At 44.9% G+C, this 288,358-nt stretch overlaps 5 protein-coding genes across 22 annotated transcripts in view; 3 read left to right on the top strand and 2 right to left on the bottom strand.

The window, feature by feature from the left end:
* LOC121290759 (interferon-induced GTP-binding protein Mx-like) overlaps positions 1 to 23,060 on the top strand; it is a 54,897-nt gene extending 31,837 nt beyond the window's left edge. Inside the window, exons 6-14 of one of the 2 annotated variants that reach the window (XM_041211647.1) lie at positions 424 to 562; positions 4,674 to 4,872; positions 6,775 to 6,853; positions 7,469 to 7,591; positions 14,868 to 15,012; positions 16,451 to 16,609; positions 18,227 to 18,303; positions 20,500 to 20,721; positions 21,515 to 23,060. In XM_041211647.1, coding sequence (XP_041067581.1) covers positions 424 to 562; positions 4,674 to 4,872; positions 6,775 to 6,853; positions 7,469 to 7,591; positions 14,868 to 15,012; positions 16,451 to 16,609; positions 18,227 to 18,303; positions 20,500 to 20,721; positions 21,515 to 21,757 — 1,386 coding nt within the window. In that variant the 3' untranslated portion in view covers positions 21,758 to 23,060. The remainder of the gene's footprint in view (positions 1 to 423; positions 563 to 4,673; positions 4,873 to 6,774; positions 6,854 to 7,468; positions 7,592 to 14,867; positions 15,013 to 16,450; positions 16,610 to 18,226; positions 18,304 to 20,499; positions 20,722 to 21,514) is intronic. The other variant, XM_041211648.1, reaches the window with a different exon arrangement.
* Positions 23,061 to 28,924: 5,864 nt separating this feature from the next.
* On the bottom strand, positions 28,925 to 66,026 carry LOC121290867 (interferon-induced GTP-binding protein Mx3-like). 5 transcript variants are annotated; one of them, XM_041211888.1, is made up of 14 exons: positions 65,803 to 66,026; positions 63,912 to 64,048; positions 62,740 to 62,932; positions 60,516 to 60,653; positions 56,278 to 56,432; positions 52,045 to 52,183; positions 49,842 to 50,040; positions 47,491 to 47,569; positions 45,265 to 45,387; positions 44,411 to 44,555; positions 43,216 to 43,374; positions 40,756 to 40,832; positions 34,335 to 34,559; positions 28,925 to 30,673 (listed from the first exon to the last, which is right to left on the bottom strand). In XM_041211888.1, exons 2-14 carry the CDS (start codon positions 64,005 to 64,007, stop codon positions 30,449 to 30,451), a joined length of 1,953 nt encoding a protein of 650 aa, XP_041067822.1. In that variant the 5' UTR covers positions 64,008 to 64,048; positions 65,803 to 66,026; the 3' UTR covers positions 28,925 to 30,448. The 5 variants fall into 5 exon arrangements, with proteins under 5 accessions (XP_041067822.1, XP_041067820.1, XP_041067818.1 ...); XM_041211886.1 differs by having other exon boundaries at positions 63,912 to 64,036; XM_041211884.1 differs by lacking the exon at positions 65,803 to 66,026 and adding an exon at positions 65,303 to 65,495.
* A 5,780-nt stretch (positions 66,027 to 71,806) lies between these two features.
* LOC121290373 (interferon-induced GTP-binding protein Mx3-like) lies at positions 71,807 to 111,262 on the top strand. Of its 5 annotated transcripts, none has more exons than XM_041210761.1 (14): positions 71,807 to 72,089; positions 72,202 to 72,344; positions 83,963 to 84,154; positions 85,966 to 86,103; positions 87,554 to 87,708; positions 92,547 to 92,685; positions 97,832 to 98,030; positions 99,805 to 99,883; positions 100,014 to 100,136; positions 102,439 to 102,583; positions 103,798 to 103,956; positions 106,172 to 106,248; positions 107,656 to 107,916; positions 110,478 to 111,262. In XM_041210761.1, the coding sequence occupies exons 1-14, from the start codon at positions 71,980 to 71,982 to the stop codon at positions 110,703 to 110,705; spliced, it is 2,148 nt and encodes a 715-aa protein (XP_041066695.1). In that variant the 5' UTR covers positions 71,807 to 71,979; the 3' UTR covers positions 110,706 to 111,262. The 5 variants fall into 5 exon arrangements, with proteins under 5 accessions (XP_041066695.1, XP_041066696.1, XP_041066698.1 ...); XM_041210762.1 differs by lacking the exon at positions 71,807 to 72,089 and adding an exon at positions 72,092 to 72,107; XM_041210764.1 differs by lacking the exons at positions 71,807 to 72,089; positions 72,202 to 72,344 and adding an exon at positions 72,549 to 72,792.
* A 9,447-nt stretch (positions 111,263 to 120,709) lies between these two features.
* Positions 120,710 to 193,996, top strand: LOC121290341 (interferon-induced GTP-binding protein Mx3-like). 6 transcript variants are annotated; one of them, XM_041210690.1, is made up of 15 exons: positions 120,710 to 120,965; positions 124,150 to 124,259; positions 144,793 to 145,017; positions 150,199 to 150,391; positions 151,814 to 151,951; positions 156,811 to 156,965; positions 158,362 to 158,500; positions 159,475 to 159,673; positions 164,194 to 164,272; positions 165,233 to 165,355; positions 168,994 to 169,138; positions 171,962 to 172,120; positions 173,703 to 173,779; positions 180,523 to 180,723; positions 192,250 to 193,996. In XM_041210690.1, the coding sequence occupies exons 2-15, from the start codon at positions 124,194 to 124,196 to the stop codon at positions 192,475 to 192,477; spliced, it is 2,127 nt and encodes a 708-aa protein (XP_041066624.1). In that variant the 5' UTR covers positions 120,710 to 120,965; positions 124,150 to 124,193; the 3' UTR covers positions 192,478 to 193,996. The 6 variants fall into 6 exon arrangements, with proteins under 6 accessions (XP_041066624.1, XP_041066623.1, XP_041066622.1 ...); XM_041210689.1 differs by having other exon boundaries at positions 124,111 to 124,259; XM_041210688.1 differs by having other exon boundaries at positions 124,059 to 124,259.
* Positions 193,997 to 200,578: 6,582 nt separating this feature from the next.
* On the bottom strand, positions 200,579 to 256,094 carry LOC121290848 (transmembrane protease serine 2-like). Of its 4 annotated transcripts, XM_041211850.1 has the most exons (15): positions 254,088 to 254,227; positions 250,313 to 250,560; positions 249,738 to 249,818; positions 245,933 to 246,089; positions 238,683 to 238,807; positions 236,207 to 236,314; positions 234,216 to 234,342; positions 226,895 to 227,008; positions 226,734 to 226,777; positions 223,241 to 223,415; positions 213,826 to 213,998; positions 208,450 to 208,545; positions 206,474 to 206,610; positions 203,624 to 203,776; positions 200,579 to 200,863 (listed from the first exon to the last, which is right to left on the bottom strand). In XM_041211850.1, the coding sequence occupies exons 5-15, from the start codon at positions 238,744 to 238,746 to the stop codon at positions 200,852 to 200,854; spliced, it is 1,203 nt and encodes a 400-aa protein (XP_041067784.1). In that variant the 5' UTR covers positions 238,747 to 238,807; positions 245,933 to 246,089; positions 249,738 to 249,818; positions 250,313 to 250,560; positions 254,088 to 254,227; the 3' UTR covers positions 200,579 to 200,851. The 4 variants fall into 4 exon arrangements, with proteins under 4 accessions (XP_041067784.1, XP_041067783.1, XP_041067781.1 ...); XM_041211849.1 differs by lacking the exons at positions 238,683 to 238,807; positions 245,933 to 246,089; positions 254,088 to 254,227 and adding exons at positions 238,856 to 238,942; positions 255,870 to 256,094; XM_041211847.1 differs by lacking the exons at positions 238,683 to 238,807; positions 245,933 to 246,089 and adding an exon at positions 238,856 to 238,942.
* Between the last annotated feature and the right edge of the window lie 32,264 nt (positions 256,095 to 288,358).

Raw genomic sequence — 288,358 nt, 5'->3', positions numbered from 1 at the left:
CCCAATAAAGTGTTGGCAGCGATTCTTGTCAAACCTGCAGTTATGGTAGTTACACGTGGAGACATGTGGATAGTTGCGCAGCCAGAATTGTGAAAGATTTAAATGGTGGGCGATGAGAATAGATGAGTTAAGCAACACTTCTTCACACAAAGGATGATTTAATTGTGTGCTCAATTTTTTAAAATTATCCATGAGACTCACCATGAAAGATCCATTGGTACATATATGGGGCATATATATTTGTGAGTTGCTGCTCCCGTAATGGGACTTTGCTAGATGGGAATGTGGCTTACATAATCAGACCATTAGCATTGTAATCCTACCTCTACCCTCTGGTCCTGCCTTGTGCCACTCCATACCAGTTGCCTCATCTTGCAAAATTACACTTATAATATCTGTCAGTAAATAATGTTTATCTTCCAGACCAAAGGACTCATCAGGAGCTATATTCAAAGAAAGGAAACTATTATTTTGGTTGTCATTCCCTGCACCATGGACATTGCGACCACTGAAGCATTGAAGATGGCACATGAGTTTGATCCTGACGGAGAAAGAACACTGGGTAAATCAAAACAAGGTTCAGAGGCACTTGGGTGGAAGAAGAGTGTAAAATGTATTAGACACCGGAAATGTTTTGAGCATAATATAAGCCAAGAATGAGAAAAGGCTATTATGCCCATTAAGCTTGTCCCTCTAGTACTCCAAATGACTGAGTCCAGCTGCTTTTTAAACATTCCCATTGTTTATGATTCCACTGACTTACCTGGGGAGTGACAAGTGAAGGCTGGATTGACAATTTAAGTGACCAGACATTGAGGGTTGAATTTTGTCTGGGCCTGACTTTGGGCATCCATGCGTGGTGCTTGTCCCAGCAAGAAGGCTCACAAATTGGGCCTCAGGCCCTGTGAACATTTTATACTCTGTCTGCTGGCACCAGTCACACCTCCATAGGGGTTGAAGGTGCCAAATGTCGGGCACCTGCACTCCTCACCTACAACGGCTGGTGGGTAACTCCTGAGTGGGAGGGTCAGACGGGGCAAAGGGGTAATGCTGATTGCCCCATACCTTGTATTGGCAACCACAGCGGCTACAGAAAACCCCTGAGCAGGGCAGCACCAGAACTTTCTGCACTCATCGGAAAAGCGTGGCTGCTAGGCATCCCTCTGCTACATTTGTCTGCATTTTGCCGGCTTTATGGCCAAAAAATTGGTGAAGTGCAAAACAAGTTTTACCCTGGATGTAGCTGCAACTTAATTTCCAAGAAGTTCATGCCCTTCTGCATTCTCAGTGTAACTAACTGCTTTCACAAGCCATCAGTAAGACTTTTATACAGCTTAGCAGAATAAAATAAATTAACTGTGGAGTGTGATCCCAAAAGAAGTGAGAAATAAACTCTGAAACCTATGCACTAAAAAAGAAACGTGAGTGTGTTGAGGATGATTCCGTGAACTGGGGATGTATGGGGTCCAGGCTTGGGTTATCATGTTTTTAGCATCAGCTTTGGTTTATTTGAAGTGGTTGGCCAACTTTTGTGGGCTTTCTAGCCAGTATTGTGTCTGGAATTCGCTGCCAGAGGAGGTGATGGAAGCAGGTACGATAGTGGTGTTTAAGAGGCAGCTTGACAAATACATGAATAGGATGGGAATAGAGGGATACAGACCCCGGAAGCGCAAACTGTTTTAGTTGACGGGCTGAAGGGCCTGTTCCTGTGCTGTACTTTTCTTTGTTCTTCTTTGTTCTTTGTTATTTATGTACTCCACCGTTGAGAGAGTGCTGATTGGTTGGAAAGTTTCCACAATTGGACAACGTTTGCTACATAATCCTCAGTGTGCTAAGAATTACACTGACAACCAATTTAAGATTGTCAGTCAAACTCGCAGTTTTTATTTACATGTACTGGAAGCTACTTATCTCCATCCACAGGGCCCCGTTCTTTGCAGGCAGAAAAAACATGTACACACATTCCATCTGTTTCAACTAAACAAAATAAGTGACAGCCATTCGCTAACTCGTTACGCAGGGCAATGCCTTGATCAGGTAGGTTTAAGCTGCCTGGTTTAAATTTCAAACAATGCTTGGTAGTTAACTGTCAGTCACCATCACTGGTGCTTTTGCCATGGCAACAACTCTACTCCACTCTCTAGCTTTGTCTCTCAGTACTTTTTAAAAATTCATTCACAGGATGTGGGAGTCGCTGGCTAGGCCAGCATTTATTGCTGGATGGGTAATAAGCTGCCTCCTTAAACTACTGCAGTCCATGTGTTGTAGGTACACCCAGAGTGCTGTTGGGCAGGAGCTCTGGGTTTTGACCCAGCGACAGTGAAGGAACGGCGATACCGTTTCAAAAATGTTATTTTTGAATAGTTTCCACGTGTCAGTTGACAATAATGAATTAGCTAATAAAGAATAAAAGCCTTGCAATTAAATAATGTTAATGACAGGGGTAGAGCACTTCTTGTAGAAGAATGTCATCAGCAAGCAGTCCTAGATTTTACATAGCCGGACCAGAGTAAACTTCCCTGTAATCCATCCTGGCAATATATATCTTAACTGCACTTCGGAACAGGACCCCTGCTGTATCAAATACCAATGTTTCATTACCTTGCACAAACATTCCTGCATCCCTTTTTGAATGAGATTGCCAATTTCAAACATTCAGACAACACAGATGAAGCCATTCGGCCCAACATACGTTTGAAAGCTGTCCAATTAGTCCCATTTTCCTGTTCTTTCCCCCACAGTTCCACAAATCTTTCCTTTGCAGGTTTATGCCCAATTCCCTTTGAGAGGTAGCACTGATTCTCTTCCTGCTACCTTTTCAGTCAGCGCCTGAACAATTTATAGCATGAAAAGAAATTGCCCTCATCCCCACTTTCATTCTTATGCCAATTATCTTCAATCCATATCTTCTGATTACCAACCCATCTGTCAGTGGAAAATGTTACTCCTGATTCACTCTAACAAAACCCTTTGTCATTCTGAAAACCTCTTAAATCATCTTTTAGCCTTCTCTGCACTGAGGAGAGCAATCTGACCTCCTCTGGTCTTTCCACATTATTTGGTGCTGATACTTTTCTGAGGACAATGTTGTCCTCCACATTTCACTGGTAATTGAATTCACACTAAGTAAACTCATTTAGTACAGGAACTTTACAGCCGCTAGAGAGGGGAGCAATGTCCCCTCTAGGCTGCATGGGTCTGCAGCCACATGGCAAACCATAAGATTGTGCCATTTAAGATAATGCAGAAAAAATATTTAAAGGTACCTTTTCCAGCTAGAGGGGTACAAACGACTCCCCCTATAGTACCACCCTATGTCTGACCTTAACAGGGTTTGTTGTGAATTTAGAAGGATGAAGGAATTTTACTCAATAGCTGGGATTTTCCAGCCCTGTCATAGCGGGACCCGCTGCGGAAGATTCAGTGGTGGGCGGGGCCAAAAAATCCCTTCTAATGCCCGTCTTTAACCATTTATGTACTGACTGCAAAGAAACGAGTCTTGAGGTTTAAAACAAAAAGAGGGGTTTTTTTAATCGAGTTAAAAACCCACCCAGGCAAAGATAGCAAAATATTTAAAAGGGGAAATTCGCGCTTCTCGAACATTTGCAACCCCCATTTGCACACAAGCAAGCAAAATTTAAAAGTTATACTATAGGCATTTACTATCTTAGTCAAATTAAAGCCCAATGCTGAAAGGCTTTCTAAGACCTTTTATGAGCCCTTGGCTGCTTCAGTGTGGCTGCGGCAGAGTTTTTCCCAAGTCCTGCTAGATTCCAGGAAGCTCATGTAAGTGTAATTTCCGGAGACAGTTTACTTTTAATTCGTAATTCTATCTCTTCCAGAATTCGATGATTTTTGCACCTGAGCTTCCTTTTGATGGAACATTCACTATCTCTGTACTGGATTTTTTTAAACTGTAAGAGATAGGGTCTTAACTTGTGGAAAGGAGAGATGGGTGCTCCTTACTGCTCCGTTGGCAGCTTTTCTAGACTATTCAATTGTTTGTAACTTGCATGCTGTGCTGAAGAGATTTCAAAATAGTTCCTTTAGACCTCTTTCTCACCATAATGATTTCAGAAGGGGTTTGTTTAGCCAATGTCTGAACTAATTGCTTTTGTTTCATGGCTGGGGGGCGGTCAGTGGATTCTGTAATGTAACAGCCATTAACCCCCTGAATGAGTCATTACCCACCTTGATGAGATAGGAAGGCATATAACCATTGTTCTAGCAGGCTTTGTCTCCACTGGAAAGGTAGACTTATGGAAGTGTAAATGCTATGTCCAGTACATTTCAGTAGATCCCTTTGAAGTGATTATTTTACATCCTCAAGTGTGAAATTCCAGAGAAGGACGCATGTCTGAATGGTATTCCACATTGGAACTTTCCAGAGACTGGTCACAGGCAATACCAAACGTCAGGTGACTCTGGCAGCCATCTTAAGTCAGTGTATTTTCTTGGCTTTATAAAGACCTTTTAAACAGTTCAGTATATGTTTGATCAGCTGGTGAAAACACAGATTAATATCACTCATGCAGAAGTCACATCATCATGACAGTAGCACATACTGAAATGAATAGGCTGCACATAACAAAAATAATTAGATGGGACATTGGAGAGGAGATTGATCAGATCTACTTCCTTGAGGTACTAAGCTCTAATATTTAATTTTCCAGGTGTTTTAACAAAACCGGACTTAATTGACAAAGGCACAGAAGAAAGTATTCTTAACATCATTGAGAATAAAGTTGTTCCCCTGAAAAAGGGTTACATACTTGTCAAGTGCCGTGGGCAGAATGAGCTGAATGCAAATACGACAATGTCTGCTGCACTGGAGGAAGAAATCACATTTTTGAAGAACAGCTCACATTTTCGGTATTATTTTCCATTAAGGACAAACGTGACTTTTTCTTACTACTGTAATCAAATTGTATCTTGCTTTCATCAATACTCTACTTAATGCTCTTGAAGGTGTTTCTCACGTGTCGGTGCAGACTCGATGGGCCGAAGGGCCTCTTGCACCGTGACTCTGTGATTCTGTGTGATTCTGTGAAGGTGCCTACACCGGCCGAGATGCAACCATCCCATTGCACAACGTTTTAGAAGTTTACTGCAGTAATTATTCCTCACAACTGAAGCTTAGACATGAATAGATATTGGCCTCTAAGGTATGATGGTTCAAGATTGTCTAAATAGAATGCTAAAAGGAAGGACTGGTGAATATAACGACCCTTATAGAAGCCGCTGAATATTCTGTTGATTGAAACGGGAGAACAAATTGGTGGGTTCCATTATTGGCTTGCAGTCCTAACGAACCATAAAAGATTACAGAATGGGAGGAGGCCATTTGGCCCATCAAGTCCATGCCAGCTCTCTACAAGAGTAATTTAGCTGGTCCCACTTCTCTGCCCTTTCCCAGTTGTCCTACAATCTCCCTTCCTTCCGGTGTTTATATCTAACTCCCTTTTGAAAGCTAGGATTCGATCTGATTCAACGGATAGAAAATGGGATAAAAGGAGGGATAAAAAGGGGATAAAACCAATGATAAATGAATAAAAGTAAAAATAAGTGGATAAAAATAAAAATATTAAAAACCAGGACGTCTGACTGGTTATTAGGACTCAATGGCATTTTAATGGCCTACTGACTCTGACTAAGGGAAGTTTTGACTGAATGGTCTGTAACTCTTTCAAGTACAAACATGTTTCCATCTGTTCCTATTCAGATGAAGTTACATTGTTTCATAGTTTGCCATGGTGAGATTTGAACTCTTGATCTTGGGGTTGCAAGCTCAGTACCATAACCACTTGGCTATTTAGGCCAAGCCTGAATGGTTTGTAGGCCATTAAAATGGCATTGAGTCCTAATGACATCATGAGATGCCTGCCTGACTCTGCTGGCACCTCAGCCACCTAAAAATAATGCCTGGTTGAAGCGGTGACTCATAGGATTTGAACATTGTAGGGACAGTAAGTACTCTTTGATAATTTTATCTCCATTCATGTCCCATTTCTGCCTGAGTTGCATAAAATTCCTCCTCTAAAGTCTTGTTTTTTTAAACAAAAACCACCTTTTCCCTGAAGTTCTGCAGATTTAACCATCACCCTTGATGATCCAGCAGCAAAACAGTCCCAAAGCAATTCCAAATAATTCAATGGTAGGTAATTTTGACTCTGGGCCACAGTATAAAACAGGTGATATCAAACCAACCTACCCTCTTTTCATTTACTTCAATGTCAGAAGAGATGCATTATGGACTACTGTACACTGGCGTCCGTTATACAATGTGGACCAGTATACAATATCACCTAGTGACTCCTGCCAGTCATGCACTATCATCCAAAATCCCAACTATCCACCATGAATCCTCCTCCTGTTCCAGAATTAGACTGGATGAAAATCTGTAGCAAGTAAGGAACAAAAACAAAAGATGTGTAAGGAAATACATTCTGCAGGTTAGCCCAATAGGAAGGAGGGTAGTTTATTCCCACCATTTCCATATTCACCTCAGCCACGCTTTTAGAAACAATACAGAACACTGGCAAAGATTTGGGGGTGGGGGGGGGGGGGTGGTGGAGGGTCACCTTTTCACCCTCTTGGTTCTTATAAGTTGTATTTCAACAACAACAACTTGCATTTTTATTGCACCTTTGGATATAGTAATATGTCCCAAGGAGAGTTATCTGACCAAACTTGACACGGAAGCCTAATGAAGAAAAAGGAAAATAAAATGTCACTTTCAAAATTATATTAGTATGTGCCTCTCTGTCTCCATAGGCCACTGCTGGAGAAAGGCGTTGCATCCTTCGAACATCTGTCTGAAAAACTCACCAATGAGCTCATTCAGCAAATCGCGGTTAGTCATACTTACTCTGTATGGTGAAGACTTTCCATTGGATAAAATAGGCTGGGGGTGGACATAATCCAGATCATTTTTTAAGTGATGAGAATTGTGGATTATATAGCCATGAGTAGTGCTTGCTATCAGATTGCAATTAGGCGTTGTCTCTTGTTGAAAATGATAAACGCAATGGCATAAATAACAAAAGAAACTATTGTGTGGGGGAATCCAGAACAAAGAGGGCCACATCTTAAAATTGAGCTAAGCCCTTTCAGGAGTGAAATACAGTGGCCCCTGTTTTCCCAAAGGGTAGTGGATGGCCAGAACCCACTTCCTTGAACGGCTTTTGAGGCTGGGACAAACGTCATTTTCACAGCTGAAAAAGGGAGTTTTTTATTCTGCATGGGATATGGAGCAAAGGCAGGTAAATGCCAGCAGACTCACTGAAGTGTAGTCCAAAAAAACACAATGCCCTTCAGGAGTAGAGGGGGAAGAGAAGCAAAGTCAATTCTCAGTGGATCACTGTGAATTTGGTCAACTGCTTGAAGCGTTCTGAGGTTCAATTGTCAGTTGCTCGATTGCAAGCATTTCTGTGTACAACGTCTTTCTAATTTATTTTGCTTTGTAAAGAACTGGCTGCCAATCATGGAGGAAGCTCTTCGGGAGAAAGTCGTGGAAATCCAAAATAAGTTGGATGAACTGGGCACCAACATTCCAGGAGACGCTCAGGCGAGAAAATTATTCCTGAACTGCGTAAGTTGAGAAGCGCACCCTTGTAGATCTTTAGATGGCCGATAGGGACAAGGCTTCGATTCTAATGCACTGGGCATGGAGGAAATCTGATGTGGGGGTGGGGGGAGGGGGGGTGGTGGTGGGGGTTGGGGGTGCGGTGGTGGGTGGGTTGTGAGAAAAGTAAAATGTGGCTTACTTCCCCTGGTGAGGAGAGATTGGACAGACTGGGGTTATTTTCCCTGGAGCAGAGGAGATTGAGGGGGAACATGATTGAAGTGTGTAAAATTATGAGGGGCATAGATAGGGTAGATAGGAAGGAACTTTTCTGCTTCGTGGAGGGATCAATAACCAGGGGGTATAGATTTAAGGTAAGGGGCAGGAGTTTTAGAAGGGATGTGAGGAAGAATTTTTTCACCCAGAGGGTACTGGGAATCTGGAACTCACCGCTTGAGAGGGTGGTAGAGGCAGAAACCCTCATAACATTTAAGTAGTATTTGGATGTGCACTTGCGATGCCATGGCATACAAGGCTATGGGCCTAGTGCTGGAAAATGGGATCGGAATTGTTAGGTACTTGTTTGAGTGGCGCAGACTCGATGGGCCGAAGGGCCTTTTTCTGTGCTGTAGACCTCTATGAGTCTGAGCTCTGGACCTTGGCTAGCTGGTGGGAGCTGGAATTCATTAAGCAAGAGGCTGCAGTCATGGACATGTGGGGATTGATAAGTGGCAATGAGGGTGGCCTAGAACAGAGACCACCCAGGAATCCTGGGGCACAATGTGGGAAAGGGGGAGACGTTGGGGGAGGGGTGGGGGACTCTATGCCCCCTGGTTATTGACCCCTCCACCAAGGGGAAAAGTTCCTTCCTGTCTACCCTATCTATGCCCCTCATAATTTTATACACCTCAATCATGTCCCCCCTCAATCTCCTCTGCTCCAGGGAAAATAACCCCAGTCTATCCAATCTCTCCTCATAACTAAAACTCTCCAGCCCAGGCAATATCCTGGTAAATCTCCTCTGCACTCTCTTTCTAATGCAGTTACATCCTTCCTATAATGTGGATTCTAGAATTGCATGCAATACTCTAGCTGTGGCCTAACCAGCATTTTATACAGAACAAAAATAAAAATATCTAGAAAAACTCAGCAGGTCTGACAGCATCTGGGAGAGGAACACAGTTAATGTCTGACAGCAGATGTCAGACCCGCTGAGTTTTTCCAGGTATTTTTACTTTTGTTTTGGATTTCCAGCATCTGCAGTTTTTTGCTTTTATCTCAACGTTTTATACAGTTCCAGCATAACCTCCCTGCTCTTATATTCAATGCCTTGGCTAATAAAGGCAAGTATCCTATATGCCTTCTTAACCACCGTATCTACCTGTCCCACTACCTTAAGGGACTGGTGGACATGCACACCAAGGTCCCTCTGATCCTCGGTACTTCCCAGGGTCCTACCATTCATTGTGTATTCCCGCGCCTTGTTTGTCCTGCTCAAGTGCATCATCTCACACTTATCCAGATTAACTTCCATTTGCCACTGATCAGCCCATCTGACCAGCCCGTCTATATTCTCCTGTAATCTAAGGCTATCCTCCTCACTATTTAGCACCCCACCAATTTTCGCGTCATCCGCAAACTTACTGATCAACCCTCCCACATTCAAGCCTAACTTGTTTATATACATCACAAACCGCAAGGGACCCAACACTGATCTCAATGGAACCCCACTGGACACAGGCAGCCAGTCACAAAAACACCCCTCGACCATTGCCCTCTGCTTTCTGCCACTCAGCCAATTCTGGATCCAATTTGCCAAATTGACTTGGATCCCATGGGCTCTTAACTTCATTATCAGTCTCCTATGCAGGACCTTATCAAAAGCCTTGCTGAAGTCCAAGTAGACTACGTCAAATGCATTGCCCTCATCTACAAACCTGGTCACCTCTTTGAAAAATTCAATCAAATTGGTCAGACATGACCTCGCCTTAACAAAACCACGCTGATTGTCCCAAGTGTAGGTTAATTCTGTCCCTCAGAATTGCTTCCAATAGTTTCTCCATCACTGAGGTTAGACTGACTGGCCTGTAGTTCCCTGGTTTATCCCTTCCTCCCTTCTTGAATAACGGTACCACATTGGCTGTTCTCCAGTCCTCTGGCACCTCTTCTGTGATCAGAGAGGTATTGAATATTATTGCCAGTTCCCCTGCTATCTCCTCCCTTGCCTCACTCAATGGCCTCACTCAACAGCCTGGGATACATTTCATCCGGGCCTGGAGATTTATCTACTTTTAAGCCTGCCAGACTACTTAGAACCTCCTCCCTTTCTGTGCTAATTTCTTTGATTATATCACAGTCCTGCCTGATTTCCATACCCACGTTGTCCCTTTCACTTGTGAACACCGACACAAAGTATTCATTTAGAACCCTACCTATGTCTTCCAGCTCCACACACAAATTACCACTATGGTCCTTAATGGGCCCTACTCTTTCCCTAGTTATCTTCTTACTCTTAATGTACTTGTAAAATAACTTTGGATTTTCCTTTATTTTACCTGCCGATGTTTCTTCATGCCCCTTTTTTGCTCTCCTAATTTCCTTTTTAAGTTCCCCCCTACACATTCTATACTCCTCTAGGGCTTTCGCTGTTTTGAGCCCTTGGTACCTGCCATAAGCCTCCCTTTTTCTCTTTATCCAATCCTGTATATCCCTTGACATCCAGGGTTCCCTGGATTTGTTGGTCCTACCCTTTGTCTTTACTGGAATATGTTGGCACTGTACATTCCCTATTTCCTTCTTGAATGAGTCCCACTGCTCTGATGCAGATTTACCTAAAAGTAGGTGTTTCCAGTCCACTCTGGCCAAATCATATATGATCTTATTAAAATTGGCCTTCCCCCAATTTAGAACTCTGATTTCTGGCCCTTCCTTGTCCTTTTCCATAACAATCTTGAATCTAACCGAGTTATGATCATCTATCTGCAAAATGCTCCCCCCCCACTGATACCTTTACCCCTTGCCTGGCTTCATTCCCTAAAATTAAGTCCAGGACCATGTATCTCTTGTAGGACCTTCTATGTACTGGCTTAAAAAGCTCTCCTGGATGCACTTTAAAAATTCCGCTCCCTATAAACCTATTATACTATGACTAACCCAGTTAATGTTGGGGAAGTTGAAATCCCCCACTATTACTACCCTATTATTTTTACACTTCTCTGAAATTTGACTACATATCTGCTCTTCTATTTCTCTCTCTGACTGTTTGGGGGTCTATAATACACCCCCAGCAGTGTGATTGCTCCTTTTTGGTTTTTCAGTTCTACGCATATGGCTTCATTTGAGGAGCCTTCTAAGATGTCATTCCTCCTTTCTGCTTTAATTGTTTCTTTGATCAATATTGCAATACCCCCTCCTCTTTTACCTCCTTCTCTGTCTCACCTGAAGACCCTATATCCTGGAATATTAAGCTGCCAATCCTGCCCCTCTCTCAACCAAGTCTCTGCGACAGCAATGACATCATGTGTTAATTTGTGCCCTCAACTCATCTGCCTTGTTTGTCAGACTCCTTGCATTAAAATAAATACCATCCAATCTTGCCAAACTCCCTTGTGCCTTAACTGGCCTATAATTTCTATGCCTTCCAGACTCAGAACCTCCTTTCAGGACCCCATTCCTATACCAAGTTAGCTTAAACCTTCCCCAGCAGCACTAGCAAACCTCCCTGCAAGGATGTTGGCCCCATTCCAGTTCAGGTGCAAACCCGTCCACCTTATACAGGACCCACCACCCCCAGAAACAGGCCCAATGTCCCAGAAATCTAAAGCCCTCCCTTCTGCACTGTTTCTCCAGCCACGCATTCATCTGGACTAACCTCCTATTTCTATACTCACTAGCGCATGGCACCTAAAGTAATCCAGAGATTACTACCTTTGAGGACCTGTTTTTTAATCTGTTTCTTAACTCCCTAAATTCTGCTTGCAGGACCTCATCGCTCTTTCTACCTATGTCATTGGTACCAATATGTACCACGACTGTCTGTTTGCCCTCCCCCTTTAGAATGCCCTGCAGCTGTTCAGTGACATCCTTGACCCTGGCACCAGGGAGGCAGTATACCATCCAGGAGTCACGTCTACGGCCACAGAAATGCCTGTCTGTTCCCCTTACTGTCTCCTACCACTATTGCTCTTGCCCTCTTTTTCCTACCCCCCTATGCAGCTGAGCCACTCACAGTGCCATTAGCGTGGCTGCACTCCCCAGAGGAGCCATCACTCTCACCGTTTTCCAACATAGAAAAACAGTTCTTAAATGAGATGCACCCTGGGGATTTCCTGACTACGTGCCTGACACTGTTTTTCTGACTGGTCACCCATTCCCTCTCTGTCTGCACTCCCGTAAGCTGTGGGGTGACCACGTCTAAAAATGTGCTATTCACGAAACTCTCAGCCTCGCGTATGCACCTCAGTGCCTCCAGCTGTCGCTCATTCTCCAAAACCTGGAGCTCAAGTAGCTGCAGTTGGTGGCACTTCCTGCACATGTGGTCGGTCAGAGCGCAAGGAGCATCTAGGACTTGCCACGTGTTGCAAGCTGTACATAACACAGGACTGAGCTGCCTTGCCATGCCTATATTTGAAGGAAAAAAACCCTTACTTTAAGTTAGATACAGTAAAAAAAAGTTAAATTATTTATGCACTTTAAATAAAAACTAGAACTCTTACCTTTCCTTAGTTTAATCTATTTTAAACTGGAGAGAAACACATGCCCACTACTCACCAATCAGCTCTCACCTTTGTGCTGATGTCACTTTTTGAAGCTTCCTGCATTCGCACTGGTTCTGTTCTTTCTGCCGCGTTCTCGCACTGTCTTGTGATGTCACTCTTGTAATTTTCAACAAGAAGTGACTGCAGGACACTCTTCCCAGACTGCTTCACCGTGATGCTGACTGCAGGGCACTCTTCCCAGACTGCTTCACCGCGATGCTGACTGCAGGGCACTCTTCCCAGACTGCTTCACCGCGATGCTGACTGCAGGACACTCTTCCCAGACTGCTTCACTGCGATGCTGACTGCAGGACACTCTTCCCAGACTGCTTCACCGCGATGCTGACTGCAGGGCACTCTTCCCAGACTGCTTCACCGCGATGCTGACTGCAGGGCACTCTTCCCAGACTGCTTCACCGCGATGCTGACTGCAGGACACTCTTCCCAGACTGCTTCACTGCGATGCTGACTGCAGGACACTCTTCCCAGACTGCTTCACCGCGATGCTGACTGCAGGGCACTCTTCCCAGACTGCTTCACCGCGATGCTGACTGCAGGACATTCTTCCCAGACTGCTTCACTGCGATGCTGACTGCAGGACACTCTTCCCAGACTGCTTCACCGCGATGCTGACTGCAGGGCACTCTTCCCAGACTGCTTCACCGCGATGCTGACTGCAGGACACTCTTCCCAACTGTCTGAGTTCGGGTGAGAGTCAGGGAAAATGTATGAATATTCCGGGACTCCCCTGGTTCACCACCCACTTTTGAGCTTGCACGTACCATTCCTGACCTCTCCCCTTTATAACCAGCACCACCATGCACTTTACAAAATACTTGCACACACCGGGAAACAATAGTCACTGCATTAGGCTGGGCTTGCATTATACAAGAGTGTACACTTTGTGTTTGCAGTTCTGGAATAGAAGCCCACCTGCTGGGAGTGGCTATTGGTAATTCAGTAATATGGGGCAGTATCACCATCAGGATTTTCCATGCACAAATTCCCACTATCCACTCACCATAGAAAGCTCCATGATAGGAACACATGTTCATAAAGTCTACTCTGACCTTACTGAATTTTTCTGTGAGTGAGATGGTGAGTTTGATTCCTGTTTATGTTTGACCATATAATCTAAGCTGGGTGCCTTGCAAGTTTTTTTGTTATTTCTGCTTCTTACCTTAGTCTCCTTTGGCAAGGCATCCACCATTCTCAAATGAGTTGATTGCCTCACTGCCACCCAATGTATGAAGCTAGGATTCACACCCTGATTCCACACAACAAACTTAAGAGCAGTTGACTGACGGCCATGTAACATTAGGAGTATTTATTATTAATGTAATTATTCTTTTGTGTACCTTCATCTACTGTTCCATTAATTTATTAATTCATTTCTGCCTGTGTCAACGTCACTATCTGACTGCGCCTTCTACTTATGTGTATTTCATTCCCCAATGGCCACTTCAACATTTATTCATTGAGCTCCTCCTGCCCATTAATCTTTGAATTTATTCATGTGGCAGTGGCCACCCTGTATGAATTTACTAATTCACTGGTGCCTCCTTGCTTGCACTCTTATGTTCATCAGTGAGCTTTCATTGGTTTGAGTGCATTAATACATGTCATTTTGTGTTGGTTTGTTGACACTGGGTGTTTATGTGATGACATTGCATCCAACAAACCCACCAGCTGGAAATTGAATCACCCCTGAGTGGTGGTAAATTGGTCTACCAGCCTATCCCCACCCACCCCCCACCACCATCACGCCACCACCACCCCCCCCCCCCCCCACCCCCAAGCCCCTCCCCACTTTTCATTTCCAGTGAGCTACGGGTGCTGGTTCTGCAGAGTGAGGTCAACAAGACTGAACAGCTGGGATAACAGCCAAGGATCTAATGTGATCCCAAGATCAGGAAGGGTTATAGTTGCCAGCTCTGACTGGATGTATTCCTGGAGTTGTCATCACATGACTTCCTCCCTCCAACTCCCTTGCTGTTCCCTTTGGTCACCCAACATGTCCGTCCTCACAGCACATCAGCCAATTGGAAAGCAAACTGACTGTCCCTCGCCCAATCAGTTGATTCTTAATTGCCAGTCAAACAACCTTTTCTTCCCCACCACCCATATTTTTTATAACGAATAAAGCAAAGCGTTGAAAAGATTTTTTGTTTTATTGCCCCAATGATTTTTTTCTCCCAGTAATTTGGAGATTAATCTTCAAGTTCTGGAGAATCCTGGGCAATCCTGGAGGGTTGGCAACCCTGGGGAGCTGGCAAACAGTGACCAACAGCGGCATGTGGTTTCAACGCGGAATCAGGAGGAGCATTTTAAGAGCCAGTGGTCAGACCCGATAATCCTGATCAGGAAACCAATTTCCAGTTTGGGTCAGGTGTTCTTAGCCTGTCCAAGCGCCTGTTTTAGAAGAATGGCCAGTACATCTGCACCGAGGCGCCATCATTTGGAGCTGCCGCTTTGTGTTCCCCATCTTAACATGACACACAGTGACTGTTGCGAAGAGAAACTACCATTCGCTAATTTTATTGCAGAAAATTTTAACTTATTGTGAGGAGCTCACTAGTTTAGTCATGGGAGATTACAAGAAGGACTACGACAATGAAAAGAAGATATGTGACTATTCTCGGAGGGTGTTTTCAGGGTGGTACAACAAGCTGGAGATAGAGAAAGTAAGGCGTAAGTATTACTTATATTATTTTCTTTCTTATTTGTTTTGTTGTTTAAATATATTTTTCATTCTGGTCTTTCGGGCCACACTCCAAGTGAAGTGCTTGGCTTCTTTATTTATTTACAGCCTACTCCAAGCTTGAGTCCTGGATCAGGACCTTGCTTTGGATTTCTCCATGGCACAATCGGTAAAGTTGTAATCCGCAAGTCCCCAGTTCAATTCCCAAACTGTGTCGAGTGAGCTGATCTCAGCATGACAATTGGACGCTACTTCTCTAGGGAAGCGTTCAGATTTTATTTCGCTGTCTTTTTATTCCTTAGGGTAACTAGAGGTCAGATCAGGCAAGGCTTTAAACGTTTCTTACAGTTGGTTTTATTGACTATAAAACTTAACAAGTGTTTAATTTAACCCTAATAAGAAGTACGGTAGAAAATTCAAAGTCCAATTCTTCTCCCTTGGGAGACTAAAAGATGAATAATCCATTGGTATACTTCATATACCATGGTCAGGATTTTCCCATTGGTGACCGGGGGTGGGTGGGTGGGTGGGACGGTGGGTGGGACCCCCTCGCCGAAAAGTAAAATGACGCGGGATGTTGTCGGGCAGAACTCCCAACGTCACCGCGCCCCATTTAAGTTTTCAAGTAGGCGGGGGCTCTGCCGAATCAGCTGTGTGCCCGCTGACCTGTCAATGGCACATTGAGGCCATTGACAGAGTCATTAAAGTAATTAGTGGACCTGCCTGTCCAGCCTTAAGGTTAGCGGGCAGGCCGGGAGCCCTGGCAGGAATTAGAAAAAGCATCAAACCTCATCCACGGGCGGGATGAGGTTTCATGTTGGTTTTTAAAAATTGAATTAAAGCGTTTTTAAAAGTGATGGACGTGTCCCAACTCATGTGACAGTGTCACACGAGGGGACGTGTGAGAGATCTTTTTTTCTATTTTTATCTTTTTTACAGTAGAGCCGCACTTAGCCTCAGGGAGATGAGTGCGTTCTATCGTGCGCGTGCGCGAAAGAATGCACTCTCAGGTTTAGGGATTCCCCCCTGCACAGGGACCGCTCAGCGCTTCCGTATGGACGTCGCGCTGGGTGGGCCTTAATTGGTCCACCCACATAAAATGGTGGCACGCCCCCAATCAGGGGAGCTGATCGGAGGTGCACCTCCGCACTTCAACATCAAAATTCTGCCCTGATTTGACATATATGTGAGGTTTGCTAGACAATTTCAGAGGGGAGTTAAGAGCAACCACATTGTTGTAGCTCTGGAGTCACGTAAAGGCCAGACTGGATAGGGACAGTAGACTTCCATTGCTAAAGGACATTTGGGAACCAGAAGGATTTTTACAGTAATCCGGTAGTTTCATGGTCTTTATTACCGAGAATAGCTTTTAACTCCAGCTTTATTAATTTAATTAACTGTGTCATTTATTATTGTGCTTGTTTTCAGTTAATGATGAGGCAATGTCAAAGGTCAGGTTCCATGACAAATACTCTCAAGGGAGAGAGCTGCCCGGATTCACAAAGTACAGAGTATTTGAATCTGTCATCCGAGAACAAATTCAAAAGTTGCTGCCACCTTCTCTCCAACTGATGAAAGAACTTGCAGGTAGAATAAAAAAGACATGTACCACACTGTAAGGAAAAGAATTTGCAGCTTAATCAATAGTTTGTCATAGCTGAGGTCCATGGCTTATGGTTTTCATGAAAAAGTAAACTAAAATTGATGCCTCTGTAAATCCTGAAGTCCATGCATTACAATGGATTTGAATTCATATTGTCACAATGATTTGTACTCATCAGTTGTTTTTAATCTGGTTACGCACTGCCCACATCCCTTGAACAAATTTATTGAAAAGCTGTATCCCATTCCACTGATAAGTTCTACCATGTGATTTAACCTTTTATAAATCTCTCGTCCTTGACAGGTATCTTTTCTCCCCCTTTTGCTTCTAGCCATAAGGTTGCTTTGTATTTATTTGAACTGGGAACTCAATATCCATCCTGTTTGTTGCTAGCTTTCAGCAGGACAAAAGGCAAGAAAAGGTGTGCTGGAGATTCCAGCAGTTTCCAAGCTGTCTATGCCTGCTAGAAACATAGAAGTTATGAGAAGAGAAAGACCAAAGCCCATCTAGTTCACTGCCTACCATCCTGGTAGTTATATAATGTAATGATGAAGGGGTTGTTGACTGATTACCAACAACAGACCCAGGAATAACACAGGGAAAACTACAGTTGTTGACAACCTTTGAAACCATAGTCATCAGTTCATCACTGTTGAACACCAGATTTCAGAGCCCCACCCCTGAATCCCAACTCCTGGCCCCCTCCCCCGATCCCTCCCCCGACTCCCAACTCCTGGGCCCCTCCTTTCACTCCCAACCCCTGGGCCCCTTCCCTGCCTCCCAACTCTCGAGCCCCTCCCCCGACTCCCAACTCTTGAGTTCCTCCCTGACCCTCAACTCCCGAGCCTCTCCCCTGATCCCCAACTCCCAAACCCCTTCCCCGACTCCCAGCTCCTGAGCCCCTCTCCTGATTACCACTTCCTGAGCCCCGTTTCTAATCAATTCCCAAGCCCTCCCAATTCCTGAGACTCCCCACAGATTCCTGTGACCGTCGATTCCCAAGCCCCCTCTGACCCTCAAGGCCCCTTCCCCACAGGCCCCGATCCCTTTTCCCCCAACTCTGCAGCCCTGCCCTGATTCTCAAGCCCCCTCTGAATCTCGAGCCTCTGTTGTGTCTGCTGCCCTGGGGAATTTGAAATATGAAGTCAACACAACAAGAAAATCCATACTCATTCTCTGTGAGACGTTCTAGCGAACATTTGTCTCCCAACCAACCTAAAAGGAAAACAGATCATCCAGTTATGGATTTCTGCAGTTTGTGGGACCTCGCTGTGCACAGTGCCTACACTCCAAAAATACTCAAGTGGCTGTTCATTGATTTGGGTCTACGAAAATGCAAGTCCTGCTTTAATTTTGAAAGAATTCTTGCTTTCACAAGCCAAGCCAAGCCTGTCGGCAATTTCCATTGGAAAACTGCAGACATCTAACAAACACTTTACACCCATAATGAAACTGATGATTAATTCCTGCCGGAGCATCGCTGCATTTTTATTAACATTCCCACAATGAAGTATTCCCGGTTCTGCAAAAGATAGTTGGTGTATAATCCGTGTTTGATAACAATAAGTATAACTGAGCCATTTTTTGTATCCTTTTCACAGATAAAGTCCAGCAAGTGTTTAACGCAATGGGATTTGAGCATTTTCAAAATTTCCCCAATTTGATACTAGCAACCAAGGTAAGTGCCTCAAAAACTTTTAACTGAGGCAGAGTTTTCGGAACAGGGGAATTACATGGGGCAGGATTTTTCCCTCGTCCATCGGGCGTGTGTGCTTCCCCGACCCAAACGGGAGTAAAATAGTGCACGAGCGCCCCAACGTCATCGGGCACTCTCGCGGTATTTCACGCGAGAGGCAGCAGCGCGTCCGCTGACAATTGAGAGGCCAATTAAGGCCCTTAATCAATTAATTAATTTGAACTTTGGGTTGTCTGCACAACCATTTGGTTGGCGGGCGGACAAAGAGGCCAAGCGGCCTCTGCATTTTTTGCAAAGCCTCAACCACGGGCGGGATGAGGTTTTGACCAGTGATTTTAAAACAAAAAAGCTTTAGAACTCATTTTTATCATGTCCCTGCTCATGTGACAAAGTCACATGAGGGGGACACGTTTTCCTTATTTTTCCATTCTTTGTTTTTAATGTTAAAAATCTTCAGTTCACCTGAGGCCACTCTGTACATTCAAGGGGCTGTCATTGAACGCACCCATACGCATGGGCTGACTTCCACGCTCTCCCTCCACCCCCCCACCCCCAACCCCGGGCAGCGCTGAGCCTTTCAACGTGCGATTCATGCTGGCTGGCCGTTGATTGGCCAGCCAGTGTGACATCATGGTCGGGGCCCGATCCCGGGTGCTGGACCATTGCGCACCCGCCCACTGTGCCCGCCCAATGAGGGGAAAGTCCTTCCAATAGAATATACAACACTGGAACAGGCCCAACCAGCCCTCGCTGGCATTTATGCCCCACTGAAGTCTGCACCCAGCCTTTCTCATCTAACGCTATCAGCATCACCCCCTTTCCTCTTCCCCTTCATATGCTTGCCTAGCCTCCCCTTGGACGGATCTACACTATCAGCCGCAGCCACCGCCTGTGGTAGCAGGTCCCACATTCTCACCAGTCTCTGGGTGAAGATATTTCTTTGGACCTTCCTATTTGATTCCTTGGTGACTATCATTTATTGATAGCCTCCAGTTTTGCTCTTCCCGACACACTGTTTACTCCATTGAATCCTTGTCCAGTAAAGTCCCGCCATTCATGGGGGTTACATTCACACCAAACCTGGCAAATGGCAAAATCGCAAAGGAGGAACATGCTTTTGAATGGGACTCAGTTAGAGAGGTTCCAGCCACGCAAGGGCAGCACTGGTTTGGACAGTTAGAGTATTCTACAATTACCTGCGTTTCTCTTCACTGAAGCTGGTAGATCTGCTGTGCATACTCCACATTTTTGCTTTTTGTTTCCGATTTCCAGCACTGGCAGTTTTATTCACAGCGCATTTAAAAATCACGGTCAATGAGAAAGAGAAAAACCCAGGGCCAATAAGGGGTAAAATACATCCTGGAAAATTCCTCTCCAATCCCCCCCAACCCCCCACCCCTTTCAGGTCACTGAAACCAGCCAAGGAAGTCACATGGATCAAGTTTTACAAAGATTTATAAAGACACTTACATTCTGTGTTGTGTGATTTCTGTCCTTTGCTGGAACTTGCCCAGTTACCTCTGAAAGTATCTGGAGAGTCAGCACCTACTACACCAGCCTGCGCTATATTCCAGACCTTCACTGCTTTCTGAGAAAAGACAGATCACCTAATATCCAGTCTATTCCTGCTCTCTCATAGGTTAGACTAGATGAAACTGATATCTTAGGGTAAGTTAACCATCCCACACTCGAGGTGTGCTCAAAGGGCGTACCTGTCAAAAGATCGGTGCAGAGATTCAAACATTTCCAATGTGGATAAGCATACGTTGCTCATGGGTTGGGCAATGTGTGCAAAGTACAAAGCACGAGTAGATGAAAACGCGAACAAGGAAGTCATAAAAGTTGGGCCTTTACATAGTTAAAGGCCTCTATTAGGTCACCCCTTAACCTTTTTTGAAGAGAAGAGAAACCCAACCAGTTCATCATCATCTTAATCTTCCACATACTCAATGGAATGTAAATCTTGACAATTTGTCCTAAGAATTTAGCTCTTTTAGCCTTTTTCAGGGTAAATCCATGCTGCGTCCTCTCCAAGGACAATATTTCCTCCCTGAGGTGCAGTGCCCCAGAACTGAGCACCATACTCCAGGTGCCAAGCGTGGAAGCTTACTGGGAATGGGGCCATGAATTACTTCAGATTCTCAAAAGCTTTTCAAGCAGCTGTGCCCTTTTTCACAGGACTTAGTTGCTCAAATCCGCCAAAAGCAGGAACAGGATGCCGAACAGAATTTGAGGATACATTTTAACATGGAAAGTATGGTTTATGCACCAGACGCAATGTATAGCTCCAAACTGGGAGAGATACAAGCAAAATTTCAGAACAGCTGTCAGATGGAGCCCAGTTTATCGCCAGGTAGATCTATCCATAAAATGGCTGGTCTCTTACAAGCCTATTATCAGGTGAGTCTTCAAAAGTAGAGTCACATCTTCCAAGTCACACACTTCTGTTTTGTTGAGGGGGAATACTACACCAATTGAAATGCTTTCTTTCAGAAAAGACATTAAGCTGAGGCCACCTGTCCACTCAGCTTGCAAGCTATTTGAAGCTGCGCAGGGGAGAACTCCCTGGTGTCCTGGCCAATATTTATCCCTCAACTAACATCACTAGAACAAGGTTATTGGTCATCATAACCCTGTCGCTTGTGAGTCCTTGCTGTGCGCAAATTGGCATCTTCTTTCTGTCATTCACGGGATGTGGCACACACCAACGTTGCCCATCCCCATGCATCTGAGTGGCTTTGCTAGTCTATTTCAGAGGGCAGTTAAGAGCCAACCACATTGCTGTGAATCTGGAGCCAGACCAAGTAAGCAGGGCAGATTTCCTTCTCTCAAGGACATCAGTGAACCAGATGGGTTTTTGAGACAATCCGGTAGTTTTGCGTTCACTTTTACTGATGCTAGTTTTTTATTCCAGTTTATTTAGCAGGCTGAATTTAAATTTCCCTGCTGCCATGGTGGTATTTGAACTCACATCACTGGATCATTAGCCCAGGCCTAGTCCCATAATATACTTACTATGCTGTGTTTCCTACGAAGCAACGGTGACTGTACTTCACTGGCTATGGGATGTTCGGAGGTCATGAAAAGCAGAAAGCTTTTTTTCTTTTATCTCTCCTTAAAAGAAAACCACTGTTGTTTAGACTGTGAGGTCTGTTCCGGGGACCTTAATCATTTGTTTCCTCAAATTATACAGATTGCTATCGATCGATTGGTTCAAATGGTTCCCATGGTGACCAGATATCATCTTCTGCAAGAATTTGCAAACCAGGTCAAGTTGGAGATGGCTCAAACTTTTCTGAATGAATCAGGTGCTGATGGTCTCCTGGATGAGCATGCCGATATAAAAAGGAAACGTGAAAGACTCACTGATTCCCTGAATCAGTTGAACAAAGCAAGGTCTCTTCTGATGGCTAAAGAAATCAGTAGAGTGCAATGACACTGCATGTCTTAACAGTTCCTTTTTGTTGACAGCTATGTTCATTGTTCTCGCTTCCACGTTTTCACTGCAAGGTACTGACCCCGCACTGCATTACATTTCCACCAGCCCCTTCCAAACATGCCAAAGCGACACTGAATGGAAAGAGGTTTTCGTACAGAAATGTGATGCTGAGATGCGGCTGCTGCGATGCTTCTTCTGATACCCAGGGCAATATTTTCTGCCGGGGTGCGCTATTCTTTCAGCGCAATTCACCTGAAATTGATCAAACTGGGCCGAAAGATCGTGGCCAGAATTTTTACCTGAGCGAGCGTAAAATGATGCGCGACAGTGTCGGGCGAGCGTCCCGAGCCTCATCACGCACGCGCACGATATTTCGGTCGGCGCGCGCGCGCGGGAGTCAGCAGCACGCCCACCAACAACGAGCCTATTAAGGCCATTAAAGTCCCAAATTGAACGTCATTTTCTCGCTGCCCGTCCAGCTTTACGGTTTGCATTTTTTTTAAGGAAACCTCATCTACAGGCGGGATGAAGTTTCCAACAGCAATTTAAAAACAAAATAAAAATGTTAACTTTTTATTAATAGCGTGTCTCTGCTCATGTGACAATCTTTATTTCTGAATTTTTATATCTTCAGCTCCCTGAGGCAGCTCTGCACCCTGGGTGGGGGGGGCTTTTCCTGCGCGCACCTTAGGGACATGTGCGAAGCTCCCACTCGCCCTCTCCCCCCACCCCCACCCTCCCCCATACAGGCAGTGCTGCAGCCCGCGTCTCACACTGGGTGGGCCTTAATTAGCGGTCCGGCCCCGATCACGGGTGGCGTTTGGCTTCCCATTCACTCCCACCGATCCCGCCCAGCGAGGGCAAAATCCTGGCCCGTGGAACTTCTTCAAGCACAAATTACAGTTAACACCAACCCCGTTTCCATGATTTTTTGTTTTGGTGCTTGTTTAAAAAGCATTGCCTTAAAAGTCAGCCCTGCTCACGTGACTGCTCCTCAGATCTAATTAATCACCACTGTTGCACACCAATGTAACGAGCCAATGGTTCGATCGAGTTTTCTCAAGTCATTTCAGTTTTTTTACCTGTGGGCACAAAAGTATTAATGGGCCTGGCAACAGCAATATATATATTGTCGTTAAACAACAGATAGTGGGCTGAATTTTCCCCCCATCGGGGGGGGGTGGGGGGAATGTTGATGGGCGGGCGCGTATGGGCGCGCTTCCGATCGGCACCCCCGATCGGAAGGCGCAGCGCCATTGTACAATTGGCCCTCCCAGCGTGGCGTCCGCACAGAAATGCTATGCCCTCCCTGTGCGGGCGGGCGGGGGAGTGGGGGGGGGGGGCAGAATCCCAAAATCGAGAGTGTGCTCTTTCACGCATGCGCACAAAAGAGCGCATTCATCTCCCTGAGGCTAAGTGCAGCCTCAGGGAGATCGGCTGTAGCTGTAAAAAAAGAAGATAAAAATAAAAAAATAAAATTTCCCTTACATGTCCCCTCATCTGACAATGTCAAATGAGTTGGGACATGTCCATAATTTTTACAAAATCTTTACTAAAATTTTTAAAGCCTACATGAAACCTCATCCCGCCCGTGGATGAGGTTTCATGTCTTTTCTAGTTCCGGTCGGGGCTCTTGACCTGTCCACCAACCTTAAGGTTGGACGGGCAGGCCCTTTAATTACTTAATTGACCCTGTCAATGGCCTCAATTGGCCATTGCCAGGTCAGCAGGCCCGCAGCTGATTTTGCTGCGCCCCCACCTTCCTGAAAAGTTAAATGGGGCGGTGACGTCGGGAATCATTTTACCCGTTGGTAAGCGGGCCCAGCCCCCACTCGCCGACTCGTAAAATACTGCCCAGTGTGTTTAGTTGTCAGTGAATGAAGAGAATAAGATCTGTATCATAACCACTGACTTTTGCAATGGAGAGACAGAGCAAGATCATGATGAGATTGTCAGAATGGAACTTGCCCAGCGTTCATCATTATAGATGTTAATATTTTGATATTGATATTTTGGGTATTGATATTTTTGTAGTTTGTTTCTTTGATCCACATTTTTGAAACGATTTTTGTACTGGTTTTCTTTGTAGAAGGCACACCAAACATATTTTTAGAGATTGAACAATGTATTTTTAGTATAACACAAAATGGTTGCTCGGTGGACCAAGTACTGATGGGAAGAGGGCTTGGTTGTGGACAGGCAATGACCAGAAGAGAGAGAAAATGCCCAGACATGTAAGCAGAAATGAGTCAAATTACACTTACACACACACACACACACACGCAGCACCCGAGAGCAAAGGATCAGCCCAGCGTGGTTTGAATGCTGCAATTAGGATGTGGGCAGTTGTGATGACCCCAAGAACCCATCACCTCATTGGGTAACTTAAGACTGAAGGCACTAGGCCAATGAGAAAGCAATGCCACAGCAAATGTAGTATGTAGATCCAACAGAAAGGTATAAGAACCAGATGTGCAGGAGACTCATGGCTGCAGTCCGAAGAGAGGATAGCCTGGTCAGCTATTAATGTGAGTTACAGAACAGGACAGCTTGACCACCCAATCTTGTCTGTCTCTCAAGAAACCAAGCAACTGGATTGTGAATGTTCATTAGCAGATATTTGTATCAGTATTTTTACATTGATATCGATTTATATACTAAGGGGTTTAGGCTAATAGAAGTGTTTCATGTAACGCAAGTAAAGTGTACTTTGAGCCATTGATATCCAGAGTAGGCCTCTGAACCACAAGGGTGAAGTAGTTGATCCAAGGAAGAGGATAGCCTACATACTATTGGGTTGCTCAATAGACACTGCCTATTTTTCTGTAATAGTCAAATTGCAACTGGCTGCTGTTAATAACTATATAAGGGAATTTTTAAAAGCAATTCTTAAAAATAACCTATGTTCTTAAACAAAAACAAAATGCTGGAAAAACTCAGCACGTCTAGCAGAATCTGTGGAGAGAGAAACAGAGTTAATGTTTCAGGTCTAAAGAAGAGTCATATGGGCTCGAAACGTTAACTCTGTTTCTCTCTCCACAGATGCTGCTAGACCTGCTTTTTCCAGCATTTTCTGTTTTTGTTCCAGATTTCCGGCATCCGCAGTATTTTGCCTTTATCATACATTCTTAAATGCTGGCGGTGCTGGTTTAGGAAACGTTTTATGTTCGGTGATATGTAAATGAGCTTGAAACTTCAGAAGATAAATCCCTTCTCAAAACTCTCTCAGTTTTGGCCATAATTTCTGCCCGACTGATGACTGCACCCAAAGTCAAAACTCCAGTGTCTAGCCCTGCATACCAATGATTAGATTTACAATTGCTGTCATAGAATTGTAATGCTATGCAGAAACCACTTGCACTATTTTACCATGGTGACACTGCTAATTACTTTGCTTTGGCTATATTCTTCACAAACGAAGCTCCTGGGTATTAGAGTATTGAATTATCTACTGTCAAATATCTGCACCACCAAAGTGAGTACACTTCAAAATTACTTCATTGGCTATAAAGTGCTTTGGGACATCCTGAGGTCATGAAAGGTGGTATATAAATGCAAGCTTTTCTCTCTTCTTTTAGTGCATTTTGGGATTAGAATTTAGTGGGGGTGGGGGGTGGGTGGGGGGCAAATTTTACAATGGAGGAACTCACAATAAATATGTTAAATGAACATTAGTTGGATTTAATGAAACTGTATAAACTTATATTAATACAATGATGTATCAGCTTGTAATTGCAATAAAATAAGTGGTGACAGTGTATCTTGTTTCTACGTGGATTTTTTAAAATGAACTATTTCAAGCTTTTTTTAATTATTTCAAGTCGCTGCAGAGTGACAACACACATTGAGACCAATATTCCTGCAGAGTGCTGGCTACTCATTGTTTGGGTTTGGTCTGTTCTGGGCTCTTTGAGTCATAGTTAAGGGTGCCACTTTGTCACAAGTCCAGAAACAAACAGTGTGGAAGGACAGGGGCTGGCTACTAGGCTTTCGAGTTCTTGTATTTGTTTTGGTGACATTCAAAAATTAATTGGAAGTGTTAATAGCTAATGGAAACCCACTTGAGGCTGAAGAAAGCAGGGACAATCAGGTTTCTAGTTCGGCCATCAGAACCCAGAAGGAAAAAAAATCAGTAAAAGTTGGGACATGACAGGTACTGGTCTCCAGTTCGGACCAGTACCAGTACCAGTCATCTACAAGTTTTACTGTTTTTCCTTCTGGGTTGCAAAGTTTTGGAAACTTCCAACCACTCCACAGAGGAGCTAAGCTGTCCTGTATTAATCCAGACAGCTGTTCACTCTGGCTGTGCACAGAAAATGGAAGACACTTTAGAGTTGTGCATATCAAAAGGACTTTGGTAGCTGAGCACTGATAAAGTGCTTTCACTTGAGACATTAAACCATTTGTTTTCTATAGAAATCCTGTAGACACACTGTGCTTATCCAGAATTTTGTGTTTTTCTCTCTCCTACGATGTTAAGAGTTAACCTAAAGGTTTGTAGTTGGGTTTAAGATACGGATCAACCATGGGCTAATTGAATGGCAGAACAGGCTCAAGAAGCTGACTGACCTATTCATATTCCCAGGTTCCTAACTACAGTTTACAGGTGATACTAAGCCAGAAGGTGTGAATTGTAGCAATGAACATTACAAAATGATGTAGCTAGAAAAAGCAGGCAGAGCAATGGAAGATGCAAACATATAGACATAAAAATAAAACAAAAAACTGCAGATGCTGGAAATCCAGAACAAAAACAAAATTACCTGGAAAAACTCAGCAGGTCTGGCAGCATCGGTGGAGAAGAATAAGGTTGATGTTTCGAGTCCTCATGACCCATCAACAGAACTAAGTAAAAATAGGAGAGGGGTGAAATATAAGCTGGTTTAAGGTGGGGGGGGGGGGGTGAGGGGAGAGAAGGGGTGGGGGTGGTTGTAGGGACAAGCAAGCAGTGATAGGAGCAGATAATCAAAAGCTGTCACAGACAAAAGAACAAAGAGGTATTGAAGGTGGTGTTATTATCTAAAAGAATGTGCTAATTAAGAATGGTTAGCAGGACACAGAAGGTACAGATAGCTCTAGTGGGGGTGGGGTGAAATAAGACTAGAAGGGCATAAAAGGTATAGATTTAAAAATGATGGAAATAGGTGAGAAAAGAAATATCTCTATAAATTATTGGAAAAAACAAAAGGGAGGGGGAAGAAACGGAAAGGGGGTGGGGATGGAGGAGGGAGTTCAAGATCTAAAGTTGTTGAATTCAATATTCAGTCCAGAAGGCTGTAAAGTGCCTAGTCGGAAGATGAGGTGCTGTTCCTCCAGTTTGCGTTGGGCTTCACTGGAACAATGCAGCAAGCCAAGGACAGACATGTGGGCAAGAGAGCAGGGTGGAGTGTTAAAATGGCAAGCGACAAGGAGGTCTGGGTCATTCTTGCAGACAGACCGAAGATGTTCTGCAAAGCGGTCGCCCAGTCTGCGTTTGGTCTCTCCATTGTATAGGAAACTGCATTGGGAGCAACAAATGCAGTAGACTAAGTTGGGGGAAATGGAACTGAAATGCTGCTTCACTTGAAAGAAGTGTTTGGGCCCTTGAAGGTGAGGAGAGAGGAAGTGAAGGGGCAGATGTTACATCTTTTGCGTGGGCATGGGGAGGTGCCATAGATGGGGGTTGAGGAGTGGGAGGCTGATAGAGGAGTGGACCAGGGTGTCACGGAGGGTATGATCCCTACAGAATGCCGTCGGGGAGGCAGGTAAAGGGAAGATGTGTTTGGTGGTGGCATCATGCTGGAGTTGGCGGAAATGGCGGAGGATGATCCTTTGAATGCGGAGGCTGGTGGGGTGATAAGTGAGGACAGGGGGGACGCTATCATGTTTCTGGGAGGGAGGAGAAGGCATGAGGGTGGATGCGCGGGAGATGGGCCGGACACGGTTGAGGGCCCTGTCAACCACCGTGGGTGGAAAACCTCGGTTAAGGAAGGAGGAGGACGTCAGAGGAACTGTTTTTGAAAACTAAAAAAACTATTGTTTAATTCCACAATGGTTTTTATATTTTGCTTGCATTAGTGATAATTTGTAATGTTTGGAGACTCCAGGAATACCCAACAGGGATGTATCCACTGGAGGTAAGAAAGTTGAGGAGTATTTTGACTTGAGATCTTTAAAATTATGAAAGGAATTGACAATATATGATAAGAATTTCAACCTTAATGTGACCATGGCCATAACCTCACTAGAAATGAAAATTGGGCAGGGTGTAAAACAGGCAGATGATTCACTATCACCTGATCTGGATCATCCCCTCCCTCTTTCATGGTATTTGTCAATTCTGTATTTACAATTGTGGAAATGGTGTGAATAAGGGAGAATCTTTTTTTGCAAAGGGACCTGACCCAAAAAAACAAATGCACAAATGGAAGGTTTATTTCATTTACAGGATTATTCCAAAAGTAGCTCTTCCCCTTGTGCTGGAACTTACTCTATACCTGTTTCACCAACAACACTCAAGAAGCTTGACACCATCCAGGACAAAGCAGCCCACTTGATTGGCACCCCTTCTGCAATCATTCCCTCCCTCCTCCACCAACGCATAGTGGCAGCAGCGTGTACCATCTACAAGATGCACTGCAGGAATTCACCAATTCTCTTTAGACAGCATCTTGCAAACTCTCGACCCTACCACCTAGAAGGACAAGGGCAGCAGGTAGATGGGAACACCACCACCTGGACGTTCCCCTCCAAGCTATTCACCATCCTGACTTGGAAATATATCACCGTCCCTTCACTGTCACTGGGTCAAAACTTTAGAACTCCCTCTCTAACAGCAGTGTGGGTGTACCTACACCACATGGACTGTTGCAGTTCAAGAAGGCAACTCACGAACACCTCCTCAAGGACAACTAGGGATGGGCAATAAATGCTGGCCTAGACAGCGATACCCTCTTTCTGTGAATGAATTTTTTGAAAGTACTTAATTGGCTTTAAAGCAATTTAAGGCATCATGATATCATGAAGTTCTTAAATGCAAGCCTTTTTTTTTTAGCACTCAGAAGAATGATAATTCAGAGAGGGAAAGCTGTTATCTCCAGGCTGAGGTCGGGCATATGAGCAAGGAGTGAAAATCCAGTTGATTTGACAGATCTGCAATAGTAAAAAAAAAAGGCAGACACACTATTTAAATAGTATTTTTATTGAACCGTCAGAGCTTCATTACAGCATTAAACAAATGCTATACCAAGGATACACTGCCACCAGTGAAGCCTCATCAGTGCTTCTGTTGAGCAAAAGCTCCAGAGTCTCGCTGAATATACCAACTAGATCTAATAAACCATTACACTTTAACAAAGAGTATTATTCTAACATACAGCATAAGAACTACACAACCCATACATGATGCATAATGTGCACTCCTGTGCATAAAACCTAAGTAACAAAATACTAACTCTACAATTTGTTTTGTCTGGCTGTTTGTTTTGGGAACTGATGCCAGACAAGAACAAAGAAAAGCTAATTTTTAAAAAGACCTTAATCCCTTCTCGCTGTACATCCTATGCCAAGAAACAGCATTGATGAAACCTTGATAAATATATGAGTTATGCTAGGAAATGTCCAGATTTTTCTTTAAAAGACAGAATGTTGGGGTGGAGGAAGAGAGAAAAGAATGGTGGAGACTAAATAGGGTAAGCATCTTACAGTGAGGGAGATAATTTTAAGAGTTCAGGTGGCCAAGGGATAGCTTTGCATCTCTCAGAAACTTCTCCACAACTTTCCATCCATCAAGCTCTGTGGGTGGTTTGAGGTTCTAGCCTAACCGACTCATAAGCCTAAGCATAAACTTGCAGTATAAAAGATTAAGGGGTGATCTAATTGAGGTGTTTATGATGATCAAAGAATATTGCTGAAAGAAAAAGACAATTTTGTCAAAGCTTTTTGTCTTGCACTCATCAGGACAATTCGCAAGAAAACCAGATGTAAAGGGGCTAACAATTTAAACTATGTGAGAAGAGAGTGATGATTGAATGGCACGTGGACACTGATTGGTAGAGGCATTGCCATGGAGAATGCACCAGTTGATGGTGACTGAAATGTCCTGATGAATGCAACACGAAAAGCTTTGACAAAAAACATGTCTCTTTTTTCAGCAATACTCAAGCTCTGTACTATGAAATGACTATGATCAAAGAAGGTAGAGAGAGAGCAATGATTGCCTCTGCTGGGCGAGTCCAAAACAAGGGAATTATAACTGTATTAGAGCCAAATCATGTTAGGATGTACTTCTTCATACAAGTGTTGGAAATCTGGAACCGTCTTCCAACCCCCATCAAAGAATTGTAGAGGCTGGGGTGCAATTGATGATTTCAGAGCTGGGGTCATTACATTTTTAGTAGGCAAGGATATTTGCAGGCAAGGTTATTAAGGGATACAGAACCAAGTGCTTAGATGGAGTTAAGATACAGATCTGCTATGATATAATTGAATGGCAGAACAGATACAGGGGGCTGAATGGCCTTAACATGTTTGTATGTTGAATTCACACTTATTTAGTAGGTCATTGTAGACAATGGCAAATGACAGGAATGCTGTTTTCTCTTGGACATATCAACCCCATGGGTTTCCAAATGGAAATCATGATCAGTAACTCCCAAAAACCTACTAGCTTGCTGACCATGTACTAAGTCTATCGACGGACATTTTGCTTCAACACATAGTCAAGATGTGGCGTGCTTTTCTCAGCCTTTTCAAGCGACAGTTGAGAAACCTGCGCTTCTCAAAGACGTCTTCGTCTTCCACCAACAGCTCGGCCGTCCGCTCTTTGCCCTGCAACAACTGCAGCATTTTGCGCTGCAGCTTGCTCGCATACTCCTGCAAGAGGTAGAATCGAAGTACCATGGGAACCAGGTCAGCCAGTCGGTTTGACGCAATCTGAAACATAAAAGTAGATCCACTATCATACAGTCTTCTCCTTTATGGCCTGTAGACCTTGTGCTGAAACTTTACATAGGATATATAGTACAGAACCAGGCCATTCAGCCCAACCAGTCCATGCTGGTGTTTATGCTCTACTCAAGTCTCCTCCCTTCTTTCCTCACCTAATTCCACCATCGTAACCCTCTATTCCCTTCTCCCTCGTATGCTTGTTTAGCTTTCTCTTAAAAGGTATCTATACTATTCGCTTCAACCGCTCCCTGTGGTAGTGAGTTCCACATTCTCGCCACTCTTTGGGTAAAGAAGTTTCTTCTGAGTTCCCTATTGGATTTCCTGGTGACTATCTCATATTGATGACCTCTAGCGATACTCTCCCCCACAAGACAAAACATTTGTTATGAATGCAAGACTTTAAGGTGGTTATATTTAAAACTATCTCTTTTAATTTGAGGTAAAACAGAATGTCCTGCAATGGGGGTGGTGTGAAATCACACTGAAATCTGCCTACTACAGGGCCATGTGATTTGGTTGTTATGAGGGCAGAGATCCAGCTTGAAACTCAGGGCCAGTTTTCACAGCTTGACACAAACAAAGGGCAACTGATATTTTTAGATACAGGCTCAGTCAGTCAGAGAGGCCTGGAGAAGGCGACGACAAACAGCAGCTACTGAGCCTAGCAGAGGGAGAGACTGTTTTGTGTTAACTGCCATGCAGAATATTGGTTCGATTGGATTCTCTATTTGAAAGGAATGAAACTTGTAGTGATTTAAAGACCAAGGAGTCACCAGAGAGTGTCTTGATGCTGGAAGTCAGTTCGATTATACTCAGGAGATCGAGTGAATGGGCTTTCAAAAGGAAACTGGAAGATTCACCCTTGTGTAGTGTGAGGGGAAAACCTGTTGGACAGTAAAAGGAATTCAGGGCTTTAGCAACAAGGCTACATATCCTCCAAGAGTGTGGAGTAATCTATAAATATGGAGTGGGGTTTCCGGTTCTGTTAATGGGGAAAGTACCTTTTTGTAGTTTAGTCAATGTTGATTTTAGTTTGCTTGTAACTGTAAAAAGCTCTTATAACATGAAATCCTGTCGTGTGATTATTTGTCGATCACTGAGAAATTCTTTTTTTTAAGTTATCAGTCTCTAACGGGGATCGTAATACATTCTCTCTGCCAATGTAGCATGCCAGTGAAGCTTCTAATAGCCGCAGACAATTGGGCATGAGAGTCTAAGGGCTACAATGCATCCTGAGAGAAGAGGGGAAGCTGAAATCTGTTGAATAGAGTATTCAGCTCTATTCCATTGGGCAGGTACCAGACCAGATAATGCATCTTTATTTTTATTTTTCATAACTCTCAACAAAGATATATTCCATTGAGAAAGAAAGACTGTATGAGAAGGATGTACCACCCATGACTAATTAAGTTAAAGATGGTATCAAATTGAAAGAATAGGCATACAATGTTGCGAAGGTGGGTGGTGGCCAGAAGATTGGTTTCTAAAAATTTCCCATAAAAGGATGACTAAAAATTAATAAAGAGGGAGAAATTGGAATATGAAAGTAAACTAGCAAGAAATATAAAAACAGTAAAAGCTTCTAAAGGTATAAGAAAAGAAAAAGACTAGCTAATGTAAGCATTGGGCCCTTAGAGGGTGAGAATAGAGAGTTAATAATGGGAAACAAGGAAATGGCAGAGTCTGAATAGGTATCTTCACAACAGATGACATTAAAAAAAATCCCAAGAATAGTAGAAAAGGCAACAGGGAGGGAATAACTGAAAACAATAATGAGAAAAAGTACTAGAAAAACTAATGGGAGAAAAGGCTGATAAGTCCTCTAGACCTTATGGCCTGCACCCTAGGGTCTTAGAAGAATTGGCAGCAGAGATAGTGGATGCATTGGCTGTAATCTTCCAAAATTCTGGAAAAGGTCCCAGCGGATGGGAAAACCGCAACCTCTGTTCAAGAAAGGAGGGAGACAGAAAGCAGGATAGGCCAGTTAGTCTAACATCTGTCCTTGGGGAAAATGCTAGAATCCATTATTAAAGAGGTAGTATCAGGAAATTTAGAAAATCATAATAATCAGGCAGAGTCAACATGTTTTTGTAAAAGGATAATACATCTGTCAAACACTAACAGAATTCTTTGAGGAAGTAATGAGCAATGCGGATAAAGAAGGAGAACTAGTAGATGTGGTGTATTTGGATTTCCAAAAGGCATTCAGTTAGGTGCCACATAAAAGGTTATTGCACAAGAAAGAGCTCACGGTGTTGGAGGTGAAATATTAGCAGGATAGAGGATTAGCTAACTGACAGGAAGCAGAGAGTCAGAATAAATGGGTCATTTTCAGGTTCACAAACTATAACTAGAGTGCCTCAAGGATCAGTGCTGGGGCCTCAACTAGTTATGATCTATATTAATGACTTGGATGAAAGGACTGACTGTATGTTGTCATATTTGCTGATGATGCAAAAGATAGGTAGGAAAACAAGTTGTGAGGAGAATACAAAGTGTCTGCAAAGGGACATAGGTAGGTTAAATGAGTGGCCAAATTTAGCAGATGGAGTACAATGTGGGAAAACAAGAGGTTGTCCACTATAGTAGAAAGAATAGAAAAGGGGGAATATTATTTAAATGGAGAGAGACTTCAGAATACTGCAGTACAGAGGGATCTGGGTGTCCTTGTACATGAATCACAAAAGGTCTCAGCAAGTAATTAGGAAGGCACATTGAATGTTGGTCTTTATTGCAAAGGGGATGGAATATGGAAGTAAAGGACATAGGGAAGTCTTGCTATAATGGTACAGGGCAATTGTTGAGCCAAAAGTACCATGTACAGTTTTGGTCTCCTTACTTAAGGAGGGACATACCTTCATTAAGGTTCACTAGGCTGATTCCTGGGATGAAGGGCTTGTCTTTAGAGGAAAGATTGAGCCAATATTCGCTGGAGTTTGGAAGAATGAGAGGCAATCTTATTGAAACATAAGATTCTGAAGGAGCTTGACAAGGTACATGGTAAAAGGATGTTTCCCCTCATGGGGGAATCTATAACTAGGGGGCATGGTTTCGAAAAATAAGGGGTCTCATTTAAGATGGAAATGTGGAGGAATTTCTTGTCTCAGAGGGTCGTTAGTCTTTAGATTTCTCTTCCAGAGAGAGCAGTACAGGCTGCATCATTCAAGGCTGAAGTAGGCAGATTTTTGATCCACAAGGCAGTCAAGGGTTATGGGGGATAGACAGGAGTTAGAGCCACAAATAGGTCAGCCGTGACCTTATTGAATGGCAGAGCAGGCTCAAGGGACCAAATGGCCTACTCCCGCTCCTATTTCTTATGATCTTAATGCCTCAGCAATGATTCAGCACATTTGAGGAATGGCAGCTGAAAATGAAACCAGCATTAAAAATATATATACTTTAGGCACCTTCGCTCTTCGATCCTCCGGCAATAATTTACTTCTTACTGAGTTTTTAGTTACTTCCCCTGCCCAGAGCCCCTATCCATCACACCTCCTCCTCTATGCAGGGGAAGGCATAGTCAGCAGCCCTTCACAGGTGTGACATGAGATGAGGTCAACAGAACAATAAACCCTGCCCACAGATTAGAGTAACATTGTCAGGCTATCATTAAAGATGGAATAGTCACAGTCCCGTGGCAGCTCACCAGGTAGTAGGTCTCTAAATGAACAGACATTGCGGTGATATCAGTGTTGATGGAAATCAGCTGCTTGCTCTGCTCCTCTGGTTGCTCATACTCGATCTGGACTTCATTCAGCTTGTTGCAGTAAATGATGTCCTGACTGTAGACCATTTTCTCCATCTGGAACAGAGTCTTCAGCATCTCCTCCGCTTCAGTTTCCTGTGTCTGGCGGATTTCATCAATCTGACTCTGCGGGGGAAATAAGCCAATGAGTTGTTGGGTATTTTACTGGGACTGGCCAGATGGCTTGCAATGGGCCCTTTCTTTCCTAGACATTGCTGTCTCTCCCATCCCTTTAAATGTGATGTTTGCTTCCATTTGCAAGCAACTCTACCTTCCCACACCCCTCCCCCCTCACTGTCATCTCCTTGCAGTGCACAAAAACACAAGGGATAGATTTCTAACCTTTTCTTGGGTCTGAAATGGGTTCCATGGAGTCCAATTTTACAGCACCATGTCCCAAACCAAAAGCCTACCATACTGGTTTGAGAACACACTAACTGTCCCTGATGGTTGCCTGAAACAAATGCTGGATTATTAGAATGTTTAATAAGGGTCCTGTACCTGTATCAGGAACCTTGTGACTGGGAGCACCCAAAACCTTGCCTATAAAGTCTATTCTGAAAATCATGATGGGAACAGGCAGGAAGCAGCCTTCACAGGTGTTATTTCAATAGGTTCTCACTTCCATTAAAGCAATTAAGGATTTTTGAGCCCTTTCCATGGGTAGCTGATACCCTCCAGTACCTATTCTTCATCTTTATGCAAAGACAGACAGCATTGCAAAGCATCAAAACCAAGGTCAAGGGAAACCACCTTCACCAAACACATCTTCCCTTCACCGCCCCCCCCTGTTGGCATTCCATAGGGATCGTTCCCTCCAAGACACCCCGGCCAACTCCTCCATCACCCCCAGCACCTCAACCCCTCCAAAGGCACCTTCCCAAGCAATCACAGAAGGTGTGACACCTGTTGCTTTTCCTCCTCCTTCCTCACCGTCCAAGGGCCCAAACACTCTTTTCAGTGAAGCAGCATTTCACTTGCACTTCCCTCAATTCAGTCTACTACATTCACTCTTCCCAATGCGGTCTCCTCTACATTGGAGAGACCAAACACAGACTGGGTGACTGCTTTGTGGAACACCTTCGGTCTGTCCGCAACCATTACCCGGACCTCCCTGTCACTTGCCATTTCAACACTCCACCCTGCTCTCATACCCACATGTCCATCCTTGGCCTGCTGCAATGTTCCAGTAAAGCTCAACGCAAACTGGAGGAACAGCACCTCATCTTCCGACTAGGCACTTTACAGCCTTCCAGACTTAACAGTGAGTTCAACAACTTCAGACCATGAACTCTCTCCTCCATTCTCATCCCTTTTTGATCCTTTTTTTCAAATATTCATTTTTTAAATTTTTATACATTTTTTTCCCCACCTATTTATCACTTATTTCCACTCATTGCTTTATCCTCACCTTTTAGCCTATTTTGACCTTTTTTCTCCCCCACACCGTCCCCTCCCACCACCCCAACCCCACTGGCCATCTGTCACTGCCTCATTTTGCATTCTACTCTTAGGGCAGAACTTTCTGGCTGGCGAAGAGGCGGAGCGGGAGCGATCGGCACCCGCGATCGGGTCTGCGCCGCCATTTTATGTGGGCGGGCCAGTTAAGGCCCACCCAGCGTGAATCACGGCTCCCGAGGACAGCGGGAGTGGGCGGGCGGCGGTGGGACGGTACTGATCACTGGGTTCAAAGGTGACCCGACTGCCAGTTTTAAAAAGCTGCTGCAGCCTTTCCAAGGCTGTGAATCATGTCCAGTGGAAAGGTTCCCCAGAGCGCTGCTGGTGAGCAGGCCCGGCAGGAGGGTAGGGCAGGGGGTCACTGTGCCCCTCGTTTTTCGGATGATTGCTTTGCTGCCCTCCTCAAGGAGGTGGCAGCACGGTGGGAGGTCCTGGCACCTGAGGACGAGAGGAGGAGGCACCTTCAACATGACCAAACGTGCCTGGGAGGAGATCCTGAGCTCCCACGACATGGTGCGGCACCCCTGGATCCAGCGTCGCAAGCGCTTCAATGACCTGTTGCGCTCAGGGGAGTCTGAGGGTAGTGACTACATTGAATCATTGATGGTATGTGTCCTTCGCTGGGTGGGCCAGCAGATATTGCCCACGCTGAGGTCACCCTGAGAGGTTGGTGAAGAGATGGGTTCTGCACCCGCAGCATGTGGTACACTGAGACCCACATGACTGTTTTGGGGACAACCTGGAGGAGCTGCACCCAGGCACAGTACTGGAACTCCAGGACATGTCAAAGTCAGGATGATAACATGCTGGGAGGGGAGCTTTAAGGTGGCGGTGGCACCAATCGATCTGCTGTCCTCTGCACTCCACGTGCTTGCGCCTCCTTGTTATGGAAGGTTAGACTGTGCAGTGCCTAATGTGATGAAGGCAGCATTTGGCCAAGGGGGTGGGGTAGGGGTGGGGACAGGCTGAGCATCTTTGTGTGAGTGTTCAGCAGCAGCGGGGTGAGGAGGCTCTGGAGCCCTGCAATGTCCCACTCTGGTTGGGGTGGGCCGTCCGTGAAGAGAGTCCAGGTACAAGTAGCACTAATCAATGCTCTTCTCTCCTTTCCAGGAGAAGAATGCACATAATGTTGCCGAGCAGGTGAGGACTGGCGAAGGGCCGGCACTGTTGGCAATTCTCAGCAGGTTCGAGCAGGAGGCCCTAGATTTGGAGAGGCTCCATGCGCCCAGGTCCATAGGTGTCGGTGAGGCTGGGGTGTCACAGGCGGATTTATACGCCCAGCAGAGAGGTCATCATTCATTCTCCCAACAGCCATGGCAGTGCTGAATGTTCGGTGATTGAAGTTTGCAACATGGCCTCACCATTGCTTATGGAAGGATGAGCGCATAATGATCCGGAGGACAGGGATGCACACTGACATTGTCTCCATGTTCACTGATCCAATGTCCTTGTTCTTCTTTTCAGCATCAGCAGAGCAGGGCTGGGAGGAGGAGCAGCAGGGGCCCCTCTCACATCTGAGGGCCCTGAAGTCTCACCAGCATCATGCCATCTCTGCCAGGCACCTTGGTGGGAATTAGAACATCGGCTAGTGCCCCGGGGCACAGCGGTGAGGGCACTTCACAGTCGCTGGAGGAGCTGGCAGAGACAGAGAGTGCCCATGGTGCCAGCAGTCAGAGGGCTGCAGGAGACCAGGCACATGCTCAATCGGTGCCTGATGATGTGCCTCTGGAGTCATCCACAACGCAGCAAGTGCAGGAAATGCGGCCGGGTGTGCGGGAGCATCTGGGGGAGATACATGAGGCTACACTTGGCTTGGTATCCATGGTGGAGGAGTCTACACGGACTAGTGCCAAAGCAATGAGCCTCATGTCCAAGCGTCATCCATCCTCCATGGAGAGAATGGCGACCCTCGTGGAGAGGCTCCTCCAAGAGACCCATCAGGGCTTCCTGGGAATGCACTCGGACCAGCAAGCCCTCACGTGGGCATTAACCTCAGCTGGTTAGTGCCAGTGTGGGAGATGGTCTGGGCACCAAGCTTCCCAGCTCAGTTCCCATCCATCCATGTAGAGCAGGGAGGTCCAAAGTGACCTCACGTCAGTGCAGCAGCTGCCTGTCGTCTCTGTGGGCTCCTCTCTGTGCTCTAGATGAGGGCTGCAGCTCCTCTGCCCCTCTGCCAGTGACCATTGCATCTGGTGAGGCTGTGACGACTGGGGAGATGCCAGCTGTGGAACTGGCAGCTCCCTCCCAGGCGAGGCCAGCACTGGATCCACGGGCCAGAGGACGACCAACAAGGTCATCGAGGCCAACAGGACAGCAGAGTCAGCAGGCTGGCTCAGATGCCACTCCCAGCGAGGGGTCAGCACCAAGACGCAGCACCCAGAAACATAAACATAAAGCACCTTAGGCACACCATAGGTTTATCACTGGTGCTTCTGTGTTGGCCCAAGATGAGGTCTTTATGAGTTGGTGTGATTTTTAAAACCTTTGTCATTTTGTTTCATTAAGTTTCTTTGGTTGTAACATTAAATTCAGACATGTCACCATGGCTGAAGTTGCCTCTTTTCATCTGCAGGTGGATGGTTTCCTATAATGTAATGAGTGTTTTGATGGACATTCAGCTTTATTAACAAGGACCTTATTAATGTTCCTAACCAGGCAGATTTTGCACTCAGGTCTCGAATATGGAGGTTACAGCCCAGGCTTGTCCTGGAGGTCCATATGTGCTGGGCTAGCGGAAGGTTCGTTGATTAAAGCCTCCCGGGTGTCCCTGCCTCCCTGGAGTATGCCTGGGTCAGCGTCTACCCCCTCAGCATTTCCCCGTGCATGCTCATCCTCGAACTCACTGCTGGATTTGTCGTGTGCAGCCACAGCCACTGTGTCAATGTCTTCATCGTCCACAGTGCAAGAATGTGGAGAGCGCAGCATGCAACCACTATCACCGACACACGATCTGGGGCTACTGGAGTGTGCCCTCTGAGCGGTCCAAGCATCGGAAGCGCATCTTGAGAAGACCGATGGCTCTCTCCACCACAGCCCTTGTGGTGCCCTGGCTCCTATTGTACCGCTGCTCAGCTTCTGTTCCTGGATGGCAGAGAGGCATCATAAGCCACTTTCTGAGGGGATAGCCCTTGTCACCCAGCAGCCATCCATCCAGCCGGGCTGGAGCACTGAAGAGCCCCGGCACCTGGAAGTGTCTGAGGATGTAGGTGTTGTGGGAGCTGCCTGGGTACCTTGCAGAGACTTGTAGAATCAGCATCCTGTGATCACACACTATCTGCACATTCATGGAGTGGAATCCCTTCCTGTTGACAAAGGCACCGGGTTCACCTGCTGGCGCCTTGATGGCCACATGTGTACAGTCTATAGCACCCTGGACGCGGGGGAAGCTAGCAAAGGCCGCAAAGCCTCTGGCTCACTGTGTCTGACTTGCCTCAACCCAACAGTAGTGGATGAAGGTCAATGCATGTCTGAACAGAGGGTCTGCAACCTGCTTGACACAAGTGTGGACAGCTGATTGGGAGACACCGCAAAGATCACCCACCGAGCCCTGGAAGGAGCCAGAGGCATGGAAGTTGAGGGCAGCTGTGACCTTTAGAGCCACTGGCATGAGGTGTCCACCCACACAGGTAGGGGAGATCTCAGGCCCAATCATCTGACAGATATAGTTGACTGTCTCCCTTGAGAGACAGAGCCTCCTTCGGCACTGGACTTCAGTCATATTGAGGTAGCTGCTTCACCGCTACCCTGGCAGCGGAGCAACCAGCCCCTTCCACCTTGGACTACCTCTTGGCACTGCACCCCTTGTGCCTGCGTCTGTCCTCCCAAAGGTGGCTCCCCTGGAGGCTGAATGTGCACTCCCGGCCTCCTCCCCCTTCTAGCCCTCCCTTCTTCCTCCAAGGAGGTGCCTCCAGTAGAAAGTTCAGCTCCCATTCCCAGGCTAAGGGAAGGCTTCCCGAAACCTGCAGGCCAAAAAAGACCCCTCACTGCAGAGTGCTGACCTGAAGGTTGAGAGTCCAGACCAAGCAGCTGGTATGTGTTTTGAAGTATTGCAGGTCACACAGGCAAGTGTCAGTAACTTTGAAACATCAATATTTGGCAGAGCACACTTGCGATCCCACTGAGCCCTCTTATCCCACCCGTGGATGAAGTTTATACAAAAGTGTCCTACCCGCCTGCCCATTACACCAACCCGAAGGTTACACAGGGCACCGAAAAATCACTGTCGAGTGGCGCCTCAAGGGCCATAAGTGGCTGGTTAATGAATAGCGGGCGCGTATCAGAGATCATCGCACGCCCGCCCAATAAAATATCACAATGGTGTTGGACTCTCGCCCCCAACATCACCGCATGTCATTTTACACACGCATGTGCGTGAGACCCACTCCCACACGCCATCTGGAAAATTCTGCCTTTAATGTCACCATTAGTACCTCCTTTAGCCAGTAGCATCACCATCAACACCCCTTCGACCTTTTGTCTATGATATCTTTTGCAATCACTCCTTTGCCTCCACCTATCACTAGCCTTCTATACAGCTTCATCTGTCCCACCCCCCCTTATAAATATATGTTTCACCACATTTTTACTTCTCTTTAGTTTTGAAGAGTCATACGGACTCGAAACGTTAACTCTGTCTTTCTCTCCACAGATGCTGTCAGACCTGAGTTTTTCCAGCACTTTTTGTTTTTGTTTCAGATTTCCAGCATCACATACATAATGTGCAAAATCACTGTGGACTAGTCTAAAACACTTCATACATAGGTCAGGGTCTGGAACCCATATCTCCTGATCAGACTGAAAATCCAGCCCAATTTATTTCCCACCCCCCCATAAATAGGAACAAGGAAACTAATCTCCTACATACCTTGATGCTTTTCATTAGGTTTGGCAGCCCTGTAAAATGCTGCAAAGACAAATCATTAAATACTGACTGGACCAGGTCTGTAAGGAAAACAAGCGAGAAGCTAATTAGACAGGGATGCCATTTCTTTTATTATGTTTTGAACAACTTTCATTTGTAAATGTCCCTCAGTGATGCAGTCCTAACAAGCTGGGGAAGACAGCTATGGAAAAGCATCACCAAGCCCAAAATCAGATACAACTGCTTCATCATGGGGCTCACCCAACATTTTGATAAGAAATTTGTTAGGTAAGAACATTAAAGGATATGGAACCAAGGCAGGTGGATGGGGGTCAAGATCCAGATCGGCCATGATCTCACTGAGTGGCAGAACAGGCTCAAGGGGCTGAATGGCCTATTCCTGCTCCCATTTAATCTGCCAAGGGCAGAGTCTGCAACCTTGAATCAAAAGAAGATCTGGAGCATTCGCCTAACCTTAACAATGAGCAGCTCCCTTTCTTGCCCGCCCACTTCCATGGATACATTAACTCAATATCAGTCATATTCCACAGGGATCCTAATCTTCAGCTGTACCTATCATTATAATCATTGATCCCATTCCTACCCAGATAATGACCCAGCCCCTTTTTTTAAAAAAAGGTGCCATTCTCTCTCACTATAAACTATATTTCTGCCAAAATCAAAGAATAGGCCATTCAGCCCCTTGAGCCTGTGCTGTCATTCTATTAGATTATAGACACGATCTGTTAGATCATGGCTGATCTGTATTTATCGATCTCCTTCAATGCTCTTACCTAATAAAAATCTATTGCTCTCCAACGTGAACAGTTCAGCATCCACAGCCTTCTTGTGGGGTTGGAGGGGGGCGATGGGAATTGCGGGGGGCAGTGCTCAAAATTTCAAATAGCCTTTGTTCGGGGGGAGGGGGGGAATCTTGCTGGTCATTGTTCGTCAGGGCTCAGCAAGAGGCAGATTCACCTCACTCAGAAGGTTGTGGGTTCATAGTCTCACACCGGAGGCTTCAGCACATAAAACAGGCAGAAGCCCCAGATCAGTACTGAGAAAGCACTGAGACTTTCCTTTATTTTTTCATGGGATGCAGGCATCACTGGCCAGGCCAGCATTTGTTGCCCATCCCTAATTGCCCTTGAACTGATTGGCTTGCTAAGCCATTGCAGAAGGCAGTTAAGAGTTAACCACGTTGCTGTGGGCCTGGAGTCAGAGGTGCTGTGCTTCAGATGAGATGTTAAAACAAGTTTGCTCTCAAGAGAACATACAAGATCCTGTGGAACTATTCAAAGGGGAACCAGAGAGTTATCCCTGGCATCCTAGCCAACATTTCTCTCTTAAACAACATCACCAAAATCTCTGAAGAAGGGTCATACGGACTTGAAGCCTCAAATCTGTTTCTCTCTGCAGATGCTGTCAGACCTGCTGAGTTTTTCCAGCATTTTCTATTTTTCCTTCAAGTTTCCAGCATCCGCAGTATTTTGCTTTTAATCGCTAAAATCTTGCATTATATCATTACCAGTTTACAGGGGTCTCGCTGTCTGCAACTGGCTGCCATGTTTCCTACAGTAAGTCCTCACTTAAAGTTGGCGTTGTGTTCCTGAAAAATCCCGACTTTAAGCAAAATGGACTTTAACGAATTATGGGTTCCCATCGGAATCAATGTTAAAGGCAGAGTTGGGTTCATTCAAACATTTCTCACCCCAAGAAAAGAATGCGCAAGTTGAAATTCTGTACTTTATATGTGCAACACTGTGCATTCCTAGCTTTAACAACTTTTAAATAAAATATATCACTCAATTTTTTTTTTAATTACATTACGCTATCAGTTCTCACCACAGTGCACAGTGCTTTTACATTGACCAGACTGCATCTAGTGGCAGAAGGTAGTCATTGCAATCAACAGCCAGCCACACCGACCAATGTCTGCCACTAGATGGAGCTCAGGACTGAGTTCGAGTTTAGGAGCAAAGCCAGGGGCCACCGATGGACAGATCCCGAGAACTCGGGTCAGGACAGAGGCCGGGAGGTCAAGTGTTAGGGTGTGCAGCGGCTGGGGCAGGGGGGTGAATTGGTAAGGCCCAGAGTTGGCAAGGCTGGGGTGTTGGGCAAAACTGGTGGTGTGGGGGGGGAGAGCAGGGGTGGGTGGGAACTGAGGGTGGGGATGGAAGCAGGAGACCACAGAAGAGGAAGTCTGTGGCAAATGACGTTAAAGTGATCCCGTCATCGTTAAATGGATATATTGACACTACTTTGTTAACAGCATCAAAGTAAAACATCAAGGGCTTACTGTATGTTAAAACAGTGATTGCAGTTCAAGAATGCACTGCCCTGATTGTGAAACGCTTTGGGGTGTCCCGTGGTAACTGTATTATACAAATGCCAATTCTTTCCTTTACCATGTAGTGTCTTTCACGTTGCAGAGTGCAGCTTGGATCATACGCATCACCATACCTGCTATCTCCTTTAGCATGGACAAAGACGGAGACTCCAACTTCATGATCTGATTCTTGGCCAGCGATTCAAAGATCCTGTAATTAGTGAATCCTGGTAATTCTCTCCCACGGGACTTCTCTGTGTACGCTGACACTTTATCACTCATTATCTCTTTAACTGTATCAACAACAAAAAGAAACACTCTTACTACCGGGCCTATATTTCAAAGTCCTGTTGGTACATTTTTATGTTTCTCAGACTATTGTTTTCTACTGCAGCTGAAGACCATATTCAATGAGGCCACTGAGCCAACTACCAGCTCCTATTTTCTGACCTTTTCCCCATTGAAAACGGGTGCCCCTTGGGAGGGGGGACTAAGAGATTCAGCCCTAATGTTTTCAGATTCGTCAATAACTTTGTTGGTTCTATACCCACATCATTTAAGATAAAAAAAATCCCAAAATGCTTCATAAATGGAAATAGAGCGGGGATTAGATGTTAGATGTTGAGTCAAGTGGGAAAGTTAGGTGACGTTAACTGAAGCCTTTGTCAAAGAGATGGATTCAGGAAGATTTTAAGATGTAGAGATAAATGGAAAGTTGGGGTAGGGGAGTTCCAGAGACAAGGGATAAGGTGTCTGAATACTCTACTATTGATTGAGGGGAGGGGGGAGGTGATGAAAAGAGGGACAATGCATAAAATGCCAGAGTATTTCTGGTATCGGCTTGATCCACTGCTGGCACTCTTGTATCTGACTCAGAAGGTCATGGGTTCAAACTCAACTTCTGAGAGTTGAGAACATAATCCACCCTAACTTACCAGGGCAATGCTGAGGGAGTGCTGCATTGTCAGATGCAACCCTAAACAGAGGCACTGCTTGCTGGCTCAGGTGGAAGTCAAAGATCCCATCTGAAGAAGAACACTGAGCCCTTCTGACATCCTGGTCGATGATGGTCAGTCAACCATCATAATTAAAACCTGGTCTTTTCATCTCGTTGTTATTCATGGGAACTTACTGTGCACAAACTGGCTGCTGCATTTCCCTACATTACAACAGTGACTGCACCTATAATGCACTAGCGGGAGTCTCTGAAGAAATGGAAGTTGCTATATTAATACACATGTGCTCATGAAAACGTTCATGCACTTGATCAAGCTGAATGCCCAATCGCAATGCTAATGCAGGCTTCTGCATGCCAAGTGGAATACTTACACTCTACCTGATCGTCATCAAGGAGGCTGTGCCACTTTCCAAAGTTCCTTCGCACCAGTGTGTATAATTTCATATGATCCTCATAATCCCTTGAATATTCGCCATTTGTTAAGCTGAAGAGGTCCTCAGTGTAATCTCTAATTTTCTGCAGTTCATTAGAGAGTTAGTGTTCCAGTTAGTCTTTAAGTGTAACTTGTCCATCAAGCCCATAAAAGCATCTTTCACTTCCTCACCCAGCTTCTTCACGTTTACTTAAAGACAAAGCGATGATATCTCTGTACGTTGTTAAACGGAGATTCCAAGCTTTGGGGAAAAGTATCACTTTCCTGGTGCATGCACCAAGTATTAACAGGTATAGCCATGAGCCATAATTGTACACTGGTACGGTAGGTGCATTGGTTATGTTACTGGAATAGTAATTCAGAGAACGCAAGTTCAAACCCCTGCATGGGCCTTTTGAGAATCTGAATTCAGTTTATACCAGGAAACAATAAACTGGTGACAGCGGACTGCCATTCTATCACATTAAGCATCTTCCTGACACAACTTATCAATTGTGTCCAAACATTACCGGGTGCCTTGTATATGTGACATCACTGGTAAAATTACTAACATCTCCTTCCCAATGCTAAAAGAATGTTCATTATGGTTTTCAATAATCCATTATAAATTATTACAATTGAAAATACCGTGCATAGATTAGTTCACTGATAGCCTACAAATTCCATCTTGCAAATGACTCTTAATAATTGCTCGCTCATACTTTACTCAAACTGACGTGCAATTCCTCAAATCTTTTGTCACAAAACCTTTTTTTCAGAAAGAGCCCTCAATGAATTCTCTATCGCACTTACATCAATGAGGAAAGGAATCTTGTCCTCATCAGCCTCTGGCACTCCTGATCCCAGCATTTCCAGATCCCTGCTAGCTTCAGCAATTTTGCACCGAACCTCTTTCTCAATTGTTGGCAGGGTTTTCTTTGAAGAGAAAATAAATAATTGAAAACGTGAAAATGAACCTCCCTACCCCGGCCGCCCCACCTCCAACCGAATTGTGAAACCACTTTGACCTCTCGCTTTTGTTTTGCATCCTTTCGGCATCTTGAACTACCAACCTCTGCACTTTACCCTGAATTAGTAAAGAAATGATGTCAACTCCCCGAGCCTTAAGTCTTTTCATATTCCGGGTGCAGGAGTGAGCAATTAGTTTGGGATGACAGGAAAAACTGCGCTGTGCTCCTCCCCCAGCATTACTTTGAAAATGTATTGTAGTGTTGTTGAAAAAAGAGAGGGCCATGTCGAAGCTTGTCACCTTGCACTCATCAGAACACTCCACAAGAACTCCAATATAAAGGGGAAAACAATAATTTATACTGTATGTTTAGCTGAAAATAATTGACAGCCATTCGCTGACTCATTGGTATTCTTGCAAAGTGTCCTGATAAGTGCAAGACAAAAAGCTTCAACATGTTTCTTTTTTTTCTGCAATATTCAAGTTCTGTACTGCCAAACTACAAAATGTATTTCATTTCCTTCTTCTTCCTCGGCCTAACAGACAAGTGCCTTTACTTTTAGCCTTGTGAGATGATGGAACCACTTTATGATTCCAATTTTATTTAGTGCTGCACTTAGGTGCGGCTAGACTTTCTTCAATTCAATTTTGTAGGCTATCTATCTAGAACAATTATCTAAGGTGAAGTAAATGACTTTCCTCATCATGCATCTGTATGTTGTTGAAAAAGAAAACCCAAGGAACTTTCTTGGTCTTCCTCCAATAGTGTCATGGGATCTTTTATATCCATCTGAGCCGGGCCGTTTGATGTCATATGTGACAATAAGGCACTTCAGGCAATGTGGCACTCTCCCAGTACTGTGCTCGCTTGTCAATCAATATGCCCAAGATCTGAAGTGGGGACTTAAAAGCCACGAACCTTTAGCTTGGAGGAGAAAGTACTAACAACAGAGCCAAGCTAACCAACAGAGGATTAGTGAGAGAGAAAAATAGAGGAATTTCCTCACATAAAGTGAGAGGGGGCAGGCTCCGGCTCTTTCTTCCAGAAAAGAGAGAGGGGGTTAGACATGACCTGATAGATGTCTTTTAAATTCTGAAAGGTTTTGATAGGGGTAGCCATGGAGATGTTTCCATTTATGGGGGTAACCCAAAGCTAGAGCTATCAATTTAAGATTGTCACCAATAAATCCAACACTGTCTCTCCTGCCAACACAAGATGGCTGCCAATACCCATCTGCTCACGTGCACTGGTCGACACATGCAGACCAACGCAATGATGTCATTTCGCTGCACCCTGACATGCTCCCGATACATTATTTCCCATGATAGAAATTCATTCTATCACTTTAATCATAACGCTAAACTGTAAGTGTACCAGATTGCTTTCTACATACTGTTCCACGAATCAAAGGTGCAGCGCCAGTTCAAGCTATAGCCTTTCCTTATAGGTGCACAGAGGCCGTAAACCTCTGGCTAACACAACTCAACATCTGCACAAATAGTTCAGTCTAAAATTAAACTTCTTCAAGGTCAATTTTTACTAATAGATGGCTGTCAGTATAGGGCTCCACTGTTTTCTCCCCCCTCTTAGAGAATTTTCTTCCATTGTTACGAAAATATTTCTAAACCTGTACAGGTTAGGCCGCTGACTACTCTTGTTGCTCACAATGACCTACCGAAGTTAAGCACTAGTGTGCACGGTGTTGGCAACAAACACAGCCTAAATTCAATAGTGGGGGTGGAGAAGAGACATCTTTGCCCAGAGAGTGATTAGAATGTCGAACTCGGGGACGGGTTGAGGTGAAAGCATGGGTACATTTAAGGGGAAGCTAGGTAAGCATACGAGGGAGAAAGGAATAAGAAAAAAAGGATATTTTGATACAGTGATGAAGTGAGGTGGGAAGGGGGCTCGTGTGGAGCACAAACAGCACAGACCAGTTGAGCTGATTGGTCTGTTTCTGTGCAGGAAGTTTCTACGCGCCAACGTTACTTTGAGCACAGATTGCTTTATCACCAATGGTGACTGAGGTTTGGTTAATAACAATAGGTAGGCAGAGAGAGTTACTGACCCGGATCTGATTGACCAGTTCTGTGGTCAGTCTGGCAGCCACACATTGCACTGTCGCCACCTTTTCTTCCAAGAGGGTCCTGCGAGGCAAAGAGAAAAGGCACAATGACCAAAAGATGTCACGTATAGATTCTGAGGATCTACCAGGTACGTGAGATCATCTGAGCGAGTAAATCAGGCTGCTGGGACCCCAAGCCCAGCATTGTCAGATCAACTGATTTGTGGCACACTCAAGAGATGGACTGAGAATCACTGGGGTCCTGGAGACCAAGAACAAGCATGGCCCCTTCACAAGCCCCAGCATGACTTCAATCTCCTACCAACTGGGGTCCTGGTTCAATCACATTTTATCCCTTTATGATTCATTTATTTATTCTGGGTTTTTAGCGTTCAAAGGTTTCTCAAATCAGAGCAAATTGCTTGTTGCTAACCCGTGAACTGCAAAGGCAAGTGCAATTATTAATGTTGAAATTAATCTGCCTCGCACCCTTCAGGTAATAACCCTTCTTGGTGGTATATTTTGATCTAGATTTAGGAGAGTTTTACTGGGGGCCTGAGGGTGCAAGCCCCATGAGTTAATGCTGCTCTAAAAGGCAAGTCACTAATGCCCTCTTTGCCAGGGCCGTTCAATTGACACAATCTGGGCATGAGGACAATCGGATTTTTCCAGAATCTCGGGACTGCCCAGGGTTGCTGGCACTACTGATTGTACCCATGAGGCATTCAAAACGTAAGCCCCCTCCTCCCCCACCCTTTCAACATGTCAATGGTCAAGCTCCGGTCAAACGGCCCACTTGACGTTCGCTGCCTCAGCTCCAGGGTGAAGAATGGCCATTAAGGTGAGGTCCTTAAAAAGAATGCTAACTTTCTTTCATCACTGATTGAAATCAACTGGCTTTGTTTAGCTTGACATTGCCCAACAGTGACCATAGGCATTAGGCATCAAAAAGCTTTTAGAAAGTATTTGTGAGGGAAAGCTGGAATTTGTCAAATTTTAAAAACACAATGTCAAGTGTCACTCATGCATTTTGGCATTTGTGCAGCAGGAATCTAAATTTCCAGGCAAGAAGTGTCTTACTGTGTAAAAACAAAGCCAAGGTTGAATGTAGGAAGAAAAATGCTGACTGGTGTACAACTTCTGGTATTACAAAATGGCTGCCCCATATTTCTTCAATCTAAAAGGGCATCACAATTTGCCATCAAATGGCGCAATGATTAAACTTCAAAATAAGACATTTATTATAAAAACAGAAATACTTGGAAAGACTCAGCAGGTCTGGCAGCATCGGCGGAGAAGAACAAAGTTGACGTTTCGAGTCCTCGTGACCCTTCAACAGAACTAAGTAAAAATAGGAGAGGGGTGAAATATAAGCTGGTTTAACCCCCCCACCCCCGATCTTAAACCAGCTTATATTTCACCCCTCTCCTATTTTTACTCAGTTCTGTTGTAGGGTCACGAGGCCTCGAAACGTCAACTCTTTTCTTCTCCGCCGATGCTGCCAGACCTGCTGAGTTTTTCCAGGTAATTCTGTTTTTGTTTTGGATTTCCAGCATCCGCAGTTTTTTGTTTTTATTTTTAAGGCATTTGTTATGTTGAGTTTAAAACATCCTCATAAATCTGGTAGGACCATTGCTTGGAGTCTTCTAGACCGTCTGTTGCGGTCAGAGCCTCTGTTTACCTAAAACATGGTGAACAACACAGGAGAGAAGGGACACGCTGGGTCACAGGTTCCTGCTTTCCTGGGGTTGGGATTCACTTGAAGAGGCACCCCTGGCAAGAGGAGATTGAACATGGTCCACGGCAGCAGTGGGCTCGATCTTTTTATTTCACACATACTATTTTAAACGGAGGGTGGAACGAAGGGGATGGTGACCCTTGGGACATGGAGGCCCAGCCGATCTTAATGAGTGGGCCTCGTAACCTTGTCGCTGACTCGGCCACAGCAGGGAGGTCCACTATCAGGCAGGCAGACAGGATCAGGAAATCAGTCACGGCCGGTGTTCGGGGGGTGGGGTCCCAGAGCCAAGGAAGGGCAAAGGATTTTTTTTTGTGTGCCAATGATCCACCTCCCTGAAGGTCTGACTTGACGGGGAAACCCTCAGTGCTCCCGCCCCTCGGTTGAGAGAGAGTGAGATTGCTTTCTTTTTAACTGCCCACCTCACCTGGTTTCTACCAGGCCTGGGAAATTGAAATTGGGCCCAATTGGGTTAATCAGGTTAAAACTGCTTTCAGGTTTTGAATTTATACCTTGCTGTGGTATATTTTCACATATGGTCGCAAGCAGGAAATACTACTGAAGAGAAGCACTAGGTCAACAAAATAATCAACATTCTGTTTTTATTTAACCTTACCTGAAGTACTCATTCTGTCTGAAAAAAGCTTTCTCCCTCTGCAATGCCTCAGCCAAGGTCAGTTGTTCATTAATGTCTTGTTGCCCACGGCATCTGACAACCATGTAACCTTTATTCAAAGCAACAACCTCATTCCTCATGACTTTAAGGATGCTTTCCTCTGTGCCCTTGTCGACCAGGTCCGGCTTTGTTAATATACCTGGATATGCAAACGTCAATGATGAACAACAAAAAAAAAAAATCACAGTGCAGACACTGGTCATTCAGCCCATCGAGTCTGTGCAAGTGTTTTGTCTGCGCAGGAGCCATTTTGTCTAAGCTCGCTCCCTTGCGCTCTCTCCATACTTGTTAGCATTTCACTTCATTCTATTTTTTTTAAGCTGGAAAATGGAATACTTTTTACAATGGGATCCAGTGTCCAATGAAGTGTTACTAGGTCAGGTACAACATGGGTCATACAGAGAAGGACATGGGCAACAGGTGCCAGGGGAACACCATAACCTCTAGTCACATGTCACCAGGGGGGAAAAAAAATACAACTGCTGTGTTTTGGGGAAAGAGTGTAACTTGAATTGCTCTTCAAAATGAGCCAGCACTGACTCGATGGTCCTTCTGTGCTGTCCCATTCTGATTCTATAAGGTGGTGTGGATCGGGGATGCAAAGACTCCAGATATCAGTTTTCCTGTGCCCTGCCCAGCGAGCACGCCTGCTGAAGCAAACCGCAGTCAGCCCGTGAACGTGGAAGTGGAAGTGGGGCCCTTTAGGGGAGGAAAGCTGCCATCCTTACCTGATCTGGCCTATATGTAACTCCAGACTCTCGCACTGTGGTTGGTTCCTAACTGCCCTCTGAAACAGCGGAGCAAGCCACTCTGCTCGAGAGCAACCAGGGATGGGCAACAAATGCTGACCCAGCCAGTGAGTCCCGCATCCCATGAAAGAATGGGGGAAAAAAAACTCCGTGCATTTTCATCACCAAGTCCTCCACGGGAGATGAAGCCAATCAAAGCGTGATATTCTGAGGGATGTATTACACAACATGTGGGCAGATAAGGTTCTGGAAGCATGTTAACTTGCTGCCATTTTGTAAGCCAGAATGATGAAGTAGAGCTGTCATCCATTTTGTAAAGTCCAGAACTGGACAGGATTGTGTAGTTGGCAGTGGATTCACGGGCTGAGCTCAGCTGCGTGCTTTTCTGCTGAAGAAAATGGATTTTAAAATCTTCATCACCCCAGCTGATGTCCCCACATCAAAATGACTGACTTCCATTTGAAAAACGGAACCTCTGGTGTTCTGCCGACCTAGCAGAAACTCGGAAACAAAAACAGAATTACCTGGAAAAACTCAGCAGGTCTGGCAGCATCGGCGGAGAAGAAAAGAGTTGACGTTTCGAGTCCTCATGACCCTTCGACAGAACTCTAAACTCGGCCCACTCAAAGTAGAGCTACCAGGTCCAGACCAGGCAGCTGGAAAACCTGATCAGGCACCATAAAAGATGGACATTTTACTTTGAGGCAAAAAGGATGACTAATTTTCTATGCATTTTCGATGTGCATTTTTATCTCCAAACTTCACTATTCCAATGTCCTCTTAGTCTGCCCAGCCCCCCACCCACCCCACAGCACCTTGCACCCTCCAACAACTTCAGCTTGTCTAAAATAAACTTAGCTGCCCATTTTCTAACTTGTGCCATGCCCCCTTCATCCCTGACCTTACGTTGGCTCCTGGTCCAGCAACGTCATGATTATCAAATTCTCATGTCTGTTTTCAAATCCCTCCTTATCTCTAATCCCCTCTGGCCCTGAAACCCTTCAAGGTTTCCTGCCCTACTTCAAGTCTGAAATCTTATGAAGCCTCAATTTTCATCGCTCCACCACCGGCGGCCATACCATCAGTTGCCAGGGCCCTAAGCCTTTGGTGTTCTCTCCTTAAGTCTCTCTGCCTCTCCTCCCTCCTCATTTAAGACACTTCCTTAAAACCTAACTCTCAGCTAGCACTTGATCACCTGTCCTAGTTTCACCTCATGTGGCTCAGTGTCAAATTTTGTTTGACAACACACCTGTGAAGTGTCTCAGGATGTTTTAGAACATTAATGGCACGAGAGGAATGCAAGTTGTTGTTATACAATCAGAACCAATCATGATTGGCCTTGTGCATTTTTACAATAACAAACACCTAAAAGAAATGAAGAGCTTTCTTCCTACCTAATGTTCTCCCTCCTGAAGGGTCTGCTTCCTGAGCCATTTTCAAGGCCTCTGTGGTTGCTATGTCAACATTACATGGGATGACAACAAGGTTAAGGGTCTTATCTTCATTAATGTAGGAACTGATCAGCTGCTTGATCTAAAGAAATTGGGCAGAAAAATCAATAAAAATAGAGTCATAGAGGTCTACAGCAGAGAAAAGGGCCCTTCGGCCCATCGAGTCTGCGCCGTTCAAACAAGTACCTAACTAATCCTATTTTCCAGCACTAGGCCCATAGCCTTGTATGTCATGGCATCGCAAGTGCACATCCAAATACTTCTTAAATGTTATGAGGTTTCTGCCTCTGCTACCTTTTCAGGCAGTGAGTTCCAGATTCCCACCACCCTCTGGGTGAAAAAATTCTTCCTCACATCCCCTCTAAACCTCCTACCCCTTACCTTAAATCTATGCCCCCTGGTTATTGATTTGTCCACCAAGGGGAAAAGTTCCTTCCTGTCTACCCTACCTATGCACGTCAATTTTATACACCTCAGTCATGTCCCCCCTCAATCTCCTCTGCTCCAGGGAAAATAACCCAGTGTACCCAATCTCTCCTCATAACTAAAACTCTCTAGCCCAGGCAACCTCCTGGGAAATCTCCTCTGCACTCTCTCTGGTGCAATCACTAGATTCCAGAATTGCACGCAATACTCTAACTGTGGCCTAACCAGGGTTTTATACAGCTCCAGCATAACCTCCCTGCTCTTATATTCTATGCCTCAGTTATAAAGGCAAGTATCCCATATGCCTTCTTAACCATCTTATCTACCTGTCCCACTACCTTAAGAGACCAGTGGACATATACAGCAAGGTCCCTCTGATCCTCGGTACATCCCAGGGTCCTACCATTCATTGTGCCTTGTTTGTCCTGCCCAAATGCATCACCTCACACTTATCCGGATTAAATTCCATTTGCCACTGATCAGTCCATCTATATCCTCCTGTAATCTAAGACTATCCTCCTCACTATTTAGCACCCCACCAATTTTCGTGTCATCCGCAAACTTACTGATCAACCCTCCAACATTCAAGTCTAAGTCATTTATATATTTCACAAACAGGAAGGGACCCAACACCAATCCCTGTGGAATCCCACTGGACACAGGCATCCAATCACAAAAACACCCCTCGACCATCACCCTCTGCTTCTTGCCACTCAACCAATTCTGGATCCAATTTGCCAAATTGCCTTGGATCCCATGGGCTCTTACCTTCATTATCAGTCTCCCATGCAGGACCTTATCAAAAGCCTTGCTGAAGTCCAAGTAGACTACATCAAATGCATTGCACACATCTACACATCTGGTCACCTCTTGGAAAAATTCAGTCAAATTAGTCAGACATGACCTCCCCTTAACAAAACCATGCTGACTGACCTTGATTAATCCCTGCCTCTCCAAGTGTAGATTAATGCTGTCCCTCAGAATTGCTTCCAATAATTTCCCCACCACTGAGGTTAGACTGACTGGCCTGTAGTTCCCTGGTTTATCCCTTCCTCCCTTCTTGAATAACGGTACCACATTGGATGTTCTCCAGTCCTCTGGCACCTCTCCTGTGGCCAGAGAGGTATTGAAAATTATTGCCAGTTCCCCTGCTATCTCTTTCCTTGCCTCACTCAACAGCCTGGGATACAGTTCATCCAGGCCTAGAGATTTCTCTACTTTTAAGCCTGACAGACTACTTAGAACCTTCTCCCTTTCTATGCTAATTTCTTTGATTATATCACAGTCCTGCCTGATTTCCATACCCACATTGTCCCTCTCATTTGTGAACACCGACATAAAGTGTTCATTTAGAACCCTAACTATGTCTTCCGGCTCCACACACAAATTACCACTATAGCCCTTAATGGGCCCTACTCTTTCCTTAGTTATCCTCTTACTCTTAATGTACTTGTAAAATAACTGGATTTTCCTTTATTTTACCTGTAATTTTTTTTCATGTCCCCTTTTTGCTCTCCTAATTTCCTTTGTAAGTTCCCCCCTACACATTCTATATTTCTCTAAGGCATCCGCTGTTTTGAGCCCTTGGTATCTGCCGTAAGCCTCCCTTTTTCTCTTTATCCAATCCTGTATATCCCTCGACATCCAGGATTTATTGGTCCCATCCTTTAGCTTTACTGGAATATGTTGGCCTTGTACTCTCCTTATTTCCTTCTTGAATGAGTTCCACTGCTCTGATGCAGATTTACCTAAAAGTAGGTGCTTCCAGTCCACTCTGGCCAAATCATATCTGGTCTTATTAAAATCAGCCTTCCCCCAATTTAGAACTCTGATTTCTGGCCCATCCTTGTCCTTTTCCATAACAACCTTGAATCTAACCGAGTTATGATCACTATCTGCAAAATGTTCCCCCCACTGATACCTTTACCACTTGCCTGGCTTCATTCCCTAAAATTAAGTCCAGGATGGCCCCCTCTCTTGTACTGGCTTAAAAAGCTCTCCTAGATGCATTTTAAGAATTCCGCTCCCTCTAAACCTATCACACTTTGATTAACCCAGTTAATGTTGGGGAAGTTGAAATCCCCCACTATTACTAACCTATTATTTTTTACACTTCTCTGAAAATGGTCTACATATCTGATCTTTTATTTCTCTCTGACTGTTTGGGGGCCCATAGTACACTCCCAGCCATGTGATTGCTCCTTTTTTGTTTTTCAGTTCTACGCATATGGCTTCATTTCAGAAGCCTTCTAAGACGTCATCCCTCCTTACTGCTGTAATTGATTCCTTGATCAATATTGCGATACCCCCTCCTCTTTTACCTCATTCCCTATCTCGCTTGAAGAACCTATATCTTGGAATATTGAGCTGCCAATCCTGCCCCTCTTCCAACCATGGCTCTGTGACAGCAATGACATCATACTTCCATGTGTTAATTTGTGCCCTCAACTCATCTGCCTTATTTGTCAGACTCCTTGCATTAAAAAAAAAAACCATCCAAACTTGCAAAACTCCCTTGTGCCTTAACTGGCCTATAATTTCTATGCCTTCCAGACTCACTTGCTCTCTCTTCTAATTTTGGCTAGAGGAAAAAAAAAATCATGGATTCGTGTAATGCCTTTCATGACCTCCGGATATTCTAAAACACTTTACGACCAATGAAGTAGTTTTAAAATGTTATAATGTATCATCCAATTTATGCACAGAAAATAATGAACAATACTAAAAGAATGCTGGGCTTTATATCCAGTGAACTAGAATACAAGGATGTCAAATGTATATTGATTTGTATTTAATTGTGGGCAGGTAGTGGGCCTAAAAATATAAATAGACCCAGATTGAAACAGTGGTGCCTGGGTTAGGAGATGCTTGCTTGTACCCTAACTGTGTCAGTAAATATTTATGAAGTGTGTAAAGATTGACTTCAGTTATATCCTTCACCAACTGGCTTTCTGGTTTATAACAAACGGGGTAGAAGTTATACTCCTAGTTGAACTACTGATCTCATTGAATAGTGGAGCAGGCTTGAGGGACTAAATGGCCTGCCCCGATACTATATTCTTCAGCAATGTCACACAAATAGGAATATTATAATGATTAAATAATGCCTTTTTTTAAAAAAGAGATGTTGTTCAGGACACAAGGATCTTCCCTGCTCTTGTTAAAAATAGTGGGATCTTTTGAGTCCACCTGAGACACCAGACGGAGCCTCAGTTTAAAGCCTTATCTGAAAGATGGCACCCACGATAGTGCAGCACTCCTTCAGCACAGTGCTGAACAGGCTGCTATCACTGAACCACAGCTGACACCGCGAAGAGGAAGTGGAATTCAAATGCAAGCTTGATCTTCAAATATCAGGAGGGAGGTGGCCACGAGGAGTGGGCAAGGGTCAGGTTCAGGAGAAAAAAAAGAGGCGGACAAGAGAAAAAAAAACGAGCAAGGGAAAGAGTGGGAGTGAGACAGACAAGTGGAATGAAGAGTGAAATGGACAGGTAAACCTTAAACAAGAGAGACAAGAAGCAGAGATGAGAGAGGAGGATCAAGAAGGTGGAACAATAAGTGTGACCAGCAGAGAGCGACAGAGAGAGCGTGAGAGAGAGAGAGAGAGAAAAACATACCACTCTCTCTCAGATTATTTACCACATTTTCACAATTAAAGTTGTCTGGCAGCCAACAGGGTACTTAATACATTATATTGTGACAGTGACTGCTGTGATTGTTTTGCTGGCCTGCTGTTGGTTCCTGCATTACCTGCTCTCCAATATCCTGTGGCTGGTTACCGACTGCCACTCTTGCTATTCCTGGCAGATCAATTAACGTTAGATCAGGGGCATTGCTTGACTCCACTTCCAGACTGATCAGCTCAGGGCTGATTCCAAGGTCCTTTCCAGCCATGGTGTTCTGAGCTGGAAACCAAAGCAAAATCAGCATCAATCACACAGCATAATCTTCTGACAGAAATCCACAGAGCGCACAGGGATAAATTGATTCTTTTCCCCCTCTTGTCAGATTAGTCGCTGTCATTTACCTTTCTCTGCCCGTCAAGATAAGTAAACGATTGCTGCTCCAAACTCCTGAGAGTGGCCGAGTCCATAAGGAAGACCTCACTGCAGCGACTCAGTTCCATTGCCCTAGTCTGTACTTGCTACTTTACCTGTCTCTGCTTTTCCAAGACACACTGACCTCAATTTATATTTTGTGGGGTTAGGGGAGGAAGAGGTGGGAGGGCTAGTGGTGGGCACATTTGAGACAGTTCAGCAGGCTGGGGGAAAAAAACCCTCTTTCCCCATGGGGATGGCAATGTGAAGCTTGAGCCCTTTCAAATACAGGAGTCTCTCTCTCTCTCTCTCTCTCTCTCTCTAAATTGGCCGGACCAGTGGAGTGTCAGGCTGAGAACCCTCAAACCCAAAGGAACAGCCCTTGACATAGTCAACACTGGACAAGGGCCTTGGCATAGTCAACACTGGACAAGGGCCTTGGCATAGTCAACACTGGACAAAGGCCTAGGCATAGTCAACACTGGACAAAGGCCTAGGCATAGTCAACACTGGACAAAGGCCTAGGCATAGTCAACACTGGACAAAGGCCTAGGCATAGTCAACACTGGACAAAGGCCTAGGCATAGTCAACACTGGACAAAGGCCTAGGATAGTCAACACTGGACAAAGGCCTAGGCATAGTCAACACTGGACAAAGGCCTATGCATAGTCAACACTGGACAAGGACTTTGGCAGCTGATGCCACCGCAGAGGAAGAGAGGGTTAGAACTAAAGACTCCTTATGGTACCTGGGTGGGTAAGAATGTCTTCTTCCAGGCTCACAAGCATCTCAGGTGTTCTCTTTAAAAAAAACTACCTTAGCCTCCATCTTAGGCCTTTGTATGGCTGCAGCAGGAGCTTCAGCCTACTTCAAAGTTAGTGGGAAATAATGTGTCACACAGTCTCAGGCCTGAAAGTGTCTCTCCCTGTCTACACATCATTCTTACTGAGCAATGTGGGGCGGGGGGGGAGGGAGGGGGTGAGCTAAATTTGAGGCCAAGATCCAAGTTCCCAAATTAGAACTGCCAGTTGAGCTGTAGGGTTAGCTGTACACATGGAACCAGGCCCCAGAATGAGTCCTAACTTTCAAGGGTGGGGCATAGAAAATAAAAAAAAATGTTTAAAATATAAGTTTAGGCACCTGGTGGCAGATGAGGTGGGGGCGGGTAGAAACTTTCCTCAGGCGTTGGCACAAAATGGGCAGTATCTGATCAGCCACTAGTTCTAATCGGTACCTGGCATTCAGTACCACTAACCGCAAATTCTCAGGCACTCAGCGTAGGGGCGGCCAATCCAATATTGCTCATTTTTATGCTACTGCCCGAGATGAGTTTCTACCTCATGACTCATTAGCTGCGTTAATCTCTAAAGATACAATTTTTTTGTCCCCCTGTTGGCCTCAACACTAATCGAGCTTGGGGAGCAACATAGGGACAAAGCAGCCAAGTTCCCACTTCTGACTGCTGTCCAGTGCCGTTGGGGGATGCGTGAATGTCAAATGAGGACAGGGTTGGGCTTGGCTGTGATCCTCCCTTCAGTCAAACAGCCCACCGCTACTGATGGTCAAGGGCTACCACATGACAAATGGTTACTGGGGTGAGAGACCGGTGACCATCCAAACAACATCCCCTCAAGCCTGTTCCACAGATCAATTTAGATCATGGCAGATCTATATCTTGTGTCTACCCAGCTAGAGTTTGTTACCCTTTCCTAACCAAACTATTAGACCATAAGACATAGGAGCAGAAATTAGGCCATTCGGCACATCGAGTCTGCTTCGCCATTCAATCATGGCTGATAAGTATGGGCCATCCCCATTCTCCCGCCTTCTTCCCATAACCTTTGATCCCCTTACCAATCAAGAACCTATCTATCTCGGTCTTAAATACACTCAATGACCTGGCTTCCACAGCCTTCTGTGGCAATGAATTCCATAGATTCACCACTCTCTGGCTAAAAGAAGTTTCTCCTCATCTCTGTTCTAAAAGGTCTTCCCTTTACTCTGAGGCTGTGCCCTCAGGTACAAGTCTCTCCTACTAATGGAAATATCTTCCCCAAGTCCACTCTATCCAGGCCTTTCAGTATTCTGTAAGTTTCAATCAGATCCCCCCTCATCCTTCTAAACTCCGAGTATAGACCCAGAGCCCTCATTCCTGGGATCGTTCTCATGAACCTCCTCTGGACCCTCTCCAGACCCAGAACATCCTTCCTGAGATAGGGGGTCCAAAATTGCTCACAATATTCTAAATGTGGTCTGACCAGAGCCTTATAAAGCCTCAGCAGCACCTCCCTGCTTTTATATTCTAGTCCTCTCGAAATAAATGCCAACATTGCATTTGCCTTCCTAACTACCGACTTAACCTGCAAGTTAACTTTAAGAGAATCCTGGACAAGGACTCCCAAGTCCCTTTGCACTCCAGATTTCTGAATTCTCTACCCATTTAGAAAATAGTCTATGCCTCTATTCTTCCTACCAAAGTGCATGACCTCGCACTTCCCCACATTGTATTCCATCTGCCACTTCTTTGCCCATTCTCCTAACCTGTCCAAATCCTTCTGCAGCCTCCCTGCCTCCTCAATACTTCCTGTCCCTCCACCTATCTTTGTATCATCTGCAAACTTAGCCAGAATGCCCTCAGTTCCTTCATCTAGATCATTAATGTATAAAGTGAAAAGTTGTGGTCCCAACACTGACCCCTGCGGAACTCCACTAGTCCGGCCACCATCCTGAGAAGGACCCCCTTATCCCCACTCTCTGCCTCCTGCCAGACAGCCAATCTTCTATCCATGCTAGTACCTTGCCTCTAACACATGGGCTTTTATCTTACTGAGCAGCCTCCTGTGTGGCACCTTGTCAAAGGCCTTCTGGAAGTCCAAGTAGATAACATCCATTGGCTCTCCTTTGTCTAATCTACTCGTTATCTCCTCAAAGAATTCTAACAGATTTGTCAGGCATGACCTCCCCTTGATGAAACCATGCTGACTTTGCCCTATTTTACCATGCACTTCCAAGTATTCTAAAATCTCATCCTTAATAAGGGACTCTAAAATCTTACCAACGACCAAGGCCAGGCTAATCGACCTGTAATTTCCCGTCTTTTGCCTCACTGCCTTCTTAAACAGGGGGGTTACATTAGCGATTTTCCAGTCCTCTGGGACCTCCCTGACTCCAGTGATTCCTGATGCCACTAATGCCTCCACTATCTCTTCAGCTATCTCCTCCAGAATTCTGGGGTGTAATCCATCTGGTCCAGGTGATTTACCCACCTTCAGACCTTTCAGTTTTCCTAGCACTTCTCCTTGGTAATGGCCACCATACTCACCTCTGCCCCCTGACTCTCTTGAACTCTGGGGATGTTACTAGTGTCTTCCACTGTGAAGACTGACACAAAGTACCTATTCAGTTCCTCCACCATTTCTTTGTTCCCCACTACTACTTCTCCAGCGTCATTTTCCAGCGGCCCAATGTCCACTTTTGCCTCTCTCTTGCCCTTTATATATCTAAAAAAAAACTCTTGCAATCTTCTTTTATATTACTGGCTAGTTTACCCTCATTTTTAATCTTCTCCCTCCTTATTTCTTTTTTAGTTGTCCTCTGTTGGTCTTTGTAGGCTTCCCAATCCCCTGGTTTCCCACTGCTCTTCGCCGCATTGTATGCTTTCTCTTTAGCTTTTATGCTGTCCCTGACTTCCCTTGTCAGCCATGGTTGCCTCATCCTCCCTTTAGTATGCTTCTTCTTCCTAGGAATGAATTTTTGCTGTTATTTTAATCTCAGTTTTGAAAACTTGCAAGCAGCCAATGCCCTCAAGAGTAAGAAGATAAAGAGAAAAATCAAGAGGAAAAATTAATGACTAGTAGCATAACAATAAACAGTTCAAAAGTATCAGACCATTCTCAAAACCAAAATGCGCCAAGCAGATAATACTAGGCTTTGAGCAGTGGGACCATCACCTTTCACAATTTCTTTATCCACCTCAGATGGGTCTGAGAGTTCTTTCAAGTAATTCTTGTAACTTATTCGTCCCTTCCATATTTTCACCCCTTTGGCTTTTCTCAGCTTCAGTTCGAGAGGACATCTTGTCACAATACCTGTCAAATAGGCAGAAGTGATGGCCATCAATCTTGCAATAATCAGAAAGAGGGGGAAGGGGTGGGTGGGCTGTTTCAAGTCTTTTAGTAAGGGAGGGAGGAAAGCGAGTTACAGTTACGTTAGGCAGACTCCTCTATGCTCCATGAAGATTGGGTTGATATGAACCAACATTAAAGCTTCCCACGGAAATGGCTGACCATCTAATTTCATATTTACTTCTAAGAACATAGGAACAGGAGTAGGCCATTCAGCCCCTCAAGCCGGTTCCACAGATCAATTTAGATCATGGCTGATCTATATCTTGTGTCTATCTACCTAGGGTTCGTAACTCTTAACTAAGCAAACTATTAATCTCAGTTTTGAAAATTTCAGTCGACTCCCAACCTCAACAGCTTTCACATGGATAGAATTCCAAATTTCCACTTGCCTGTGTGTGAAGAAGTGCATCCTGACATCATCCCTGAGTGGCCAAGTCCTAATTTTAAGAATATGCCCCATTGTTCTGGACTTCCTCAGAACAAAAAATAATTTCTGTCCACCACAGCAACTTTTTAAATCCTCTTTTGTTAATTTATTTGTTTAGATGTGGGTGTCACTGGCTGGGCCAGCATTTATTGCCCATCCCTAACTGCCCTTGAGAAGCTGGTGGTGAGCTTATTTTTTAAACTGCTGCGGTCCATGTGGTGTAGGTACACCCTTAGTGTTGTTAGGAAGGAAGATCCAGGACAGCGATATACTTCCAAGTCAGGATGGTGTGGCTTGGAGGGGAACTTGCATGTGGTGGTGGTGGTGGTGTTCCTATGCAGCTGCTGCTGCCTTTGTCCTTCTAGGTCGTAGAGGTCGTGGTTTGGAAGGTGCTGTTAAAGGAGCCTTGGCAAATCCCTGCACATCTTGTAGACGGTACACACTGTGCATCGGTAGTGGAGGGAGTAGATGTTTAAGGTGTTGGATGTGGTGCCAATCAAGTGGGCTGCTTTGTCGTGGACGGTGTCAAGTTTCTTGACTGTTGTGGGAGCTGCACTCATCCCACAAATGGAGAGTATTCCATCACACTCCTGACTTGTGCCTTGTAGATGATGGTGGACAGACTTTGGGGAGTCAGGAGGTAAGTTACTCACCGCAGAATTCCCAGTCTCTGACCTGCTCTTGGAGCCACAGTATTTTTATGGCTCGTCCAGTTGTTTCTGGTCAACGGTAACTCCCAGGACATTGATCTTTCACATCGCGATTAAATCACTCTTTAGTCTAGTACATGTAAGTTGTCCTCATAATTTTGCTCTTTTAAATTTAGGTTCTGGAGAATCAGTCCTGCACCCCCTCAGGTTTGCTCCCTGGAACTGAACAGAATACCTTAAATGGGATCTAACCAAAGTTTGATATAACTGAAACTTAACTTCCACCTCGATGTGTTCCAGCCCTCCAGCGATTAGTCATTTTAATTATTTTACACCTTATCTATCCATCAGCTTTTAATGTTTTTAGAAATCATTTCCTGGTGAACTTTGGAGGTCATTTAAGGCAAGTCATGTTGAGATTGGGTAAAGCAAAACTTCCCACTTTAGATGCCCTGTGTCGGGTTCAGATGGCAGAGCTCAGATGACCAGCTAAGACTCCCCTTTCCTAAGGTGCCCCACCCTCAGTCCAACTCTCAGTGCGTTACTTTTTTCCCTATTTCCCACTCCTAACCTTGAGCAAGTTTGCCAATTAACGGAAGTTTTAGTTCTGTGGGCCTGTGCCATGCAAAACTGGACTCACTCATAAGTTTCCGACATCATTTTAATAACATCAACCTGGCCTAGATTTGAAACCAGGCCACATAAGCTATTCCTCTGTGTCACAAAATGCCACGTCCACCCCTTTTCAAAGGAACATCAGTTTCCTTCAGTGTCTCATTCCTGATGCAAAGGATTCATGGAGTTCAATAGGCCTGGTGACTGCTGCATTAGACTGGACTTGTAATGATGGATGCTAACTGGCCCAGGTAACTCCAGTAAGGAAATAGCTGGGGGAGTGGGGTAGGGAAGGAGTAGAAGGAGAATTCAGATAGAAAGGGGCTTAGGTAGTTGACATTGGGAAACTTCTTACCGCTGCCCCTGGGAAGAGCTACTCCGGATAGTGCCTCAAGGACAGAGCTTTTTCCAGAGCTCTGGTCTCCAATCACTGCGATGGCTGGAAGGGATAGGTCCTGATCCACACCCAACGCTCTCAGTGAGTCTATGAGATCAATACAAGGGCGAACCTTCTCTTCATAGTGATTGTACAGCACTGCATCCATGGCCTGAGAAAACAAAAGCCAAGTTTACAATACAGGGATAGGTTTTGCATAATTGTCAAATTATTATTGGGCATGCTAGCACAGTGATTATATTACAGCACTAGTAACCTCGAGGCCTGGAGAAATGCTCCCCAAGTTCAAATCCCAACACTGCAGCTGGGAGCTTAAATTCTTTCATAAACCTAATTTTAAAAAAAGTGTCATTAATGGAATTATGATAATACCAGCTTGACATGAAAATCCACCTGGTTCACTAATGTCCTTTTGGGAAATAAATCTGCCATCTTGACCAGTCTGACCTATTTATAACTTCCAGATGAAAACTTCCAGAATATGCTAAGTCCAAAGTTTGCAACCTTGGCCCATGGTTGGGTTGGAGTATAAGAGGCGGCTTTATAGAGTTGGATCAGGAGCAAATGAAACACTAAAGTGATAAGCTTCGACCCAATGCTGCTGCTTTGTTACGGGAGTGGACTGCTTGTCACGTGCTGCAGGAAGGAACTTATGATGTTGGCTGGTGGGGCGAGATTTTAACATTTAAGAATGGGTGGTGGGGTCAGGTAGGTACTCAAAATGGAGCATGACGGGAACCTGGTACCAGCACACCACCTTCAGATTTAACAAGGTGCGTATGAGTAACTTGTTCACTGATGTTGGCACAATCACTAGTGCAGATGAGTGGGGATTTAGCAGAGCATCAAACCTCATAGTTACAGGGAAATGAGGGAATTCTTTTTTTTTTAAAAAAAAAGGATTTTAACTTTCCTTTGCATTTAATGCCACCAGCACGGGTTTCCCAGGACATCTTCTCAACAACAGCCCTTTGGGTTCAGCATCTGCGTCCAGCTGAGCACAGGTCAGTGAGGAGCTCTGCCATCCCCACCCGACACAGATTCTCTACAGCCGTCACTGCCACCAGTGTTTGCTCGCGCTCACTGTGAATTAGCCAAATGAAAACCCAATTCACTCTAAGTGGACCCACCGAATTGTGAGTGTCTGTGTTGCTCTTTGGCTGTGATTTTGCACGCTCAGAAAGAATAAAGCCCTCTTGATAATTGTCCTCGTCCTCGTGCATCATCAGCGGCTCTTGCTCTATATGTAAAAGGTCTGGAAAGCAAACTGGATATGAATTATTTACAGTAAAGTAGCATTCTCGACAAGCACAATAATTAATCTCCTCATAGTTCAGTAATTAGCGAAACAAAATCAGCATGTGTGTGTCAGAAACATTTGTCACTGTCACCAGCTGTGAGTTCCCTATCTCTCCACTTCCGACTGAGGGACCACTTAACTCCAGGGACTCCTCCGTATCTGTACTACTTGTGGCGGCCCACCTCCCGTCTTCTCCCTCACCTTTCCTGCTCTCTTCTGCTACAAGGGACAAAAGGAGATCTGAGTGAGCGAGAGAAGACCAGTTAATCAGTGTATTACGTGAGGATTAGGCTGAGTGGCAGTGGTGGATGAACACATCGGGAGGTGAGAAAGTGAACCAATCTTGAAGGGCAGGTACAGCACAAAGTTAAGTGGGCGCAAGAAGTGACGTGATGGAGTTGCTTGAGACAGAGGTGGCCAGTGGAGCGGGCACACAGTGTAGGGAGGGGCAGGCAATTGCACCACGAGATGTGGGTGAACCTGCAACTGTACTCACTTTTCCTGACCTGGTTGGATCATTCAGCTGGCTTCCTGAATTGCATCCGAAATGCTCATGTCCAATCATGCCTTCTTGGTAAGAGCACCAGGGGTCTTCCTCTCTAAGTGGCAGATGGGTCCATCCTGTGCGCCAAACTACACCCAGTCTCCAGAGGAACACCATTAAATCTGGGTGCTGCTGCCCTAGCTCCCTGCCTATCTATTTCAAACGCCTTCCAATCCCATCGCTGTATTCGCTAATGGCAGGCCTCAGGTAACGCTCACTACGCAGCTCCGAAACTCGGAGATTAAAATCTATTGCCTTCGGCTGAAATGGGGGAATCCAACCTATGGGGCTTTCCTTCTGGATTTTAGGCGTGCACCCCCCCCCGCCCCACCCATTATCATCATCATCAGGACCTATGATGATCTCCTAGTAGGAATTCGCTCTCTGGTTAAAAAAAAGACGTTTACTAAACCAGGAATGCTGGGCTGCAGAATCTATTTATCAGGCGAGGGCCACGACTGGCATCAGCGGGACACGGGCAAGCCCCAGAGGGAACAAGAAAGGGTATTTTAGTATTGTTTGCCAGGGCAAAACAGTGACCTAGATGGCAACAATATTTACTGATTTCCTGAGAGTCAGACCCTATGGTTATACAAACGAGGTAGAAACTGCTGAGGCCATATTACCCCATTTCAGACTACTTTCCTGATTTCCTTTAAAAGCACATTTTTTTTTACCGTGAGGAAGCTGTTCCGGTAACGATTGCCAAATGAAGGTTTCCCGTCCCTCCATCCAATAGTTAACAAGAAGTGTTAACCCATCTCCTTGAAATGGGCCGCCGCCGCCACTCAATGTCATATACTGAGCTGTCTAAAAAGCATTCGGTACTAAATAGTTGATTCACCACTGATCTAGCAGGCAGAGCAATGCCTCTGTATCTGAAAATAATTAGTCAATTCCCCCAGAGAGAAACACAAGACCCCTCCTCCCCCCCCACTCCTCCTCAAACTGGAGCCTCAGCCAATCGGGGGTGGAGAGTCCAACATGAAAATATTCCACCTGAGATCTAAAATCCAACTTCTATTTATAGTCATCACAGCTCACTTTTACTCACGGGTCTAAAGCGAATAACATTTTTTTTGTGGGGGGGTGGGGTGGTGTGAAATGGAAGATTACAGAGGATCCGAAGTCCTAAGAACTGGGCCAGATTTCGCTTCCCTAACTGTAGCTGAAATACCTTCTGGTTTTGATGCTCTTCCTCTGGTAGCTGAGATTATCGGAAGACCTTATCTTCCAGGATAGCAAAGTTACAAATCACAGCGGAAACGGGCTCAATTGACCTTGCACAATTAGCACCGAGAAAACCACAATGATCTCTGCAGCTCATCCGCTGCTGGGCTTTTCTATTCTCTCTCTCTCTCCCTCTCTCTCTCCGGCTTCTCTCCTTTCCCAGGAATCACATGACTTGTCGTAGTTTCGTTTCTCGGTTAAGTTTTGTTTCGTCGTCATGTAAGAGCTGTTCAACCGCAACCATTTGCCCCCTATCCCGCCCAATCGTCCTCTGGAAACGAATGTGAAACTACTATTAAAAAAGCAGATCAAACTACAACGAATAGATAGATACATGAAATAATTGCAAGCTGTTATACAATTTAATCTTTTAAAAATCAAATAGCATCAAAAGATCAACATACTAACGGTGGCAGAATAATATGTTGTTAAGGACTAAGGGGAAAATGCGATAGTAGTAGTTGCACAGATTAAAACCTAGCCTAACACCTGGGTAACTATATAATTGACCCCCAATCATATGCCCTCCCCAACTAACCCCCTGACCCTTGACAACCCCTGGCCATCTGACTACTACCTCCCTCACCCCCACCACCCAACTACCCTCCCGACCACCCGACTATGTCCCCTGATCAGACCCGACTACGGCCTAAGACTTGACTACTCTCCTGACCCGACATGATTACCCCTGCCCGCCAACATCCAACATCACGTCCTTGACGTGACTATCTCTCCCGACCTGACTAAACCCCAACAACCCAGCTGATGACCTGACTATCCCGCCCCCCCCCCATCAAATGTGACTACACCCCCAACCTGACTACCTACCACTCCCAACCATCTGACTCCTCCCAACCTATCCACCCACTCCCCCAACTGCCAACTGTACCCACCTCACCCGCCTATCCACTTACCCTCCTGTCAATGCAGTAGGTATGATCAGTAAGTTTCCAGATGACATGAAAATTGGTGGTGTCATAAATAGTGAGAAGGTAAGCCTTGGATTACAGGACGATATAGATGGGCTGGTAAGATGGGCAGAGCAGCGGCAAATGAAATTTAATTCTGAGAAGTGTGAGGTGATGCATTTTGGGAGGACTAACATGGCAAGGGAATACACGATGATTAGTTGGACCATAGGAAGTAGAGGATCAGAGAGACCTTGGTGTACATGTCCATAGATCCCTGCAGGCAGCAGCACAGGTAAATAAGGTGGTTAAGAAGGCATATGGGAAACTTGCCTTTATTAATCGAGGCATAGAACATAATAGCAGGGAGGTTATGCTGCAGCTGTATAAAATGCTAGTTAGGCCGCAGCTGGCATCTTGTTTGCAGTTCTGGTCACCACACTGTAGGAAGGATGTGATTGCACTGGCGAGGGTGCAAAGGAGACTCACGAGGATGTTGCCTGGGCTGGAGTGTTTCAGCTATGAGGAGAGACTGGATAGGCTGGGGTTGTGTTCCTTAGAGCAGAGAAGGTTGAGGGGGGACCTGATCGAGGTATACAAAATTATGAAGGTCATAGATAGGGTAGATAGGAAGAAAATTTTCCCCTTAGCAGAGGTGTCAATAACCAGGGGGCATCGATTTAAGGTAAGGGGCAGGACGTTTAGAGGGGATTTGAGGAAAAACATTTTCACTCCAAATCTGGAAAACACTGCCTGGAGGGGGTGGTGGAGGAAGGAATCCTCACAACATTTAATAAGTATTTAGATGAGCACTTGAAACGCCATAGCATACAGGGCTAGGGGCCAAGTACTGGAAAATGGGACTAGAATAGGTAGGTGCACGATGGCCATCACGGGCATGATGGGCTGAAGGGCCTGTTTCTATGCTGTATAACTCTATTACTTACCCACCCTACCCATCATCTCACATGCCTACCCACCTCGCCTACATATCCACCTCACCCACGTGCCCATCCTACCCACCCACCCTACCCACCTATCCTTTCAACCACCTACCCCATCCATTTATTCACTCACCCATTCATTTATTCATCCATTCACTAACATTCAAAGACCATGCAGCAGATAGAGCCGTACAAAGGTGGGGGTGTCCTGCCTTCTACTGACTCTAGTCCGCTTCGGTGGAGTTTCCCGTGGGATGCAGAATTGCACATTTTTTGTGGAAGCCGGGATCAGAAGGTCCCAGGAGAAATGCACAGCAGCATCAAGTTGGGGGAAGTTACCAGGAGTGCAATTCAACCATCATTGCTGTTGCTGCTGCTTGGTAGGTTCAAATCCAACACAGTTCAAACAAAAAATCCAGAATTAAAAGCTCATCTCACTAACAATGACCAAGAATTGAACTGATAAAAAAATCCCAAACAAAAATAAAAATTCCTGGAAAAACTCAGCAGGTCTGGCAGCATCTGCGAAGAGGAACACAGTTAATGTTTCGAGTCCGTATGACTGAACAGAACTAAGGAAAAATAGAAAAGAGGTGAAATATAAGCTGGTTTAAGGGGGCGGGGACATGTAGAGCTGGATAGAGGGCCAGTGATAGGTGGAGATAGCCAAAAGATGTCATAGACAAAAGGACAAAGAGGCGTTGAAGGTGGTGATATTATCGAAGGAATATGCTAACTAAGGGTAGAAAGCAGGACAAGCAAGGTACAGATAGCCCTAGTGGGGGTGGGGTGGGGTGAAGGGAAGGGATTGAAATAGGCTAAAAGGTAGAGATGGAAATACATTTAAAAATAATGGAAATAGGTGGGAAAAGAAAAATCTATATAAATTATTGGGTGGGGATAAAAGGGGGGGGGGGGAGATCGGAAAGGGGGTGGGGATGGAGGAGAGAGTTCATGATCTAAAATTGTTGAACTCAATATTCAGTCTGGAAGGCTGTAAAGTGCCTAGTCGGAAGATGAGGTGCTGTTCCTCCAGTTTGTGTTGAGCTTCACTGGAACAATGCAGCAGGCCAAGGATGGACATGTGGGCATGAGAGCAGGGTGGAGCGTTGAAATGGCAAGCGACAGAGAGTCATGCTTGCGGACAGACCGAAGGTGTTCTGCAAAGCGGTCACCCAGTCTGCATTTGGTCTCTCCAAAGAGGAGACCACATTGGGAGCAGCGAATGCAATAGACTAAATTGAGGGAAGTGCAAGTGAAATGCTGCTTCACTTGAAAGGAGTGTTTGGGCCCTTGGACGGTGAGGTGAGGGGATGTAAAGGGGCAGGTGTTGCACCTTCTGTGGTTTCATGGGGAGGTGCCATGGGAGGGGTTTGAGGTGTAGGGGGTGATGGAGGAGTGGAACAGGATGTCCCGGAGAGAACGATCCCTGTGGAATGCTGCCAGGGGTGTGAAGGGAAGATGTGTTTGGTGGTGGCATCATGCTGGAGTTGGCAGAAATGGCGGAGGATGATCCTTTGAATGCAGAGGCTGGTGGGGTGATAAGCGAGGACAAGGGGGACACTATCATGGTTCTGGGAGGGAGAGGAAGGATGCACGGGAGATGGACTAGACACGGTTGGGGGCCCTATAAGCCACCGTGGGTGGAAAACCTCGCTTAAGGAAGAAGGAAGACATGTCAGAGGAACTGTTTTTGAAAGTGGCATCATCAGAACAGATGCAATGGAGGTGAAGGAACTGAGAGAATGGGATGGAGTCCTTACAGGAAGCGTGGTGTGAGGAGCTGTAGTTGAGGTAGCTGTGGGAATCGGTAGGCTTGTAATGAATATTGGTGGACAGTCTATCACCAGAAATTGAGACAATGAGGTCAAGGAAGGGAAGGGAAGTGTCAGAGATGGACCATGTGAAAATGATGGAGGGGCGGAAATTAATAAATTTTTCCAGGTCCAGACGAGAGCATGAAGCAGCACCGAAGCAATCATCGATGTACCGGAGAATGAGATGTGGAAGGGGGCCGGAGTAGGACTGGAAAAAGGAACGTTCCACATACCCCATAAAGAGACAGGCATAGCTGGGGCCTATGCAAGTACCCAAAGCCACACCTTTTATTTGGAGGAAGTGAGAGGAGTTTAAGGAGAAATTGTTCAGTGAAAGAACAAGTTCAGCCAGACGGAGGAGAGTAGTGGTGGATGGGGATTGTTCGGGCCTCTGTGCAAGGAAGAAGCGGAGAGCTGCCAGACCATCCTGGTGGGGGATGGAGGTGTAGAGGGATTGGACGTCCATGGTGAAGAGGAGGCGGTTGGAGCCAGGGAACTGGAAATTGTTAATATGATGTAGGGTGTCAGAGGAATCACGGATGTCGGTGGGAAAGGACTGGACAATGGGAGAGAGAACGGAGTCAAGATAGCAAGAAATGAGTTCTGTGGGGCAGGAAGAGGCTGACACAATCGGTCTGCCGGGACAGTCCTGTTTGTGGATTTTGGGGAGGAGGTAGAAGCGGACCGTCCGAGATTGGGAGACTATGAGGTTGGAGGCTGTGGAAGGAAGATCTCCAGAAGAGATGAGATCAGTAACATTCCTGGAAACAACGGCTTGATGTTCAGTGGTGGGGCCATGGTCCAGGGAAGGTAGGACGAAGTGTCTGCGAGTTGACGCTCAGCCTCTGCGAGGGAGAGGTCAGTGCGCCAGACAACAACAGCACCACCCTTGTCAGCAGGTTTGATGACAATGTCAGGGTTGGACCTGAGAGAACGGAATGCAGCAAGTTCAGAGAGAGAGACAGGTTAGAGTGGGTGAGAGGAGCAGAGAAATTGGGGACGACTAATGTCACACCGACAGTTCTCAATGAAAAGATCACAAGAAGGTAAGATTCCAGAGGGAGGGGTTCAGATGGAGGGAGAATATTGGAAGCGGGTAAAAGGATCCATTGAACGGGGAGAGGACTCCTGCCCAAAGAAGTGAGCATGGAGACGAAGGCGGCGGAAGAAGAGTTCAGCATCGTGCCGAGCCCAAAATTCATTGAGATGACGGCACAAGGTTCCTGTTAAAAAATCCCACCTGGTTCACTAATGTCCTTCAGGGGAAGGAATCCTTTATAAATGCAAAATACTGCAGATCCTGGAGATCTAAAATAAAAATAGAAAGTGCTGGAAAAACTCAGCAAGCAGGGCAGCATCTGCGTGGAGAGAAACAGACTAAATGTTTTGAGTCCAATACGACTTGTCTTCAGAAGTTATCTTCTATCTTTACCAGCTCTGGTCCACATGCGATTCCAGACTCAAGGCGATGTCTAGGGTCACCATATAGAAGATGCACTGCCTCCTTTGACAGCACCTCCCAAACGTGTGACCTCTACCACCTGGGAGGGTGCATGAGAACAATGCAAATTTCTTTCCAAGCCACACACCATCCTAATATATTGCTGTTCCTTTGCTGTTGCTAGGTCAAAAGCCTGGAACTCCTTTCCTAACAGTAGCATATGGACTGCAGCGGTTCAAGGAAGCAGCTCGCCACTACCTTCTCAAGGGCAATTAGGGGTGGGCAACAAATGCTGTCCCTGCGAGCGATGCCCAATTCCTGTGAAAGAATAGAGATAAGATTGGTAAAGAGCAGGGGGAGTGGGACTAATTGGATAGGAATTTCAAAGAGCCAGCAGAGGTGTGGTGAGCTGAATGCCCTCCCTCTGTGCTGTTAACCTAGGATAATTTTTAAATAATGGGGTTAATTTCGACTTTAGGCGATCATTTAAAATGAGCAATATCCGATTAGGCGCCCATTATACATCCTTCCCAATTTTCATTTCCATCAATGTAAAATCAAAAGAGAGGTGGAACAAGATGACTGATCCAATATTGCCCATATTATACTATTGCTCATATCAACTTTACCCCCAGTGTGTCTGAGAGGGGTTGAATTATTCAGGTCCCTTTCAATTCTTGAGGACTTTTCGGATTTTGTGAAAAATACCAACCATGGGAAATGTTTATGAATATATTTACAATGAACTATGTGTGGTCATTCTCCTGACTATGACGATGATGTGTAAGTACAGACACAACACACAGAGTATACTACCGAGGTGCCTACATGTTGTGTGCAGCTGCACTTCATTTGTGTCAAAAAAAACCGCAGATACACAGGGAGCAATGACAGATTTCTGTTAAACTGATATATATATCCAGATATAAAAGATTACATGCCATCATTTTGAAGAAAGGCAGGAGTGTTCTCCCAGTATTCTGGCCTTTTATCCATCAACCAACATCTACAAAAATGGTATGGTCGTTATCACAATGCTGCCTGTGTGAGCTTGCTGCATTTCCTACATCAGTGACTACACTTCAAAAACTCTTCATTGGCTGTAAAAGATGTTCTGATGCCGTGTAAGGCGCTATATAAATGCAAGTGTTTTCTTTTTTCTTCAAACATGCATCTTAAAACGTATGCATGGAAAATTGAGAAGCTTTTTTAATAACTGCAGTTTCCCTTTAACAGAATAGAAACTTATACAACCCAGCAACCGTTTTTACATATGGGTGAACGCAGTAATGGGTGGAGACAAGTCAGGCAGATTTCACTGTTCTGTTCGTTTCTTCTTGTCACCCACACTGATCAAGCACTCAGCCGATGCTATACAGGTATGTAGTTCTTCATTTCACTATATTTTGTCAACTATTTGCTCTGTTGGTAAATGATGTGGGCAATGATTTGCAGCTAGAAACATTTCAGTGGATCCGTCAGGTGTGCTGTCTTTTTTTTCCTTTCCTCCCTCTATGTTTGAAGAGCAATTTCCCCCCCTTTGAAGACTCAAGAAGGCATAACTTGTTAGCAAAATTTGAATGAAGCCCGTGGGATCAATGGGACAGTAGCAGTGTCGATATAAAACTGGCAAAGGGATAGACAGCAGAGAATAATTGTATTTGAGGCTGGAGTGAGATATAAACAGCACTGCTCTTGACCTGGAGTTGAGTATACGGGGCAAAATTTCAAAGTTTACAGATGACGCGAGATCCGAAAATTTAGTAAGCAATGAGGAGGAGAGCAACAGGATTCAGGAGGACATTGGCAGACTGGTGAAATGAGCAGGTGCGTGGCTGATAAAATTGAATGCAGAGAAGGCTGTTGATAGATACCAACGTTGGGAAAGCACTCATTTTTATGCCCAATTTCTACCTCATTGAGAGACCAGATATACATTAAAGGCAATATTTATTACAGCGTCGTTGTTCTTCCCATCCATCGGAGGCGACGTTGAATATTTGTCCTCATCCAACAATTAGGGGTGGAGCACTCTAACTTCTTGCTGATTTTAAAGGCTACTCCTGCCTCACTTGAAGCAGGGGCAAGGGGGTAACACGACGGTAACATCGACCAAATCATATGAAGTATCTGCCCAAATTCCTGCTGCTAGCAACACTGCAAAAGAAAATCTTGACAGGCGAGTGCATAAAGCAACCAAAGTTTCTCTCTCTCTCTCTCTCTCTCTTTCTATTAGACTGTTCTATCTTGGCTGTGTGATAAAAGTGTTCCTTTAAGTCTTGCCAAGGCATGTAAACTGACACCAAGCCAAAGATAAAGTCCGACAGTATAAAACACAAAGATAAAAACAAAGAACTGTGGATGCTGGAAATCCAAAACAAAAACAGAATTACCTGGAAAAACCCAGCAGGTCTGGCAGCGTCGGCGGAGAAGAAGAGTTGACATTTCGAGTCCTCATGACCCTTCAAGCCGATGCTGCCAGACCTGCTGATTTTTCCAAGTATTTCCAGGTTTTTGTGTTGAGTATAAAACACAAATCCTTTCCACTGAGAACTCGAGATCATCGCGACTTGGTCCATCCCACCAGAAACCACTCTCCCTCCACCCCCCCCCCCCCAGTCCGGCAGCCACTCTCTGCCCGCATCCCCCCCCCCCCCAAATCCGGCAGCCACTCTCTCCCCGCATCCCCCCCTCCCCAAAATCCGGCAGCCACTCTCTCCCCGCATCCCCCCGCCCCCCAAAATCCGGCAGCCACTCTCTCCCCGCATCCCCCCCCCCCCAAAATCCGGCAGCCACTCTCTCCCCGCATCCCCCCGCCCCCCAAAATCCGGCAGCCACTCTCTCCCCGCATCCCCCCCCCCAAAATCCGGCAGCCACTCTCTCCCCGCATCCCCCCCCCCCCAAAATCCGGCAGCCACTCTCTCCCCGCATCCCCCCCCCCCCAAAATCCGGCAGCCACTCTCTCCCCGCATCCCCCCCCCCCCCAAAATCCGGCAGCCACTCTCTCTCTCTCCCCCCCCCCCCAAAATCCGGCAGCCACTCTCTCTCTCCCCCCCCCCCCCAAAATCCGGCAGCCACTCTCTCTCTCCCCCCCCCCCAAAATCCGGCAGCCACTCTCTCTCTCTCCCCCCCCCCCCAAAATCCGGCAGCCACTCTCTCTCTCTCTCTCCCCCCCCCCCCCAAAATCCGGCAGCCACTCTCTCTCTCTCTCTCCCCCCCCCCCAAAATCCGGCAGCCACTCTCTCTCTCTCTCCCCCCCCCCCAAAATCCGGCAGCCACTCTCTCTCTCTCCCCCCCCCCCCAAAATCCGGCAGCCACTCTCTCTCTCTCTCCCCCCCCCCAAAATCCGGCAGCCACTCTCTCTCTCCCCCCCCCCCCCAAAATCCGGCAGCCACTCTCTCTCTCCCCCCCCCCCCCCAAAATCCGGCAGCCACTCTCTCTCTCTCCCCCCCCCCCAAAATCCGGCAGCCACTCTCTCTCTCTCTCCCCCCCCCAAAATCCGGCAGCCACTCTCTCTCTCTCTCCCCCCCCCCAAAATCCGGCAGCCACTCTCTCTCTCCCCCCCCCCAAAATCTGGCAGCCACTCTCTCTCTCTCTCTCCCCCCCCCCCAAAATCCGGCAGCCACTCTCTCTCTCTCTCTCCCCCCCCCCCCCCAAAATCCGGCAGCCACTCTCTCTCTCTCTCCCCCCCCCCCAAAATCCGGCAGCCACTCTCTCTCTCCCCCCCCCCCCCAAAATCCGGCAGCCACTCTCTCTCTCTCTCCCCCCCCCAAAATCCGGCAGCCACTCTCTCTCTCTCTCCCCCCCCCCCCCAAAATCCGGCAGCCACTCTCTCTCTCTCTCCACCCACCCCCCAAAAAAATCCGGCAGCCACTCTCTCTCTCTCTCTCCCCCCCAAAATCCGGCAGCCACTCTCTCTCTCTCTCCCCCCCCCCCCCCCCAAAATCCGGCAGCCACTCTCTCTCTCTCTCCCCCCCCCCCCAAAATCCGGCAGCCACTCTCTCTCTCCCCCCCCCAAAAAAAAATCCGGCCGCCATTCTCTCTCTCCGCCCCCCCAAAAAAATCCGGCCGCCATTCTCTCTCTCCCCCCCCAAAAAAAAATCCGGCAGCCACTCTCTCTCTCTCTCTCCCCCCCCAAAAAAAAATCCGGCAGCCACTCTCTCTCTCTCTCTCCCCCCCCAAAAAAAAATCCGGCAGCCACTCTCTCCCCGCCCCCCCCCCCCCCCCAATCTGGCAGCCAGCATGAAACGTGCACTAAAGAGCTCAGGGCTGTCGGGGTGTGGGCGCTGGGAGCGCTTCCACTGAGCACCCTGATGGCAGACAGCTGCATTAGGGAGCTGCAAGCCTCCAAATAATAAATTAAAGCACAAAAATGCTGCAAAAAAAAAATATCCATGCAGCACAATCCAGCACCTGAAAGCATACCTTACAAAGAGAAAGTCCCCAGATATTTATTTTTTTATTCCCTAACGGAGATTTCATCCCGTCCTTGGTGAGGTTTCATTAAAAACGTAAAGGCCAATTGGCCCATCAGCCAACCGTATGTTTGGACGGGCCACGAAAAATCACTGACAATTGCGCTGATAATGGGCTTAGTTCCCGGGTTAATGGTTAGCGGGTGCACTTCTGACTGCCGTGCGTACTCGCCGAGCGAAAGAAATATGCCTCGAGTGCACGATGACGTCGGGACATGCCTGATCGAGTTGGACGCCCGCCCGCCAGCGGAACGTAAAATCCTGCCCAGTATCTTCTGCCTGGCCTGACAGCCACAGTCTCTCTCTCTCTCTCCCCTCCCTCCCGGCAACCAGTACCCATCTCTCTCTCTCTCCCTTCCCGCCCAGCAGACTCACAGCCGCGGTTGCTTGCGGCTCCTCCAATCAGATTCTGGCTCTCTCTCACACTTGCTGCTGATTGGCTCACTCCGCAGACCAGATAGAGACGCTTGACGGGCCACATCTGGCCTGTGGGCTGGGGCTTGGACAAGCCCGATGTCAAGCCTCGTGCTGAGTCGATGCTGTAACAGGTTAGTATAATGTTCAATAAAAAGTGAGAGTTTGCGAACAGTATTGCCTCCAGCATTGTCTCTACATCCAGGCCCACGGCTACCACATCTGAGAACCACAACAACAAAACCAGACTGATAAACTGGATGTACCAGATTCTCCCTGTTTCCTTTCAATACAAACAACTCCTCAACACTGGGGATATTCCTTTCCACATGGCACATTTCACCTCATGCCCACCTCCATCCCAGAATAAAAATGCACTAATTGTTCATAGTAATCTCCACTTCCAGTTTTCCACTGACTGTGCCAGTCTGCCCTTTTGCTGGCATGACCCTGACTGGTGCACAATTCTACTGGCGCAGCCTGTTCTTCCCCACCCATGTACTTCACACATGAATGTGTGATAGTGGGTCAAAGACAAAAATAGCTGGGAAAACTCAGCAGGTCTGACAGCATCTGCGGAGAGGAAGACAGAGTTAACGTTTCGAGTCCGTGTGACTCTTCATCAAAAGTAGTCATACGGACTGGAAACGTTAACTGTATTTCTCTCCGCAGATGCTGTCAGACCTGCTGAGTTTTCCCAGCTATTTTAGCTTTTGTTTCACATTTCCAGCATCCGCAATATTTTGCTTTTATTTAAAACAACAGACTTAGCTTAAAATGTCTACTAATTTATCATTTAATGGCACTCCACAAATATATTTTATTTTATAAAAACAAAAACAAAAATAAAAACAAAAAACTGCGGATGCTGGAAATCCAAAACAAAAACAGAAATACCTGGAAAAACTCAGCAGGTCTGGCAGCATCGGCGGAGAAGAGCACAGTTGACGTTTGGAGTCCTCATGACCCTCCAACAGAACTTCTGTTCAAGGGTCATGAGGACTCGAAACGTCAACTGTGCTCTTCTCCGCCGATGCTGCCAGACCTGCTGAATTTTTCCAGGTATTTATATTTTATTTTAGTTCTGTAGTCCATCAAATCTTAATAATCGCATTGCCATTAAAAACTGAGTTGCACCTGATTGAACAAGCTGTCACTTATATGGAGTTTCTAACAGCCATGCGGGGGGAGGAAAAGTTCTAGTTGTCACTGATTTCAATGAGTGCCAGCTCAAAGGAGTCCACATTGCTGCATGTGTTGGAGTCCTGAGTGACAGACTACAATGTCAGAGTTTCAATGTTAATCTGCTGTCACTTTGCCACCAATCGCACCCTCCCCCACCCAACATCCTGCAAAATCTAGATCAGGACATAAAATCATACAAGCCCGGCCCATTAAGCCATTGCCAGCTCTTTGCAAGAATTATCCAATTAGTCCACACTCCTGCCCCTTCTCCAGGCCTGCAAATCTTTCCTTTTCCTTTTCAAGTGTGTATCTAATTCCCTTCACAGGGACTTTAGTGTGGGTGAGAGGTCTTTTCTGGGTGGATGAGTTAAGATGAGCCCAATGATCTTTCTCCATTTGTAATTATCTATTTGAGACAATGGTTTCTACACGAGAGAGATACAGAAAGGTAAGGTGCAGTGACATGCATGCACAAGTCCTTTGCAGCACGATAACAATGAGAAAATGAACATTATTTAATGAACAACATCCAGTAGCATCAAAGCCAATTCTACCACACCTACTGCCACTCTCACTGCTATTAGCTAACCCAGCCCAGGGCTTTATTCCAAAGTGGTGATGTCCACCTCTGGCCCTATGACTTCTTTTCCAGTTTAAGAAGCTCAATTTTCTTGAGATAGGCAAAGTTTTTGTGCTCCTCTGGGTCCAGATCCCATTTTGACGTCCTCCTTGATACTCCGTCATCCTGTGTAATCTTCAGCGACACTTCGTTTTTATGCAGAAGTTTTGCTTGAAGCTGATTTCCAATGAAAGGAAATTGCAGAAGAAGACCCAATCTTAAAAGCTAGCTGACAAAGCAGAACAGCCATCAGAACCTTGCAATCCTGCTACCCACTGCACAAAATTGTCAAGAAGTTCATAGTGCTCTTAAAGTGCTCCCAACTGTGACTCAGTTCCACCCACAACACTCTCCCAAAGCAGATACCGTGCTGGAGAAGGTTAGTGATAAATCACAGTCAATCTTTCCTTCCCTTGGTAAAAAATGAAAGATTTTCATCTGTATAGCACCTCTTGTGACCTCAGGATGTCCCAAAGTGTTTTACAGCCAACAGAGGACATTTGAAGTGTAGCCACTGTTGAAATGCGACAGCCAATTTACACACAGCAAGCTCTCAGTGAACAGCAATGCTGGATGAGTGATAAGTAATGTTCAGGGTATCAGGGGAATGCCCTTCTTCTTCTTTGAATAGTGCCATGGGATCTGTCACTTCCTGCTGAAGTAAAATAACCAGTTGTACTGTTTACACAACAACAAAATTCACAGCCCTACAACAGTGTCAAACAGGCTCTGATGAAATTATATGGTTGGACTGCGAAGCATTCAAGTGGATTGTGCTGATGCAAGCACCACCAAAGAAATGTATATGTTGTTTTCCCTTCAAAAGGTCTTGCAACAAAATGATTAAGCCAATCAGCCACTCATAGCTCATCCATCCTGAAAAGACTCATCACACCTACGGAAATTATTCCAGGATGGCTCTCTCCACTGCCTTGCCTTGATATTTACTCTCCTTATTCAACACTTCTGACTTTGACATGACTCCCTGACATGTACACTCTGTTCCTTGCCTTTCGGAAATCCTCCTTTACTTAAATTTTGCTGAAAAGAGAGACAAAATTTCAAAGCTTTTCATCTTGCACTCATCAGGACAAACAAAAGAATGCCCAATTTCAAACAACCACAACAATTTATACTACAAGAGAAAAGAATGCTGATTGGCAAGTCGACTCCAATTTTTTTTAATATTCAGTCACGGGATGTGTGCTTTGCTGGCTGAGCCAGCATTTATTGCCCATCCCTAGTTGCCCTTGAGAAGGTGGAGGTGAGCTGCCTTCACACTGCAGTCCACGTGGTGTAGGTACACCCATAGTGCTGTTAGGAAAGGAGTTCCATGATTTTGAGCCAGCGATAGTGAAGGAACAGTGATATATTTCCAAGTCAGGATGGTGAGTGACTTGGATAGATGGTGTTCCCATCTTTCTGCTGTCCTTGTCCTTCCAGGTGGTAGTGGTCGGGGGTTTGGAAGATACTGCATAAGGAGCCTTGGTGAATTCCTGCAGTGCATCTTGTGAATGATACACATTGCTGCTACTGTGCGTCGGTAGTGGAGGGAGTGAATGTTTGTGGATGTGGTGCCAATCAAGCAGACTGTTTTGTCCTGGATGGTGTCCAGCTTCTTCAGTGTTGTAGGAGCTGCTCTCATCCAGGCAAATGGGGAGTATTCCATCACACTCCTGACTTGTGCTTTGTAATGGTGGACAGGCTTTGGGGAGTCAGGAGATGAGTTACTCGTCGCACGATTCCTAGCCTCAGTTGGCCGAGTCATTGCCATGGAGAAAGCCCATGTTTCTGGCTAATTCAAAAAAGATGCAAGGTTTGAGTGTATTCCTTTTGTTTTCAGAGAATGGGTCCCTGTGTATGAATGTATGTCACTTATAGCAAGCGTAAGTGAGCCACATTAGAAGCTCGACTGATTATCTTAAATTGGTTGTTAATATAGTTATTAATACACTCAGAATTGTTCAGCAAGTGCTGCCCAATCAGGGAATCGCATCTAACAATAGATGTTTAGTTTTGGGTTTTGCAAATGTGAGCTGGTTGAGTACAGTCCACACTGTGCCAATTATCAACAACTGAAGAAACGTGCTGTTTGATTCAATTATCCAATTGTTGAGACATAGGAACCATGTACCTGGATGCACACTGGCGCTGAAATTCATACATGATGTTGCTCAATTGTGTGGTAGGCAGAACATTTTTTTAGACTGATGACAGTATCCTGTTAGTGAAAAATACCAGTTGAGTACTGCATTGTACCAGCGTGAAATAGCTTGCTTAACCGGTTGTTCCATTTTTTGAGATACTTTGTCCTTCTGGGGTAATTTGAAGTCTACCTCAAATTAGTGCTAAACTATTGGGGAAAATGGCACGTTACCACAATGCACAGTCATCAGAAATTATGGAGAGAATGAAACCAGCTGTATGAAAGTAGTTGAACAAACAATGCACTAAATGGGATGAGCTACTCCCCCTAATTCTTATAGGAATGCTTAGCAACAAGTCTAAGGCAGTACGGGGTACTACCATCATGGATTAGTGACCAGAAGGCTCATGCTTACCCTCACACACCTGTTAGTGCCCAGCCTGGCGGATAAGGAAATGAAAGAGGTGACGGGGATCCATTTGTGAGCAATTTATAGAGGATCTTAAAGGAAGTAAGTTTGTGCATGGCCTACAACATCAGCTGAGCACACCAATACAATTGGCTGCACTTGGCCCCAAGTAACTGGCAGGGATGGGAGGTAGTCGGGTGATGGTATAAAATCATGCAATCGGGAATGTTTTTGATTCCCTGTATAAGGGACCATTGTGAATAAGGCCAGCCCCATGGTATACCTGGTTCAACTACCCAGAAGATTAAATGCTTCCACGTGAACCAGGTAGGTCAGAAAGACAACAGCCAACAACAGTGAACACATTGTGAATGCATCCGCTCTACTGGGATGATGACACATCAGATTCGCCCAATGAAGCACTTCATCTGGTGGCAACGTGTCCACAGTACAGTATTGAGCACACGGGATCAAGACAAAAATAAAAGGAAATCAAATAAACCCCATAGACTTAGGAAAGGGTGAGCCAGTGCATAAAGGAACAGAGGGTACAGGACTGGAAGTAACATTCTATTTTGTTGCCTTCGCCCTGATGGCAAGGATCAGGCAATAGTTGAAAAAGATGAAAGTATCATTCTGGCCAATGATTGAGATTCTGCTGTATCTAGGGGGTTGGATAGAAGCCTACTCCATGTACTGGACCGCCAACAGTTACCCTCCCCGAAAACAGTTTGATCACAGTTGTCTTGGCAACACTACCCCAAAGTAATATCTGCAGTAGTACCCTCCAGTAAATCATAGGGTAACCACTAGAGGAGTTCAGGAGTACTGGACACTATACCCCACCAGTATCCTTGCATGCGCACACAAAAATGATTATGAGCTTAAGGCCTAGCCAATATAATTAACTAAAATAAGCACTGCAATTGCATTTGATCAGAAACTTAATAAAACTTCAACATAAAATAAAAACGTAAATTTATAAAAGAAAGGGACAGGAATGACTCAAGTTCATCACCTAATCTTGAGGATCAGATGACATATTTATGTATCTTGAAACCTAAAGTAGTTCCATTGCATTGTTACTTTGTAATCATTTCTGGATATTCTTTATAATATTTTCTTGAGTTCTGTTCCCAAAAGCAGGTCCTTGGCAATTATTCACAAAACCACTACAAAACGCCATGATTTTTCACTAAAGGTAGGGTACCAAAGCAGGCCCCAAGTCTACCTCAGCTGGAACAGGGATCAAACCTTGTTGGTGTTAATCTGATCCCCATGCCAAAAGAGCTAACAAAGTTTAGAGGCTGGTAGGGTGGCCATTTGGAACTGCCCAACCTCTAATCTTCATTGGTTCATATCAATGTAATTTAACATCATTTATATTGGTCAGTCAGTGCCCCTCCTTTCTTCATAATTTCAGAAGTGGGGATGTTCACTTATGATTGCACAATGTTCAGCACCATTCGCAACTCCTCAGAAACTAAAGCAGTCCATGTCCAAATGCAACAAGACCTGGACAACATCCAGGCTTGGACTGACAAGTGGCAAGTAACATTTGCGTCACACAAGTGCCAGGCAATGACCATCTCTAACAAGAGAGAATCTAACCATCACCCCTTGACGTTCAATGGCATTACCAGCACTGAATCCCCACTATCAACATCCTGGGGGTTTCCATTGACCAGAAACTGAACTGGACAAGCCATAACAACACTGTGGCTATAAGAGCAGGTCAGAGGCTAGGAATCCTGCAATGAGTAACTCACCTCCTGACTCCCCAAAGCCTGTCCGCCATCTACAAGGCACAAGTCAGGAGTGTGATAGAATACTCCCCACTTGCCTCGAAGAGTGCAGCTCCCACAACACTCAAGAAGCTTGACACCGTTCAGGACAAAGCAGCCTTCTTGATTGGCACCACATCCACAAACATTCACTCCTTCCATCAGCGAGGCACAGTAGCAGCAGTGTGTACCATCAAAAAGGCCACAGCAGGAATTCACCAAGGCTCCTAAGATAGCACCTTCCAAACCCACAACCACTACTATCTAGAAGGACAAGGGCAGCAGATGATGGGAACACCACCACCTGGAAGTTCCTTTCCAAGTCACTCACCATCCTGACTTGGAAATATATCACCGTTCCTTCACTGTCGAATGGTCAAAATCCTGGAACTCCCTTCCTAACAGCACTGTGGGTGTATCTACACCACATGGACTGCAGCAGTTCAAGAAGGCAGCTCACCAGCACCTTCTCAAGGCAACTAAGGATGGGCAATAAATGCCGGCCCAGCCAGCGATGTTCACACGCTGTGAATGAATTTTTTAAAATTACCTATCGTTGGGGATGACTCTTAAAAGTGGTATATTGGTATGTGTTTTACTCTTAGGTAAGGATCATCTCCTACATTTTGGTCAATGTTCAGCTGATAATTGTGTTGCATCTATTGATAATAACATGCCGTGTTAACAAGCAACAAAAGCCGCAAGAGTGGATCAAGCTTTGCTAGAAGATGTCAAAAAAGAAGACAATATTTATTCAGTGTAGGTGCCTGTGGTCCTAGCTTTGGGCACACAGCCACTTGAGGGCAGACTCTTAAGAATACAGGTATGGCTGTATGGTGTGACCAAACTTAAACAAAGATTACCAAATTTTATCCATAAACATACTTCGCAAGGCCAAGAAGACTTTTCAGAGTGAAATAAAACTGCAGAATGCTGCAAGCTATTTATCACAGGTTAGGAAGATCTTGGGCAGAAACAAACAATTGGACTATTGTGAGAAACAAGAATATGGCATGTCCACACTGAGCCCTACTGGTGATTAATGAAATATTGTTCTGATAAGGAATGAGAATGGCTGTTTTATTAGCAGACCTGATGAACAGCTCTAAGCATGAACAACTGATAACAGGACAATACACTCAATGAAGTCCCTGAAAACCAGTTTGAACACTGGAGATGAGATATTTCAACAAGAGTTGTGGAACTGATCATGGGGCACAGCATTGCATGAGAAAAGAGATTGTAAAGACCTGAGTGATCAAGGACAGAAGACACATGCAAAGACTCTAGAGGCCCAGAAAGTGAATAACAACAGGACAGGCTTTTACCCCATGGTTTAGACAAAGAAGTTGACATATTATCAGTCATTTTATATTATGGGAAGCATTTATAGGACAATAAGGTCCTGTGAATATAACACCCTGGTCCACAGATGAAAAGGGGTATAAAAGATGTTATATAAAGCCACTTGGCCTGCAGTGAGGGCAGTTGCCAATTAAAGAGTTGCTTTGAGTCACTGCCAAATGACCATTCACTGCTATTTGTATGTTTTGAGGCTTTTTTTTTTGCTTTTCCTGCTTAAGCTTAAAGTAAAGTGATACACCTGTGCTTGCTTTGTGCAATCTGGGATTCTTATGTTACAGTTACAGATGATTACTTGCTGATTTTTTTAAACAAAGAGAACTTATTCCTGAAAACCTATTCCCGAAACAAGAGAATGTCCTAGACAGGTGACCAAAAACTTAATCAGAGGCAGGATTTGAAAGGAGCAGCTGAAAGAATCAGAAGGAGGCAGAGAGACAGAAAAGTTTAGTGAGGGAGTTGCAGAGCTTAGCACTGATAAAAGCGGTCAGATAAGAAATAGAGGAGTTGCCAGTACTGGTCAAAATATTTGGTTCCAACTCAGAAATATTTAAATGATCATATGGTCTCTGTTGAATGATTATCCTTGGGTTTCTTTTCAAGCAATGGATGGCCAGTTTTATAATTGCTATGAGGAGAAGATACGTCCTTGCATTGATCTTATCGACTCGCTGAGAAAGCTGGGTGTGGACAAGGACCTGGGACTTCCCGCCATCGCAGTGATTGGAGACCAAAGCTCCGGGAAGAGCTCAGTACTGGAGGCATTATCCGGGGTGTCACTTCCCAGAGGGAGTGGTAAGATAGCAACTAGCAACAACATCAACTTGTATAGCATCTGTAATGTAGTGAATTTATCCAGGAACATTATCAAATATAATTTGACACTGAGCAATGTAAGAGAAGGTCATGGGCAAAGTCTTAATTTTTAAAGGAGGAAAGAGGAAGAGAGGCAGAGATGCTAAGAGAAGTAATTCCAGGTTTAGGGCCTTGACAGCTGAAGGAACATACTGCCAATGGTGAAACGATTAGAATCAGGGATATTCAAGTGGCCAGAATTGGAGGAGCACAGATACCTTAGAGGGTGATAGGGCTGAAGGAGGTTGCAGAGATAGGGAAGGGTGAGGCCACAAAGCGATTTGAAAGCAAGGTTGAGAATTTTAAAATTGAGGCATTTCTTAACGGAGAACCAGTGTAGGTCAGTGAATCAAGGGTGGTGGGTGAACAGGACTCAGGGTGAATGGGACGCAGTTTGAATTGCACGAGTTTGGATGAGTGGAAAATGGGAGGCTGACCTGGCATGTTTTGGACGAGTCAAGTCTAGAGGTTAAAAAAATGCATGGGTGAGGTTTTCAGAAACAAATGAGCTGATACTGGGGCAGCGCTGAACTGTGTCTTGGAGGTGAAAACAGGTGAAAACAGATGCTCTCAGTGAAAACATGGATATATTTTTGGAAGCTCATCTTGGGGTCAAACATGAGTCAGGGTTGTGAACATTCTGGTTCAACTTTAGACAGGTGCCAGGGAGACAGATGGTGCTGATGGTTACAGAACACAGGGACTAAATACAATGGCTTCAGTCTTCCAAAGATTTTGTGGGGAAAATTTTCTGCTCATCCAGTACTGGATGCCAGATAGGTAGCCTGACAAGGATGGAGTTTTCTTGGTGCCCTAGACATCATTCTTTCTTCAAGCAACACCTTCAGGTGCAGATTAACTTGTTCCTCTTTTATCTCACTCCTTCTTCTGGAACCTAGCTGTGCATGAATGAATTGTAATACAGCACCAGTCACATCCTTTCAAGTAATTTCATTGTACGCGAACGACTATGAGACATTTCTGAGAGATGTGATGAGTCGCAATGTCAATGTATTTCCTTCTTTAGATTTTATAATCAGCCATTAGATGCTGTGCAATAATTCCCCGGAAGAGGGATGTTAGTAGGCCACTTAGTCCCTCAAGCCTGTTCCGCCATTCAGTTAGATTACAGCTGATCTGTATCTCAAATCCACCTACCTCCCTTGGTTCTATATCCTTTTATAACATTGCCTAACAAAGATCTATTGATCTCAGTTTGAAATTCTCAATTCAAAACCTCAACAGCCCTTTTGGGGGAGAGAGATTCAAATTTTCACTGCCCTTTGTGTGACCAAGTGCTTCCTGACAACCCTCCTGAACAACCAGGCTCTAATTTTAAGGTTATGCCCCCTTGTTCTGGACTACCCAATCTGAGGAACTAGTTACTCTCTATCTACCTTATCAACTACTTTAATCATAATAAACAGCCCAATTAGATCACTCTCAATCTTCTCTAAAGGTATAGGAAGATCTTTTTGATCCTTCCTTTATTCCTCTAAGCAAACAGTAGTCTTTGCTAGTCATTTCTGCACAATAGTATGGCTTAGATCTGAAGCTTGCTGTGGCACATCTGAGCACCAGCACATTGCCCCACCTTAGTGCCCTGTGCTGGTGTGGTCTGTCGTGCTGAGACCCAACCAATTTTCTTTGGCTTATTTAAGTGTGATCTGTGCTATGATGCACTCACCTGATGTAATATGTGGCTGTAAATCGTTTGAAACAATGTAATCCTTTTCAATATTCCATGGCAGGTATTGTTACCAGGTGTCCCCTTGAATTGAAGCTGAAGAAAACCAAAGAGGCCAATGTTTGGAAGGGCAAACTCACTTATGGATCTCAGGAACGGGACCTGATCGATCCATCAGAAGTGGAGGAAGAAATTTGGGAAGGTACTGTAAAACTGAATTACACTGCTCCCACATTTGTGTGGCCTTTGCTTTCTTTCATGCTTCATGTTTTATAAAAAATGAATGGCATTGAGGTAAAGTCTTTGTTAACACCATGAAATAAGTACTTGGCAAGCCTTTCAGTGGTGTGAGTGAGTGTGATACAGAGCTGTACACACTAGGAAAATTTCCAATTTTATCTTGCATTTACACTCAGTTCATGGTTTGTGATTACTGTCGTACTATCATCAGTTAATTAACCTCAGTTAAGCAGTGTTCAGATGTCAGAATTGACTTCAGGGCTAAGGAGATTTGAAATCAACCACTGCTCGTTAAGGTCAATTGTTGACTATTTTGCGGCCCTCTGCTCTGAGGGACCTCCCAGCTTTGGCCCTCATTTTTTTAAACTTAGATCCACATCTCTGAGAATGCCTCCATGTTGAGGTGCCCACATAGTCTCCAACCTGCCTCACCAGTGCCACCTTTCCTACTGGGACTACAGTGACTCCAAAGATGTCCTCCATAACCTTTCAAACCCATGACCCCTACCACCTAGAAGAACAAGGGCAGCAGATGCATGGGAACACCACTACTTGAAAGTTCCCCTCCAAGCCACACACCATCCTGGCTTGGAACTATATTGTGGTTCCTTCATTGTGACTGGGTCAAAAGTCTGGCACTCCCTCCCTAACAGCACTGTGGGTGTACTTAGGCCACATGGACTGAAGCGATTCAAGAGGTGGCTCCCCACCATCTTCTCAAGGGGAATTATGGATGGGTGATAACCAGCAATGCCCATATCCAATGAAAGAATAAAAAATAACCCACCAGCGGGCCAGATACACCAGAGGTGGCGTCACAGTGGTATACAGTCAGGAGGGAGTTGCTCTGGCATCTGCAATGTTGACTTCAAACCCCAAGAAGTCTCATGGCATCAGGCTAAAAGTGGGCAAGGAGACCTCCTGCTGAGTACCACATAGCCCACCGCTGCCAAAACGCCCCCCCACCCTGCCCACCTGCCCCACTGAGCTCTTGCTGTACTCCTCCATTTTGAAAATCACTTGGAAGAAGGTAGAAGGACATAGAATGTGCTCTGGTTGAGGGATTTCAATGTCCATCACTAAGAGTTACTTAGTAGAGCCACTACTGACCAAGCTGGCCGAGTCCTGGAGGACACAGCTGGTAGGCTGGGCCTGCGGCAGGTGGTGAGGGAACCAAGAGAACAACCTTCTTGACCTCACCTTCACCAATCTACTCATCGCAGATTCATCTGTCAATAGCAGTGTTGGTAGGAGTGACCACCTCAGAGTCCTTGTAGAGACAAAGTCCCATCTTCACACTGAGAATACCATGTTTTCAGGATATATGTTACCCTGTCACTGGCCAACAGAATGGCTCCCCTCTGTGTGACAAATATCTTCGATTCTCTGACTCTATGATCACATCTCTCCAGCCCAGAACATCATGGCAGGTGATGGCGTAGGAATCAGTAAAGAATTGATCAGCCTTCAAATTCAATCCAGCAATGTTCCTGACCTGACACTGATAGATCTACCAGGGATTGCCAGAGTAGCCGTTGGTAACCAACCAGCAGATATTGGTGATCAGGTATGTAGCCAGACTCTGTAAAAATATGAAATAGCTCTTTTTATATTCAACGCTTTCTTGCTTTCAGCAGTTTGAAGAATATCTCTTTAAGAATCAGACCCGCATTGTTAGCAGTGTTGCTGTGTCAGCTACAGCAAAGGTCAGGTGCAGAGTGGAACTATTTCAGTGCTCTCCTGACTGGTGTCCCATCTTCCAACCTCTATATACGTGGGAGCTCATCCAACATTCTGTTGCCAGTATTCTAATTCGCACCAAGTCACTTTCAACTATCACCCTTCTCTCACTGAGCCACATTGGCTCCCGGACAACCGATTCGCTAAAATCCTTACCCAGCCCCACCTTTTCCAAGTGGCATAACTTCCTCCAGCCTTACAGCGCCCCTTATCCCCTCTAAGACCTCTGCATTTCTCAAACTTTAGCCTCTATGCCTTCCTCTGCCCCACCTTTGGTAACTATGGCTTCAACTCCTAACCTCTAAGTTCTGGAATATCCTACCTAAATCTTTGTCTTTCCACATCTTTTAGGATGTACCATTTTTTTATTATTCATTCATGGGATGGCTGGGTCAGCATTTATTGCCCATCCCTAATTGCCCTTGAGAAGGTGGTGTTGAAGGCCTTCTTGAATCGCTGCAGTGCATGTGGTGTAGGTACATCCACAGTGCTATTAGGAAGGAAGTTCCAGGATTTTGACCCAGTGACTGTGAAGGAACGCCAATATATTTCCAAGTCAGGATGGTGAGTGAGTTGGAAGGGAATTCCCAGGTGGTGGTGTTCCCATCTATCTGCCTCCCTTGTCCTTCTAGATGGCAGTGCTCATGTGTTTGGAAGATGCTGTCTAAGGAGCCTTGGTGAATTCCTGCAGTGTATCTTGTAGATGATACACACTGCTGCTACTGTGCATCAGTGATGGAGAGAGTGAATGTTTGGGATGTGGTGTCACTTAAGTGGTGCCAAACTTCTTGAGTATTGTGGGAGCTGCATCCAGGCAGGTGGGGAGTATTCCATCACAATCCTGACTTGTGCCTTATAGATGATGGACAGGCTTTGGGAGTCAGGAGGTGAGTTACTCATTGCAGGATTCCTAGCCTCTGACCTGCTCTTGTAGCTACAGTATTTATATGGCTAGTCCTGTTCAGTTTCTGATCAATGGTAACCCCCCCAGGCGATGGTTAGATTCTCTCTCATTGGAGATAGTCATTGCCTGGCACTTGTGTGGTGTGAATGTTACTTGCCACTTGTCAGCCCAAGCCTGGATATTACCAAGGTCTTGATCCATTTGGACATGGACTGCTTCAGTATCTGAGCAGTCGTGAATGGTGCTGAACATTGTGCAATCATAAGTGAACATCCCCACTGCTGACCTTAAGATGGAAGGAAGGTCATTGATGAAGCAGCTGAAGATGGTTGGGCCTAGGACACTGCCCTGAGGAACTCCTGCTGTGATGTCCTGGAGCTGAGATGACTGAGCTCCAACAACCACAACCATCTTCCTTTGTGCTAGGTATGACTCCAACCAGCGGAGAGTTTTCTTCCTGATTCCCATTGACTCCAGTTTTGCTAGGGCATTAAACCTATCACTTCGTCAACCTTTGGTCACTTGACCAAATGTGCCTTTTGGTGTCAGCCAGTCAGGAGTGTGATGCAATATTGTCCACTTGCCAAGATGAGTGCAGCTCCCACAACACTCAAGAAGCTTGAAACCATCCAGGACAAAGCAGCCCACTTGATTGGCACTCCATTCACCACCTTCAACACTCACTCCCTCCACCACCAATGCACAGTGGCAGCAGTGTGCACCATCTACAAAATGCATTGCAGGAACTCACCAAGGCTCCTTCAACAACACCTTCCAAACCCATGGCCTGTACCACCTAGAAGGGCAAGGGCAGCAGATGCATGGAAACACCACCAATTGCAAGTTCCCGTCCAAGTCACACACCAACCTGACTTGGAACTATATCACTGTTCCTTCACTGTTGCTGGGTCAAAATCCTGGAACTCGCTCCCTAACAGCACTGTGGATGTACCTACACCAGGGGGGATTGTAGCGATTCAGCTCAGCACCACCTTCTCAAGGGCAATTCGGGATGGGCAATATTAATCCTGGCCGAGCCAGTGACGCCCACATCAGATATAAAAAAAAATTAAGTATTTATCTGATTGAGCAACTTGGGATTGGGATTTGGGATGGTTTACTAGATTAAAGGTATGATATCAATGCAAGTTGTCATTGAGTAAAGCTCCCTCTATATAGTTCCAACAATACATTTTTACCCTGACTTCAAAAGACCAGCTCCTTTCGCAACTGAGGAAATGTTTGCATTTCCCTATCTTCCTGAACTCACAATAAGATTTCACTCTCTCAATAATGTCACTCCAATCACCTTAATGTGCAAATTGTTTAACTAACTGCAAAACAAAAGGGGAACGTCTTTGATCGGCAAATTAGATTCCTTATTTTGAGATACAGTATGTAAGGAACGTTGAGACATTCTATGTGTTAAGTGTAGCATGCTTGGGAGGAACAGGTGATGTTTAGACCTATGAACTGTGAAGTTGGACTCCACAGCACTTCTGGTGGCTCTGCCACATTGGAACCGGACCTCTCCATGCTCCTTGACAGTTACGAAAGGCTGGTTAGCAGGCCAGTCAATGTACCCAGCATCTCAGCATGCATCCTCATCACCATTCTCCTGTTTGTCAACCCGTTGTAGTCCTTATCTGAATTCCCTTTAGCAGCACTGACCCTCCAGTGAATTAACAATTCCACCTACCCTAGTAGCCCTTTAGTGCCCAGTCACTCAGCATGTGCAGATCCTGACTCTATACCTACCCTTTGAAGTTTGCACAGTACCAGGACCTGAGTTGTTGCTCTGAGTGTCAGATCAAGGGATGGTGACTTTTCATCAGTGCTGTGATGTTACTCTCGCTCTTTCTCCTGGGTTTGCTGTGGTTGAGTAGGCATCAGTTCTTGGGTAGCTGAAAGCACAAAATCACAATGGAAGGGTTGGGATGAAAGAGAGGGGATTGGAAAGGAAAGCAAGAGGTCCAAGATCACACCATCAGCAGCTGGACATCATGTCCAAGTGGCAGGATGAGGTGGGAGTTGAGTGATGTATCATCATCCTGAATGCAGTATGCTATGGGCTGTATTTTGGCCAGCTCCATGATGTGCAGCACCATCACCTCTGACAGGCTCAGGGGATGAATCCAAGCTTTTTTGCTTCTGCTTTGATTCTGCTCCCTTCTATTGTGGGCAATCTTGTCCTGCAAGAGGAGAGGGAAGAATGTTTGTGATTGTGTTGCACTGTGTTTGGATGATGTGCCTGCCACAGCTGAATAGCTGGGGTATGTGGAATCAGCGAGAGATGGGTGTGAGTTTGACAGCATTGGCAGGTGTGTGAAGGTGAGATGGAGTATCTGGATGTTAGTTGTGAGTCCTGAGAGCCACGAAGTGCTGATGGCTGAGTGATGGGCATGTGGTGCATGAGTGGTTGATGTTGTGCTGGGTCTGAGATGTCCTTTGAAGATATATTCACTGATCTTGACCATGCAAGTAAGGTCATTAAACTTCTTCCAGCGCTGCTGCCAGGTCTTGGGGTTAGACTGCAGGAGTTGACCTCCCTAGTCCACCTGCCCACCTCCATGACTGAGGCCTCCAGCGCCATATCCGTGAACCACAGAGCCCTCTGTCAGGGCCGTACTCCATTTCCCTTATCTCCAATTGCAGCATTGGCAGTCAGCAATAACCTCCTTTCATTCAGTGCAGCTTCCCCTTAAGAGGGATAGACTGCCTTTAAGAGCTGGAGGCTAGCTGGAACACATACCAGTCGCATATGTTGTTAGGCCTCCTGTTGAGCATGCAGCTAGCTAGCAGTATGGATCGCACTGGGCTGCATGCTAAAATCAAGTAAATGAGGAGGCAGCATGGAGTTATATGCTGCCTGCTTAATAGGAACAGGTGTGGCCAAATCAGTAATTGCAACTCCCATGCCTGAAAATGACTGCAAATACATTTTTGGCCAATGGTTCTCAAAATATTCTACCATTAGGATTTTCCTTGCCTCATGTCTGGGTCTGCTGCAGACTATTAGCGATTCCTATCTTCCTGATTAATTTATTAACTCTTGAGTTATCCTGTCCCTCTTCCTTGATCTTAAGCATAGTAATTCCCACCCTCCAATTCTTTGTCACAATTTCCATATCTACCCTTTCCATAAATTATAGTTAATGCCTTGTCTTTCTCCTCCACAATGACTTCAATATTCTGGGATGGATACTATCTTGGCTTATTGTTCTTTTTTTAAGCCCATCAAGACAAACATTTGAAGAATTTTTCCTCACGGCTCAGTATTCAGGCTGGGATACAAGAAAGTATCACATTGTTAGATGTTTACTCACATAGTCTAACGGCCTTTGTCAGATATTAGAATTTATCACAAGCATTAGGCAAGATATCCTGCTTTTGTACAGAATTGTACATTGGTTTATCTATAACATATCCACATTTTGGGCCTTGTAAGCCTTCCAATGTTCCGGCTTTTTGAATGCCACGTAATTTAATGCTGATTATAATTTTATGGAATGCGTATCCTGGCCAACTGCCCTTCCCTTTTCTTCCTGCGTTGTATATCTTTCACTTGTTTGACAAATTATTTCATGTCGTAATTAATTACATACAGTTAGTGACAGTCAAATACATCTTGTATAAATAGTTGTTGAGCTTTCCTTCATCAATTGGTCACTCTTTATGAATTCCTTGGCTTCTTCCCCCCAACTTAATTTTGGTTACTTTTAAACTCGCTTTGTAGCTAATAGTTTGATGTTTTATTACAGATTAAGAAACTCATTAAATCATTTATTAAGCGACAAGAAACAATTAACCTTGTGGTTGTGCCATGCAACGTTGACATAGCAACCACAGAAGCTCTGAAAATGGCCCAGGAAGTGGACCCTTCCGGAGAGAGAACTCTGGGTAATTAAACTGAAAAATGTCCTGACTGTCTTAACCCTGTGGCTGTTCAAAAAAAAATTGACGCTATCGCATTTGCTCAATTGTTGAGTGTATTAAGCCTAGAAATCAAGAGATTGTTGGGCACTAAGGCAATTAAAGGATATCGGGATATCGAGGCCAGGTGGAGCTGAGGTAGAAGATTATCCGTGATCTTGTCGAATGGCAGAACAGACTCGAAGGGAAAAATTGCCTACTCCAGCTTCTATTTCTTATGTTCATATGTAATTGGGTAGCACTAAGAATGAACTAGTCAGGTTCTTGCCAACAAATGAGAGGCAGAGTTATTCAAAGTATGGCAAGAGAATACCCCGGATAAGTAAGCCAAATGTCTCCTGCTGCTGCAAACTATTACCAAGTTGCACCTTTTGTTGTGCAGCACTATGTTAGTAAATGCTGCACAATATTCAGTTTAGAAAAACTTGTACATTATATGGATGGCTACAGATCAGAAGACTGCCCGGAATGGGAGATGTGATCTGATGGCCTTGAAAATCGTGCTGTGCCATGAAGATGCTTAATCTCGCTTGTGTGAAATTTCTGCAATCATTATTTTAACAAAGAAGTTGACCTCTTTAAATCGTGTTCCAAGCAGCTGCCCCCATTTACGTGCTGCTCACCTTCAGGAGCTGAGACAGCCAGGCCTGTGAGGGACACCTCTACTCGGGCAAAGGCTAAATAGCAGACGAGGCTCAGGGCCTTCACTCGCCTTCCGAAAGCAGAGACAGTGGACCTACAAGGCTCACCTCTGCTCGGCCAGCGGATAAATAGAGGAAGAGGCTCGGCGCCTTCACTCACCTTCTGGGTGCAGTGACAGCTGGACCTACGAGACACACTTCTACTCAGGCAGTAGATAAATAGAGGGTGAGGCTCGGGGACTTCACTCAGTTTCCGAGAGTGGAGACAACTGGACGTGCAAGGGGCACCTCTACTTGGGCAGCGGATAAATAGAGGATGAGGTTTGGGGCCTTCACTCACCTTCTGGGAGCAGAGACAGCTGGACCTGGGGGGGACACCTCTGCTCGGCCAGCGAGCTGAGCTTAAAAAAAAATCCAGGAGTGACACCACAGGAAAACTCTAAGTTCATTGGCTGGTGAGAAGCTGCCATTAGGGAGTGTGTTTACATTGCTTAAAACTAGAAAACGTATCATTTATAAAGAAGTAGCAACTTGGATTTCAGTAAGGAACACTAGCAATAGGGAAGTAAAGTTAAATCAGGTCAAAGTTAAATAAAGTAATAAGGTAAACCAAAGTAAGATAAAGTTAGCGTAAGTATAGTAAAGTTACTAGTAATTTATTCTACTCATTCTACTTACTCTGAGTGTAATAAATAATTTTTAGAGTTATGGAATGGCAGGTCAGCTTGGCCAAGCGGAGTGTGCATCCTGCGGTATGTGTGAAGTCGTGGACACACCATGTGTCCCTGACAAGCACATCTGTAGGAAGTGTCACCAGCTGCACAAGCTTGAGCTCTGTGTTTCAGAACTTGAGCGGCGGCTGGAGTCACTGTTGTGCATCTGCAAGGCAGAGGACTATGTGGATAGCATGCTTAGAGAGGTGGGCACACCACAGGGCAGAAGCGTGCAGCCAGAGAGGGAATGGGTGACCGCTAGGCAGTCTAACTGAACCAGGCAGGTAGTGTAGGAGTCCCCAGAGTCTATCGTGCTTGCTAATTGGTTTTCCATTTTGGATGCTGAGAGTGCGGCCAGAGTCAAGCCTGTGGCACCACGGGTGGCTCTGCTGTACAGGAGGAGGAAGAAGAATGGAAGATCAATAGTGATAGGGGATTCCATAGTCAGGGCATCAGACAGGCATTTCTGCGGCAGTAAGTACGACTCCAGGATGGTGTGTTGCATCCCTGGTTCCAGGGTCAAGGATGTCATGGAGCAGCTGCAGGACATCTTCGGGGGGAGGGGGAATCAGCCAGAAGTCGTGGTCCACATAGGTGCCAACGACAAAGGTAGGAAGAGGGATGAGGTCCTGAAAGCAGATTTCAGGGAGTTAGGAAAGAAATTAAAAAGCAGGATCTCAAGAGCAGTAATCTCAGGGTTACTCTCAGTGCTACATGGTAGTGAGCATAGGAATTGGAGGATTGATCGATTAGATATGTGGCTGGAGAATTGGTGTAGGAGGGAGGACATCAGATTTCTGAGGCATCAGGTCGGGTTGTGGGGCAGGTGGGACCTGTACACATTGGACGGGCTACATTGTAACAGGACTGTGACTGGTATACCTGTAGGGAGATTTGCTATTGCTGTTGGGGTGGGTTTAAACTAGCTTGTCAGGGGGTGGGAACCTGAAGGGTGGCCCAAATTGGAAGAAAGCAAAGTTGGTAACAGGAAGTGGTAGTGAGACTAGAAGGCAGGAGAAACAAAGCAGAGCATTGAGTACGCTTCAAATGTGGAATGATATCAAAAAGACAGAGTTAAGGACACTACCTGAATATGTGCAGCATTCGCAAAAAGGTAGATGATTTAAAGGCACAAATAGAGGTGAATGGGTATGATATAATTGTCATTACGGAAACATGGCTGTATGGTGACCAAGACTGGCAAATGAATATTCAAGGATGTTCGACATTTAGGAAGGACAGACAAGAAGGGAAAGGAGGTGAAGTTGCGCTAATAATAAGGGATGAGATCAGTGCATTAATAAGGGAGGATTTCAGATCGGAAGAACAATGTGTGGAATCTGATTGGGTGGAGCTAAGAAACAGCAAAGGGAAACAGAAATTGGTTGGTGTTGTTTATCAGCCACCAAACAGTAGTGGTAATGTGGGGCATGGTATTAATCAGGAGCTGAGAGAAGCATGTAGCATGGGCAATACAGTAAACATGGGTGACTTCAATCTGCATATAGACTGGGTAAACCAATTGAGCACTAATGCTGTGGAAAACAAGTTTCTGGAGTGTGTTAGGGATGGTTTTCTAGAGGAGTATGTTGAGGAGAGTTGTGACGGAGCAGGATACGTGCTCGGTGACGCAATGATGTGCGTGCTTTTCAACAGCAAGCAGGATGTGTGTGATGCAAGGAAGTTTTGGAACAAGTAACATAAAAGGGATTCGTATTTCTACCAATCAGATGAACTGTAGGACAGGCTATTTTAGATCTAGTATTATGTAATAAAAAAGAGCTAATTAACAATCTTGTTGTGAAAGAACTTTTGGGGATCAGTGACTTCAATAGGATAGAATTTTACATTATATTTGAAAGTGAGGTACTTCACTCTGAAGCAAGGGTGTTAAAGTTGAATAAAGGAAATTATGAAGGCATGAGGGACAAATTGGCTGAGGTGTATTGGGAAGATACATTAAAAGGTATGACTGTACATAGGCAATGGATGGTCTTCAATGAACTATGACATAGCTTACAGCATCTATACATTCCTTCAAGGTGCAAAACCCCCCAAAAAAGTCAGTCAACCGTGGCTGATAAAGGAAGTTAAGGATTGTATAAGATTAAAAGAAAAGGCTTAGAAAGTTGTCAGAAGTAGTAGTAAACCTGAGGATTGGGAGGTTTTTAGAATACAGCAAAGGAAGACCAAGAAGCTGGTAAAGAAAGGGAGAATAGAATATGAATGCAATCTAGCAAAAACATTAAAAAGGGGCTGTAAAAGCTTCTATAACTATGGAAAAAGGGAGCATTTGGCTAAGGCAAATGTGGGTCCATTACAGACAGAGTCAGGAGAATTCATAATGGGGAATAGAGAAATGGCAAAGAAGCTGAATGATTACTTTGTGTCTGTTTTCACTGAGGAAGATGCAGGAAATCTCCCAGGTTTAGAGATCCAAGGGACTAAGGAGAATGTGGAGTTAAGGAAATTAGTATAAGTAAGAAGGCTGATTTGGAGAAATTAACATGGTTAAAAGTTGATAAGTCCCCGGGACCTGATATTCTGCATCCCAGAGTGTTGAAAGAGGTTACCATAGAGATAGCCAATGCACTGGTGATCATTTACCAAAATTCTATAGGTTCTGGAATGGTTCCTGAAGATTGGAAGGTAGCAAATGTCAACCCACTATTTAAGAAGGGAGGGAGAGAGAAAACAGGGAACTACTGACCTGTTAGCCTTACATCAGAGTAGCGAAAATGCTAGAATCAATTATAAAGGATGTGATAAATGGATAATTGGATAATCATGATCTGGTTGGGCATAGTCAGCATGGATTTGCGAATGGGAAATCATGTTTGACAAACTTGTTGGAGTTTTTTGAGGATGTTACTAACAAAATTGATAAAGGAGAGTTGATAGATGCAGTCTACAAGCTCTCTGGGGTTTTCTATTTGTTTAGCTTTAATGAATGAAAAATCCTCTCAGGCCCATTGACACTCGGTAAGATTTCTCTCTGTGGTCTTCCAACATGGAATTTTCATAGGAGGTGCACAATTAGTGCAGTTAATGGTCATGTTAATTTTAAAAGTTCAATAGATATTCCTTAAATGAATCCTTAGAGAGCCTGAAGATTAAGGCTTGTGGAAAATTGACCTCAATCAAGATTGACACATTGAGCTCAATGCTGAATTCTTGCACATTTGTTCCTGGCCTACGGTGAAACTCATCACTGGAAATGTGAAGTTGGAAAATCGACCTTCTGACGGAGGTGGACAGACTGAATGCAGGGATCATGTTTCCTCTGGCTGGGGAGGGTCTAGGACATGGGGTCAGAGTCTCAGGATGCAGGGTAGGCTATTTAGCACTGAGATGAGGAGAAGCTTCTTCACTCAGAGGACGGGGAACCTGTGGAATTCTCTACCAAAGAGGGCTGTGGATGCCAAGTCACTGAATATATTTAAGAAGGAAATAGACTTCTGGAATCTAAAGACGTCAAGAGGTATGGGGAGAGAGCAGGAGTATGGCGTTGAGATAGAGCATCAGCCACAATCATATTGAGTGACAGAGCAGGCTCGAAGGGCTGAATGACCTACTTCTGCTTCTATTTTCTATGTTTCTATGACCTTTATATATGTACAGCGCATACTCACTGGCCTGTAGCTGGACTCGGCTGGTTGGGATGGGGAGACCTTCAGATTTGAAAGAAAATAAGAAGAGATTTATCACACAGCACAGTGAAGCCTGTTTTCTCACCAACAAGACGTGTTACAATTACAGGTATTTTAACCAAACCTGACCTGGTTGACAAAGGAACAGAAGGCAATGTGGTAGATATTATTCAGAACCTAGTCGTGGAGCTGAAGAAAGGTTACATGATCGTCAAATGCCGTGGACAACAAGAGATTAATGACCAACTGACGTTGAGTGAAGCAATCAAAAAGGAGAGAAAGTTTTTTGAAGACCATGAGGACTATAGGTAAAACTGAAATCAGTATAAAATACTTCTGTCATTAAAAAATCTTTAATTAAAGCTGCCTGTATCCTATCTGGCATCAAGTCGCATTCACATTAACCCTGTGCTCCCTGCCCTACATATACTCCAATCCCACAACACCTTGATTTTAAAATTCTCATCCTTGTTTTCAAATCCCTCCATGGCTTCACCATCCCTATCTCTAACTTCTTCTAGCCCCATAATTCTCCAAGATCTCTGTGTTCCTCGAATCCCGGCCTCTTGGACATTTCTGATATTAATTTCCTCCATCATTGACAGCAATGCTGACTTCCTAAGTTCTGGAATTTCCATTTAAACCTCTCTTCCTCTCTTTTTTTGACACTCCTTTGACTAACCTTTTGGCCAGCCCTAATATTTCCATATATGTGCAATATCAAATCTGCAATTGTTTTAAATTTATTCTTTCATGGGATATAGGCGTTACTGGCAAGGGTAGCATTTGTTGCCCATCTATAATTCCCCTTGAGAAGATGGTGATGAGCTGCCTTCTTGAATCACTGCAGTCCATTTGATGTAGGAATACCCACAGGGCTGTTTCAGAGGGCAAATAAAAGTCAACCACATTGCTGTGGGCCTGGAGTCACATGTAGGCCAGACTGGGATAAGGGCAGCAGATTTCCTTCCCTGAAGGACATTAATGAACCAAGTAGGTTTTTATAATTATCAATGATAGTTTCCATGGTCACCTTTAGTGCGACTTGCTTTCAATTCTGGATTTTATTAATTGAATTTAAATTCCACCAGTTGCCGTGGTGGGACTTGAACCCATGTCTCTAGGACATTAACCTGGGCCTCTGGATTGCTAGTCCAGGGACACCTCCCTACACCACCATCTCCCCTAATATCATTCCTGTGAGGCTCTTTGGCATATTTTACTACATTAAAGACGCTATCAACGTAAGTTATTTGTTCTTCTTCTCCATCCTGCTTCCTTCCTTTATTCTCTCTCCATGACTTCCTTCCTCCTTCCTTTTTTCCTGTCTTCTTTTCTTCATCTTCTTTTAGCTTCCTTCCAATTTGTAGGAGCACCATAATCTTCAAGATAATTTCAGTCTGTTCCTCCATTGTTATTACTGCCTACCTACCTTCACTATGAGAGCATCACAATGAATGCAGAAGTTCAGGGAGAAAGCCCATCACCACCTCCTCAGGTCAGCTATGGATAACCAATAAATGTGGCCTTGTGAGCGTCACCCACCTCCCAAGAATAATTTTTAAAAATCATTTGTCTCCTTTGAATGATGGTTTTTCTTGGCGAAGAACACAAAACATCATTAATTAATCCACTCTTGAGGTGTAAAATACAACACATAGAATGTCAGAATTATATGGTTGAATCGTGCAGGGCACTATGGATAGCGGGAGCCCATCCTGATGCCTGCTGCACAGCCAGTTTACTGGGAGCTCTGTTACTTTGCTTGAAGGTGAATGTTCTACCACCTTCTTGGAAGCAAGTCCTGCCTTAGAGAGCTGCCAGCCAATGCAAGTTTCATGTCATCTGCAAATCTGAACCTGTGCCCTGCACACCCAAGTTTAAGTTATTAATATGTGTCAAGAAAGTGGTAGTCCAAGTACCGACCCCTGCGGACCCTATTGTGTACCTTCTAGCCTGACCATCAATGGTTCACCATAACTCTTTCCTGTCACTCAGCCAATTTTGTATCCGTGTCTAAATCATTTATAGAAAAGACCTGCTGTGGGACTAATGCAGTTGTGCAATTTCTTTGCTCCTTAGGCCTCTTTTGGATGATAGGAAGGCCACTATCCCATGCTTGGCTGATAGACTCACAACAGAACTTGTTGCGCACATCCTAGTAAGTTTTTGCTAAATGCTGTATGGGTAAACATTATCCACATTTCTAGGGGTTAAATCAGTTACTTTAGTATGAGATTCTGCAGGTTAATGATTTTAGACTGTAATCCCCTTTTTTCACTTTTTTTCAGGAATCATTGCCTCATTTAGAAAAGGAAATTGAAGAGAAACTGCTTGTGCTGAACAAAGAATTGGAAAGTTATGGTGAGGGAGTTCCAGACGCAGAACATGAAAAAGTAACTTTTATGATTCAGGTTGGTATTGCATCTAATAATCCCTACACGGGCAGAAAATCATCAAACCTAATGACAAGACACTACTAATGTGATTCCAGTGGGAGTGGGTCCTAAATTAGGCCAGAACCCTGACACGTAAAGTGCAGGTGAAATCATCAGGGATTCCATAAAGCAAAACTGCCATCCACTCCATACAAGTCCAAAAGCATACGAGAGGGTTAAACCGAGAGCAGAGACTCTCTACAGCAGGGGTTCCTCCATTTCTGTCCATCAGAGGGACCAGATGTAGCATCGGTCATATATCATGCTGCCAGATGTTAGATATCCAGTCCATCTTGGGGATTCTGGCTGGCATTGTAAGCTGAATCCTCAGAGAAAACTCATTTGTTTTAATTAATTAAATGCAGCCATCTTGTAAAAGAAAAGTGCACGTGTAAGATCGTCCAGAAGCGGGATCTAGGCATCCCTGCACCTGCCTTCAAAGAGAGACTTTATGTGATGCATTCTGGCCTGCTGGTGCTAACAGATGCTCCTAGCGATGGGAGTGGCCACCCATTGGCATGCAATTTAAGTGACCTCCTACAGGCATTGCAAACCGAGGAGTGGTGGAGATCCAAGGCCTGTGCATTCCAATAGTGGGAATGGGACACACAGCTCCCCAGACCTCGTCCACCACCACCTCTCAAACCCTGCCTCACCAGATCCTGTCCAATATGGCATAGCTGAGATCAGGAACTCTGTTGGGTGAGATGGGTTCTCAGCCTCATCATTCCATGCTTAGCTTGTCAGTGCTCCACCGCACTTCGTCACTATGCAAACTTGCTCTATTCATAACGGTCTGAATCTTCTGAGGAGCGGCAATCGGCGTCGAATTGCTGCTCTGCTCATGTTTACTCACCTTGCACTGGAGCTCCACATTTCTCGCTTGGACTCCTGAACCGGGCCTCATCAGAAACGTGGAGCGCACCTCCTTCCGAATCTGTTCTTCATATAGTGTAGGACCATCGAGGGAGGCCAAGCCACACCTTTTTAATGGCCGCCATATTCTGGTAAGTTTAAATGTCCCTGGCTAGAGAAAGGGAAGTGTGTGAGGCAAGTGGGTGAGGGGGTAAGGTTGTCAGAGGGTGGTTGGGATGTGTCAGGGGGTGGGAGGCTAATTGGGGTGGGTGGGTAAATGGTGGGTGGTGAGGGTGGTCGGGCGGTCGTTAGTCAGGGGTTGGGGTGGGAGGAAGTAGTTGGGTGGTCGGGGTGTGGTCAGGTCGTGAGGGTTGTCAGATAGTCATGGGGGGAGGGTTAATCTGGGGATCAAGGGGTCTTCGGGGTGGGGTAATGGAGGTTTAGGGGGAGATAGTTGGGTGTCGGTGTTAGCGGGGTACTGGATAGTCAGGGGCAGAATATAGTTTTGTGGGGGGGATTGTCAGCGAGTCACAGAGTTAGTCGAGCGGAAGAGGAAATCAGGTTGGGGGTGGTGGTCGGCTAGTCAGGATGGGGGTAGTCAGGTTGGCAGGAAGCTAATTGGGTGGTCGGGAGGTCCTGTCTGGATTCGGGGGAGGTGTTAATGGCATAGTTAACGAGGAATTAGAACTAGTTTTAAGCCTTCTAACCTTTTCTGGTTAACTATTCTGATAAGTGAGTTGAAACCATCCGTGTCTCCGACTTTAAATCAGAGTTTTGGAGAGTTCCAGACGCAAGGTAATTGCCCAATGGAAGTTGAAACTTCCTGGAAAATTCCTGTGTAGCCAGTGCATGGTGATCTCTGAGGGATCTGCCAGCACATTTTCCGGGGTAACTCTGGGGTACGACTATCCGGAGACTGGATCTGGGCCAAAGAGTTTTTAAATACATGTTGGCATTATATAATTTAAAAATTACAGCAAGCTCCATCAATTAGTAAAACTCCAATAGAAACTGAAAGTGCTGGAATGGTCGACCACTTTGAGTTACTTTATAAAAGCAAAATACTGCAGATGCTGGAGATCTGAAATAGAAGCAGAAATGCTAGAAAATCTCAGCAGGTCTGGCAGCATCTGTGGAGAGAGAAACAGAGTTAATTCTTCAGAAGAGTCACATTGGACTCGAAAGGTTAAATCTGTTTCTCTTTCCATAGATGCTGCCAGACCTGCTGAGATTTTCTAGCATTTTCTGCTTCTATTTCAGATCTCCAGCATCTGCAGTATTTTGCTTTTATAAAGTAACTCAAAGTGGTCCACCATTGAATACTTCATCCAAATAAACTTCCCCAGTGCAACCATTCCCAACAGCAGCACTTGAGGAGCCACAAATGATCGCTATTTTCCACTGTCTTCGATTTTGTTTGCAGAAACTTAGTGGCTTTGGTGAAAACCTCAGGAGTTTATCTTCAGGCGAAGAACCTGCCGACTGCATCAAGGAGGAGAGGTGCTACACAAAAGTACGGAAGACGTTTGAAAGCTGGAAAATTCAACTTGATAATATTGAAGATCACTGTGAGTGCAAGAAGAAATAGAGGCAGCAATTATGTTGTTCAAAAGTTTTTTCTTTCAGTCCTGTCGGAGGTAAACAGGGATTTCTGATTGAAAACTGCAGAAAAACTATTTATATCTAACAAGCCCAGGCTAGAGAGTCTTTTGTCACATTTCCTCAGAACTGTCTTTTGTCCAAGTGTCCTTCACTCACAAAGATTCCTATACCTCCAAGCACATTCATCCTCATCTTCCTCCGATGACTGTCATCCTCTTCTGGTGATTTAAGGATACAATCTCCATTCTGATGATTGTTTGACCTTTGTATTTTATAGGTCTGTTGAAGGAAACCAATATTTGTGTTTCCCTTTTCCATACTGGTTGATCAAAAGAATTAGGATCATGAGCAATAAGAGCCGGAGTTGGCCATTTGTCCTGCTGTGCACCTCACAATTTGTATTCTTCTATTTCTGTGTTTACTTAACTGCATAGTGTTGGGATGACGTTGGTTACAGAACATGTCTGTTAATTAAATCTTCGTAGTCTTCTGAATGTTAACCGTAAATCTTTATTAACTACTTGTAAATATATACATAAATACAGTAAAGGGTACAGATGTGGAGCTATCTCCATCTTAGATCTTAACATCCTCTGGCCAACACTACACTGACCCTAGGTCTAGGTCATGTGCCTTCTTACATCACTGTGTGGGCGGTACTGTATTCAGCCTCACATTAACCCTGTATATGCCAGACCCTTCTAAATTCTTGCATCTAAATTCTTGGATTCTGAGTTGAGAGGGGGAAAGAGGGGTATGAATGTTGTCAGCTGTAGTTCAATTGCCTCAGAGTCATATGCTTGTGGATTCAAGTCCCACTCCAGAGATTTGAACACAAAAATCTAGGTTGAAACTCCAGTGCAGTACTGATGAAAGAGTGCTATACTCTTGGATGTGCCATCCTTCACATGAGATGTGTATCCTTTCAGATAGACTCCACAATCTAAATTCCACAACTAAAATAGATTATCTAGTTGCAATTTCATTGCTGCTTACGGGATCTTACTGTGCATTTCAGCATTTCCTATGTTACAACATGACTACATTTCCAAAAACACATCATTGCCTGGGAAGCACCTGGGACGTCCTGTATACTATATTACTGCTATAAACCACACAATGTAATATTGATTGTCCTTGAAAATGTGACAATTTCCAATTTATTTATTTTGAACAACAGTCCACGATATGATGTGTACAAAAGTGCTGAAATATGAGCAGTCTTACCGTGGGCGGGAGTTACCTGGGTTTGTCAACTTCAAAACGTTCCAGGCAATCATGAAGCAACAGATTGTTAAACTGCAACAACCTGCCATTCAGACTCTAAAGAAAGTTACAGGTAAGCTGTATTGTTTCATCAAAGAATGAAATCCAGAACACTCTTCATTTAATATTGAAAGGTTAACTACTTCAAAATGATTTTTTACCTTTTTTTCTTTGTTGTCTTGTCCTTACCATAAATTTATTTTATGCCTTTTGGCTCCTACCCCACACCACCCCACCCCCCATGGGCAAAGGGTACAGGCAGGTAAGATCCCACACCCACCATGGGCAAAGGGCGCAGGCTGGTAAGATCCTGCACTCCCCATGGGCAGAGGACGCAGGCAGGTAAGATCCCACACCCACCATGGGCAAAGGGTACAGGCAGGTAAGATCCCACACCCACCATGGGCAAAGGATGCAGGCAGGTAAGATCCCACACCCACCATGGGCAAAGGGCGCAGGCAGGTAAGATCCCACACCCACCATGGGCAAAGGGTACAGGCTGGTAAGATCCCACACCCACCATGAGCAAAGAGTACAGGCTGGTAAGATGCCCCGTGACCTCAATTAATGTTTTTACTAAGTTGGCCATAGGAGAGAGAAATTATATTGATGAATCTTCTTCCCTGACCTTTCCATAGGAGTAATGTCATGGCCTAAAATTTCCTCAGAGTTTCTCTCGTTTCACATGCAAACACGTCTTCTTGACCCTTCTGGTGTTGTTACGATGGTTGGAGTGGGAACATGTCTGAGGTCATTTCAGGCCATACGTGACAAGTTGAAACTCACTATTTGCCATTGAAGAGGTTGCTGCCTCTCCTGACAAGAGCAATGCTGTGTGAGCACAATGTCTGACGCATGAGGGATGGAGAACTGGACCTCTCATTTCAGCAGTGTCAACCCAGTAAAATAAACACTTCCCTATGTGATAGTCACAAGCACAGGGAGTGCATTGAATGAATGAAAGCATCATTCTAAAATTGATGTTTGTTGTGGCTGCGTGTACCAGCAGAAATGGAATATCTACAAGGACAACTGGGCCAAACTGCCTCCTTGAGCAAGGAGATATTAGATTAATATCTGGAGAGGTTCAGTGCAGGAAACTAGTGAGCTTTGGTAGAGATGCAAATGCAGACGGTGTGGATGCACAGCAGGAAGTAGCAATCTGTGTCAGTGGTAACGCCCAAGTTCTTACAACCAGTAAACTCATGCCCTCAATTACTGTTGGCTAAGCATAATAAAATATCAACAAAAGCACCCACTAGGAACTGAGTTCAGCTCATCTAAACTTAGCTGGCCTTTACAGACAAGCACATGAGACTTCCGCATGTGGTCTAGCCTAAAGCTGAAGCTGTGTCCCAGGATGGAAAGGACAGTGCATGAAGGAAATTGATCACCCAATCTTTTTATTTGGACCATGGGATCTAAGCATTACTGGCAAGGCCAGCATTTATTGCCCATCGCTAATTGCCCTTGAGAAGGTGATTGTGAGTTGCCTTCTTGAACCCCTGCTGTCCATCTTCTCCGAAGGTAATTCCAGGATTTTGACCTAGCTACAGTGAAGACACTGTGATATAGTTCCAAGTCAGGATGGTGTGTGACTTGGGTATTATACCCGTGCCTCTGCTGACCTCGTGCATCTAGGTGGTAGAGGCTGTGAGTTCGATAAAGCCTTACTGAGTTTCTGCAGTGCATCTTGTAGATGGTACACACTGCTGCTATTGTGTGTCGGTGGTGGAGGGAGTGAATGTTTGTGGATGGGGTGCCAATCAAGCAGGCTGCTTTGTCCTGGATGCTGTCAAACTTATTGTGTGTTGTTGGAGCTGCACTCATCCAGGCAAGTGGGGAATATTCCATCACACTCCTGACTTGTGCTTTGTAGACGGTGGACAGGCTTTGGGGAGTCAGGAGGTGAGTTACTCATTGCAGAATTCCCAACCTCTGACCTGCTCTTGAAGCCACAGTATTTAGATGCCTGCTCCATTTCATTTTCTGGTCAGTGGTAACCCCCAAGATGTTGATGGCACAGGATTCAGTGAGGGTAATGCCATTAAATATCAAGGGGGTATGGTCAGATTCACTTTTGTTGGAGATGTTCATTGCCTGGCACTTGTGTGTTGTGAATACTACTTGCCATTTGTCAGCCCAAATAACAATGCAGGTTCGGATGACTTCTTATCTGAGAAGTGTTGCAGCTGGTATTGAACACGATGCAATCATCAGTGGCTTTGAAGACCTGTTCTAATTCCGCTCATGACTATGTCATTGTTTTTTCCCACTTTCTATTGTAGAAATTGTTCGAGATGCTTTTATGGATGTCGCTGCCTACAATTTCCGTGGACTCCCAAATCTCTTGAGAATTGCCAAGGTACAGTGTAGATACGCTTAGAAACCAGTGTACCAGGTAGATACTGTTTCATGGATTACAAATGATCACTTTTCACCTGCAAAACTGTTTTACAAGATTATTACATTATTGAAAAGAGTGACACGTTGCCAGAGCTTTTTGTCTGCGCTCATCAGGACCAACATCAGAATGCCTAATTTCATACGATCGCAACAATTCATACTAACAAGTGAAAATAGTGCTGCTTAGTTGCAAGTCTCCTCTGATTAGCCAAGTTGTTGCCATGGAGAAAGCATGGAAACTACAGTCTCCCCAAGCTCCGGATTAACTGAAAAAAGGCACGAGCTTTGAACATATTCCTTTTTGTTTGCAGAGAACCCTGTGTATGAATGTATTTCCTAGAAAGCACAAATGAGCCACATTACCAGCTTAACTGATTATCTTAAATTGGTTGATAATAAAGCTATTAGCGCACTCAGGAATGTTCAGCAAGTGCTGCCAAATCACGGAATCATTTCTAACAGCAGACATTTTGTTTTGGGTTTTGCAAGCGTGGGCTGATTGAATACAGTCTGCACTCTGCCTATTACAGACAACCAAAATAACATGTTGTTTGATTCGATCAGCCAATTGCTCGGACATATGGCCTATGTACCTGGCATCGCACCAGCACTAAGTTCATACACGATATTGCTCAATTGTGTGGTAGGCAGAACATTCTAGGTCTACGCTGATATAGTGCAGAATTTAACGGGTATTGGGGTTTCTTGCCCTCCACCCAAAGAGTCAACGAGCAATGCAAGATTGAGGCCAGGTGGATGGCAGCCTTTAAGCAGCCATTAATCAGCCACTTAAGGGAATCAGTTGGGATGAGGGCTGTTGGGCAACCCCAGACTTCGCTCAGCATCCCCCTCCTCCTTAAAATTGAGGACCGTCGGGGGCGGGCAGGAGGATGATGGGAATGCCGCCCAAGTAATTTTCCAGGCCTCCAGGCCACCCACCAACCCATCAGCAAACCTGCCAGCAGGAGTTCATGCAATTCTGCCCTTATGAACAGGAACAGTTCATTCAGACTGTTGAGCCTGTCCGACCATCCAATTCGACCATGGCTGATTTGTATTTTAACTCCATTTAATTTTGAGATTATGGCCTTTTGCTCTGGACTCCCTCACCAGAAAAAAGAGTTTCTCTCCATCTAGCCTTTAACCATCTGAAATACCCTGATCGAATTGTTCCTTCATTCATACTCAAAGAAATAAAAGCCTGGTCTATGCACCCTAGCCTCATAATTTAATCTTTTCATCCTCGGTGTCATTCTGTTAAACAGATACATTGCCCTGCCCATTTACTTAGACAAAATTGAGTTGACTGAATATATCAAATCTGCACCTAAGAATTACAGTATTGGTGACTTTTTTTTGTTACCAGATAAGAACTGAAGACCTAAAGAAACAGCAAGAAAGCCAGGCAGAAATACAGCTGCAAATTCAATTCAAGATTGAAAATATGGTGTATTCCCAAGACACCATCTACAGTCAGAAGATCACCAAAATAAAGTCCGAAACCGACAAACAGCCAGATGAGTTCCATGTTAAACCCAAATTGTCATTAAAGTTTGGATCTCCACCTGTGCCTTACCAAGGCGCTACCACCCATGAGATGACAATGCATCTGAAAACATATTACAAGGTAGGTAAAGAGCCCTTCTGAACGGGTTGGAATAGATATTCCTGTAGATTGTCGGGAATTAAAACAGAAAGAATAGAAAGATTATGTTTATGTAACTCCAAGCAACTTCTCCACATGCTTGGCAGATGGAAATGACTGTTGTGTGGAAGCCACTTTATGCAAAGCAAGATACTATAGACAGCAGAGATGACTGGTCAGTTAATCAGAAAGATTTTATAATAAAATGTCTTAGAAAAAGAACACCAGGTAGCAAAATATTCACCAGCATTTCACTAAGTTGCCAATTCTATGGTGAGAGCTGTGTTCTTGTAAAAGATCATTACCTCTTTATGACTTGTTGAGAATGCCACGAATGGTGTGATAGTGTAATTAGTAAGGCAGTGAAGATTGGCAACATTTATACACCGAGTCTTCAGAATTCATAATCCCAGCATGGCATCTTTTGGCAAACACCTTTATAATTGAGAAACTAGGCTGACATTCTGAAGACCCTGGAAGATTTGAGATAAACTATTAAATCTTCACGCTAACTCTTCTTCTTGAGACCTGCAACGATAATTATTGTTCTTGGGATATATTGCTTTGGATTCTCCGGGTAAACCTTGAATGTGTCGTCTTTCCAGGTAAATACCTTTGTTTTTATTTGCTTCAGTATGAGAAAATCCTTCAGGCTACATGATTCCTCCAAGAATGGAATGAGTAATAGAGAATGAGGCAAGCCAGTAAGAAGTGATTGAGTGATGCCAGGCTTCAGAGATAAAATACTTGTCAGTTGTTGGAAAAAAAAGGAAGAGGGAAAGTAACAAGTTCCACAACTTTGAGATCCCAGGAAGTAATGGGTTAGAATAGGAGATGATGGAAATGAGTCTTCCTATCAGCATAGTGAGGATGCAGTGAGGGGAGAGTTTGGATGATCTATTAGGAGCTTAGGAAACAAAGAGTGCAAACAGGAACCTTAGTCATTGTGTTCAGTCAGTTGAGAAGTCTGCTAAGCTTAAGACCTTGTATCAGGCTTATACTGAGCCAGTGTGGGAAGTGAATGTACTCCTGGTTTCATCTGCTCCATCACTGTAACCATCGGAAACGCTGCACATGGATGGGATTTCCAACCGTCCACCAGAGTAGTGGCAGCAGCCTGGGAAATCCCACCCATAGAAGCCTTGGGAGGTTCATCCCCACTCCTAATGGTTTAAAGTTTATTCTTATAATTTCCCTGGAAATAAGCCTTTGAAAAAAGATGAACATAAATTTTCAAATACACTGAATGATTTGCTGAAATTGTATTTCACCGGCAGTTTGTTTTTGAACTTTAGAGAATTGGTGTTCAAAATCCAGCAAGTCCCAGTCACCCTTTCATTAAAGAGTTGATAACCCAATAAAAATTACAGTTTGTCCTTTGGCATAAAGTGATGTTCCCCTACCACTTACCCTGAAAATGTTGACTTACTGAGGTACAGTTCCACCAGGATTATTTATCACAGCTTCCTGCACAAACGCAGAGTTGAACTTTGTTGACTGTGGCAGTGGCTGTGATGGTGACCCTGAAAGCCCGAGCCAACCCTGCCTCAGCCGTTCCTGGGAGCCCCAGTCTGATTCGGTGGCTGTTGGGCAATTATCGACTTGTGTAGGGGCTCCCATCCCTTCAGGGGCAGAGAACCTGTCTCCAAGAGCTGCCAGCAAATCAGAAAGCCGGCAGCTCTTCAGTCTCAGCAGCATCACTGTGAGCACTGGCCAGTGCTGGGACTGCACCCAACCTGGAGTAGCATTATAGACGCCGCCCTGGGACCAAGGTAAGTGGGGTGGGTGGGGTGGCGACGATGCCTCCCCGAGCCGGCAGGGAGGCCACCAGGCTTTAGTAGAAGTTCTCCCCGTATGGTGGAGGGCTGCATTTCTGCCACCACCACCACCCATTCCCCCCCCCTCTTAATTGGACACTTAAAGACCTCAATTGGCCTCAGGACCGGAAGGCCCTCCTCAACCTTCCCCTCCTCTGAAAGGATTACATGGCATTGGGAAGGCCATGGGCATTCCACCCCCACCATCATCACCTCCCCCAACTCCCTGCCCTCCCTCTCGATTCTCCGGCTCCCCTTGCCTCCAACCTGCATCTATGCACCCCATCAAATTCTGCCCACTGGCTCACCCAACTGACCGATATTGATGTGTGAGGCTTATTTGCAAGTGACAGTGGGCCATCCAGCTGTGCTGGATGTCACAACTGAGCATAGCGCTGCCCGTATTTAGCATCCACGCATCTGCAATTCCATTTGGGTTGACAAATAGAAATCAAGAAGGTGAAACTTGCTGTATTTAACCCCTTCCAAACCCTGCAGCAGCCTAGTCCACCGTGGCAACCCAAACACCTGTGCGGGATTTTCCAGTCCAGCCCACCGCATCCCCCAAGGCTGGAAAATCCTGATCCCTGTCTCAGCTGAAATCAGTCGACTCAGCAGAAAGCAAGGACCAAACGTAGAAGCTTCCCAGTCTTATAGGAGCTGGAGGATTTACTGGAATTAACTTGCCAGGAAGCTCATGTTTCACTTCTGTTCTTTTTCCCTCAGATTGCAACCAATCGATTGGCTGACCAGATTCCCCTGATAATAGGCTATTACATTCTGGAAGAATTTTCCTCCAAGTTACAGATTGAAATGTTTCAGCTTCTACAGGAGAAGGATCGCATTGACGAGTATCTCAATGAAGAGAGGGACGTTGCTGAGAACAGGAAGTGCCTCAAAAGTAAACTGGAGCGACTGACACAAGCTCAGAATCATCTGTCCACGTTTTATTGAATTTTATCAGACATCAAGGGGCATTCCAAATTGAACCCAGCTCACTTTCCAGCCTCAATGGCAAAACTGGGAGCTGGAAAGCATTGTTATGCAGAGTAACCCCACCACTCATCATAAAGCGTAGAATTGACTAAATGGCCAAGCTGTTCCATCATGAACAGAAGCTTTATTTGGGAGAGCAGGCCAAGAGTGACCTTCTTTCTCAACATGTCTCTCTTTATAGTTTTCTTTGTACTGTGATTTGCTTTTTTAACCCTTTGTATCGTCCAAACTGAGTTAATAGCAGCTTTTTGTATTGCACGTTCTGCCTGATTTCCCTCCTAGCTTTCCATTTATGCCACCTTAGTACTTGAGTCCAATTCCTTTAAGATTGTCATTGTCAATATCTTACTTTCTTGCTGCATCCTAACAATTTCAGAGCTTCTGAAGGGAAAGAAAACAGCTTCAAGTTTTAATGCTGGTAGTTCACATCAAAATGTACCAATTGGCAAAGAGTGTTCTACCTCCTTGTTAATATTGAATGTGTTTGTACATTAAAAGAATGAAGTGTCAAAGCATATAAAGATGCATTGAGTCTTCTTTATAAATGGAGGGAGATGGAATGCATTAGAAGCCAGTGCTTAGAGAACAGAGTATGCTTGGATTACACGGAGTCATGATCAGCTATGATTAAGGCAAACCCATCCTCATATCATGAAATGGTCACCCCCATGAGCAAAGTCTATGTTTTTCAATACCGGCCACCTGTGAAACCCCAAGGGAAGTGGACAGCCACCTCCTTGGAAGCCAAAATGGACAAAATATTGGCCTTATGGGAAAGCGGCAATCTCACCAGAGGCTCAAAAGAGAGGCAGGCATCGGCAGTAGCAGCAATGTCGGCAACAACAAGAAAGAGAGTCACCCCGCATCCTGCTCCCTGTTACAGTCTGTAGTGATCCTCCTTGATGGCCAACCCATGGTTAATGGGAGCCAATAACAGAAACTGCTCATAGACACAGAGTTGGCAGTGATCATCATTCATACTGAATGCCCCCAAACCTCTGCAGGGACCAGAGGGAAAGTCTTGCTTTTGACATGCCCTCGGTGTGCTCTTGAGGCCTCCCCAACTCAAATAAATTTGGGTCGAGTTACATGTTTTGGATCTGTCATTAAGTGTGGTGAGGATGGAAAGGGAATGTTTGGAACTGAAGATTGGCTCAATATGAGGTTTTGGTGGAACGAATACATTTAATTTAGATGACTAAAACTCTTGGGTGGAAATTTCAGATGTACATTCAGGGATCAGTATTGAGTAAGGCAATTAAGGCATTCACCTTTCCAGCCCATCCAAGTAGTGCTGAATGTCCAGAAATTGGATGGGGTCGGGATTTTACTGGTCCCCTGGTGGGGGGTGGGGGGGGTTGCTGGGAGGCATAGAGGGCCAGTGAAATGCTGGGGAGCCGTGTCAGGAGGGCTTCCAAAATAGTCCCACTGCCAGGCCATTTAACTGGACACACGAACAGCAGCAGCTCTTCTGCCTGCCAACCAAAGATGGACAGCCAAATTGAAGAATTAAAGGTCCAATTGACAGCTGTTTTCCTGGGCTGCTGGCATATTGCAGGCGGAGGAACAGTCCCATCCCCTCTTAGGGGAGCTTGGCAGCCCACTGGAGAGGCACTGTATCCATCTGCTCCCTGGCCCAAGGAGAGGGCCCCGGCAGTAATTGCTACCCCCGCAGACCCAACACCACCACTGGGGGCATAATGCCTCTGATCACCAGAGCCTTCCAGGCTGGCCCCAGCAGAAAAGTGATTTGTTTACCTCTCCTTCTCTTTCTCCTTGTAGCCTCAGCAGTAGTGACCACCTCTCTCTCTCCCACTCTCTCTCTCTTGGTGGCACTGCAGTTTGCCGGCCCTATATATTGGGCCTGTGGTACGGAGAGCCCGGCCACTGTCCAATTAATCCAGTGTTGATCAGTTATAAGGGGCAACAGCCAAGAAGATTGCTGATACAGTGCTGCTGCCCGCCTGTAAGGGCTCTGGATTTGCATTAGGTCCCACTAAAGCCCCTCCAGTGAAACCCTGGCTCTTGTTGGAGAATGCGTGGATGTGTTTGCTGAAACTAAGCATGGTCGTGGGCGAATGGAAGAGGAAGTGTTCCCAAGTAATCACCCCACACCTCCCCACAACACGTTCACCAAATCATACGCCATACCCAAACAAAGCTACATATGCTGGTCCGATTCAGTCATTGATATGACAGGGTGTGTAAAGAACAGGTACAGTCACCACAGATTCTCTGATGTAGCTGCTGAAGAAACCTGACAGGAGTTGGTGATTGATTGTTGACTTGTGTTTGGGGAACTCAGACATTGTTTACTCAGATACAACAGCATCACCACCCTCCACGTTGCTGACGCAAGCCTATCTGTAAGGAAGATTGGTATATGTTTACCTCAAAGATCAAAACTCGCTCCAGGGATTACGCAATGCTCCAAATGTTTTCCAGCAAAGAACGGTCACAGTTATTAATACCTTCTCTCAACCTGAATTACTGCGGGTGACTGAGTCCAAGATGGAGCTCCAAGCTACTGGAGGATGTGCGGAATTTTATGAAATGGCTAGAACTAAAAATAAACCCTCACAGGGTGCAGCTCTTGTAAGAGCAGGTGATGTTTTCGAGCGTTTGCATCTGTGTCACCAGGCAAAAATCAGACAATCTTAAAATATGAATGTGGCAACACCTGTGGAGAGAGAAACAAAGTTAACATTTTGACTCTTAAGAACTGAAGAGAGTGTTGGGTTTTATGCTGTTGCAAGAGGGGGAAGTAGGGCAAAAGGGAAGGTCAGGGATAGGTTAGAGGGTGGGGGAGATTAAATAACAAAGATGTCATGAAACAAAAGGCAAAGGGTGTGGTAATGATAGTATTAAAGACACAAAGCATTGGTCCAGATTAGGCATGAATGGCATAATAAAGGTCAGCGCTGACTGAAAGCAAAAACGTGAGAACAAGATACAGACTGGCGCTTGGGAAGGTCAGAATTCAAAATGGAGAACGGAGTTCGTGGTCTGAAGTTGTTGAGCTCAGTGCTGAGTCCAGAAAGCTGTAAAGTGCATAATTAAATGATGAGGTGCTGTTCCTCCAGTTTATGCATTTGCTTCACTGGAACACTCTAACGGACCAAGGACAGAAATGTGAGCATTAGAGCATGATGGTGAATTGAAATGGCAAGCGACCAGAGAGTCAAGGTCATGCTTGTGGACTGAGTGAAGGTGTTCTGCAAAGCAGTCACCCAGTTTGCGTTTGGCATCCCCAGTATAGAGGAGGCCGTATTATGAACAGTGAATACTGTGGACTAAATTGAAAGAAGTACAGACACTTTACAGCCTTCTAGATTCAACATTGAGTTCAACAACTTCAGACCAGGTGTTACTGGCTAGGCCGGCATTTATTGCCCATCCCTAATTACCCTTGCTCAGAGGGCAGTTTTTAAGAGTCAACCACATTGCTGTGGGTCTGGAGTGACATGTAGGCCAGGCCAGACCAGATGAGGACAGCAGATTTCCTTCCCTAAAGGGCATTAGTGAAGTAAATAGGTTTTTACAACAATGGGTTCATGGTCATCATCAGACTTTTAATTCCAGATATTTATTGAATTCAAATTCCACCATCCACCGTGGTGGAATTCAAACTCATGTCCCCAGAGCATTACCCTGGGCCTCTGTATTACCAGCCCAGTGTCAATACCACTACGCCACCACCTCTCCTTGCGGCTGGCGGTAAAACATTCTTTTTCTCAACCACTACTGTACTTAGTGCAAACCTGGGATGATTCCACCCCCTGTTTTTATTTCAGATCTCCGACATACAGAGTATTTTGCTTTTATCAAATTGTAGATTATTTAGAGATTAAATAGGGTTAAATAGAATGTACAGGGCAGAAACAGGCCATTCGACCCAACTGTTCAATGCCAGCACTAATGTTCCATTCAAGCCTCCTCTTGTCTTTCCTCATCTCTTTCATCATAATCCTCTGTTCCTTTCTCCCTCATGTGCTTATCCAGCTTCCCTCAACCACTATCTGTGGTTGCGGGTTCCACACTCTCACCACCCTTGGAATAAAGAAATGCCTCCTGAATTTCCAATTTGATTTCTTGCCAATTATCTTGTATTAGAGGCCTCTAGTTTTGCTCTTCTCTATGATGTGAAACACTCTGGGCTAAATTTTACTGGCTCCAGGGCAAGAGGGTTGAAGGCAGGAGGTGGTAAAATGGTGAGGGGAACATGCCAGAACAGGACGCTGAGGCGTTCTTGAGGTGGTCGGGTGCCAGGGTTGAGAGTGTACATGATGATGGCAGCCAGACAGTTAAGCCTGTTAAGGAGCCAATTGGCTACTATTTTGAGGAGGTTTTCAAATTTTTCAAGGGGAACATGGGACCCATTGAGAGTCAGCATCTCGCCAGCTATGAGGAGGCGAGAGCTGAGCAGCAGGTGAGCGGTGGCTGAAACAGGAAGTCACAGAGCAGCAACGTTTCAACCCAGGAAGGTTGAGAGGCCTTCAAACACAGGAGACAAAAGCTAGAGGCGCTGCTAAGTTGGAGACAGAATATAGGCAGAGTCTTGCTGGTGTACAGCTCATGCCTGCAGAATTATAGCATTCAGAGGCTTTCAAACTAAGTGCAGCAATTAGCAATAGGCCTCATGAGTCTCACATACTCTGATAATGATTCCTGATTTTGACTTTTTGAAGAAAATGGGAGTGGGAGAGAGAGACAGGTGTAGACACAATGCAACACCCAGAGGAGAAGCAAACTCATGAGAGTGAAAGGGGATACAGATGAGGACGGCAGATAGAATCAATATCGGAGGCTCATAGTCACAGAACGTACTACCCTGTGGAGAGGGTCTACCAGCAAAGACTTTGTCCCCACCATCAACATCATGGGGGCTCCTATTCACCAGAATCTGAACTGGACTAGCCATATAAATACAATGGCTACAAAAGCAAATAAGGCACTGGGAATTCTAAGGACAGTAACTCACCACATAACTCCCCTGTCCACCATCTACACAGCACAAATCAGGAGTGTAATGGAATACTGTCCAGTTACTTGGATGAGTGCAACTCCAACAACACTCAAGGAGCTCAACACTCCTGCTTGATTGGCACCCCATTCACCCACATTCACTCCCCCCACCACTGACGCACAGTGGCAGCAGTGTGTACCATCCACAAGATGCACTGCAGGAACTCATCAAGGCTCCATTAACAGCACCTTCCAAACCCATGACATCGACCACCTAGAAGGATAAGGGCAGTAGATGCATGGGAACAGAACCACCTCCAAGTTCCCCTCAAGCCACTCACCATCCTGCCTTAGAACTATATCACCATTTCTTCACTGTCAATCCTGGAATAGCCTTCCTAACAGCACTGTGGGTGTACCTACACCACGTGGACTACAGCAGTTCAACATTGTAGCTCACCACCACCTTATCAAAGGATGGGAAATAAATGCTGGCCTAGCCAGTGATGCCCACATCCTGTGAACAAATATAAAATAAGATGGTGATGTCAGGACATCAGTGTCTACAAGACTGCAGTTCTCAAAGTAGGCGGTGATGTGCAATGTTGAAAGGGGATTTGAGGCCACTAGAATGTGGTGGCCATCCATTGCATGTGACTGCAACATTTATGCCTCAGCATTATTCCAGGGATCCTCTGGACACATCTGTGGAATCTCCCAGTCAGCCACCCATTGCTACATCAAGCTGGTCACAGATGCTCCATACCAGAGACCAAGCCAATGTACAGTTTCACACCACTCAAGGCAGTCAAGCCAAGAGGGTGGTTGGATTCAGGGCCATTGTTGGATGGTGCCAGGTGCAGGGGGTAATCAACTGCCTGCAGGTGATCATCAAGGCTCCCAAAGAGCAGCCAGGAGCCTTCATCAATAGGCACGGTTTCAACTCATCGAATTTACAACTGGAATGTGACTACCGCATAGGTTGGTGTGTGTAAAGTTCCTGGGAAGCTGTCACAACTCCTACATCCTGAAGCAGCCCCAGGTGCCTCAGCTTTTCAGAACATCTGCACACATCTGTGAATGGATACTGGGTGACAAGGGCTATACTCTGAGGACATGGCTCTTTCCACCTGTGCAGCACCGAACACAGAGGCAGAGGACACTTAACAGTTGCTGCTATGCAACTACATGGGGAACCATTGAGCTGGCCCTAGACCTGCTGAAAATGAGATTCCAGTGCCTCGATAAGTCTGGTTGAGCTCTGCAGTACACACCATCAAGGACCTCATTGCTCATGTTATGCAGTGCCCTGCGCAACCTGGCACTCCAGACGGACGTAGAAGAACGCGGGTCTCCTTGAGCAGTGGCATCATCCAAGAAGAAAATCTGGAGGGGATCTCCAGACCAGGTGACAAATGGTAATGCACCTGAGGTGGTGATGCCAATGGGCATTGACATGGGAGGCATGTGAATCACTCATATGGGCACGTTTATCCTGAGTTTACCTTAAGTTCCTAGGTACGCTTTTCAATTATCTCTGTGATAAATCCTTGTTGGCCTTTCCTTGGATACTCTAGTTGCCCGTCATGACAAGATGCCAAGGCTCACACTCACCTTTGCCCTCGTGCAGTGCTGACATTCACTGTACCTCTTTGTCAAGAGCTCACAAACAAGTTTGCATTTGACCCTTGCTTCCTCTTCCATCCAGGTGTGACTTTTGATGATGCCTTTAACTAGAGTGCAGCCATCCCTTTAAATATGGTAATAGCGGATCAGTAGCCGGGGCTTCCTCCTGTACCCACCCCTGTTAATCAAACATAAGCGACAAAGTCTGGGCCCATGTCCTGCCTCTTGCCCGAGTGGCCACATGATCTGGCTCGGGACCCAATTAGATAAATCCTCCCATCTGGTAAAATTCACACCATAGATATAACTCAACTGTGGCCTAAAAATTAAATTATATAGTGAGCACCAGCAGGTTATTCAACCTTGAAGGGCGTCACTATCAAGTTAAACCTCTTCTCACCAAAGCACTGACACATCGAAGTTTTCAGACAGGACAGGAACCAGGAAGGAAAGCCTTATTTAATTTTTTTGCAATTGATATTTCAGGAGTCCTGAGGGTATTTGTTTTATTTAGTTATTTGTTCACGGGTTGTGAGCAGTGCTGGCTAGGCCAGCACTTATTGCCCATCCCTAATTGCCCTTGAGAAGGTGGTGGTGAGCTGCCTTCTTGAACCGCTGCAGCCCATGTGGTGTAGGTACATCCACAGTGCTGCTAGGAAGGGAGTTCCAGGATTTTGAGCCAGCGATAGTGAAGGAGCAGTGATATATTTCCAAATCAGGATGGTGAATGATTTGGAGGGGAACTTCCAGGTGGTGGTGTTTCCATGCATCTCCTGCCCTTGTCCTTCAAAGTGGTAGAGATCAAGGGTTTGGAAGGTGCTGTCAGCGGAGACTTGGTGAGTTGCTGCAGTGCATCTTGTAGATGATACACACAGCTGCTACTGTGTGCGGTGGTGGAGGGAGTGAATGTTTAAGATGGTGGAAGGGGTGCCAGTCAAGTGGGTTGCTTTGTCCTGGATGGTGTCAAGCTTCCTGACTGTTCTTGGAGCTGTACTCATCCAGGCAAATGGGGAGTATTCCATCGGACTCCTGACTTGTGCCTTGTTAATGATGGACAGGCTTTGCGAGATCAGGAGGTGAGTTAATTGCTGCAGGATTTTGAGCCTCTAACCTGCTCTTGTAGCCACCGTGTTTTTTGGCTGGTCCAGTTCAATTTCTGGTCAATGGTAACCCCCCAGGATGTTGATAATGAGGTATTCAGTGATGGTAATGCCATTGAATATCAGGAAGGGATGGTTAGATTCTCTCTTATTTGGGAGGATCATTGCCTGACACTTGTGTGGTGCGACTGTTACTTGCCACGTGTCCTGGATGTGGTCCAGGCCTTGCTGCATAAAGACACAAGCTGCATCAGTATCTGAGGAGGTGTGAATGGAACCGAACATTGTGCAATCATCAGTGAACATCCCCACTTCTGACCTTATGAGGGAGGAAAGGTCATTGACGAAGGAGATGAAGACGTTTGGGCCTAGGACTCTACCATGAGGAACTCGTGCTGGGGTATCCTGGGACTGAGATGATTAATGTCCAACAACCACAACCATCTTCCCTTGTGCTAGGTATGACTCCAACCAGTGGAGAGTTTTCTCCTGATTGCCATTAACTTCAGTTTTGCTAGGGGTCCTTGATGCTAAACTCGGTCAAATGCAGCCTTGATGTCATGGGCAGTCCTTCTCACCTCACCCCTTGAGTTCAGCTCTTTTGTCTATGCTTGGACCTAAGCTGTAACGAGGTCAGGAGCTGAGTGGTCCTGACGGAACCTAAACTGAATATCAATGAGCAGGTTATTGCTGAGTAAGTGCCATTTAATTGCACTCTCGACAATCCCTTCCATCATTTTGCTGATGATTGAGAATAGATTGATGGGGCAGTAATTGGGCTGGTTGTGTTTATCCTCATTTTTTTGTGGACAGACGTACCTGGGCAATTTTTTTGACATTGCTGGGCAGGTGCCAGTGTTGTAGTTGTACTGGGACAGCTTGGCTAGGGGTGCAGCTAGTTCTGGAGTCTTCAGTACCAATGGCAGAATGCTGTCAGGACCCATAGCCATTGCAGTATCCTGGGCCTTCAGCCATTTCTTGATATCACATTGAGTAATCAAATTGGCTGAAGACTGGCATCTGTGATGCTAGGGACCTCCAGAGAAGGATGGATCATGCACTCGGCACTTCTGGTTGAAGATGGTTGCAAATACTTCAGCCTTGTCCTTTGCACTGATGTGATTGTCTCCCCCATCAGTGAAGATGGGGATATTTTTGAAGCCTCCTCTTTCAGCTAGTTGTTTAAGTGTCCACCACCATTCACAACTGGATGCGGCAGGGTTGCAGAGCTTAGATCTGATCATTGGTGTGGGGTCACTTAGCTCTGTCTATTCCATGTTGCTTCCGCTGTTTAGCACGTAAGTGGTGTGTATTGTAGCTTCACCAGGTTAACACCTTAGTTTTAGGTATGCCTGGTGCTGCTCCTGGCATGCCCTCCTGTACTCTTCATTGAACCAGGATTGATCACCCAGCTTGGTGGTAATGGCAGAGTGGGGGATATGCCAGGCCGTGATGTTACAGATTGTGGTTGTATACAATGCTACTGATGGCCCACAGTGCCTCATGGATGCCCAGTTTTGAGTTGCTAGATCTGTTCGAAATTTATCCCATTTAGCACGGTGGTAGTGCCACACAACAGGATGAAGGATATCCTCAATGTGAAGATGGAACCTTGTCTCCATGAGGCCTGTGTGGCGGCCACTCCTACCAATACTATTATGGACTAATGAATCTGCAACAGGTAAATTGGTGAGGACGTTGTCAGGTCTTGTTTGTTCCCTCACCACCTGTCGTAGACCCAGTCTAGCAACTATGTCCTTTAGGGCTTGGCCAGCTCAGTCTGTGGTGGCACTACTAAGTCACTCTTGGTGATAGTCATTGAAGTCCCCCACCCAGAGTACATTCTGTGTCCTTGTCACCCTCAGTGCCTCCTCCAAGTGATGTTCAACATGGAGGAGTACTGATTCATCAGCTGAAGTATCAGATAATAATCAGCAGGAGGTTTCCTTGACCTCATGCCCTGAGACTTCATGAGGTCCAGAGTCAATGTTGACAACCCCCTCAAACCATCTCCTGATTGGTATAGTCCAGTGGCACCCGGGACAGTATACTTAACAGCCTGCACTTCCAATGAGTTCCAGACCCTTTTCTTCCTGATAACTAATTCCTAAAGAGAACTTCTCCCACAGAGGGCAGCAGTGGTTGCAGCCTGGTTTACTTTCAGTTTCAGTTAATCATAAACAGAACTAATGTGAAACAGCCAAGCATTCAGTTTCCTGTGAAATGCAAATCTGCACATCAGATGAGCTCACTCCAGCCAGCCCTATTATAAAAGGGATAGCTAGGCAGAGGCAGATAAGTCCTTGCAGGAGTGAGGTTAGCAGCTTTATCAGGGAGTGAGCTTTAGGTTTTACTTCCTGTCAACTCCACTATGTTGTGGTTTTAAACTCAGAGCCCAGAGCTCTGAATCATTTTAGCTCGTTTCATCAGTAACAGAATTGTTGAACAGCTCTGTAGCCCTGAGTGACATTGTACATTCACTGGATTTGTTTGAGGCAATCCATCTCTATCTGCCAGCCTAATGCAGGTATGTGATTTTTAAATGTGATTGAACTGGTTCATTTAGATGCCCTTTGTTGCACAGCAATTCATAATCACTTCAGCCACTTTTGCTCCAAATCTGTAAGTATTGTTTTCCAAATATATATGCTTATTTTTTCATCTCATCTTACTTCCACTCTCCTGTTGTCTTTTAATACTTGTGTCGTTTGCAGAAAACCTTTCTCTTGTTACAATTTAACTCATTGCTCTTGTGAGATCCTGGCGTTTCTGTAGGTCAGTGCCTTTAGTTAATGCTGGCCTTCAGGGCTCTGCCTCATCTGTAGATGTTTGATGCTGTCTTGAGGCCTGTTTAGCTGGTGGCAAGGATGAGAATTTCAAATCGTGTGGTTGCTTAACTGGAAGTTAATATAGATCAGCAGGCACAGAGCTAGTGGGGGAATGGAACATGCTGGGTGTAAGGACATGGGCAAAGTTTTGGATGATGCCAAATTTAAGAAGGGTAGAACGTGGGAAGCTGGCCAGGGGTGCATTGGAATAGCTAAGTCTAGAGGTAACAAATGTGTGAGTGAGGGCTTCAGCAGCAGATGAGCTGAGAGAAACATGGGATCGTGCAATGTTATAGAGGTGAAAATAAGTAGTCTTAGTGATGACATGGATATGTGGAAGGTAGCTTATCTCGGTGTCACATATGACATCAAGGTTGTGAACAATCATGTTCAGCCTCAGATAGTTGCCAGGGAAAGGGATGAAGTCAGTACAGGGGAATAGAAGTTGTGCTTCAGATAGAGAAAGCCTTGGTTTGACTACACTTGGATACTGAGCTGTTCTGGGCACCACACCTTAAGAAAGATATAATGGCTTAGGAGAGAGTAGATTTGCCAGAATAACACCTGGATACCAAGCATTAAATTCTGAGGAAAGATTGAATAAACTAGGGTTGTGTTCCCCCAGATCATAAAAGGTTAAGGTGTGATTTGATCCAACTTTTCAAGTAGAACAGATAGGGTAGATAACCAAAGGTATTGAGAGATAGCGAGCGTGAAGTTGAAGAGTTCTTGTGATGCAGTGGGTAGCATCCCTGCCTCTGAGCCAGAAGCTCATGGTTCAAGTCTCACTCGATGACTTGATGGCCAAGGAAGGTGCATTCGTAATGTGGCCAAACAGGTTGAGTGTCAAACTGTAAATCCTTCCAATGGCATGTGGTAAGAGCAGGAGAGACTCCTGGTCAGCCATGTGATGGAAAGCTATTGGAGCCTCTACCATTACTAACCATTGCTCTAGGCTACAACATGCATGTAAAAGTGTATGTTGCCATGGCAACTCAGACTCCTTGTGGGGAGGGGACCTGGTTGGATCAGTTGTCTGGATGGCCGGCATGGATTAGATTGGTGCTAACAGCACAGGGTTCAATCTCTGTTCCAGCTGGGGTGGATTCAGGAGCCCCCTCCTTGTCTCACTGGTGGCAGTAGTGGCACTGAAGGCTGGGCTTGCCTTTGGGCAGAGATCTCAAGAAGAAGCAGGGAGTTAGGTGACAGGTCATGATTTAATTAAAGGACAGGACAGGTTTGCAAAACTAAATGGACCCATCACCTTTCAAACACCATAGGTTACCACAAATCATAGGAAAGTAAAAAAGACCTCCAGGTGTACTGGTCATAATTTATCCTGCAACCTGGGGGATTGAGACTGACTGGATTGCTCTGCAGAAAACCAGCACAGACTGGAGGGGCCACATAGATTCCTTCTGTGCCATAATGGCTGTGTGGGCTGCGTTTTACAGAATGCCACAGTCCCTGCATCCCTGGCTAAAAAGTTGGGAACACTTGGAACAGCTTTCCTGTATCAATTAAATGGCCAGTTTGCTATTAAGTGAATTGAGGCTGGACCTTCGTCTGTCAGGAACAGGAGGTCCCATCTCAGAGAGCTGCTGGCCAATCAGAAGCTCTCCAGTGCCAACAGCGCCACTGGGAGTGGGGGCAAATTCTGGCACTGCGCTAGAGACTTGATGAGGCATTCAGCACTAGAACGGGACTTGGTAAGTGTTTGGGGGTTGTAGCGAGGTAGGGCAAGGGGGATGAGTGGGGAGGGAAGGGTTGGGGGGTGCCAGGGTTTGATAGGCTGGGGGTTTGGAGAACTTGGGAGGCGGGGGGGTGGGGGGCACATCTTTGCAGGGGCCTCCGATGGGGACAGGGGAACTTGACAGGCCGGGCACTTTAAATCAACCTCTCTCGCCAGCCATTAAATCCCAGCAGTGGTGGGATGACGCCCTTAAGTAGGCAGCAATTAAGAGCCTCAATTGGCCGACTGAGGGGTCGGGCCGCTCAACACCACCCCTCAACTCTGCTAAAATTGAGGTGAGGGAAGGTGTGGCGGGGAAAGCCGGCGCTGGATTTAACCTGTAGCTCTGCCTTCAAACCTTCCAGCAAGGGTGGTAAAATTCAGCACCCTGACTCTATAACTAGAACCACCAAGGTGGATAATCTCATTGTTGTTCCTTGGAAATCCTTCCTTGAATAAACAGTATCTATACTTCAATAAGTAATTTATTGGTTGTGATACTTTCTGGGAAATCCCCATGTTATGAAAAGTATAAAATGCAGAGCCTTTCCCTTCTCAGGAATATAAGCCCCTCCAGCCTGTTCTATCATTCAATGAGATCATGGCCGAGCTGTATCTAAACTCCATCCTTGTGCGTGGGCTCTATATCATCGTGTACCCTTGTGCGGCAAAAATTTATCAGTCCCAGTTTAGAAAGTGATTAATTGAGCTAGCATCTACTGCTTTTCGGGAGTGGGAGCTCCACACTTCTACCATCCTTTGCATGAGGAAGTGTTCCCTAACTTCTCTCCTGAGCGGCCTTGCCCCCTTGTTCAAAGGTATCCCACCAGCGAGAAAAGTTTCTCACCATCCGCCCTATCAATTCTTTTCAGAATCCTAAAACCTTCAATCAAATCTCCCCTTAACCTTCTTTATCATGGAGCTCAACAGAAAACCAATGCTGGATTCTTCTACAGCCCCATAAATGTGCATTCTGTTTATAAAATGATAGCTATTCCACCTTTATATACAATGGTATGTTTTTGCTTCTCAATTGATTAAATTTGACTTTTTAACCAAGCAAACTTCTTGTGGGCCTCTTCTCCATTTGGTGATGATCTTCTGCAACTAAGAAATAATACTGGAACAGAAACCTACAAAAATCTCCATAGGTTAACTGCAAGACTTCCAAAGAGATTGGAATTTGGTGGCAAGAATGGACTCAAAGCCGCACCGGACTAGGAAATCCCACTCATCAAGAAGAAGTGTGGTGATCCCTCAGGTACTGCATACCCAGCGTGTAAAAAGGACAATAAATTGGCAAAAAGTATGTGGATGACAAGAAAAGTGTCTGGTCAGGTCTCAGCATCCAATTTCAAACGCTTCGCCACTGCTTTTGGATGGGATAACTGAGGAAGATCCACCTCTAAATGTTCTTGGGCTATTGCAGCATATGTTTACCACAGCCGAACTGCTTTCTGCTCTCCTGATGCCAGAATTAATGGACTTTACAGGATTGATTGATAGCGATCAGAACCAGGCAGGCCCCCAGCTGATTTTCCATTCCCCATTCCCCTTCCATTCAAGGAGCCAGGAGGAAAATTACCCATCACTAACACTGTTGAGATTAGTTAGCTCAGCAAAGAGTAGGGATCGAATTTGAAACCATTGTGGGCTGAGCACTAGCATATTGTGCTTAATTCTGTGGCTAAAGTTTAAACAAAGTTAATTAAGGAGGTATCTCAGTGGGTGAGTTGAGTGAGGTAGATTGGGAAATTAGATTAAAGGTTATGACGTAGATAAGCAATGGTGAACAATTAAAGAAGTAAATTCATAATTCTCAACACTCCCTTTGTTATAATCTCAAACGAGACCAGTAACTTTTAAAAAGAAATTTGAACTCCCAATTAGTAATTGAAAGAATTATGCAACAAGATTTAAAAATTTAAACAAAAAACCTTATACTGTACAAGAGTAAAACAAAGCAGGTACTATTAACTTATTTTGTAGAAACTTATAATTTAAACTCAAAAATCTCAATAGGACACTACTTGTTTTACTTTTATTCCATACAAGAGTCCCCTTAAACCTTACAGGATCTTGAGAGTTCCTTCACTTCTCCTGGGACCAAACCAAGGTGTGCCACAGCTTTCAGGAATTCCCTTTTAATTCTCCTCAGTGTTCCCACCATTCTCCAAAGTAAGAGATTTCTTGGGATCCTCCCATAACTTCTGGGTAGGTGACCCTCCAACTCTCCTTAAGTACCTCACAATTGTGGACTCCCCAGTTCAAGCATGGGCCTCACTGCTTTCTTGCTTAATGACTCCAAATTCAGAAAATACCCTTGGTTTCTGATAGCCCTTTGCTAGGGTCTGCAGCTCATGGCAGATGCTCTCTCTGCTTGTCTCAAAGCTGCTTCCAGGCTTCAACTGCTTCCATGAGAAATCACTCGGAGACCCCCCAAAGCAAAAAAGACCTGCAATCTATCCCCCTCCCCAGTACCAACCGCACCCCCCCCCCCTTCCCCCGGCACCCCCGTTCCCTGCCCAAGCTATATGGCATACCTGTGAAGTCCCAGATAGATTATCTCCAATTCCCGAACCTTTCCTTTGTTCTGGGAAACCAGTGGAATAATTAACCCCCTTATGGAGGCAATTGTAGCCATCCCGTCTCCACCAAGAAATTCAGGGGTCACCCATTGTTTAGTGTTTTCCCATGTGCAACTCTGACCTTATGAAATAAACATAGGCCACCCTTTTAATTGCAATTGTTTTAAGTCTGTTTACCAGCTTCTCAAACTGAGAGTTTTTATTTATTTAACATTTAAAAATTTCAATGCCCGAGCGACAAGTTATATTTCCATAATGTATGAATCATAAAATGAGATATCCATAACTTGAAGAATAAAAACTCCAATGGAATATGGTACATCCATAGCTAACTAGAGAAGTTAAGGATAGTATTAGATTTTAGAAACAAGTTTACAGCGTTGCCAAAAAAAACACTAAGTCTGAAATTTGGGATGATTTTTTAAAAAATCAACACAGGATGACCAAGTAGTTGACAAAGAGAGAGAGAGAAAGTAGAATATGAGTAAAGTAGCAGATTGTAAGAGCTTTTGCAAGTATGGAGAAGGGAAGAAATTAGTGTTCATAAATGTTGATCCCTCAGAGGCAACAATATGAGAAGTTATAATGGAGAATAAAGAAATGGCAAAAATATTAAACGAATATTTTCTACCTGACTTCACAGTAGAAGACACAAGGCACACACTAAAAATTATGGTCAACTAAGGGTCAAATGAGAGTGAAGAACTTAAAGTAATTAATATTAGTAAAGAGAAGTGGAAAAAATAATGGGATCTTAATGGATCATGTAATCATATAATGGTAACAGCACAGAAGGAGGCCACACAACCCATCATGTCCTGCCAGCTCTCTGGAAGAGTGTCTCATTCCTACTTCCCTGCCTTTACCCCATAGCCATGCAAATTTTTCCACTTCAAATAATTATCCAATTCTCTTTTCAAGGCTTCTATTGAATCTGTCCCCACCACACTCTCAGGCAGAGCCTTCCAAATCCTAACTTTATGCTATTTTTCCTCAAATTGCCATTGCTTCTTTTGCTAACCAGAACAGTTTATCCTTAACTACTCAGCCCAGACCCCTCCTGATTTTGAAAACCTCTATTAAATCTCTTCTCTGAGGATCTTTCCTCCAGGAAGTATTGCTGGAATTTTATGGAGCTTTGGTAAGACCATAGGCAGTGGCATAGTGATAGTGTCACTGCACTGGTGATCCCAAGGCCCTGGGTAATACTCTGGGGGCCTGGGTTTGAATCCCACCTTGGCAGATGGTGAAATCTGAATCTGATAAAAATCTGGAATTAAAAGTCTGATAATAACCACAAAACCATTGCTGATTGTTGTAAATGCCCATCTGGTTCACTAATATCCTTTAGGAAAGGAAATCAGCTGTTCTTACCTGGCCTGCATGTGACTCCAGACCCACAGCAATGTGGGTTGTCCCTGAACTGATCTCTGAACAAGGGCAGTTCAGGAAAGGTAATAAATGCTGGCCTAGCCAACGAAGCCCACATCTCATGAATAACAAAAAAAAAAACACTTGGGGGAGAATTTTCTCCCCGTTGAGCTGTGTAGGTGCGGAGCAGATCGCCGGCTGCATGCCACTATTTTATGTGGGTGGGTCAATTAAGGCTCACCCAGCGTGACGCGCACCCAGAAGCGGTCAGTGCTACCCGTGCGGGCGAGGGGAGGAGGGAGAGCCGGGCGTGGGCCAAGCTGCCTCAGGGAGATTAATTTAATAATAAAACATCGGAAAAACAAAAAAGTAAAATTATTCAGACGCGTCCCCTCATGTGACATCGTCACATGAGCCGGGACATGTTTATGAATTTTTCACAAGACATTTTATTTAATTAATAAACAATTCATGAAACCTCGTCCCGCTCCGTGGATGAGGTTTCATGAACAATGCGAAGGCCGCCTGGGCTCTTGGCCTGCCACCGCCCCCCCCCAACAACCTTAAGGTTGGACGGGCACACGGTGACATTGAGATGCACAGCTGACATCACCGCGCGTCATTTTATGCGTCAGTATGTGGGGCCTGCCACTGCACACCGAACAGAAGATTCTGGCCATGGAGTACTGTGTATGCTTTTGGTCTTTTACCTAAGGAAAGTACTTTATATAAAGAAGGATATACTTGTCCATATGGATTAATGCCTGAAACAAGAGAGCTGGTCAATGGAGAGAAATTGATTTTAGATAAATAAGTGGTGATCTCATTCAATGCGAAAAATCCTGAGAGGGCTTGACAGGATAAATGCCAAGAGGCTGTTTCTCTGGCTGAAAATTCCAGAACTCAGTCTCAGGATAGAATTTTGGTTTTAATTATTCATTCTAGAGAACTGAGCATCGCTAGCAAGGCCAGCATTCATTGCCCATCTCTAAGTGCCCTTGAGCAGGTAGTGGTAAGCCATCTACAACTGAGTGGCTTTCTAGGACATTACAAAGGGCAGTTAAGAGTCAACCGGATTGGTGTGAGTGTGAACTGGGCAAGGATTGCAGATTTCCTAACCTGAAGGAAATTTATTGAACCAGATGGGTTTTTACAACAATCTGGTTGTTCCATGGTTATTATTAATGAAACACGCATTTTATTCCAGATTTATCAATTAATTGAATTTTAAACTCCCCCAGCTGCCAAGGTGGGATTTGAACTCACTAAGTTCACTCTCTGGAGTATTAATTCAGGCCTCTGGATTATTAATCAAGTAACATTATCACTATAATACCATATCCTATGGGTTGGCCATTTATAACTGAAATGAGAAGAAGCTTCTCCACTCGAGTCAGCTGTGAATCTTCAAAATTAGGTCAATGATTATAGTCAAGATAATGATCGATAGGTTGTTGGACACTAAGAAATAAAGGGATATGGTGATAGGGCATGAAAGTAGAGCTAATATAGAATATCAGCCATGATCTTATTGAATGGTAGAACAGGTTCAATGGGCAATATGGCCTACTCTTGTTCTATTCCTTAAGTTAGGAAAAATGCATTTACCCTAACATCTATAAATAATTATACATTTTAATCTCTTGTGAGCTAAGGGTAAGTGGCAAGTTGGGGAAGAGAGTGAGTTTGTTTCTGTACTAAATTCTATGGTGGTTTTGGTGTGATTTCTGATCAGTCGCTCAACATTTCCAGTCAATGTGAAGCTGTTTTCAGCAAAATTAATCTGCCTGAAGGAAATTTGATGAAGCATTTGATGAAGCAAGTTATGGAAATTGATGCTGGAGGACACATGTATGATATTGTGCACAATCTGGTCACCTGCCACAACAAGACGTTGAGGCACTAGAAATATGTTGGGGTAGAAATTCAACTTGGGTGTTAGTGCTAACTGGATAGTATCACATTGGCTGCCTGTTACACTCCCACCATTACACTCCCACCTGTTACGCTCCCATTCTTAAACAATCTGCCCATTACACTCTCTGCCTGTTACACTCCCCTCCCATTACATCCCCCATCCATTACACTCCCTGCCTGTTATACTGCCTGCCCGTTACATGTAACGGGTGGGGAGAGTAGTGGGCAAGGAGTATAATGGGGAAACAGCACTGCCCATTTTACTCAATGGCACAAGATGGATTTCTTCCCCCAATTGTTGGAACACCCTCAAACTTGCTTGATGACCTTTGGATGTCAGGGTAGAATTTTCGGGATTTTTTTTAAATGTATTACACAGCTCGCTTTCCCATTTTACCTTCCCATTACAGGAATGATGAGCAGAAACTCCCATTCTGGATAAGCCCAGTGGCGTGTGGGAAAGTCCCGCTGGCCTGCAGGATGGCTGAACACGTACAATCTTCCACTTTTGAGCTCATTAATTATACATCAGTGAGGAGCTCGACGAATCTCGTGGCGGGGCGGGCAGGATGTCGCCAGCCCCGCCGTTACCTCATGGGGTCGAAGGTCGTGGCGCCATATTTAAATGGCACCCAGACAGCCATTAACTCACTGCAGACCGGGTGCATTGGATAAGCTCATCCAGGGTGGCCCTGAAACTGAAACAATCTTCGGCCCCATGTATCAGCGAATCTTCCCAGGAGATTCTCCTCCAGGCCACCCAGGAAAGGCGGGAGGTCCCCCTTCTGAGGGTTGGAAGGTCAGGAGGTCCTCCCACCTGACCACGCTAACCCTGAAGGAGGCCGCCGGAGAGTTCAGTGCCCGTGGTGCACTGCCCTGCAGCGCAAGAAACAGATGACTGATCTGCTGTGCTCCCCTAGGGTATGTGCACTGTTTACTCACTGCAAGCTGACACTCTCATAAGGGAATCAGGCAGTCTAAGGGTTAGAGTGCACAGGGATGTCACATATGACCAGCAGACGGGACATCAGCACTGAATGTGTGCCAGGCACTTTAAGCTCACCATCTCACATTAGTTGCCGGACAAATGACCTTTAATCACTTACTGGAGATGGATCAGCAGCTACAATAGGCATTCATGCTTCTAAAATGCTCATTTGCCCATTGGAATCACAGTGAATCCTTCTGCCATTCTGCAAGGCAAGATTGCCAACAACAAGAGAGAACGTGCCAAGACCGGAGGTGATACCTCAGAAATCCGTGCCCTCTCCAGTTTCAAGGAAGAGGCCATGGGGCTGGCTGGAGAGGAAAGAGATCATGCCTGCGTGGAAGGTGAGATCGGCCTCTCCCAATAACCCAGTGAGGATGCATCCAGTATACATTGACAGGATACGGGCAATGACTGTGAGTGATCTTTAATGCCTGAAGCTACTTAGTCAATCACAAAATCTCTCCTTTCTCTATTCCAGGTACTAGCAAGGAAAATGGGAGGACGTCACACTCACCGCAGCCCCAGCCCCAGGCCACCTCTGAGGAGGAGGCCGCTGTATACTCAGAGGGTGCACTGTCACTGTGTTCACCTGCACTCTCCACCGGGGCAGATACACACACCTTGGTGGGACCTAGTTCTGGAGTAGGCTCGGTGTTCACAATCTGGCGATCGGCTCACAGCCATGGGCCTACAGCAGACAGAGGCAGTGACAGCCGAGGTCTCTGACGCCCAGGGGACTGCTGGAGACCAGGAGCCTGCTGAGTCTGATTCCCATGACGAGCCTATGGAATCTGCCCTCACGGACCGCTTGGAGATGCAGAGGTAGGCAGGGGAACATCAGGTAGAGTTGTCAGAGGCCGTCACAGACTGGACTGAAGGACGGCGAAGTCTGTCTGACATCGTAGCTCTGACATGAGCGCACATCAAAGTCTCCATGGAAAGCGTGGCGGCCATCTTGGAGATCCAGGTCCAGAGGTTTCTGCCAGATTTGCACTCGGACCTGCACTCAATTGCTCTAGCCATGGGTGCATTTGAGCAGTGGCTAGGCGAGAGGGAGATGGGGCACTGCAACATCCCTCCAGGTGCCCCTTCTCCTCAAGGAGTCAGGGAGGGGCCATCAGACACCCAAAGGGAGTAGGAGCACCAGACAGGCACCCTGGAACATCCACCCAGGACTCTCCAAGGGTGACCTGCTGCTCCAAATCCCCTCTGCCGGTGACCCCATCAACTCCAGCAGGTCAGGCCAAGGAAGGTGCACCTCCTGCACCTCAGCAGGAGACCCATAGCAGACCTGGGTCCTCATGGCTTTGGGTCACCAGAGGACACTCACCAAAGTCATCTCAGACAAAAGGGCATAGCAGTCATCAGCCTGCCTCTACCTCAGCTGTGGTTGTCACGGCTGCACCTAGGTTCAAAAAATTAAAAAGTATTGAATGCAAACTGGTGGCATTCTCATTGTATGTCATTTTCACTTATGTAAATTTATGTTGAATCTATCCATCTCCAATTCTCATGGACTCCATTTCTATTCAACTGGCTTCAATGTTTCGCAGTCATTTAAGAGTCCAAAATGTAGCCCCCGCCCCCCCCCCGCCCCCCCAATGAAATCCCATCAGGATCTTCAGTTGCATAAATTCTCGCACATTTTCACCACAGTGAGTAGTCTATTATTCCCCATCAGCAGCATCAGGCAATGCACATCACCTGTGAAGTGCTGCCTGGCTAATACATCTGTCAGCCAATTATCGTAGGTAATGATGCTTTGGCCTCAGGAGAAGTGCTCATCAAGGCTATTGATTTAACTGCTGCTGTTGCACTGATGTCAGTTGTTTGTGGATGGCATAAGCAGTTATCTCAACTTGCGTTAGATTCATTTGTCCAGTGTGTTGTTTAGTCTGGCTTTTACTGTGTGAGAAACTGTTTTTGAAAACTGTACAGTAAACCTACAAAGCCCATACGCTTCCATGCTTCTCTGCAGGAAGATGCAGTGCCTGTGTTTAAGGCTGAATGTTCTTCCTTGGTAATTCCTTATTCTCTGCGTGCATGGCACTGAACTAGGCAAGTAAGGATCCAATGGGCACCTTAGACTTGATTGCAAGAGGGGTGTTATGATAGGGCAGATGGTGGTTGCCAGGCTGACCAAATCCACAGGCGGAATTTGGTTACACTATCACAACAGTTTTTCAATTTGTATTTATTACAAGATTTGTGCACTGAATTCAAAAGTAATGAATCTACTAATACCTTGAGATTTTAAAAATTAAATTAAAACATTTACTAACAGAAGAAAATAATTAAAACACATGCACAAGATTATAGTTACACCGTTACTTAATATAATAAATCCCTAAATTCCTAATTGCACTGACTCCCAATTACACACCACCTTTAAGGCAACTGTTCAGATTTTAAATTTAGATAGACACTCCAGCAAGGTTACCACAGGCACCCATTCGACAGTAGAATTCCAAAGGCTTTTAACTCAACTTTGGTTACAGTCACAGCAGGCTTTTGCAAAGTGGCTAGAGACGGTTTCCCTAAGTCTCTTTCACATGGTATATTTTTTGATCTTACACGACCACCCCTGATACAACCTTCCATCCTTCTTTAAATATATTTCTTCCTCTTTAATCTGTAAATCCCATTGTTCCCACACGTCTTTGGAATTTACTTTTCTCATACTATAAAAATCTTTCACGTTGTCAATATGGCCTTTTCCTTTAGCTTGCTAATCGGTTTTCCATTTTGGATGCTGATGGTTCCTTAGGGGAGTCTAGCCAGAGCCAAGCCTGTGACACCATGGGTGGCTCAGCTGTACAGGAGAGGAGGAAGAAGAATGGGAAGGCAATAGTGATGGGGATTCCATAGTCAGGGGATCAGACAGGCGTTTCTGCAGCAGTAAACGTGAGTCCAGAATGGTGTCTTGCCTCCTTGATGCCAGGGTCAAGGATATCACGGAGCAGCTGCAGGATATCATTCAGGGGGAGGGGGAATCAACCAGAAGTCGTGGTTCACATTTGTACTATCGACATAGGTAGGCAGAGGGATGAGGATTTCAGGGGGTTAGGAAGGAAATTAAAAAGCAGGATCTCAAGAGCAGTAATTTCAGGATTACACCCAGTGCCATGTGCTAGAGAGCATAAGAATAGGAAGACTGATCGATTAAATACATGGCTGGAGAACTGGTGTAGTAGGGAGTGCATCAGATTTCTGAAGCATAGCGACCAGTTCTGGGGCAGGTGGTACGAACTGGACAGGTCACATCTTAATAGGACTAGGACTGATATACTCACAGGGAGATTTGCCAGTACTGTTGGGGTGGGTTTAAACTAGCTTTCCAGGGGGTGGGAACCTGAGGGGTGGCCCAAATTGGAAAGAAGTAAAGTTGGTAACAGGAAGTAGTAGTGAGACTAGAAACCAGGAAAAACAAAGCAGAGCATTGAGTGTGCTTTGAATGTGGAATGATGTCAAAAAGACAAAGTTAAAGGCACTCAGCCTGAATGCTCACAGCATTCGCAAAAGGCACAAATAGAGGTGAACGGGTATGATATAGTTGCCATTATGGAAACATGGCTGCGTGGTGACCAAGACTGGGAACTGAATATTCAAGGATGTTCTATGTTTAGGAAGGACAGACAAGAAGGGAAAGGAGGTGGAGTTGCGCTGATAATAAGGGATGGGATCAGTGTATTAGTAAGGGAGGATCTCAGATCGGAAGAACAATGTGTGGAATCTGATTGGGTGGAGCTAAGAACAAGCAAAGGGCAGCAGACATTGGTTAGAGTTGTTTATCAGCCACCAAACAGTAGTGGTAATGTGGGGCATAGTATTAATCAGGAGATGAGAGAAGCATGTAGCATAGGCAATACAGTAAACATGGGTGACTTCAATCTGCATATAGACTGGGTAAACCAACTGAGCACTAATGTTGTGGAAGACAAGTTTCTGGAGTGTGTTAGGGATCGTTTTCTAGAGGAGTATGTTGAGGAGCTGACTGGAGGACAGGCTATTTTAGATCAAGTATTATGCAATGAAAAAGGGCTAATTAATAATCTTGTTGTGAAAGAACCCTTCGGGATCAGTGATCAAAATATGATAGAATTTTACTTTATGTTTGAAAGTGAGGTATTTTATTCTGAAGCAAGGGTGTTGAAGTTGAATAAAGGAAATTATGAAGATATGAGGGACAAATTGGCTGAGGTGTATTGGGAAAATACATTAAAAAGTATGACTGTACATAGGCAATGGATGGTCTTCAATGAACTATGACATAGCTTACAGCATCTATACATTCCTTCAAGGTGCAAAAACCCAAAAAGTCAGTCAACCGTGGCTGATAAAGGAAGTTAAGGATTGTATAAGATTAAAAGAAAAGGCTTATAAAGCCATCAGAAGCAGTAGTAAACCTGAGGATTAAGAGGTTTTTAGAATATGGCAAAGAAAGACCGAAAAACTGGTGAAGAAAGGGAGAATAGAATATGAATGCAGTCTAGCAACAAGCATAAAAACAGACTGTAAAAGCTTCTATAGGTATGGAAAAAGGAAGCTTTTGGCTAAGACAAACGTGGATTCATTACAGGCAGAGTCAGGAGAATTTATAACGGGGAATAGAGAAATGGCAGAGAAGCTAAGTGATTACTTTGTGTCTGTTTTCACTGAGGAAGATACAGGAAATCTCGCAGATTTGGGGAGGTGTTGGTGTAATGGTACTTTTGCTGGACTAGTAATCCAGAGACCCAGGGTAATGCTCTGGAGACCCAGGTTTGAATCCCACTATGGCAGATGGTGGAATTTAAATTCAATAAAAATCTGGAATTAAAAAAATTAATTAAAATGTTTAATGATGACCATGAAACCATTGCCGATTGTTGTAAAAACCCATCTGGTTCACTAATGTCCTTTATGGAAGGAAATCTGCCATCCTTACCTGGTCTGGCCTGCATGTGACTCCAGACCCACAGCAATGTGGTTGACTCTTAAATGCCCTCTGGACAAGGGCAATTAGTGATGGACAATAAATGCTGGCCCAGCCAGTGACGCCCACATCCCATGAACAAATAAAAAATGTTTAGCGATCCAAGGGACTAGGGACAATGAGGAGTTGAAGGAAATTAATATAAGTAAGAAGGTTGTATTGGAGAAATTAATGGGACTGAAAGTTGATAAGTCCCCAAGACCTGATATTCTGCATCTCAGAGTGTTGAAAGAAGTTGCTATAGAGATAGTGGATGCATTGGTAATCATTTCCCAAAATTCTATAGATTCTGAAATGGTTCCTGAAGATTGGGAAGTAAAAAAGGTCACCCCACTATTTAAGAGGGGAGGGAGAGAGAAAACAGACACCTACAGACCTGTTAGCCTTACATCAGTAATTGGGAAAATGCTAGAATCAATTATAAAGGATGTGATAAATGGATACTTGGATAATCATGATCTGATTGGGCATAGTCAGCATGGATTTGTGAATGGGAAATCATGTTTGACAAACTTGAAGTTTTTTTTGAGGATGTTACTAACAAAATTGATAAAGGAGAGTTGATGGAGGTAGCATATTTGGATTTTCAGAAGGCTTTTGATAGCCAATCATGGCTAACCAAGGGAGTTAGGGATGGTATCAGATTGAAAGAAAAAACATGCAATGTGGCAAAGATTAGTGGTAAGCCAGAGGATTGGGAAAGTTTTAAAAACCAACAAAGGATCACTAATAAAATAACAAAGAGGGAGAAAATAAACTTTGAGGGCAAAGTAGCAAGTAATATAAAAACAGACAGTAAGAGCTTCTTTAACTATATAAAAAGGAAGAGAAAGGCCAAAGTGAACATAGGCCCCTTAGAGAATGAGGTTGGGGAAATAATTATGGGGAACCAAGAAATGGCAGACGAGTTGAATAAATCATCAGTTTGCATCAGTTTTCACAGTAAGAGACACTAATAGCATTCCAAAAATTCTAAGTAATCAAGGGGCAAAAGGGGGGAGGAAATTAATTCAATAACTATCACTAGAGAAAAAGTACTAGCGAAATTAATGGGGCTAAAGGACGATAAGTCCCCTGGACCCGATGGGTTGCATCCTAGGATATTAAAGGAAGTAGCTACAGAAATAGTGGGTGCACTGGTAGTAATCTTCCAAGAATCCTTAGATTCTGCAAAAGTCCCAGAAGATTGGAAAACTGCCAATGTAACACCCTTATTCAAAAAGGGAGGGAGACAAAAAACAGGTAACTATAGGCTAGTTAGCTTAATACCTGTCATTGGGAAAATGTTAAAGACTATTATAAAGGATGTAACAGCAGAACATTTAGAAATACATAATCTAATCAAGCAGAACCATCATGGTTTCATGAAGGGGAAATCATGCCTGACAAATTTATTAGAATTCTTTGAGGAGGTAACAAGCAGGATAGATAAAGGGGAACCAGTAGATGTAACATATTTGGATTTCCAAAAGGTGCTCGATAAGGTACCGCTCATAAGGCTACTTAATAAGATAAGAGCCTATGGTGTTGGGGAGTAGCATGGCTAGAGGATTGGCTAAATAATAGAAGACAGAGAGTTGGAATAAGGGGGGCATTTTTGGGATGGCAACCTGTAACTAGCGGAGTGCCACAGGGATCAGTGGTGGGGCCTCAACTATTTGCAATGTATATTAATGACTTAGATAAGGGAAGTGAATGTACCATCACCAAGTTTGCAGATGACACAAAAATAGGTGGGAAGGCAAATGGTCTACAGAGGGATATAGACAGGTTAAGTGAATGGGCAAAAACTTGGCAGATGGAATATAATGTGGGAAAATTTGAGGTTATGCACTTTGGCAGGAAGAATAGAGGAGCTGAATATTATTTAAATGGAGAAAGACTGAAGAAAGCTGCAGCACAGATGGATTTGAGGGTCCTCATGCATAAATTCCAAAAAGCTAGCTTACAAATTCAGCAGGTAACGGGGAGGGCAAGTGGAATGTTGGCCTTTATTTCAACCAGGGGAAACATCTTACCTGCATCTACCCTGTCTATTCCTTTAAGTATTTTGTAGGTTTCAATGAGATCACCTCTCATTCTTTTAAATTCTTGATAATACAGGCCCAGCTTCCCCAATCTCTCTTCATAAGACAGTCCTGCCATCCCCGGGACAAGTCTTGGTGAACCTTTGTTACACTCCCCCATGGCAATAATATCCTTTCTGAGGTAAGGGGACCAAAACTGCACGCAGTACTCCAGATGCGGTCTAACCAAGCTTCTATACAATTGAAGCGGTCGTGATGCCTTACTGAGCAGGTGTCAGACTGACATGAGCGCATCTTTGGGTAATTTGGAATTACAGCCACTTCTAAGCTGCCATGCACACTGACTTGGTGAGGCCATGGATGAAAGTACATGTGATGTCTATATGTGGAGTTGCCTAAGGATGTGCAAGAAGGGAGTGCTGTTAAGGTTCCACAGCGGCCACGTGTTGCCAAGGCTACTCAGTTAACCATGGTTTAAGTCCTTCCAAGGATGATCCCATTATTAGGGTATACATTAAGTACTGATATTTCCATAATCATTATGGGAGCATTGAACTTTCAGGATATTTCCTCGCCGAGATTGAAGGTGATGGGGCATTCCATGCACAAAGGCTAAAGAAACTAACGATTGTGAAAATTTCTCTACACTTTACTCCTCATGGAATCTTATAGTTATCAGGTTATCACAGGCACATCTTCCAGGTCGTTTGCATATGATGGCCTCTTCATGTGGCTCATCTACATACTCACTTTCTTCAACTCTATCCCCTTCAACATCCTCCTCACCTGAGGAGATGTATCACTCCTCTATTTCTCCCACAGGCAACATATCCCCCCTCTGCAGCGCAAGGTTGTGCATGTCTCAGCAAACAACGACGACACACTGTGGTAAATATTGAAAAGCCCCATCTGATCGGTCCAAACATCAGAAATGCATCTTCAGGAGACTAATCATCTGCCCTACCAAAGACCTGATGGTGGAATCTGCAGCATGTTATCCATCTTCAGCTGCACTATATGGATGGCAAATGGTCGTCACCAGTCAGGTCTTCTAGGGGTACCCCTTGATCTGAGGAGCCAGCCCTGTAAGCGCCAAGGTCCCTCAAAGATCTGTGACACCTGCAAGTGTCATGAAGGCTCCCTGCATACTTAGCACAAACGTGCAGGATCCGCTTTCTGTGGTCACAAATTAGCTGGACATTCAGGGTGTGAAAACCTTTTTGATTGATGAATCTCACTGGCTGCTGCCAGGAGCTCTTAAGGCTACATGTGTGTAATCAATGATGCCCTGTACCTGCGGGAAACCAAAGACAGCTACGAATCTCACACCTTTGGTGGCCTGGCTTTCAGCATTCATGCGGAACTGTACATACTGCTGAGCTTTCCTGAAAAAAGCATTGGTCACCTCCCTTATGCATTTGTATGTCGCAGTTTCAGAAATACCACAAATGTCCCCAGAGGAACCCTGAAAGGACCTGCTGGCAAAAAACAATCAGCGTGGCAGCCACCTTCAAAGCCTCCAGCATGGGATGCCCTCCAAGTCCTTGTGACATTAATTCTTCACAAAGTGGCAGATGTGAGCTAACTCATCCCTGCAGCACTGTCTTTCACTCATCTCCACGTATAAGCTGCGTCTTCTATGCACCCTTGGTCTGGCCACTGGTCTTCATTGAATTTTCCCCTCTTCAGGAACATCTGGGACTTCTTGGAGCCCTACTCCCTTTCGCTGCGCAGGCTGCTGCTGCTCCCGAACCTGTGGCAATTGGTGATGGGCTCTTCATCTTCTTATTTGAATTACAGCTAACTACAAAGTAGCTTTACCTGCAGCCTGCATTCTCCACCCCATCACCAAACCAGGAAGCCAATGCAAAGCCATTGGCCTTCCCTCAGTCTAGAAATGACATCCCTAGGCCACCCCTTGCAGCCGAAGCACATTCTGGAGGTCCACAGATGACTGAGCAGCCCCCACAGACATGACTGTGCATTCATAACAAAGGTCTTGCTCAGAGTGATTACTGCCACTGGCAAGTGTTAAAGTTCTGTTATCTTTAATAAGTGTAAATCTTCCTTTTGAACTTATTGTTAGATCAAAACTTCAACTAAATAGAAATTCTAAAATGTCATAAGAACTTAATCAGCTATGCTAGACAGCAATTTGGTCTTAAGATAAATGGCCTTTCTTCTGGGAGTTTTTAACCTAAACAAAAATTACCTCAGGAAGAAACATACATGGTACTTTATAACAGGTCCATCTCTCTTAAAGACTCTCCTCAATCAGAACTTAGAATCTTATAATTAAGAATTCTAGAAGAGTTAGGGTCTGTGAGGTTACAGACTCAGATTACAACCATTTTAATGGTTACTATATAATTCTTTATTATAAGTTTGGATTACATTATAATATTGTTTTGGCTGCTTACAAACGGTAAATATAAGATGAACTAATTAATCTAAAAATGCTAACTTCAAATCCACTTAAGGATGAAAATTGTTGCAATATCCAAACAAGTAACGAGCTAGTTTAACATTAACAATCCGAAGTATAATGTGTGGCTTTTGCTGTCTTTATTTATGTTCATGGGGAAATCTAATAAAACTTCAACCCTCTAACTGCAGACATCTGACTTCCTCACGGAGTTAGCAGGTCTGACTACTTGTTTACTTAAGTTTGTACTATAAATAAAATCTGTTGTGGTTAGAATAAAACCCTTATTGTGTGTTTTACTGTTAGGGCCCCTTTGTTCCGGACATTTCTTGAACATCAAAATGGCATATTTTTCTGAAAACATGCCCCATGTCCCCAGAGCATTAGCCTGGCCCTCTTGATTACTAGCCCAGTCACATTACCAACATGCCACCATCTCCCCAAACCACCATATGATTCAGAAAGATACTCACCTATGCATAATTAATTAGCTTCTGAGTGCTAAATCGGGTGCAAATTCCCACCACTCACCCTGCGGGAAACCACCATGGAATCTGCCGGCTACGGCACTAAGTTTAAAAAATGGAAAATTCCGCCCTCTCTGTCTGTCAAAATAATGTGTATGAATTTCTTGCAGAAGACTTTTAGCTGTATTTTATTTGAGTTAAATTTTTAACCCTTTCACAGAGTCAATTCCTTAACACAAGAACTCGCTGTCAGGCAATTCTCAGCTTGCCTCCATGAGCCCAGACACTTAAATAGATACCCTAGCTTTGAACTAATGCCATGACCTTAGGCATTGTGCCTTGTAAACTATGACCATTATAATGATATATATCTCACAGGGGATTGGGTAAAGACACTGTGGGTTCATTTATTGAGACTAGATACATATGAGCATATTTATATGGATATAAATCTTGAAGACATCAGAGCTGCAGAGATGTATGTGCTGTACTCTGCTGAAAGCAAAATTGAAACTAAAAACAGGCTCACATTACGCACTTCCTTTCTATTGAATAGCATGCTACTATCCCTTAAAGGGACATTGCAACATATTGAACTGGGAATATTGAGGCTTGAAGTGCACATGTAGCTTCAGTCCACCAGCTGTGGTCCTTGATTGTTTTATCCTCTAACCCTTTGTATATGCCTGTGTCAGGAATGGATGGCCAATCACACTAACTCAAATGTGTCCCCAAAACGTAATGGATTCTCCTGTGACTGCGCCCCATTAGTCAAGGAGCGATGCTCTGTCAATGGGCATTTGACCCTTGAAACCCAATACTCAGCTGAACCTTGTTCTCCATTGCTTGAGCAAATAGTTAATAGGGTTCCCCTTCACTTCGCCCAAAAGAGAAGCCCTGAGCTCCTCCCACACACTGAGGCCCCTCCCATATCAGTTTTCTCAAGCTTGCTTTTCCAACTGCGTCATTACTCAGTAAAGTTGAAGCTGTTGCTGTTAACATTTGTGAGTGCAAGCAAAACCTTCCAACCTTCCCCTGTCACCCACCAAGTTCCTCCTAGCTGTCTTCCACGGTCACTGCCTACCCCCCCGCCCCCTTACCCTTGACCCACCATTGCTCATGTGGGTATTCCTTTCTCCCCCTGTTTCCTTCAATGTCGATGTCCCCATGCCCTTTCTGATTTGACCCTTCCCATTCGAGGCCACCTGCACCCTTACTTTCAGAGACACCCACCACCCCGCCCATGAGACTATCCAAAACCCCCATCCCCCATGACTTTAGAATTACTGACTTACTGGATTCAAATGCCCCCTCTGAATGTGACTGTGCCCTCTGCTTCCCAGTACCATGCCTCAAGCCCAAGGACCAAATGCCATAGTTGACTGATCAGGCCCAGTGCACAACCATCACTGACCGGAGAAGCCTTCCCCCACCCAAGAATGGGACCAAGACATATCTGATATGAAGAGTCCTCTAACATGTCCCCAACAATGTGATCTCATTCCACAGACAGTGTCTTAAACATGCCCTCGGTAGTGTGACCTCCTTCCCTGAACGCTCTCCAAACATGCCACCAGGGCAGTCTTTCACCCTTCCTTCCAGTGTCCTGCCTCCATCTCATGCTTTCTCTCTGGACCTTCCTCCCCTCTCTAGTGCTGCCTCCATCTCAAACCTCCCTCTGGTCTTTCCCATCCTCTAGTCTGCCCCTGTCTCACCCTCCCTGCTGGTCTTGCTATAGGCACCCAATAAATATCAGTAATGATGTAAAAAGGTGAAAGCAGTGTCCAATGATCTCCAAGTCATGGATGAAGTGAAGCTCACCAGGTGCGCATCACTTCAAAGAAGAAATGGTTCAGGCACAGTCAAGGTATATTCCCTCAAAAGGGAAAGGTAGGGAAAGCAAATCCAGAGCTCCCTGGGTGAAAAAGGAGATAGAAATGAAGATAAAGAAGAAAAATTGTGCTTATGACAGGTGTCAGGTAGAAAATACAATTGAGAACCAAGAGGAATACAGAAGATTCAGAGGGGAGGTAAAAAAGCAAATAAAAGAAGCAAAGAGGGATTATGGGCAAAGACTGGCAGCCAACATAATGGGGAATCCCAAAGCCTTCTATCAGCACACAAATAGTAAGACGGAGGTAAGAGGAGGAGTAGGGCCGTTTAAGGGCCAAAAGGGGATTTACACATGAAGGCAGGGGGCCTGGCTGAGGTGTTAAATGAATACTTTGCATCTGTCTTTACCAAGGAAACAGATTCTACCAAGGCCACAGTGACAGAAGTGGAAACTATCACTAGAATGGTTCAAAATTGATAATGAGGAAGTGTTGGATGGACTGTCGGTACTTAAAGTTGACAAGCCACCAGGGCTGGATGAGATGCATCCAAGGATTTCAAAGAAGTAAGAGTGGAAATTGCAGGGGCACTGGCCATGATCTTGCAGTCTTCCCAAGACTCAGGGGAGGTGCTAAAGGACTGGAGAATTGCAAACATTATGCCCTTGTTCAAAGAAGGTTGTAAGGATAAGCCCAGCAATTACAGACCAATCAGTTTAACTTCAGTGGTGGGGAAGCTTCTAGAGACAATTATTTGGGATAGAATTAGTAGCCACATGGAAAAATATAGGTTGTTAAGGAAGAGCCAGCATAGATTTCTAAAGGGGAAATCATGTTTAACTAACATGCTGGAGTTTTTTGAAGAGGTAGCAGAGAGGGTAGATTAGGGTAATGCGGTTGATGTCATGTACATGGACTTTCAAAAGGCATTTGATATAGTGCCACATAACAGACTTAGGAGAAAAGTTATAGCTCATGGAATAAGGGGGACAGTAGCAACATAGATATAAAATTGGCTGAGTAATAGGAAACAGAGGGTAATGGTCAACGGATAATTTTCGGGCTGGAGGAAGGATTGTAGTGGAGTTCCCCAGGGATCGGTATTGGGACCCTTGCTTTTCCTGATATATATTAATGATCTAGATCTTGGTATGCAGGGGACAATTTCAAAATTGATGGATGATACAAAGCTTTGGAGTGTTGTAAATTGTGAGGAGGACAGTAAAGAACTTCAAAAGGACATAGACAAGTTGGTGGAGTGGGCAGATGAAGTTCAGTGTGGAGGAGTATGAGGTGATGCATTTTGGTAGGAAGAACATGGAGAGGCAATATAAAGTAAAGGGTACAATTCTTAAGGGAGTGCAGGAGCAGAGGGACCTCTGTGTACATGTGCATAGATCATTGAAGGTGGCAGTACAGGTGGAGAGAACAGTAAATAAAGCCCAGTATCCTGGGCTTAAATAATTGGGGCATTGAGTACAAGAGCAGGGAGGTTATGATGAGCTTATATAAGACACTAGCTACACCTCAGCTGGAGCATTGTGTACAGTTCTGTGCGTTACATTATAGGAAGGATGTGAACGAATTGGAGGGTGCAGAAGAAGTTTACAAGAATGATTCGAGGGATGAGAAACTTGAGTTATGAAGCTAGATTGGAGAAGTTGGGACTGTTCTCCTTGGAGACACTATGACTAAAAGGAGATTTGATAGAGGTGTTCAAAATCTTGAGGTGGCTGGATAGGGTAGGTAGTGAGAAAATGTCCCCGCTTGTCAAAGGATCGAGAATGAGGGGGCACAGATTTGCAGTGATTTGCAAAAGAAGCAAATGTGATAGGAGAAGAAACTTTTTCACAGAGCGAGTGGTTCGGGTCTGGAATGCACTGCCTGGAAGTGCGATGGAGGCAGGTGCAATCAAGATATTCAAGAGGGCATTATATTATTATTTAAATAGAAACAATGTGCAGGGAGGGGTATGGGGAAAAGGCAGGATACTGGCACTAAGTTATAATGCTCATTTGGAGAGCCAGTACAGACATGATGGGCCGGGTGGCCTCCTTCTGCATCATAACCTTCCTATGATTACGTACAGTCGTAAAACAGAACATTCTAATTAGCCACTAGTGGAGAGTTTAATTTGGAGGGGGAGCGTGATTCAGGCGAGTTGGCCTTTTAATGAGCATTTGTGAGGTACTGATGAATGCAAATGGGGTTCCCGACATTGCTCAGCAGGAAACTAGGGAAACAGCCTTTAACCAGCCTTGAAAGCTGGGAGAACAAAATTCCAAGCTAATTTCCCGCCTTCCGGAAACTGATTTTTATCATTTACGCCAAATTAAGTGCCCTCGCTCACCACGATTCCTACTGCTAGCTGGTGTGAAAGGTTGCGCCCAATAGGTTGATGGTTCACACAGGCTGCGCTATGTCAGGATAGGCACACGCTGGATAGGTCTTTTCATCAGTTTGGAGAAGAGCGGCAGAGATGAGTCGAGCACCTTAAGATTTTAAGGTATAAGGAAGTAATCACCAAGCAAAACAGATTCATAACTACAAGGTGACAAAACCCAGTATTATAAAATAACTGATAAGCACAAATATTAAGGATGTAAGACAGAAATTCCTATATGTGTCATATTTTTCCGATAGAGCAAATCATATATTTACTTTAACTGGGGGACCATGTAATGAATGAAGGGATTTCCAGACTGGGAACACAGGACTAGAGAAGACAGATTTAAAGTTAATAACCTCTAGTAATCCTTAACATTACAGACTGTTTTGCACCCCATAGGATAGACGCTACAGCCTCCTAGCTAAAAAGTTCAGTGTTATGTAGTTCATTCCTGAAAATAAACAAGCACCAGGATAAATATCTGATTGGGATTGAGGGTTACAGGATCAGAAGAGGCAGAAACCATTAGGTACCCTATGGGATTTTCAGTGTTTCTGCAACAACAGCCGTAAGGGAATGGACTTGGTCCAGATTAAATCTTTTGTACCACTTTTTCCAGGCGATTCAATACATCCATGTTCAGGAACATGATATGTTGGTTCTGCTGCTGCTGGATGCAGGGAGCAGGTGGTATGTGAGTTTGAGGACGCCCATGGAAACCAACATCATGGAAATTTGGGCTGGATATTTAGGCTGGGGCTTGTTTGATGACCTGTTGATGTAGAGCTACAAAGTTACTTTCTTTCCTATAGGAGGCCAAGGAGCTTACGTATTTGATGCCGACAAATGGCACAATTCAATCGCTATTGGCACCAGTTGAAGGATCTATAACCAATAGTCTGGGTGGAGTGTCGATTGTTAACGGAGGTGATAGTAACTCCAAGGGGCCTGCCTGTGACAAGAATGTCTGGCTGTCTGCATTTGGTGCGCTGGAGGCACAAAAACAAAGAGAAGAACAGAGAAAACTTTCAGTTAAGGCAAGCAACCTTTTATTGTGAAAGTAATAAGGCCATAAGACATAGGAGCAGAAATTAGGCCATTCGGCCCATCGAGTCTGCTCCGCCATTCAATCATGGCTGATAAGATTCTCAACCTCATTCTCCTGCCTTCTCCCCGTAACCTTCGATCCCCAATGTAGAACCTTCAGTTCACACAGCCTCTTGCAATCTGTCCACCCACTATCCACCCCCACCTTTCTCTGTTCATGTCTTGAGGGCATAGATTCACAGGAGGGTGGGTTCCTCAGAAGCCAGTCGCTTTCTGATACTCTACCTAAGTGGGCATGAAAGAAAACAAAGAACGTGCATTTATATAGAGCCTTTCACAACCTCAGGATGTCCCAATGCTCCTTACAGCCAACGAAGTACTTTTTGAAGTGTGGTCACTGTCGTTATGTAGGAAGTGCAGCAACCAATTTGTACACAGCCAGCTCTGCTGACAGCAATGAGATAACCTTATAAACTGTTTTTAAGTGATTTTGATTGAGGGATAAATATTGGTCAGAAATCACCAGAATTTCTTCGGACACTTGCATTGGATTTTTTACATGGCCAGAATTTCACCCTCTCAGAGCATGCACGGGAACGACACAAACTTGCGTGAAATCGCGCGAGAAGATTCCAGGCACGCGGGGTCTCGCAACGTTATGGTCGGCGGGTGCGCGCGTGAGTCAGAAGCACACCCGCCGACAATTAACGGGGCAATTAAACCCCACGAAGAGGGCAAACATCTCGAATTTTGTGTGGCCCGTGTGATTTTGCGGTCGGCGCACAGGCAGGCAGCTGCCCTGTTTTTACCGTAACCTCAATCCAGGGTGGGATAAAAGTCAACCAAAGCTGGAGCAATGAGAGTAGGTAGGAGTTTAGGGGAGAGTTGGTTGTAGGTGGTTTTCTGAGAGTTCGCAGCATTACCTGTGTTTTCTTAGGCTTACAAGCTTCCCTTGAGGCTTTCTGCTGAGTGCACTCTCCTGTGGCATTTGTATCAGCAAATGGGGCTTGTTTACTCTGCTGGATGAACCTCTTGTGAAGAGGAGGAGCAGGCCAGAAGAGACAGAAGGCTTGGGTGCGGCAGGCAGGGCCCAGAAGCGGCCGCGAAACAGTCCACCGCCCACGATCGGGCCCCAATGGGGATTTCACGCCGGCTGGACTGTTAACGGCTCGCCGGGAGCCTCAGTGCTGTCAGGATGGAGGTGGGAGGAGTGCGAGCGCTGAAGTCTGCGCACGCACGGTGGGGTGTGCTCACTGAAAGCTCCCTGAAGGCGCAGAGCTCCTTCGGGGAGCCAAAAATTTTTTAAATGAAAAATAAGGATTTCGAAAATAAGGGAAACATGTCCCCACATGTCACTCTGACACACCCACACACAAACACACACACACAGACACAAACACACACGAGAAATGAGTTTTAAAATGTTTTCTTGTTTTTTTTCAGCCACTGCTGGAAACCTCAACCTGTCCGTGGATGAGGTTTTGCAAAAGATGCAAAGGCCGCCTGGCCTGTTCACCCAACCCCCACCATAAGGTTGGACAGGCAGTGAAAAATTCACTTTAATTAATTGATTAATGGGTTTAATATCCCTCTTAATTGTCAGTGGGTGTGTTGCCAACTTTTGCGCCTGCCTGCCAACCGAAATATCACGCAAGTGCGTGATGACATCATCGCGCACTATTTCACGCTCATGCGTGTTGCCCGCATGCTGAGCTAAAAATCCTCTCCCTGGTATCCACAAGCAGCATCCCAGAGAGCCACCTGAGGGAGGAGAGGCGCAGCCAAGAGAGGGTGCAGGGCCAGCAGGAAGTGCAAGGCAGAAGGATCCACAGAAGATACCATGATCCTGCAGTGAGAGTTTACAGGCAGCACTCCAGCTACCTGGACATGTCGGAGGTCCCGTGTTGAAGGAGGCTCCGTATCTCCAGGGAGGCTGTGACCTCCATTTGCCAGATGATTGGCCCTGAGATCATCTCAAACTGTGTTGGTGGCCACTCGATGACAGTAGCCTTTGAAGTGACAGTGGCCCTGAACTTTTTTGCCTCCGGTTCTTTCCAAGGGTCAGTGGGAGATCTGTGTGGTGTTTCCCAATCTGCTGCCCACAGCTGCGTCAAGATGGTCACTGATGCACTGTTCAGACAGGTCATGGACTTCATTCCTATTTGGAGTGATGATGCCAGCCAGGCTGAGCGAGCCAGGGGCTTTTGCTGCAATTGTTGGATTCTTCCGCGTCCAAAGAGACATAGACTGCACTCATGTGGTCATAAAGGCTCCAGTGGGTGAGCCGGGCACCTTCTTCAACAGAAAGGGCTTCCACTCCACCAACGTTCAGATTGTTTGTGACCACAGGACACAAGTTTTGCAGATCAGCGCCAGGTACCCAGGCAGCTCCCATGATGTGTACAACCTGCGGCGCTCCCAGGTGCCAAGTCTCTTTGTCGCTCCAGCTCAGTTGGATGGTTGGCTCCTGGTTGACAAAGGCTATCCCTTTGAAAAGGTGGCTCATGATGCCACTCAGACACCTAAGAACAGAAGCGGAGGAGAGGTTCAATAGAAGTCATGTCTTTACAAGGGCAGTAATTGAGAGGGCCATTGAGCTGCTGAAGATGCGGTTCCACTGCCTGGACTAATCAGGGGAGAACTGCAAATATCCTCCAGAGCGCATCAGGCTTATTGTCATTGTGTGGTGTGGTCTTCAGAATCTGGCTTGGCAAGGGAAGGCCCATTGAAGTACAACGACAGCAAGGCAGCTCCACAGGCCACAGAAGATGACTCACATGATGGGCCTGATGAGGAACCAGAGGAGGCGCAGGGTGAGGACGTAGGTTCAGAAGTGATGAACCTTGTGGGAGGCAGGGAGAGCAGGAAGGCCTTAATTCTTCGTTCTTTCAGTTAGGCATCCAAGGCATGGATTTAAAGCAAGGGTAAGTGTGGCGCCACCTGACTGATCTTCCCTGATGAGGCTGTCCTATCATCCTCAGGTTAAGCAACCTCTGAAATAAAGTTTGCAAGCCCTTCCCCTGTGTCACATGCAAATCCCAGGCCTATCAGCTCTGAAAATCATGAGGCACATTCAGGCACATAATGAAACATTTATATGGTGGTTTCAAAAAAACAAATTATACAGAACACACCCTTCAAAGAAAGTTACTTCACCCATGACAACCCCTCTTATGTTCAAAGGGAATAAGCATCTGTTTGTGAGTGCTGGGTCTTAGTGCCAACCCCCACCCCTCACTGGCAGTGGCATTGGAGACAGCCTGCTGACTCCAATGTCCTGTTGGCCCTGATGACCTTGGCAGATGTCCTCTGGCCAGCGGAGCCTGTGCATGTACCACCTGGGCGATAGCGTCCAGTGCCACGGCTGGGCACTCCTCAGTTGTTGCCACCTCATCAGATGCCACAGACACTGGCAGAGGGGTGAAGGAGCTGCTGCTTTCACCTGCAGTGCCCTGAGAGGAGCCCACAGATGCAACATGCAGCTCATTCACCAGCGTGAATTCAGTGTGAACCTCCCTGCTCATCATTGATGGGCGGGCACCTAGCTGAGAGATTAGGTGCCTCATCCTTCTAGCACTCTGGCAGTGACCTTGGAGGTCGCTGCCAGTGTGTGGGCTTATGGGTCCAAGGACAGCCCCAGAAAGCCTTGATTGTGTTCCTGGAGCTGCCTCTCCACGAGCGTCACCACTCTATCAATGAAGGAGGTTCTGCACTTGGAGCTCCAGGTCAATGCATGACAGAGATCATGGCACGCAGATCTCCGCCAGATCTTCCCTGGACGTCCAGCATCTGCTGTCCGGTGGACAACTCCAGGGGCTCATCATCTGCCTTGGACTCAGCACGGTCCTGGTCTCCAACAGTCTTCCAACTGCTGGCGCCCTGGGCACCCTCTGCCTCTGCCAGCTCCCTATGTGAGTGTGATGTGCCCTCACCGCTATGTACTACTAACTAAGCAGACCACTGAGCTATTGCCCACCGACGTGTCTGTATCTGCACTGCTGCTTCGTGAAGAGAGAGGATGTGACACAGATGCATCGGTCGGCGCCTGCTCCTCGGGTGTCAAGGGCGGGGTCATCAGAGTCTGCGGCGTATCCTGAAGATGGCGCATCTGAGGGAGGGAAGGAATATGTCACAAAAACAGAAAAACCTGGAAAAATACAACAGGTCTAACAGCATCCGCGGAGAGAAAGACAGAGTTAACGCTTCAAGTCCGTACGACTCTTCTTGAAAGAGTCATGCAGACTCAAAATGTTAATTCTGTCTTTCTCTCCATGGATGCTGTTAGACCTGCTGAGTTTTTCAGCTTTTTCTGTTTTTGTTTCCGATTTCCAGCATCCGCAGTAGTTTGCTTTTATCTAAGGGAATATGTCAGTTGCGAGCATCATTACTAAGTGACTGTGCAAGCACGATGGTTGTTTGTCACAAAGGACAACTGCCTCACTGAGGCACTGTGATTGGACAAGCAGTGGGTCCTCTGGGTTGGAACTTCTCATTGGAGGTGCCACGACCCTACATATTTTGCACAGTCCCCCAGTCTCTCATCTGTCAATTGGACCCCTGCCTCTGTAACCTGTGGACCTTGCTCCTCATTCACATTCCATGTCCTGTGCATCCAACTCAAACATGGAGAGGATCAGGATGTTGGGCACCCCACCGCCTATTCATGCATGCTCCAGTGCATTATGGCTTCTCTTCTCCTGTACGCAAAAAAGTGCATTTATTAGTCCATCCTCTACCTGCAACACTGTGCCAGCCTCATGCCCCCACCAAACCCCCACCCTCCAGGAAGAGCCAGTTTGAGGTGCCCATCATATTGGCACACCTCACTCTCCTATACACCCAAATGCGGACACATCTCCCAGCCTTGGCCGGCACATTGATATGTGCCATTTGGCACTCATCATCTCACACCCCTGAGCGCCACAATGAATGGCCATCCTCCAAAACAACTATACACAGTTCCATGCAAAGCCAGTACTCACTCTTGCGGGCCGTAGCAGATAGAACCATAAAAAATTAAAGCACAGAAAGAGGCCATTCAGCCCATCGTGTCATGCATCGCGTGGACATGCAATATTTTATTCCTATTCTGGGAAGTCTGTTAAAGTTTTACTTTGAAAAAGATATTGCATTTATTTGTTTGACTGTGCCCTCTCTTTCACTCACTTCAGGCAATGGATACCGCTTTTTACAATGAGTACGAAAATAAAGTGCGGCCTTGCATTGACCTCATTGACACACTGAGAGGATTTGGCGTGGATAAGGACCTGGGACTTCCCGCCATTGCAGTGATTGGAGACCAGAGTTCGGGGAAGAGCTCAGTCTTGGAGGCACTGTCAGGGGTGTCACTTCCCAGAGGGAGCGGTAAGAGAAATTTGGAATAGGCCATTACTTGCTCACTTCTCTCACTCTATATATTTATTCATATATTTTCTTTACACCCAATCAGCTGTCTAATCTATGATACCATTATAACAAACACTGCCTGTTCATCTTGCAGTGCAGCTTTGCAAGATTACTAAACTGACCCTAGAAAATTGTTCAGCTTCAAATATTCAACACATTGAAATTAGACAGTTAGGACTAAGTCAGGTGAACCTTCTTCACCAAAATGAGAATAGACTTATAGAATAGTTACTAGAGAGGACAATACTACAGCCAGCATAAATCATAGAATTGAACCATAGAACAGTTACAGGACAGAAAGAGGCTATTCAGCCCATCATGTTTGTGTTGTCCCTGCAAGAGCAACTCAGCCAGTCCTATTTTCATGGCTTTTCCCCATAGCCCTGAAATTCTTCTCTCTTCAGGTAATTTTCAATTTCACTTTGAAAGCCAGGATTAAATCTGCCTTCACCACACTCTCAGGTAGTACATTCCAGATCCTAACCATTCACTGGCTAAAAAGGTATTCCGATCTCCATAGAGACCGATAACTTTAAAAAAAGAAAACCGAACTACTATTACCATTGAAATTAGCAAATGAGACTCTTCTGTTCAAGAACTACAGGCCAGCCAGTCTAACATCTGTCATAGGGAAAATGTTGGAATTTAATATTAAGGAGGTTATAGCAGCACACTTAGAAAATCTTAATGCAATTAGGCAGAGTCAATGTGGTTTTGTGAAAGGGAAATCATGTTTGATTAATTTATTAGAGTTTCTTGAGGAAGTAACATGATAAAGGGGAACCTGTAGATGTGGTGTACTTGGATTTCCAAAAGGCGTTTTATAAGGTCAAAGGTTACTGTGCAAAATAAGAGCTCATGGTGTAGGGGGTGACATATTTGCATGGATAGAGGATTGGTTAGCTAACAGGAAACAGAGAGCAGGGACAAATGGGTCAATTTAAGCTTGGCAAGCTGTTACCAGTGGAGTGCCACAAGGATCAGTGCTGGGGCCTCAACAATTTACAATCAATATAAATGGCTTGGATGAAGGGACCAAATGTATGGTTGCAAGGTTTGTGAATGACAAAAAGATAAGTAGGAAAGTAAATTGTGAGGAGAACATAAAGAATTTACAAAGGGATTTAGGTAGGTTAAGTGAGTGGGAAAAAAATTGGCAGATGGAGTATAATGTGGGAAACCTGAACTTATCCACTTTGGCAGGAAGGATAGAAAATAGAACGTACCAATGTTAAGAGTGGAAGGTTCAGTATGATAGACTGTTGTTTATTCCATCGGCTTGTCCGAGCAGCTCTTCTCAAAAATAATCCCTCCCACAACTCACTGTCGATTTGAACTGAAATGTTATTTTTAGTCATCAGTATTGTTTCACTGTTTAAGGAATTGTGACAAGATGTCCACTGGAACTGAAGCTCAAGCAAGTCAAAAAGGAGAATGTTTGGAAAGGGAAAATAAGCTACAAGGACTACTCAAATAAACTTAAAAATGCAGCCGCAGTGGAACAAGAAATTCGTAAAGGTTTGTTCCAACACTTTTTTGTTATCCAGTACAGACATACACTGTAGATTAATGCTAGATCTCTATGTTGAATATTTTGAGACTGAGAACACCTTCATCTTTGCAAAAATGGTTGCGGAGGAACAATCCAGAAGTCCCACCTGTGAACTCAGTCCCCGCCATTTTCAAAGGGTGTGGGTTCCATGGAGGCAAATATACATCTTAAAGTGCAGCTGCCTCAGTCAGGTCTGATTTTTGCTAGTGTAGTGTCCTAATAAATACAACTTGCACACTTCAGGCCAGGTAGGAGAAGGTCTAAACTCCTTGGAGAGATAGGATACCCTTTGGACAGCTAAAGGTGCCCTTTAGGATATAGTCATGGGACAACTTTGGGAGAGGTCAGGTTCCCTTTGGGAAAGTGCCCTTTGGGATTCTTAAAATGAGACATGAATGTGTGTAAAAAGGCATGGGCTCATTGGAACTGTCAAGTCATTGGGATTGTCAAGGGAGCTGTCAAAAGAAGCTATTAAGCTGTCAAGGATTTTAAGTCTTCTGCTCTTTAAATATTTGAAACAAAAAACTGTCTGCAGCATTGAAAAAAATCAGTACATGCTATTTCACGCTGTCTGTTGATCTAAGTCTGAGGGCTACCTTTACAGGATTAGTGCCGCATGACTGAATTCACAACTATTATAATTATAATGTTGTGCCTGTCACTTCACAGTTTGATTGACAGCTCCAAGTACTTGTAAAGTCTTTGAGGTAGAACTATGAAAATAAATGCTTGTTTTTATAAGGGATTTAAAAAAGTTAAATGTAGTTAATGGATTATCAATGAAAGTGTTTCTTTTTGAAATTGTAAATTCGTCAATAGACATTTAAGAACTTTAATCTCAGTATGGTTCCTGAAGTCTGTCCAAGGTGAGTTGGCATGAGGGGTGTAAGGGCAAAGGATGGTGGGTGGGAGGCATGAGTTCACAGAGTTGACACTAGGCTGGCATAGGGGCTATAAAGGCTTTGGGGATGAGTGGAGGATGTATAGGTTGGCTTGGAGGGTGTGAGGGGCCATGAGAGGTTGGTAGGGGGCAAAGGTTGGCATGGAGTGTATGAGGGGCCATGGGGGTCGATGGGGGCATAAGGTTGCATGTGTTGCTATGGATGGGGCATTGGGAGTGTGTGAGGTGGGGATGAGGGCTGGAGGGTTTTTTTATTTTAGTACTTTTTCGGAAATTGCCTGTGCTCCTAACCAAAAGCAAATATTCAGGCCTCACTAGGATTAGTCTGAGGAAGCACATTTACAATTTCCTGTCCTAATTATTAGTCCCAGGTGCCAACCTAATGATTATGCTGCAAGGTGGCATTTTATCAAAGCATATCCAATGGTTAACTAAGCCAGCATCTACTCATAGGAGAGGGAAGTTTCTTATCTAGTTTCATTAATTCAAGAGAATAAATATTACATCATGGGCAGAATATTGCCGTCGGCACACAGGGGGCAGACCTGACACCGATGCGTAAAATGACATGAGATGATGTTGGGCGTGCATCCCGACATCATCGTGCAGCGTTTTGATATTTCATTCAGCGGGTGCGCGCTGGAAGCAGCTGTGTGCCCGCCAAACTGTCAACACCCTATTAAGGCCATTAAAAAAGTAATTTATCTTATTAACAAAGCTGGTCGTCTAACCTTAAGGTTGGCGGGCAGACGAAGAGCCCAAGTGGTCTTTACGTTTTCCAGGAAACTTCATCCACGGGCGGGATGAGGCTTCCTGGAGGTTTTATAAAATAATTAAATAAATTTTGTAAACTTCACAAACATGTCCCAGCTCATGTGACACTGTCACGAGGGGACATGTTTAGATAATTTTTTACTTTATTTTTAAAAAAAGTTTCATGCATGTGCAGCTCCATGCACATGAATGAAAGAGCACAGGCCCCGACTCTCCCTCCCCCCCACCCGCACAGGTAGCGCTGAGGGCTCCCGGCCACGCATTATGCTGGGCGGGCCTTAATTGGCCCCCCCATGCCCACTCCCGAACAGCCCACCTGCCATAGGTAAAATTCACCCTCATATCTTAATCTATTTACTCCTTTGAGACTTGAGCACTTTCACCAAGTGCATCGTATGTTGGTCAATTCCCCAATTGTGGCTCCTCTCACCCACTCTAACCTGTCTCCTTCTGAACTTGCCGCACTCCGTTCTCTCAGGTCCAACCCTGACTTTGTTAAGCTTACTGACAAGGGTGGTGCTGTTGTTGTCCGGCGCACTGATTTCTACCTCACAGAGATTGAGCGCCAACTCACAAACATTTCCTCCTACCTTCCCCTGGACGATGACCCCACCACCAAACATCAACCCATTGGTTCCAGGACTGTCACTGACCTCATCTCCTCTGGAGATCTTCCCTCCGCAGCTTCCAACCTCATAGTATCCCAACCTCAGACAGCCCGTTCCTACCTCCTCCCCAAAATCTACAAACAGGATTGTCCCAGTAGATGAATCATGCCAGACTGTTCCTGCCCCACAGATCTCATTTCTTCCTATCTTGACACCGTTCTCTCTCCCCTTGCCCAGGAATCCGCGATTCCTTTGATGCCCGACATCATATCAACAATTTCCAGTTCCCTGGCCCCAAACACCTCCACTTCACCATGGACATCCAATCCCTCTACACTTCCATCCCCCACCAGGTTGGTCTGATGGCTCTCTGCTTCTTCCTCAAACAGGATGAACAATCCCCATCCACCACCACTCTCCTCTGTCTGGCTGAACTTGTTCTCTCACTGAACAATTTCTCCTTACTATCTCGACTACAGCTTCTCACACCCCGCTTCCTGTAAGGACTCAATCCCATTCTCCCAGTTCCTTCACCTCTGTCGCATCAGTTCCAATGATGCCACTTTCCAAAACAGCTCCTCTGACATGTCTTCCTTCTTCCTTAACCAAGATTTCCCACCCACGGTGGTTGACAGGGCCCTCAACCATGTCCAACCATCTCCCACGCCTCTGGCCTCACACCTTCCTCTCCCTCCCAGAACCATGATAGGATTCCCCTTGTCCTCACTTTTCACCCCACCAGCCTCCGCATTCAAAGGATCATCCTCTGCATTTCCGCCAATTCCAGCATGATGCCACCACCAAACACATCTTCCATTCACCTGTTGGCATTTTGTGGGGACCGTTTCCTCCAGGACACCCTGGTCCACTCCCCCATCACCCCCAAAACCTCAACTCCCTTCCACGGCATCTTCCCATGCAATTGCAGAAGGTGCAACATCTGCCCCTTTACTTCACCTCTCCTCACCATCCAAGGGCCCAAACACCCTTTCAAGCAAAGCAGCGGTTCACTTGCACTTCCCTTAATTTGGTCTACTGCACTGACTGCTCCCAATGTGGTCTCCTTTACATTGGAGAGACCAAACGCAGACTGGGTGACCACTTTGCGGAACACCTTCGGTCTGTCTGCAAGCATGACCCAGACCTTCCATTAGCTTGCCATTTCAACACTCCACCCTGCTCTCATGCCCACATGTCCATCCTTGGCCTGCTGCATTGTTCCAGTGAAGCTCAACACAAACTGGAGGAACAGCACCTCATCTTCCGACTAAGTATTTTACAGCCTTTGTCTAATTGTAATCAGTTGACCCTGGTGCAACACTAACTGCAGTTTAAGAAAAGATACAGAGACAAAATAAAGTGAACAGATTAATTGTATTTTAAATACCGTGATGGAAAGGTGGCAAATATATTAATGAGTGAGATCGAATAGACTCGAGGACTTTCTTAATCCAAATGTATTTTATGACCCGCACACATATAAACCATAACAACCAGGGAAAGATCCTCTGGTCCATCCAGCCTGTCACAATGCTTTGTATGTCACAATATATCTAAACAACGTAAATATACTCTCAGCCCTCCCAAAGGTCACGCGATCTCCTGGAAGAAGCAAAAGCTCCAGTCAATTTAGGGCAACCAACATGGAACCTTTCTCTCTGGCCGCCTTAGATCAATGAAACTAGTCAAGGAGATTACTCTGATAATGCTGTGCACTGCCAACTTGAAAGAATTCAGCAAATAGGCATTTATTGCACGAGCTGGCAGCCTCTTCAACAGGAGAATTCCATTCAAGGGGAGGAACCACCTCTTAATATCCAATCTAGTTCTAGCTTGAAAGGGTGACAACCATCTCCCCATCACACCCCACAACCACCTGTTCCCCTGACCCTCACTATCCTGTTTAGTTGAAACAAGCGACCTACACAAACACAGTCTATACTCCTAATTGTAAACTTCAATCAAATTACCTCTCAGTCTATTCTTCACTAAAGGCAGAGTCCCAGGTCTCTGAGATTATCTTGACAAGTCAGATACTTCAAACTTGGAATTAGGCTCCTGACCCCACCCTACCCCCCCCCACACCCCCTTCAAAAATCTTCAACATCACCGCCTACCCCATGTCAAAACTAGACATGGTATTCTATTTGAGACCTAATCAAGGCCTTACAACATCAAGTTCACTTATGACTGAGATGCTAATAGATCCATAACAAACATTTGGGCTTTGGATGAATGTACTATCTCAGCTACCAGCTTATACATTGATATGTAGTGCTGCAGGTATCTGTTCCGTAATTTTGATAGATGCATCAAATGCTTTGTGATATCAGTAGATGCGACTAGTTGAATGATTGGCACAGAATAAGTTCAGGACATCAGCTAGGTGTACATAGCTGAGTAAGATGTTCTAATAAATGTCATAAACAATATATCTGAGCCTGATTTCCCTTTAAGCAACACTAACTACTCACTACACAAGATAGTGTACCTGAGCACGATGCCTAATCCAGTTACTTCTCAATATGTGATATCTTACTAGCCCAGGACATAATTGCAGGAGCAGGAGTCGGAATCAGCCATGAATTAATCAGTCTTGAAATCGAATCCACCAGTGTCCCTGACCTAACTCTCATAGATTTGCCAGGAATCGCCAGAGTCGCAGTTGGCAACCAACCAACAAATATCGGAGACCAGGTACAAAGAACTCAGTTAACAGGCTGTCTTTTCTATTTGCAAAACATAAGGACAATTATCTCATTGCTCTTTGTGAGGCTTTGCTGTGTGCAAATTGGCAACTGTAACCCCCCACATTACAAATGTGACCTCACTTCAGTTGATTGTAATGCACTTTGGGACATCCTGAAGTGCTGTTTAAATACAAATCTTTCTTTCCTCTTTCTACTTTATCTATCTTAATGTCTCACGTTTACTAAGACTCAATAATTAATACTGAACTCATTTTCTGGACCAATGCAATTTTAAGAACATTTCACAGAATTGTAACAGCACAGAAGGAAGCCATTCAGCCCATTGTGTCTGCACCAGCTCTCTGAATTAATAATTCACCTAGTGATATTTCCCCACCTCTCTCTGCAACCGTGTACATTCTTACTTTTCAGGTCACAGTTTAACTCCCTTTTGAATTCCTCATTTGAACCTACCTCTACCACACAATCTACAATGCAATCCAGACCTTAACCACTCACTGTGTGAAAAGATTTTTTTCCCATGTCCCTTCCCTTGCTAATTATCTTGAGTCTGTGCCCTCTCATTCTCAATCCTTTCATGTGTGGAAACAGTTTCCCCCTATCTACTCTGTCTACACCCCTCATGACTTTGAATATCTCTACCTAATCTTCTCTCAGCTTTCTCTTGTCCAAGGAGAACAGTCCTAACTTCTCCAATCTATCTACGTAACTGAGGTTCCTCATCCCTGGAACCATTCTCGTGAATCTTATTGTACTCTGTCTAATGTCTTCACATCTTTTCTGAAGTGTGGTGCTCAGAACTGGACACAGTACTCCAGCTGAGGCCGAACCAGTGTTTCATGCAAGTTTAAAATAACTTCCTTGCATTTGAACTCTACGCCCCTATTAACAAAGCCTAAGATACCGTATGCTTTATTAATCATTCTCTCAAACTGTCCTGCCACCTTCAATAACTTATGCACATATACACCCAGGACCCTCCGCTCCTGCACCCCCTTTACAGTTGTACCCTTTATTTTATATTGTCCTTCCATGTTGTACCAAAATCAATCACTTCACATTTCTCCCCATTGAACTTCAACTGCCATTCGTCCACCAACTCCACCAACTTGTCTATGACCTTTTGAAGTTCTACACTATTCTCACAGTTCACAATGCTTCCAAGTTTTGTGACATCCGCAAATTTTGAAATTACACCAACACTTACCTGCCTCTTCAAATACTTTCAACTGCGTCAAAATGCAAACAATAAATCTTACTGCCTGCAAAATGAAAATAACCCTTGCTTTGTTGTTCAATGTGCTTGTACACAGAGTTGATTGTCATAAGCTTCACCAACCTTTCTCTGATTCTGCAGCCATGTGATCTGTGTTTCATTTCAGATTAAGAAACTCATTAAGTCATTTATTCAGAAACAAGAAACAATCAACCTTGTGGTTGTGCCATGCAACGTTGACATAGCAACCACAGAAGCTCTGAAAATGGCCCAGGAAGTGGACCCTTCCGGAGAGAGAACTCTGGGTAATTGCATATCAACTAAGGAAAGGGAACTAAGAAGCCCTTAATTGGCCGCTAGTACAGAGAAAAATCTTACTGTTATAGTGTTAGTAAAGAGAAGACCCCAAAAAGTTGTGAGAAGAGTGTTCATTGTCAAGCCAACAGTGTCTGAGCATCTCTAGCCCTTTTCCCCATCTGGTATTTATCTCACTCTTTTCTGAAGAAGTTGGACAATAAAGATTATGGTGGTAAATTGTAGATTCTACCAATGCGAGTGAGCAAAAATGGGCCAAATGGTTCCTTCATCCCTAACCATCTGGCACAGCCTCACTAACAACTACTAATTTGTGTTTGCTCTGGAAGACTATTAGATATTAATGTCCGGTAATATGTGGTTGGTAGGAAGAGTTTTAATGAAAGGCAACACATTCCAAAAAGGTTCATCAAGGCAGCATGTTGCCGTATTAATTGAGTGTACCAAGAGAGAAAAACTTGTCTTGAACTTGTGACTCTCCACATGGTTTATGAATGATCCCTCAAAGTGCAATGGCTGACTGAAGGTGGGGAGCATGAGACTGATTGTTATAGGTCAAAACACCATAGCCCTAACAGTTGGTGGCCCTGCTGATGAACCCCCCGCCCCCTGCCCCCAGTGACTTCAGCAGGAGATATGCTCTGGCATGTCTTAATCAATATTATTCATTTTATTTAGATCCACTTTTTAGTTTGATGCAAGATTTTTTTCCCTTTTGTACACACCAACTTACTTTAAGCACTAAAAAATGGGACTAAAAGTTAAATATTTACTGTCTCAGGCCCTGAAGCTAACCCAAACCATTGTAAGTGTTGGAGGCTAAAAGCAGCACCACTTCCCTCTCTGCATCGAAATCCCCCTCCATCAAATTCCCACTCCCACCAAATTCAATTCGATTTTGTATTGTTTAGTAAGAAATGGCACAGCCAAGTAAATTTATTTTGCCTTTATTTTAAATTTGAAGGCATTTTAACAAAACCTGACCTGGTTGATAAAGGGACAGAGGCAAATGTGGTTGACATTGTGCATAACATAGTAGTGGAGCTGAGGAAAGGTTACATGATTGTCAAGTGCCGTGGGCAAAAGGACATCAATGACCATTTGACACTGGATGATGCAATCACAAATGAGAGGTCATTTTTCGAAGACCACGAACACTTCAGGTAATGTGTGAAAAATTTCTTCCAATTAATTTCCTCTCGATTTCCTTTCTAGCTCGATAACCTTTCTCCCTCGATTTACCGGCGGCCCGTTTTCACACTTCATTGCTTTGATTTTATCATTTTTGTGAAATTTTCATGTGTGAAATTTAAAAATACTTTTGGTCTCATCAGCATCAGAACCTAAGTTTGCTTCCACTTCATACATTAATCTGAAAGCGTTGAAATAGTCAAGGGTTTTGAGGTCAAAAGTGTGGAATAGTCTGAGTGTGGAGGATAAATAACATGTTCGTATTTAGTCAAATTAATTCAATGCCAATATTTGTGGTAACTTCTGAAGATTGATCTAAAGTAACTTAAAGAACATTAAAATAAAAGCTAAATATTGCGGATGCTGGAGATCTGAAATAAAAACAGAAAGTGCTGGAAAAACTCAGCAGGTCTGGCAGCATCCGTGGAGAGAGAAACAGAGCTAACATTTCAAGCCCAATGTGACTAGAGTCAAGACCTGATGAGTTTTTCCAGCACGTTCTGTTCTTCTTAAAGAACATTAATATTTATCCAATAATCTGTACAGGTTTAGACATGATTTGTTATTGGTGAAGTGTGACGATTACATACTTTGAAACAAGCGTTAAGAGCAGAAGGAAAATGAATTGGTGAATTGACAACAATGCGCGTGAAATATACATGGGCCAGGGTTTTCTGGCCCTGTTGCAGATGGGACCTGCCATGAGGCAGTGGCCCAACAAGGAGTCCATTGACTTGCGGAGGGACCAGAAAATTCCGCCCGTGGTCATTGAAGTGCATTATGCATTAAATTTGGAAGCTTTCCATCTCCATAACGGTTTTTCCTATGCTTATCATTCACTGTCATCTTCATTTCAAAGTATTCGTCAGATTATTAGGCAGACTAATGATAGGAGACTTTTTTTTTGGATTTCTGACAAGCTGTGGTCATTTTTTTAAAGCAAAATTAAAGCTGATGTGACCACAGTCTTGTTTATTAAGCCTTACGTTCCTCTTTCTAGTTCCATACTGTAAGCTCACTCTGTGGTAGCTGACTTCACTCCAATCTCAAGGAGATTTTCCAAGATAACAGCCGTGCAGCTCTCCGGAGGCAAGACTGGCAGCTGAAGAAGAGTTGACCTCGTCATTTTTGCTTAAAAGTGACATTGGCAGAGGCCTGGTCAAAAGTTGCTGTTGTTAACAGGACTCAAGCCTGTGGTGAAGCCGGAAAGCGAGACACAGAGCTTTCCTTTAATGAGAGTGTTTGCTGACTTGTTCAGTCTCCCAGCTCTCCTCCCACACAATGCAGTGGCTCAGCTATCCCCTACCTAGAAACTCTTTTTAAGAAAAACAAAAATCAATAAATCAGAGGGGGGGTCAGTATCCCTAGTTGGGGCACTGTAGCTAAAACAAAAACGTGAAAGGAAGCTTACAAAACTAAATCAAAATAAAATTTCCGGGGGTGACGATGCACCCCAACCCCCGCAGTGCCCACTGATCACGGAAAGCCTCTAGCGTGCTGGCGAACGCCGCATACTCACTCTCCAGAGCAACCCGGCCGTGAATGTAGAGTGGTAATCCCCTATTTATATGTGCTGAAAGACAATTAATTCCAATCACCTGTTTCTCTTAACATTAACAATGTCATTGACAAGACATTAACAATGGGGGGGGTGCTGAGGGTTATAGACTCTTAACTTAGAAGGAACCTAAGAGTATAATTTATGAATGCACCTTCCAGACGAGGAGCCATTCCCCTTTATCGAAGTGCGTGTCCATGGAAATGAAGGGTACCCCGCCTATGTTTTATCATCCATCTATCTTAATAAGTAGAAAAATGTAGAGACAGTGCCACAGTTTCCAGATACATGTTACTAATGGCGGTCATTCATAAAGGTAACACTTTATATCTCGCTGAAGTGTTAGAAGGTTTACTCATTGCTGGATTCCACTGTTCGCCAACAAATTTCAAGTATTAATCATACCTTCTAAGTGACATGTTGACTTATCAGTGCCTAGCTCCATGGAATGATAATGTTACATCTGCCATCCCCCGCACTGGGGAGGTCCTAATATGTGGGCAAGAACCAAACAGAAGTTACGGGCAGGACTTTGAGTCCCTATGAGGGCCCAGAGCAGAGATGGGCAGATGCTAAAAATAGTCCTGCTGACTCGTTCCCTGGTTCTATCCTGCTTCTGGGCCAATTTTCCAAAGGTAGGAAGGAAGGGATGGCGGGTTGCAGCAAGGCCTATTGTGACCAGTTAAAAGAAGGCCAACTGGGACATTCCAGTAGGCCTCTACTTTTCCAGAGTTTAGGTGCCTGGAGGTGATCTCCCAGCAGCAGACCGGGAGGCCAGCAACTCCAGGCACGCCTTGAGGCTCCTCCTTGCTTCCCTGGGTGCTGTAGCAGGCACAGACTGCCCTGAAGAGGGGCGCTCCAGGCTTCTCATCCCTCTCCCCCAACGCTTCCACACAGTGGTGGTCTGGTTGCAAGATCCACTTTTTAATTTGAGATTTTGAAAAGTCAGGGTGTCTCCATTTTGAAGTGCCCTCTCATTTACTTACTCTCTATTACGGACCTGCTGGTCCATTCAAGCTACAAGGCCTCTGATTGGCCTTCAGCTTTGAAAGCCCTTAGATGGATGGCAAACCCATCTCCAAGCCAATTAGGGTGCATACCTGCGAAATCCCAATTAGTGACTAGTTGAGAGTTGACAGCGCACCCGCCAAAAATTAAAAGGGCTAATAAGCCATTAATCAATTAATTAAAGTGAATTTTTCCCTGCCCGTCCAACCTTACAGTTGGCAGGTGAGTGAATAGGCCAGGCGGCCATTGCATTTTTGATGAAACCTCATCCACGGGTGGGACAAGGTTTCCGATGGTAAGTAAAAAAAATAATTAAAACTTTTTAAACTCACTTTTCACACGTCCGTGTTCATGTGGCAGACTCACATGTGGCGACATGTTTTCCCTATTTTTAATATCCTTATTTCTCATGGTAAAAATCTTCAGCTCCCAGAGGCAGCTCTGTGCTTTCAGGGGGCTTTCACTGAACGCACCCCTGCGCATGCGCACAATTCGGCGCCTGCGCACCTCCCGCCCCGACCCCAGCAGCGCTGAGGTTATCAGCGAGCGTTGCACTCCGGTTGGCCGTTACTTGGCCGGCCAGCGTGATATCGCGGTCAGGGCCCAATCGCAGGCAGTGAACCAATGAGGGGAAAACCCTCTCCCTAGTCTTACTTTTAATTACAAGGACGACTTGCATTTAGAGAACATCTCTAACTGAGGCACGTCACAAAAGCAGACAAACCTGACCTTCCCTTTGGCTACACCGAACACTCCCCCCTTTCTCAACAGCGTAAAACCCATCACCTTTCTACCCCTCTTCAGTTCTGAAGAAGGGTCACATTAGACTCGAAACATTAGCTTTGTTTCTCTTTCCACAGATGCTGCCAGACCCGCTGAGCTTTTCCAGAACTTTCTCCTCTCATTTCCGACATCAAACAAAATTTGGTGTTGAGACACATTACGGAGATGTTGGGCTGAGTTTTCCCAGCCCCCAGAAGGCAGGCAGGCAGCTTTGGAGGCAGGAGGGATGGAAGGGATGAGCATGGAAATTTTGGTGAACTCACACTGGGCTCCGTTACGCATTCCCACATCCGTGCACTTTTCCCGGAAGTAGGCGCCCATCCTTCCCGGAAGCTGGGGGTAACCAATTAAGGAACTCAATAGGGCAATCAATCCCCGTCCTGGCAATGGATTGAAACTTGCCTGGCGATGCAGCAATGCAGTGGGAGGTCAGAGGGGCGAAACATTTAAGGCCTTATACTAATTTGTCGGCAGTAAGGCATAATGCTCAGGTCTCCCCAAAGCAGAAGGTGTGCCACTGCAGCTCCTGCATAAAGACTGATATCGCGCCTGCTGCAATGTCAGCTGCCCCCCACCCCGTGACGATGCTGCCACACCTCAGCGGCCCCCACACTGCAAAAAGAGACCGGCGGCCAGCGCTGGAATCCAGCCCCCCCACCCAAAATTGGATGGGGGCCCCAGGAGAATTCACAACCACTTCCGGGTTCCCGACTCAGAATTGAGGACGACATCGGGATTGTGACCCATCTGGAAAAATTCAGCCCATTAGGGCAAATGACCAAAAAGCTTGGTCAGCAGGCCTTAAGGAATGTCTTAAAGGAGGAAAGAGAGGTAGAGGAGTGAGAGGTTTAAGGAGGGAATTCTAGAGCTTAGGGCCTTGGCAGCTGAAGGAACGGCTACCAATTGTTGAGCGATTAAAATTGGAGATGTGCAAGAGGCCAAAATGATAGGAATGCAAAGATTTCAGAAGTTGTGGTGCTGGAGGAGATTATAAAGATAAGACACAAAGCCATGGAGGGATTTGAAAACAAGGATACCTGTAACAAGATTTTTAAAAATCTGTTTCATCGATCAAGTATTTTACTTTTTGCTCACAATAAATCATTCCTAACACTGATATTTTCTTTTTAATTTACTATTTAGACAGCTTCTGGATGAGGGGAAGGCCAGCATTCCATGTTTAGCTGGTAGACTAACAACGGAACTTGTTAATCACATCAATGTAAGTTTCAGGGTGTAAAACAATCTATGTTACCTTTGATATCTGAATTGCCATGATTCCTCATTAATACCTAGGCTTCAGGGAAGGTTGTTACAAGTTATCATTCCCGGTGAGAGTTTCATTTGGTTCATGAATGTTTCAGGAATTCCATGGGATTTTCCACATATTAAAATCATACTGGGAGTTCTGACCTCCGTGTCCGAGATCCCAGAATGCACCACGTGGGAGAAAGCTTGCTGCTCAAGAGCATTAATTTTCAAAATCTATTTCCTGACCTATTATCATTAGTTAACTATGAGGGACACAATAAGAATGCTTAAGGGGCTTTATTCACTCAAATACGAAGTGAAGTATAAGTTACTAATGGAAGGCCATCAAATGAAACAGAAAAATGGGAGCAAATGATCAGCTGAGACTCAGTGGTAGAACTCTTGCCTCTGAATTAATAAGTTGTGGGTCCAAGGCCCACTTCAGAGACTTGAGCACAAAATTTAAACTGATACTCCGATGCAATACTGAGGGAGTGCACTGTTGAAGGTGCCATCCTCTGGATGACACCATAAATTCAGGTTCAGTCTGCCCTGTTAGATAAGCATAAAAGATTCCATGGCAGTATTTCGAAGGTGAGCTGAGGTCTTCTGGACACGTTTATCCTTCAATCCCAACAGATTATCATGTTGCTCGTGATGGGACCTTACTATGCACAGTGATTTTGCTGCATTTCCTACAGTATAACAGTGGCTACACTTCAAAAGTGTTTCACTGGCTTTATAAATATTTTGAGGTGTCCTGAGGTCATGATAGGCAAATCTTTCTTAATTCTTCAGGGACAAGGGATTGAGGGGTATGCTAGGAAAGAGAGTCAATGAGGGTAAGGTCTCATCAAAATGATCAGGTTTGCACGCTTGACCAACTAGCCTTGTTGTTAAAAATGATCATCTCGTGATTTGTCTTTGCAAGAAATCATTGCCACAGTTACGAAATGATGTTGAAATGAAGCTGAATGATACAATGCAAAAACTGAAAAACTACAGCAGTGGGGTTCCCATTACCAATGAAGAGAAGGTGATGTTTATGATTGAGGTAAGGCCATTTCAACTACTGGATTTATATTCTGTTTTCTGTAACATTAATCCTCAGTGGGTGAAGCTAAACACAATGGAAAAGAGAATCATGCAGTGTGTAAAATGGGCTCCTGAGATTGGTGTAACCATCGAAAGCCAATTTTGCTCCCAAGAAGTGTTCACTCGCAAATCTCCAATTCATTTCAATTCCGGGCTTGATCTAAAACAGACCATTGAATTGATCAAAAACAAATGGATTCCTAAGACTGAAATCAGGGTTTGACTTGCCAGCCTGCCCACCCTCCCCACCCTCCTCCCCACTCCCACTTCAACCACAAAAATCCGTTCAATGGACACGGAAATCACAGCTTAGAGAGTGCACAGAAGAAACTCCAGCCTGAGAATCAATTGCAGGAAATGAATTACAGATTGTTCCCTTCTCTGTCTTAACTTGCATGACTTTCCAATTTGTGCTATTTTTTAGAATGATTGGGTGAGCACCATTAGTTATCAATGCTGGTGTTAAATCCAGGTGAAAGTATCAGCCCCTTATGCAGTGAATGCATTGAAATTACATGCAGACAGGTGAAATTGACAGACAGGAAAAAACCAACTGATCCCTCAACTCTGCCCCATGTTCGTGATAGCTGAGCATCAATACAGATACTTTCTACCTTACACCCCCTTCTCCAGCAAATGCCACCACCACTTCCTCCCACCCCTGTACCTCATGGGAGATGCAAAAACAACAGAGAAACACCCAGGCCGTTTAAGGTAAAAAAAATACTCAGGACCGTTTAAGGTAAAAAAATACTCAGGAAAAGTCCTCTCTGACTCCCCTAGGTGATCAAAGTGAGTCCACTAGATCACATGAAGCTGGTTATCTGTAAATATTCGATACGCTAATAACTTTATGCATGGATCTTTCTTGTGGATACCCTTCATTTGGCTATAAGTGCTTAGGAACATAGGGATGGGAGCAGGAGTAGGCCATAAGACCCCTTCCGTCTACTCTGCCACACAACATAATCATAGCTGCCCTTTGACCTCAACTCCAATTTCACACATGATCTACATATCTCTTGATTCCCTTTGAGTCCAAAATCTATTGACCTCAGATCCTATTGTCAACTTTGATGAGTGAAGAGGCACTCGGTAGAGCACATATCTCCACCACACTGTGTTAACTCAATGTTAGTACAATTACACAGCTCTTTCTTGAGGCTATTCCGAGTGCTCTGTAGCCATAAAGCTGAAAAAGAGATATTTTTATTAAGAGTTTTTATCTTGCTGAGAAGGATTCAGGCCAATCCACATCCAACAACCTGCTTTGAAAATCCTGCTCACATTTGACAGCTGTGACAAATTCCAGCACAGCCGCTGAGACAATCCACAACATTCTAAAACGCAATCTAAATTAAACCCACAAAATTCTAAACAAAAATGTCAGTTCGCCCTATCTCCCAACACTAACAGGTCCATTAAAAAATTCTAGGGTCTGGATCCACATTTTTGCTGAGAACTCGTCAGTTCTTCCTTGGGCCATATCCTATCTGTGTATCATGTTTCTTTGAAGTCCCTTCATGAGCTTTTGAGATACACTGCTAACAGACAAACTAATGGGTGAAAACATTACCTCCACTCACTTTCAGTGGCGGAGGTAAATATACTCAACAACTGAGCATTCACGCTCTCTGGGCTAGAGAATTCCAAAGATTGACGACCTCCTATTGAAGAACTTGCCCTTTATCTTAGTCCTAAGTAGCCAACCCATTACCCTGACTGTGTTCCCGGGACAGGATTTTAGGCTGATCGGGCGGGTGTGTGCCGACCCGATCGGTCACGAAATCGCGCAAGATGACATCGGGCGAGCGTTCTGAGGTCATCCCGCGCTAGCACGATTTTCTGGTCGGCAAGCCAGGCAAAAGTCGGAAGAGCGCCCGCTGACAATTAAGAACCAAATTAAGGTTATTAAACGTGCAAAGGTCTCCGATTTCTCATGGTCTGTCCAACCTTATGGATGGGCAAATCGGCCAGGCCGACTTTGCATTTTTCATCAAACCTCCTCCAAGGGGATGATGAGGTTTCCGTTATTACAGTTAGCATTTTTATCATGTATATGCTCAGGTAACAAATTGTGATGCTTGGACATTATTTTTCCTTAGTTTTAAAAACTTTATTTAATGCTTCTTAGGTCTGCAGCTCCCTGAGGCAGCTCTCCACCTTCAGAGAGCTTTCTGTCAGCGCCCGCCCTCCTCCCCCTGCTCCACCAGCGCTGAGCTTCCCAGTGCACGTTTCACGTGGTCTGGCCGTTAATTGGCCAGCCAGCGTGAAATCGCGGCCAGGGGCCAATGCAGTTCCCGGGCTGAACCCGGACCTGCTGATTGCAGCAGCCTGCTGGCCTGCCCCTGGTTCTAGACTCTCCAGCCAGGGGAGACAGCCTCTCAGCATCTACCCTGTCAAGCCACTTCAGAATCTGAAACAAGATCACCTTTCATTCTTCTAAATTCCAGCGATTACAGGCGCATTATACTCCAGGGGATATTTATTTTAGATGGATAGATTCAAATGTAGTGGTATACCTTCTAAGGTGTAACAACAACACGCACAGAAGTGTAATCTATCTCCAGAACTCATCCAGCAATATTAATAACATCAGACCTATACAAGAGGAACAGTTAAAAGAATCCACACAAAAGCTTACTACAATATGAAATGCCTTACAATAATAGGCTATTGTGGCAGATGGTAGAGCTTTTAAAAGACAATTGGAAAGGAAGAATATTAAAGGACAGGGCAGGGAAATAGAATTAGAGGAGATAGCACCAGTTCAAGTGGTTGGTGTGATGGGCCAAATGGCTGTAATTTCAGTGATTCAATCTTGAACTACATAATGAGCCTGGTAGTTAGTTACTTTGATGTATTTTTACCAAAATACTCCCAAGGAAAACAAACATTTTGGGGTTTGATTCCACAAGGGTTCTCCCAATTGTCTGTCAAAGCTTCAGTGGAAGATCCTGGAGAATTGGAGAAGATCCTGGGATTTTTGGGGATCTCCTGACAACAATATGATGACTGACAGAAGAACCACCCATTCCCTCTCCCTATACGAACCGACAGTAATTCAATCCTTTCATTTATAATAGAACTCCTCAGATAGCAACAAGATTGCGAGTCCCAAGGATAAGTTTGGTTAACACTGATCAAATGCCATATGGTTACCAAGCTGCTAGGATGGTGAAGGCGTAGGCACGTAGGAATTGCAAGATGAAGAAAGGCCAATGTCCACTTCAGCTGCCTAATACCATTTTGGCAGTCAAACAGAACAACAACAATGGAATTGTTGTCTAATTGTAGTCATCGATCTCCCTCCATTAGTTTGTAGCAGATCCAGACGTGACCTGAGGAAAACCCCAGTCAGGGCGAGCTTTAGGATGGAGTGAGATGTAAGATTGGATAGGATTCTGGAATTTTGCCTGCAGGGGAAGGAATATTCTGAAGAAGGCTTCCTAGGGAGTTTGAATGGGTAAGATGGAATGGATTATGCATGGTCTGAGGGAGGAACGAAGCTTTATGGTAAAATGGCCATTTGTTTGCCCAATACCCTTTCTGTGTTCTCACAATGTTAATTTTACAATAACTTTGATTAAATTGCAGAAAATCAACAAATTCTGTAGTCACACAAGAAGTTTGACTTCTGGGGAAGAGCCTCGGAATTCTGTAAATGGGGAGCGGTACATCACCAAAGTACGAAAGGAGTTTGCAGAATGGAATTCATTTCTGGACAAGAGCATATCAAACTGTGAGTATGAATCATTCAGGTCATCTTTTTAAATTGGACGAATGGCTGGGGTATGATTGATAGTTTGACAATGCAATCTAGCTTTCTGATTGAGGGTGTTTCTGGAGGAGGCTCGCATTGGAGCTGATGATCACCACACCCCTGCACCTCAGGGACATCCTGAAGAACATATGTAAATCTGTACAATTCTAAGTTTTTTCTTTCTTACATTCATGTGCTCAGCCATTTTCTCATTTTAATCCATTGTGCTCACCTCTAGAATAAGAGAAAGCGACAGGAATATACCAAAGACATTTTGGCCCAGTCAGTCCCAGATCTACTGGTAAAATGCCAGAAAAGGACCAGAAAACCTTGGCCTTTGTAACCAGGCTGATGCTTTTTAGTCCCACCCTGCCATTTTGACCATGCACACCCTAGTCTTCCTATTTAAAAATAGCTGGTATTCTCTGATCATGGTAATCATCTAGTGGAGTACTATGCTTCATTCTCTCACTGCCATTCCCAGACAACTAGGGCTATCAACATTCCAGGATTGTCCTGGAGAATTCAGGACTTAAAGATTAATCTGTGTGACCCTGCTGTGAACAACCTAGGAGTCAGATCGAAGAAAGGGACATTTAAAAGAATCGCACCCTAAAATGGGAGCGGCCAATTTTTGTCCCCAGGCACTAAACTATGAGTCAATGGAAAAGCCAAGAATACACTCAAGATGGAATACAAATTCCTGTCTCTATTTTTGGTGTGTAGTCTTGCAGGCAGAAGATTGAACATTGTGAGCTAATCAAGCAATAGTTTCTATTGCACTGGCATCACAGAAGGGAGAGAATTGCCCAATGCCCTTAACACAAAACATTGAAAACGATTTTCTCACATGCAGTAGTTTCAGTGAATCAAGTCCCAACATTGTTATATCAACATGGCTCAGTTACAGTGCTTTCCCCATGTCTGGGTCAGAAAAAAATAGTTGTTACATTCAAGTCTTACACCAACATCTGAGCACATATTCAATACTAATGCTGGGTGAGTAATATACTGTGGAAAGTGCTGTCTATTGGGGGAGTTGTCAAATCAATGCCCTATCTGGGGTTACCATTTACCAGACACTGAAACAAAAATAAAAATGCAAGCTGCCAATTTATCACAGGTTGTTTAAAACCAACAAACATCAGCAGCCTATATATCCTGGCGGGTATTGCTCCCCCTGATATAAGAAGAACGGTAGCCAGCAAGAAAGAGCGACTCGGTCAAACATCAGATGAGAGGCACCCTCTACATGGTCATACACCTACACCCAGCCACCTAAAGTCAAGGAAGAGCTTCATGAACAGTGTTGTTCCATTACAATCAACCCCATCTGAAGCCCGCATCTCCTTGTGGAAAGACCGGCTCGCCAGTCTCGAACAACCCCCAGCAATGGAAATTCTACAACTGGGCAACCTGGAAGTGCCTTAACAGACTTACGACAGGTGTAGGTTGTTCAAAGGTGTCACTAAGCGAATGGGGATATACAACCAGCCCGACAATTTGTGAATGTGGAACTGAGCCACAGACTATGCAACATCTCCTGCAATACCTATTGCTAAAGGAACCCTGCACTGTTGCAGATCTTGCTGAATTCAACAACAAGGTGCAAAAATGTGTTCAGTTCTGGCTGGGCCTTGTATAGACTGTCCGTGGACACGATTAGAAGAAATTTACCAGAAACAACTGGACTAGCCATATAAACTCTGTGGCTACAAAAGCAGGTCAGAAGCTAGGAATCCTGTGGTGAGTAACTCACCTCCTGGCCCCCCAAAGCCTGCCCACAACCTACAAGGCACAAGTCAGGAGTGTGATGGAATACTCTCCACTTGCCTGGATGAGTGCAGCTCCGACAACACTCAAGGAGCTTGACACCATCCAGGACAAAGCAGCCTGCTTGATTGTCACCCCATCCAAACATTCACTCCCTCCATCACCAAAGCTCAGTGGCAGCAGTGTGCACCATCTACAAGTTGCACTGGAGGAATTCAGCATGGCTCCTTAGACTGCACCTTCCAAACACATGACCTCTACCATCTAAAAGGACAAGGGCAGCAGGCTCATAGGAACGTCACCATCTGGAAGTTCCCCTCTAAGCCACTCACCTTCCTGACTTGGAAATATATCGCCATTCCTTCGCTGTCGCTGGGTCAAAATCGTGGGACTAACCCCCTAACAGCACTATGGGTGTACCTACACCACATGGACTGCAGCAGTTCAAGAAGGAAGCTCACCACCACCTTCTCAAGAGCAATTAGGAATGGGGAATAAATGCTGGCCCAGCCAGCGAGGCCCATATCCCTTGAGTGAATAATTTTTAAAAAGTTGTAGATTCAAGTCCTACACCAACGCTTGAGCATATATTCTGTACTAATACTGTTGAAGGTGCTGTCTATTGGGTGAGGTGTCAAATCAATGCCCTGTCTAATTCAGGTGGATGTAAAAGATCTCATGTTGTTAATTGATTAAGAGCGATGGGACCTTCCCAACATCCTGGCCAGCATTTATCCCCTACCCAACACCACTACTTTGGTTATTTATCTCATTGCTGTGCACAAATTGTGTAGGAACAGTGCTTCCAAAGTCATTCATTGGCTGTGATGTGTCTTGGGACATCCTAAGGACATGAAAGGTGCTATACAAATGCAAGTTCCTTCTTTTTACTTTTCTGTTGCTTCTAATTGTAAATAGTTAAGTTGAAATGAGTCAAAATAAATAGAGATTGGGATCAAACCAGGAAACAAAAAGGCATTTGGAGTGTTACAGAATTATTTTTCTTCCTTGGCTTATTTTCTTTATTAGTCCGGGACTACCTGCGTGATGAAATTCTACATTTTGAAGATTATTACCGTGGAAGGGAGCTGCCAGGATTTGTCAACTACAGAACATTTGAATCAATTGTAAGGAGTGAGATTATGAATTTGGAAGAACCAGCCATTAAGAAACTGAAGAAAATCACAGGTACGTGACTGCCTAATTAAGGTGTGCAATTTTGTATTGTAAGAACACTGGGATCAATACAGTGACAAGAGTATTCATAAAGGGCAGCAGATGAATCTTCACTTTAACTCTTCATCAAGAAACCATTCAATCACCCAGTCTATTTATAGGAGTCAATAGTGCTTAAGTTTGGCTCATCAAACTGCCCTTATATCAACCAGCTCAGATTATTTTAGCATTTAGACTACCAATCTCATATCAGAATCCATGCTAGCTACTGAGTAATGAGCTAACCCTTTCTTGCTAATTTTTTTTTCATTCATGGGACGCGGTGTCGTTGGTTAGGCCAGCATTTATTTCCCATCCCTAATTGCCCTTGAAAAGGTGGTGGTGAGCTGTCTTCTGGAACTGCTGCAGTCCATGTTGTGTAGGTACACCCACAGTGCTGTTCGGGAGGGAATTCCAGGATTTTGACCCAGCCACAGTGAAGGAACGGTGATATATTTCCAAGTCAGGATGGTGTGTGGCTTGGAGGGGTACTTGCATGTGTTGGTGTTCCCATGTGTCTGCTGCTCTTGTTCTACTAAGTGGTAGAGGTTGAACAACAAGACATTGAACAACAAAGTCCTGAACTAACAATTGTTTACTCACCTTGGAACGTAGGTAGCAGCATTTAAACATTCCGATGAACTGTTTATCAATACTAAATTTACAGTTTAGATGTGTGTCTGGAGTTAATATAAATTGGCATTATTCATTTAAAATTAGACTCATTAGTTGGTTGACAGTTAGCAACTTAAATTGCTAGTCTGCTGAAGAGACTAAAGTTTATATGCTTGTAGTTAGCATTGATCGCGGAATTTACACAGCCACCACCACCACAATTTGGTGCAGACAAGCCGATTGCCTTGGCTTACCCTGTGAGGCCATGATTATACTGAGACATCAGAGTGATGAGCCTCCATCAGAATTTAGCTCACGGCTAAAACATGGTCTTTGTGAAGAAACCAAATAAACATTTCAGGCCAATGACCTTTCATCAGATACAGGGACTGCCAGACCTGCTGAGTGTTGCCTGCATTTTCAATTTTTAAACTTCAGATTTCCAGCATCCATAGTATTTTGCTTTTGCCCTCTAGACACATCTTTTGTTTCTTGACTGATCCCATTACTATCTCCTTGGCCTCATCATCATCTTTTTTGCTACTTAATGTCTCCTACCTTCCGCCCTCTCACAGAGCTTCTTTTTTGTTCTTTTAATCCTGCCTGTTCCTCAACCCCCTCTTCTGTACTTGCCTGAGACCTGTTACATTTCTAACTTTTCCCAGTTTTGACAAAAGACCAGTGACCTGAAATGTTAATCCTGTTTCTCTCTCTCCCAAATGCTGCCAGACCTTTTCAGTTAAGTCTAGGCCTGATTACAGAGGCCTTTACTCAACTGCAGACTCCCAAAAGGGGAATTTCTCCCTGATTTGTGTTTAACAAGTCCTAAAATATGATCATTTTCCAAAAAAATGAAAGCTTGAAGAAAAATTAAAAACAAAATGGGTGACAATGGTTCTGAGTCGAAGTTGAGATTTTTATCCCCCCTTTTCTGTTGCAGAAGTTACAAGAACAGCTTTTATTGATATTGCTGAGCAACATTTCACTGCCTTTTGCAACCTTTGCAAAGCTGCCAAGGTATAGTATAAATGTATCATTATAACAAACCATTTAAATGAGGTTTGACTGTCGGTAGTCAATGGTTGGGGTTTGTCACCAATGGCAAACCATTTATTGTTAATTTATTAATTTTTTTGCACATATGAACAACACAAGGGTAGACCACACAGGCCTTCAAGTTTGTCCATTATTCAATCTCAACGTGAATGATCTCTACCTTCATGTACCTGCCTTAGCTCCTCATCCCTTCATATTCTTGGTAACAAAGCTCAGACTCAAAAATTCCAAGTGACCCAGCATCCACAGTCTTTTGAGGAGAGAGTTCCAGGTTTCTACTACCTCCCACGCAAAACACTGCAGATGCTGGTAATCCAAAATAAAAACAGAAAATGCTGGAAGTGATCAGCAGGCCAGGCAGCATCTGTGAAGCGAGAAACTGAGCTAACGTTTCAGTTCAAGGTAATCTTTCATAGTCATCTTGACCTGAAACATCAGCTCTATTACTCTCCACAGATGCTGCTAGTTCTATCACCACTTCAGTCAAAGAGTTCTTCCTGATTCTACTCAGAAATGGCCATGTTCTAACTTTATGATTGCTATGGATCTCCCCAACAGAATCACTGAATCATTATGGTTTAGAAGGAGGCCATTCGGCCCATCGTGCCTGCACCAGCTCTCTGAGCATTTTACCTTAGTGCCAATCTCCTGCCTTTTCCCCATAACCCTGCACATTGTTTCTATTTAAATAATCATCCAACGCCCTCTTGAATGCCTCAATTGAACCTGCCTCCACCACATTTCCAGGCAGTGCATTCCAAACCCTAACTGCTCGCTATGTGGAAAAGTTTTTTCTCACCTCGCATTTGCTTCTTTTGCAAAACATTTTAAAACTGTGCCCTCTGGTTTTCGATCTGTTTACAAGCGGGAACGGTTTCTCCCTATCCACTCCGTCCAGACCCCTCATGATTTTAAAAACTTCCATCAAGTCTCCTCTCAGCTTTCTCCTCTCCAAGGAAAATAGTGCCAACTTCTCCAATCTTTCCTTATAACTGAAATGTCTCATCCCTGGAACCATTCTCGTAAACCTCTTTTGCACTCTCTTCAATGAATTCACATCCTTTCTATAATGTGGCACCCAGAACTGTACACAATATTCCAGCTGAGGTCTAACCAGTGTCTTCTGTAAGTTCATCATAACCTCCATGCTCTTGTACTTTATGCCCCTAGTAATGAAGCCTAGAATACTTTATGCTTTAGAAAAAGCTCTCTCTACCTGTCCAGACTTATGTATGTATACACCCAGGTTCTCTCTGCTCCTGCACACCCTTTAGAATGGTATTCTTTATTTTATATTGTCTCTCTATGTTCTTTGTACCAAAGTGTATCACCTCACACTTCTCCGCATTGAACTTCATCTGCCACATATCTGTCCACTCCACCAATGTATCAATGTCCTTTTGAAGTTCTACACTGTCCTCCTCACGGTTTACAATTCTCCCAAGTTTTGTGTCATCCGCAAACTTTGAAATTGTCCCCTGCACACTAAGATCTAGATCATTTATATATAACAGGGAAAGCAAAGGTCCTCATACTGTCCCCTGGGGAACTCCACTCCAAACCTTCTTCCAGCCCGAAAAATACCCATTAACCATTACTACCATTACTCTCTGTTTCCTATCCATGTTGACACTTTTTATTCCATGACCATGACTTTCCTCACAAGTCTGTTGTGTGGCACTGTATCGAACGCCTTTTGGAAATCCATATACATCACACCAATGGCCTTGCCCTCATCAACCATCTCTGTTACCTCTTCAAAAAACCCCAGCAAGTTAGTTACACATGATTTTTAACAAATCCATGCTGACTCTTCCGAACCAATCCAAATTTTTCCATGTGACTATTAATTCTATCCTGAATAATTGTTTCTAGAAGTTTCCCCACCATTGAAGTTAAACTGACTGATCTGTAATTGCAGGGCAGATCTTTGCAACCTTTTTTGAACAAGGGCGTAACGTTTGCAATTCTCCAGCCCTCTGGCACCTCCCCCAAATCCAGGGAACATTGAAAGATTATTGCCAGTACCTCTACAATTTCCACTCTCACTTCCTTCAATATATTTGGATGCATTTCATCCGGTCCCAGTGCCTTATCAACTTTAAGTGCTGACAGCTTATTCAATACCACCTCCTTATCAATTTTAAACTCTTCTAGTGACTGAGTTTCCTCCTCTGTCACCATGGCTTGGGCAGCATCTACCTGGTAGGTAAAGACAAATGCAAAGTATTAATTTAACACCTCAGCCATGCCTGTTGCTTCTATGTGTAAATCCCCTTTTTGGTCCCTAAATGGCCCTACTCCTCCTTTTACCGCCCTTTTACTATTGATGTGCTATTAGACTGCTTTTGGATTTCCTTTTATGTTAGCTGCCAGTCTTTTCTCATAATCCCTCTTTGCTTTATGTATTTGCTTTTTCACATCTGTTCTGAACCTTCTGTATTCAGCTTGGTTCTCAATTGTATTTGCTACCTGACCCCTGTCGTAGGCACACTTTTGCTTCTTTAACTTAATTTCTATCTCCTTTGTCATCCAGGGAGCTCTGGATTTGTTTGTCCTACCCTTCCCTTTTGAGGGAACATGCCTTGACTGTGCCAAAACCATCTCCTCTTTGAAGATAGCCCAATGTTTAGCTACTGTTTTTCCCGCCAACCTTTGGTTCCAGTCTACCCGGCCCAGCTCCGTTCTTGCCCCATTGAAGTCCACTCTGTGCTGGTTGATTATTCTTACTCTGGATTGACCAATGTCATTTTCCACCTTCATCCTAACCCTTATGATAGAATGATCACTGTCCCCTAAATGTTCCCCCCCAAATAGATCACTTGATCTATTTGGCCCACCTCATTCCCAAGAACCAGGTCTAGCAGTGCCTCCTTTCTTGATGGACTGGACACATACTGCTGTAGGAAATTCTCCTGAACACAATCTAGGAACACTTGTCCCTCACTGCTCCTTACACAACCACTATCCCAGTCTATACACGGGTAATTAAAGTCTCCCATTATAACTACTCTATGGTGTTTACACCTCTCTGTAATTTCCTTGCACATTTGTTCCTCTATATCCTTCCCACTATCTGGTGGTCTATGTATTTCTGAGCAATTTAATTGCACCATTTTGCTCCTTAGCTCTTGCCAAATTGATTCTGTCCTTGAATCCTCTGACACATCCTCTTTCTCCAGCACTGCAATACCCTCCTTAACCAAAACGCCATTCCCCCTCCTTTTTTTCTCTTTCCTATCTTTTCTGAACACCTTGTAACCAGGAATATTTAACACCCAGATCTGCCCTTCCTTAAACCAGGCCTCCATTATTGCCACAACATCATAATCCCACAAGGCAATCTGTGCCTGTAACTCCCCAATTTTATTAACTATACTCTATGCATTCACATACATACAGTGTAACCCCAATTTAGACTTTATTACTTGCTTCCTTACTCCGACTCCATCTAGTAACTTACTATTCTCTATTTTAGTGCTATCTGCCTCTCTCAGCATTCCGTGCACTCTGATATTACTCTGTGATATTCTCTCCTGGTTCCCACACCCCTGCTGAGTTAGTTTAAACCCTCCCCAACATCACTAGCAAAACGCTGTGCCAGGAACTCAGCCCCAGCTCTGTTCAGATGCAACTTGTCTGGCTTGTACAAGTGCCATTTCTCCCAGAGCCAGTCCCAGTGTCCCAGGAATCTAAAGCCCTCCCTCCTGCACCATCTTTCTAGCTACGCATTCATCTGCCTTATCCTCCAATTCTGTACTTACTTGAACGTGGCAAGTAGATTACTACTTTGGAGGTCCTGCTTGCTAATTTTCTACCTAGCTCCCTAAATTCTGATTGCAGGACCACATTCCCCTTCCTACTTAAGTCATTGGTACCAAATGGACTATGACCACTGGCTGTTCACCCTCCCCCAGAAGAATGTCCTGCAGCCGCTCTGTGACATCCTTGACCTTGGCACCAGGGAGGCAACATACCATCCTGGAGTCACGTCTGCGGCCACAGTAACATCTGTCTGTTCACCTAACCAGTGAATCCCCTATCAATATTGCTTTTCCTTTCTTCTTCCTCCCCTCATGTACAGCTGAGCCGCTCGTGGTGCCACAAACTTGATTCTGACTGCGCTTCTCTGAGGAACCAGCGCCCTCACCAGCTTCCAAAACAAAAACTGATTTGAGAGTGGGACCCCAGGGGGCTCCTGCACTACCTGCCTACTTCTCTTGGACACCAATTCCCTCTCTGGCTCTAGACCCTTCAGCTGCGGTGTGACCACCTCTCTGAACGTGCTATCCAACGGATGCACCACAGGTACTCCAGCCGCCGCTCGAGTCCTGATACCCAGAGCTCAAGTTGCTGCAGCTGGCAGCACTTCCTGCACACGTGGTCATCTAGGACACTGGTAGCATCCATGACTTTGCACATAATACAGGACACACATTCCACTCAACTGAGCTGACCTTCCATGTCTTATCTTCCCTTAAATTAACTTTAATCTACTTTGGATTATTTATATTTCTTTATTATATTGGCCCTAAAATTCCCTTATTCCTGGTGCTTCTCAGTTAAATTCAAGTATAGCAACTTGTTTAAAAATATTACACTTTTCTAATTTACTCACCAGGTCCTACTTACCAAGGCTGCCACTCTTCTTTCTGAGGAAAGGTAGAAAAGGAAAGGAGCACCTCCTCCCTTTTCAATGAACTCCCTCAGTCACCAAATTCCAACTGAAGCTCTCTACTACAGACAGTACTATAAGATAGCCTACTTTTATATTCTCTGAGCCTAGCCTCTGAAAACCTGATTAAGCCAGTTATCTAAGTAACTAGTTGCAGCTGCAAGCAGAGCCTGTATGAGCCCTGTTTTAAGACTGGACTAAAACTCACCTTTTTCCAACCCTAAAAGCAACTTTTAGTTAATTGCTAAATTAAAGAAAGACTAGACTTTAGATAGAATTTAACCCTTAAAATCCCTCAGTCACCAAACTCCAATTGAAGCACTCAACTGCAGCCAAACGCAGCACTCCAGTGCAGACAAAGTCAGTGCTATAAGATAACAGCAAATATATTTCTCTGCACCTACCATATAAAATCACTTGATCAGTTTAAACACCTCAAACAGATCAGCTCTCAATCTTCTGTGCTCAAGGTAACATTGAGGTTTATACAACCCATCCTCATAATTCAACCAATAAAGGCACAGTATCATTTTGGTGAATCTGCATTGTACTTATTAAAAGGCCAATATATACTTTTTGGAATTGCAATGTACAAAACAGAATGAAGTAATCCAGATGGGATCTGATAGGTCTCTGTATACAAGAAGAATCATTCCTTCCCCTTTGTTCTTTCTTGGGGTGTGAGCATCGCTGGGAAGGGCATCATTTATTGCACATTTTAAATTGCCCTTGAACTGAGTGACTTGCTAGATCACATCAGAGGGCAGTTAAGAATCAACCACATTGCTGTGGGTCTGTGGTCACAAGTTGGCCAGACCAGATAAGGATGGCAGATTCCTTCCCTAAAGGACATTAGTGAATCAGGCGGGTTTTTACAACAATCGATGATTGTTTCATGGTCACCATCACTGAGACTAGCTTTCGATTCCAGATTTATTAATTGAATTTAAATTCCACCAGCTGCCGTGGTTAGATTTGAACCCATGTCACCAGAGCATTAGCCTGGACCCCTAGATTACTCATTTAATGACATTACCAATACGCCACCATCTCGCCCCTCACCTTATTATCTTTTGTAAATTTGCTTATTCATTCTTGTGATATGAGTGTCAATGGCAGGGCCAGCATATGTTGACCATTCCTGCTTGCCCTTGAGAAGATGGTGATGGGCTGTCTTCTTGAACTGCTGGTGTAGGTACACCCACAGCACTGTTAGGAAGGGAGTTCCAGGATTTTGACCCAGTGACAGTGAAGGAACGGCAAAATACTTCCAAGTCATGCTGGTGAGTGGCTTGGAGGGAACTTGCAGGTGGTGGTGTTCCCATGCATCTGCTGCCCTTGTCCATCTAGGTGGTAGAGGTTGTGGGTTTGGAAGATGCTGTCAAAGGAGCCTTGGTGAGTTGCTGCAATGCATCTTGTCGATGGTACACACTGCAGCTATGGTATGCCGTTCATGGAGGGAGCGAATTTTTAAAGTGCTACAGTTCTGTCCACTCACTTAATCTGTCTGTGTCTCTTTCAAACTTTCTGCTCCCATCTACACAATGTATTGTGCTTCATCACTTTGTGTCATTCACAAATCGGGATTTTAAAAAAATCCTCTCCATAAAAAAGCAGTAAAAACTGGGAAATAAGAGTACTGGTCCAAACTGTTTTTCCCTTCTGGGTATTCCTTCATTTAAGTCATTGACGTATATGGTGAAAAACTGAAGCCTCAGTACAGATCCATAGGAAACATCACTTGTCACATCCCACCAATCAGAATGCATTCCTTTTCTCCCTACTCCCTGTCTCTTACTGCCAAACCAATAACTATCCATGTCAAAAGCTTGCATCCACTTGCAATTTATTTTGAGAAGGAGACTGAGTGGGTGGCCATCATAATGTGAGATCGAATGGCCAATTTCCTGCTCTTAAATATTCCTACATCAGACTCAAGCTTCGCCAAGCAAACGCCTTTTCTCATTTCTAGTTTCCTTATGGGGATGTGGATTTGGATCTGACTGCATATTTTTGCCTTTGTGTATAGATCAAAATTGAATCCATCAGCCGACAGGAAGAGAGTGAAGCAGAGGGGCTTCTGCAGGCCCAGTTCAAGATTGAAAGTGTGGTGTATTCCCAGGACAACATCTACAGCCAGAATTTAAATACAGTGAAATTCAACTCAAAGCTAGTTAGTGGAAACGCCAGCATCCAGGAAATGTCATACCATGTACAGACGTACTATAAGGTAAACATGCCATCAGGTTAACCAAAGCCCATCAGTTAATAGACTGCATTGTTCACTGTTAATGAGTACTGATCAGTTAGTTTCCTCCTTCATGTCATTAAAATGATTGGTAAAATAACCAGAGATGGAAATGAGAAAACTTCCACATTTCCGGGAATCATAACTTGGAGGTATCCCAATGATGCCCTGGGAACCCCGCCAGAAGTCCCCAGGTAAGGATTGCATGGCAATTGCCTGGGAAGGTCAAACTTCCATTGGGCCATTGCTCTACAAGCGGAACCATCCGAATGTACACTTAAAACTGCAAACTGGTAGGTTCCAACTGTCTTACCTAGGAAAAGTTAGAATTAAAACCAGTTCAAGCTCCTGGGTAACTAGAGTACTGACACTCCACCGTGCTCCCGCCACCATCCGACACCCTTCCCCGAACACCTGACCTCTCGATTGACGCCCCAGCCACCTAGCCCCAACCTCCACCAACCACCCAACCTTCCAAGTGACCACCCAACCCTCTCCTGACCACTCAACCACCCGACCACCCAGTTACCACCTGACCACCCAAACACCTGGTCCCACACCCTCCATGACCACCTGACCCCACCCGACCGACTGACCACCCCCCACTGACCACCCGGCCCCCAGCTGAACACCCAACCCCCTGACCACCCGACCTACCCCCAACCAACCCCAGCTCCACTGACCACCTGATTACCCCCCCACCCTTTCCACTGACCATCCGGCCATCCCTGATCAACCACCCCCAACCAATTCCCCCCAACTGAACACCTGACCCTCCCCCGACCACCCAACACTCCTCCCCCCCCATCCCCTTCCAAATCCTACCCACTTACCTTACAAACCTTCCTTCTCCCTGGCTTGAAAGTGGCTGGATCTTTAAACTTACCTGCTTTATTGGCAGTTAATACCATAAAAGGGTGGGCATGACTTCCTAACCTCTGATTCTGCAGCCCTCAACTGAAGGCCTCAGGAGCACGGCCCTCCACAGTTCTTGCTTGGCCTGAGTCGGAAGATCAGGCAAGAAAAGGTTACCTGGATTTCGAGGTAGGGAATGGAGTGGCAATCCGACTCTGATAACCACTCCACAGAAGTTCAGCCCATTGTTTTACACTGTAAGCTGTGGTGATCTACAAACAATCACCTGAAAGAGTGCTGGAAGCAGATTCAATAGTAACATTCAAAAGAATTGGCTACTTGAAGGCAAAAAAGTTACAGGGATATGATGAAAGAACATGGGACTGGAAATTAAATAGAAAACTCTAACAAAGAGCCAGCACAGGCATGATGGGCTGAATGGCCTCCTTCACTGCTGTATAATTTGCTCAGGCATCACTGGCAAGGCCAGCATTTATTATTCATCCCTTATTTGCCTTCAGAAGATGGTAGTGAACCTCCTTCTCTGAACAGAGCTAGCTGGTTTGCTGGACCATTTCAGAGGCATTAAGAGTCACCACATCACAATGGGATGAAAGCAAAATACTGTTGATGCTGGAAATCTGAAATAAAATCAGAAAATACTGGGAAAATTCAGTAAGTCTGGCAGCATCGGTGGAGAGAGAAACAGAGTTAACATTTTGTTGTGAGTGGTGGCCGAGTTGGTAGTATTGATGGAGTTGATCAGCAGACACTTCTTAGGAGGAAATTTCTAGTTTATTTACGAAGGTATTCAGCAGCAACCACATGTGTGCTTCCAACTCAAACTCTATCTCTGCACTACTAACTACTACCTGCTAACTACTGAGGTAGCCCGCGCTACTCTCCCATTGGGTGCTAAAGATCATGTGATCTTCCTTAACAAGCATTATTCATAAAGGTATATTACACACTATCTAAACCATAATTACCACATCCTTCCCCCTTTACTCAGATATACATTTTATATTTACAAGTACAAATTTCTCAAGACAACAAAATATTTACACTGGGTGAGAAATTTATAAGTTCAGTCTTTCTGGGGGTTTCCTTGTGCACATAGAATGCCTCAGCTGAACAACTTCAGATTCTTTTGTCAGAAACCTCCTTTTCCAGAGTTGCCTGAACATCAGGTGCTTTGGTGGACACCTGCCGTTCTGTATCCTCAACTCTTACAGGAACATTAGTCGTGTCGGTGCTGAGTTGAGTATCCACAACAGGAGATGCTGACCCAGTCATAAACACTGGGGGAATCAATTCTTGGTGATTTGTTTCTCTCTTCCTTACATGATCCACGTGTCTCCGTATGACTTGGCCTTCTGCTTCCATGTGGTAAGATAGAGGACCAGTCACTGCACTTATTTCAGCCAGTAACCACTTTGGTCCTTCCCCAGTTTTTCAAGTGTACCGGCTCTCCCACGGTAAATTTCCTCTTGCGACTCTGCCAGTTGTGTCTGGTTTTCTGGCTTCCCTGACTCCTTTCCACTTTCTCCTCTAAATTCGGCATTATTAAGCTCAATCTCGTCCTGAGATGGCGTTTCAACAATAACTCCGCAGCTGTGACACCTGTTGTTGTGTGAGGGGTGATCCTATAATGGAAAAGAAAGCATGCTAGCTTGGTTGCTAAGGAATCTCCAGTTAGCTTCTTCATGCCTGCCTTGAATGTTTGAACCACCCTTTCAGCCAATCCATTTGAGGAAGGATGGTATGGTGACATTTTTACATGGGTGATACCGTTGAGGCTGATAAACTGTTAAAACTCAGCACTCGTAAATGCCACGCTGTTATCAGAAACGTCTACTCCTGGTAGTCTGTGAAAGGCAAAACTTTGACATGGCCTCTCAATTAAAGCAGAAGACATTGGTGACTTCACCTCACATATGTCCATCCATTTTGATTGGGCATCAACAATAAGCAAAAACACTGTTCCCATGAAAAGTCTCACATGGTCAATGTGTAACCAGGGTCTTCCTGGCCACTCCCAAGGGTGTAATGAAGCTGTTGAAGGTAACTTTTGCAGTTGCTGACATTGCACACAATTCTTCACTAAACTCTCTATTTCACCATCCCAGGCCACCATATATAGCTGCATGGTCTTCATTGGGGAAATTCCTAGATGGGCACAGTGTAGTTCAGTTAAAAGTGACTCCCTTCCTTTTCGTGGTACTATCATTCACGCTTCCCATAATAAGATGTCATCGTGGCTGGTTATTTCATGTGTTTTGTTAAAATATGGTTTTATTTCATCAGATATGGGCTCTTGTGACCAACCATGAAGCACTTGTTCTCGTGCTTGAGATAGGACTGAGTCCCAACTTGTCTAAGAAATTTAGCAGTAAAGCAAATTCCTGTGGAACTGGGATATCCTCATCATTTTCTTGTAAAGGCAAATGACAAAGTGCATTGGCGTTTGCTATTTGATTGCCAGGCCTACATATGAAAGTGTACTCGTATTCTGCCAGGATTAAAGCCCATCATTGTATTCTTGCCAAGGCTATGGGTGGTATAGCCTTGCCCTCACTGAACAATCCTAGCAATGGTTTGTGATCTGAAACGATTGTAAAATGGCGGCTGTGTACACACTAGTGAAATTTCTTGACACCAAAAATAATTGGCAGGTCTTCTTTTTCTATCTGCGAGTATCCCTTTTCCGCTGTGGTGAGCGTTCTTGATATGTAACCTATTGGCTGTTCTGTGCCATTGTCCACCCGATGGGAGAGCACTGCTCCCACCTTATAAGGAGATGCGTTATATATCAAAACCAATTCTTGCGTCTGGTCATAATGGACTAATAGGATGGACAAGTGGAACAACTGTTTCACCTTTATGAAAGCTTCTTTCTGGGGCGCCTCCGAAGACCAATGTTGGTTCTTTTTGAGTAGAGAATGCAGCAGAGCCAGCAGAGTAGACAAATTGGGTAAGAATCGCCCATAATAGTTGATGATTTGAGTTCTGAGGTGTTCTTTGGCACAGGTGCCTCTCTTATAGCTCTCACTTTATCCTCAACTGGGTGGAGGCCTGTGAATCTACCCACTGACCGAAATAGATTACCTCCCTCGCTTGGAACATGTACATTTCTTTTTTTAAACGCACTCCAGTTTGCAAGAAACATTTTAAGACTTCTAAGTTTGCCAACTGCTCTTTTTCATTGAATCTCTGTCACCAAAACATCGTCTAAATAGACCACACCCTGGAGCAGTCCCTGCAGTAAACTTTCCATTGTTCTCTGGAAGATGGCGCAAGCTGAGGAAACGCTGCCAGATAATTGAGTACATTGGTACAACCCTTTGTGGGTGTTAATTGTGACAAATCCCTGGGAGGCATTATTTGACTCTAGTTTTTGTTAAACATGACTCATATCAAGCTTTATGTAGGTGGTTCCACCTGCCAGCTTGGCATCCAGGTCTTCAATTTTTGGTATGGGGTGTCTGTCTAACTTAGCTACTTTATTAACCATCAATTTGTAGTCTCCACAAATTCGGACACTTTGGTCAGGTTTAAAGACCAGGACTATGGGCACTGACCATTCTGAGAACTGCACAAGTTGTTTAATGCCCAGATTGTCCAGCCTGTCCAGTTCGGTGTTGACTTTTTCTCGCAGTGTGTAAGGTGCTGGTCTCACCTTCGTGAATCAGGGTGTTGCCTCTGGATCCACAAGAATTTTTGCCTGCAGCCCCTGGATGGTCCCAAGTTCGCTCTGAAAGACTGTAGCGTACTTCGAAGTAGCTCTGGTAACCCACTTGCTCTCGACTGGAAAATTTCAGCCCGTTCTAACTTAATCTTCTTTAGCCAGTTTCACCCCAGGAGGCTTGGCCTCTCGTCTGCTTCCACCATCAAGGGTAGCTTTACCAATTGGCTTCCATAAAGGGCAGTTACTCTAGCTATGCCTTTGACTTGGATGTTTTTAATTAGGCAGTTGTTTCTTCTAGATTTAATTGATGTTCCCCATTATTCAGATATCTGAATAATTTTTCACTAATTATTGCAGTGGAAACTCCTGTGTCCACTCCCGTTCTAACAGGTTTGCCATTTACTTTCACTGTTACAAATATTGGTTCTGTCTTTCCAACTTTCAGATTAAACAACGAGTAAATATCTGAACTTGTTGTTTCAGGCTCCTCTACATTGTAGATCTCACTGGGTTTTTTTCTTTTGTTTAAAAGCCTGCTTGAATCTTTCCTTGCACTGTCTCATTATATGTCCATTTCTGTGACAATAATAACATTCAATTTTTTTTAAACTGCCAATTGTTAAAAGACTGCTTGTTTCCACCTCTATTGAAATTATTCTTCGTTTTCACTGCTAAGTTATTTTTCCTAATTTCTCAGCTAGCGGGCGCTCTTTCCTGCTTCCCAGCAGAGTCTTGCGTTTCCGCGCCCTTTTTGGCTGGGGCTTCCCACCCGACGTAGAGGACGACACTATTTTGCGCACCCTGTATGGCTTTTGAAACTCTTACTGCACTTTCCATGGGCAGTGCTATCTCAAGCGCCTTCCTGGAATCCAAATTCACTTTGGACAATATTCTCTTCTGAATCGTGTCCTCATTCATACTGCATGCTAAACGATCTCTGAGCATGCCGCTTAGAGATGTACCAAACTCATAAGAGCATAAGAATGTAAGAAGTAGGTGCGGGAGTAGACCATCCGGCCCCTCAAGCCTGCCCCGCCATTCAATAAGATCATGGCTGATCTGCCCTAGGCCTCAACTCCTCTTTAGTGCCAGTTCCTCATAGCCCTTAACTCCCCGATAATTCAAAAATCTATCCATCTGCTCTTTAAATAATTTCAGTGATTTAGCTTCCAAAACTCTCTGGAGTAGAGAATTCCAGACATTCACTACTCTATGAGAGAAGAAATTCCTTCACATCTCAGTTTTAAATGAGTGTCCCCTTATTCTGTAACTATGTCCCCTAGTTCGAGATTCCCCCACCAGTGGAAACATCTTCTCAACATCTGCCTTGTCAAACCCCTGTCAAACAGAATCTTGTATGTTTCAATAAGATCACCCCTCATTCTTCTAAATTCTAATGAATAAAGGCCTAACCGGTTTAGCCATTCTTGGTAAATCAACCCCTTCATCCCAGGAATTAGCATAGTGAATCTCTTTTGAAGCCAGTATATCCTTTCTCAAATACGGAGACCAAAACTGTACACAGTACTCTAGGTGCGGCCTCACCAACACCCTGTACAGTTGTAACAAGACTTCCCTATTTTTAAACTCCAACCCCCTAGCAATATCTATTCCATCAAATTCCACTTGCCTACTTAATTACTTGCTGCACCTGGATGCTAACTTTTTGTGTTTCATGCACAAGAACACCCAGATCCCTCTGTGCTGCACTTTCTTTGAGTCTCTCTCCATTTAAATAATAGCTTGCCTTTTGATTCTTCCTACCAAAGTGCATGACCTCACACTTTCCCACATTAAACTCCATCTGCCAAGTTTTTGCCCACTCACTCAACCTGTCTATATCCCCTTGCAGATTCCTTATGTCCTCATCACAACATGCCCTCCCACCTATTTTTATATCATCAGAAAATTTGGATACATTACACTCCGTCCCCTCCTCCAAGTCATTAATATAGATAGTAAATAATTGAGGCTCTATGACTGATCCTTGTGACACTCTACTAGTTATGTCTTTCCAATCTGAAAAAGACCCATTAATCCTGACTCTCTGTCTTCTGTGTGTTAACCAATCCTCCCCAAAACCGTGGGCTCCTATCTTGTGCAATAACCTTTTACGTGGCACCTTATTGAATGCCTTCAAGAAATCCAAATACACTACATCTATCAGTTCCCCTGTGTCAACTCTGCTTGTTGCATCCACAAAGAACTCCAGCAAATTTGTCAAACATGATTTCCTTTTCACAAAACCATGTTGACTCTGTTTGATTGCATTAAGCTTTTCTAATGTCCTGCTATTTCTTCCTTAATAATGGACTCTAGCATTTTCCCAACGACAGATGTTAGGCTGACTGGCCTATAGTTTCCTGCTTTTTGTCTCCCTCCCTTAAACAGGGGTATCACATTAGCGGTTTTCCAATCTGCTGAGACCCTCCCGGAATCCTGTGAGTTCTGGAATATGTCAACCAATGTTTCCGCCATCTTCGTAGCCACTTCCTTTAAAATCCTTGGATGCAGGCCATCAGGTCCTGGCGACTTGTCTGCCTTTAATCCCATTAGTTTCTCAAATACTTTGTCCCTCTTGATAGAGACTGTTACAAGAACTTTCCTCCCATTAGCTCCTTGCTTATCTGATATCTTTGGGATGTTTAAAGTGTCCTCCACCATAAAGACCAATGCAAAATATTGGTTTAAATTATCTGCCATTTCCCTGTTCCCTGTTATCAATTTTCCAGTCGCATCCTCCAAGGGTCCCACGCTCACTTTAGCCACTCCTTCATTTTATATACCCGTAGAAGCTCTTGCTGTTTGTTTTTATATTTCTTGCCAATTTACTTTCATAATCAATTTTCTCCCTCTTTATTAGCTTTTTAGTGATCTGCTGCTGGTTCCTAAAAATTCTCAATCCTCTGGTCTACCACCAGATTTCGCCTCTTTGTATACCTTAGTTTTTGATTGGATACTCTCTTTAATGACCTTCGCTAACCACGGGTGGTTCATCCTTCTCATCGAGTCCTTCTTTTTGACTGGGATAAATGTTTGCTGGGCTTTATGAAATATCTGCTTAAGTATCTGCCACTGACCTTCCCTTAGTCTATTTTCCCAGCCCTCTCTGGACAACTCTTTCTTCATACCTCTGTAATTGCCCTTATTTAAGTTGAGGACACTGGTTTGAGATGCAAGTTGCTCGCTTTCAAACTGAATTTGAAATCCTACCATGTTGTGATCGCTACCCCCTAGAGGACCCTTATCTATGAAATCTCTTATTAATCCTACCTCATTACACATTATTCAATCTTAACTAGCCTGTTCCCAGGTAGGTTCTGTAATGTATTGCTCTAAGAAACAATCCCTGATGCACTCTACAAATTCATCTTCCATGTTACCCCTGCCAATCTAATTTGTCCGGTCAATACGCAGATTAAAATCACCCATGACAATTGTAGTATCCTTCTTGCACGCCTCCGTTATTTCCCAATTTATACTTTGTCCTACAGTGAGGCAACTCTTCAGGGGCATGTAGACAACTCCCAACTGTGACTTCTTCCCCTTGCTATTCCTTATTTCCACCCCAACTGATTCCACATCACCATCTATTGCACCTATATAACTACTCACCATCACACTGATACCTTTCTTTATTAACAAAGCTACCCCATCTCCCTTTCCTTTTTGCATATTTTTCTGGAATGTTGAATACCCTTGAATATTGAGCTCCCAGTCTTGGTCACCCTGCAACCGTGTCTCTGTAATGGCTATCAAGTCATATTCATTTATTTTTATTTGTGCCATCAGCTCATCTATCTTGTTACAAATGCTTGGTGCATTCTGATAATGAGCCTTGAACTTTGACTTTTTACCATTATTATTCATTCTGGTTCTAATTTCTGCTGAGCTATACTGCTTATATTTTCTGCCCCTTCCTGTCGCACTTTGATTATCTTTCACCTCTTTACTACCCTGCACCTCCGCTCCTCATTTATTTTTGAGTTTTTAAACTTCCCTTCAATTGAACTCTCCCACAACCGCCCCCCCCCCACCCCCCACCCACTAATTAGTTCAAAGTCCTATCTATAATCCTAGTTATACAATTCGCCAGGACACTGGTCCCAGCATGGTTCAAATGAAGCCCGTCCCAATGGAACAGCTCTCTCCTTCCGCAGTACTGGTGACAGTGCCCCATGAATCGGAACCCACTTCTCGCACGCTAATCTTTGAGCCATGCACTTACCTCTCTAATCTTATTTACCCTACGCCAATTTGCACGTGGCTCAGGTAGTAATCCGGAGATTATTACCTTTTGTTGTTCTGCTTTTTAATTTAGTCCTGAGCTGCTCGTAGTCCCTCAGCAGAACCTCTTTCCTAGTCCTACCAATGTTGTTAGTACCTACATGGACCACGACAACTGGATGCTTTCCCTCCCACTCCAAGTTCCTCTCCAGCCCAGAAGAGATATCCTTAACCTTGGCACCAAGTAGGCAACTCAGCCTTTGGGACTCTCTGTCTTTGCTGCAGAGAACAGTATTTATTCACCTAACTATGCTATCCCCTATTCCTGCTACGTTTTTCTTTACTCCCCCCACTTGAATAGTGCTCTGTACCACGGTGCTGTGGTCAGTTCGCTCTTTCTCCGTGCAGCCTGTGTCCTCGTCCGCTTCGGGAGCGAGAACCTTGTACCTATTGGACAAGGGCACTGGCTGAGGCTCCTCCAAAGTTAAATTCTGAATCCCCATACCTGCCTCAGTCGCAGTCACACCCTCCTGTCCCTGACCACGGTCCAAATTTGATGTAATTAATCCAAGGGGTGTGACTGCCTCCTGAAACACAGTATCCAGGTAACTCTTCCCCTCCCTGAAGTGTCCCAGTATCTGTGGCTCAGACTCCAGCTCATCAACTCTGAGCCAAAGTTCCTCGAGCAGCCAACACTTGCTGCAGATGTGGTCATTGTGGATCGCACCGGTGTCCACCAGCTCCAACATACTACAGCTGAAACCACATCGCCTGCCCAGCCATCTCTATTCTACTTAATTCATTAATTTGGATGTTAGATATTTAACAAGTGAATTTCTTAACTGTACGCTTCATCTGTAATAACGTCTCCTGATTTAAACCACCTGGCCAATCAAAAGAGGCACGGAAGAGATACCCACCAATCACCTACCTGTTTTCCTTTGACACTGCACTGCAACTCTGATGGGTAGAAACAGGTCGAAGGGGCTCTCTGCCGGTTTTTACCTCCTGCCGCCGCTGCCCATCTCATGCAGGCCTGCTCTCCGTGTCCTCCTCTCGCACCCTCCACCATTGCTCTCACAACGTTTCATTAACTGCTTCAAACTTGCCACATAGCGTGCAACTGTCTCCCCCGGGGGTCTATTTCTCGAGTTAAACTTCAACCTTTGCATTGTTACTGAGGGCTTTGGTTGGGTAATGACCCTTCAGAAGGTCCACCTATTCATCAAAATTTTTCGAATCTGGGGCACTGGGTGCCATCAAACTTTGAATCAAGCCATCAGTTTTATTCCCGCATGTACTTCAGAAGATCACTTCCTCTTCTCCTCCCCCGTAATCTTGTTCGCTTGGAAAAAGAACGTGAGGCATTCAGTGTAATGAGACAATCATCCGTGGCTGGATCGAAAGGATCAATTCTTCCGAACTGCGGCATCTTGAAAGGGAATAACCTCTCTGATTCGAAGGGAACTTCTACTTACAATTACTGGACGAGGTACTGTGCCGATTTAGTTTCACTTGATTTCTTCCGTTAAACTTGTTTTCTTCTCGTTGCCAGTTGTTATGAGTGGTGGCCGAGTTGGTACTATTGGTGCAGTTGATCAACAGGCAATGCTTAGGTGGAAAGTCTCAGTTTATTTACAAAGGTACTCAGCAGCAACTAGATGTGTGCTTCCAACTCAAACTCTATCTCTACACTACTAGCAACTAACTACTGACGTAGCCCATGCTACTCTCCTATTGGGTACTAAAGATCATGTGATCATCCTTAACAAGCATTGTTCTTAAACACTAAATAAAACCATAATTACCACATGTCTTTACTCTGTTTCTCTCTCTACAGAAGCTGCCAGACCTGCTGCGTTTTCCCAACATTTTCTGTTCTTACATCACAATGGGTCTGGTCACATCAATGGCTAAGGACATCAAATTTCCTTCCTGAGCCAGATGGGTTTTCAAATAGTTTTATGGTCATTTTTTTTTTATATATTCATTCACAGGAAGGGGGCTACGCTGGCTAGGCCAGCATTTATTGCCCATTCCTAGTTGCCCTTGGGAAGGTGGTGGTGAGCTGCCTTCTGGAACTGTTGCAGTGTACATGGTATAGGTACACCCACAGTGCTGTTAGGAAGGGAGTTCCAGGGTTTTGACCCAGCGACAGTGAATGAACAGCAATATATTTCCAAGTCAGGATGGTGAGTGACTTGGAGGGGAACTTGCAGGTGGTGGTGTTCCCATCTATTTGCTGCCCTTGTCCTTCCAGATGGTAATGGTCATGGGTTTGGAAGGGGCTGTCAAAGAAGCCTTGGCGAATTCCTGCAGTGCATCTTGTAGAAGGCACGCACTGCTGCTACTGTTGGTGGTGGAGGGAGTGAATGTTAGTGGAAGGGGTGCCAATCAAGCGGGCTGCTTTGTCCTGGATGGTGTCAAGCTTCTTGAGTGTTGTGGGAGCTGCAAGTGGGAGTATTCCATCACAATATTACTAATGCTAGTTTTTAATTCCAGGTTTAATTAATTAATTAATTGAATTTAAATACCCCAACTACCATGTTGAGATTTGAACTCATATCTCCACATCATTAGACCAGGCCTCTGGATTGCTAGTCTAGGAACACCATCACTAGGCCACATGACCTCAGCATTTGCCATGATTCTTCGATTAATTGGGTTAATTCATGAAAAGCAAAGGGAGCAGAGCTAATGCATAATTCTCAATCCTTATTTTTGGTCTTCAATTCCAGATTGCTTCTGGTCGACTGGCTGACCAGATTCCCCTGGTAATATGCTACCATATTTTAAATGAGTTTGCTGATAAACTACAGGCAGAGATGCTCAAGCTCCTGCAAGACAGAGATCTCATTGATGAATATCTGTTTGAGGATCAAGACACAAAGATGAAGAGAGAAACCCTTCAAAACAGAATGGTACGGCTGAAAAAGGCCCAGAAGATATTGTTTGAATATGCTTAAGTGCTCACTGAATGCAGATTAACAAACAGTTTAACTTGATGTGTTGTTCTTTGTGCTTGCTTATTTTTTCTCCTTCTTCTTCTCCAGTCCTGTAATTGTTAAGCTTGTATAGTTCCCCGGTCGCTGGTCACTCTCTGGTACAAGAGGTCATTGGTGTCTGAGCTTTGGCAGTGAGGCTTAGCAAAATATTCAACTGAGGTGGAAAAATATCAGTATCTTCCTCACTCAAGGTCCATATGCATCATTTTTCACCAGGAGTCACAGAGGAGACATAAGGTGAATCAACCCTGATGAATTTACTCTCCCCAAACGTGTGGGAGCTCTGAGTGTCATCCTGAGTGAAATCAGGTAACCTAGAACAGTCTGTGGATTCAACCGTGAGATTATCTTGTCCACATGACTCAGCTACCCTCTTAGGAAAGAGAATTAGATTATCAAAAGCCCTTTAACTTACCTTTGAGACATCTTATGTAGAATCTATGACCTTCAGATTACAATGCAACATGTTCTACATTCTGTATAATGGGTCACAAGCTGTTACAATTCAGAATGTGAGAACCAATAAATATTTAGCTTGAAGTAGGTAGAAATGAAGTCTAATAATCATCAGTCATAGGCCGGGATTTTCTGTCCCCCTTGTGGGTGGGACCCGCCGTGGGTGAGGCGGTGCCCCAGTCAGAAGTCCATTGATTTGCAGCGGGACCAGAAGATCGCAGCAGCAGGCAGGTGCAGAAAATCCCATCAATGATTTCACAAAAGTACTTGATAGTAGGGGGAAAGGGAGATTACTGTTTCCCATAGATTTATATTTATCTATGCTGCTGCATTTCCCAAAGTGCATTTCAAATTAGGCGCATGGATAAGCCATGATAGGATGTTAGTCAATGTAACACAAAATGTATTATTCCCTTTCTAAGACTTAACTGAATCCTTATAAGATGACCAGTTCTATTTATACGCAGGGACCTGTCCTCTGTAGGTAAAAGAAACATGTCCAGGCATTGTACCTTTTCTGAATTAAACAAAAGCATGGACGACAATAGTTCCTGGTGCATTCTCTATGGCAATGCTTTGACCAATCAGAGTCGCCTTGTCAAAGAATCAGCACCTTTTCTCATGCAGCATTTGAAATTTGGCACTCTTGCATCTGTCCTGATGAGTGCAAGGTGAAAAGCTTTGACAGTATGTCTCCTTTTTCAGCAATATCTCAAGATAAGCTGTTAGTAAACGGTTGGCTCCTCCCCGGGGTCAAGAGAACCCGGCATTAAGTAGCTGTCCCTCTTTCTTTGTTCACTTAAAGACTGTAATTTGCAAAGTGTGACTTGTATTGGATACAATATTTATAAATAATTGTAAAGTGTCAAAGAAATCCTGCACTGTGCTATTTGAAAAGAATGGTTAAACTTATCTCACCATCTCTATTCTTTTTATTCTTTCTCAGGATCTCAATGCTCTTTACCTAACTTTGTCATCCCTTCCCCTTTAAAACTTACAAAGTAAAACCTAAGATTGCAAACCACTATTTAACTTCATTATTTTTATATGTTTTATCCTATGCTCTGGGTCCTCATTCTGACCAATGCAGTTTTGGGCTTGAACTTAATGGGACTGGACTTCTTAAGTAAGGAAGAGATGTTTGGTGTACGTTGCTTAGGTCAGACCCCACCTGTATACTGTGTTCAGTCTTGGGTACCAAATTTCAGGAAAACTGCATTAGTTTTGGAAGGGGGTTCAGTGCAAGTTTACTGGAATGTTACCGGAACCTAAAGAGGCAAAATAAAATGATGGGGAGGGCAAAGTGTTTAAATTAAACTTCAGGGATTTTTACAAACCTACCCTTACAGTGGCTTTTTTGGGGCAGGGATCAAACCTTAAAGATCAGTCACTAAGGCTGCCCCCACCTTTAAAAACAAACTCAAGTGGTCTCATAGCTGTTAACGTTCAGTCAGAGCTCCACGACATGAGCTCATGACCCCAGAGTCTCATCTCGTGACCCCATTGGGTGTTGCGACCCACGTTTTAGGAATCCCTGAACTAAGGGATTCGTTAGGATAACAGAGAGGCCTGGAAGTTTCTTAGGTGCAAAATAAGCACCTAAGCATCCAATATAGCAGACGACACAGTTCAGGCACTGAATGAGCCTGTGCATACTTTCTGCCATATTGGAGGTCTTCAGATGTGATCAAAATCCTAGGCCAGGAGGGTTATTTCCTCTGATGGAGGAATCCACAACACAGGAGCATCACCATAATATTATAGTTTGGCCAATTAGGAGTGAAATGAAGAAACACCTTTTTCACACAACGGGTTGTGGATATCTCAAACTGTCTCCTCCCAAAAGGCGGAAGATGCTGATGTTTGTGTGAGGTGGGCGGGCACAACATTTTGAAGACTAAAGATCAACAGATTTTTGTCAGGTACAGGCATTGTTGATCTGAAAGGCGGATAAAAGGACTTCAGGTACAGATCAAATGTGATCTAATAGAATGGCAAAATAAACTCAAGGGGTTCAATGCCCTGCTCCAGTTTGAACAACAACTTCCGTCTATTTGTACAGTGCCTTCAAAGTCTAAAACATCTCAGGTCCCTTCACAGGAGCATAAATCAGCCCAAAATGGACACCGAGCCAAAGAGCGAGACATTAATACTGGTGATCCAACTTTCTGACAGAGTTTTAAAGGAGAGAGGACGGTGGAGAGACAAAGAAGTTTTTCTTCCATTCGTTCATGGAATTTGGGCTTCGCTGGCTAGGTCAGCATTTATTGCCCATCCCTAATTGCCCTTGAGGAGGTGGTGGTGAGCTGCCTTCTTGAACCACTGCAGTCCATGTGGTGCGGGTACAACCACAGTGCTGTTAGGAAGGGAGTTCCAGGATTTTGACCCAGTGACAGTGAAGGAACGGTGATATATTTCCAAGTCAGGATGGTGAGTGACTTGGAGGGGAACTTGCAGACGGTGGTGTTCCCATGTGTCTGCTGTCCTTGTCCTTCTCAGTGGGAGAGTTTGTGGATTTGGAAGGTGCTGTCGAAGAAGCCTTGGTGAGTTGCTGCTGTGCATCTTGTGGATGATACACACTGCTGCCACTGTGCATTAGTGGTGGAGGGAGTGAATGTTTAAGGTGGTGGATGGGGTGTCAATCAAGCGGGCTGCTTTGTGCTGTATGGCATCGAGCTTGATCGTTGATGGATTCGCACTCATCCAGGTAAGCGGAGAGTATTCCATCACAGTCCTGGCTTGTGCCTTGTAGATGGTGGACAGGCTCTGGGGAGTCAGGAGGTGAGTTATTCTTCACAGAATTCCCAGACCTAGATCTGCTCTTGTAGCCATAGTATTGATATATTGATATGGTTAATTCAGTTCAGTTTCTGGTCAATGGTAACCCCCAGGATGTCGATAATGGGGGATTTAGCAATGGTAATGCCATTGAGTTTCAAGGGGATATGGTTAAATTCTCTCTTGTTGGAGATGGTCATTGCCTGGCACTTGTGTGGTGCAAATGTTACTTGTCATTTAGTGGCCCACACCAGGATATTGTCCAGGTCTTGCTTCATTTGGACATGGACTGCTTCAGTATCTGAGGAGTCGCGAGTGGTGCTGAACATTGTGCAATCATCGGCAAACTTCTGATCTTATGATGGAGGGAAACTGCTGAAGACGGTTGGTCCGAGGACACTACCCTGAGGAACTCCTGCAGTGATGTCCTAGAGCTGAGATGATTGACCTCCAACAACCACAACCATTTTCCTTTGTGCTAGGTATGACTCCAACCAGTGGAGAGCTTTCCCCCTGATTCCCATTAACTTCAGTTTTGCTCGGGCTCCTTGATGCCGCACTTGGTCAAATGCTGCCTTGATGTCAAGGGCAGTCACTCTGACCTCCTCTTTTGGGTGGGAATTCCAGAACCTAGGGCTCATATACTTGTAAGAACGACTGCCTACGCATGTAGACCTAGGTGACACCCTCATGGCTCATTGCAAAACATGACTCTGATGGGTTTCCTTTGTAAACTGAGTTTGGAAGAAAAGATTACTGGTCACATTGGATAAATTTTCCCTTTTTGCCAATCGCCTGGGTAGTAATCTGGCATAAAAGATTACTTGCTTATTAAATAGAGCCTGTTCAACATTTATCCATTCATCCACTTCACCCGCTAACAAGGGTATGGCAGATTTACCCCATAGTCTTGACGATTCTCAATAAATGTCCTTTATCACATTCTGCAGACATTTTAGATGTGTGGTCTGAGGAATAGGATTTCTCCATTGTATGATTTCGGTCTCCTAAAGTATCTTTTCATCAAAATCCATCCAGTGGAAGCAATTGTGTTTATTTTTCACATTTCTCACGTGAAGATTAATAAGAAGATACCAGGATAAAGAACTGATTCTAAATATTAAAGAGCCTCCTCAGCAAGCAGAGCTATCGAATTACATGTATATAACATAGAAGGAAGCCTTCCTATTGTGTCTATACAGTCTAGAGTTGCCAACTCTGGCTGCATGTAATCCTGGAGGTGACATCACATGGTTTCCTCCCGCCCACTGCCTTGCCCCCACATTCCCCCATTGGTTACCTGACCCTTCCATTCCCACAATTCCCTGCCTTCTCACACCAATTGGAAAGAAAACTGATTTTTCATTATCTGATTGGATGGTTCTTGTTGGTCAGTCTAACAGCCTTCATGGAGTGGCATTTCTTGTATTGTTATAACTGATGAACAAAAACTTTGAAGTAAATTGTTTCTTTTTAACGCCACAATGATTTTTCTTCTAGCCATGCTCACTGGAGTGTCCTGGATAACAATCTTTAATTCCAAGAGACTCCTGGACAATCCTGTGGGGATTGAAAACCCTGGAGCAGACGTTTTTTTCTTTATTCTGTCATGGGATCTGGGCATCACTGGCAAGGCCATGATTTGTTGCTCATCCTTAATTGTCCTTGATCTGAGTACCTTGCTAGGCCATGTCAGAGAGCAGTTAGGATTAACAGTTAACATTGCTGTGGGTCTGGAGTCACATGTGGACCAGACTGGGTTAGGACGGCAGATTTCCCTCCCTAGAGGGACATTAGTGAGCCAGATAGGTTTTTACAACAATCAACAATAGTTTTGTGGTCACCATTCCTGAAACTAGCTTTCAATTCTGGATTTAGCAATTGAATTCAAATAGCACCAGTTGCCATGCTGCAATTTCTTGCCTCGTGCATGAATTGCTGAAAACTAGTATGCAGGTACAGCAGGTAATAAGGAAGGCAAATGGAATTTTGGCATTTATTGCTAAATGAATTGAGTATAAAAAATAGGGAAGTGTTGTTGCAGCTGTACAAGGCATTGGTAAGACCGCACCTGGAGTACTGTGCGCAGTTTTAGTTCCCTTACTTGAGGAAGGATGTAGTTGCACTGGAGGTAGTTCAGAGGAGGTTCACTAGATTGATTCCAGAGATGCGGCACTTGTCTTATGAGGAGAGATTGAGCAGTTTAGGCCTATACTCGCTAGAGTTTAGAAGGATGAGAGGAGATCTAATTGACGTACATAAGATGCTAAAGGGGATCGACAAAGTAGATGTGGAGCGGATGTTTCCCCTTGTGGGGCATTCTAGAATGAGAGGCCATAGTTTCAGGCTAAGGGGTGGTAGATTTAAATCAGAGATGAGGAGGAATCACTTTTCTCAAAGGGTCGTGAATCTGTGGAATTCACTACCTCAGAGTGCAGTGGATGCCGGGACGCTGAATAAATTTAAGGAGGAGATAGACAGATTTTTAATTAGTAACAGGTTGAAAGGTTATGGGGAGAGGGCAGGAAATTGGAGTTGAGGCCAAAATGAGATCAGCCATGATCATATTGAATAGCGGGGCAGGCTCGAGGGGCTGAATTGCCTACTCCTGCTCCTAGTTCTTAAGTTCTTAATTTGAACCCTTGTCCTCGGAGCATTAGCCTGGGCCTCTGGATTACTACACCACCACCCCCCGTTTACTTATGCAATTTAATATTAATCCCCTTGCTTTAAAATACACAAAGAATCATCGATTAGAATCATAAAATGGTCACACCACAGAAGGAGGCCATTCAGGCTCTTCATGTCCATGCTGGCTGTCTGCAAAATTAACTCAGCTGTTCATATATCCCTGCCCTTTCCCTGTAACTTGCAGATTTTTTTTTAGTTAATTTCTTCAGATAATTATCTAATTCTTTTGTTGAACAGCATGATTGAGCCTGCTTCCATCACACTCTCAGGCAGTGCATTCCAATCCTAACCACTAGCGCCATGAAAAAGTTTCTCCTCAGATCGAAATTGGATCTTTCGCCATTCACCTTTCATTGTTGTCCTCTGGTTCTCGACACTTCTGTCAGATGGGAACAGTTTTTCCCTCTGTACTCTGTCCTGACTTGTGCAGTCGATTGAGGAATAAATATTGGCCAGAACTTTCCTGTTCTTTGAAAGATTGGTGTGGGATCATTTATATCTACCTGACAGGGCGGGCTTGGCTTCAATTTGATGTCTCATCAAAAAGACTGCATCTTCCACAGTGCAGCATCCCTTCAGTAAGTGTCAGCTCAGATTTTCCACTCAGGTTTCTGAGAGGGTCTTGAACCCTCAACTATCTGATCTAAAGGAGAGAATGCTGTCATGAACACTTTAATCACAGAAAATAGCTCGTCTTCAAAGATTAAGAGCGTTCTGGAAGATTGTGTGTTTAAAATACACTGTCCCCTTAAGGGTTAATGCAGGCTAAGCAGTTTTAAAGAAGCTGGAAACCTCTTGACCCTGGTATTCCGTATACAAAAGGGGTCACGTGATAGATTATGGCCCTGAAAAAAACCATGCCTGTGTGTCTAAAAGTTGGGTTTGGTTTTGGTTTTGCTTTGAGAAAAGAACAAAAAATGCTTGTAAAAGGAAGACAGCAGCCTTTTCACAGTCCAGAGCCTGTCTACATCTGTAAGCAAATGGAAGCTGCTCCTAAGTTGCTACATGCTAGAATAGAGTACCTGCAAGTGTTCCTCAAATCCATCCAAAAAAGCAGTGTAAGGGCCATTAACTCTTTTGCGGGGCAGCACTGAGACACCATACAACCCGGATGCCATTTCAAGGACTCCATCCTTGAACCATTGACTCTTAATCTTTGGCAGAGTTTCTTTATTTTTTTTTGTTTTGTGTATGTGTGCAAGTGAGAGAGTGTTAGGGCAGCTTGAAAGAGTAATTAGTGTCCTGCATGGTGATAAGCTTTGCCTTTCTATTCAACAAGACTGATTTTATAATAAACTAATAAGTTTGTTGTTTATTGAAAGAGGCCTGGTTAAAGTCTCTTTTATTCTGGGTAATAGTGGTGAAGGCAAATGATTAGCCATTTTGGTGATGAATCAAACTTTTAAACTAAAGGTGTGACCTGTGGGGTAGCAGGGAAAGATAAACTGCGCACTCCTCCCACCCTCGTTGTAACAATGCTAACATTGAGCCACAGCTGAAGCCTGGGCCTACTAACACATTTTAGCTGGGATTAGCCGTTACCCAAGGCTAGTGGACCAGCCAATGTGGCAGATTTCTGGATCATCTTCAAAGAGAACAAAAATGCTCCAAAATAAATTCTTCAAAGGGTGTCAGACATAATCATAAGGCCCACAGGTTCTCTTGTATAAGAATCGAGGGTTCTTTGAAGATCGAAAAATAGCTTAGTGACAATTATTTTGTTCCGGACACTGAGGCAAAAATTTGAAAAATAAATTAAAAACTAAGTAGAAAGAATATTTGGTGTTAGTTAGCAGGACTTAGGTTACCTGCCAATTCACACAATATAGTGTAGTGAGCAGTGGTACCACTTAACTCATGACAAATATGTAAAGGAACCACATTATACTCATTTTCCAGTGGAAAAATTATACAACAGATTCCATTCTCTAAGCTTTCTAAAGGGTTTTTCACTGCAATCTTTTCGATGGGTAATTTCCTTCAGCATTCATTCAGTCAGGTGACATATGCTGAATTTTACTCATGAGGCATTCAACACAGTACTTAATAGGACAATATGGGCCCTAGGTGGATGGGTCCAAACACTGCAATCTGCACATCATCACTTAAAAAAAAGAGGACATTTAGCCCAGGAAGCTACAATCTCCAAATAGTATTAGCAAGTCACCAAACTTATCCTAACAAACAGGAGGTTTCTGTATACTCTTAGAGAAATCCTTAAGAAAATTGGGAGGGTACAGAGGTGGTGGGAGATGGGTGGTTTGCTGGGTCATAGGGGAACTTTCAAATCGCCGTCACAGGAAATTGTACATCATCACTGGGAGGAAGAGGTATCAAAGAGCTCGATATGTCCTTTTTTCTTCTCTACATTCTCACAAACAACGGAGATGCTTGCAAACTTGTCCCAGTTTCAACGGTTTGCCTGAAATCAGATAATTATATTATAAACTGAATGAAAATGAACAAGGTAAAGGCATCAGACATCGACTTCAGTTGGCCTATGTTGCAGGTTTCTTAATATTTAAGAAGGAATCACTTTCATTTGAGAAAAGCATCATTTTGGACATGTTAGCCTAGATAGTCTGATACCTTGCAATAACTTGCATTTATATAGCCCCTTTAATGTAACAAAATGATTCAAGCCACTTTACTGCAGTGCAATGAGACAAAGTTTGACACCAACTAACTTTCATAGACATTAGAATAGGTGATTGAAAGCTGGGTCAAAGAAATAACTTTTAAGGGGCATCTTAAAGGAAGAAAGAGGTAAAGCAGCAAAGACGTTTAGAGAAGGAATTCCAGGGCTTAGAGCGTAGGCAGTCGATAGCACAGCTGCCAATGATGGAGCAAAGAAATTCAGGGATGTACAAGAGGCCTGAACTGAGCAAACACAGAGATATCCATGGGTTGAAAGATTACAGAGGTAGACACAATGCCAGATTCAAGTCAAAGTATTTTCTTTTAACTCTTTCACGGAATGTGGGCATCGCTGGCTAGGCCAGCATTTATTGCCCATCCCTAATTGCCCTTGAGAAGGTGGTGGTGAGACACTTTCATGAACTGCTGCAATCTATGTGGTTTAGGAACAACCACAGTGCTGTTAGGGAGGGAGTTCCAGGATTTTGACCCAGCGACAGTGAAGGAACGGTGATGTAGTTCCAAGTATGGATGGTGTGTGGCTTGGAGGGCAACTTGCAGTTGGTGGTGTTCCTATCATCTGCTGCCATTGTCCTTCTAGGTGATAGAGGTTGCAGGTTTGGAAGGTGCTGTCAGAGGAGCCTTGGTGAGTAGCTGCAGTGCATCTTGTAGATGGTACAATCCATGATGGAGGTAGTGAATGTTTAATGTGATGAGTGGGGTGCCAGTCAAGTGGGTTGCTTTGTCCTGCATGAGGTCAAACTGCCTGAGTATTGTTGGAGCTACACTCATCCAGGAATTATGCAGGGGTTAGTTTAGTAGAACAATTCCAGGTGTAGATTTTAATGAGTGCAGGGGCACTTAATCTAGGTGAGAATAGAAAACAACACATGTAAGGGAAGCATAAAGGGACAGAGAAAATTAAAGTGTAGAACAGGGTGACAAAAATTCTGATAGCCATTGGAATAGCTGGAAGCCCAACTCAGCCATTAACAGCCTTTGCCTGGAATATAGAGAAAGAAGACTAAGAGGTGAATGGGAATATTGAAGAGAGCAGAACCTCAGTGCAGGTAAATCAGAGCAGCCCTGAACCCAACTCCATGTTTGGCATACGCAGCTCCATGGCACCTTCATAGACAGCAAGGGGAAGCAGATTCAAGGCTTCGTCAGACAAGTAGAGTCTCCGGCTGTGCCAGCCCTGTGTTGCATGTCAGCTAAAGATGCCCTAGAAACAGATGGCGTAACTCTGCGCCTGGGTTCCCAAGGCCTCTGAAGGCTATTACCGAGGTTGTCATGAGGTAGGCGTAGCATGAAATTCAGACATGGTCAGCTCCATGTCAGCCCAGGCAATTATCTGTTGAACTTCTTTTGTGGCACATCTGGAGGATCTGTCCAATACTATATCCAGTCAGGCATTGGCAAGACTTAGTAAGACATTGGGTCTGATCTTTTCACTTCCTGTACTACGCGTCTGTCCAAAAGAGGTATCCTCATCTCTGACAGTAGGTGTGCCTGTGTGAGAGTGCCATGGGGTGGGCACAAAGACCCTAGTATGGAGCCTGACTTGCTTGATATCTCCTGCTCTTTTTCCAAAATGCATCAGATAGGGAGACTCCCATTGGGAAACTCATTGAGCGTCAGTTTGACTTTGCACAATAGTGTCGTCTAGGTGATAGATAATGAGTCAGGAGTCCATTGCAGCTCCTCGAGTCTACTCCACCATTCAACAAAGATCATGGTTGATCTGATCCTGGCCTCAATTCCAAAACCCTTGACCCGCTGATAGTTCATTCTTTTACATCTCTCCCCATATTTATTTCCATTTGCAGTCAGTTGGGAGAAAGTGAAACGGGTTGGCGACTCATTTTACACTATTGCTCTTCAATTCAGCCATGCTCCAGTGCAATACTGACAGTGCTCAGAGGTGTTGTCTTTCAGTTAAGCTGAGATCAGTTGCTTAATTGGATGTGAAAGGTCCAACTGCACTATTTGAAAGAAGAGCAGTTGAGTTATTCCTTGGTGTCATGGACAATATCTATTCCTTAATCACAAAAATAAAACAGATTATCTGATCATTATCACATTGCTGCTTGTGGGAACTTGCTGTGCACAATTTGGCTGCTGAGCTTCTTATATTACAACAGTGACCACATGTCAAAAGCAAGTGAAAAATGCTTTAGGTCACCTGGATTGTGAACATGTTCCATAAATGCAGGTCTGTCTTTTCTTTAACACTCGGTTACCAATCTGTGCTGCCTTCACCATACCCAATCAGAGCAACTCTATGGATCATTATTGAATTAAGACAGGGTTGAATTCAATAGTGATGTAATTTTCCCTCTGTAACCCTATCACCATCCCACCATTGTCATATAGCCTGCCAACACTCAACATGGCAAAACAGCCACTTGGGTGAGACACAGGAAGGTACAGGGCACCCTTGAAACCAAGTCTTAGCTTAAGTCAAGCTTTCTAGGAGAAGAAAGGAGGAATATGAAAGTCAATTTTAAAATAAACTTGCCCCGCATCCATAAATTTCACTTGCCTTGAACTGTAGATAAATCCAGTCCAGCTGTGTTGTGACCTTAGTGTACACTCCTGGTTTTCTGGGTCGGGCGCATCCATAACCCCAGCTTGTGATACCTGCTAGCCACCAGACTGACTTCTGGCTTATAACTAACGGGCCACCACTGTCACCCTGCCTCATAGAAAGAAACAGCGTTTGTGCAATGCAGAATAGTTGAACTTAGGTACTAACAATTTAACACCAACTGAAGGAACAAAGGTCTCCTCTATCAGCTGGTTATAATAGGCAGCTCAATCCAATTCCTAATAATAAGCACAGAGCCAAAGGACAAAATGTTCCTTTATTTTGTCACCTCAGCTATGGGAAGCATAGAATGGTTGACATTACAACAAAGGATAATTTCCGGTGGCTGGCCCTGAAGCATAATATTGGGATTGAGTAGAATGATCCTTACTCTACATCTCGTCAGGCTATACCTGACATGGAACGACTGGATGCTGAGTGATTCCAAAAAAGCTCCAATCCCTAGCACCTCACCTCAGTGAACATAGAATTCTCACCAAACAGTTCTTTGGAAAGAGCTGCATGCCATTATTCGAATCAAACAGACTTCAGTGAATTGATGTCCAGGGTTTACTCAGGGAAATCTTTGGTCCTGAAATTCCTAAGGTAGGAGATGGCATGGAGACAAAAACCACAGGGAATGGATCTATAGTAATTAGGAGAAGGATTGGGCAGGAGTTCCAAGAGTTTTCTTTTTCATCCAGAGGGTGGTGTGGGTCTGGAACTCACTGCCTGAAAGGATGGAAGAGGCAGATACCATCATTGCATTTAAAAAAGCACTTGGGCGTGCACTTGAAGTGACGTAACCTACTGGGTGACAGGCCAAGAGCTGAAAGGCAGCATCAGGCCGGATAGCTCTTTTTCGGCTATAACAGGCACAATGGGCCAAATGGCCTCCTCCTGTGCCACAGAATTCAATGGTCCTATGAGAGAAGATGTGGGGTGATGGGGGAGGGGCTGCAGAATTTGGAGCAGGTCCCAGATGTGTTCAATGTTCATACCCTGTTCAAATAGCAAACAAAATTAATTCACCCTCTTCCACACCACTCCCCCGACCCCACCCCCACCCCACATCAAGGGGCCAAGCTTGGGAGTGCTAAGATACTCCTGGAATTTCACTAATTGCACACTCATGAGGTCCAATAGCTCCTTTCAGCCTAGAGATGCGCTGAGTTCACTTGTGTCTAATAAAAAGAAATATTCTCCAAGCAAAGGTCTGAAATCTCAACTACAAAAGGTTAGAAAGAATGAACTTGCATGTAAATATAGCACCGAATGTCCACCTTCCCTCCCAAGTTTCCTCTGCAAAATGGGTGCATGACCATGGGTGCCTTTTAAAATTAAGTTTTCATTCCTAAATTAAATTGAAACTTGCATTTTCTTTTGGACTCAGCATTGATTGTGACATTCTTCTTCCTGTGGAGGGCACCACTTGTCTACCTTAATATTGTTTAGCACTCTTTCCTGCAGTATTACTGTTGCTGCTGGAAAGGAACTTGCGACAAACAAACTGTTAATGATAGGGATTCCTATTGACCAGCAGGCAAATTGAAAGCTGACTCTTCCCTTTCCCATGAAGGTTACCACAGCATTAAACGTTTATGCTATTGGAACCTTCCATGGCACTACATGGGTCATCAACATTTGATAGACGTATCGCCCACCACAGGCATAGGGGATAACTAGCTTATCATTTTCCAAGTTGGATCAGGAATCAGCTGGACAGGGCACAGAATTTTCACTGGGTGCATGGTATGGCAACTGGCATCAACACCATGACCTACCTGGTCATGGCACATGACCATAGAAATATCATCATTTAAGTCAATGCCCATTATCAGAAGGCCAGCTCAAGCCCCACTCCAGAGACTTGAGCGCACAATGCAGGCTGTCATTTTAGTAGTAAAGGAGTGCTGGCTTGTCAGAGATGCCATCCTTCAAATGAGGCATTAAAACAAAGCTATGCCTTCCCACTCCAGTGGATGTAAAAGATTCTGCCAAATTGTTCAAAAGGAGAACAGACACAGTTCACCCGGTGTCCCAGCCAACACTTTTCCCTCAACCTACACATAAAAGCAGATTTTTTTGCGGGATCATACTGTGTACAAATTGGTCGCTGTGTTTCCTATATTACAAAAGTATTGATGTGAAACATTTTGTGACACCCTAAGGCTGTGTAAGGTATTCTATATAAAGACAAGTTCTTTCTTACTTTTTATTACATCCCATCCTATGCCTCTGTCATGCAGTCTCTCTGCTCCCTCCATCCAGGGATCTTCTGCTTTTAGTGGAGGTCAGCTTTCTGCTCCACGGGAACCACCGCCCCCCCCCATTCTTACACCTTCAGTAAAAGGGCAGTTCTGCCCACATTGACCATTGGCCCAGTAATGAAAAGTAAGCAGCCCTTTAAGAACTGCTGCCACTTGGAGATTGCAAACTTCTCCAGTCCTCGAGCCAATCATATGTCTTGCTTACAGCCTGTTTTCTGTGGCTTTGAGACCCTATTAATTGGTGGGGGCGGCGGGGGGAATGCTTGCAATTTTTGATGAGGTCAACCCTACCCTAACCTCCCACCACCAGTGCACACAGTGTAAAAGCTGCGAACTTCCAAAGCTTTATTTTTAATTTCTTGCCTTTTTTAGTGAGCAAAGTAAGCAAGCTGACTAATTGCATTCCTTCCCTGACTGAGGGGTGCCTGGGGTAATGGTGACATTCCCTCTGCATGTTTTCCAGCTAAATTTAGCACAGAGCAGGAATTTAATCTGGAGGGAGGTTTGCTAAAAACACACCACATGTTAACAATACCTGGCATGCATCCTGTCTACCCTCTTCCCAGCCAGCACATATGCTGCGAGGCAAGATGAACTCATAATAACTTAGTTTGCAATCGGTGTGAGCAATGAAAGGCACAATAGCCTTCTGCAGAACTTCAGGTGAAGAGCCTGGTGAAATGAGCAGAAAACATATTAATTGTCCAAGCAACTTTAATCCTGTTGTAGTGGAATCAGCATTATTGGGTTTGTGAGTGTTCCGGGTGGAGGGAAAGGACTACAATCCCTGGCATGCCTGAGAATTCCGGTGCAAGTGCAGGGAGCAACAAGGCAATGGGCTGCACACACTCCACTCGAGTTTCTTTTTGGCAGGGGATGGTTTGGCCAGCCTGCCAGAGGGTGCCTGCGTGGTGACCGGGCACGAAAACACTGACCACAGGGACTGGGGCACAGTGCAAAAGGGAGGCCACGTGACAGGTCATATGGGAGACGTCAGTAGCTCTGCACCATTAAGTGTTGGGGCTCAGGGAAGCCCAGGAGCAGTATTTGCTCAGCACAGCTGAGGAGATTAGAACCCAGAGAAGCCCACGGGGCAGTGTCAGCTCAGTGAAGCTGGAAAGTTGGGACAGAGGAAAAGCCCATGAGCATTGAGACTCTGCTCAGAGCAGTTAGATAGCTGGTGGGATCGTGCCAGTAATTAGATGTTGGGATGCTGCATTGTAAATCCAGTGGGATGCAGTCTTGGGAGAAGAGATTGAGCAACTGGGAGGTGAACAGCTGTTGGGGCAGTCCAAGTTGGAATGACTATTGAGGGAAAGCAGAGGGTAAATCCTCAAAAGAGAGGAGTTGAAATACCTCATGAGCAAGACACAGTTTAAAAAATTTTTGTGATTCACAGCAATGACTGATGTCAGGATGGATTCCTGAGAAATTAATGATTCGCTGCAGTGCAAATTGTATATGGTACACACTGCAGCCACTGTGCACCAAGGGTGAAGGGACTGGATGTTTAAAGTGGTGAATGGGGTGCTGATCATGTGTGCTGCTCTGTCCTGGATGGTGTTGAGTTTGTAGGAGCTGCACTCATCTGGGTAAGTGGGGAGTATTCCATCACACTTCTGACTTGTGCCTTGTAGATGGTGGACAGATATTGGGGAGTTAGAAGATGAGTTACTGACTGTAGAATTCCTAGTAGCCATAGTTCTCTAGTAACCATAGTATTTATATGCCTGGTCCTGTTAAGTTTCTGGTTAATGGTAACTCCCAGGATGTAGATGGTGGGGGATTCAGCGATGGTAACGTCATTGAATGTCAAGGGGAGATTAATGTAAAAGGCAAGTACTATCACCTCACCCCTGGGAGTTCAGCTCTTTTGTCCATGCTTGGATTGAGGCTGTAATGAAGTCTGGAGCTGAGTGGCCCTAACAAAACCCAAACTGAGCATCAGTGGGCAGGTTGTTGCTGAATTAGTGCTTTATGGCACTGTTGACACATCCCATCACTTTCCTGCTGATTGAAAGTGGAATAAATGGACAGTAATTGGCCAGAATGGATCTGTCTGCCTTATTTGTCAATTCTAACATATAAAAGGTAGACATCTCCATGGGTAACACTCAGCTCTTCTGACCGGGGTTCTGATCACCTGAGGGGGCAGAGAGAAATTTCCCAGAGTATTTTCCCTCTTATTGGCCATTGCTGTTTTTTTTCCTATTTTTTTTGTCTTGCCCAGGAGATTTCATGCCTCCAGGGATGAGTGGGAAATGGTAGGGGGTGGGGGGAAGAAGTGTCTAGTCAGGGTGTTCCAGCCATCGTGGTGTGGGGCAGACTTGAGGGACCAGCTGGTCATTTCTAGCCCACCAGTTTTATATAGTCTGAGAATAGAACCACAAAACCATTAGCTCTACGTGGTCCATGAGTGCATTAAGCACAGAGGCACAAAGCTCAGTCTACACCAATGCTCCCTCTTAGTTGTGAGGTTGCGCAGCCAAGCAGCAATCAGTTTTCTCTTACCTCCTTCCTCTGTGTCTCCCCATCCAGAAATCCAGCAACTGTCCCCAGTATTAAACACTTGTCCATAGTTAGGCAAACAGGCTGGTTTTATTCTTTCTAATATCAGAACAAAATAACAGAGCTGCTATGTATCAGTGGAATAATTTGAAAACTAATTTATAAATGGGTTAGTTACACTTTTTTGAACTGCAAAGTTTCCCAGTTTTGTTGGTGTTCTTTTGTTCTGTGTTTGATTATGAGAGTCGGGCTGATCTATGCTCACTGTGCTTGATTGGTTAAGCCTGGGTGTGGAGTCAGGAGAAAGTTAACAAAGCTGTAGAAAGAGTTGCAAACCGGAGCTATTAGCACCTGCAGATATTTTGGGACTGCAGAGATACTTTAAAGCATTGTGATTAAAACCTATTCACCACAAAGAAACTAGTGTTTCTACTGCATAGATCTGGGATATAAAATGTACAATACTATCCTACTAAAGAACAAGATAGATTTGGATTTATATAGTGCCTCATCACATTTCTTAGAAACACCTCAAGGTGTGAACTAATTTGAAGAGGAATGGTTCATGATCTGTTATTACATATCAGAACCTGTCTGCAGCCTTTGACATGGTTGGCCACTATCCATTCTCCTCAATGCCTCTCCATCATCGTCCAGCTGGGTAGGACTGCACTCACCTGGTTCCATTCTTATCTATCCAGTGGTAGCCATAGAATCACCTGCAACAGCTTCTCTTCCCACTCCCATTCAGCTCCCTCTGGCATTCCCCCTTGGCCCTCTCCCATTTCCCATCTACATACTGCCCCTAGGCGATATCATCTGAAAGCATGGTGTTAGTTTTCACATGTACGCTGATGATGCCAAGCTGTAACTCACCACCAACTCTCTCAAACCACCCACAGTCTCTAAATTGTTAGACTGCTTGTCCGACAACCAATGCTGAGTGAGCAGAAATTTCCTCCAACTAAATATTGGGAAGACTGAGGTCACTGTGTGAAGTCCAACAACAAACACCGTTCCCTCGCCGCCTTTTCTATCCCTCTCCCTGACAACCATCTGAGGCTGAACGGAACCACTTTCAACCCTAGTGTTATATTAAGCCCCAATATGAGCTTCTGACCACATATACATGTGCTCACTAAGACCGTCAATTTCCACCTCTGCAAGATTGCCCAACTCCACCTCAGCCTCAGTTCGTCAGCAGCTGAAACTCTAATCTTTGCTTTTGCTACCTCTAGGCAAGGCTATTCCAATGCACTCTGGGCTGGCCTCACATGTTCTAATTTCCAAAGACTCGAAGTCATCCAAAATTCTATTTCTAGTTTGCTAAGTCCCATTCACCTATAGCCTCTATTCTCACTAACCTACCTTGGCCCCTCTTTAAGCAATGCTTGATTTTAAAATTCCAATTCTTGTTTTCAAATGATTCAATGGCGTCCCCTCTCTAACTCTGTAATCTCCTCCAACCCTCCAATGTATCTGCACTACTCAAATTCCAGCCTCTTGAACATCCCTGATTTCCTGAGGTCTTGCTTTCAGCTGCCAAGGTCCTAAGCTCTGGAATTCCCTCCCTAAACTTCTTTGTCTCTTGTTCCTCCTTTAAGAGACCTTAAAATCCACCTTCTTAACAAAGCTTTTGGTCATCTGACCTAATATCCCCTTACATTATCCCCTTTGTTTGATAATTATCTTGTGAAGTACTTTTGGAACATTTTACGATGTTAATGGTGTGACATAAATACACGTTGTTGTTTTTAGGCAAACATGGCAGCTATCTTACACACAGCAAAATGCCACATAGAGTAATAAACTAAATGACTAGTTAATCATTTCATGATGGTGTTGGCTGAAGAGAAATGTTGGCTGAAGAGAAATGTTGGCCAAGATATCAGGAGAACTCATTACTCTTTTCATGGCCTTTAATGTTAATTCACTCAGGAACATTTTGAATTTGTTCAAATTCGTTCAATATAGGTTTTACTAGCAAATATTGGCATTTATTGCCCATTCCCAGTTGCCCTTAGGAAGCTGATGATGGGCATTTTTCATCAACCATTGCTGTCCTCTGTGATGAACAGAGATGTGATTTTAGGTAGGGAGTTCCATGATTTTGACCCAGTGATGACAACGGGCAGCGATATATATTTGCTTGGCAGGATGGTACGTGAAAGTTTCTGATTGTTTTAAATCACCTTGATCATCTCAATAGCTTTATGTGCAGTGGATGGAAACTTGGTGGTGCCAGTGTTCACATTCACCTATTGACTTTGTCCTTCTAGGTGGCGAAGGTCATTGTCGCATCTGCATCCATGCTGACAAATGGAGAGTATTCCATCACACTCCTGACTAATGCTTTGTTAGTGGTTGAGAAGTTCTGAGGGAGTCTGGAGGTGAGCTACTCACAACAAAGGTCTCAATCTCTGACCTGCTCTTGTAACTAAGGCATTTATGAGGCTGGCACAATTGAGTTCCTGGTCAATGGCTGCCCCCAAGGTGGAGAATTCTAGAACCTCTAGATTCTCCTTGGTGTAGAATTCTAGAATTCTAGAACCAAGGGACGTAAATTCAAGATAAGTGGCAGAAGGTGTAGGAGGGACATGAGGAAGAATTTTTTTACACAGACGATAGTGGGTGTCTAGAATTCGCTGCCCAAGTTGGTGGTAGAGGCAGAAACTCTAAACTTTTTTAAAAAGTGCCTGGATCTGCACCTTAAGTGCTGTAAGCTGCAGGGCTATGGGCCGGGTGCAGGAAGGTGGGATTAGAAAGGGCACCTGGGTGTCCTTGAGCTGGCATGGACAAGATGGGCTAAATGGCCTCCTTCTGTGCTGTAACTTTTCTATAGTTCTATGGTTCTAAGGTATGATGGTGAGGGACTTGGCAATAATATTGAATGTCAAAGGGAGATGCCTAGTCTCTCTGTTATCGGAGGTGATCATTGCTTGGCACCTGGGTGGCACAAATATTACTTGCCATTTATCACCACAAGTTTGGATGTTGTCCACGTCTTGTTGCATGCAGGCATGGACTACTTCGCTATCTGGAGTTACGAATGGCACTGAACACTGTGTGATCATCAGCTGCAGCCCCACTTCTGACCTTATGTTGGAGGGAATGTCATTGATGAAGCAGCTGAAAATGGCTGAGCCTAACACACTGCTCTGAGGAACTCCTCAGTGATTTCCTGGGATTAAAATGATTGATCTCTGACAACCACAACCATCTTCCTTTATGCTGGAAGCGACTGCCGAGTTTTTGCCTTGATCCTCATTGACATCTTTTTTTAAAATGTATTCATTTACAGACAATGTTTTTCACTGGTAAGGGCATCTTTTATTATCCATGCCTAATTGCCCTTGAGAAGGTGATGGTGAGCCACCTTCCTGATCTGTTACAGTCTATATGGAGTAGGTACACCCACAGTACTGTTAGATCAGGAGTTCCAGCATTTTGGCTCAGCAAAAATGAAGGAGCGCTAATGTACCCAAGGAAGGACTTGGAGGAGAGCTTGTAGGTTATGATGTTCCCATGTGCTTGCTACCCTCATCCTTCTTGCGGTTAAAGGTTATGAGATTGGGAGATGCTGTTGAAAGTGCCTTGGCACATTGCAGATGGTACATTCCACAATTGCAGATGGTATGCACTACCATTGCAGATGGTACACACTATCATTGCAGATGGTACATACCACCATTTCAGATGGTACATTCCACCATTGCAGATGGTACATACCACCATTGCAGATGGTACGCATTACCATTGCAGATGGTACATACCACCATTGCAGATGGTACATACCACCATTGCAGATGGTACATACCACCATTGCAGATGGTACACACTACCATTTCAGATGGTACATACCACCATTTCAGATGGTACATACCACCATTGCAAATGGTACACACTATCATTGCAGATGGTACATACCACCATTGCAGATGGTACATACTACCATTTCAGATGGTACGTACCACCATTGCAGATGGTACACACTATAATTGCAGATGGTACATACCACCATTGCAAATGGTACACACTATAATTTGTGCACCACTGCTGCAAAGGGAGTGAATGTTTAGGATAGTGGATGTGGTGTGAATCAAGTGGGCTGCTTTGTCCTGGATGGTGTCAAATTTCTTGAATGTTGTTGGAGTTGCACTCATCCAGGCAAGTGGAAAGTATTCCATCACACTTCTGACCTGTGCATTGTGGATGGTGGGCAGGCTTCACGGCATCAGGAGGTGAGTTACTTGGTGCAGAAAACTCAGCCTCTGAACTCTTCTTGCAGCCACAGTAATTTATGTGGCTGATTCAATTAAGTTTCTAATCAACGGTAACCCCAGGATGTTAATGGTGGCGGGTTCAATTATGGTAATGCCATTGCATATCAAGATTCTATCTTGTTGGAGATGATCATGTCTGGCACTTGTGTGGCACAAATGTTAATTGCCAATTATCAGGCCAAGTCTGGATGTTGTCCAAGTCTTGCCACATCTGGACATGAACTGTTTCAGCATCCGAGGAATTGCAAATAGAACACCATGCATTTGTTAGTGAACATCCTGACTTCTACTTTGCACCATCATCTCTTTTGTCCATCAATCTTTCCTGCCTTCCACCTTACAACAGACTTTCCCTTTTGTTCTTTACTCCCTGCCCTCTTTTCCTGCCTCTGTATTTGCTTAAAAGCCATCGCGTCCCTTTTTCCAGTTTGGATGAATGGTTATTAACCTGAGATGTTAACTGTATTTCTCTCTCCACAGATGCTGCCTGACCTGCCGAGCTTTTTTTTTCATTCACCTTTGGGTTGCCAACATCAATGTTAAGACCAGAACTTGTGTCCATCCCTAATTGCCCTTAAGAAGCCAACTTCTTGAACGGCTGCAGTCCATATGATGTAGGTCCGCCCACAGTGCTATTAGGAGGCGAGTCCCAGGATTTTGACCCAGCAATGGTGAAGGAATGGCAATGTATTTCCAAGTCAGGATGGTAAGTGACTTGGAGGTGGTGGTGGTGTTCCAAAATCTCCGCCAGCCTTGTCCTTCTAGGTGGGAGACGTTGCAAGTTTAGACAGTGCTGTCAAAGGATGCTTGGCGAGTTACTGCAATGCATCTTGCAGATGTTGTTTCATTACCTTTGGACACTTTCACTTTGCCACATTAAAGGCATTATATAAATGCAAGTCACTTTTGTTGTGCTTTATTAGCTATTAAAATATTGGAGATGGGGAAATAAGTATTTTTCAATGGGTGGGGAAATTGAAATAGAAGGTCATGTGATGAAACATTTAAGAGTACATCCAATCAGAGTTGGCAACCCAAGGAGTGCGGAGGGGCTAAAGATGAGCTAAGGATTTTCATAAAATAAACCAGAAGTTACCTGAAAATTTGAAAGGAGTCTTTAGTTTCATTAGTGCTACGTCATAATCCTTGCTTTGACTGTCAAACTTATTATGTCTGATAAATTTTTCAACATTGTGAGCTTTTACATTGAGTGTTTCTGATTGCCGTAGAATACCGCCATATACTCGCCAACGGGAAGGAGAGGAATGCCTGCAAAAAGACGGATAAAAGATTTGTAAGAATAACCTCCTCTAAATCTTGTAAGTTCTGCTTAAAGTACTAACAGCAACAATTTGCATTTATATTACATAGAATTTACCTCACTGAAACAAACTACTGATTCACTTTGGACTGTATCAGTGTTTATGCTCCGCACAAGCCTCCTCCCATTCTATTTCATCTAACCCAATTTAATACCTTTAACGTAGTAAAACATCCCAAGGTGCTTCATAGGAGATTATTCAGACAAAATTTGACACTGAGCTGAAGCCATTTGGACAAGTGGCCAAAAGTTTAGTTAAAAGGGTAGGAATTTAAGCGTTACCTCACAGAGTGGAGGTGCACAGAAAGAGAGGTTTAGATAGGGAATTCCAGTGTTTGGGGCCCAGAGGGACAGTTCACAAATGTGGGTGAAGAAAGTTGTGGATGCACTGAAGGTAAAATTGGAGCAGCACAGAATTCTTGGCTGTTACTATCCTCAGTGACTAGCCTGTTGGTGTCAAACCTTTCTTCGCAACTATATCTTGCATTTCCGAGGAAAATGTTAATACATGAAACATCAATTGTCTCATTCTTTCACTTTGAACGCTGTCTGGCCTATTAAGTGTTGTATTATGCCTTTAAGAGATTGCAGAATGACATCACTAAAAAAGAAGTGTGTCACAGTTTTAGTTTTACTTTTGCTTTTAGCAGAGCATACACACACAGCTCTGCAGCTCTGGTGTCTTCAAGGTTTCTATCCATGTATATCAGTTTGCAAGTGCCTATAATTAATAAATGAAACCACAACCTGTTTACCCAATCCCTTATGAGTGATTGGTGCTTCTATATCATTATAAAAACATGACAGTAAGTGCCTCCACCATTATCCATTTTGCTTGAGATTCCCAGCAGTATTCTTCTTGTCTGCTATAGTGCAGACATGAATCTCTGATATTGTTCTTGTAGAATGCTATCTGCACCTTGGAAGACCAGTGTTGGACTGCTTTCTATGGCATTCACTGCTAAGGGAAATGAAACCCTGCCTTATACATGGAAAACTGGACAAATAACAAGGAATTTTAGAAAACGTCAGTGTGGATGGCAGACTAAAACACCAAAAATTTCCACCTTTGACCTGAGCGCAGTCTTCAGCAACACGGAAAACCTCTGTGGGTCAGGGCTTAATTGTTTTTTTATTCTTTCCTGGGATGTGGGCTCGCTGGCTGGGCCAGCATTTATTGCCCATCCCCAATTGCCCTTGACAAGGTGGTGCTGAGCTGCCTTCTTCAACCTGCTGCAGTCCCTGTGGCGTAGGTACACCCACAGTGCTGTTAGGAAGAGAGTTCCAGGATTTTAACTCAGCGACAGTGAAGGAACGGTGATATAGTTCCAAGCCATGTGGGTGTGTGGCTTGGAGTGGAACTTGCAGGTGGTGCTGTTCCCATCTAGCTGCTGCCCTTATTCTTCTAAGTGGTAGAGGTCACGGGTATTGCAGGTGCTGTTGACGCTGCCTTGGTAAGTTGCTGCAGTGCATTTGTGATGGTACATACTGCTGCCACTTTGCATCGGTGGCGGAGGGAGTGAATGTTTAAGGTGCTGGATGGGGTGCCAAGCAAGCGGGCTTGTGGAGGTACCCCTGATGTATAGGGCCGATATTGTAATACACCACAATATCACAAAGCTCAAAATTCTACAGGCAAGAAGGGTTAATATATGTAGTAAGTTCGGAAAGTCGCTTATACAATCTACCCAATTTCAGAATTGGTTACCACCACCACATCCAGAGCAATCAAGGCAACTCAGAGGTATGACTAAATTCAATCCCATAAGATGGAGAAGTACCATTGTAGTCCTATTCCTTACATAAGACCATAAGATGTAGGAGCAGAAGTAGGCCATTCAGCCCATCGAGTCTGCTCTGCCATTCAATGAGATCATGGCTAATCTGATAATCCTCAACTCCACTTTCCTGCCTTTTCCCCATAACCCTTGATTCTCTTACTGATTAAAAATCTGTCTATCCCAGCCTTGAATATACTTAATGACCCAGACTCTACAGCCCTCTGTGGTAAAGAATTCCACAGATTAACAACCCTCTGGGAGAAGAAATTCCTCCTCATCTCTGTCTTAAATGGGTGACCCCTTATTCTGAGATTATGCCCTCTGGTCCTAGAGTCACCCACAAGGAGGAACAACCTCTCAGCATCTACCCTGTCAAGCCCCCTAAGAAGCTTATATGTTTCAATAAGGTCGCCTCTCATTCATCTAAACTCCAATGAGTACAGGCCCAACCTATCCAACCTCTCCTCATAAGAAAATCCCTCCATACCTGGGATCAACTTAGTGAACTTTCTCTAGACTGCCTCCAATGCCAGTATATATTTCCTTGGATAAGGGGAACAAAACTGTTCACAGTATTCTAGGTGTGGTCTAACTTATGCCTTGTATAGTTTTAGCAAGACTTCCCTATTTTTAAACTCCATTCCCTTTGAAATAAAGGCCTACATTCCATTTGCCTTACCTATTACCTGCTGAATTTGTAAGCTAGCTTTTTGTGATTAATGCACGAGGACCCCCAAATCCCTCTACGTTGCAGCTTTCTTCAGTCTTTCCCCATTTAAATAATATTCAGCTCCTCTGTTCTTCCTGCCAAAGTGCATAACCTCACATTTTCCCACATTATGATCCATCTGCCACATTTTTGCCCATTCACTTAACCTGTCTATATCCCTCTGTAGAATCTTTCTGTCATACTCACCTCTGGCCTTCCCACCTATTTTTGTGTCATCCACAAACTTGGCAATAGTACATTCACTTTTCTCATCCAAGTCATTAATATATATTGTAAATAATTGTGACCCCAGCACTGATCCCTGTGGCACTCCACTAGTTACAGGTTGCCATCCTGAAAATGTCCCCGTATCCCAATTCTCTATTAGTTAGCCAGTCCTCTATCCATGCTATATACTACCCCCAACACCTTGGGCTCTTATCTTATTAAGTAACCTTGTGTATGGAAGCTGATCGAGCGCTTTTTGAAATCCAAATATATTACATCTACAGATTCCCCTTTATCTATCCTGCTTGTTACATCCTCAAAGAATTCTAATAAATTTTTCAGGCATGATTTCCCCTTCATGAAGCCATGCTGACTTTGCTTGATTATATTATGCATTTCTAAATTCTTGACTCTTAAATGCTTTCTAAAATGGCCTACGAAGCCACTCAGTTGTACCAAACCGTTACAAATCCTGAAAAAAGGAATGAAACCGGACTGACCACCCAGCATCCACCTAAGCACCAGAAATGATAACGGCAATTTCAGTCCTGTTGACCCTGCAAAGTCCTCCTTACTAACATCAGAGAGCTGCCTCACAGACTAGTCAAGCAACAGCCTGACATAGTCATCGTCACGGAATCATATCTTGCAAATAATATCCCAGACACCACCATCAATGTCCCACCAGCAGGACAAACCCAGCAGAGGAGGTGGCACAGTGGTATACAGTCAGAAAGGAGTTGCCCTGGGAGTCCTCAACATCGCCTCCAAAGGCTCATGGTATCAGGCCAAACATGGGCAAGGAAACCTGCTGCTGATTACCATGTGCCACCCTCCCTCAGCTGATGAATCAGTGCTCTTCATGTTGAAGAACTCTTGGAGGAAGCACTGAGGGTGGCAAGGGTGCAGAATGTACTCTGAGTGGGGGACTTCAATGGCTAGCACCAAGAGTGGCTTGGTAGCACCACTGTTGGCCGAGTCCTAAAGAACATAGCTGCTAGACTGGACCTGCAGCAGGTGGTGATGGAACTAACAAGAGAGTAAAACATACTTGACCTCATCCTCACCTGTCACAGATGCATCTATTCATGACAGTATTGGTATGAGGGACCACCGCACAGTCGTTGTGGAGAAAAGGTCCCACCTTCACATTAAGGATACTGTCCATCGTGTTGTGTAGTGCTACACTGTGCTAAATGGGTTAGATTTCGAACAGATCTAGCAACTCAAGACTGGGCATCCATGAGATGCTGTGGGCCATCAGCAGCAGCAGAATTGTACTCGAATACAATCTGTAACCTCATGGCCCAACATATCCCCGACTCTACCATTACCATCAAGCCAGGGGATCAACCTGGTTCAATGAAGAGTGCAGGAGAGCAAGCAAGGATCAGCACCAGGCATACCTAAAAATGAGGTATCAACCTGGCGAAGCTATAACACAGGACTACTTGCTTGCCAAACAGCATAAGCAGCAAGTGATAGACAGAGCTAAGCGACCCCACAACCAACGGATCAGATCTAAGCTCTGCAGTCCAGCCACATCCAGTCGTGAATAGTGGTGGATAATTAAACAGCTCATTGGAGGAGGATGGTCCACTAATATCCCCATCCTCAATGATGGGGGAGCCCAGCATAACAGTGCAAAAAATAAGGCTGAAGTATTTGTTACAATCTTCAGTCAGAAGTGCCATGTGGATGATCCATCTCGGCCTCCTCCGGAAGTCCCCAACATCACAGATGCCAGTCTTCAGTCAAGTCGATTCAGTTCACACGATATCAAGAAACGGCTGAAGGCACTGAACAGTGCAAAGACTATGGGGCCTGACAATATTCCGGCAATAGTACTGAAGACTTGTGTTCCAGAACTTGCCGTGCCCCTAGCCAAGGTGTTCCAGTACAGCTACAACACTGGCATCTTCCTGGCTATGTGGAAAATTGCCCAGGTATGTCCTGTACATAAAAAGCAGGATAAATCTAACCCTGAGAGTTACCACCCCATCAGTCTACTCTCCATCATCCGTAAAGTAATGGAAGGGGGTCATCAACAGTGCTATCAAGCAGCATTTGCTTAGCAATAACCTGCTCACTGATGCCCAGTTTGGGCTCCGCCAGGGCCACTCAGGTCTTGACCTCATTACAGCCTTGGTTCGAACATGGACAAAAGAACTGAACTCCTGAGGTGAGGTGAGAATGACTGCCTTTGACATCAAGGCAGCGTTTGACTGAGTGTGGCACCAAGGATCCCTAGCAAAACTGGAGTCAATAGGAATCAGGGGAAAACTCTCCACTGGTTTGAGTCATACCTAGCACAAAGGAAGATGGTTGTAGGCGTTGGAGGTCAGCCATCTCTGCTGCAGGACATCACTGCAGGAGTTCCTCAGGGTAGTGTCCTCAGCCCAACCATCTTCAGCTGCTTAATCAATGACCTTCCTTCCATCATAAGGTCAGAATTGGAGATGTTCGCTGATGATTGCACAATTTTCAGCATTATTGGTGACTCCTCAGATAGTGAAGCAGTCCACGTCCAAATGTAGCAAGACCTGGGCAATATCCAGTCTTGGGCTAACAAGTGACAAGTAACATGCGCACCACACAAGTGCCCGACAATGACTATCTCCAACAAGAGAGAACATCGCCCCTTGATGTTCAATGGCATTACCATCACCGAATTCTCCACTATCAACATCCTGGGGGGTTACCACTGACCAGAAATTGAACCGAACTAGCCATATAAATACTGTGGCTACAGGAGCAGGTCAGGGGCTAGGAATCTTGTGGTAACTCATCTCATGACTCCCCAAAGCCTGTCCACCACCTACAAGGCACAAGTCAGGAGTGTGATGAAATACTCCCCACTTGCCTGGGTCAATGCAGCTCCCACAACTCTCAAGAAGTTTGGCACCATCCAGGACAAAACAGCCCACCTGATTGGCACCACATCCATAAACATTCAATCCCTCCACCACCGATGCACAGTAGCAGCAGTTTGTACCATTAACAAGATACACTGGTGGAATTCACCAAGGCTCCTTAGACAGCAGCTTCCAAACCCAGGACCACTACCATCTAGAAGGGCAAGGGCAGCAGATAGATGGGAACACCACCACCTGGAAGTTCCCCTCCAAGCTATTCACCTGACATGGAAATATATCAGCATTCCTTCATTGTCACTGGGTCAAAATCCTGGAACTCCCTTCCTAACCGCACTGTGGGTGTACCTCCACCACATGGACTGCAGCGGTTCAAGAAAGCAGATCACCACCATCTTCTCAAGGACAACTAGGGATGGGCAATAAATGCTGGCCCAGCCAGTGAAGCCCAATCCCATGAATGAATTTTTTAAAAATCACATTGTTTCCATGGAAAGATCACAGCACTGGGAACCACTGCACAGTTTTATCATGGAAATTATCTGCTACTTCCACTTCAGATATTTCCGCATCACTGACTAATATCCGTAATCTGCCACCATTTTCATGGTTAGCGCTAGCTAACTTAGGTCTGACCTGCTGAGATGGTAGTCCTGATACTGATACTGATTAAATGGAAATAATCTAAAGATGGATGTTGAAGAGTTCAAGTGTTGGGGCTGTCACTATATCTTTTGGCAGTTTGTCCATTGCAGGATTGTCCTTGGGAAGGATGATTGTGGATACACTGTCTTGGAAACAAATGATCTTTGTAATTTGTGTGGATGGTTATCTCATGTATTGTCATTGCCAGAGGGCACCAGGAACTTGTTTCTGTCAATTTCCACCAGTCCATTCCATATTTTACAAAACCTGGATTTTCCCTCCTTTACTGTAAGAGATTCCCATGATCCCCTTGTCCATTCCATGTTTTATAGAACATGGTCAGTCTATTTTTTCCCTCCTTTGCTGTATTGAGTCCCATTCCAAATACCAGAGACCACAGGTATCATGGACGATTAGCATATGATATTTTTCAATTACATCGACAACATTGACCAATTATTTGTTCATGAAGTGTACTCAAATAAAATGTCACTATTGAAAACAATTCTTGAGAAATAGCCAGGCAATACTTTTGACCAATGAAACTGCTGCAAAGTAACAATAGCATTTGAAATAGTGACATTATTACTGAGATTGCTGGAAAGTCCCATAAGCCTATGGAAGAGGTTACATATTTGCTATTAGACAACTGACACTCATTTGTAGTATAAAGAGCTAATATGTAAATAAGTAGTCTGCATCATCAGTGACATACGATCACATGATAACAGAGCATGGAGGGAGATAGTTCTATGTAGAGTCTCGTGTAGAGACACCGTTGTAAATAGTTAGCATCAGTTCGATAAAAGATAGAGTTTGCTAACAGTATTACCCCCAACCTTATCTGTCGATCCAGGACCACAAATACCACATACCAGGCACCAAAACCAACAATAACAAATGATGGCAATCGTTGAATATGACAAAAGGAACAACAAGTGAAGAGCCTAGTGACTGGAAGAGGCAGCAAGGGAAATGACTGCAGGACAAGAACTGTGTGGGAAAATCTTAAATTGTACTCCCGAAGAAAAACAATAGTCAAATGAAGAGATGGAACAAGTACTACCCCTACTAGAGTGCATCGATCATGTGGAAGGTCCGGGTCAAGCCAAAAGTGATAGAACTAGAGTCACAGGTTTTCCAAGTACAGAGCAGCATTAAGACTAGCAAGAAACAGGTCAGCACCTTACTTTATGCCATCAGCAGTAGTGCAGACAACGTTATGGTCAGACAGCACATAAACAAAGACATGGTATCATATGAAGAAGTCATTAAAGCCATCAATACTTATTTTAATCTTCATAAAAACGCCATTATAGAGAGAACAAAATTTAATAGGTTCAGCCAAAGACCAGAAGAGAGTATCTTTATTAATGAGCTATATCGATTAGCAGAAAACTGTGAATACGGAGCCCTGAAGGATGAATTAATTAGATATTGCATTGTCGGGAGTCTTAAAAGATATACTCTCCAATTTTTTACAGCCATGGAAGACTTTACTGTATCGAAAGTGGTACAGATAGTGAGGCAGGCAGAAGAGAGAAAGCAAAACAAAAGTTTTATTCAAGACAAAAAAGAAATATCAAGGGGAAAACAGGCTGACACAGTCCCTATTTATAGCATGAAAAAATTGCAGCACACATAACCCCAAACAGAGAAAAAAGAAGAGTAGCTGCCATTATTCAGTGTTCTCCCTGTGGAGCGAAAAGGCTGCATCGACATGAAGAATGCCCACCAACAATACGGAGCGCCATTCCTGCAAGAAGAGATGCCATTTTAAATCATCTTGCTGCAGCAAACAGCTCTTAACAAAACAATTAAAGGCGAAGCAGCCAAGATCATGTACCATTTGGGAAACTGAAGGAGAAAAAGAACCAGAAGTACCATTCTTTGGATAAATCATAGGATCAAATGGAAATTTTTGGAGTGCAGATATTATGGTCAACAGGCATAGAACAAACTTCAAGTTAGACACTGGAGCAGGAATTTCAATTCTGTTGAAACCAGAAATGCTCCAGCCATTGACCACGAGACTCCATGGTCTAGGAGGTATTCAGATGAAAGTCAAGGGACAGTTGACTGCTAAGCTGCAGCACAAAGGAAGAAACCTTGGATGCAATTCACAATCAAGAATGTTCACTGTTAAGCCAGAAAGCTTGCACAGATTTACAACTTCGCTTTAAAGGAGATGATTTGGAAAACCTAGAGGAAATCAAACAGAAGATTTCCCTGGAACAGCAGGTGAAGAGACCGGATGACTATGTAAAAGGCGAGCAGCAAACAATAGCATATGCGTTGGCACGCATTCCTATTGAGAAGCCTGAACACGGGGACATAAATCTTGTTGGAGAGATAGAGTCATGCAGCTCATAAAAAAATTCTTAGCAGCAACTACACAGAAGCTGAACGAAATCTGCCAAGCACAGAAAACAGGTGAAGAATGTGCTAAAATCAGAGAATACTGCAAAAATAGATAGCCAGAGTATGTTCTAAAGAATCTCATTCTAAAACAGTACTTTGAACAATGCAGACATCTCAATATTGAGGGCAACTTATTAATCTACAAGAGAGGTTAGTCATACCATGAGTCCTCAGACTCAAAATGCATCGAAGAGTACACCAGGGACACCTAGGCATTACAAAGTGTCATGCCAGGGCACGAAATTCTGTTTGGTGGCCAAGAATTTTCAAAATCACTCATTGACAAGATTTTGAGCTGCATCACCTGTTATTTGGTTGCAGGGGGCTATCAGATTGCTAGAGAGCACCACATATAATTGATTGTTTGATGACACTAGTCAATGGCATTGCTGAAAAGGAAAATTCTGCTATTTTTCGAAGATCTATATGTAACAGTAAGATATAAGGAGAAGTGAACACATTTTATGCAGCCCATTTACTATGCACAGATATTTTCTAAAATGTGAAAATTAAACAGAAGGAAATGAACTTGCCTTTCTCCACAATGTGCCGCTGTAATCACCCAATAGGGTGTGAGAATGGTGCCCCCACAGATATGACGATTATTCAAGTGGAGGCTGACCTGCCATGGGAACTCCCCTGGTGCTGCTTCTTGTCCACCAACTATTTTTGTAGAGACCTCATCTTCCTTCTTGCGGATTCCGCAATCTACATCAGGAAAAATAGAGAAGATAAAGGGCAGAATTTAGCTCATGACTGACAAAAAAAGGCCTTTGAAAAGATGATTGCTCAGGACGTGGAGTTCTCTGGGGTAAGTGGACCTTGAAGCTGAGTCCACAAGTACATTTTTAAAAGAATTAGGGAGTTACTTGAAAAAGAGGAATAGCCAAAAGAAGTGTGGTGAGTGAGCAGGGTCGTGGAATGCTCAGGGGCGCTGAGGCCCAAATTAACTCACGTACAGTCAAGGACCAATTTTTGGGTCAAATTGTCCATAGCAATTTATGATTCAGAAATGGCAAAGCAATGTCAACTTCAGCTTAATTTGTCAACCAGTCGTCCTGATGAAAAGTCCCATCCAGAGCTCTTTTTCTAATCATTTGATAATGACTGAAACTGCCATGTCTTCTGGCATTGATTCCAAATTTCCAACAGTCACAGTTTTCCTTGAGTTTAATTAAAACTGTGACTTATAAGTCTTAATTTAATGCCCTACAATCATGAAGGCACTGATTTATTCAAAGATACAGTGCAAGAGACACCAACAGCTCTTTAATAACTTCTACTGACCAATGACGGGTAAGCGATGGGAGTGGTGGGGTTGGGAGTGGTGGTGTTGGGGGGGGTGGGGTTGGGGGGGGTTGGGGGGTGCAGGATGGCGGGAGCGGCAGGGTCAGAGAGGATGGTGTATCACAGACAAGCATAAGCCTGTCCTCACCCAGAGCATACACACGCACAGCTTTTAACCAGAGTTATGAGAGGGTGATCAGGCGGCCTAACTGATTAGCTTCCCTTCCAGTCTCCAGGTGCACCGGACACAACTGAAGAATCATTATCACATCACCCACTCACTAACTTATTACACACTTGAGATGAAGCCTGTGACCTTTCCTGGTCACAAAAATCACCAAGAAGGTTCGGCTCATCCAGTTCATCCTTCTGAAGTCCCGATGATGCAGCATTCAATTGCATCTTGACTCTCGGGCCTGAATTTACAGGACAACCCAAGGTGAGGAACAGAGGTTGGTGGTGGGGCTGGGGGTGGGGGTGGGGGTGCCCGAAAATATCGGCACTGGCAGGAGTGTCAGCTTCGGGATGCACTTCTCGCCATCGGACATTTTTAGGGAGGCGAGTTTGGGGCGCGGGTCAGCTACCCACTGCACGAGATAACAAAATATTACCAATCTCAGATTTAAAATTTACAATTAATCTGGCAACAATTGGCATTTCCAGGAGGGAGTTCCAAACTTCTACCACACTTTGTGTGTGGAAGTGTTTCCTAATTTTACTTCTGAGAGGTCTGGCTCTAATGTTCCAACTATGTGCCCTAATCCCACTCCCCACCCAGCAGAAGGTTTCTCCCTATCTACCCTACTTTTTAACCATAATATCTTCAAAACGTCAATCAAATCACCCATAACTTCTAAATTCCAAGCAACACATTCCTAGTTTATGTGATATCTCCTCGTAATTTGACCCTTGGAGTCCAGATTTTATTCTGGTAAATCTACATCGCACTCCCACCAAAGCCAAGATCCTTCCTTAGGTGTGGTGCCCAGAACTGCTCACAATACTCCAGGGGGTGAATTTTACAGGGGGGGAGGGGGGGGGGGGGTTGTATTGCTTGCCCTGCCCATTGCTAAAGCTGGTCGCTTAAATAAAAGGCCACCCCAGAGCGATAACACACTGCCAGCAGCCCAAACAAACAGAATCAGAATTCCACCCCTCAATGCCACAGTCAGATTAGCCAGCAGCTCTAATAGTCCCAGCAGCTCCAGAGCTCAGTAGCGGACAATGCCGGGGATGCAAGCAAGCCCACGGAGAACGTCTATGGTGTTCAGACCCAAGTAAATCCCAGGCTTTTTGGGCAAGGAAGGATCGGACACCCTAGGGAGGTGGCCAAGGAGGGTGAGGGGACAGGTTTTGGAGACCAAGCAGAGAGGCACAAATGGGTCTCATCCTGGGAAGGGGGCTTACCCCCACAGGGTATCCCCTGAAGGGTGCACTCCCTCCCCTTCCCACTTTTTGACCTCAGGTGGTGAAAAAGCAACTCCCCACTTGTGAGCCTATGCGGCCAAGAACACATCTTCAGACATGAAAGGACAGGGACTAAATGTATAAAAGACAATGTAACAACTCAGGGGGCAGAGTACTGACTTGGATTGGATTGACTAAGACAGGCTCCCCTTGCATTCGCTTGAATAAACGATAGAAAACCATACCCAAGTCTCCAGCATGTTTGTCAATTTCACCGCAACAGTGCTCTCTTCCTCCTTCAGGTACCAAGCCCTAAGAGGGCATTGGCAACCATGGACTTCTATTGGATTGGACCATGATTAAGCTTGGCAAAGTACTTCAGCGATTTGCCATTGCCTTCACTGGCTGACACTAGTTAAAGTACCTGCCCATTCTTCCTATCCTGTCTCCTGCCGCTCAGCAACATATTTCCTATGCAAGTCAATAATCTGCCTTCAATTCCATGAGCTGCAAGCATGATTCCACCATAACAGCTAACAGTCCCTGATGAAGGAATTTATCAGGTGCCTTTTGAAGGTCCATGTGAATAGCATCCATAGACATTCCTCGGTCCACTACTTCAGTCGCCTCTCCAATAAAATACAATTAAGTACAAATACAACTGAGGATGTGTTCTTGGTCCCATAGGTTTACAATCTATCACAATAGGTGCAAAGCATTTCAGATCCACTGTCTCATTTTCCGTGTGCCTTAGCATTCCAGTGACTGACATTTCGGCATCTGTAATTGCTGAGCTCACACTGCTATGGGCTAGTCTGGATCTTGTTTTTGCTGTGTCCTTTGTATCAGCTAACATATGTCAAGGAACCCAGCAGCCTTTGCTTTACAATTAAGTTAGTCAGCTTTGACATACCTTTTACTCTCTCTGATCAGTTGAAAATTTTCAATGTATCAATCACCCCCATCCTTAATTATAGACTCTAGCAATTTCCCCATTTTCAGATGTTAGGCTAACTGATCTCTAATTCCTTGGTTTCGCTTGTCAGCCACCTTTAGAAGTTTTAGTACATTAAAGGCACCTATTGATAGGCATGAAACTATTGTATGATCTGTATTAGAATATTGAGGATCGTTGTTCAAAATTCTCTGACCGGTGACTGGCCAAAGAGGCAGGTCAAATGGAGTTAGTTAAAACACTTACAACCAACTTACCCTTTTGATTGGGATGGGGGGAGGACACATTGGTGTAAATGTGAAGTGGCAACGAGGTAGGAAACCTAAAGAGGGTAAGAACTTATAAAGTGAAACTCATAATAGCAAAATAATTCCTACCTATACAGCGTAAAGTGACCAGCAAGCCAGAAGAGCAATTTTTGCTGTAAATGAAAAACAAATTTCTGAGCAGGGTGTTAAAAGATTTTGCGTGCACAACAAATAGTAGCAGGTGGTGTGATGTGTTGGAATGTGAGAAACCATATTCAGCAATATCTGACCTGATGGTTAGTTTTTGGTACGTGTCTCGTGTTTTTAAAGACTCGTTCAGCATCAGGAACTCTGAGGATTGAATGTTGCTCACCAAGGTTGATCCGTAGAAAGGAAAGCTGTTCCTGGGAAATAGATGTATAGGGGAAAAAAAAAGAATTGTTATGAAGAGAGAATGCACTGTGCAGGCACCCATGAGACAATCTCAAGTACAAGCAGCAATGCTTTTTCAAGCTTAAGGGCTCTGTCCAGCTGGAGGGGTAAAGGAAAACACCACAAATCTACATGGGGACAAAGGTGTCGAGGTTACATATGGCAATATGAATGGAGAAAAGCTTCATCCATTTACCTAATATTCCATTGTCTGCTTCTCCGATGGTGGTAAATGCTGGGTAACAACTCCATTAGAATAGTAAACGGGTGACTTTACACCATTTGCAACATTGGAATTCCTAGCCAAAAAAAGATTCATCTCGTCCACCATCCTGGTAGTTGCCATTGGTACAAAGATAATGGAATGTTGATTGACTGATATGGCTATCCATTAATCTACAAGCAACCCTGAAACAAGACAGGCACAACCCTGGTGGCGGAGAGCTTCAGGAATCACAGTCACCGTTTTCGCCTCCATGTTAAGTGTTTATACTCTAGCGTCACCCAGTGCCAGTAGATAGCGTTTACTTCCACAAACCACAGGATCACAATACTAACAGTGTTGAGGTGAAAATGTCAAACCTTAATGCAGCCTTTAAACAGTTCAATACAAAGGACAGAACTTTGTCCTTGGCAGGCGGGCATGGGGGGGGGGGGGGTGGCGGGGGGCAGACGGGAGTGGTTGGGAAGCCGACCGCCGCCCACAATCGGCGTCGGACCGCGATTTCACGCTGGGCAGGCCAATTAAGGCCTGCCCAGCGTGAAATGCGAGCGGCAGCGCTTAGCACTGCCTGTGCGGAGGGAGGAGGGCGAGCGGACCGGGCGCGGACTTCACGCATGCACGGCGAGTGAAGCATTGCGTAGTCTCCCTGTGGGCACTAAAGAAAAAAATAAAGTTTTGAAAAATGTAATAAAACACGTCCCCTCATGTGACTCTGTCACATGAGCAGGGACCTGTTATTAATTAAATTATAAAACTTTTCTTTTGCTTTTATTTGCTTTTGGAAACCTCATCCCACCCGCCAGCCAAGCTATCGCGCAACTGCGTGTTGACGTTGGGATGCTCGGGCAATGTCAACACGCGTCATTTCACACTCAAGTAGGTCGGGCACATGAGTGAAAATTTCTGCCCAAAGAGACAAGATGGTTGTGCCCACAAAGAAACCTAACCTCCCAGCCACCAGAGGATGATAACCTCTCTCTCTCACCTGTGCATCACCTACCCATCTTGCGCTAACTAACGATGCCCAAAGAAACAACCCAGAAGAACACATATAAATATTTTTGTCGAATCAAAATGCACTCACACGTGAACATATGTGGCCAAAGAATGCAACATAAAAAACAAATCCTCTTTGCAAAAGGCAACCCAAACAAATGCATAGGAATCCGCAACAAATGGTGTGTGTACCGGGCACACAAATACATTTCACAGGGGTGACCCTGTAATCACTTGGCTTCAATCAGCACCCGAATACCAGCGTCAATCCAGAATTATGAAATCTGCTAGATGGTCTGGGGGTGGATGGGTGGGGCATCTCTGATGAGTGGAGCATTTAAACAGGCATCGAGGGAACAGAGCAAGTGGTACACTTGGACAGCTGGTTAAGCGTACTACAAGCCAGTGCTATATATATTATTGTGTTGCTAGGTTGGAGTAGATTCAATGATTCCCAAAGACTGTTAACTATAAAATTGCTAACATTTATTTTAACATATTTACAGATTATGGAGAACACTCTTACAAGCTTCTGACCATGCTTGCTTCCCTTTTACTTTCACATTAGACTGTTCCAGAGTCTCAATGAACACGTCACTCCTTTCTATGACATCCCAGGCTATTACAGTTAACCCTTTGTGGGACTTAGAGTAACATATTCCATTATACTACACTATAGGATCAGGATCCTGAGCAAGGGTAGCAAAGATTGGAGTAGGAGATAAAGATTGTGGCCCTCGATCAGATATCAGTGTCTCCACCTCATGGGGGCAGCTCAGGAATTCATCCCAAAGGCAGTAATTGAGACAGGACCTTGGGATGTGCTGCAGGAGTTTGGGTGGCTGACCCAATAGCTGACACTACTGGAGATGTGGACAGTGTAGATAGCTTATCCAGTATGTCAGGGTCTGCAGGAACAGGCCGGACGGGAGGGGGGGCGTTCAACATGGGTGGCAGGACCATAGTCGGAAGTGGAGTAGATCACAGAACCAATGCAGAAGGAAGAGACTTTGTAGCATTCAGATCTCTTGACACAATAAGTTGCGTTATGGAGCTGGGAATTGATGATTTTGCTAATATCCCACCAGTTGTCATCAACAGAGGTGACCAAGTAGTGTTGATAGGCCTGTGACTGTTGCGATCAGTATGAAGTTAGACCAGGTCACTGCCAAAGATATGAGAGGGTCTCCAGGCTATAGCAGAGCGGCGGTATAACACAACATGGACTTTGGTGGAGCATATGATAGACATTTTGAAAATGAGGTTCCTGTGTCTCAACAGGTCCGGTGGAGTCTGCAATACAGTCAGGTGCCTCAGTCCAGGGCCTCTTCCCTGTGCAGTGTGTAACCTTCAGAGCAAAGTGATGGTCCGGCCTCACACTCACTGGACACATTAGTGGATGCCTGCACCTCGATGGGGCTTGTCATTGCTGCCAGATTGTCCTGGGCAGAGGTCACAGAGTTCCATCTTTCTCTCTGTGTGCTCTCAGCACCTTTGAGGTGAGGCTGGCCGCACCCCCCCATCTCTTCAGCATCTGAGACCAGTGATGCTGTGTTCCTGAAGGGGTCAGGTGCTGAAGGCTGACAAAGGAGCAGGTGCATTTAAAGTTTCATGGCTACGTCTTTATGATATGCCCCTGATAACAGAGCACAAGCAAGTTGCCCTCAGCAGACAGGAGTCAGACATTCACAGAGGCAACATGAAGATCTATGGAGTGTCCTCACTGCATGTCGCCATCATCCTCTTAGAATCTAGCGACTATTAGGACCTCCTCTGCATCTCCATGACGTGAACCTGAGCACTGAGGGTATGTGCGCTGCCATTAGCCACACAGGAGTTAAACATTCACCAATGTAAGGTGAGGATGTCAGGCCTGTCCTCACTGCATCTCATCACCCTACTTGAATCTTGCGGCTATGAGGGCCTCCCGAGCGCTCTTGCCTCATCTGGCCAGTGCGATCACCTCATCGCCAGCATCCTCGCTCTTGTGGACCTCATCATCATCATCCCCTTTGACATCCTCCTCATCAGAGGAGACATGCAGCTCTTTTATCTCCTCCTCAGCTGGCTCCTGCCTCTGTTGCAATGTCATGTTGTGGAATGTGCAGCAAGCGATGATGATGTGTGACACCCTCTGGGGACTGTATTGCAGTCTCCACCGGACCTCTTGAGATACCGGAACCTCATTTTCAAAATGTCCATCACATGCTCCACTAAAGTCCATGTTGTGTTATATCACCGCTCTGCGGTAGCCTGAGGCCGCCACTCAGGCATCATCAACCACATCCTCTGTGGGTAGCCCTTGTCCCCGAAGAGCCAACCCTGCAGCCTCCCTGGACCCTAGAAGATATAGGAATCAAGCACAGACCTGTAGTCTAGGGAAGACTGAAAAATTATGGCCAGTACCCCTGCAATTTCTACTCTCACTTCATTCAATATCCTTGGATGCATCTCGTCCAGTCCCAGTGCTGTCAGTTTTAAGTTCCAACAGACTATTCAACACTTCCTCCTTATCAATTTTGAACCCCTCTAGTGACAGAGTTTCCTCATCTGTCACCATGGCCTGGGTGTCATCTACCTCCTTGGTAAAGACGGATGAAAGTATTCATTTAATACCTCAGCCATGGCCCCTTCATCCATGTGTAAATTCTCTTTTAGGTCCCCAATCCTCCTTTTACCACCGTTTTACAATTTATGTGTCTATAGAAGACTTTGGGGTTCCTATTTATTTTTCCTCTTGTGGGAGAATCTAGAACTAGGCGTCACTGTTTAAAAATATGGGGTCACCCATTAAAAACAGAGATGAGGCAAAATGTTTTCTCTCAGAAAGTTGTCAGTCTTTAGAACTCTCTTCCTGAAAAGGTGGTGAAAGCAGAGTCTTTGAATATTTTTAAGGCAGAGGTGGATATATTCTTGGTAAGCAAGGGGGCGATAGGCTATTGGGGTAGGTGAAATGTAGATTTGAGGTGACTCTCAGATCAGCCATGAGCTCATTAAATGGTGGAGTAGGCATAAGGGGCCAAATAGCCTACTCCTGCTCCTTGTTTGTAGGTTCGTATTTTCATATGTATCAATTTACTTTGAAGAGGGGCATGAAACTGTCCCAACGCTGCCACTACGCCATTAGGCTGTGTTTACTTTCAGATTGGCACATACACAGGATCACAATACCAACAGCATTGAAGTGAAAACTTTGAGCTATAATGCAGCCACCAAAACAACAGGACAGTACAATGAAAAAGGAACGCCTGGGATCCCAGCCACCAGAGGGCGATAACCTATAGTGGTGCACTGCCATGACAATAACAAAAAATACAGAAAAGGGGAGACAAGAGAAATAGAGAGAAATATATATCATGGAATGAATCGGTGACATCAAAATGGCTGTTAAAGACCTCACATTGGGGAAAAGGAAAGATACCCTCTTTCTAAGAACCTGGGAAAGGTCATTAGAATAGAGAGCAATGCAAAAGAATCTTGACTTTACAAGGAAACTCATAGTAGAGAGTGTAATTGTCCTCAGAAAGAGCAAGGCGAGAAAGTTCAGGTGGCACTGACCATAGAAGCATGAATAATAAAAAGAGAGAATATAGACTGTGATAGAAAGAGAGATAGTTTGGAGGCTAACTGTGATGAAGGCAATCCCAATAAGGCAACAGGTTTTTCTTTATCATATAAAAGCAAAAAACTGCGGATGCTGGAAATCCAAAACAAAAATAAAAATAGCTGGAAAAACTCAGCATGTCTGGCAGCATCTGCGGAGAGAAATACAGTTAAAGTTTCGAGTCCGAATGACTCTTCAACAGAACTAAGCAAAAATAGAAAAGAGGTGAAATATAAGCTTGTTTGGGGGGTGGGGGGAGGGGGGGGTGGTGGTGGGACAGGTAGAGCTGGATAAAGGGCCAGTGATAGGTGGAGATAACCAAAAGATATCATAGACAAAAGGACAAAAAGGTGTTGATATTATCCAAGGAATGTGCCAATTAAGGGTAGAAAGCAGGACAAGCAAGGTACAGATAGCCCTAGTGGGGTGGGGTGAAGGGAAGGGATCAAAATAGGCTGAAAGGTAAAGATAAAACAATGGATGGAAATACATTTAAAAATAATGGAAATAGGTGGGAAAAGAAAAATCTATATAAATTATTGGGGGGAAAAAGGGGGGTCAGAAAGGGGGTGGAGTTGGAGGAGAGAGTTCATGATCTAAAATTGTTGAACTCAATATTCAGTCCGGAAGGCTGTAAAGTGCCTAGTCGGAAGATGAGGTGCTGTTCCTCCAGTTTGCGTTGAGCTTCACTGGAACAATGCAGCAGGCCAAGGACGGACATGTGGGCATGAGAGCAGGGTGGAAAGTTGAAATGGCAAGTGACAGGGAGGACTGGGTAATGCTTGCAGATAGATCGAAGGTATTCCGCAAAGCGGTCACCCAGTCTGCGTTTGGTCTCTCCAATGTAGAGGAAACCGCATTGGGAGCAACGAACGCAGTGGACTAAATTGAGGGAAGTGCAAGTGAAATGCTGCTTCACCTGAAAGGAGTGTTTGGGCCCTTGGACGGTGAGGTGGGGGGAAGTAAAGGGGCAGGTGTTACACCTTCTGCGGTTGCATGGGAAGGTGCCGTGAGAGGGGGTTGAGGTGTAGGGGGTGATGGAGGAGTGGACCATGGTGTCCTGGAGGGAACGATCCCTATGAAATGCCGCTGGGGGGGTGAAAGGAAGTTGTGTTTGGTGGTGGCATCATGCTGGAGTTGGCGGAAATGGCAGAGGATGATCCTTTGAATGTGGAAGCTGGTGGGGTGATAAGTGAGGACAAGGAGGACCCTATCATGGTTCTGGGAGGGAGAGGACATTGTTGGAAGAGAACAGAGGGAACCTTTTGTCCATCTCTAAGCTGTGCTGAACCCGACTCAACCCAATAAACCAGCATTGAGCTCTCTTCCCTGATGGGATGGGGAACAATGCGTCCTTTGCGTAATGTTGGACTTAGCTTGGGAGCAAAGTGAAGGAACTAGCAACATTCATCATCAAACTACATTTTTTCAATTCAGTTCCATATCTGGAATGGTTTGATGGATAATTTTTAATTGAATGTCAGATTACAAACTAAAGAGGACACGATGAAGGTGCCATAATTTTGAAAATGCTTTGAAGAAAATACTTTATTAAACTTGAAGACAGTTCGATTTCAAGTAATACTAGAGAAAGGCCACCCATGCTGAGATCATGTAGCCTGATTAATGGATGAGACTTGCTCAACCAAAGCCTGGCCCTCAGGTACAACCAACTGGACAATCAAAATTACTGCCATTTTTTAAATTCATTCATGGGATGTGGGTGTAGTTAGCTAAGTCAGAATTTATTGCCCATCCCTAATTGCCCTTGAGAAGGTGGTGGTGAGCTGCCTTCTTGAACTACTGCAGTTCATATGATGTAGGTATACCCATAGTGCTGTTAGGGAGGGAGTTCCAGGATTTTGACCCAGCAACATTGAAGGAATGATAATGCATTTCCAAGTCAGGATAGTGAGTGACTTGGAGGGGACCTTCCAGGTGGTGGTGTTCCCATCTGTGGTGTTCCCAACTATCTGCTGCCCTTATCCTTCTAGATGTTAGTGGTCACAGATTTGGAAGGTGCTGTCCAAGGAGCCTTGGTGAATTCCTGAAGTACACCTTACAAATGGTCCAACAATGTCCCAAACCACAGTTGATCAACTTCAATTGCAGCAATGTGATATCTGGAGCTCCTACACCACCCATCCTTGTAACTTCTCTCAATGTGACTTCCAATTTGTGACCAATGATGCTCAGTTCTGTTCTCTAAACTATATGCCCTCAAGCGAATGGGTAAAACCATATAAATCCATTATATTTAGAGCCTTTATTGTGATAACATCAGGTAAACAGGTGTATGTGACTAAATTTGGGGGAATGCATTAGAACATACACCAATTTTATTTCGTACTGTTACCTGGCATATCCTATCCTGTAGCAGACTTGCCTCCCATGATCCATGTTCCAGTTGTCACGACACACTGGCCTCCAGTCATTAGACTTAAACTTGGCATAAAGCACAAAAGTTGAGTTTGCCAACAGAACTGAAATTTAAAATGAGACATAGCATTGTAACAAAGCCTGTTGTCTACATCACAAAATTCCTTCAGCTGGGTCCATGCCAGCCTCTAGCATTCCAATAAGTAACTGTGATTGCAATGTGGCAAAAGATATTTTCTCTCCCATTGATGAATAAGCAATTCGAATGGTGCCTGGTCTAGTGACATTGATGGCAATGTCAGAGGGCTTTATGATCTATCAATATTTAGTTATAAATCTCAATACGTGTTGACACTTTCATACACTTGCACAGTTCTCCTCTTGCAGATTACCTAATTACCTTAATCCAGATTTTAAATAAAGGAGAGTTGTGATTTTATAAACTGATGCTGAGACTTAGCAGACACACTGGGTGGAATTTTACAGTCCCGTCACGATAGGGGCAAAGTGCAGTGAGCCTTTCAAAGGCCCATTGAGTTCGGTGGGACCATAAGATCCCGGCAGCATAAAATTCCACCCGTTGAATCAAAGGCACTCATACACTAACAGAGATTCAATAAGGGATATCAAATCATGCCAGCTACCTCCTGTTACAATTCTTGCAGACCCTTTCTGGAAACGTTTGCCCTGATTCTTCAGGAAAGATAATGTTGAGGCTATCAGCATTAAAGGGTAAGTTGGGCAGCAACTTCCAGTGGCCATGCATGCACAGGTAAATGTGGAAATCAGGAAGATGCTGCCCATAGCTCCAGAAGCTATGCTGCGCCAAAAGACTTACCAAGAGGTTTGGCATTGGAATAAATGGAAGGGCATGAAATTGTGGTACTTACATGATAAAAACCCGCTAAACATGTCGGAAAAAAGTTAGGGCTTCCCCATTCAGGTTTAAGTGAAATTTTAACAGCGTAGCAAGAATTAATGCCAACAAACCTCTCGAACTGAAAATTAACTTTTACAATATGGAGTCTCATTCCTTCAGATTTTAATTATTGCTGGAGATTTTAAAATGCTTAACTCATAATCCCATTATTCTTTCCCTCTTATTATTTTGCTGTCGGTCCAGCATTTGCATTAAATTAACAATTCAAATTTCAAACATAGCTCCTCATTTCCAGTCGTGAGGATAATGACCTCGGGAAAGTGTCAATCATCTGGAGATTCTATAAGTCCTGAGGAACCAACTAAGGGGGAGGGAGGGAAAGGTAAAGAGCAATACAAGCTAGGGAAGGGAGTGAGAAAAAGAATGAATAGTAAGAGAAACACACATATCGCGGGAGGGAGGAAGAGAGAAACACTAAATGGAGGGAGGAAGAGCTCATGGTGACCTCTGTTGTGCCTGATTGCAGAATATAGTTTGTTCTGGGAGTCAGGCAGCTTTGGTGCTTCTCTTCGAGGACCGAGCCTAATTACCCTGAAGCTATAGTCAGAGATTAATTAGGTTTAATTTTGGTTTCATTTATTATTTTAATAACTTAGTGAGTGTTGTAAAATGTCTTAAAATGGTATGAAAACTTTAGTTAGTTAGAAGCTATTTATATCCATCATGTTTTTGTTGAAACAGTGGTCTTTAAGTGGTGTTTCTCATGTGGTCAACACTGTAGAACATCAGAGGAGTAGTCATTATAGTTAGTTAAATGTTTATGTTCTGTCATATTTTTTCATTTTTAAATGAAAGCTATTAATTCCACTAAAAAAGTCAAATATGTTATTCGGGGCTTGATGATAATAACACGAGTAAGGTAAATGCAGTAATGTGTACAAACAATGGGCAAATGTCACATGATTAAATTTCCAGGAAAAGCTTCAAACCAGAGTTGGCAACCTGCATTTATGGGGCAGAAGAAGATAATAAAAACATATTCAATGCAAGACAAACACGAAGCAACACCATTTCAAAATCTTTCTTACAGCATTCTTCATCCTTGCCATTAACACACTGAGGTACCCCATCACACCAGTGTGATGGGCTCACACATCCAGTACCTTCTCCACAGGGTATACAGCCGGAAGTTGAAACTAAAACAAGAAATGGAAAAGATTAAATGCCTTTTGGACAAACATCTTCCCCTAGGACTCGACTTATCTAGAAGTCCCAAATATAAACCTCGATAATGTTTTCAAACAATGGATGGAATTTAATGCTCTCCCCCAAGGCAAGTTTGGGGGGTCATTAAATTGGGTGGAAGGGTGGCGAGTGGGAATCCCGCTCCCTTCATGCCTCATGGATGACCGACCCACTCTGCCGTCAATTGAGACCCTTAAGAGGGCAATTAATGCCCACTACAAACAAGAGAAAAATATTAGTTCAATAGTTATCCCTCAACCAACACTAAAGCAGACTGTATTATTGCACTGCTATTTCTGGCACCTTGCTGTGCACAACTGCACTGCCACAATTCTTGCATTACAACATTTACATTTACCAATTATCTAATTGGCTGTACAGTGCTTCAGGACTTCCTGAGGTCACAAAAGGCACTATCTAAATGCAAGTTCTCTCTTCCTAAATCTCTCTGCACCAATATAACTCCATTCATTCCAGACATATGATGCCCAACTTAATTTTTAACATCTGTACAGGCTGTACATATTTCTATGTTAAGTGTCATTTCCCATTTGCCCGGCTCATTTTGGCGTCAATCTAAATCTCTGCAAGCTTTCAGCTCGCTCCTCTGGATGGAATTTTATTGTCAGTAAAGAGACGCTGTGAGCGAGGCTTTCCCCTGCCTTGCACGTCATGGAGAAAGCATTGGAGAGATTCCAGTGGAGTGGCAACTAAGTGGGGCTGGCACTCCGTTCCTCAGCTTGGATCTTGCGCTTGTCGGGTGCGTGTGATTGGCAGGCCAGCAAGCGGATGCGATAAGTGCTTTCGGCCACCCACCTCCCCCCCCCCGACAACTGCGATTTCACATTGGCTGGCCAATCAGCTGGCGGCTGGAATGAAACACGCGCTGAGAAATGCTCGGCGCTGCCGGTGGGAGGGATGCAGGAAGCGGTGGGGCCCCAGGAGGAGGGAGGGGACAGGCAGGCTGCACACTGTCAATGCATCGAATTCAAGCACCTGACAGCATAGCGCCTCAGCCCCTCGAGCGTCTTTTGCTTTACTTAAACCCCGGACAGTTTATCCCACCCTGGATGGAGTTTGTGGTAAAAATGCGAAGGCCCCCCCCCACCCCCGGTCGATTGGCCGGTCGGGCAACCGTAAAAGCCGACGGGCCGCCTAACATTGCCGACAATTGAATCCCTAATGGGCTTAAAATGGCGGCTTAATTGTCGGCAGGCGGGCTTCCGCCTCCCGCTTGCGCCTCCCGGCTGTAACGTTGTGCATGAGCGTGATGATGCGGGGACGCACGCCCGATGTTTTCTCACTCGATTCCAGGTCAGGCAAGTGCCCACACGTTCAACGTGAAATTACGGCCCTAGTTCATTACCTTATGACGAGGCCGCTCTTATCTCGCCCGACCCTCCGAGTCAGGCCGGGCGAGATCACTCCCGCGCAGAGGCCTACAGTTGAGGGCAGCTCGGTCGCAGTGGGGGTGGTGGGAGGGGGTGGGGGGGGGCGAGGGTGTTGGTTCAGGCCTTGCCTGGGAGGGGTGGGTGGTTTGGGTCGGGCCAGGGCACGTGTGCGGGTCAGGTCAGGCCTGGGGAGGGTGTCAGGTGGGGCCAGATTGAGTTGGGCATGCGGGGGGGTGGGGTTCGGACGAGTCAGGTCTCGTCAGGCCTGGGGGTGGGAGGGGTGGGAGGGGAGGGGCGGTTGCATCTGGTCGAGTCAGCAGGCGGAGGCCGGGTCAGATCAGGTCAGGTTGGGTCGGTTCGGGCTAGGTGGGGTGGGGGGGGGGTGGGGGTGGGGGGTGGGGGTGGGGGGGTGGTGGGGGTGGGGGGGGGGGGTGGGGGGGGTGGGCAGTGGTGGGGTGCAGGCTGGCAGGTGGTGTTCGGGGGGAGTGGGAGGTTAGTCGTTGGGGGGGGCGGGCGGGGGCTACACTGGGTGTTGGGCGGAGTCACGTAGGGCGTAGCCGGGAGATTGGGAGTCCCGTGGAGGGTCGTGAGATAGTCAGGGTGTGGTGGGTGGCAGAGGGTCGGGGGGGGGGTCAGTGAGCGGTTTGCAGGGAGCGCTGTGGGGGGGTCAGGAGGGCTAGTGAGGGGAGGAGGGTAGCTCTGTGAGCGGTTATTGGGGTGAAGGGAGTCCTGAGGGGGTTCGGGGTGGGTCAGTAGAATAGTCACCCTGGGTTAAAGTTGTTTTAATTCTTCTAACTTTTCCTGGATAACTATTTACTGTAAGACGGTCGGAACCATCCAAAGTTTGCGATTTAGATCACACGATCAGTTGGCTCCGATTGCAAGGCAATTGCACAAAGGAAGTTTGGACTTTGCAGGCAATCCTTACCTGGGAATCTCTTTGGCGGGGGCAGGAGGAGGGAAGGTATCTTTGGCGTACCCGCCAAATACATTGCCCCGGAGCTCAGAGGCTACGGGCCGATACTCCCTTTCTTAAAATCCATAACTGCACATCTGTAAGACAGCAGTGGGAAAATTGTCATTGTTGTTTATAATACTCACTCAAATACCAGGCGATGGCGGATATGATTCCCAAGGCAAAAAGCATCCCAGCAGCAACCAATCCAATCATAATGTTTCTCTTTTTAGCTGTAATGACAGTACAGTATGAAGAGTATGAGAGGAACAATGAACGGTCCAGTATGTGACATTAAGGCAGTTATCATCAGATGGACAGTAGATGCATATTTAAATAGAATTACGCAGCACAGGAACAGGTCATCCAGCCAACATGTGTGTGCTGGCGTTGATGCTCGACGAAAGCCTCTCTCCCACCCTCCTTCATCTAACCCCGTCAACATAACCTTCTATTCTTCTCTCCCCCATATACTCAACCAGTTTCCCCATAAATGGAGCAGTGAAGAGGGAGCACAGCGGGTGGGGAGTGGGGGGTGGGGGCAGTGGAATCCAGGGAGCTGTGCTGGATCAGCTCTCTGGCTATGCCCACCATTTGGGAATTTTACTGACAGCAGGACCAACTTCAGACAGGCTTTCTGCCACAACACGGAGGCGAGTTTAAATATCCAATTTTTTTTTTAAATTATTCATTCATGGGATGTGGGCATTGCTGGCTAGGCCAGCATTTCTTACCCATTCCTAATTGCCCTTGTTCAGAGGGCATTTAAGAGCCAACCACATTGCTGTGGGTCTGGAGTCACATGTAGGCCAGACAAGGTAAGGACAGCAGATTTCCTTTCCTAAAGGACGTTAGTGAACCAGATGTGTTTTTACAACATTCAGCAATGGTTTTATGGTCATCATCAGACTTTTAACTCCAGACTCAAATTTCATCATCTGCCTTGTTGGGATTCAAACCTGGCTTCCTGGGAGATTATCCTGAGTCTCCGGAATACTGGTCTAGTGACAATTCCATTTTGCTACCACCTCCCCATTAACAGGGATGTTACCAAAATGTTGAGGGGGGGATCTGGACAGAGTAGATAGGGAGAAACTGTTCCCATTGGTGGAAAGATTGAGAACCAAAGGGCACAGATTTAAGCTAATTGTCAAAAGAAGTAACGGATACCTGAGGAAATACTTTATACACAGCAAGTGGTTAGGATCTGGAATGCACTACCTGAGCGTCTGGTGGAGACAGGTTCAATCGAGGCATTTAAGAAGGAATTGAATTATCATCTGAAGTGAAGCAATGACCTCTTGTTGCTGGGCCAGTAACCCAGAGACCCAGGGTAATGCTCTGGAGGGCCTGAGTTCGAATCCTGCCATGGCAGATGGTGGAATTTGAATTTAAGAAAAATCTGGAATTAAAGGTCTAACAATGGTCAATTGTTGTAAAAACTGATCTGGTTCACTAATGTCTGCTGTCCTTACCTGGTCTGGGCTACATGTGACTCCAGACCCATAGCAATGTGGTTGACTCTTAAATGTCCTTTGAACTAGGGCAACTAGGGATGGGTAATACATGCTGGCCTGGCCAGTGATGCCCACATCCCATGAACGAATTTAAAAAAAAGGAAAAATGTGTAGGGGTAAGAGGAAGGTGAATTGCTCCTGCAGAGGGCCAGCATAGACACAATAGGCTGAATGGCCTCTTCCTGTTCTGTAACTGTTCTATGATTGTCAGGGACTCATATTTATGGTCTCTAGTTTTGGACTCCCCCTCAAGTGGAAACATCTTCTCTACATTGACTTTATCGAGTTCCTTTATTACTTCAAGGAGCTCCTTTAGGTAATCACAGTTTAATGTTCTTTAAACTCTAATTGCTGGTATGAATTTTTGACACATAAATTTGAAACAATTATAGACTTCTTGTAGTTTTAAACCTTTTTTATGGCATATATAATTCCCACAAGCATGCTGCTAAAAATTATGATCGTGGATATCAGTATGCATTGAGCAATATAACCCTTTCCCAAAAAGTCTCTTGCGAAAAACTATGACAGCTATAGTTATTTTTGAAGCATTAACACACCCAATCAGTTCTTACTAACCATGTTTTGCCAATATATGCAGCCCTACATAGCAGGCCGCGCTGCAGGGGAAGGTCTGGCAATATTTACCGAATCGATTCCTCTAAATGCCCTTTACAAAAAACAAATCCCTTACTCATTTTCTCCTCCAAAAACACAGAAACATTCAAAAACTTACAGCACAGAAAGAGTGTGTGTGCCAGCCAGCCGAGAAAGAGCCCTCCAGCCTAATCCCACCTTCTAGCACGTTAAGTGCATATCCAAGTGTTTTTTTTAAATGTAATGAAGATTTTTGCCTCTACCAGGCAATGAGTTCTAGAATCTCACAACCTCTGGCTGAAAAATATTCTCCTGAACTTCCCCCTAATTACTATAAATCTGTGATGTTGGCCTCTCTGTTAACAGAAGTAGGCCCTCCCTATCCCTTCTGACTAGGTTCCACATAGTTTTATATACTTCAATTAAATCTCCCCTCCACTTCCTCTATTCCAGAGAAAACAAATCTAGCCTATCCAATCTTTCCTTCTAGGCAAAATTCCCCATTCCTGGCAACATCTTCATAAATCTTCTCTGTACCCTCTGAGTACAATCACATCTTTATATAATACAGTGTCCATAACTGTGTGCAGACCTCTAGCTGCAGCCTGACTGGTATTCTATGCTGCTCTAACAGAATATCACTGCTTATACTCTAGGCTTAGTTAATGATGGAAAGTATCCCATTTGCTGTCCTGACCACATTTATCTATCTGTGTGCTGCCTTCAGGGATCTGTGGACATGCATGCCAAGATCCATCTGACCCTCAACAGTTCTCAGAATCCTACCATTTATTCTGTATTCCCTTGCCTTGTTTGTCTTCCCCAAATACATTACCTCATACTCTCCAGATTGAATTCCATTTGCCACATTTCTGCCCACTTGACCAGCCCATTGAGAGCTTCCTGCAGCCAACAGCTTTCTTTCTCCTCATTATCAACCACATGGCATATTTTTGTATCGTCTGTAAATATCTTAATAATATCAACTACATTTAACTCTAAATAATTCATATGTACCTTGAACAGAATGGGATCTAGTACTGAGCCCTGCAGGAAATGTCCTTCCAGTCACAAAAACATCCATCAATCATCAAACATCCGTCAGCCATTACCCTGTCTCCTAAATTTCCAGGATTTACATCCAGTGACAATATAGCTATATAGCTCTAAGTCAGGATAGTGTGTGTCTTGGAGGGGAACTTGCAGATGGTGTTGTTCCCAAGCATCTGCAGCCCTTGTCCTTTTATGCGGTAGAGGTCACAGGTTTGGAAGGTGCTGTTGAAGGAGGCTTGGCAAGTTGCTGGTAATCGTAATGTCATTGAATGTCAAGGGGGGATGGTTAGATTCTCTCTTGATGGAGATGGTCATTGCCTGGCACTTGTGTGGTGTGAATGTTAATTGCCACTTATCAATCCAAGCGTGAATGTTGTGCAGGTCTTGCTGCATGTGGATATGGACTGCTTCCGTATCTGATGAGTGAAAAATGATACTGAACATTCCCAGTTCAGACCTTATGATGGAGGGAATGTCCTTGATGAATCAGCTGAAGATGGGTGAGCCAAGGACACTACCCTCAAATTCCTGCAGCAACGTCCCGGGACTGAGATGATTGACCTCCAACAAACACAACCATCTGCCTTTGTGCTGGGTATGAGTCCAACCAGTGGAGGGTTTTCCTCCTGATTCCCAGTGACTCAATTTTGCTAGGGCTCGTTGATGCCGCACTCGGTCAACTGCTGCCTTGATGTGAAGGGCAGTCACTCTCACCTCACCTCTTCAGATCTTTTGTCCATGTTTAGACCAGAACCGTATTGAGGTCACGAGCCTAGTGGCCCTGGCAGAACCCAAACTGAACATCCATGAGCAGTTTATTGCTGTGTAAGTGGTGCTTGAGAGCGTTGTCCATGGCCACACCTTTTGGCACTTTATTGATGATCAAGAATAGGCTGATGGTGCGATAATTGGTCAGGTTGGATTTGTCCTGCTTTTAGTAGATAGGACTTACCTGAGCAAATCTCCACATTATTGGGTAGATGCCGGTGTTGTAGCTGTACTGCAACAGCTTGGCTGGGGGGGGGCAACTAGTTCTGGAGCACAGGTCTTCAGTGACTGCATGCAGAACAAGATGGTGAAAGGGTCCATTGATGCTAGTTTCTACTGCGGACAGCAGCACAATGGATCTACACTGATACAAGCCCTCTCTTTTGTCATTCAATACCGAGATTTTGATTAACATGACAAAGAGACAGAAGCAAAATACTGCGGATGCTGGAAATCTGAAACAAAAACAGAAAATGCTGGAAAAACTCAGCAGGTCTGACAGCATCTGTGGCAAAAGAAAAACGCAAAGTTAATGTTTTGAGTCCGTATGACCCTTCAGAGCTGAAGAGAAGTGGAAATGTGATTAAATTTATACTGTTTAAGGAGAGTGGGGCAGGTGGAACTGAATGGGAGGCCAGTGATAGGTCAGTACAAAGGAGGGATTGACAACGATGTCATAAACTAAAGGACAAAGGGATTGTTAATGGTAGTGGTTACCTAAAAAAAGGTGCTAGTAGTGGCATAAAGGAAAGAAAGCAGAATGTGATTATAGCAGAACAAGGATAGTATTGTGTGAAAGAGCAACATGGAGCAAGTGGCAGGTGGACCTGTAGGGAATGGGGTGCTGGGGTGGGGTGGGAGGGGGGGTGCGGAAAGGATAGAAAATGGGATAAAAAGGGATAAAACTACAGATAAGTGAATAAAAATTTTAAAACATAAAAATAAAACAAGTGGGTAAAAAATAGAAATGAATGCAGAAGAAAGGGGGATTGGAAAGGGGGTGGGGATAGAGGAGAGAGTTCATGGTCTGAAGTTGTTGAACTCAGTATTCAGTCCAGAGGGCTGTAAAGTGCCTAGTCGGAAGATGAGGTGCTGTTCCTCCAGTTTGTGTTGAGCTTCACTGGAACATTGCAGTAGGCCAAGGCTAGCCATGTGGGCATCAGAGCAGGGTGGAGTGTTGAAATGGCAAGCGACCAGCGTTCCACCAACTCCAGCATGATACCACCACCAAACACATCTTCCCCTCACCCCGCTGTTGGCATTCCGGGACACCCTGGCCCACTCCTCCATCCCCTTCCCACGGCACCTTCCCATGCAAATGCAGAAGGTGCAACACCTGCCCCTTTTCCTCCTCCCTCCTCACTGTCCAAAGGCCCAAACACTCCTTTCAGGTGAGGCAGCGCTTCACATTTACCTCCTTCAATTTGGTCGACTGCATTCACTGCTGCCAATATGGTCTTCACTACATCGGGAAGACCAAATGCAGACTATGACCGCTTTGCGGAACACCCTCAGTCTGTTCGCAAGCATGACCCAGACCTCCCTGTCGCTTGCCATTTCAACACTCCACCCTGCTCTCATGCCCACATGTCCATCCTTGGCCTGCTGCATTGTTCCAGTGAAGCTCAATGCAAACTGGAGGAACAGCACCTCATCTTCCGACTAGGCACTTTACAGCCTTCCGGACTGAATATTGAGTTCAACAACTTCAGACCATGAACCCTCTCCTCCATCCTCACCACATTTCTTTCATCCCCTTTCCTCTGCATTCATTTCTATTTTTTACCCACTTGTTTTATTTTTATTTATTTATTTTTATTCATTTATCTGTAGTTTTATCCCCTTTTATCGCATTTCCTATCCTTTTTTTATCCCCATCACCGCTCCCTCCCCCCACCCCATGCCCTGCAGGACCACCTGCCACTTGTTCCATGTTGCTCTTTCACACAATGCTATCCTTGTTCTGCTATAATCACGTTTTGCTTTCGTACCTTTATGCCACTATTAGCACCTTTTTTAGTACTAACCATTACCATTAACAACCCCTTTGTCCTTTAGTTCATGACATCTTTGTCAATCCCTCCTTTGCCCCCACCTATCGCTGGCCCTCTATCCAGCTCCACCTGCCCCAGCCCCCCTTTAACAGTATAAATTTCATCACACTTCCACCTCTCTTCAGCTCTGACGAAGGGTCATACGGACTCGAAATGTTAACTCTGTTTCTCTCTCCCCAGATGCTGTCAGACCTGCTGAGTTTTTCCAGCATTTTCTGTTTTTGTGACAAACAGACAGCTTGTAATTGATATCAAAGCAGAACAATTCAATTGTAGTGAATGGTAAGCAAATTAAAGACTTTACAAGTGGGCAGCAATGGTTAGATTATACCAACCTTCTGATTTCAATCAGAATATGAAGGACTGATAAGATTCGAGGCAGGGGTTCTTAAAATTGGAGGAGTGGTGTGAAAATGAATAATTGGTATACCTGGGGTAAACATTGATATTACAGCTACTCTGTCTTATAACATTGCTTAATTAGTAATTAAGTTATCCTTTATGTAAGAAACCTCACAAACCGGAAGGACAGGCAGCAGCTCTTTTTGGCATTATGAACACACAGCAGCAATAGATTTGTTCCTCTGTAGATGGTTATTATGTATTATATAGTGTCAGCCTTGAATGAGTGGCACCACGTCTACCTCCACAATCAGAAGGTTTTGGGTTCAAGTCCTACTCCAGAAAGCACATAATCTCCATTGGCATTTCGGTACAGTACTGAGGGAGTCCTGCATCATTGTGGAAATGTTGAACTGATGTCATGTCTGCTTTCTCAAGTGAATGTAAAAGCTCCCACAGCACTATTGCAGAGGAGGGCAGAGGGTTCTCCCCATTGTCCTGGTCAATGTTTATCCCTCAACCAACACCATCCATTTCTTATTGTTTGTGCTGTGTGCAAATTGGCTCCCAGGTTTCTTACATTACAACAACGATAGCGCTTCAAATAACATATTCCATTAGCTGAAAAAAGCTTTTCGATACCGAGGTCATGAATGGTGCTGCACTCCCTCAGTACTGCACACAAATTCAGCCGCGGTTAGACTGGAGTTCATGATTTGTCTTCACACTATAACTATCACAGAAGACATTTTACTGCATCACCCGGGCACGGGGAAAAAAAGGCGAGAAGGAAGAAATTTCCTATCCATTTTCTCATTACCAGAAATTCGTTCAATAATCTATTATGTCAAGAAGAGAGTGATAGATTAAACCAGGAAGAAGAGATGTTTACTTGGCACGGTGACAAAACTTTTCTGATTGAATGATGGGCTCCCATAAGTTGGAGGCTTATAGACATTATACGTTGACTGTTGCTGTAGAGAAGATCTGTAGTCTTGAAATAGAGGACTATTGTGCGAATATTTCGGATTCATGTAGAGACCTCCTCCCTGGAAAAGAAATGTCTTTACATGAAAAGGACTTAAGTGTCAATTTTATCTCCAACCACCCAATCCTTAATGTTTTTACTTTCTTCTAATTATAATGGAGATAGAATTTTCTCTGAGGTAAGCATTCAAGCAATCTATTTAACAACCACACTGATGTTCACTGAGATGCAACCGATTCAATTCTGAGCTCTGCTTTCCTTGGAACATAAGAACATAGGAATTAGGAGCAGGAGTAGGCCATTCAGCCCCCTCAAGCCTGCCCCGCAATTCAATAAGATCATGGCTGACCTGCCCCAGGTCTCAACCCCTCTTCCATGCCAGTTCCTCATAGCCCTCTTCACCGATATTTCAAAAATCTATCTACCTCCTCTTTAAATGCTTTCAGTGATCTAGCCTCCACAACTCTCTGGGCTAAAAAATTCCAGACATTCATTACCCTCAGAGAGAAGAAATTCCTTCACATCCCAGTTTTAAACAAGTGTCCCCTTATCCTGTAACTATATCCCTTAGTTCGGGATTCCCCCACTAGTGGAAACATCTTCTCAACTTCTACCTTGTCAAGCCCCCTCAGAATCTTTCAATAAGATCACCCCTCATTCTTCTAAACTCTAATGAATAAAGGCCTAACCTAGCTGTTCTTGATAAGTCAACCTCTTCATTCCAGGAATCAGCATAGTGAATCTCTTTTGAACTGCCTCCAATTTTAGTATATCCTTTCTTAAACACGGGGACCAAAACTGTACACAGTACTCCAGTGCAGCCTCACCAACACCCTGTACAGTTGTAACAAGACTTCCCTATTTTTAAACTCCAACCCCCTAGCAATATCCTCCAAAATTCCACTTGCCTTCTTAATTACTTACTGCACCTCCATGCTAACTTTTTGTAATTCATGCACAAGAACACCCAGATCCCTCTGTGCTGCACTTTTTTGGAGTCTCTCTCCATTTAAATAATAATGTCTTTTGATTCTTCCTACCAAAGTGCCTGACCTCACACTTTCCCACATTAAACTCCATCTGTCAAGTTTTTGCCCACTCGCTCAACCTGTCTATATCCCCTTGCAGATTCCTTATGTCCTCATCACATCATGCCCACCCACCTATTTTGGATACATTACACTCTGCCCCCTCCTCCAAGTCATTAATGTAGATAGCAAATAGTTAAGGCTCCATGACTGATCCTTGTGACACTCCACTAGTTACGTCTCTCCAACTGAAAAAGACCCATTAATCCCGACTCTCTGTCTTCTGTGTGTTAAGCAATCCTCAATCCATGCTAATACATTACCCCCAATACCATCAGCTCCTTGGTCCCTGAGCTGCAGCTTCGAAGAGCGAAGGGGCACCAAATGGAGGCTGCATGGATTGCTCTGGATCATGGGATACTGGGAATGTTGGAGTGTGGCATCAAGCTTGGCTGGTCCCTTTATGCCCCTAATGGCCAATTTACCGGTGCAGGAAGGGCCACTGACAGTGGAGGGAAGGGACATTTTCTTTGGAGGAGAAGCACAGACAGTTGGTGGAGGAGCACTGAGAGTGGAGAAGCGACACTGACAGTGTGTAGACAGGTCTAGAAAATGGGTGGATTGATCACTGGCAATGGAGGGGAGGAAGTACTGATAGTTGTGAGAGGTGCTGGCACTGACAATGGGTGGAAGAAATGCTAGCAATGGGGGGGAACAGTGGCAATCGGTGGAGGGAGCACTGACAGTGTTGAGGGGACAATGCAGTGATGAGGGGGCACTGACAATGGGTGGATGACGTGTATCCAGTCTCTTAGTTGCTGAGATTTATGAAGTTGCATAGAAGTTACAGCTCAGAAGCAGATCATTCAGCCCAACTAATCCATGTCAACCTTGACCTTCCTGTTCAACCAGTTCTAATTTATATTTGCCCTGTCCCTTCCGAATCTTTCTTCTTTATCCACCCATCCAATCTAATCTTGAATGATGGCATACAAACATATGAACAAGGAGCAGGGGTAAACCATTCAGCACCTCAAGCCTGCTCTGCCATTTAATAAAATCATGGCTGATCTGATTGTAACCTCAAGTCTGCATCTCACCTATCCCCAATAACCCCTTTGTTTACCAAGAATCTACCCACCTCTGCCTTAAAAATATTCAAGGACTCTTCTCCTACTGAGAGAAAAAATTTTACCTCATCTCCATTTTAAATGGACGACCCCTTATTTTTAAACTGTGACCCCTAGTTCTAGATTCTCCCACAAGAAGAAACTTCCTCTCCACATCCACCCTGTCAAGACCCCTCAGGATCTTATATGTTTCAATAAAGTCGCCTCTTATTCTTCTAAACTCCATTGGATCCAGTGTCCAACCTTTCCTCATAAGACAACCTGATCTTTCTAGGTATTAGTCTGATAAGCCTTCGCTGAACTGCTTCCAAAACACTTACATCCTTCCTTAAATAAGGTGACCAATACTGTACTCCAGATGTGGTCTCACTAGTGCTCTGTATAACTGAATCATAACCTCTCTACTTTTGTACTCAATTCCCTCATAATAACTGATAGCACTCTACTAGCTTTCCTAATTACTTGCTGTGACATTGTTTCTGCCTGAATCACAAACCCTAGAAGTGAAGTCTCACCAATCATACTATCAGGGATGACGAGTAACTTTAGTTATGAAGAGACATTAGTCAAGGTGGGCCTCTGTTTGTTAGAATAGAGAATATTAAGAGAAGATCAGATAAAAGTTTCAAAATTATGATTTTTTTTAAGATAATTGAAAAAAAATTTAACTGAGCTGGCAAAAGTAGGGTACATCCAATTAATGGTCAGCAGGAGGTTGGGAGTATTTTTTACATAAGAGTCAGAACCCATAATAGCTTTTAAAAATGAAGTAGATAATTATTTCAAGAAGTGTCACACAATATCATAGGAGGAGCAGAGGTATGATGGGCTGAATGGCCTTCCCCAATGCTGTTCAGTTCTATGGCCTAGCAATTGGTTAGAGCCCAATTTTGGGCACACAATCAGTGGGTACGTGAACAGTGCACACTCTGACTGCAAGGGCAGAGCCTGGCCCTAATCGGGCCTCAGGCTTCATTGATATAATTTCAATGAGCTGGTGATGTCTACTGCCCCTCCACAGGCAACATGTCCATTTTACATTGCTGAATGTCACCTCGCCGGCTGCAGCTCTAGGGTTAGACTCAGGAGGGGCACTGACTGGCAACGCAGGAAGGGAGGAATCTGGAGTGAGGGTGGGAAGCATTCCTGTCCCTCTTCACTCAATGGGAATGTTATTTCATCTCTGAAAAAATATCTTTCAGTATTTGTCACTACTAAGGCCTAGCGACTGTTTAAAGAATTCCCACTCCTCTAATTTAGCGGAGGGGGCCTAAAACAAACTTTAGGCTCCTCATTACAAGTGTAAGGGCCTAATGCCTTTTATAAGAGGCCACCAAAGATGTGTGAAAAATAGCCCAACCAGGTCAGGTGTCTTTCAGCCTCCCACAAGGCACAGGCTCTGGCTGTGCCTATTTTATGAGGTCCAGTTTCTACCACCATGTTTTCAGGCCAGAGACAAGAAGGTCAAGACTACAGATCCAAAATTAGCCCCTTGAAAAGAAACTGGACATAAAACGACGGTGTGAAGATTTTATTAAGCCTTGTACTTACTGTATAATTGATGAAAGACATGTTTCAGCAAATTCAGACGTTGCTAATCCTGGCCCCAAATTATTAGGTACTTGGTTGAATCTGAAATGAGGAAAAAGAAGCTGCTTCATGAGAACAGGTATCGATGAAGACGAACTGGAAAAACAACTGGGTTCAAACTGAGTTCGAATTTCACAGATGCCGTCCCAAACTCCCAGCATAACATTGTTGGCAGATCAGCAACTGCCTCAAGGAGAGGTGAGACAAGAGGAGCCCAATCCCAAATGATTGTGGCTATAGGGGCAAAAGGTCTCATTAATCATTCAGGCTCAGTGGGTACTTCAGCAACAGCAACATTCCAAATAAAAGATGACACCAAAGAGTGTAACCAGCCGAGCCACAGCTGACATGGCTGTTACCACACTCTGACCATTAATACAGTATAGCCACAACATAACAATAGTTCTCAAGGAACCAGCACGGGTCCAATTTAAAGCATCGTCCAAACAATGGAGATAGCTTCCATCAAAGAGGTCATTTGGTGATAATTGTCTAATGACCTTGCTCATGTTGAGCGCTATTGGATTTTAAATTACCTTTGGCAAAATGCTGTCATTAAATCATTATGAATCATAGATTTTCCATCTCCTGTTCATTGGGTCTACCCTCCTTGAACTTCAGTTGTCCCTCTCTCTGGCCAGCTTATTGTTAATTTCATTCTTCTCATCCCTTTGCGATTGCTTGTGTTCCCACTCCCAGCATCAACTTCTGATGGAATTCAGCCACTTCTTCCCAGTCTGTCCACTCATCAAGGCTGGAAGTCAACTGTGCCTGTAGTTTGTCACTGTTAAAAACAAAATAATGTAAAATGCAGAACAGAGGGAGAGATGCATCCAACATGGAAGAGGGAATAAAGGACAAAAGATGATCAGAATTGAAACAAGGAAATATATTTAAGAAAGCATTACAATAGGCCGTGCTTCCTAATAGCTTAAATGCACTCCAGTATGTGGGACAGAATACATAGCAGGAAAGTCCCAGGTCCAATATCCCTGATGTATTTTTGGATTAGAAACCCCCTTACCCTGGTGTTATCCATGTTCTTTGTCAGAAAGTGAGAATGAAGGATGAGGGAATTTAGATATGAGGACAGATTGGCGAAGTTGGGTCGTTCTCCTTAGAGCTGAGAAGTTTAAGAGGAGATAAAAACAAAAAAACTGCGGATGCTGGAAATCCAAAACAAAAACAGAATTACCTGGAAAAACTCAGCAGGTCTGGCAGCATCTGTGGAGAGAAAGACAGAGTTAATGTTTCATACAGTCAAAGGTAATTGAGTCATTGGCATGTAGCCCCTCAGTTCTGATGTGAACAACCTGTTACTCCAGGGTGTTGCTGCCGTCAGAACTTTGCTGCTATGTGGACACGTTTATCAAAATCCATCTGGTTTAAATATTGCAATGAAGTTCTGTTGAAGGGTCATGAGGACTCGAAACGTCAACTCTTTTCTTCTCCGCCGATGCTGCCAGACCTGCTGAGTTTTTCCAGTTTAAGAGGAGACCTGATACACGTGTTCAAAATTACCATTTAGAGAGAGAATGAAAAGGTTTTTCAGTCTATGCTAAATTTTGAATCAGTTTCCATTAAGCTAAGCACTCCTAATGGAAAAAATAAGCCAGTATTGCATATAGGAAGAGGAATAGGCTATTCAGCCATCTATTCAATTATAATATGACAGATCTCCACTTCAGATAAAGGCAAAATACTGCGGATGCTGGAAATCTGAAACAAAAACAAAAAGTGCTGGAAAAGCTCAGCAGGTCTGACAGCATCTGTGGAGAGAAAGACAGAGTTAATGTTTCGAGTCCATTTCGGTTTTTCCAGCACTTTTTGTTTTTGTATCAGATCTCTACTTCAACTCTATTTACCTGCCTGAGCTTCATACCCTTTGACATATTAAACTGACAAAAATCTATCAAAGTCGACCGTGAAAGCTCCAATTGTTGCAACACACACATCCTTCTGGGGGAAAAAGCTAGCCAAAACAATACATAGCTTCGCATTTGCAGAGTTAGCACTTGGCCAAGGTGCACGAGAGTCTTGCCCGCAGCCTGAGTAACCCTCAAAGTGCCAGCACTTTCAGAAGAGGAGGAAGAAAACTGGGGGAGTGCCATGAAAAGTGGAAAGGGGGTGAACACTCCATGTTTTGAGAGAGAAGGAAATGAATGGGGAGGCCAATTATGGAAGATGACTAGCTACTAAAATAATAATCAAGGATGGAAAGAGAATGAAAGAACTTATCGAGGAGAATAAAATGGCGAGGCACACAGGTGAGGCACTAATGGAAACTTTATCTCTGAAGTTAACTTTATCTGTGCAAAGTTCAATGGATACACATCATTATCAAATGGAATTGATGCTTACCTGCCAATGACTGGTTTCCCACACTTGCTAAGTAACCCCCTGCTGGAAACTGACATCTGTATTAACTGATCCTTTGTGAGGTTAAAGGCAGCTGTGATATGTCACAAGGGGTGCCTGATGTCAGCTGAGATGCCCCCCCCACCCCGACCCCCCCGCTCCACCCCTCCCCCCACCAGCAGTTAGTCACTATGCACAGTCACTGCTTAAACTAGGGAACAGAGACCCCACTACCATGTTAATCGTGAAAACTAACCCGAAGCCAAGAACTCCTGGAGGCTGCACAATCACCTCACACCTTCCAACAACAGATAAACAGGCAAAGAGCCACACAGTGGCCCAGCTGTAAGACCAGAATCAGCATGCGTTGCTGAGGTTAGTCAGGGCAGTGTTGGTGCACTTCTGCAAGCCAGGTTCGAAATCTTTGTATCCACTGACTGGAAGGTCAGTGTACAACTGTCACGTGGGTTGGACAGCATTAACTTCCAGAGATAACTGATCGCATTCAGGAAAACAAGAAATTGGCTTCCAAAACACTGGGTCATGAAGAGGAAAAGTATCCAGGTTCCCTGGGCATGATTTTAGCTTTGAGCGATGCTGTAAAGCAAGTGCTTTCGAACTGTCCTTCACACACCAACTCAGATTGTTCTTCCGTTTACCCCACAATCAGAAATTGGTAAACGCTGGGCCCATTTTAAGGCCAAATAATGACAAATAATTTCGACCCCACTAAATCACTGCTGGTGCCATGTGCATCACACTGTTATTAGGTAGGGAACTTTGCTAGAGTTTTACAGACTGCATCAGTGGCCACTGCTTGCTCCCATGTAGTCAGTGATACTTCCCAACATTGGAAGTTACCAATGCAAATCTGACAAGCAAATGGGTAGCTGTGGACTTCAACATACCAAAAGGAGACAACAGAGCTTGGGTGAATTCTTATGGGACAGCAAAATATTCATCAAAGTTTAGAGAATTATTGTGAGACAGCAAATATATTCTTCAAAGTTTACAAGACGCGTGTTACATTAGTCAGGCGGGAAGAAAAAGACTAGAAAATGATACTCAGAACATGGTGAACATTAAGTCAGAGAGATGGAATTTGGCCTTTTACAGCTCAATCCTCTCCAAGTTATTACCTCCTCCACAGTGGGATGGACGGTGGGGGCTGGAGGCGTGTGGGAGGTAGGGGTGGTGTATGAATTTCTGCCAGCTTTGATCTGCCCTAACTTCAGCGCAAAAGCTTGAAAAAATGGTGTAAGCAATGTTTTTGCTGTTTATCCAGGGTTGTCTATTGGAGGGAACTCCAACTGAAATTTAACCCTTTAAATAACTCCATTGGTTTTGTATTTATTATCTTGCTTGGACGGTTATTCATATTTCTTCTGATTGCGTGGGGGTAATTTTAACCCGAAACTTGCCTAGGGGGAGCTGACAAGATGGCTCATTTCACTTCTCACCAGATTTTATCCTATTTAAAGTATATGGAGATTAAAATTTGGCAGGGCGCAAAAATGACATTGCACCAGATCCCATGGATTTCCTGCCCAAAAAATTAGGTTGAAAAGGCACACCCCACCACCCCCCCCCCCCCCTTGTGGTCTTGCTGCAAGGCTGCCCTCCCGGAGCTGGCCATGCCTGAAGGATTATGGGTGGAATTTTCCAGTCTCCCCGACAGGTTTATGGTAGGTGGGGCGGAACAATGTGGCAGGAGCTCAAAAATCAGCTTCCCACCGGCATTAAATGACAGCTCTTCCTCTCCCATGCACCATGGCGGGTCACAATTCCTGTCAGAGGCCAGCATGAAGCCGATTTGCATTCTGCTAACAGGATCCAGATGAAGGCCCAGCCGGAATGACCCCCTCCCCACCCAGTCGTCCTCGCCTCCAGCGGGAGACCACATTGATCCAGAACACGTCTGGACCAACCTGGCAAGTAAATGTCGGCACTTACCTTAAGAAGGCCTGGGGCAGCCTGCGGAGATGAGGACAGGTCTCCAGTGACCAGACCCTGGAATGCCACGTGCAACAGTGAGTGCTTGGAGCATCAGCCACGTGGACCTTCCCTGCGCAGCAGCATCTAGAAGGTGGGTGTTCATCTAGAAGGTGCAGATTGCTCCAGGGTTTGGATCTTCAAGCTGCAGACGGAAGGCTGAAGGAGGTACTGGTGGGCGGTGAAGGTCTGTGCTGGTCGGGGCGGAATAGACAGGATGGAGAGGAATGAAGATGGGGCGGATGTACAGGCCTAAAGAGGGGCAGGCTAGGTTGGGGATGGTAGGGGAAAAGAGACATTTAGCTGGGGTCAGGCAATGGGTGACCTGGTACAGAGAAGGAGGACCCTGTTGGGTGCAGGTGGGGCTGGGGGGAGGGGTGGCTTCTGCAGGTGTGAAGGAGCATGGTGGGGTGGGTGCAGAGGTATGGGGTGTCAGTGGAAATGGGGGGAGGTGGCGGGGAGAGGAAAGGGTATTCGACTCGACCTCAAATATTACTAGCACCATGGCTGCTCGCAACTATGCAGAGCCTCGTGGTGGAGATCTTGAGATGCTGCTTAGGGGTTGAGTCATTGAGCGTGGGTGGAGATACAGGCCATCTCAGTGAGACAACTGAAGGGGAACCACAGCATGTAGTATTTATAGTGCTGGGACATTGAGACAGATGACAGTGTGAAGAGCAAAGGCCTAGTGTGCAAGGGTGACTCCTTACACATGGCTCACAAGGGCCCTGATAAAGAACTTGGCCTCCCTGCACATGCCTGTTTACAGGGGACATGGGGTGTCCCTCAGAAGATGAACGTGAGGAAGCACACACAGGCTTAAGGGCTATCACAAGTAAGCCACATCAAACATGATTAAAGTGGAAGTGAACTATATTTATAAAAGTGTGATAAGTGTAACAATCATAGTGCACCCATGCATTTATTTTAATCTTTTATATATTTTTCTTTCCCTACTACTTCTTCTAGGTGCTCCCCTGACATTGGCAGCAGGGGTGGAGGCAGCCTGCTGACCTGTTGGTCCTGTTGCCTTGGCTGATCTTGGCGGCCGTCCACTGGACACCCGAGGCTTGGAGGACCCTGGTTTACTTTGGCTGTCCTGCTGTGGGGCAGCTGCTCCCTCTGTGGTCACAGATAGGATGAGGCTAAAGGGGTCACAGGCAAAAGGGGATTTGGAATGGCCGGACCACCTCAGAGATTCCCACGTGGTTGTCCCAGGGGTGTCCAACTGCCTTCCTCCTCCCTTTGGGTACCCAAAGCCCCTCCCTGAGTCCTTGAGGGGAAGGGGAACCTGGAAGGAGGTCGAGGTGCCCCATTTCCCTCTCACGTAGCCTCTGCAGAAACTCACCCATGGCTACAGCAATGGAGCATAGGTCTGCGCGCATTTCCGACAGAAACTACTGGATCAGATTCTCCCTGGAGTCCGCCACCCTCCCCATGGAGATCTCCATGCATGTACAGGTCAGCACCAATTCATCAGCCAGCAGGCAAACACATTCCCCTACCTTGCATGCCACCTGTAGAGGGTCTCCGACATCTCTGCCTGATTTTGCCCCATCTCTTGCTGCCTCTCCAGCATCTCTTGGAAGGTTGATTCCAGAGGCCTGTCACAGGTGCCCCTTTTCCAGCACTTCTCCAAGTGCCATTCAGCTTGGCTGACCCTGCCTCCTCCTGCAGTGGGGACCTGTCCCTGCAGCGGCCACCAAAGTTTGAGACCCTACCTAAACTAGAAGTAATACTCACCGAGGTGTGTGGCCCTGGGCTGGTGGAGGGTACAGGTGTCTGCTGTGGCACCTCAGTAGGTGCACTTTCTTCATCAGCAAGGTCCTCGCTCCTCTCCAGGCTTGTGTTCAAGCTGGACATGGCTCATTGAGCCTTGGGCTTTGCCCTCTTCCTGGTGGCAGCGAGAGAGGAGAGGAAGTAAGTGACTGCATGAGCTGCCTCCAACCTGGAGGCACCTTTGACCCTGAGGTTTCTACAGCATGCATGGACCTTTACTGGATGGAGGCTGTAAGCCAATCTCTATGTCTCCAATGGACCTGTCCCACTCCACCCCTGCCAGCTGGGCTGCCTGCTTCTCAAAGACAGCCTTTTAAGTATGGCTGGTGCCCTCCCATCACCTCCCTCTCTCTATGATTATGGTTTAACTTTTTCTGCACAAAGAGAGAAGGTGGAGGCGAGCAATTGGGTTTCATGTATCTTTCTCATGATTCCAGTCACAGCATCACAGTAGCTTTACAGTGCAGAAGGAAATTGTTGGCCCCATCGAGTCTTCACTGGCTCGCTGAAAGAGCATTCTGCCTAGCCCCACTCCCCTACCTTGCCCGCGTGACCTTGCATATTCTCTATTTTCAGGTAGCAATCCAATTCCCTTTTGAACCTGCCTCCACCACCCTTTCAGGAAGTTTGTACCAGACTCCAACCACCTTCTCTGGGGTGAAAATTTTTTTCCTCAAGTCACATTTACTCCTTTTGCCAATTATTTCGAATCAGTCCCCACTTGTTCTTGACATTCTCTTGAGTGGGAACAGTTTCTCACTATTTACCCTGTCCATACCCCTCAAGGTCTTGAATACATCTATCAAGTCTCCTCTCAGCCTTCATTTCTCCAAGGAAAACAGTCCCAACTTCTCCAATCTATTCTCATAGCTACAGTAGTTGATCCCTGGAATCATTCTTGTGAATCTCCTCTGTACTGTCTCCAATGCCTTCACATCCTCCCTCAAGTTTGGCGCCCAGTCTTTCAAATAACCCACTGGATTGTGTGCCATGTGATTGATACACTGCAGGTTGTCCACTAGGGTTCTTGGCCTGCATCCTCCAGAGCGGTGACGCCATGAAGGTATAAGGATAAGGCTCAGAGAGGCATGTCGTTAGCAGTGTTTGCTGGTGACCTCAATGCCTGAGCCCCTTCATCCCACCTCCCCCCACCCCAACATTTAGACAGCATGTGAGATCTCTGTATGGGACGGTGAATGACCCACAGCGACACATAGTATTCCTACAGAATAGATGGAATGCAGTGGGCTATGAGGCATCACCTTATCACATTGTCATGGAGGCCCATGCCCCCTGTAACATTCATTGAGGTGTGTGTGTGTGAGCAGCTGAGGGTTCACTTAACCTGGCAGCATAGATGAGGCCATTCATCCTTTTTGGCAATGCAGGGCAGTCCCCTGCTGGAGGGCCTGGGCACTGACTGCCCTGGAGATTTGCTTCCATGCAGGGTCCATGTCCATGCTCAGCCTCCTCCTCCCACCCGGTAGATAGAAGACGTCCCTCCTGGCCTCAACTTAGTCGAGCAGGATGCCCCGGGAGGCATCGTTGAATTCGAGCGCCGGAGATCCGCGTCCTCATCTGGCCATCTCTTCAATCGGTGTGGCTGGTAAGTTGCTGTCCGGGCGCTTTTTCTACATGGCACCCAGGTACGAAGGTGGGGTGTGCATCATCCAGCTCCGCCCCACAGCAAAAAACGTCAGAAGCCCCCGACTGCAAAATTAATGAGGCCGGGGTTGCGCAATGCCACACAAATTCCCAACGGCAGGAAACACTCCCCATCCCCGCCCCGTCACGTGACTTAGGCCGGAAATTTCCAGCCCCTCCTGCCAGTGGGATCTTCCAGTCCCGCCGCAGTCAATGGAGTTTTGAATGGCTCGCACCCCCCCCCCCCCACCAGCCCCCCCACCAGCCCCCTTCTCCACCTCCCCACCCCACCCTGCTGCAGGGGCCGGAAGTTCCATCCTTGGCCCCAGAAAAGAAAATTCCACCCTTTGAGTTGCCCTTGTGCTGTAATATCAGGTCAACTGCTTTGCATAGTATCACAGCTCCTCTGGCACAAAAAGCATGAAGCAAAGGACAGATTTTCAAAGCAAGGGTTTCTGTGACTGAATGGAACTCAGAAAAGTCCAGCCAAGAACACTTCCATTGTCGAAGGGTCATGAGGACTCGAAACGTCAACTGCACTCTTCTCCGCCGATGCTGCCAGACCTGCTGAGTTTTTCCAGGTATTTCTGTTTCTGTTTTTGTTTTGGATTTCCAGCATCCGCAGTTTTTTGTTTTTATCCATTGTTTTGACGTTTCCTGAGTAACTCTGGCTGATGTTTTAATTGTTGTGCTGCTAGTTCTTGCCACCGGAAGGTAGGGCAAAGTGTGTGGAATGCATGCAGGTCTCTCCAAATAATTCAACACGCCTTTTTAATTCACAACTCAGATTGCATAATATCCTGTTATGGTTTAGATAGCTGGGAGCTGTTCCAAAGAGCGATTTAAATGGAACAGGTTATCCAGTTTGGGTTCATGTCTTTTAAGAACAATGTGACAATGGCTTTTTTTTTGTTTTCTTCCCCCTTTCTGTCTCCATCAAAGGCAAGAAATTTCAATTCTGTTCTCTGTTTTAGGTTTGAATCCGTTACCAGCACCAACTCATCCGCCAGGTTAGATATAAAAAGAAAGAACTTGCATTTATATAGCACCGTCTCACTTTCTCAGGAGATCACAAAGCGCTTTGTAGCCAATCGAGTGCATTTTTTGAAGGGCATTTACTGTTGTGATGTAAGGAAATGTTAATTTGTGCATAGCAAACTCGCACAAACTAGCAATGTGAGGATGACCAGATAATCTGTATTTGTGATGTTGATTGAGGGATAAATATTGACCAGAACATGGTTTTTGAGGGGTTGGGTGGGGGGGGGAGGGGGTGGTTACTCCCCTTCTTTTCTTCAACCTAGTGCCATGGGGCTTTTTCCCATCTGACAGGGCAAAAGGCACCAACTCTGAAACTACAGCAATCCCTTACCACTGCACATGGAGTGTCAGCCTATAGATTCCTGTCCTCAATTTGTGCAGATAACAGCTCCCAATTACACTGGACCTATCACTCTCAAACCAGGCAAAGCACAAGGGGGAAATTTCTGCCCCCCCATCCCCCACCCTTGAACCCAGGAGAGCACCCTTGTCACATTTTAAGTCCACGCACGAGCTATTTCTTTGACTTTTCTACGCTTCCCAATGCAGTTTTGATGAAGCATTTACCGGAAGGGAGGAGAAAGTTTGGCAGCTGTGTGGACAGAACTGTGAACCACCCACACGTTCATTGCTAGGCTGGGGTTGTAGCACTGAGTTTTGACATTAACAACCTTGACCTCAAGTTACTGAGTTTATGGAAACATTTTATGAGGTTTGGAATATTACCCTGCTGTTACTGAGGCTACCTACCCTCTTTATTGATTTCACAAAAGGAAGGTGAAAACAGGGCAATAAAATGAAACATTGATAAGTTCAATTTCTCCTGCAAACCCATACGCCGTTCCACAGATAGTGAAGAGCTACGCTCACCGATAAAATATATATTGGTTGCAAAGTGCAACAGTTCCTCCCTCGAACATTTATTCAGTCCATTTCCTCCACTATCCCACGTGCCTTAAGGACATAAACAAGCCATTTGACCCAACTGATTACAAAGCATTTTGTTGTCTCCTGAGAGAGTGAGAGGTTGCTATAACCAGAGGCACATAAGCCCCTCAAGAAAGTGCTGAGGGCAGCAATTTAACACAATGCCCTCACTAATTCTTCAAAATGATGGTTCTAGGGAGAGAATCTCTAGCTAGGGGTTTGGATAGCTGTTTTTGCAGTTATGCCAGGGAGTCTCAAATCTGTTGCCTCCCTAATGCTGGGGATGAAGGACATTGCAGAGTGGGTGGAATGGCCCTAAAGCTGCAGAGTGTGGTGGGGGGTTTGGGGAGGAGGGTTGGTGGGGTGGTGTGCCATGAAGGATCAGTGAACTTTGTTCTTGGACGGTGATTCAGAATGAACGAGAGGGCTCGTCATTTGTGCACACAATCCTCTCGATTTCTTGAATTTACCTCGGACAGGTCAACAAGAGCAGAACACAGGCAAAGGGCGATAAAAAAGATTCAGCCTGACGTGAACAGCCGCAAAACAGGAAATAGGGGTGGGGTCAATGGGAGTGGTGGAGGGTGGGAAGGGTCTGCATGGCAGGATGGTGCTCTTCCTTTCCATCTTCTGGCAGCAAGAGGGGGAAACCCATGACTGAGGCCACCAAGCTGCTAGGTGCTTTTTCCTCTAGAGATCTTATTATGATCAGAAAAATATGTTTGATTAATCCTACTCTTTAGGAAACTGATTCTTCTGAACATATAGCAAAAATGATGGCTGCATAATACAGTTACATCATCAGAATTGTGTCTTTTACTCTATACAACAACAACTTGCATTTGTATCATGCCTTTCGAGTACTGAAATGACACAAAGCAGTTCACAGCAGCATTATCGAGCATAATTTGACACCAAGGTAGATAAGGAGACTTTCGGACTGGTGCCCAAAAACTTGATCTAAGAGATAGCCTGTAAGGAGCACCTTAAAGGAAAACGACATTGAGACATGGAGATCAGTTTATGAAGAGAATTCCTGAGCTTAGGGCCCTGGCAGCTGAAGATGTGGCCAATAATGGTGGAGCGATTAAAATCAGGACTGCTCAAGAGGCCAGCTATAGGGAGGGGCAAAGCCATGGAAGAACTTGTAAACAAGGATTGGAATTTTAAACATCAAGGTGTTGCTTAACCGGGAGCCAATAAAATGTAAAAAAAAATCAGGCATATGCTTCTTAAATCCAATCTAATTGACCAAGTTTTTGAGCATCTGTCTTAATAACTTTTTGTGTGACTTGGAATCAAACTTTGGTTATAATATTTCATGTGAGCATTGCTAGCTAGGCCAGTATTTATTGCACATCCTAAATTGCCTTTGAGAAAGTGATGGTGAGCCACCTTCTTGAACCACCTGGTGGTTTGGTACAACTGAGTTGCTTGCTAGGCCATTTCAGAGTTAACCACATTACTGTGGGTCTGGAGACACATGTAGCCCAAACAAGGACAGCAGATTTTCCTTTCTAAAAGGACATGAGTGAACCAGATGGGTTTCCTGACAACTGATGATAGTTTCATGGTCACCACTATTGAGAGGCTAGTTTTCAGTTCCAGATTTATTAAGTAACTGAATTTATCAATTAATTGAATTGAAATTCCAACAGCTGCTATGATGAGATTTGAACACACGTCCTCAAAACATTAACCAGGGCCTCCGGATTACTGGTCTAGCAGCGTGACCACTACACCACTGCCTCCTCCTGCTACTTTAAAGCATGTTGGGACATTATTATATTAAAGATGCTATAAAAATTAAACTTGTTGCAGTGGGGTGTGGTATCTAATGGAGGTGATGGAGCTCTCACCCACCATCTGGAGAGCCAGCAAGATCCCAGTGTCACGTCTTTTGAGGAAGGCCCACCAAATAAAGTGTCACTCAAGCACTTAAGTGGGCAGCGACAGACATTCCCTGGGATCAAGGACCCCGTGGGAGGAAGTCCCACCAGACAAGAGATGCTCAACACAACCAGTGAGTTTTTTTGTTCATTCACGAGATGCGGGCTTCACTGGCTAAGCCAGCATTTATTGTCCATCCCTAGTTGCCCTTGAGAAGGTGGTGGTGAGCTGCTTTCTTGAACTGCTCCAGCCTATGTGGTGTAGTTACACCCACAGTGCTGTTAGGAAGGAAGTTCCAGGATTTTGACCCAGTGACAGTGAAGGAACGGCGATATATTTCCAAGTCAGGATGGTGAGTAACTTGGAGGGGTCTTCCAGGTGGTGGTGTTCCCATCTATCTGCTGCCTTTGTCCTTCTAGATGGTAGTCGGCGTGGATTTGGAGGATGCTGCCAAAGGAGCCTTTGTGAATTCCTGCAGTGCACCTTGTACATGGTACACACTACTGCTACTGTGCATCGGTGGTGGAGGGAGTGAATGTTTGTGGATGTGCCATTCAAGCAGGCTGCTTTGTCCTGGGCAGTGTCAAGCTTCTTGAGTGTTTTGGGAGCTGCACTGATCCAGGCAAGTGGGGAGTATTCATCACACTCCTGACTTGTACCGTGTATATGGTGGACAGGCTTTGGGGAGTCAGGAGGTGAGTTACTCGTCATAGGACTCCTAGCCTCTGACCTGCTCTTGTAGCTACAGTATTTATATGGCTAGTCCAGTTCAGTTTCTGGTCAATGTTAACCCCCAGGATGTTGGTAGTGGGAGATTCAGTGATGGTAATGCCATTGAAATCAAGGGGCAATGGTTGGATTCGCTCTTGTTGGAGATGGTCATTGACTGACACTTGTGTGGCGCAAATGTTACTTGCCACTGGTCAGCCCAAGCCTGGATATTGTCCAGGTCTTGCTGCATTTGGATATGGACTGCCTCAATACCCGAAGGGTCGTGAATGGTGCTGAACATTGTGTAGGAATGGAAGGAAGGTCATTGATGAAGCAGCTGAAGATGGTTGGGCCGAGGACTCTACTCTGAGGAACTCCTGCAGTGATATCCTGGAGCTGAGATGACTGACCTCCAACAACCATAACCATCTTCCTTTGTGCTAGGCATGACTCCAACCAGCGGTCAGTTTTCCCCCTGATTCCCAGTTTTGCTAGTGAGTGATGGCGGGAGGGAGAGGGCCGTGGGGTGATGGGAGGAGAGGTTGGCAGCAAGGGAAGGGGGCTGCCTCTCAGCCGAGCCTTTTCCTTCCCAGTGCCAGGTCCCTCAATCAGGCATTGAGTGCCTTTGAACGAGGGCCCACCACCTCCATCCCCGGGGGTTCACAAGTTTGCTTCTTGTGTTCACCATGTGGCAAGCCTGTTGGTGGATTAATACCAGCGGCAGTGGGATAGCAGGAGGGCAGGAAGGTCCCGGGTCTTCCTGCCACAGCAGAAATCAGAATGGAGATGGGAAGGCGGCACAATCTCCGCCCACCACCGCTCCGGCCAATTAAATGCCCCCACCACAAAACTTCAGTGGGGTGGGTATTAAATACTGCTTGGGGCAGCATTGGCACAGAGTACAAATGTTGCTTGCCGTTTGAAATTTTCCATCTATTGAATCTTTCCCTGTTACGTGGGTGAAAGTGAATCACTGCATTGATTTTTTTTTACAGCCGCACCTTGCAATAACGTGTGTGTTTTGGTGTCCTGACAAACTAGTTCTGTTGTAATATAATCAACATTGGAACAGTGTCTAGACATGTTGAGATAGACTTAGCATCATTTCAAGGCCGATTTATGAGGGCAGAGTTGCCGCGGACGTATATTAGGCTGCTAAATAGATTGCAAAACTGTTCACAACCTCGAAGCTGACCTCGGCATCAGCAAGTCTAAACGAAGCACTGGCATTGTGGCATCTTTTCTGATCTTTTTGTTAATGTTTCCCCTTTTTGTCCTCTTTTGTTGAGGTCACCTTGCCCACGAAAAAACAATCAACCTCAGGCTTGAAAATTTCAATTATCCCGGCATCTGCAACATTTTGTGGGGAGCAAGTTCCAGATTTCCACGAAAGAGTGCTTCCTGATGTCACTCCAAAGCGGGCTGGCTCTAGGTTTAAAATTATGCGATAAAAACAAAAAAACTGCGGATGCTGGAAATCCAAAACAAAAACAGAATTACCTGGAAAAACTCAGCAGGTCTGGCAGCATCGGCGGAGAAGAAAAGAGTTGACGTTTCAAGTCCTCATGACCCTTCCTTGTTCTGCTGTCCGCCACTGGAGGAAATAGCTCTGCATCTACCTATCAAACGCTTATAATGGCTCCAATAATATACCTTCCAAACACAAAGGAATACAAACGATGCTTAACCAACCTTTCTTCATAATTTAACCCGAGTTTAAGCCCTTGGTATAATTTAGGTGAAGCTGCACTGTACCCCTTACAAGACCAGTGTATTATTCCTGGGGTTCAGTGTCTGAATGCAGATGGAGGACAAATAAATCCTATTAGTTTTAAGTGAGCTTTTCACTGCACATTGGACACCAGGGAACACTCAAGATATGGGGCTGCACGTTATAGAAAGGCAGCCAACCTGCTGTAAAGCAGCCGGCCCTGCAGCCATAACATGCTGGGGACAGGCTAAACCAGCTGAGAGTGGGACTCCCACCCCGCAGTGGAAATAAGTTCCACCCTTGAGCCGGCAGCTCTCGTAATTCCAGCAGCGCCAGACCTCAGTCGCGCCGGATACTTACTGGAACACGTTCAATCAGAATTAACACCTCCACCCCCCACCCCCCGCCCCGGAGGTGAAATGGGCCTGGAGTAATAACATATCTTCATGCCGTGTGAGAATGACTCTCCAATGTCACAATGCCTGCTCAGCCACTCCCCTTCCCCCACCCGCCCATGTTATGGTGGGTGACAGAGGGTGACAAGCAAAATATCCTGAGGGGATACATATATTCTAACAGCGTCAGGAACAAAGTTCACCAACATCCCAGCATTCACACCAGGATATTGGCCCTGTGGGTTTTTGATCCCACTGGGAGCGACCTCATTGTTGTTGGACCTTGAACAAGGAGAGACTTCTACCATTCTGTCAGTGCCTAGCCCGGCGGAAAGTACCTTGATGAGTAATGTAACCAAAGGCGCTGCCAGCTCTCTTTGATCCAAAAGTATTTTTCGATACAGTTTCCAGTCGGTAACTGCATTCGTGTAAATGTCAAGTCTCGACCTTGAATTTGTTTTCAGGTACGGGATGTCAAAAGGACGAGCTGAAATTGAGACTCCAGCATCTGAATATTTTCAACAAACTGCAAGCGCCCAAAAGCCCGCAGTCACCTTGGCAAAGAGGCCCAACACCTGTTTCAGGTGGGGCTGCCAAGGATGCCTGAATATTGCTGGGACCAATGTGGCACTGGATATATTCCAGAGGTCGCTAGGCTGGAGAACCGTAGCCCAGAAAATTAGATCGCGTTCCCACCCCCAACCCCGCACCCCCCAACTCATCCAATATCCGTGCCATTGATTCACATTGAACCAGCGAAAGCCTCAGTTTAGATGCTCCCAATAATGTAAACATGACACAGACTGTCATATGTATTTGTTCTGGAACGTTAATATCGCCGACCTCAAGGGGCATATTTCAGACAACTGAATCTCTGCTTTCCGAATGAATAGCACTCTCTTGCATATTCCTTTAATTCCTGATAAACCTGGCCTTTTTTCACCAGGCGATGTGTGGCAACAAATCGCCATTTAAATACCCAATTCAGTATTCAGTCGGCGGTTCTACAGCAGCTGACGGGGAATACATTCCCGCAGACATGCCAACGGGTCACAAAATGATGAGAGACACAAAACAAAAACAGAAATACCTGGAAAAACTCAGCAGGTCTGGCAGCATCGGCGGGGAAGAAAAGAGTTGACGTTTCGATTCCTCATGACCCTTCAACAGAACTGAGTGAATTTTAGGAAAGGGGTGAAAATATAAGCTGGTTTAAGGTGGGGGGTGGGGAGAGAAGTTGGGGGGGCGGTGGTTGGTGTGGTTGTAGGGACAAGCAAGCAGTGATAGGCGCAGATAATCAAAAGATGTCACAGACAAAAGAACAAAAGAACACAGAGGCATTGAAGGTGGTGATATTACCTAAACGAATGTGCTAATTAAGAATGGATGGTAGGGCACTCAAGGTACAGCTCTAGCTGGGGTGGGGGGAAAGGCTAGCAGGGCATAAAAGATTTAAAAATAATGGAAATAGGTGGGAAAAGAAAAATCTATATAAATTATTGGAAAAAACAAAAGGAAGGGGGAAGAAACAGAAAGGGGGTGGGGATGGAGGAGGGAGTTCAAGACCTAAAGTTGTTGAATTCAATATTCAGTCCGGAAGGCTGTAAAGTGCCTGGTCGGAAGGTGAGGTGCTGTTCCTCCAGTTTGCGTTGGGCTTCACTGGAACAATGCAGCAAGCCAAGGACAAACATGTGGGCAAGAGAGCAGGGTGGAGTGTTAAAATGGCAAGCGACAGGGAGGTTTGGGTAATGCTTGCGGACAGACCGAAGGTGTTCTGCAAAGCGGTCACCCAATCTGCGTTTGGTCTCTCCAATGTAGAGGAGACTGCATTGGGAGCAATGAATGCAGTAGACTAAGTTGGGGGAAATGCAAATGAAATGCTGCTTCACTTGAAAGACTCAACCTCTCGGTAAATTAAAGGTTCGCGATCGGATTGGGAGGGCTCTTGAAGCCTCTGGAACTTTCAAAACACTGATAAGATTAAAGTAGCATCATCTTTCTGACATTTGTTACATGCCGTTTGAATTCAATCGATGCTCCTCTGCACAGGCGGTGGAGCAGCAGCCTGAACAGGGGATTTTCGGAAGCTCTCGGGCTGCTTTTAGAAATCATCCAGTCGCAGTGGAAGCTTCCTGCTCGGTTGGGGGTGGGGTGAGGGGTGGGAGGTACAGTTGATACTTGTTAGAGGACTGGAGGGACAGTCGGTGATGTGGGGGGCAGGGGGTGCAGTTGATGCTGGGGGACCATGAGCCAGTTGGCATTGGGCGGAACCAGAGGGGAAATTGTAAAGTTGGTGCTTGTTGGGAGACTGGGGAGCAGTTGGCATTGGGGGGGGGTGGGGGAACTGGTAGCCAGTTAGTGTTGAGGGGACGGGGGACAGTTGGCAGTGGGAGGGCACTGACAGGAAATTTGGTGCTCGTTGGGAGACTGGGGAGCAGTTAGTAATCGGGGGCTGGTGGCCAGTTGGTATTAAGGGGACAGTTGGTATTTGTTGGGATACAGGGGTCAGTTAATCTTTGTTCAGGGGTTGGATAGAGTGCAGGAACACCACAGAGGAAGGAACATAGGAAGAGAAGTTGACCATTCAGCCCCTCAAACCTGTTTCACCTACAACACCAGCATTCAACATTGTATGTGAAATAGATAAGCCAGCTCTGGAGTCTCCAGAGACCAAGGATTAACATATGTGAGCAACCCCAGAAGAAAACGTGTGTCTTATTTGAATTTTCTTTGAATATTTTAAGTTGGCATTACATATGATAACATTGTATTTACAGCATAGATGGAGGACATTCAGTTCACAACCTTCTGACTCGAGACAAGAGCACTCCCGGTGAACCACAGCCGACACTAAACGGTAAAACAAAAATGAAAATAGTTAAGTTCACAAAAAAAGACTGTAGGCGGAATTTTCTGAGGCCGCTGGCAGAGGGCGTGATCGGTGGCGTGCAGGGGAAATATGGTGAAAATATAACGACGGCATGAAGGCAGGACCTGATCGATCGCTCAGCCCAACAACGGCAGGTCACGTTTCCCACTACCGGTCAGCGAAGAGCTAATTGTAATACATCAGCATATAATTAAAAGGCCATCTCGCCAGGCTTTTGCAATCCCACCTTATCGTCCATCCACATCAGCGGGAAAGCACACTGATGTGTTTCACGACAGCACACAGCCGACAAGCACTTGGCGGCCTTCACTTTGGGGGAACTGAAGTGAGTGAGCAGCAGCGTTCTCCACAGCTTGTCTGTTTTTTACAGGCCTCAGGGGCCCCTGGGAGGGGGGAACAGATGCCTGGCCCCACAGGTGACTGCTGAGAGCCTGGGGGCAAGTGCTGGCCAGCCTCAGAGGCAACTACTGAGGGATGGGGGGGGAGGGGTCAAGTGCTACCCTAGCGCTGCATCCTGTGCATAGGTGGGGGACAGGGTAAATGAGGGAGGTGGCCACGCTTTAGGGCCACCTGTATAAATTGACCATGCCTCCACAACTGAGACAGGTCAGACACAGCCACAGTGAAATGATTGGGGTCAGGCTCCTAGCCTGCCCGTCCATGCAAGCAATGCAGAGGCACCAAAGGGCCACCAAGCACTCCATACCTTACCATCTTGGCGCCAAGGGGACATGGAGGGCATCCACTGCCAGTGGCTGTGTAGGTGACTGTGGCGCTCAATTTCTATGCCAGTGACTCCTTTCAGGGCTCCACAGGTAACCTCTGTGGGATTTCACAAGCGGCCACCCATAAATGCATCCATAAGGTCACGGATGCCATCTTCACCATGGCCCACAACTTTGTGCATTTCGCCCGGGACCAAGACAATCAGGATGCAAGGCTATTGGATTCGCCCTGATCTCGGGATTCTCACAGGTGCAGGGTGCGATTGACTGCACTCATGTGACTTTCAGGCCTCCGTCACTACACTCGGTGGACTTCATCAACCACAAGGGCTTCAACTCACTGCAAGTGCGCCAGAAACGCATCCTGCAGGTATGTGCATGGTTTCCAGGGAGTGTGCATGACGCTACATCCTGAGTGGCTTGCAGATCCCTGCAGTCTTCCAAGGTCCACAGAGGCTGCAGGTTTGGCTCCTTGGGGACTAGGGCTAGGTTCAGAAGCCGTGGCTGATGACACCCTTGCGGTGGCCTCAGACTGCAGCGGAGTGATGCTATAATGAGGCTCATGCAGCAGCTCACATCTTAGTGGAGCAGACCATTGGGATGCTGAAGATGCAGTTCCGGTGCCTGGACCAGTCTGGTGGAGCCCTGCAATACAGTCCGCAGAGGATGTCACGCATCGTCATCATCTGCTGCACCCTTTACAACTTGGCGCTGCAACAGGGTGAGGAGCTGGCTGAGGAGGAGCTGGAGGTCTCCTCGGATCAGGAGGACGCTGGTGGGGATGTGGGTGAGGGTGTCCTCGGTTGTGACAATGACAGGGATGAGGTTCTCACACTGGCTACATGAGGCAGGCGCACTCGGGAGGCCCTCATAGCTGCCAGATTTGTGGAGGATGATGACGACATGCAGTGAGGAGACCCCATAGATCCTCACATCGCAGTTGTGAACGTTTGACTCCAGTCTGGTTTATGGCAGTGCCAATACCCTCTGTGAGAATGCTCTTGTCATGGTGATGTAGTGGAAGCCCTAATAGTCACTCAATTGCAGGAGGATGATGACAACATGCAGTGAGGACACTCCATAGATCCTCATGAAGCCTCTGAGAATGTCTGGCTCCTGTGTGGCCAAGGGCAGCTCACTTGTGCTCTGTCATCAGGGTCATCTCAGAAACGCAGCCATGAAACTTTAGACGCATCTGATGCTGTGTCCGTCTTCAGCACCTCAGCCCTTCAAGAACTGGTGCACAGCATCACTGGTCGCAGATGTTGGTGTGATGGGGGCCAGCCCCACCTTAAATGTACAGAGAGCACACAGAGAGTGTGAGAGAACTCTGTGGCAGCTGCCCACTATATTCTGGCAGCAACGACCAACACTGCCGAAATGCAGGCATCAGTAATGTTTCCAGGCTGTGTGAGGCCAGGCCATCACTGTGGTCTGAAGGCCTCACAGAGCACAGGGGAAAGGCCCTGGACTGAGACACCTGCCTTTTATCTTGCGCAGAAAAGTTTCACATCTGAGTGACAGGAATACTGCTCATCAGGACAAGGAGCCACAGGCAGGGAGACATTCTTGGGAGTTTATTGACAATAGTGAACAGTATGTACAAGTGATTAACACCCATGCCCAGGCTGTGCAACCAGTTCTCCTTAACTTTCCTAACCCTGCCACCATATCTTAGTGGTGGGACATCCACAGCAGAGGTGGAGGCAGCCCATTGATTGCGATGCCCTATCTGTGGTGACTTTGGCGGGCACCCTCTGGAGGGCCGAGACTTGGAGGACCCCGGCCTGCTTTCGGGGTCCTGCTGTATGGCAGTGGCACCCTCCTCAGCCTGTGGAGCTGGAGCTGCTGAGGTCACAGGAGGAGGGGAGCCAGATAGGCCGCTCACTCCCAGAGTCACCTGGGTGGATGGCCCCGGAGCATGTATCTGTTGATCCTCCTCCCTATGGGCCGCTGGCTTACTCAGTGAGCAGAAGGGGTAGCTGGAGTGAGATGGAGCTGCCCAGCACCCCTCTCGCGTACACACTGTTGTAGGCCAACTATGGCATCAGCGATGGAGTTAAGCCTGTGCAGCAGTGCAGGAGTTAATTCCTGGACCAAGGTGTCCATGACAGCCGCCATCCTGCCAGTGTTGACCTCAGTGCATTGCAATGCCAGCGCTATCACCTCAGCCTGAAGGCGGATGGACTCCTCCATCGTGCCTTGCAATCTGAGGAGTGCAGTGGACATCCCTTTCAGATAGTCCAGAGCTTGCCTTTGCAGCTCCAGCAACTGTGACAAGACCAAGTCCAGGAGCTCATCATCTGACTTGGACTCAGCAAAATTCTGGCCTCCAGCAGTCCTCCGGTGCCGGGGACCTGGGAAGTCCCTCCGCCTGCTGTTGGTCAGAAAGTGCGATGTGCTCACCAGATTGTGATCCCGAGGCTACTCTAAAGCTAGGTCCCACTGTATGTCTTGGTGCTGATAAAGGGTGTGGCTGTGCACTGTAATGGGACTTCAGGGAAGGTGCCTTCGCCCTCTTCAGAGGTTTCTTCGGAGCTTGCTTGGAGGCCCTGGGTCGTGGACTCCATCAGCTACTTCTCAGGTGTTCCTGCAAAAGCAAGAGGAGATAATTAGTGTATGGCAGTGGCCTGTGAAAGAGGACACATCACTCACGTCATGGTTATTTGATGGATGTTGCACTGCTGGATCCTCACTCGGTAGAGCAGCGCTGACCTCACCGTCAGCACAGGACCAGTCCCGGTCATCGCCGGCCAGCTGGATGGCTCTGTTTTCAAATTCTGTCAGAACTTTGAACTCCGGCATCCCTTCACCTGTCTGCGACCTTTCCCTCCTGTTTGTCCTGCATGGACAAAGATGGGGAGAGTGTATCAGGATGTCTGCCGGGCCAGATGATAAGTATGCCTGGCCTGTGTGGATGGTGAGTGGTCCCATGGACAGGATGAGGACAATGACGGTGAGTGTGAAAGAGTGAATGGTGATGTCCTTTACACTGGCAGTGAGTGAGGGCCTTGTGGGTATGTGGTGGGTTTGTGAGTGTGTGATTTAGGGAGTGATGAAAAGAGTGACTTACCCTGGCGGAACGGAGGAGATCATTCATCCTTTTGCGGCACAGGGTGGCTGTCCTCCTCTGCAGGGCGTTGGCACTAACCACCACTGCCACTGCCTCCCACGCCGGATTGGTGTCATTGCTGCCCATCCTGCGGCCAGAGCGGGGGGTAGAGCACATCCCAGTGGGCCTCCACGGCATCCACAGCAGTCGCTCGAGGGACCTGTCGTTGAAGTGGGGGGGTGGGGTGGGGGTGGGGCTGCAGTCTTTTTTCCTTTGCTGGCCATGTCTCCCGGGCAGCAGTGGTGAGCTGGTGGCGATGAGCGCTTTGCTGGCGTCTGCCTTTTAAAGATGGCGGCCGACATAATACAACAGTGGAGTGATGGCGAGTGGGCGAATGAGAGCCGGCCTGCCATGGAAACAGTGTGTTTCGCGAGAGTGAATATATAATGAGGCGGGCTCGGGAAGATACAGCGTGAAAACCCGCCATTTTCATCAGCGGGTAGAACTCCATTTTACCCACCCGCTATCGCACTTATTACAATTCTGGGAAAATTCCACCATATGAATGACATAAAGAAAATCACATATATCACATAAGTATCTATTGCTCTCTATTTTTTAGATTCAGACATTGCCGTTGATTATTAGTGATTTTTGATGTTCATGTAACTAACCTCTTTTCTAAATTAATAAATGGATTTTAATTTATTGTTCTCCCGGTTTGACAAACAGAGGCTAGCTATGCTATTTTTCCCCTTGAGTTTGTGCTATGACAATTGCTGCAGGCACTGTCTTCACCTCGCTGATGGATAGATATGTGAATGATAAAAGAAAAGCAGCTGTCAGTGGGCGGATTTTCTAACTCTGCGCGCACAGTGCCAAATGTGCACTTGACACCCATGCCCCTTTGTTAACTTGTCCCAGTTCACCAGTTTTGTTTTAACATGCAGGCTGGAAATGTCCTCAGAGCTGCTCCCACTGCCCTGCTTGAACTTCGCTAGGAGCACGGAGGAAACCCACCCCTTTACCTGCATCATTGGGGTTTCCGTTAATTGTAAGTCAGGCAATATTCACCAAGCATTTCTTTGTGCCATGTTTTGGGTGACACAGTATTTCCTAACATTGTTCTTTCAGCTCCACAGTGTTTTAAAGACAATCAAAGCATTCACAGAATTTATCCTCTTTTTAACCCATTATTGAGGGGACATGAGGTGGGCTGCCTCAACCCAGCTCCCACATATTGTGCCTCAAAGCCCACAGAACTCTTTCCAGTTTTGGAATAATTGATGCTAATTGGTCAACCTCATTCCAAGAAGTTATAAGGATACTAAAAACAGGAAAGTTACACTAGGACAAGTAGCAATGGTTTTTTAAATGCTATTAAGGTAGAAGGAACTATGCATTCCACCTCACCATTTGCATGGGGGAAAAGTTTGAGGCTGGAGGCATACATAGAGCACCTCCCATCTGTCCCAAGATGCCTGCCATCATTTTCTTCCCAGCACTTCACACTGGGAGAATTCCCATTGGCAAATCCACTGATGGCTGCCATTGTGATGAAGAAAAGGAATAAGTGAAAACAATTGGCACAAAGACTTTGGTGAACTCAAGTTCCAGGGGAGAAAATTCAAACATGCAAAACAGACCATACGAACATAGGAACATACGAATTAAGAACAGGAGTAGGCCACTCAGCCCCTCGAACCTACTCCACCATTCAGTAAGATCACGGCTAATCTGATTGTGGCCTCAACTCCACATTCTGCCTACCCTCGATAACCTTTGAGTCCCTTCTTAGTCAAGAAACTACCTCACTCTGCCTTAAAAATAGTCAATGGCACTGCCTTCACCGCTCTCCGGGGAAGAGAATTCTGAAGATTCATGACCCTCGGAGAGAAAATATTTCTTCTCATCTCCGTCTTAAATGGGAGACTCCTTATTTTGACCCCTAGTTCTAGTGTCTCCCATACAGGGACACATCCTTTCAGCATCCGCCCTGTCAAGTCCCCTTAGGATTTTATATGTTTCAATAAGATCACCTCTCAATCTTCTAAACTCCAATGGATACAGGCCCAGCCTGTCCAACCCTTCCTCATAAGATAATCCCCTCCACTCCATTCCAAATATCAGTCGAGTGAACCTTCTCTGAACTGTTTCTCACGCATTCATAAAGAAGGAGGCCAAAATTGTACACACTACTCTGGACATGGTCTCACCAATGCCCTGCATGACTGTAGCAAAACATTCCTACCTTTATATTCCATTCCCCTTGCAATAAATGAAAATATTCCATTTGCCTTCCTACTTTCTATTCTTCCTGCCAAAGTGGACAAGTTCACATTTTCCCACATTATACCCCATCCACCAAATTTTTGCCCACTCTCTTAATCTATCTACATCCCTTTGCAGACTCCTTATGCCCTCTTCACAACTTAATTTCCTACCTATCATTGTGTCATCAGCAAACTTAGCAACCATATATTCGGGCCCTTTATCCAAGTCATCGATATAAATTTAAATTGTTGAGGCACCGGAACTGATTCAAGTGGCACTCCACCTGTCACATCTTCCCAGCTGAAAATGACCTATTTATGCCTACTCTCTATTTCCTGTTGCCAACCAATCTATGCTAATATGCTACCCCCTACACCATAAGCTCTTATTTTATGTAGTAACCTTTGATGTGGCACCTTGTCAAATGCTTCCTAGAAATCTAAGTACAGCACACCCACAGGTTCTATCCATGTTGCTTGTTAATTCCTCAAAGAACGTAAATAAATTAGTTAAACATGATTTCCCTTTCACGAAATCATGTTGACTCTACCTGATTGTATGGAGATTTTCTAAATGCCCTGTTATAACCTCCTTAATAGATTCCAACATTCCAATAGATGTTAGGCTAACTGGCCGGCAGTTTCCTGCTTTCAGTCTCCCTCCTTTCTTGAACAGAAGAGTTACATCCACTATTTTCGAATCTGATGAGACCTTTTCAGAATCTAGGGAAGTTTGGAAAATTAAATCTAATGCATCTACTATCTCAGCCATTTCTTTTAAGACACTAGGATGAAGTCCATCAGGACCCAGGAACTTGTCAGCTTTTAGTTCTAATAATTTTCTCAGCATCTTTGTCCTGATGATTGTAATTGGTTTAAAGTTCCTCCCCCCCTCATGCAAAATGTCTGTTCAATTTATCCACTATTTCTTTATTTTTCATTATTAACTCCCCATTTTCACTCTCATCGCTCAGGCTACTTTTGCTACTCTGATTTATCCAATCTACATGTAAATTAATCACAGGTGATTTTATCACCATACATTTCTCACAAGACCCCAATATTTCTTCCTGTATACCCCATCCTACAATGTGGTTATTGTTAGGGGGCTTACAAACTACTCCTACAAGTGACTTCTTACCTTTACTATTTCTCACCTCTACCCAAACTGATTCTACATATTGATCTCCAGAAGCAAGGTCATCCCTCTCTATTTTACAAATGTCATCCTTAAATAACAGAGCTACCCCTCCACCTTTTCCTAGCTTCTGAACTGTCCTGTACCAGTCTTAGGTCCCAGTCTTTGTCATCATGTATCCATGTCTCTGTAATGGCTATCAGGTCATACGTATTTATTCCTATTTGTGCTGTCAATTCATCTGTTTTGTTACGAAAGCTACGTGCATTTAGATACAGAATCTTTAGGTCTGACCTTTTACTATTTTTGTAACCTCTGGCCTTATCTGCTGGTACACGCATAGGTTGTACACTCTGTCCCTTCCTGCCATGCTCTGATCATCATTTCCCTTATTCCTATCTTGATCTCTTACCTTGTCATCTCTATTTAAGTTATCACATTTTCCCAAACTTGATCCCTTTCCGCCACTATTTAGCTTAAAGCTCTCTAGTTATACAACTGGCCAGAACACTCGCCCCAGCAAGGTTGAGGTGAAGACTCGCCCAACGGTACAGCTCCCACTTTTCCCAGTAGTGGTACCAGTGCCCCTTAAATCAAACCCATTTCTCCCACACTAAACTGAGCTCGTGGCTCAGGTAGTAATCCAAAGATTATTACCTTTGATGTTCTGCTTTTTAATTTAGCCGCTAGCTGTTCACACTCCCTGAGCAGAACCTCTTTTCTAGTTCTACCTATGTTGTTGGTACCTACGTGGACCATGACCACTGGATCCTCTCTCTCCCACTGCAAGTTCCTCTCCAGCCCAGAGCACACGTCCTGAACCCTGGCACTGGCCAGACAACACAGTCATTGAGACTCCCACTCTTGGCTGCGGAGAACTGTATCTATCCCCCGACCATACTGTCCCCAGCTACCACTACATTCCTATTAATTCCCCCTGCTCCTGTACCATGGTGCCATGGTCAGTTTGCTCATCCACCACATTCATCCATACTGGCTGCAAGAACCTGTATCAAAATCCTGGAGGTTACCATTGACCAGAAACTGAGCTGGACTAGCCATATAAATACTCTGGCTACAAGGGCAGGTCAGAGGTTGGGAATCATGCAGTGAGTAACTCACCTCCTGACTCCCCAAAGCCTGTCCACAGTCTACAAGGCACAAGTCAGGAGTATGATGGAATACTCCCCACTTGACTGGATGAGTGCAGATCCCACAACACCCAAGAAGCTTGACACCATCCAGGACAAAGCAGCCCACTTGATTGGCACCACATCCACCACCGACACACAGTAGCAGCAGTCTGTACCTTCTACAAGAGGCACTGCAGGAATTCACCAAGGCTCCTTCGACAGCACCTTCCAAACTCATGACCACTACCACCTAGAAGGACAAGGGCAGTAGATAGATGGGAACACCACCACTTGGAAGTTGACCCCAAAAAGTCACTCACCAACCTGACTTGGAAATATATCGCCATTCCTTCACTGTCGCTGGGTCAAAATCCTGGAACTCCCTTCCTAACAGCATTGAGGGTGTCCCTACACCACGTGGACTGCAGCGGTTCAAGAAGACAGCTCATCACCACCTTCTGGGTCCCTATACCTGCTTCACTTGCAGTCATACCCTCCATTCCTTGACCACTGACCAAATCAGAATACTCTATCCTAAGGGGAGCAATTGCCTTCTGAAACAAAGTGTCCAGATAACTTCTCGCACCCTGATACATCGCAGTGTCTGTAGCTCGGCCTCCAGTCAATGACTCAAAGCCACATCTCTTCAAACTTACGACAGATGTGTTTGCCCTGAATCACCCATGTCCAGGAACAACCACATTCTACAGTCGCAACACATCATCTGCCCTGCCATCTTTATTATGTGTTAATTGATTTTTAATTAATTTATAATTAATAAACACTGCTACACCCAATAACCTTTATTACTGACAGTAAATCTTATTATAACTAATAAAACCTTACAATTACTAATAAGCTGCATGGGTTTTGAAGATAAATGAGCAAAACTTTCGCCCACCCATCAATTACCTATTTTCCTGTAGTGTCGAACTTTGATTTATTACTATTTTTACTATTTTTGTAACCCCCTAGCCTTACCTGTTGGTGCATTCTTAGATTTGTATACGCTGTCGCTTTCTGCCATGCTCCCATCATTTCCTTAATTCCCATTTTGTTCTCTTGCCTTGTCTTCCCTATTCAGTTTAATACATCTTCCCAAACTTGATCCCTCACCCCCGCCCCCTATTTAGTTGAAATAGACCAAAAATTGGTCCTAAAAATACAAAAGGAAGCTTCTTTTTGATCCAGTAAATTTAACTTGCCTGCACCAGAGACATGGAATTAACGAGGAAAAAAGACGCAGAACATAGTTGGGCGTCCAGCAGAGAGACATAGGCCTGAACTTACACTCCTGTATCGGGAGTGCAGAGTTGGCACAATTCTCCCTTCCGCAAACCTGACCCGGGAAAAAGTGCGGGCGGCACCAGAAAGTGTTCAGAGGCTGCTGGGTCCGGAGACAGGTTGGGAGAAAGCCTGCCTCAGTGTTTTGGCACTTTGTCGAATTCTGTTCTGTAACCAATTCTATCACAGTATCTTTACAGTGCAGGAGGCAATTTGGCTCATCTATGATTCTATCCTAATCAAAAAAGTTAATAAAACAAAAACAGCCCTCCAGCCTTTGTCCCTTATTACCCCAACATGCCCCCCATGCCCCATCCATGCCAACCTATGCCATCTCATGCCCCCACCCACCCAACATAGCCTTCACACTAATCTATTCCTCTCCAACCACCCCCCATGGTCCCTAACACCATTCATGCCAACCTATTCCCCCCAACCATGTCCCATGGCCCATCATACCCTCTAACCACCACCATTTGCCCTTACACCTACCATGCCAACTCAACCATGAGCAGATCTCCAGACCCATGAAGAGATTAAATAAAGTTCTGAAGTGTCTATTGAAGAATTCACTATTTCAAAAAACACTAATTGACACTACAGTTAACTTCCTTTAATCCCTTATGAAAACAAGCATGTGTATTAATAGTCCATGTCAAAGTTTTTGTAACCACTTGGAGCTGTCAATCAAACTGAATTGACAGGCTGTGATAGTGATAGGTGGTGAAAACATTCAGCAACACAAATATGGTAATAATAACCCTCAAGCTTACGTAAACAGAGTGAATTAGCAAGTACTTTTTTTTACACTGCAGACAGTTTTTTTTCTAATATTTAAAGGGCAGGACATTTAAATGCCTTGACAGCTTAATAGTTCTCTTGACAGTTCCCATGTTAGTTCCAATTAATTTATGCACTTGTTATGCACATTCAAGTCTAATTTCAACAGTTCCAAAGGGCATCCCTCCTCTCCCAAGGGTGTCTAGGGATCATATCCCAAAGAGTACCTTAGCTCTCCTAAAGGGTGCCCTACCTCTCCAAAGAATTCTGGCAGCTTTAGACCTCCTACCAACAGTGGAGGTCTAAAGTCCACAAGCGGTGTTCTGCACATCCCACTGACCAAAATCTGATCTGACTGAGGTAGTTGCGCTTTAACATGTGCAGTTGCCTCTGTAAATCATGGACATGTGGAGGAGCCCTTTCGAACATGCCCCCATCACTCCACCCTGCAAAGATGGTGGAGGCCTGATTCAGGGGCAGGATTTCTGGATCCGAGCTTCTGCTGCTATTTTCACTAAGAAGGGGAGCCTCTCCATTGCACAAAGATTCAGGCCATAGGGTTCCGCTGTGCTGTAAACTTGCCATGAACCTCCAGTCTGCTTTAAGCAGGAGTTCCTTCTATTAATCCACCCTGCTGGCAATTTCCAGCATTATTTGACAAAAGAACCAGAGGCAACATGAGGACTTTTTTTTACATATATATATATATATATATATAAATGCAGCAAGTTGTTGTGACCTGGAATGAACAATTTGAAAGGGTGGTGGAAGCAGGTTTAATCATAACTTTCATAAGGGAATTAGATATTTCTTGAAGAGAAAAAAATTATAGGATTTGGGGAAAGAGCAGGGGATGAGGACTAATTGGATAAATCTACCAAAGAGCTAGTATTTGTATGATGGGAAGAATGGCCTGCTTCCATGCTGTATTGCTCTATGAGCAGAATTTAATGCCCCCTGCAATCCCCCCTCCCCTGGAGGTGGGTGGGAACTTCCGCCTTCCCACTTCTGCTCCAATGATGTCTGGGCCCTTCCCTCGCGCCACCAATCGCCTGGACTGATAGTTTTGTGGCGACATAAGCCTCTGAATAGGGGAATGGAGCTAGGTATGGAGGGGGGAATGAAACATCTTTAAAGCCAAACCTCCATGAGTGAACATAGATAAGGGTACAGAACAGGGACAATCTGGAGTTACAAGGATCCTGGTTACAAGGGTGATGATTCACTGTATTTACTGGCAATGCCCTCACACTAAGGGTGAAAGAAGTGAGGTGAGAGAGGCATACAGCTATTAATGTGCATCAGTGAAGAATCTGAAGAGGTTTTGTCATCTGTTGAAGTGTTGCACATTGTTTGTTTTTTGCAAACATTGATGAAGCCTTATTGTCACACAACCCTTTGTATTTTAATGTTTGAATATTACAAATATCCTCATCACTTCCTGAGCATGTCTGAACAAATCTCCAGTACAAGCTAATCAGCTGAGGCAGAATTTTATGGTTCCCCCGATGGCAGGTTTGCAGTCGGGGAGGCTATCAAATTTCCTGGGTGTCCTTCCCGTCACAATTTTATTTGGGACAGGTGAGACCTACCTGCCCCTGCCCCGATTGAGGCCCTTAAATGGTCAATTATTGGCCACTTAAGGCCTACTCCCCACCCACCCAGCCTCAATTTTGAGGCTGGCGGGAGGAGTTCAGGGGCAAAGGGAAGCCCAGCAGCTCCTCCTGCTCCGACCTCAGGCAGGAAGAGGAGCCACCTCCTGCAAGGGTCCCCTTTCCACATCGTGCTTCCCCACTCCCCTACCCCCAAGGTCTGCCGCCTGCGGGTGCTCCCTCCCCCCACCCCCACCCTTCCCGCTGACCACCTCACCTAAACCTGCAACAACCTCTCGCCTCTGAGTGAGAATGTGTTCGAGTCTCACTCCAGGACGTAATCACAAAAGTCTAGGCCAACACTCCAGTGCAGAACTGAGGGAATGCTGCACTGCTGGAGGTGCCGACTTTCAGGTGATGTTAAACCGAGTACCTGACTGCTCTCTCAGGGGGTGTAAAGTATCTCATGGCGGTATTTCAAAGAAGAGTTGGACGTTATCCCTGATGTTTTACCCAATATTTATCCCTCAATCAACAACCACAAAACGTTATCTGGTCGTTCCTGTTGTGAGACCCTGCTGCACTTCCTATGTTACAATAGGGACCACTTCCAAACATACTTCATTGGCTGTAAAGTGCTTTGAGAGAACACCCAGTGGTCATGGAAAGTGCTTTTTAAATGCAAGTCCTTTACTTCTTTTCCTTTCTTGCCTGGCTCCCTCTCTCCACTGTTCACCAACTCCGATTCAGAAACCCCTGTACCAAAGTCATCTCCTGTGTAAAGTTTGAGTCATCACCAAAATGCACTGGCTTATCTGTTCCCCAACACAACATTCCTCTCTGCAAACACCCTCCAATGCTTATCCTGCTCTACCTGACCATTCCCCTCCAGGCAAATGTCCCATCACCTGTTGTCCACTAACCCTGTATGAGCACACATCTTCTGTTCCACTATCAGTACTTATTGGTCAGTCACTATTCCCCTGCCTGTTGAAACTTCCCTCCAAGATCACCAATATCATGCTGAATCCCCCCACTGCCCTATCCCCATTTCTTTGTTCAAAGCAAATACTGCTGGAAATCTGAAACAAAAACAAAAATAGCTGGAAAAACTCAGCAGGTCTGACAGAATGTGTGGAGAGGAAGACAGAGTTAATGTTTCAAGTCCGTATGACTCTTCAACAGAACTCCCCCATTTCTTTGTGCTGCTTTGGGTCCACCCTTCCTTAACCCTGCCCATTTTCCTCTCTGTTATCCTCACCCTTCTGTTAAGTGCTGTCAGGGGTTGCACTACGCGAGGAGTGCTATAAAAATACATTACAAGTTGTTGGTTTTGAATGTGGAAAAATGCTTGAAACACTCAGCAGGCCAGGCAGCAGCTGTGGGGAGGGAAATAGTTCATATTTCATGTCGATGACCTTTCATCCAAAGTTACAGGACTACAGGGAAAGAGCTGGGGACTGGGGCCAGCTGATTTACTCTTGCAGAGAGCTTGCATAAACAGGATTGATTGAATGGCCACATTCTGGTCAGGAGTTATAAGTTGTGCTGACTGTATTCCAGTATTTTTTTTAAATCGTTCACGGGATCCAGGTATCACTGACTAGGCCAGCATTTAATGTCCACCCCTAATGGCCCTTGTTTAAGGGTCAGCAACATTGCTGTGGTTCTGGAGTCACACATAGACCAGGCCGGGTAAGGATGGCAGATTTATTTCCCTAAAGGACAACTGTGAACCAGGTGGGTTTTTACGACAATCAGCAACGGTTTCATGGTCATCATCATCATCATCATGTAATTGATTTTTTTTTTACTGAATTCAAATTTCACCATCACCATTCACCATCTGGGTTCCCGGAGCATTACCCTGGGTCTCTGGAATAGTAGTCCAGTGACAATACCACTATCCCATCACCTCCCTGTAGAACTCCCCTGTTTCTATTTCAGATTTGCAGCACCTGGTGGTATGTAATTCTGCTATGTTGTTGCTGATGACTAATGCAGCACAGGTTAGGCAGCATGCCTTTGTAATTGTATGTGGTTCAGGTGCTATTTCTAGGAGCCATTATTGCATTGCTTAGAAGGAGGAATAAGTGTGCAAAAGTGGATGTGCAATTCTTTTTCTCAATCTCTTTGCTAAACACAGCAACTTGTCATTATTCAATTCATTACTGCATACCTTTGGATGATACCTTTTGCCTTCACAAGCAGTGAGACACCAGCTCTGGAAAAGGGAATAGCTTTCCACTCTTGACATTGATCCCACCCATGGTAATTAACCAGTAGAATCAAAACTAGAGACTGCAAAAACTTAGTTAATACACTACCTAAAACATTGGGCCATAACTTCTGAGCTCATGGACATTGCAGTTGGGTGGTGGGGGCCGTGGTGGGGGCCACGGGGGGGTGGCGGAGGCCAGGGGGGTAGGAAGTGTGGTGGGGATGGGGACTAAAAAGGTGCACTGGGGAATCCAGATGTTCCCAGGTAAAGGTTCACATGACAATTGCTCAGAAGTGCAAACTTCCCCTGGACAATTGCCCTGCACTGGGAACCATCAGAAAATGCAACTTAAATCGCGAACATCGGATGGTTGCAACTGGGTTACATCAATAGTTACTCAGAAAAAGATGTAAGAATTAAAACCAATTCTAACTTCTGGGTAACCATTGCACAGACACAGACCAACAACCCCCCCCACCATCCCCCCACCCCCCATAGGACTCCCCCACAATGCACCCTGCCTCCTCGCCCCCCCCCTAAGTCCTACCCACTTACTTTAGACTCTTACCTTCTCCCTGGCCTGTTAAATTACCTGGTTTATGGCAGCTAGTGCAGCAAAAAAGGAGGCAGGGTTTACTTAGCTGCGACCCTGCAGTCCTTTAACACTAGGCCCTGGGGAACGCACTGCACTGCTCAGATCTCGCCTGGCCTGGAGTTCGAAGTTGAGGAGAGATAGGGTCAAGAAAAAATTAAGGTAGAAGACTAGGAGCAGAGTGGAACTCCAATCAAAGTTCAGGCCCATTATTTTTCTCCCCCTCCAGTGATTCTGTGCTTGATCTGTGACAGTCATGTCATGCCTGCAAGGATGTCATATACCTAACTTTCAAGATACAGACTTCAGTCAATACAGGCTTTTGAAAATTGACTTAAAAAGTGATCAAAATGCTGCCAAGGTGGTTACCATCTGAGTCAGGTGACCTTCTGTGATTTCTACACAAAGGATTAACTCATGTCTGAACATGCTTCCGGAAAGTTCTTATAATATAAATGACCGTGCGTTCGGTGCCCTCCCTTGAATGGTCATTCACGATGTGAAACAACTTGTGAATTTACACCTCCTAATGACTGCATATTTACCAAAACTCAACATCAATAGCCCAGTTGGGTGGAAGGTCTGCAAACTTGACTCTTAACAAAGGTATAGAGAATCCAATTCATCGCTAGCAGGAGTGAACAGCCACTATTAAAACACCATTGTGTAGCAGTGGCTTCTAACTTTGAACCAATCACATGGAAAATGAACACACACACACACACACACACACACACACACACACACACACACACCTTAAACCGGCTTATATTTCACCCCTTCCTTGGATTCACCTAGTTCTGTTGAAGGGTCATGAGGACTCGAAACGTCAACTCTTTTCTTCTCCGCCAATGCTGCCAGACCTGCTGAGTTTTTCCAGGTAATTCTGTTTTTGTTTTGGAAAATGAAGGTACTGATCATGGCAGATCGGGGGTGGGGGAAGGGTGTTCACATGACTGCAACCGATCTCAGATCACAAAAACTTTTACTCCAAGAACCAGGGAGGGACAGATCTGTCTGCATTAGGGCAGGTGGGACCATCGTCCAGCAAGAAGAACAGGAACAAAAACAAAAATAGCTGGAAAACTCAGCAGGTCTGACAGCATCTGCGAAGAGGAACACAGTTAACGTTTCGAGTCCGTATGACTCTTCATCAGAACTAAGGAAAAATAGAAATGAAATGAAATATAACCTGGTAGGGGGGGGTGGGTGGGACAGGTAGAGCTGGATAGAGGGCCAGTGATAGGTGGAGGCTAAGAAGAGATTGCCAAAGATGTCACAGACAAAAGGAAAAAGGGGTGTTGACAATGGTGATATTAGCTAAGAAATTTGCTAATGATGACATTAAGGTAGAAAGCAGGACAAGCAATGAAAGATGGCCCTAGTGGGGGTGGGTTGGGGGGAAGGAATCGACATGGGCTAAAAGGTGGAGATAAAACAATGAATGGAAATAAATTTGAAAATAATAGAAATAGGTGGGAAAAGAAAAATATATATAAATATATATATATATATACTAAAAATATATAAATTATTGGAAAAAGGGGGATCGGATAGGGGGTGGGGATGGAGGAGAGTGTTCATGATCTGAAGTTGTTGAACTCAATGTTAAGTCTGGAAGGCTGTAAAGAAGAACAGGACCCTCCCTAGCAACCAGTCAACCCAGGCAGGGCTGTTTTAACCTGCAAAGTTTCCCCTCTATAAAACATGGCCACGACTTCATCTGGAGACCCAAAGGCTTCCAAATTCCATTCATCCAAAGAACCATGAGGAGGAACCTATCCAGGCCTGATACTTGTGTGCTTTTAAAGGACTGAAACTTGGACAAGTCATTTACTTCTTGTATTTTCTTTTGCTAATAACCTAAACTCATGGTCTGCCTCTAGAATACGTCTTTACTTGTGTGTATGCATGTGTCTGTGTTTGTGTGTCTGTGTGCGTGTGTGTGTGTGTGTGTGTGTGTGCATGAATGAGGGAGTGGGTGTGTTTCATTGCATTTACATTGTGCTGTGTGAATAAACATTATCCTTTAAAGCTTGCATCATGTTTATTACTGAAAACCACAGCACTCAATGGCTTTAAACGCTCCCTCGAAAACACATATAATTGCAGACAACAAGAGGCGAGGAGAAAGGAGAAAAGCTATCCTCTTCTCATCTGTAACAAACAAAATTCTTGGGATTTCCTTCATTTTTTAATTCATTAAAAGCTCAGATCCAGAGTTAGGTTTGTCCCTACAAGACAGAGAAATCTACCCTATAGAACAGTAGCAAGCTCAAGAGTCGTTCAGTCTAAGTTGGTTTTATGTAGTGTAACTGTACTCTGACCAATCTTGGCATCAATTTGTGCTAAGTGGATGACAGACTTAAGCTGTGGCCCTAGAAACTGCCTAAATTTGTACTAAGGCCTTTACAGTCATTGACAGGTGTCAGGTTTTTCTCAGTGGTATTAATCTCATCTTTGAGTCAGAAGATTAGGGTTCATTCCTACACCATAGATTTGAGCATAAAACCTAGACTGGCACCTCAGATCAGTGCTGAGGGAGGGGGTGCTGCACTGTTGGAGATGCCGTTTCTCAGATGAAATATTAACTATTCTCTCTCAGGTGATAGGTGATCCCATGGTAATAATCAAAGAAGAGCATGGGAGATCTCCTTGGTGTCCTGGCCAATATTATCTCTCAATCCCCATTACAAAAATAGATTATTAAACAAAAAAATGGTGTTTTCTTCATGAAACATGTCTAGTCATCATCTCATTGATGAGTGTGAGTTTGCTGTGCACAAATTGGTTGCCGTGTTTCTTACACTACAACAGTGAAATTACTCCATTGGCTACAAAGCACTTTGGGATGTGCTGAGGTTGTTAGGTTGCTATGCAAATGCAAATTCTGTCTTATGGGAGAAAGCAGTAACTTTCATCCATTGAAGGTTATTATAGTTCACAACTAAGTTTCTCACCAATTCTTTGAAACAACATCGTTTGCATTTAATGCATAACAACAAGGGCCAAACATTGTCAGAGGTGCTTTTACACAATGAAATGTCCTGGAGGTCACTGCAACATAATGGTAAACAGGGCAGGATTACAAATTAAATAATGATTGAAGCAATTACATCATTTTAACACCAGTCATGCTTGGCCCTTGAGCTAATATCAGTTTGAATTCCTCAGGCTTATGATCATTACTGTGAAATGCTAACTTCTTCATGGGTCATCGATTTACGAGAACCTACCAAGGAAACATAGGCAACACTAAATTCCCTGAATAGTCCTGAATCATACTGAGAATCTTCTTTAGAATAATTTATAAGTAATTATCCCTTATGCCAAACCTACAATTTTCCTACCAAATTTCCTAAAAGGTGTTTTTAAATAAGCACAAAATCAATTGCAAGTTTCATAGGATGAGGCTAAATCATATCTTAATCGCCACAATATCACATTGTGTAGCGTGCTTTCAACAGCAAATAGCATCCTAAACTAAATTGAAAGTAAGATACTGTGGATACTGGTGATCTGGAATAAAGGGTGGAATCATCCCAGGTTTGTACTAAGTACAGTAGCAGGCAGGAAAAAGAACAATATACCAGCTGGCCGCAATGGCAGCTTTTCACACTGTATCATCCCAACCCCGCCTCATTAATCATCCATTCCCAGGAAACACTAATTTGTTTTAACCCTCAAAGCTTTCCCTCTACAAAACTTGGCCACGACTCCAGCCAGAGACCCAAACCCATCCAGGCCTTGTGTGTGTGTGTGTGTGTGTGTGTGTGTCTGTGTGCGTGTGTGTGTGTCTGTGTGCGTGTGTGTTTGTGTGTGTGTGGGAGTGGATGTTTTGAGGTGCTGTGAGAATAAACATTATCGTTTCTTTTGATTTAAATGTACTTGGAAGCCTGTATCGTGTTGATTACTGAAAATCGCAGCACTCAAAATGTTTAAAATACTCCCTCGAAAACACATCTTGTTGCGGACAACCAAGAGGCAAGGAGAAAGGAGTAAAGTTATCCTCTGCCCGCCCGTTAACAGACAAAATTCTTGGGACTTCCTGCATTGCTTAATTCATTAGATCTGGAGTTAGGTTTGTCCCTACCAGACAGAGACATCTACTCTATAGAATTGTAGCAAGCTCAAGAGTCGTTCTGGCCTCTAATTCACCCGCCACGCCTTCACCTCACCGCTTCCTCACGCTGGGTGCCATATGTAAAGGGCAAAGCAAAATATTGCGGATTGCTACTGGAACAAAAACAGCAAATGCTGAAAAACTCAGCATGTCTAAGAGCATCTGTGAAGAGAGAAAAAAAACAAGAGTTAACGTTTCGAGTCCATGTGACTCTTCTTCAGAGCTAAAGAAAAGTAAACATGTGATGAAATTTATGCTGTTTAAGGGGGGTGGAACAGGTGAAGCTGGATAGAAGGCTTGGGATAGGTGGAGGCAAAGGAGAGATTGCCAGAGATGTCATGGACAAAAGGACAAAGGGGTGTTAATGGTAGCGGTAAAAGCAAAATACTGCAGATGCTGTAAATCTGAAACAAAAACAGAAAATGCTGGAAAAACTCAGCAGGTCTGACAGCATCTGTGGGGAGAGGGAAAAAACTGAGTTGAAACTGCAGAGTTAAAGCTAGAGCTTTCCACTGAAGAAGAGTCATACAGACTCAAAAATTTAACTCTGGTTTTTTTTTTCTCTCCACAGATGCTATTAGTCCTACTGAGCTTTTCCAGCATTTTCTGCTTTTGTTAATGGTAGCAGTACTGGTTAAAGGAGGTGTTGATGGTGGCATTAAGGTCAGAAAGCAGAATGTGATAATAGCAGGACAAGGGTAAGCACTCTGGAAAGAACAACATGAACAAGTGACAGATGGACCTTGTAGGAGTGGAGTGGGGGAAGGGGGCAGTGGTGGGTAAAAAGATTGAAACTAGGATAAAAGGTAGGGATAAAACAAAGAATAAAAATGAAAATAAATAAAAATGTGGATAAATAATAAAAATTAAAAAATTAAAATCAACATTGAAAAAAGAGGATAAAAAAGGAGTAGAGAGCTCATGGCCTGAAGTTGTTGAACTCAATATTCAGTCCGGAAGGCTGTAAAGTGCCTAGTCGGAAGATGAGGTGCTGTGCCTCGAGTTTGCGTTGAGCTTCACTGGAACAATGCAGCAGGCCAAGGACAGACATGTGGGCAAGAGACCAGGGTGGAGTGTTGAAATGGCAAGCGACAGGGAGGTCTGGGTCATGTTTGCAGACAGACTGAATGTTTTCTACAAAGCAGTCACCCAGCCTGTGTTTGGCCTCTCCAATATGGAGGAGACTGCATTGGGAGCAACGAATGCAGTAGACCAAATTGAAGACAAAAACAGAATTATCTGGAAAACTCAGCAGGTCTGGCAGCATCGGCGGAGAAGAAAAGAGTTGACGTTTCGAGTCCTCATGACCCTTCAGTTTTTTGTTTTTATAGACCAAATTGAAGCGCTGCTTCACCTGAGAGGAGTGTTTGGGCCCTTGGATGGTGAGGAGGGAGGAGGTAAAGGGGCAGGTGCTGGACCTTCTGCGATTGCATGGGAAGGTGCCGTGGGAGGGGGTTGGGGGCTGATGGAGGAGTGGACCAGGGTGTCCCGGAGGGAACGATCCCTACGGAATGCCGACAGTGGGGGGTGAAGGGAAGATGTGTTTGGTGGTGGCATCATGCTGGAGTTGGCAGAAATGGCGGAGGATGATCCTTTGAATGTGAAGGCTGGTGGGATGAAAAGTGAGGACAAGGGGAATCCTACCATGGTTCTGGGATGGAAAGGAAGGTATGAGTGTAGAGGCATGGGAGATGGGTTGGACACGGTTGAGGGCCCTGTCAACCACAGTGGGTGGGAAACCTCAGTTAAGGAAGAAGGAAGACATTTCAGAAGCGCTGTTTTGGAAAGTGGCACCATCAGAACAGATGCGACAGAGGCAAAGGAACTGAGAGAATGGGATGGAGTCCTTACAGGAAGCGGGGTGTGAGGAGTTATTGTCGAGGTAGCTGAGGGAGTCGGTGAACTTGTAGTGAATATCGGTGGACAATCTATCATCAGAAATTGAGACAGAGAGGTCAAGAAAGGGAAGGGAAGTGTCAGCGATGAACAATGTGAAGGTGATGGAGGGGTGGAAATTGGAAGCAAAATTGATCAATTTTTCCAGGTCCAAACTAGAGCATGAAGCGGCACCAAAACAGTCATCGGTGTAAAGCCACCCCCGCGTTACGGCTGGTCACGTAAGTTGAGGCCTGCCAGTGAGCCCTCCTACAAGTGATGTGGTGCTGCCTCCGAAGCGCTGATGACTGTGAGTGTTTTACGAAGCGAGGCAGGCAAACAAAGCACAAAGTCCCGAGCAACGTCCAGCTCATCCAGTCCGGGTGGATGTCGCTTATATTCAGTTATGAAACATGTTGGTGTGCCATCACAGCAACGCGCTCAGATGATCCCGCC

The sequence above is a fragment of the Carcharodon carcharias genome, chromosome 18, assembly GCF_017639515.1.
Source record: "Carcharodon carcharias isolate sCarCar2 chromosome 18, sCarCar2.pri, whole genome shotgun sequence".
Lineage (NCBI taxonomy): Eukaryota > Metazoa > Chordata > Chondrichthyes > Lamniformes > Lamnidae > Carcharodon > Carcharodon carcharias.
Note: the sequence above shows the minus strand (reverse complement) of the source record. Positions and strands in the feature narration are given on the sequence as shown.

Excerpts from the sequence above, each read along its gene's own strand:
- LOC121290867 (XM_041211884.1), bottom strand. The coding sequence starts at position 65,423 with ATGACATTGAGTGGCGGCGGCGGCCCATTTCAAGGAGATGGGTTAACA. Across the intron at positions 62,933-63,911 it reads ACACAGACACTCACAATTCG|GCCATGGATGCAGTGCTGTA; the intron begins GTGGGTCCACTT and ends TTGTTTTCTCAG. Across the intron at positions 43,375-44,410 it reads TGATGACGATCAGGTAGAGT|TTAAAGAGATAATGAGTGAT; the intron begins GTAAGTATTCCA and ends TTGTTGATACAG.
- LOC121290373 (XM_041210761.1), top strand. The coding sequence starts at position 71,980 with ATGGTATGGTCGTTATCACAATGCTGCCTGTGTGAGCTTGCTGCATTT. Across the intron at positions 84,155-85,965 it reads GTCACTTCCCAGAGGGAGTG|GTATTGTTACCAGGTGTCCC; the intron begins GTAAGATAGCAA and ends ATTCCATGGCAG. Across the intron at positions 100,137-102,438 it reads AAGTAACTTTTATGATTCAG|AAACTTAGTGGCTTTGGTGA; the intron begins GTTGGTATTGCA and ends TTTTGTTTGCAG.
- LOC121290341 (XM_041210690.1), top strand. The coding sequence starts at position 124,194 with ATGGACTCAAAGCCGCACCGGACTAGGAAATCCCACTCATCAAGAAGA. Across the intron at positions 164,273-165,232 it reads AACTTGTTAATCACATCAAT|AAATCATTGCCACAGTTACG; the intron begins GTAAGTTTCAGG and ends TGTCTTTGCAAG. Across the intron at positions 169,139-171,961 it reads GGACAAGAGCATATCAAACT|TCCGGGACTACCTGCGTGAT; the intron begins GTGAGTATGAAT and ends TTTCTTTATTAG.
- LOC121290848 (XM_041211849.1), bottom strand. The coding sequence starts at position 238,925 with ATGATTGGATTGGTTGCTGCTGGGATGCTTTTTGCCTTGGGAATCATA. Across the intron at positions 208,546-213,825 it reads GACTCCTTTCAAATTTTCAG|AAAGAATAAAACCAGCCTGT; the intron begins GTAACTTCTGGT and ends TTCTGATATTAG. Across the intron at positions 203,777-206,473 it reads GTAGACAGGATGCATGCCAG|GGTGACAGTGGTGGCCCGTT; the intron begins GTATTGTTAACA and ends TCTATGAGGCAG.